The 262,563-nt window shown below is 41.8% G+C and overlaps 3 protein-coding genes, 21 non-coding genes and 1 pseudogene across 24 annotated transcripts; 17 read left to right on the top strand and 8 right to left on the bottom strand.

The window, feature by feature from the left end:
* Nucleotides 1-27,555: 27,555 nt before the first annotated feature.
* Nucleotides 27,556-27,674, top strand: LOC148812209 (5S ribosomal RNA; annotated as a pseudogene).
* Nucleotides 27,675-28,298: 624 nt separating this feature from the next.
* On the bottom strand, nt 28,299-28,462 carry LOC148812208 (U1 spliceosomal RNA). The gene has a single exon (XR_016086343.1). It is a non-coding gene; the product is annotated as a U1 spliceosomal RNA (small nuclear RNA).
* Nucleotides 28,463-44,305: 15,843 nt separating this feature from the next.
* trnaf-gaa (transfer RNA phenylalanine (anticodon GAA)) lies at nt 44,306-44,378 on the top strand. Its single transcript has one exon. It is a non-coding gene; the product is annotated as a tRNA-Phe (tRNA).
* Nucleotides 44,379-45,395: 1,017 nt separating this feature from the next.
* trnae-uuc (transfer RNA glutamic acid (anticodon UUC)) lies at nt 45,396-45,467 on the top strand. Its single transcript has one exon. It is a non-coding gene; the product is annotated as a tRNA-Glu (tRNA).
* A 453-nt stretch (nt 45,468-45,920) lies between these two features.
* Nucleotides 45,921-45,993, top strand: trnav-cac (transfer RNA valine (anticodon CAC)). The gene has a single exon. It is a non-coding gene; the product is annotated as a tRNA-Val (tRNA).
* A 6,289-nt stretch (nt 45,994-52,282) lies between these two features.
* On the top strand, nt 52,283-52,356 carry trnan-guu (transfer RNA asparagine (anticodon GUU)). The gene has a single exon. It is a non-coding gene; the product is annotated as a tRNA-Asn (tRNA).
* A 15,500-nt stretch (nt 52,357-67,856) lies between these two features.
* On the top strand, nt 67,857-67,930 carry trnat-agu (transfer RNA threonine (anticodon AGU)). The gene has a single exon. It is a non-coding gene; the product is annotated as a tRNA-Thr (tRNA).
* A 3,864-nt stretch (nt 67,931-71,794) lies between these two features.
* Nucleotides 71,795-71,876, bottom strand: trnal-aag (transfer RNA leucine (anticodon AAG)). Its single transcript has one exon. It is a non-coding gene; the product is annotated as a tRNA-Leu (tRNA).
* Nucleotides 71,877-73,217: 1,341 nt separating this feature from the next.
* On the bottom strand, nt 73,218-73,359 carry LOC148812201 (U4 spliceosomal RNA). The gene has a single exon (XR_016086346.1). It is a non-coding gene; the product is annotated as a U4 spliceosomal RNA (small nuclear RNA).
* Nucleotides 73,360-74,492: 1,133 nt separating this feature from the next.
* Nucleotides 74,493-74,564, top strand: trnaw-cca (transfer RNA tryptophan (anticodon CCA)). The gene has a single exon. It is a non-coding gene; the product is annotated as a tRNA-Trp (tRNA).
* A 17,738-nt stretch (nt 74,565-92,302) lies between these two features.
* On the bottom strand, nt 92,303-92,374 carry trnat-cgu (transfer RNA threonine (anticodon CGU)). Its single transcript has one exon. It is a non-coding gene; the product is annotated as a tRNA-Thr (tRNA).
* Nucleotides 92,375-97,990: 5,616 nt separating this feature from the next.
* Nucleotides 97,991-98,072, bottom strand: trnas-gcu (transfer RNA serine (anticodon GCU)). The gene has a single exon. It is a non-coding gene; the product is annotated as a tRNA-Ser (tRNA).
* A 5,674-nt stretch (nt 98,073-103,746) lies between these two features.
* On the top strand, nt 103,747-103,819 carry trnar-ucg (transfer RNA arginine (anticodon UCG)). Its single transcript has one exon. It is a non-coding gene; the product is annotated as a tRNA-Arg (tRNA).
* An 18,214-nt stretch (nt 103,820-122,033) lies between these two features.
* trnai-uau (transfer RNA isoleucine (anticodon UAU)) lies at nt 122,034-122,127 on the bottom strand. The gene is made up of 2 exons: nt 122,090-122,127; nt 122,034-122,069 (listed from the first exon to the last, which is right to left on the bottom strand). It is a non-coding gene; the product is annotated as a tRNA-Ile (tRNA).
* A 5,793-nt stretch (nt 122,128-127,920) lies between these two features.
* trnaa-cgc (transfer RNA alanine (anticodon CGC)) lies at nt 127,921-127,992 on the top strand. Its single transcript has one exon. It is a non-coding gene; the product is annotated as a tRNA-Ala (tRNA).
* Nucleotides 127,993-129,310: 1,318 nt separating this feature from the next.
* Nucleotides 129,311-129,383, top strand: trnak-uuu (transfer RNA lysine (anticodon UUU)). Its single transcript has one exon. It is a non-coding gene; the product is annotated as a tRNA-Lys (tRNA).
* A 2,672-nt stretch (nt 129,384-132,055) lies between these two features.
* Nucleotides 132,056-132,127, top strand: trnat-cgu (transfer RNA threonine (anticodon CGU)). Its single transcript has one exon. It is a non-coding gene; the product is annotated as a tRNA-Thr (tRNA).
* A 23,002-nt stretch (nt 132,128-155,129) lies between these two features.
* Nucleotides 155,130-155,202, bottom strand: trnar-ucg (transfer RNA arginine (anticodon UCG)). Its single transcript has one exon. It is a non-coding gene; the product is annotated as a tRNA-Arg (tRNA).
* A 5,674-nt stretch (nt 155,203-160,876) lies between these two features.
* Nucleotides 160,877-160,958, top strand: trnas-gcu (transfer RNA serine (anticodon GCU)). The gene has a single exon. It is a non-coding gene; the product is annotated as a tRNA-Ser (tRNA).
* Nucleotides 160,959-166,575: 5,617 nt separating this feature from the next.
* On the top strand, nt 166,576-166,647 carry trnat-cgu (transfer RNA threonine (anticodon CGU)). Its single transcript has one exon. It is a non-coding gene; the product is annotated as a tRNA-Thr (tRNA).
* Nucleotides 166,648-182,715: 16,068 nt separating this feature from the next.
* On the top strand, nt 182,716-182,797 carry trnas-gcu (transfer RNA serine (anticodon GCU)). The gene has a single exon. It is a non-coding gene; the product is annotated as a tRNA-Ser (tRNA).
* A 5,965-nt stretch (nt 182,798-188,762) lies between these two features.
* trnal-aag (transfer RNA leucine (anticodon AAG)) lies at nt 188,763-188,844 on the top strand. Its single transcript has one exon. It is a non-coding gene; the product is annotated as a tRNA-Leu (tRNA).
* A 15,461-nt stretch (nt 188,845-204,305) lies between these two features.
* Nucleotides 204,306-206,227, top strand: LOC148812187 (zona pellucida sperm-binding protein 3-like). Its single transcript, XM_088908645.1, has 8 exons — nt 204,306-204,862; nt 204,922; nt 204,965-205,080; nt 205,156-205,262; nt 205,340-205,514; nt 205,592-205,709; nt 205,908-206,008; nt 206,086-206,227. The coding sequence occupies exons 1-8, from the start codon at nt 204,306-204,308 to the stop codon at nt 206,225-206,227; spliced, it is 1,317 nt and encodes a 438-aa protein (XP_088764771.1).
* An 18,441-nt stretch (nt 206,228-224,668) lies between these two features.
* Nucleotides 224,669-237,904, top strand: LOC148812186 (scavenger receptor cysteine-rich type 1 protein M130-like). The gene is made up of 6 exons (XM_088908642.1): nt 224,669-224,726; nt 230,047-230,361; nt 233,371-233,685; nt 234,053-234,370; nt 235,871-236,185; nt 237,657-237,904. The coding sequence occupies exons 1-6, from the start codon at nt 224,669-224,671 to the stop codon at nt 237,902-237,904; spliced, it is 1,569 nt and encodes a 522-aa protein (XP_088764768.1).
* Nucleotides 237,905-245,009: 7,105 nt separating this feature from the next.
* LOC148812185 (uncharacterized) lies at nt 245,010-248,737 on the bottom strand. Its single transcript, XM_088908634.1, has 2 exons — nt 248,365-248,737; nt 245,010-246,091 (listed from the first exon to the last, which is right to left on the bottom strand). Exons 1-2 carry the CDS (start codon nt 248,735-248,737, stop codon nt 245,010-245,012), a joined length of 1,455 nt encoding a protein of 484 aa, XP_088764760.1.
* Nucleotides 248,738-262,563: the final 13,826 nt, after the last annotated feature.

The raw sequence follows: 262,563 nt of genomic DNA, 5'->3' as shown, positions 1-262,563 counted from the left end.
CGACTCTCAATAATAATAATACAGTGTGTGATCTCCTGTCTTAGCCTGAGGAACTGACAGTGAACCTGTCTCTCAATAATAATAACCTTGTGTGGAATGTCCTGTCCCAGTCTGAGGAGAAAACAGCGAGTATGTCTCTCAGTAATAATAGAACAGTGTGTGATCTCCAGTCCCCGCAAGAGGAACAGACAGTGAGCCTATATCTCAATAATAATAATACAGTGCGTGATCACCTGTACTAGCCTGAGGAAGAGACAGTGAACCTGTCTCTCAATAATAATAATACAGTGTGTGACCTCCTGTCCCAGCCTGAGGAAGAGACAGTGAACCTCTCTGTCAGTAATAATAATACAGTGTGTGATCTCCTGTCCCAGCCCAAAAGAAGAGACAGTGAGCCTATCTCTCAATAATAATAATACAGTGTGTGATCTCCTGTCCCAGCCTGAGGAACAGACAGTGAACCTGTCTCTCAATAATAATAATAATACAGTGTGTGACCTCCTGTCCCAGCCTGAGGAACAGACAGTGAGCCTGTCTCTCAATAATAATAATACAGTGTGTGACTTCCTGTCCCAGCATGAGGAACAGACAGTGAGCCTCTCTCTCAATAATAATAATAAGGTGTGTGATCTCCTGTCCCAGCCTGAGGAACAGCGAGCCTGTCTCTCAATAATAATAATACAGTGTGTCATCACCTGTCCCAGCCTTAGGAACAGTGAGCTTGTCTCTTAATAATAATAATACAGTGTGATCTCCTATCCCAACCTGAGGAACAGTGAGCCTGACTCTCAATAATAATAATACACTGTGTGATCTCCTGTCTTAGCCTGAGGAACAGACAGTGAACCTGTCTCTCAATAATAATAACCTTGTGTGGAATGTCCTGTCCCAGTCTGAGGAACAAACAGTGAGCATTTCTCTCAATAATAATAGAACAGTGTGTGATCTTTAGTCCCAGCAAGAGGAACAGACAGTGAGCCTATATCTCAATAACAATAATACAGTGCGTGATCACCTGTACTAGCCTGAGGAACAGACAGTGAACCTGTCTCTCAATAATAATAATACAGTGTGTGACCTCCTGTCCCAGCCTGAGGAAGAGACAGTGAACCTGTCTCTCAATAATAATAATAATACAGTTTGTGACCTCCTGTCCCAGCCCAAAAGAAGAGACAGTGAGCCTATCTCTCAATAATAATAATACAGTGTGTGATCTCCTGTCCCAGCCTGAGGAACAGAAAGTGAACCTGTCTCTCACTAATAATAATAATACAGTGTGTGACCTCCTGTCCCAGTCTGAGGAACAGACAGTGAGCCTGTCTCTCAATAATAATAATACAGTGTGTCATCTCCTATCCCAGCCTGAGGAACAGTGAGCTTTTCTCTTAATAATAATAATACAGTGTGATCTCTTGTCTCAGCCTGAGTAACAGTGAGCCTGACTCTCAATAATAATAACCTTGTGTGGAATGTCCTGTCCCAGTCTGAGGAACAAACAGTGAGCATGTCTCTCAATAATAATACAACAGTGTGTGATCTCCAGTCATAGCAAGAGGAACAGACAGTGAGCCTATATCTCAATAATAATAATAAAGTGCGTGATCACCTGTACAAGCCTGAGGAACAGACAGTGAACCTGTCTCTCAATAATAATAATACAGTGTGTGACCTCCTTTTCCAGCCTGAGGAAGAGACAGTGAACCTCTCTATCAGTAGTAATAATAAAGTGTGTGATCTCCTGTCCCAGCCCAAAAGAAGAGACAGTGAGCCTATCTCTGAATAATAATAATACAGTGTGTGATCTCCTGTCCCAGCCTGAGGAACAGACAGTGAACCTGTCTCTGAATAATAATAATAATACAGTGTGTGACCTCCTGTCCCAGACTGAGGAACAGACAGTTAACCTGTCTCTCAATAATAATAATAATACAGTGTGTGACCTCCTGTCCCAGCCTGAGGAACAGACTGTGAGCCTGTCTCTCAATAATAATAATAAAGTGTGTGACTTCCTGTCCCAGCATGAGGAACAGACAGTGAGCCTCTCTCTCAATAATAATAATAAGGTGTGTGACCTCCTGTCCCAGCCTGAGGAACAGCGAGCCTGTCTCTCAATAACAATAATACAGTGTGTGATCACCTGTACTAGCCTGAGGAACAGACAGTGAACCTGTCTCTCAATAATAATAATAATACAGTTTGTGACCTCCTGTCCCAGCCCAAAAGAAGAGACAGTGAGCCTATCTCTCAATAATAATAATACAGTGTGTGATCTCCTGTCCCAGCCTGAGGAACAGAAAGTGAACCTGTCTCTCACTAATAATAATAATACAGTGTGTGACCTCCTGTCCCAGTCTGAGGAACAGACAGTGAGCCTGTCTCTCAATAAGAATAATACAGTGTGTGACTTCCTGTCCCAGCATGAGTAACAGACAGTAAGCCTCTCTCTCAATAATAATTATAAAGTGTGTGACCTCCTGTCCCAGCCTGAGGAACAGCGAGCCTGTCTCTCAATAATAATAATACAGTGTGTCATCTCCTATCCCAGCCTGAGGAACAGTGAGCTTTTCTCTTAATAATAATAATACAGTGTGATCTCTTGTCTCAGCCTGAGTAAAAGTGAGCCTGACTCTCAATAATAATAATACAGTGTGTGATCATCTGTCTTAGCCTGAGGAGCAGACAGTGAACCTGTCTCTCAATAATAATAACCTTGTGTGGAATGTCCTGTCCCAGTCTGAGGAACAAACAGTGAGCATGTCTCTCAATAATAATAGAACAGTGTGTGATCTCCAGTCATAGCAAGAGGAACAGACAGTGAGCCTATATCTCAATAATAATAATAAAGTGCGTGATCACCTGTACAAGCCTGAGGAACAGACAGTGAACCTGTCTCTCAATAATAATAATACAGTGTGTGACCTCTTTTTCCAGCCTGAGGAAGAGACAGTGAACCTCTCTATCAGTAGTAATAATAAAGTGTGTGATCTCCTGTCCCAGCCCAAAAGAAGAGACAGTGAGCCTATCTCTGAATAATAATAATACAGTGTGTGATCTCCTGTCCCAGCCTGAGGAACAGACAGTGAGCCTGTCTCTCAATAATAATAATATAGTGTGTGACCTCCTGTCCCAGCCTGAGAAACAGACAGTGTGCCTATCTCACAATAATAATAATACAGTGTGTGACCTCCTGTCCCAGCCTGGGGAACTGTGTGCCAGACTCTCAATAATAATAATACAGTGTGATCTCATGTCCCAGCCTCAGGTACAGTGAGCCTGTCTCTCAATAATAATAATCCAGTGTGATACTTCCTGTCCCAGCCAGAGGAACAGACAGTGAGCCTGTCTCTCAATAATAATAATACAGAGTGTATTATTGTGTATTATTATTTCTCAGCCTGAAGAACAGTGAGCCTGTCTCTCAATAATAATAATACAGTGTGTCATCTCCTGTCCAAGCCTGAGGAACAGTGAGCTTGTCTCTCAATAATAATAATACAGTGTGATCTCCTGCCCCAGCCTGAAGAACAGTAAACCTGTCTCTCAATAACAATAATCCAGTGTGTGATCTCCAGTCCTGAGGAACAGACAGTGATCCTGTCTCTCAATAATAATAACCTAGTGTGGAATGTCCTGTCCCAGTCTGAGGAACAAACAATGAGCATGTCTCTCAATAATAATAGAATAGTGTGTGATCTCCAGTCCCAGCCAGAGGAACAGACATTGAGCCTGTCTCTCAATTATAATAATACAGTGTGTGACCTCCTATCCCAGCCTGAGGAACAGACAGTGAGCCTGTCTCTCAATAATAATAATACAGTGTGTGACCTCCTCTCCCAGCCTGGTGAACACTGAGCCAGACTCTCAGTCATAATAATACTGTGTGATCTACTGACTCAGCCTGAGGAACAGTGAGCTTGTCTCTCAATAATAATAATACAGTGTGATCTCCTGTCCATGCCTGGAATACAGACAATAAACCTGTCTCTCAATAATAATAATCCAGTGTGTGACTTCCTGTCCCAGCCTGAGGATCAGACAGTGAGCCTGTCTCTCAATAATAATAATACAGTGTGTCATCTCCTGTTCCAGCCTGAGGAACAGACAGTGAGCCTGTCTCTCAATCATAACAATACAGTGTGTGACCTCCTGTCCCAGCCTGGGGAACAGTGAGCCAGACTCTCAGTCATAATAATACAGTGTGATCTACTGTCCCAGCCTGAGGAACAGTGAGCTTGTCTCTCAATAATAATAATACAGTATGGTCTCCTGTCCCAGCCTGAGGAACAGACAGTGAACCTGTCTCTCAATAATAATAATAATACAGTGTGTGACTTCCTGTCCCAGCCTCAGGAACAGCGAGCCTGTTTCTCAATAATAATAATACAGTGTGTCATCTCCAGTCCCAGCCTGAGGAACAGTGAGCTTGTCTCTTAATAATAATAATACAGTGTGATCTCCTGTCTTAGCCTGAGGAACAGACAGTGAACCTGTCTCTCAGTAATAATAACATTGTGTGGAATGTCCTGTCCCAGTCTTAGGAACAAACAGTGAGCATGTCTCTCAATAATAATAATATAGTGTGTGACCTCCTGTCCCAGCCTGTGGAACAGTGAGCCTGTCTCTCAATAATAATAATAGTGTGTCATCTCCTGTCCAAGCCTGAGGAACAGTGAGCCTATATCTCAATAATAATAATACAGTGCGTGATCACCTGTACTAGCCTGAGGAACAGACAGTGAACCTGTCTCTCAATAATAATAATACAGTGTGTGACCTCCTGTCGTAGCCTGAGGAAGAGACAGTGAACCTCTCTGTCAGTAATAATAATACAGTGTGTGATCTCCTGTCCCAGCCCAAAAGAAGAGACAGTGAGCCTATCTCTCAATAATAATAATACAGTGTGTGACCTCCTGTCCCAGCCTGAGGAAGAGACAGTGAACCTGTCTCTCAATAATAATAATAATACAGTTTGTGACCTCCTGTCCCAGCCCAAAGGAAGAGACAGTGAGCCAATCTCTCAATAATAATAATACAGTGTGTGATCTCCTCTCCCAGCCTGAGGAACAGACAGTGAACCTGTCTCTCAATAATAATAATAATACAGTGTGTGACCTCCTCTCCCAGCTTGAGGAACAGACAGTAAGCCTCTCTCTCATTAATAATAATAAAGTGTGTGACCTCCTGTCCCAGCCAGAGGAACAGCGAGCCTGTCTCTCAATAATAATAATACAGTGTGTCATCTCCTGTCCCAGCCTGAGGAAAGTGAGCTTGTCTCTTAATAATAATAATAATACAGTGTGATCTCCTGTCCCAGCCTGAGTAACAGTGAACCTGTCTCTCAATAATAATAATACAGTGTGTGACCTCCATTTCCAGCCTGAGGAAGAGACAGTGAACCTCTCTATCAGTAGTAATAATACAGTGTGTGATCTCCTGTCCCAGCCCAAAAGAAGAGACAGTGAGCCTGTCTCTCAATCATAATAATACAGTGTGTGATCTCCTGTCTCAGCCTGGGGAACAGACAGCAAACCTGTCTCTCAATAATAATAATCCAGTGTGTGATCTCCAGTCTTAGCCTGAGGAACAGACAGTGATCCTGTCTCTCAATAATAATACCCTAGTGTGGAATGTCCTGTCCCAGTCTGAGGATCAAACAATGAGCATGTCACTCAGTAATAATAGAATAGTGCGTGATCTCCTGTACTATTCTGAGGAACAGACAGTGAGCCTGTCTCTCAATAATAATAATACAGTGTGTGACCTCCTATCCCAGCCTGAGGAACAGACAGTGAGCCTGTCTCTCAATAATAATAATACAGTGTGTGACCTCCTGTCCCAGCCTGGGGAAGAGACAGTGAGCCTGCCACTCAATAATAATATTACAGTGTGTGATCTCCTGTCCCAGCCAGGGATCAGACAGTAAATCTGTCTCATAATAATAGTAATCCACTGTCTTAGCCTGAGGAACAGACAGTGATCCTGTCTCTCAATAATAATAAAAATACAGAGTGTGACGTCCTGTCCCAGCCTGAGGAACAGACAGTGAGCCTGTCTCTCAATAATAATAATAATACAGTGTGTGACCTCCTGTCCCAGCCTGAGGATCAGACAGTGAGCCTGTCTTTCAATAATAATAATACAGTGTGTGACTTCCTGTCCCAGCCTGAGGAACAGACAGTGAGCCTGTCTCTCAATAATAATAATACAGTGTGTGTCCTCCTGTCCCAGCTTGGGGAACAGTAAGCCAGACTCTCAACAATAATAATACAGTGTGATCTACTGTCCCAGCCTGAGGAACAGTGAGCTTGTCTCTCAATAATAATAATACAGTATGATCTCCTGTCCCAGCCTGAGGAACAGACAGTGAGCCTCTCTCTCAATAATAATAATAAAGTGTGTGACCTCCTGTCCCTGCCTGAGGAACAGCGAGCCCGTCTCTTAATAATAATAATACAGTGTGATCTCCTGTCCCAGCCTGAGGAACAGTGAGCCCGACTCTCAATAATAATAATACAGTGTGTGATCTCCTGTCTTAGCCTGAGGAACTGACAGTGAACCTGTCTCTCAATAATAATAACCTTGTGTGGAATGTCCTGTCCCAGTCTGAGGAGAAAACAGCGAGCATTTCTCTCAATAATAATAGAACAGTGTGTGATCTTTAGTCCCAGCAAGAGGAACAGACAGTGAGCCTATATCTCAATAACAATAATACAGTGCGTGATCACCTGTACTAGCCTGAGGAACAGACAGTGAACCTGTCTCTCAATAATAATAATACAGTGTGTGACCTCCTGTCCCAGCCTGAGGAAGAGACAGTGAACCTGTCTCTCAATAATAATAATAATACAGTTTGTGACCTCCTGTCCCAGCCCAAAAGAAGAGACAGTGAGCCTATCTCTCAATAATAATAATACAGTGTGTGATCTCCTGTCCCAGCCTGAGGAACAGAAAGTGAACCTGTCTCTCACTAATAATAATAATACAGTGTGTGACCTCCTGTCCCAGTCTGAGGAACAGACAGTGAGCCTGTCTCTCAATAATAATAATACAGTGTGTCATCTCCTATCCCAGCCTGAGGAACAGTGAGCTTTTCTCTTAATAATAATAATACAGTGTGATCTCTTGTCTCAGCCTGAGTAACAGTGAGCCTGACTCTCAATAATAATAACCTTGTGTGGAATGTCCTGTCCCAGTCTGAGGAACAAACAGTGAGCATGTCTCTCAATAATAATACAACAGTGTGTGATCTCCAGTCATAGCAAGAGGAACAGACAGTGAGCCTATATCTCAATAATAATAATAAAGTGCGTGATCACCTGTACAAGCCTGAGGAACAGACAGTGAACCTGTCTCTCAATAATAATAATACAGTGTGTGACCTCCTTTTCCAGCCTGAGGAAGAGACAGTGAACCTCTCTATCAGTAGTAATAATAAAGTGTGTGATCTCCTGTCCCAGCCCAAAAGAAGAGACAGTGAGCCTATCTCTGAATAATAATAATACAGTGTGTGATCTCCTGTCCCAGCCTGAGGAACAGACAGTGAACCTGTCTCTGAATAATAATAATAATACAGTGTGTGACCTCCTGTCCCAGCCTGAGGAACAGACAGTGAACCTGTCTCTCAATAATAATAATAATACAGTGTGTGACCTCCTGTCCCAGCCTGAGGAACAGACTGTGAGCCTGTCTCTCAATAATAATAATAAAGTGTGTGACTTCCTGTCCCAGCATGAGGAACAGACAGTGAGCCTCTCTCTCAATAATAATAATAAGGTGTGTGACCTCCTGTCCCAGCCTGAGGAACAGCGAGCCTGTCTCTCAATAACAATAATACAGTGTGTGATCACCTGTACTAGCCTGAGGAACAGACAGTGAACCTGTCTCTCAATAATAATAATAATACAGTTTGTGACCTCCTGTCCCAGCCCAAAAGAAGAGACAGTGAGCCTTTCTCTCAATAATAATAATACAGTGTGTGATCTCCTGTCCCAGCCTGAGGAACAGAAAGTGAACCTGTCTCTCACTAATAATAATAATACAGTGTGTGACCTCCTGTCCCAGTCTGAGGAACAGACAGTGAGCCTGTCTCTCAATAAGAATAATACAGTGTGTGACTTCCTGTCCCAGCATGAGTAACAGACAGTAAGCCTCTCTCTCAATAATAATTATAAAGTGTGTGACCTCCTGTCCCAGCCTGAGGAACAGCGAGCCTGTCTCTCAATAATAATAATACAGTGTGTCATCTCCTATCCCAGCCTGAGGAACAGTGAGCTTTTCTCTTAATAATAATAATACAGTGTGATCTCTTGTCTCAGCCTGAGTAACAGTGAGCCTGACTCTCAATAATAATAATACAGTGTGTGATCATCTGTCTTAGCCTGAGGAGCAGACAGTGAACCTGTCTCTCAATAATAATAACCTTGTGTGGAATGTCCTGTCCCAGTCTGAGGAACAAACAGTGAGCATGTCTCTCAATAATAATAGAACAGTGTGTGATCTCCAGTCATAGCAAGAGGAACAGACAGTGAGCCTATATCTCAATAATAATAATAAAGTGCGTGATCACCTGTACAAGCCTGAGGAACAGACAGTGAACCTGTCTCTCAATAATAATAATACAGTGTGTGACCTCTTTTTCCAGCCTGAGGAAGAGACAGTGAACCTCTCTATCAGTAGTAATAATAAAGTGTGTGATCTCCTGTCCCAGCCCAAAAGAAGAGACAGTGAGCCTATCTCTGAATAATAATAATACAGTGTGTGATCTCCTGTCCCAGCCTGAGGAACAGACAGTGAGCCTGTCTCTCAATAATAATAATATAGTGTGTGACCTCCTGTCCCAGCCTGAGAAACAGACAGTGTGCCTATCTCACAATAATAATAATACAGTGTGTGACCTCCTGTCCCAGCCTGGGGAACTGTGTGCCAGACTCTCAATAATAATAATACAGTGTGATCTCATGTCCCAGCCTCAGGTACAGTGAGCCTGTCTCTCAATAATAATAATCCAGTGTGATACTTCCTGTCCCAGCCAGAGGAACAGACAGTGAGCCTGTCTCTCAATAATAATAATACAGAGTGTATTATTGTGTATTATTATTTCTCAGCCTGAAGAACAGTGAGCCTGTCTCTCAATAATAATAATACAGTGTGTCATCTCCTGTCCAAGCCTGAGGAACAGTGAGCTTGTCTCTCAATAATAATAATACAGTGTGATCTCCTGCCCCAGCCTGAAGAACAGTAAACCTGTCTCTCAATAACAATAATCCAGTGTGTGATCTCCAGTCCTGAGGAACAGACAGTGATCCTGTCTCTCAATAATAATAACCTAGTGTGGAATGTCCTGTCCCAGTCTGAGGAACAAACAATGAGCATGTCTCTCAATAATAATAGAATAGTGTGTGATCTCCAGTCCCAGCCAGAGGAACAGACATTGAGCCTGTCTCTCAATTATAATAATACAGTGTGTGACCTCCTATCCCAGCCTGAGGAACAGACAGTGAGCCTGTCTCTCAATAATAATAATACAGTGTGTGACCTCCTCTCCCAGCCTGGTGAACACTGAGCCAGACTCTCAGTCATAATAATACTGTGTGATCTACTGACTCAGCCTGAGGAACAGTGAGCTTGTCTCTCAATAATAATAATACAGTGTGATCTCCTGTCCATGCCTGGAATACAGACAATAAACCTGTCTCTCAATAATAATAATCCAGTGTGTGACTTCCTGTCCCAGCCTGAGGATCAGACAGTGAGCCTGTCTCTCAATAATAATAATACAGTGTGTCATCTCCTGTTCCAGCCTGAGGAACAGACAGTGAGCCTGTCTCTCAATCATAACAATACAGTGTGTGACCTCCTGTCCCAGCCTGGGGAACAGTGAGCCAGACTCTCAGTCATAATAATACAGTGTGATCTACTGTCCCAGCCTGAGGAACAGTGAGCTTGTCTCTCAATAATAATAATACAGTATGGTCTCCTGTCCCAGCCTGAGGAACAGACAGTGAACCTGTCTCTCAATAATAATAATAATACAGTGTGTGACTTCCTGTCCCAGCCTCAGGAACAGCGAGCCTGTTTCTCAATAATAATAATACAGTGTGTCATCTCCAGTCCCAGCCTGAGGAACAGTGAGCTTGTCTCTTAATAATAATAATACAGTGTGATCTCCTGTCTTAGCCTGAGGAACAGACAGTGAACCTGTCTCTCAGTAATAATAACATTGTGTGGAATGTCCTGTCCCAGTCTTAGGAACAAACAGTGAGCATGTCTCTCAATAATAATAATATAGTGTGTGACCTCCTGTCCCAGCCTGTGGAACAGTGAGCCTGTCTCTCAATAATAATAATAGTGTGTCATCTCCTGTCCAAGCCTGAGGAACAGTGAGCCTATAACTCAATAATAATAATACAGTGCGTGATCACCTGTACTAGCCTGAGGAACAGACAGTGAACCTGTCTCTCAATAATAATAATACAGTGTGTGACCTCCTGTCGTAGCCTGAGGAAGAGACAGTGAACCTCTCTGTCAGTAATAATAATACAGTGTGTGATCTCCTGTCCCAGCCCAAAAGAAGAGACAGTGAGCCTATCTCTCAATAATAATAATACAGTGTGTGACCTCCTGTCCCAGCCTGAGGAAGAGACAGTGAACCTGTCTCTCAATTATAATAATAATACAGTTTGTGACCTCCTGTCCCAGCCCAAAGGAAGAGACAGTGAGCCAATCTCTCAATAATAATAATACAGTGTGTGATCTCCTCTCCCAGCCTGAGGAACAGACAGTGAACCTGACTCTCAATAATAATAATAATACAGTGTGTGACCTCCTCTCCCAGCTTGAGGAACAGACAGTAAGCCTCTCTCTCATTAATAATAATAAAGTGTGTGACCTCCTGTCCCAGCCAGAGGAACAGCGAGCCTGTCTCTCAATAATAATAATACAGTGTGTCATCTCCTGTCCCAGCCTGAGGAAAGTGAGCTTGTCTCTTAATAATAATAATAATACAGTGTGATCTCCTGTCCCAGCCTGAGTAACAGTGAACCTGTCTCTCAATAATAATAATACAGTGTGTGACCTCCATTTCCAGCCTGAGGAAGAGACAGTGAACCTCTCTATCAGTAGTAATAATACAGTGTGTGATCTCCTGTCCCAGCCCAAAAGAAGAGACAGTGAGCCTGTCTCTCAATCATAATAATACAGTGTGTGATCTCCTGTCTCAGCCTGGGGAACAGACAGTAAACCTGTCTCTCAATAATAATAATCCAGTGTGTGATCTCCAGTCTTAGCCTGAGGAACAGACAGTGATCCTGTCTCTCAATAATAATACCCTAGTGTGGAATGTCCTGTCCCAGTCTGAGGATCAAACAATGAGCATGTCACTCAGTAATAATAGAATAGTGCGTGATCTCCTGTACTATTCTGAGGAACAGACAGTGAGCCTGTCTCTCAATAATAATAATACAGTGTGTGACCTCCTATCCCAGCCTGAGGAACAGACAGTGAGCCTGTCTCTCAATAATAATAATACAGTGTGTGACCTCCTGTCCCAGCCTGGGGAAGAGACAGTGAGCCTGCCACTCAATAATAATATTACAGTGTGTGATCTCCTGTCCCAGCCAGGGATCAGACAGTAAATCTGTCTCATAATAATAGTAATCCACTGTCTTAGCCTGAGGAACAGACAGTGATCCTGTCTCTCAATAATAATAAAAATACAGAGTGTGACGTCCTGTCCCAGCCTGAGGAACAGACAGTGAGCCTGTCTCTCAATAATAATAATAATACAGTGTGTGACCTCCTGTCCCAGCCTGAGGAACAGACAGTGAGCCTGTCTTTCAATAATAATAATACAGTGTGTGACTTCCTGTCCCAGCCTGAGGAACAGACAGTGAGCCTGTCTCTCAATAATAATAATACAGTGTGTGTCCTCCTGTCCCAGCTTGGGGAACAGTAAGCCAGACTCTCAACAATAATAATACAGTGTGATCTACTGTCCCAGCCTGAGGAACAGTGAGCTTGTCTCTCAATAATAATAATACAGTATGATCTCCTGTCCCAGCCTGAGGAACAGACAGTGAGCCTCTCTCTCAATAATAATAATAAAGTGTGTGACCTCCTGTCCCTGCCTGAGGAACAGCGAGCCCGTCTCTTAATAATAATAATACAGTGTGATCTCCTGTCCCAGCCTGAGGAACAGTGAGCCCGACTCTCAATAATAATAATACAGTGTGTGATCTCCTGTCTTAGCCTGAGGAACTGACAGTGAACCTGTCTCTCAATAATAATAACCTTGTGTGGAATGTCCTGTCCCAGTCTGAGGAGAAAACAGCGAGCATGTCTCTCAGTAATAATAGAACAGTGTGTGATCTCCAGTCCCCGCAAGAGGAACAGACAGTGAGCCTATATCTCAATAATAATAATACAGTGCGTGACCTCCTGTCCCAGCCTGAGGAAGAGACAGTGAACCTCTCTGTTAGTAATAATAATACAGTGTGTGATCTCCTGTCCCAGCCCAAAAGAAGAGACAGTGAGCCTATCTCTCAATAATAATAATACAGTGTGTGATCTCCTGTCCCAGCCTGAGGAACAGACAGTGAACCTGTCTCTCAATAATAATAATAATACAGTGTGTGACCTCCTGTCCCAGCCTGAGGAACAGACTGTGAGCCTGTCTCTCAATAATAATAATAAAGTGTGTGACTTCCTGTCCCAGCATGAGGAACAGACAGTGAGCCTCTCTCTCAATAATAATAATAAGGTGTGTGACCTCCTGTCCCAGCCTGAGGAACAGCGAGCCTGTCTCTCAATAACAATAATACAGTGTGTGATCACCTGTACTAGCCTGAGGAACAGACAGTGAACCTGTCTCTCAATAATAATAATAATACAGTTTGTGACCTCCTGTCCCAGCCCAAAAGAAGAGACAGTGAGCCTATCTCTCAATAATAATAATACAGTGTGTGATCTCCTGTCCCAGCCTGAGGAACAGAAAGTGAACCTGTCTCTCACTAATAATAATAATACAGTGTGTGACCTCCTGTCCCAGTCTGAGGAACAGACAGTGAGCCTGTCTCTCAATAAGAATAATACAGTGTGTGACTTCCTGTCCCAGCATGAGTAACAGACAGTAAGCCTCTCTCTCAATAATAATTATAAAGTGTGTGACCTCCTGTCCCAGCCTGAGGAACAGCGAGCCTGTCTCTCAATAATAATAATACAGTGTGTGACCTCCTGTCCCAGCCTGAGGAACAGACAGTGAGCCTGTCTCTCAATAATAATAATACAGTGTGTGACTTCCTGTCCCAGCATGAGTAACAGACAGTGAACCTCTCTCTCAATAATAATAATAAAGTGTGTTACCTCCTGTCCCAGCCTGAGGAAAAGACAATGAGCCTGTCTCTCAATAATAACAATACAGTGTGTGACTTCCTGTCCCAGCCTGAGGAACAGACAGTGAGCCTGTCTCTCAATAAAAATAATACAGTGTGTGACTTCCTGTCCCAGCCTGAGGAACAGACAGTGAGCCTGTCTCTCAATTATAATAATACAGTGTGTGACCTCCTGTCCCAGCTTGGGGAACAGTAAGCCAGACTCTCAACAATAATAATACAGTGTGATCTACTGTCCCAGCCTGAGGAACAGTGAGCTTATCTCTCAATAATAATAAAACAGTATGATCTCCTGTCCCAGCCTGAGGAACAGACAGTGAGCCTCTCTCTCAATAATAATAATAAAGTGTGTGACCTCCTGTCCCAGCCTGAGGAACAGCGAGCCCGTCTCTTAATAATAATAATACAGTGTGATCTCCTGTCCCAGCCTGAGGAACAGTGAGCCCGACTCTCAATAATAATAATACAGTGTGTGATCTCCTGTCTTAGCCTGAGGAACTGACAGTGAACCTGTCTCTCAATAATAATAACCTTGTGTGGAATGTCCTGTCCCAGTCTGAGGAGAAAACAGCGAGTATGTCTCTCAGTAATAATAGAACAGTGTGTGATCTCCAGTCCCCGCAAGAGGAACAGACAGTGAGCCTATATCTCAATAATAATAATACAGTGCGTGATCACCTGTACTAGCCTGAGGAAGAGACAGTGAACCTGTCTCTCAATAATAATAATACAGTGTGTGACCTCCTGTCCCAGCCTGCGGAAGAGACAGTGAACCTCTCTGTCAGTAATAATAATACAGTGTGTGATCTCCTGTCCCAGCCCAAAAGAAGAGACAGTGAGCCTATCTCTCAATAATAATAATACAGTGTGTGATCTCCTGTCCCAGCCTGAGGAACAGACAGTGAACCTGTCTCTCAATAATAATAATAATACAGTGTGTGACCTCCTGTCCCAGCCTGAGGAACAGACAGTGAGCCTGTCTCTCAATAATAATAATACAGTGTGTGACTTCCTGTCCCAGCATGAGGAACAGACAGTGAGCCTCTCTCTCAATAATAATAATAAGGTGTGTGACCTCCTGTCCCAGCCTGAGGAACAGCGAGCCTGTCTCTCAATAATAATAATACAGTGTGTCATCACCTGTCCCAGCCTTAGGAACAGTGAGCTTGTCTCTTAATAATAATAATACAGTGTGATCTCCTATCCCAACCTGAGGAACAGTGAGCCTGACTCTCAATAATAATAATACACTGTGTGATCTCCTGTCTTAGCCTGAGGAACAGACAGTGAACCTGTCTCTCAATAATAATAACCTTGTGTGGAATGTCCTGTCCCAGTCTGAGGAACAAACAGTGAGCATTTCTCTCAATAATAATAGAACAGTGTGTGATCTTTAGTCCCAGCAAGAGGAACAGACAGTGAGCCTATATCTCAATAACAATAATACAGTGCGTGATCACCTGTACTAGCCTGAGGAACAGACAGTGAACCTGTCTCTCAATAATAATAATACAGTGTGTGACCTCCTGTCCCAGCCTGAGGAAGAGACAGTGAACCTGTCTCTCAATAATAATAATAATACAGTTTGTGACCTCCTGTCCCAGCCCAAAAGAAGAGACAGTGAGCCTATCTCTCAATAATAATAATACAGTGTGTGATCTCCTGTCCCAGCCTGAGGAACAGAAAGTGAACCTGTCTCTCACTAATAATAATAATACAGTGTGTGACCTCCTGTCCCAGTCTGAGGAACAGACAGTGAGCCTGTCTCTCAATAATAATAATACAGTGTGTCATCTCCTATCCCAGCCTGAGGAACAGTGAGCTTTTCTCTTAATAATAATAATACAGTGTGATCTCTTGTCTCAGCCTGAGTAACAGTGAGCCTGACTCTCAATAATAATAACCTTGTGTGGAATGTCCTGTCCCAGTCTGAGGAACAAACAGTGAGCATGTCTCTCAATAATAATACAACAGTGTGTGATCTCCAGTCATAGCAAGAGGAACAGACAGTGAGCCTATATCTCAATAATAATAATAAAGTGCGTGATCACCTGTACAAGCCTGAGGAACAGACAGTGAACCTGTCTCTCAATAATAATAATACAGTGTGTGACCTCCTTTTCCAGCCTGAGGAAGAGACAGTGAACCTCTCTATCAGTAGTAATAATAAAGTGTGTGATCTCCTGTCCCAGCCCAAAAGAAGAGACAGTGAGCCTATCTCTGAATAATAATAATACAGTGTGTGATCTCCTGTCCCAGCCTGAGGAACAGACAGTGAACCTGTCTCTGAATAATAATAATAATACAGTGTGTGACCTCCTGTCCCAGCCTGAGGAACAGACAGGGAACCTGTCTCTCAATAATAATAATAATACAGTGTGTGACCTCCTGTCCCAGCCTGAGGAACAGACTGTGAGCCTGTCTCTCAATAATAATAATAAAGTGTGTGACTTCCTGTCCCAGCATGAGGAACAGACAGTGAGCCTCTCTCTCAATAATAATAATAAGGTGTGTGACCTCCTGTCCCAGCCTGAGGAACAGCGAGCCTGTCTCTCAATAACAATAATACAGTGTGTGATCACCTGTACTAGCCTGAGGAACAGACAGTGAACCTGTCTCTCAATAATAATAATAATACAGTTTGTGACCTCCTGTCCCAGCCCAAAAGAAGAGACAGTGAGCCTATCTCTCAATAATAATAATACAGTGTGTGATCTCCTGTCCCAGCCTGAGGAACAGAAAGTGAACCTGTCTCTCACTAATAATAATAATACAGTGTGTGACCTCCTGTCCCAGTCTGAGGAACAGACAGTGAGCCTGTCTCTCAATAATAATTATAAAGTGTGTGACCTCCTGTCCCAGCCTGAGGAACAGCGAGCCTGTCTCTCAATAATAATAATACAGTGTGTCATCTCCTATCCCAGCCTGAGGAACAGTGAGCTTTTCTCTTAATAATAATAATACAGTGTGATCTCTTGTCTCAGCCTGAGTAACAGTGAGCCTGACTCTCAATAATAATAATACAGTGTGTGATCATCTGTCTTAGCCTGAGGAGCAGACAGTGAACCTGTCTCTCAATAATAATAACCTTGTGTGGAATGTCCTGTCCCAGTCTGAGGAACAAACAGTGAGCATGTCTCTCAATAATAATAGAACAGTGTGTGATCTCCAGTCATAGCAAGAGGAACAGACAGTGAGCCTATATCTCAATAATAATAATAAAGTGCGTGATCACCTGTACAAGCCTGAGGAACAGACAGTGAACCTGTCTCTCAATAATAATAATACAGTGTGTGACCTCTTTTTCCAGCCTGAGGAAGAGACAGTGAACCTCTCTATCAGTAGTAATAATAAAGTGTGTGATCTCCTGTCCCAGCCCAAAAGAAGAGACAGTGAGCCTATCTCTGAATAATAATAATACAGTGTGTGATCTCCTGTCCCAGCCTGAGGAACAGACAGTGAACCTGTCTCTGAATAATAATAATAATACAGTGTGTGACCTCCTGTCCCAGCCTGAGGAACAGACAGTGAGCCTGTCTCTCAATAATAATAATACAGTGTGTGACTTCCTGTCCCAGCATGAGTAACAGACAGTGAACCTCTCTCTCAATAATAATAATAAAGTGTGTTACCTCCTGTCCCAGCCTGAGGAACAGACAATGAGCCTGTCTCTCAATAATAACAATACAGTGTGTGACTTCCTGTCCCAGCCTGAGGAACAGACAGTGAGCCTGTCTCTCAATAAAAATAATACAGTGTGTGACTTCCTGTCCCAGCCTGAGGAACAGACAGTGAGCCTGTCTCTCAATTATAATAATACAGGGTGTGACCTCCTGTCCCAGCTTGGGGAACAGTAAGCCAGACTCTCAACAATAATAATACAGTGTGATCTACTGTCCCAGCCTGAGGAACAGTGAGCTTATCTCTCAATAATAATAATACAGTATGATCTCCTGTCCCAGCCTGAGGAACAGACAGTGAGCCTCTCTCTCAATAATAATAATAAAGTGTGTGACCTCCTGTCCCAGCCTGAGGAACAGCGAGCCCGTCTCTTAATAATAATAATACAGTGTGATCTCCTGTCCCAGCCTGAGGAACAGTGAGCCCGACTCTCAATAATAATAATACAGTGTGTGATCTCCTGTCTTAGCCTGAGGAACTGACAGTGAACCTGTCTCTCAATAATAATAACCTTGTGTGGAATGTCCTGTCCCAGTCTGAGGAGAAAACAGCGAGTATGTCTCTCAGTAATAATAGAACAGTGTGTGATCTCCAGTCCCCGCAAGAGGAACAGACAGTGAGCCTATATCTCAATAATAATAATACAGTGCGTGATCACCTGTACTAGCCTGAGGAAGAGACAGTGAACCTGTCTCTCAATAATAATAATACAGTGTGTGACCTCCTGTCCCAGCCTGAGGAAGAGACAGTGAACCTCTCTGTCAGTAATAATAATACAGTGTGTGATCTCCTGTCCCAGCCCAATAGAAGAGACAGTGAGCCTATCTCTCAATAATAATAATACAGTGTGTGATCTCCTGTCCCAGCCTGAGGAACAGACAGTGAACCTGTCTCTCAATAATAATAATAATACAGTGTGTGACCTCCTGTCCCAGCCTGAGGAACAGACAGTGAGCCTGTCTCTCAATAATAATAATACAGTGTGTGACTTCCTGTCCCAGCATGAGGAACAGACAGTGAGCCTCTCTCTCAATAATAATAATAAAGTGTGTGACCTCCTGTCCCAGCCTGAGGAACAGCGAGCCTGTCTCTCAATAATAATAATACAGTGTGTCATCACCTGTCCCAGCCTTAGGAACAGTGAGCTTGTCTCTTAATAATAATAATACAGTGTGATCTCCTATCCCAACCTGAGGAACAGTGAGCCTGACTCTCAATAATAATAATACACTGTGTGATCTCCTGTCTTAGCCTGAGGAACAGACAGTGAACCTGTCTCTCAATAATAATAACCTTGTGTGGAATGTCCTGTCCCAGTCTGAGGAACAAACAGTGAGCATTTCTCTCAATAATAATAGAACAGTGTGTGATCTTTAGTCCCAGCAAGAGGAACAGACAGTGAGCCTATATCTCAATAACAATAATACAGTGCGTGATCACCTGTACTAGCCTGAGGAACAGACAGTGAACCTGTCTCTCAATAATAATAATACAGTGTGTGACCTCCTGTCCCAGCCTGAGGAAGAGACAGTGAACCTGTCTCTCAATAATAATAATAATACAGTTTGTGACCTCCTGTCCCAGCCCAAAAGAAGAGACAGTGAGCCTATCTCTCAATAATAATAATACAGTGTGTGATCTCCTGTCCCAGCCTGAGGAACAGAAAGTGAACCTGTCTCTCACTAATAATAATAATACAGTGTGTGACCTCCTGTCCCAGTCTGAGGAACAGACAGTGAGCCTGTCTCTCAATAATAATAATACAGTGTGTCATCTCCTATCCCAGCCTGAGGAACAGTGAGCTTTTCTCTTAATAATAATAATACAGTGTGATCTCTTGTCTCAGCCTGAGTAACAGTGAGCCTGACTCTCAATAATAATAACCTTGTGTGGAATGTCCTGTCCCAGTCTGAGGAACAAACAGTGAGCATGTCTCTCAATAATAATACAACAGTGTGTGATCTCCAGTCATAGCAAGAGGAACAGACAGTGAGCCTATATCTCAATAATAATAATAAAGTGCGTGATCACCTGTACAAGCCTGAGGAACAGACAGTGAACCTGTCTCTCAATAATAATAATACAGTGTGTGACCTCCTTTTCCAGCCTGAGGAAGAGACAGTGAACCTCTCTATCAGTAGTAATAATAAAGTGTGTGATCTCCTGTCCCAGCCCAAAAGAAGAGACAGTGAGCCTATCTCTGAATAATAATAATACAGTGTGTGATCTCCTGTCCCAGCCTGAGGAACAGACAGTGAACCTGTCTCTGAATAATAATAATAATACAGTGTGTGACCTCCTGTCCCAGCCTGAGGAACAGACAGTGAGCCTGTCTCTCAATAATAATAATACAGTGTGTGACTTCCTGTCCCAGCATGAGTAACAGACAGTGAACCTCTCTCTCAATAATAATAATAAAGTGTGTTACCTCCTGTCCCAGCCTGAGGAACAGCGAGCCTGTCTCTCAATAATAATAATACAGTGTGTCACCTCCTGTCCCAGCCTTAGGAACAGTGAGCTTGTCTCTTAATAATAATAATACAGTGTGATCTCCTATCCCAGCCTGAGGAACAGTGAGCCTGACTCTCAATAATAATAATACAGTGTGTGATCTCCTGTCTTAGCCTGAGGAACAGACAGTGAACCTGTCTCTCAATAATAATAACCTTGTGTGGAATGTCCTGTCCCAGTCTGAGGAACAAACAGTGAGCATTTCTCTCAATAATAATAGAACAGTGTGTGATCTTTAGTCCCAGCAAGAGGAACAGACAGTGAGCCTATATCTCAATAACAATAATACAGTGCGTGATCACCTGTACTAGCCTGAGGAACAGACAGTGAACCTGTCTCTCAATAATAATAATACAGTGTGTGACCTCCTGTCCCAGCCTGAGGAAGAGACAGTGAACCTGTCTCTCAATAATAATAATAATACAGTTTGTGACCTCCTGTCCCAGCCCAAAAGAAGAGACAGTGAGCCTATCTCTCAATAATAATAATACAGTGTGTGATCTCCTGTCCCAGCCTGAGGAACAGAAAGTGAACCTGTCTCTCAATAATAATAATACAGTGTGTCATCTCCTATCCCAGCCTGAGGAACAGTGAGCTTTTCTATTAATAATAATAATACAGTGTGATCTCTTGTCTCAGCCTGAGTAACAGTGAGCCTGACTCTCAATAATAATAACCTTGTGTGGAATGTCCTGTCCCAGTCTGAGGAACAAACAGTGAGCATGTCTCTCAATAATAATACAACAGTGTGTGATCTCCAGTCATAGCAAGAGGAACAGACAGTGAGCCTATATCTCAATAATAATAATAAAGTGCGTGATCACCTGTACAAGCCTGAGGAACAGACAGTGAACCTGTCTCTCAATAATAATAATACAGTGTGTGACCTCCTTTTCCAGCCTGAGGAAGAGACAGTGAACCTCTCTATCAGTAGTAATAATAAAGTGTGTGATCTCCTGTCCCAGCCCAAAAGAAGAGACAGTGAGCCTATCTCTGAATAATAATAATACAGTGTGTGATCTCCTGTCCCAGCCTGAGGAACAGACAGTGAACCTGTCTCTGAATAATAATAATAATACAGTGTGTTACCTCCTGTCCCAGCCTGAGGAACAGCGAGCCTGTCTCTCAATAATAATAATACAGTGTGTCACCTCCTGTCCCAGCCTTAGGAACAGTGAGCTTGTCTCTTAATAATAATAATACAGTGTGATCTCCTATCCCAGCCTGAGGAACAGTGAGCCTGACTCTCAATAATAATAATACAGTGTGTGATCTCCTGTCTTAGCCTGAGGAACAGACAGTGAACCTGTCTCTCAATAATAATAACCTTGTGTGGAATGTCCTGTCCCAGTCTGAGGAACAAACAGTGAAAATGTCTCTCAATAATAATAGAACAGTGTGTGATCTCCAATCCCAGCAAGAGGAACAGACAGTGAGCCTATATCTCAATAATAATAATACAGTGCGTGATCACCTGTACTAGCCTGAGGAACAGACAGTGAACCTGTCTCTCAATAATAATAATACAGTGTGTGACCTCCTGTCCCAGCCTGAGGAAGAGACAGTGAACCTCTCTGTCAGTAAGAATAATACAGTGTGTGATCTCCTGTCCCAGCCCAAAAGAAGAGACAGTGAGCCTATCTCTCAATAATAATAATACAGTGTGTGATCTCCTGTCCCAGCCTGAGGAACAGACAGTGAACCTGTCTCTCAATAATAATAATAATACAGTGTGTGACCTCCTGTCCCAGCCTGAGGAACAGACTGTGAGCCTGTCTCTCAATAATAATAATACAGTGTGTGACTTCCTGTCCCAGCATGAGGAACAGACAGTGAGCCTCTCTCTCAATAATAATAATACAGTGTGTGACCTCCTGTCCCAGCCTGAGGAAGAGAGAGTGAACCTCTCTGTCAGTAATAATAATACAGTGTGTGATCTCCTGTCCCAGCCCAAAAGAAGAGACAGTGAACCTGTCTCTCAATAATAATAATAATACAGTTTGTGACCTCCTGTCCCAGCCCAAAAGAAGAGACAGTGAGCCAATCTCTCAATAATAATAATACAGTGTGTGATCTCCTGTCCCAGCCTGAGGAACAGACAGTGAACCTGTCTCTCAATAATAATAATAATACAGTGTGTGACCTCCTCTCGCAGCTTGAGGAACAGACAGTAAGCCTCTCTCTCATTAATAATAATAAAGTGTGTGACCTCCTGTCCCAGCCTGAGGAACAGCGAGCCTGTCTCTCAATAATAATAATACAGTGTGTCATCTCCTGTCCCAGCCTGAGGAAAGTGAGCTTGTCTCTTAATAATAATAATAATACAGTGTGATCTCCTGTCCCAGCCTGAGTAACAGTGAACCTGTCTCTCAATAATAATAATACAGTGTGTGACCTCCTTTTCCAGCCTGAGGAAGAGACAGTGAACCTCTCTATCAGTAGTAATAATACAGTGTGTGATCTCCTGTCCCAGCCCAAAAGAAGAGACAGTGAGCCTGTCTCTCAATCATAATAATACAGTGTGTGATCTCCTGTCTCAGCCTGGGGAACAGACAGTAAACCTGTCTCTCAATAATAATAATCCAGTGTGTGATCTCCAGTCTTAGCCTGAGGAACAGACAGTGATCCTGTCTCTCAATAATAATAACCTAGTGTGGAATGTCCTGTCCCAGTCTGAGGATCAAACAATGAGCATGTCACTCAGTAATAATAGAATAGTGCGTGATCTCCTGTACTAGCCTGAGGAACAGACAGTGAGCCTGTCTCTCAATAATAATAATACAGTGTGTGACCTCCTGTCCCAGCCTGGGGAAGAGACAGTGAGCCTGCCACTCAATAATAATATTACAGTGTGTGATCTCCTGTCCCAGCCAGGGATCAGACAGTTAATCTGTCTCATAATAATAGTAATCCACTGTCTTAGCCTGAGGAACAGACAGTGATCCTGTCTCTCAATAATAATAAAAATACAGTGTGTGACCTCCTGTCCCAGCCTGAGGAACAGACAGTGAGCCTGTCTCTCAGTAATAATAATAATACAGTGTGTGACCTCCTGTCCCAGCCTGAGGAACAGACAATGAGCCTGTCTCTCAATAATAACAATACAGTGTGTGACTTCCTGTCCCAGCCTGAGGAACAGACAGTGAGCCTGTCTCTCAATAAAAATAATACAGTGTTTGACTTCCTGTCCCAGCCTGAGGAACAGACAGTGAGCCTGTCTCTCAATTATAATAATACAGTGTGTGACCTCCTGTCCCAGCTTGGGGAACAGTAAGCCAGACTCTCAACAATAATAATACAGTGTGATCTACTGTCCCAGCCTGAGGAACAGTGAGCTTGTCTCTCAATAATAATAATACAGTATGATCTCCTGTCCCAGCCTGAGGAACAGACAGTGAGCCTCTCTCTCAATAATAATAATAAAGTGTGTGACCTCCTGTCCCAGCCTGAGGAACAGCAAGCCCGTCTCTTAATAATAATAATACAGTGTGATCTCCTGTCCCAGCCTGAGGAACAGTGAGCCTGACTCTCAATAATAATAATACAGTGTGTGATCTCCTGTCTTAGCCTGAGGAACTGACAGTGAACCTGTCTCTCAATAATAATAACCTTGTGTGGAATGTCCTGTCCCAGTCTGAGGAGAAAACAGCGAGCATGTCTCTCAGTAATAATAGAACAGTGTGTGATCTCCAGTCCCCGCAAGAGGAACAGACAGTGAGCCTATATCTCAATAATAATAATACAGTGCGTGATCACCTGTACTAGCCTGAGGAACAGACAGTGAACCTGTCTCTCAATAATAATAATACAGTGTGTGACCTCCTGTCCCAGCCTGAGGAAGAGACAGTGAACCTCTCTGTCAGTAATAATAATAGAGTGTTTGATCTCCTGTCCCAGCCCAAAAGAAGAGACAGTGAGCCTATCTCTCAATAATAATAATACAGTGTGTGATCTCCTGTCCCAGCCTGAGGAACAGACAGTGAATCTGTCTCTCAATAATAATAATAATACAGTGTGTGACCTCCTGTCCCAGCCTGAGGAACAGACAGTGAGCCTGTCTCTCAATAATAATAATACAGTGTGTGACTTCCTGTCCCAGCATGAGGAACAGACAGTGAGCCTCTCTCTCAATAATAATAATAAGGTGTGTGACCTCCTGTCCCAGCCTGAGGAACAGCGAGCCTGTCTCTCAATAATAATAATACAGTGTGTCATCACCTGTCCCAGCCTTAGGAACAGTGAGCTTGTCTCTTAATAATAATAATACAGTGTGATCTCTTATCCCAACCTGAGGAACAGTGAGCCTGACTCTCACTAATAATAGAACAGTGTGTGATCTCCAGTCCCCGCAAGAGGAACAGACAGTGAGCCTATATCTCAATAATAATAATACAGTGCGTGATCACCTGTACTAGCCTGAGGAACAGACAGTGAACCTGTCTCTCAATAATAATAATACAGTGTGTGACCTCCTGTCCCAGCCTGAGGAAGAGACAGTGAACCTCTCTGTCAGTAATAATAATAGAGTGTGTGATCTCCTGTCCCAGCCCAAAAGAAGAGACAGTGAGCCTATCTCTCAATAATAATAATACAGTGTGTGTTCTCCTGTCTTAGCCTGAGGAACAGACAGTGAACCTGTCTCTCAATAATAATAACCTTGTGTGGAATGTCCTGTCCCAGTCTGAGGAACAAACAGTGAGCATTTCTCTCAATAATAATAGAACTGTGTGATCTTTAGTCCCAGCAAGAGGAACAGACAGTGAGCCTATATCTCAATAACAATAATACAGTGCGTGATCACCTGTACTAGCCTGAGGAACAGACAGTGAACCTGTCTCTCAATAATAATAATACAGTGTGTGACCTCCTGTCCCAGCCTGAGGAACAGACAGTGAGCCTGTCTCTCAATAATAATAATACAGTGTGTGACTTCCTGTCCCAGCATGAGTAACAGACAGTGAACCTCTCTCTCAATAATAATAATAAAGTGTGTTACCTCCTGTCCCAGCCTGAGGAACAGCGAGCCTGTCTCTCAATAATAATAATACAGTGTGTCACCTCCTGTCCCAGCCTGAGGAACAGTGAGCTTGTCTCTTAATAATAATAATACAGTGTGATCTCCTGTCCCAGCCTGAGGAACAGTGAGCCTGACTCTCAATAATAATAATACAGTGTGTGATCTCCTGTCTTAGCCTGAGGAACAGACAGTGAACCTGTCTCTCAATAATAATAACCTTGTGTGGAATGTACTGTCCCAGTCTGAGGAACAAACAGTGAGCATGTCTCTCAATAATAATAGAACAGTGTGTGATCTCCAGTCCCAGCAAGAGGAACAGACAGTGAGCCTATATCTCAATAATAATAATACAGTGCGTGATCACCTGTACTAGCCTGAGGAACAGACAGTGAACCTGTCTCTCAATAATAATAATACAGTGTGATCTCCTGTCCCAGCCTGAGGAACAGGCAGTGAGCCTGTCTCTCAATAATAATAGTACAGTTTGTGATCTCCTGTCCCAGCCCAAAGTAAGAAACAGTGAGCCTATCTCTCAATAATATTAATAAACTGTGTGATCTCCTGTCCCAGCCTGAGACACAGACAGTGAGCCTCTCTCTCAATAATAATAATACAGAGTGTGATCTCCTGTCCCAGTCTGGGGAACAGAAAGTGAGCCTGTCTCTCAGTAATAATAATATAGTGTGTGATCCACTGTCCTAGCCTGGGGAACAGACAGTCAGCCCGTCTCTCATTAATAATAATACAGTGTGTGATCTCCTGTCCCAACCTGAGGAACAGATAGGAGTGAGCCGGTTTCTCAATAATAATAAAGCAGATTATGATCTCCTGTCCCAGCCTAAGGAACAGTCAGGAAAGAGCAGGTCTCTCGATAATAATAATACAGTGTGTGATCTCCTGTCCTAGCCTGAGGAACAGACAGTGAGCCTGTCTCTCAATAATAATAATACAGTGTGTGACTTCCTGTCCAAGCCTGAGGAACAGACTGTGAGCCAGTCTCTCAAAATAATAAAAATACAGTGTGTGACCTCCTGTCCCAGCCTGAGGAAGAGACAGTGAGCCTGCCTCTCAATTATAATAATACAGTGTGTGACCTCCTGCCCCAGCCTGGGGAACAGTGAGCCAGACTCTCAATAATAATAATACAGTGTGATCTCCTGTCCCAGCCTGAGGAACAGTGAGTCTGTCTCTCAATAATACAAATACAGTGTGTGATCTTCTGTCCCAGCCTGAGGAACAGACAGTGAGTCTTTCCCTCATTAATAATAATACAGTGTGTGACTTCCTGTCCAAGCCTGAGGAACAGAGAGTGAGCCTTTCCCTCAATAAGAATAATACAGTGTGTGACCTCCTGTCCTAGCCTGAGGAACAGACAGTGAGCCTGTCTCTCAATAATAATAATACAGTGTGTGACCTCCTGTCCCAGCCTGGGGAACAGTGAGCCAGACTCTCAATAATAATAATACAGTGTGATCTCCTGTCCCAGCCTGAGGAACAGACAGTGAGCCTGTCTCTCAATAATAATAATACAGTGTGTGATGTCCTGTCCCAGCCCAAAGGAAGAGACAGTAAGCCTATCTCTCAATTATATTAATAAACTGTTTGATCTCCTGTCCTAGCCTGAGATACAGACAGTCAGTCCGTCTCTCAATAATAAAAAAACAGTTTGTGATCTCCTGTCCCAGCCTGAGGAACAGACAGTGAGCCTGTCTCTCAATAATAATAACAATAATAATTATAATAATAATAATAGAGTGTGTGACCACCGACAATGGCCACAAAGCCGGGGAATGGCACCTGTAAAGTGTTAATTGGGGCACAGGAACAGCCCGTCTTGTCTCGGGGGCCGGCTTCAAAGACAATACAGCAAACACAACGGGGCGGGGGAAGAAGACGACACGACACATGCAGGTACATTCAGTTCCGGCCGGAACGAGTCATTTGTCAGTGTTTTCAAGTGCTGGGAGCCGAGTAATCCTTCGCTTGTATCGTTTCTCCCCGGTGACTAGATCTCACCCTGCGACTCTCGACTGGGCTCACCCACGGCAGCCCAGCAGGTGTGAGCCTAGCTGGCACCCGGATGGGAGATTCCCCCCGGAAAAGCTCAGGTTGCTGCTGCTCCTGCAAGAGGTGTGACTGGGACCAGTAGGGAGCGCTCACCCTGCGGTCTGTGTGGCTTTCTTATGCCCCAGCATCCTGATGGCAACACTCTGCTGCACAAACAGGCGCCGCTCTTCGGGGGAGGCGTAAAACCGAGGTCCCGACCCTCCTTGGCCATTAAGAAATTCCAAGGCGTCTCTCAAAAAGAGATGCCGGAGGTGTCACTCTGGTGTTAGTGTTCCCCTTTACCAATCAGTCGGGGTCTCCTCCTAATCAGCGTCTCATATGTAACAATCAATGACGAGGCCCCCCTGTCCTGCGATATTGTACTTGTCTCCTGGCCGCTGGCTGGCGCCGTGAGATTTAGTACTTGCGCAAGAGACCGGGGGCAGAGCGCGAACGCGGTCCCCCGCCCCCCGCAAAGTGTGCGCTCCAGGTTCCCTCTCGGGGCTCTGCAACACAGCGGAAAGGCAGCGAGAAGGAGCCTCTTGCTCTGACGCCGCAAGGCCACAAGAGGGCGGAGGCGCCGCGCGCCCGGCCGACGTGTTGGACTGGTGCGCTTTATGTGCTGAAATAAACACGCGACAGCCCAGAAATGTTTTCAGAGTGCTGTGCACTGGAGGTTTTTGTCTTGTGAAGACTTGCCTTGTGCTCCTCCGAGCAGTTTGTTTGTTCTCCTCCAGTGCGGGACAAGCCAACACAAGGGAGCACATTCGCCAACATCCAGGTACGCAATGCGATTTGGAAAGAAGCTCCTTTCCAAAGAGTTGCACACGAACGATCCTTCAGTCCCGCTCGGGGGGCACGGAGCCCCAGCCACACACAGCTTCAAGTAGCGAGTCAGGCGTCATGGCTTTCGCTTGCGGCCACACCACCCTGTACGCGCCTGATCTCGTCTGATCTCGGAAGCTGAGTAGGGTTGGGCCTGGTTAGTATTTGGATGGGAGACCGCCTGGGAATGCCAGGTGCTGCAAGCTTTTGCTCTCTCGGCCAGCAGGGGTCGCCGTTGGTACCGTAGGCTTTGGGAGGAAAACCTGGAGGATGGAAAGGTGATCTATAGCCTCATCTCTAGAGATGTTTTGTTGCTATGGCATGTGTGTGACCCATATAAAAAAAAAAACCCGTTTGTAAAACAAATATCGAAGCTGCCTCTAAATCTGCAAATGAAGATGAGTCGATAAACCACTTGTTTTTCGTATAACTATACATATATTCATTTATTACTGATTTCATTCATTGAGCACGGATACAATAGAGGTACAGCCATTCACTGTTTGACATGTCTGCACTGCTACAGAACCTAGCAATCAGAAAACGGGTGAAACTGTCTTGAGAATTAGCATACAGTACCGAGGCCCCCATGACCAAATAAAGGCTAACCTCGATAATCAGCCTAAATAATGCAGATTACAGCAAAACGACTGACTTTGAAAAGGGAATGAATGTCCGGAAGGAGTAGTGTAACCAGCTTGAAATGCTTCTCCGGACCTCTAACTAAAAGAAACCGGGAACCAGCAGTGGCATCGACTCCTTTCGAACTGGGATTCTATCGCAGCTTGTGGTGTCGTAACTCTTCCGTATCCGATATGGACCAAGCACATCAGGGGAGAGCGCGAACGCAGTCCCCCACTACCAGAAATTATGCAGTCGAGATTCCCACATTTGGGGAGTTCGCAGGGGTCAGCACAGCCGGAGTGCAATGGCCGAGCCTCACCCTGGGTGAACCTCCTTCTTGATCAAGGTATCTCCCCTGCCAGGTAAGTATGAGTTGTACAAGCCCCTGCAAGTGGCCCGCACCCACAGCAAAAAGCGCGCAGCCTAGACCAGCTCCTCGCCCCGCATCGCCACCGCATAACAACGCCTGAAGAAGACCCAGGCAGGTCGAAACGCCGCGACACAAAGAAAAGCAAGATTGCCTTTTCACGGAGCCATAGACTCTACAGAGGTAAATTGCCTAACAGTGGAAACCTAACGGTGCCAACGAAGCTTTATGAACGAAGCTTTTTTTATTTTTTTAAGTATGGATCGTTATGGTATGCGTCAACCCAGAGTTGACAACGCACGCTGCCTTACGGTCACTCCCCACACCGCCACCCACACCGCCTACACACCAAACCACACCACATCAGACACATCAAACAGACAGGATACCTTCCAACTAGGAACCAGGATCATCTACAAAATGATCCAGACAGTCAACCACCTAAAAAACACAGCAGTTTCCGGAGGGGAGAACCAGGCACCCGCCAGCCTACGACGGAAGACAGAGGAACTCAAGCACCTCATAAGACCGGCCAACCCAACCGAACTCACATGTTTGAAGCTAGTAAGCAATGCCAAAAACTGGCTCCACACCACATTGCAGATCCTCGAAGAGCACTACGAGGAAACTCTCACACATCTGTCCAGACGACTGGAGGACCTGGAGCTTCCCGGCTGGGAACAAGCTTTCGCGGTTGCCTCCAACTGGGCAAAGAAAAATTATGGGAGGAAAATACAGAAGGACACGTTGGACCATACACAAGCTATGGTTACTGCTACACTTAGCAACAAGGAATCCACTATCCCCACGTCTCCAAACAGATTCCAAATACTCGACACACTAATCAGGGAAGAGGTAAATGGCTCAGAAGAGACATACGTAACCCAGGCAGAATCCCTTCCAGAACCAGTGAAGAGACACTGGGAAAGCAGACATCCAACCCAGAAATCTGGCCCCATGAGAGCCAGAGCATATACTCCAGAAATAGATTACTTTCCTCCAATCCCCAGGCCACAAAGGATCCGAAGAGAGCAGAGAAGCAAGAAGACAGAGAAGACTTCATACTACCTTTCCACAAGGCCTGAACATCAGAAAATAAAGTGGGAGGGTTTCAGTCGTTGGAAGGAGAGTGCAACACTCCTTGTCCCAGATGGTCCCTTCTTAGAGAAAATCTAGGAGAAAGAGCTTTGTTCCCCTACCCTAACCCTAATACTAACACTGACATTAACCCTGATCCTAACCCTGACCCTGGTCCTAACCCTAACCCTAATCTTAACCCTGACATTAACCCTGATCCTAACCCTGACTCCGACCCCGACTATTACCCCCCCACACCAGCACCAGCCCAACCAAGATACAGACCACACCGACATGACAAGACCACAAGAAAGCTAATGGACAGGAAGCTGGAAACCCACAAACGCTGGCTCTGCATAGGGGACTCCAATTTATCAAGAATACCCCCCTATGAAAATCCAGATCTACAGATAGAAAGCTACCCAGGAGCATCATTTTACAATGCAGCAAACCTCCTACAACACACCCCCCGGAACACAGTAGTGGAGAAAATCATTCTATCCTTTGGAATCAATAACAAGGCACAAAAAGCAAAGGAAACAGCTATCAAACAACTATGACAGATGCTACGGGAGGCTAAGGGAACCTTCCCATCTGCAGAAATATACATCCCACTGATTAATTACTCCAGAGACCAGGAAAAACCTGGACACAATAAACAATCACATACAGCAAAACATGCCATACCTCCCCAAACTGGAAGAAGCTCTTTTCAAGACAGAAAGAGATGGAATTCACTGGACCACCGCAACAGCTAAAAAAATGCTAGACCACTGGTCACAACATTTAAACTGGTAAGCCCCAAAGCCGCAGAACAAGATGGGGACAAGAACAACAAAAATATTGTAAATCTAAGCAACAACTTCCACCCCACAACTGAACAAATAAACCTCCTCAATAAGAGCTTATCATTTGTCCCCACAGTAGGGACAAAGAAAGGTTAGAAAACCAGACTGAAAAGCAAAATCCGACAATACCACCGTCGCCTTAAACTGACCGCCTTCTTTGAGGATAAAGACACCGACACAGAAAGGGTTCCCTTCCTGCCTAAATCCAGTTGGGAACCAAGGGAAAACCAACTGCCACCAGAAATCCAGGAAATAATTCAAGAGGACAACAGAATTCTACAAAAACTCCGACCATACAGGGACTCACACAACATAACAAAGGAGGAACCCGTAGCCTTAAAACATTTAAAGGAAAACAAACATATAGTCATAAAACCAGCAGACAAAGGGAGTGCAATAGTTATCATGGATAGAGAAAAATACATTGCAGAAGCACACAGACAATTAAATAATCAGAAACACTATACTACATTGGAAGAACCGCTGTACAAACAAACAGCACTAGAAATAGGGCAAATCCTACAAACTCTGGTTGAATTAAAACACCTAACCAAAAAACAGGCATTCTACCTAAGAGGAGAGGAATCACCACGACCGAGGATTTTCTACCTCCTCCCAAAAATTCATAAAGCCCCAGAAACATGGCCACTCCACTACGAAATTCCACCTGGGAGGCCCATAGTGTCCGACTGCAACAGTGAATCCTACAGAATAGCAGAATATCTAGACCATTTCCTCAACCCCATTTCTAAACACCACCCAAGTTACATCAAAGACACCTATGACTTTGTAGCCGAAGTCAAAAATGCTACAATACAACAGGAAGCCTTCCTGTTCACCATTGACATTGACAGTTTATACACCAACATTGAAACTACGGAGGGACTGAAAGCAGTATTTCTCAAATACTCTGACCGCAACAGACCAGAAACACAAATTCTGAAGCTATTGGAAATTAGCCTCAACAAAAACGATTTTGAATTTGAAGAGCAATACTACTTACAAATAAAAGGAACTGCTACGGGGAAACGCTTTGCTCCGGCCTATGCTGACATCTATATGGCCCATTGGGAAGCCACAGTATTCCCAAAATGTACACACAAACCTACACACTACTTCAGGTACCTTGACGACATCTGGGGAACGTGGACGCACGGCCCACAGTCCTTTCAAGAATTCATTAACACTCTCAACACACACCACAGGTCCATTAAACTCAAATACACCAAGCATGAAAACCAGATAGACTTCCTAGACACCACCACATACAAGGGTTCCTCCTTCAACAACACAGGCAAACTGGACATCAAGGTATATTTCAAAGACACGGACACACACGGCTTACTGCACAAAGACAGCTTCCACCCAAAACATACTTTCAAAGGACTGGGAAAATCACAACTCCTACGCTTCCACAAAATCTGCACACAACAACAAGACTTTGAGGAAGCCAAACACACACTCTTCCAAGCCCAAGCTCTACGCCCGAGAGGATATACACAAAGATTCCTCAGAAATGTGGCACAAACATTTCTAAACAGAAAAACACCTGATGACAGCAAAATAATCCCCCTCATCACAACATACTCCCAACTCAGCGGAATAACCAACCAAAAACTAAAGTCTACATTCACCACGATATTAGAAAACACAAACCTACTGAGGGAACACAAAATCATATCTGCATAACGAAAAAACAAAAACCTACAGGATTATTTAGTCCAAAGCAAACTAAAACCAGTACAAAACAGATCAAATACACCAAAAGCCAAACACTTCAAACAGAAAACAACGATCCAAAACAACAAAACCAAAGAAATCTTCCAGTTGCAAAGGGTGCTCTCAGAAAACACCAATAATGCTGTCTATGGCATCCAGTGCAAAACATGCGGGGTGACCTATGTGGGGGAAACGGGTAACTCCATCCGAACCCGACTGGCACAACACAGGTACAACATCCGGAACCAGCGGGAAAGGAGGACTCACCTGGTGGCACACTTCCTACAGCACGGGCTGGAAGCGCTGGAGGCCACAGGACTGGAGAGCAACCCCAACTGGACAGAGATGGAAAGAAAGAAAAAGGAAACGGAGTGGATCAAAAGACTTCATATTACCTTTCCACAAGGCCTGAACATCAGAAAATAAACTGGGAGGGTTTCAGTCGTTGGAAGGAGAGTGCAACACTCCTTGTCCCAGATGGTCCCTTCTTAGAGAAAATCTGGGAGAAAGAGCTTTGTTTCCCTACCCTGACCCTGTCGATACTGACGATTGCACCTAACCCTAACCCTGACGATACTGACGATCGTACCAAACCCTAACCCTAACCCTGACAAAACCCGACGATCGCACCTAACCCTAACCCTGACGATAGTGACGATCATCCCTAACTCTGACCCTGACTCTGCCAGCAGCCATATCACCCTGCAACTAACAACTGGCAACCCACTGAAGTTAAGCAGGTGTGAGCCTGGTCAGTACCTGGATGGGAGACCTCCTGGGAAAGGTTGCTGCTGGAATAGGTATTAGTCGGGCCAGCAGGAGGCGCTCACCCTGTGGTCCACATGGGTCCTAATGCCCCAGTATAGTGATGGGGACACTATACTGTAAACAGGTGCCATCCTTTGGATGAGACGTAAAAGCGAGGTCCTGACTCTCTGTGGTGATTAAAAATCCCAGGGCGTTTCCCGAAAAGAGTAGGGGTATAACCCCGGCGTCCTGGCCAAATTTCCCATTGGCCCTTACCAATCATGGCCTCCTAATAATCCCCATATATGAATTGGCTTCATTACTCTCTGCTCTCCTCCCCACTAATAGCGGATGTGTGGTGAGCATTCTGGTGCACTATGGCTGCCGTCGCATCATCCAGGTGGATGCTGCACATTGTTTGGTAGTGGAGGGGAGACACGATTGCCTGTAAAGCGGGTTGAGTGGAGTGTCCAAAAGAGCACTATGTAAGTGTAAGCAATTATAATTATTAATTAATTACTGCTTTACGCAGAGAGTGGCGGGGGTGGGATGTCAGAGCCATACGACACTTCTTTACGGAGAGAGTGGCGGGGGTGGGATGTCAGGGCCATACGACAGTGCTTTACACAGAGAGCGGTGGGGATGGGATGTCAGGGTCATAAGACACTGCTCTATGCAGAAAGTGGAGGGGGTGGGATATTAGGGCCTGACAACACTGCTTAACGCAGAGAGTGGAGGGGTGGGTGTCAGGGCCATACGACACTTCTTTACGCAGAGAGTGTCAGGGGTGGGATGTCAGGGCCTGACGATACTGCTTTACGCAGAGAGTGGCGGGGTTGGATGTCAGGGCCATACGACATTGCTTTACGCAGAGAGTGGTGGGGGACGGATGTCAGGGTCGTACGACACTGTTTACGCAGAGAGCGGAAGAGGTGGGATGTCAGGGCCATACGACAACGCTTTACACAGAGAGTGGAGGGGGTGGGTGTCAGGGCAACACGACTGCTTTACGCAGAGAGTGGTGGGGGTGGGATGTCAGGGCCTGATGATACTGCTTTACGCAGAGAGTGGCGGGGGTGGGATGTCAGGGCCCGATGAGACTGCATTATGCAGAGAGTGGCAGGTGTGTGTGTCAGGGCCATAAGACTGCTTTACGCAGAGAGTGGTGGGGGTGGGATGTCAGAGGCTGACGACAGTGCTTTACGCAGAGAGTGGTGGGGGAGATATGTCAGGGTCGTACGACACTGCTTTACACAGAGATTGGAGGGGGTGGGATGTCAGGGCTATACGACAGTGCTTTACGCAGAGAGTGGTGGGGGTGGGATGTCAGGGCCTGACGATGCTGCTTTACGCAGAGAGTGGTGGGGGTCGGATTTCAGGGCTTTACGACACTGCTTTATGCAGAGAGTGGAGGGGTGGGTGTCAGGGCCATACGACACTTCTTTACGCAGAGAGTGGCAGGGGTGGAATGTCAGGGCCTGACGATACTGCTTTACGCAGAAATTAGCAGGGGTGGGATGTTAGGGCCTGACGATACTGCTTTACGCAGAGAGTGGCGGGGGTTGGATGTCAGGGCCGTAAGACACCGCTTTATGCAGAGAGTGCAGGGGGTGGGGTGTCAGGGCCATACGACACTTCTTTATGCAGAGAGTGGTGGGGGTGGGATGTCAGAGCCTGACGACAGTGGTTTACGCAGAGAGCAGAGGAGGCAGGATTTCAGGGCCATACGACAGTGCTTTACGCAGAGAGTGGAGGGGAGGGATGTCAGGGCCTGACAACACTGCTTAACGCAGAGAGTGGAGGGGTGAGTGTCAGGGCCATACGACACTTCTTTACGCAGAGAGTGGCAGGGGTGGGGTGTCAGGGCCTGACGATACTGCTTTATGCAGAGAGTGATGAGGGTGGGATGTCAGGGCCTGACGAGACTGCATTATGCTGAGAGCGGAGGGGTGGGTCTCAGGGCCATACGACACTTCTTTACGTAGAGAGTAGCGGGGTGGGTGTCAGGGCCATACGAAACTGCTTTACACAGTGAGAGGCGATGGTGGGATGTCAGGGTCGTACGACACTGCTTTACGCAGAGAGCGGAGGAGGTGGGATGTCAGAGCCTGACGACACTTCTTTACGTAGAGAGTGGCGGGGATTGGATGTCAGGGCCTGACAACACTGCTTAATGCAGAGAGTGGAGGGGTGGGTGTCAGGGCCATACGACACTTCTTTACGCAGGGAGTGGCGGGGGTGGGATGTCAGGGCCATACGACAGTGCTTTACGCAGAGAGTGGCGGGAGTGGGATGTCAGTGCCTGACAACACAGCTTAACGCAGAGAGTGGAGGGGTGGGTCTCAGGGCTATATGAAAGTGCTTTACGCAGAGAGTGGTGGAGGTGTGATGTCAGGGCTTGACGACACTGCTTTCTGCAGAGAGTGGAGGGGTGGGTGTCAGGGCTATACGACAGTGCTTTCCTCAGAGAGTGGTGGGGGTGTGATGTCAGGGCCATACGACAGTGCTTTACACAGAGAGTGGTGGGGATGGGATGTCAGGGCTAGACGACATTGCTTTATGCAGAGAGTGGAGGGGTGCGTGTCAGGGCCATACGATACTACTTTACGCAGTTAGTGGCGGGGGTGGGATGTCAGGGCTAGACGACACTGCTTTATTCAAAGAGTGGAGGGGTGGGTGTCAGGGCTATACGACAGTGCTTTCCGCAGGGAGTGGTGGGGGTGGGATGTCAGGGCTTGACGACACTGCTTTATGCAGAGAGTGGAGGGGTGCGTGTCAGGGTTATACGACAGTGCTTTACGCAGAGAGTGGTGGGGGTGTGATGTCAGGGTCATACGACAGTGCTTTACACAGAGAGTGGTGGGGATGGGATGTCAGGGCCTGACAACACAGCTTAACGCAGAGAGTGGAGGGGTGGGTGTCAGGGCCATACGACACTTCTTTACGTAGAGTGTGGCGGGGGTGGGATGTCAGGGCTTGACGACACTGCTTTATGCAAAGAATGGAGGGGTGGGTGTCAGGGCTATACAACAGTGCTTTCCGCAGAGAGTGATGGGGGTGTGATGTCAGGGCCATACAACAGTGCTTTACACAGAGAGTGGCGGGGGTGGGATGTCAGGGCCATACGACAGTGCTTTATGCAGAGAGTGGAGGGATTGGTGTCAGGGCCATATGACACTGCTTTACAAAGAGAGTGGCGGGGGTGGGATGTCAGGGCCTGACAACACAGCTGAACACAGAGAGTGGAGGTGTGGGTGTCAGGGCCATACGACACTTCTTTACGTAGAGAGTGGCGGGGGTGGGATGTCAGGGCTTGACGACACTGCTTTATGCAGAGAGTGGAGGGGTGGGTGTCAGGGCTATACGACAGTGCTTTACGCAGAGAGTGGTGGGGGTGTGATGTCAGGGCCATACGACAGTGCTTTACACAGAGAGTGGCGGTGGAGGGATGTCAGGGCTTGACGATACTGCTTTATGCAGAGAGTGGTGGGGAGGGTTTCAGGGCCATAAGACACTGCTTTATGCAGAGAGTGGAGCGATTGGTGTCAGGGCCATATGACACTGCTTTACACAGAGAGTGGTGGGGGTGGGATGTCAGGGCCTGACAACACAGCTTAACGCAGAGAGTGGAGGGGTGGGATGTCAGGGCCATACGACACTGCTTTATTCAAAGAGTGGAGGGGTGGATGTCAGGGCTATACGACAGTGCTTTACACAGAGAGTAGTGGGGGTGGGATGTCAGGGCCATATGACAGTGCTTTACGCAGAGAGTAAAGGGGGTGGAATGTCAGGGCTTGACGTCACTGCTTTCAGCACAGAGTTGACTGGTGGGTGTCAGGGCCATACGACACTTCTTTACGTAGAGAGTGGCGGGGGTGGGATGTCAGGGCTTGACGACACTGCTTTATGCAAAGAATGGAGGGGTGGGTGTCAGGGCTATACGACAGTGCTTTCCGCAGAGAGTGATGGGGGTGTGATGTCAGGGCCATACAACAGTGCTTTACACAGAGAGTGGCGGGGGTGGGATGTCAGGGCCATACGACAGTGCTTTATGCAGAGAGTGGAGGGATTGGTGTCAGGGCCATATGACACTGCTTTACACAGAGAGTGGCGGGGGTGGGATGTCAGGGCCTGACAACACAGCTGAACGCAGAGAGTGGAGGTGTGGGTGTCAGGGCCATACGACACTTCTTTACGTAGAGAGTGGCGGGGGTGGGATGTCAGGGCTTGACGACACTGCTTTATGCAGAGAGTGGAGGGGTGGGTGTCAGGGCTATACGACAGTGCTTTACGCAGAGAGTGGTGGGGGTGTGATGTCAGGGCCATACGACAGTGCTTTACACAGAGAGTGGCGGGGGAGGGATGTCAGGGCTTGACGATACTGCTTTATGCAGAGAGTGGTGGGGAGGGTTTCAGGGCCATAAGACACTGCTTTATGCAGAGAGTGGAGCGATTGGTGTCAGGGCCATATGACACTGCTTTACACAGAGAGTGGCGGGGGTGGGATGTCAGGGCCTGACAACACAGCTTAATGCAGAGAGTGGAGGGGTGGGATGTCAGGGCCATGTGACACTGCTTTATTCAAAGAGTGGAGGGGTGGATGTCAGGGCTATACGACAGTGCTTTCCGCAGAGAGTGGTGGGGGTGTAATGTCAGGGCCATACGACAGTGCTTTACACAGAGAGTAGTGGGGGTGGGATGTCAGGGCCATATGACACTGGTTTACATAGAGAGTGGCGGAGTTGGGATGTCAGGGCCATATGACACTGCTTTACACAGAGAGTGGCGGGGGTGGGATGTCAGGGCCTGAAGATACTGCTTATCGCAGAGACCAGAGGAGGTGGGATGTCATGGTTATATGACAGTGCTTTCCACTGAGAGTGGTGGGGGTGGGATGTCATGCCCATAAGACACTGCTTTATGCAGAGAGTTGAGGGATTGATGTCAGGGCCATACTACAGTGCTCCACTCAGGCCTCTGCTTGAATTTGTACTCCTCCTCTCTCTCCCTACCTCTACCTCTCCCTCTCTCTACCTCTCCCCCTACCTCTCCCCTTTCCCCTCCCTACCTCTCTCCCTACCTCTACCTCTCCCTCTCTGTGGGGCCAGCAGGGGGTGCTCACCCTGCGGTCTGTGTGGATCCTATTGTCCCAGTATAGTGATGGGGGACACGATCTGGCCCACCAGCGACGAGCAGGTTACCAGATCTTGACAAAGGGGGCAACTCTTAGTCGTATGAGCTTAGTCACACATCTCAGCGATTAAAAAAACAAAACAAACATATTATGTCCATTACTAACGACTTTTTTTTCCTACATTGAAAGTCTCTTTCCCGGGTGATTTTCTAGCGCGACTGGGGCTCTTCATTTCTCCTCGGTGTCTCATCGCGGGCGGATTTGAAACAGACCACAGAACCTGCCGCTGCAGTGCTCTCGGTTAGGGGCTCTCATCCTGCATCACCAATCTTCCACAGGAGGAACGGAGCTGGATTTCTGTCTGGAAAATAAACTCCAGAGTGAGAGAGAGAGAGCAGAGAGGGGTAGGGAGAGGTAGAGAGAGGTAGAGCGGTAGAGAGGTAGAGAGAGGGAGAGAGGTGGAGGGTGAGGGGGTTAGGGAGAGAGGGAGAGGTAGAGAGAGGGAGAGGTAGAGGTAGGGAGAGAGAGGGAGGAGGAGTACAAATTCAAAGAAGGAGAAAATCCACAACACAACACAGGCGTCGGCATGCGTGGGCTACAAAAGGAACAAGTAAAATATTTCTTCCGGGCTGAAAAGAGAAGGAAGGAAAACACACCGTTGCGGCACTACGACACGAAGACGCCGAGCCGGTTAAGCACAGCAAACCCAACCTGTTCTCACAAGTTGCTTGCGCTTCAGGCGAAATAAAAGCTGCTGAGCTAAATCAGGAAAGCGGTAACTATTAGGACTGCTCACTGTTCCTCAGGCTGGGACAGGAGATCACACACTGTATTACTATTATTGACAGATAGGCTCACTGTGTCTTCGCTTGGGCTTGAACAGGAGATCACACACTGGATTATTATTATTGAGAGACAGGCTCACTGTCTGTTCCTCAGGCTGGGACAGGAGGACATACACTATATTATTATAGAGAGACAGGCTCACTGTATGTTCCCCAGGCTGGGACAGGAGATCACACTGTATTATTATTATTATTATTGAGAGACAGTCTCACAGTCTGTTCCTCAGGCTGGAGCAGGAGATCACACACGGTATTATTATTACTGAGAGACAGGCTCACTGTCTGTTCCTCAGGCTGGGACAGAGGATCACACACTGTATTATTATTGAGAGACAGGCTCACTCTCTGTTCCTCAGGCTGGGACAGGAGATCACACACTATTATTATTATTGACAGATAGGCTGACTGTCTGTTCCTCAGACTGGGACAGGAGATCACACACTGTATTACTATTAATGAGAGACAGGCTCACTGTCTGTTCCTAAGAGTTGGACATGAGATCCCACACTGAAATATTATCATAGAGAGACAGGCTCACTGTATGTTCCCCAGGCTGGGTCAGGAGATCACACTGTATTATTATTATTGAGAGACAGTCTCACTGTCCGTTCCTCAGGCTGGAGCAGGAGATCACATGCTGTATTATTATTATTGACAGATAGGCACACTGTGTCTGTGTCGTTTGGGCTGGGACAGAAGATCACACACTGTATTATTATTACTGAGAGAGAGGCTCACTGTCTCTTCCTCAGGCTGGGACAAGAGATCACACACTGTATTATTATTATTGTGAGACAGGCTCACGGTCTTTTCCCCAGGCTGGGAGAGAAGATCACACTGTATTATTATTATTGAGAGTCTGGCTCACTGTTCCCCAGGCTGGGACAGGAGATCCAACACTGTATTATTATTATAATACGGAAAGCGGTAACTATTAGGACTGCTCACTGTTCCTCAGGCTGGGACAGGAGATCACACACTGTATTACTATTATTGACAGATAGGCTCACTGTGTCTTCGCTTGGGCTTGAACAGGAGATCACACACTGGATTATTATTATTGAGAGACAGGCTCACTGTCTGTTCCTCAGGCTGGGACAGGAGGACATACACTATATTATTATAGAGAGACAGGCTCACTGTATGTTCCCCAGGCTGGGACAGGAGATCACACTGTATTATTATTATTATTATTATTATTATTGAGAGACAGTCTCACTGTCTGTTCCTCAGGCTGGAGCAGGAGATCACACACGGTATTATTATTACTGAGAGACAGGCTAACTGTCTGTTCCTCAGGCTGGAACAGTAGATCACAGTATATTAGTATTATTATTGAGAGTCTGGCTCACTGTTCCCCAGGCTGGGACAGAAGGTCACACACTGTATTATTATTATTGAGAGCCAGGCTTACTGTCTTTTCCTCAAGCTGGGACAGGAAGTCACACTGTATTATTATTATTGAGAGACCTGCTCTTACCTGACTGTTCCTTAGGCTGTTACAGGAGATCATAATCTGCTTTATTGTTATTGAGAGACTGGCTCACTCCTGTCTGTTCCTCAGGTTGGGACAGGAGGTCACACACTGTATTATTATTATTGAGAGACAGGCTCACTGTCTGTTCTTCAGGCTGGGACAGGAAGTCACACACTGTATTGTTATTATTGAGAGACAGGCTCACTTTCTGTTCCTCAGGCTGGGACAGGAGATCACACACTTTTCTATTATTATTGAGAGACATGCTCACGGTTTGTTCCTCAGACTGGGACAGGACATTCCACACTAAGTTATTATTATTGAGAGACAGGTTCACTGTCTGTTCCTCAGGCTAAGACAGGAGATCACACACTGGATTATTATTATTGAGAGACAGGTTTACTGTCTGTTCCCCAGGCTGGGACAGGAGGTCACACACTGTATTATTATTATTGAGAGACAGGCTCACTGTTCCACAGGCTGGGACAGGAGATCACACACTGTATTATTAGTATTGAGAGACAGCCTCAGTGTTCCCCAGGCTGGGACTGGAGATCACACACTGTATTATTAGTATTGAGATACAGACTCACTGTCTGTTCCTCAGGCTGGGACAGGAGATCACACACTGTATTATTATTATTGAGAGACAGGCTCACTGTTCCGCAGGCTGGGACTGGAGATCACACACTGTTCTATTATTATTAAGAGACATGCTCACTGTTTGTTCTTCAGACTGGGACAGGACATTCCACACTAGGTTATTATTATTGAGAGACAGGTTCACTGTCTGTTCCTCAGGCTAAGACAGGAGATCACACACTGTATTATTATTATTGAGAGACAGGCTCGCTGTTCCTCAGGCTGGGACAGGAGGTCACACACTGTATTATTATTATTGAGAGAGAGGCTCACTGTCTGTTCCTCAGGCTGGGACAGGAAGTCACACACTGTGTTATTAATATTATTGAGAGACAGGTTCACTGTCTATTCCTCAGGCTGGGACAGGAGATCATACTGTATTATTATTATTGAGAGACAAGCTCACTGTTCCTCATGCTGGGACAGGAGATCACACTGTATTATTATTATTGACAGATAAACTCACTGTTCCTCAGGCTGAGACAGTAGATCACACTGTATTATTATTATTGAGAGTCTGGTTCACTGTTCCCCAAGCTGGGACAGGAGACCACGCACTGTATTATTATTATTGAGATACAGGCTCACTTGGTGTTCTTTAGGCTGGGACAGTAGATCACACTGTATTATAATTATTGAGAGGCTATTTCACTGTTTCCCAGGCTGGGACAGGAGATCACACACTGTATTATTATTATTGAGAGACAGGCTGACTGTCTGTTCCTCTGGTTTGGGCAGGGAATCACACACTGTATTATTAGTATTATTGAGAGACAGGCTCGCTGTCTGCTCCTCAGGCTGGGACAGGAGATCACACACTGTTGTAGTGTGCTCTCATGAGGCACCAGTTCTGTAGAGGTTTGGGCATTTACTGGGACAATTATTTTTGTGGCAGTAAATCACAAAATTGATTCTTTTAATGTTCTTGGAATCCAACCATGCGATATAACTCAAACAACGCACACACAGGTACTAATACATGAGGATACATTTATTAATATATAGAATATGCATGTAAACCAAACAGATCTTATCGTAAGGGTTATCAGAATACAAAAGATATAAATTCATTCAGTTACAAATTTACACATATCAAGAGGACATAAGTTCGGTATATCATTCATTTAGACCGTTTCGTAATTGAACTTGTTTACAACTTCTACATTAGATACTCAAAACAAGTACATAACCCTTAGGAATTAAATTAATATCAACTGGTTGGGAGCAGTAAAGCAATGAAGTTGAATACTCACTGCCGCTAAGCCTGTAATCTAACCGTTTCCGTAGTGTAGCGGTTATCACGTTCGCCTCACACGCGAAAGATTCCCGGTTCGAGTCCAGGCGGAAACAGCCTCTCTTTGCACGCTCCTGTACTTCACACAGGTATTAAACGACTGATCATTTGTTCCCAATGTATTTCCGGTGCCTTCATGCACTCTTGTACCAAACGCACGTTCCTTCTGTACGCGGAGCCGATCATTTGCAATTGGGCAATCAGGACGAGCTCTGTCGGCTCAAAAGCAGCGCAGGACCTGCAAGAACAACAGAAAGATTAGCATGCAGCGGGGGATGCTAGATCTCATCAAGAATCGGCTCCAGCAGTCCCTGGTTCGAAACTGGGCGGAAACAGACCGGCTTCTTTTGTCGCCACGCACAAAAGGGGATTGGGGATTCGCCTAGCGCTGTGATCGAACAGACCCACTCACCTCTTAGTGTGGCGGGATCTGCACAGTGCATGTCGCAGCGCATCCTGCTTTCACTCCAATGCGCGTCCTGATGTACCCCAGTCTCCCGCGTGACAGGTGGGGATAATCACCACTATACTAACGAGGAAGACATCGCTCTCTCCGACCCCCGGCATCGCGTCCCGACCCACCGTGCTGGAAGCCGACGCGTGCTGTGATTTCTTTACGGAGCAGAAATGACAACCGAGGAGCCGAGAGATCATTTCAGCATTTCGCGTCTGAACAGAAAACACAAACGAAAAACTCGGAATGACTTGCCTTTGACGCTTATCAAAGCGTTCTTTGTGCATCGAACAGACCCACTCACCTCTTAGTGTGGCGGGATCTGCACAGTGCATGTCGCAGCGCTTCCTGCTTTCACTTCAATGTGCTTTCTGATGTCGAGTCGTGTGCCGTGCGGAGGCTCTGAAAGCGAGAGCAATGAAAAGGTGCACGACGCTGTGAAAGAAAACAGAGAAGTGAAAGGCAGTCCTTTCTCTAAGGAGGTAAAAGAAAAGCTTTCTACTCCCCGTCGGGGAATCGAACCCCGGTCTCCCGCGTGACAGGCGGGGATACTTGCCACTATATTAACGAGGAAGACACCGCACTTTCCGGTCCTCGGCATCGTGTCCCGACCCAGCGTGCTGGAAGGCGACGCGTGCTGTGATTCCTTTACGGAGCAGAAATGACAACCGAGGAGCCGAGAGATCATTTCAGCATTTCGCGTCTGAACGGAAAACACAAACGACCAACTCGGAATGACTTGCTTTTGACGCTTTTCAAAGCGTTCTTTGTGCACGACGACTGCGCCGCCTAGCAGATACAAATGGGTTGTACAACTCTGAACTAGCAAATGGAAGAGGGCTAAGCCCCCTCTCTTTTAGCCCAGGTTCGATCTGTCTCCCAGAATCACCAGGGCGCACGCACACACACACACCCGTGCCGTTGAAGTGCTCTGCTTCATTTCTAAGGGCAACTCAACATTCACTCCTACCCCGAGAACAGAAAAGACAGCGTCCGCAGCAACAACAGCTCAGGTCTCTGCACAGGAGCTAAGCTGCCCCCATCTCCTCTGCTCTGCGGCTCCTGTGGAGTGGAGTGGAGTGGAGTCCTGCCTGGAGCCTTGTTTGCAGGCGGCGGCTCCCCGCGCTCTGTCTGTGCGTCGTGTCCAAGAGCTCCTGGGAGGAAGAGAGAGCCCTCCCACTCGGGGGCTTTACCACGGTCTGTGTGAGGAGGGGCGGGTGTGTCCAGTAGCTTATCGAGCGGAAGCCTGGGGCGGCGGAGAGCTGTGATCGTGCAGACCTTGAGGTGTCACCTCTTTGTCTGCTTTCCCGCCCCCCCTCCGCCCAAGCTCTGCTCCAGAGTAGCCCGGCAACCCCTCACACCTGCACGTGTCACAACCTAAGGTGTGGTCATGAGACACCCATGGGGTGCTGTTCTGTTCTTGCTAATTGTTTCCTGCCCGTCGCAGGCAGGAGTCCATGCGAGGAAGATGCGCTGGACAGAGCCCAGAGGGCGCAGCTGGGTGGCTTTCCTTCTGAGTGACGTTCCTGCAACACTCTCCCGCTCCTCTTGGTGCGCTCATGCCGCAACATAGGAAGGCTGGAGCAGGTGGCTGTGGGCTCTGTGCACTGCCGAAATAGCTCAGTTGGGAGAGCGTTAGACTGAAGATCTAAAGGTCCCTGGTTCGATCCCGGGTTTCGGCATTTTGTTTCATCGCGCCCTTTGTTCCTCTCTCCAGCGCCCCCTGCCTAAAGTGACGCTTCCCTTTCTCAGCCCGAAACGCAAGCGAGACACCAGCAGCGGTCCCTGCAGGTTTCCGTAGTGTACCGGCTATCACGTTCGCCTAACACACGAAAGGTCCCCGGTTCGAGACCGGGCGGAAACAGCCTCTTGTTGCACGCTCCTGTACTTCACAGAGGTCTTGAGCGACCGGTCATTTGTTCCCAATGTATTTCCGGTGCCTTCATGCACTCTTGTACCTAACGCACATTCCTTCTGTACGCGGAGCCGATCATTTGCAATTGGGCTGTGCCGACAGACCAGGACGAGCTCTGTCGGCTCAAAAGCAGCGCAGGACCTGCAAGAACAACAGAAAGATTAGCATCCAGTGAGCCCAAGATCTCATCAAGAATCGGCTCCAGCAACAGGGCTGGGCGCATTGTTCCATTCTCCGACCACTCTCGGTGTAAACAAGTCCCTCCTGGTCTCTGCTTGAAATGCACTTTCCTGCGTTTGCTTTGGTGTAACTGGCTTCCCCTGCATGCGCGAATGTGAAGAAGATCCTTAGTAAGTCATTGAAGAAAACCGAGAAGAGGTCGGAGTGGCCTCTGTCGTTCATCAACGATCCAGTCAGGCGCTTTACTCCTCTGTAAAGCGCCGTTCGTTCACATCGATTGGCTTTTTTTTTGCCTTCATTCGCGCAAGTAGTAAAAGCAGACGCCCCTATTCTGCTGTGACCCGGATTCGAACGGGGTTGTTGCGGCCACAACGCAAAGTACTGACCACTATACGATCACGGCGAGTTACCGATACACACATGGTAGGGCGGAAAAGGCTGTGCTCTCTTCGTGTGACCTAATTCGGAAAAGTCCTGACGTTGCATTTCAACTGAGCCCCAGTATACATCGACCCTTCGACACTCTGAGTGACAACTCTCTTGCGTGTTTTCTCATATTTATGTAGTTTGCTTGCATGATGCCCGGAACAGCGGGGTTGTGTGCTCCCATATGGTCTAGCGGTTAGGATTCCTGGTTTTCACCCAGGCGGCCCGGGTTTGACTCCCGGTATGGGAACGTGTCAGTTTTGCCTCCTGCTTTCCAAAAGATCAGCACCGTGTACGAAGGAGCCGCATTAAAACCACTCGAACGTGCAAAACGCGTGAGAAGAGGGGGCGCTTGTTTCCAACCGAAGACTTCTCGCGTGTGAGACGAGCTGATCATCCCTGCAGGAGGTGGGAGGGTTACTCTGGTAGACAGGGCTGACCTTCGGCAATAGGATTTATACTCTCCAAGATGATATTTGCACTTTCTGGAGAGGCGATTTTCTCCACTTCAGTAGCCCGATTTCGTCGATTGCGTGGAGAGGGCTGTAGAATGTGGCGCCGCCTTTCCTTCTCCGTCCATGACAGGCGTGCTGGTCTCTGGAGAGAGAACACGGTCCATCAGCGCACTCCAATAAAGGCACTGGAAGCAGCTGAATCGCATTGGCGAAGCTCAGCGCTGGGCCGCTGGGCAGGGATTGCCACCGTTTCCGTAGTGTAGTGGTTATCACGTTCGCCTCACACGCGAAAGGTCCCCGGTTCGAAACCGGGCGGAAACAGACCGGCTTCTTTTGTCGGCACGCACAAAAGGGGATTGGGGATTCGCCTAGCGCTGTGATCGAACAGACCCACTCACCTCTTAGTGTGGCGGGATCTGCACAGTGCATGTCGCAGCGCATCCTGCTTTCACTTCAATGCGCGTCCTGATGTACCTCAGTCGCCCGCGTGACAGGTGGGGATAATCACCACTATACTAACGAGGAAGACATCGCTCTCTCCGACCCCCGGCATCGTGTCCCGACCCACCGTGCTGGAAGCCGACGCGTGCTGTGATTCCTTTACGGAGCAGAAATGACAACCGAGGAGCCGAGAGATAATTCAGCATTTCGCGTCTGAACAGAAAACACAAACGACCAACTCGGAATGACTTGCCTTTGATGCTTTCAAAGCGTTCTTTGTGCATCGAACAGACCCACTCACCTCTTAGTGTGGCGGGATCTGCACAGTGCATGTCGCAGCGCTTCCTGCTTTCACTTCAATGTGCTTCCTGATGTCGAGTCGTGTGCCGTGCGGAGGCTCTGAAAGCGAGAGCAATGAAAAGGTGCACGGCGCTGTGAAAGAAAACAGAGAAGTGAAAGGCAGTCCTTTCTCTAAGGAGGTAAAAGAGAAGCTTTCTATTCCCCGTCAGGGAATCGAACCCTGGACTCCCGCGTGACAGGCGGGGATACTTGCCACTCTACTAACGAGGAAGACATCGCACTTTCCGATCCCCGGCATCGTGTCCCGACCCAGCGTGCTGGAAGGCGACGCGTGCTGTGATTCCTTTACGGAGCAGAAATGACAACCGAGGAGCCGTGAGATCATTTCAGCATTTCGCAGCAATTCAGCATTTCGAAAACACAAACGACCAACTCGGAATGACTTGCTTTTGACGCTTTTCAAAGCGTTCTTTGTGCATGACGACTGTGCTGCCAAGCAGATACAAATGGGTTGTACAACTCTGAACTAGCGAATGGAAGAGGGCTAAGCCATCTCTCTTTTAGCCCAGGTTCGATCTGTCTCCCAGAATCACAAGGGCACACACACACTGTCTTGTTTCTCGTACACGTATAGTGTAAAAATTAAGAACCCAGGACGAAGATGTGACACTCGAAGAAACTCTTTATTATTTAACCTGTAACTCCGAACCAGTTAGCTCCTAAATTCACTATGACCTGTGACCCTGAGCAACCGTTATTCCCCACTCAGCCCTCCATCAATCAACATGCAGTTTTACTGCTGACGCACACAAATATTACACCTCCTCCAGCTGTTATGAATCGCCTCTCTTCAAAGCCCGGTGTGTTTTTTTTTGGAGATGTTATATATGTCAGAAAGAGCACTGTGACGTCAGAGACACCAGCCAGAGCGCCGGGATCAGAGAGCGAGACTGCGGTGGAGAGTTATTGATCACTTATCTATCGACAACCTATTAATTCAGCTGAAGAACCGTAGAATTAACGATTAACTTCACCGATTGGTGAGTACTGATTCTTTTCCCGTTCTTGACCCTGTTTTAAATATCTAGAAAACGGTCAATACCGCCTGTATCGATCAATTACAGTACCATAGTGCGTTTAGTGTTAATAATGTTCAATCCAAAATTAAAGAATGGTTATTCAAATTATTATTTAGGAATTTAATCCTAGAGCTAGATAGTTATATTCCAAGTTGATAAATTTGTTTAAGTAACAGTTTAAATGCATTTTCCATTTGTTTACAAATCATAAGTTTGGTAACCACGGCGACACGCACCAAGTCACTGTGCCCGGCTAGGTGTCTCGCCTTCATCACAAAGAGCGGTGTGACGTCACGGACAGCTACTAATACTAGTGTATTCATGTTAATATTAGTGAGAGTACAACTGGTAGTTTTAATATTAATGCTAGTATTCATGTTAATATTAGTGCTTATTATAGATTTACAGTTAGACTATTTACACTAGTAGTCATGTTAGTTTTAGTGATATTATTACTGTTATTATTAGTATTAGTAGTGTAGTAGTAACTTTGTGTTATTGTTAGTAATAATGATAGTGTTAGTCATAGTGATAGTGTTACTGTTGTAATATTAGTGGTATTTTTGTTAGTGTTTGTAATAGTGTAACTGTAGGTAAGAGTGTATGTGGTGTCCGTCAGTATGTGAGTTTGTGTCTGTGAGTATGTGTACTGTCTATGTGTGATTCTGTAAATGTGCGTATCAGTGTGTGCGTGTGTATCTCTTAGTGTAGTGTCTACAGTATGTGTGTGTCTGTGAATGTGTGCTAGTTTGTATTTGTGCATGTATGTGTCTGATTGTGTGTATAAATGTGTATGGTGTTAGTCAGTATGTGTAGTGTCTGTGTGTGTGAATGTGTGTGAGTGTGTAGGTGTATACTGTATCTCTCAGTGTGTGTGAATGTGTTTGTAGGTGGGCTTGGGCTCCAATGTTGTGTCTGATAGAAGTGACCCATCAACAGGTGTTGAGGTCCAGAGCTGCATGCAAATCGAATCACTTTCTAGAGTCCAGACCAATGTCTACAGAGCTGTGAGTGCTCTGTTTTTATCACTATTAGTAGTAATGACAGCAGTAATAGTAGCAGGAGTATTAGTATCAGAATTAGTATTAGAATCTGAAGTCATGGTCGTAGTAGTAATGGTAGTAGTGGTAGTAGCAGTTGTGTCAGTGGCAGCAGTATTAGGAGCAGTAACAGTACTACTAGTAGCTTTAGAAACATTAGTAGTAGCAGTAGGAGTAGCTGTAAAATTTTATTAGTTGCAGTTGTATCAGTGGCAGCAGTAGTAGTAGCTGTAATAGCAGTAGTAACACTATAACCATGTGTTACGATCCCTGCCTCCCAGCAACGAAAGAGGCAGAAGAAGGCGGAGTCTTAGTTCATTAGTCTACCTGTTAGTGTACGCTTTCACCACCACACCTCCGTCTCCTTTTATATTTAAGCACTAGTCTTTCCCTACTTCCTCGGTCAGTATTGGTTTACCTTTCGAGCTACTTAGTTGCGCTACGCCTTCTACCTCTTCGTACTGTTCAGGTTCCGACTTTGGTTTCTCCCCTCTTTTGGAGTTTGGATCTCTGGCTTCCCCTGGACTATCGGCTCTCTCCTTCGTCTACGGTTTTGGAGATTTTATTTTTACAGGAAGACGCATTCCGAAACGTATCTCTGTAGTTTTAGAAAAGCTTTGAACAGCGTATTTTATACAACGCACAAACAGTATTCTAATTTCACACGGCAGATCAGTGCAGCAATCGTACTCGATTTGACTGTGATTCTGAAATACTTCTAGTAAACATATTCAGGTTTCCTTGAACCTTTAATAAAAAAAATTACTTTGCGATGTTCCGCAGATGTGCAGTGCGCCTTTCCTCTTTTCGAATTCAAGGGTACTCACTGCGGGAGCTCCTCACTGCGTGTCTTTTACTCTACTGTGATTTCTTTTAATTTATCTACGTGGAGTGTGGTGAGAAGATCACCTTGAACATTTTCGGTTTGTGAAAGGAAACACTAAAGAAAATACAAGTGATGAACATATAAAATAACCACAGTACAGCTAGAAGAGGGAAAGATAAAAGACGATTACGCAGAGTCTGAAGCTTGCTTAACAGAAGAACTATATTCAGAGGGCCAAAGAAGTGAATATTTCACCAAGTGAGAGAAAGCATCTCGGAAAAAGGAGGTGCAGTCTCTTCCATGCAGCATAACACCACAAAGACAGACTACAAGTGCTGAAAAGCTGCTATCAAGCGTAACCCGGCCGAGTGCTCTAAGGAGCTGGATTAAAGCGCCGTCTCTTCGAGGGCGTGAGTTGGAATCCCACTGCTGCCCAGTATCTCCTTGTTAAGAATCATGGTTTTGTTGTTGTAGATTCTGCGCAATTAAATCAGTTTCAATAGAATTAATTTGAACAGTCATATTTGTTTTATTCCTCCTACCATGGCAATTTGTGCTCAAAGATTGAACTTTTTTGTATTTTAAAAAAACGTGCTAGCCTTGATGGGAAAGTAAGCGGAACTGCAGGCGTGGTGGCCAAGTGGTAAGACGTCGGTATCGATAAGGTCAATAATCTGTTAAACATTTTATGCCATTTTTTCCATAGATGATGTTCACCTTGGAACAGTGAGAAAGGCATACCTGGATGCAGTTGAACCATCACCTTACTATTATTTTAGTCCCAACGTGGCCGGACTAAGCAATTGTACCACAGAGACTCCAACGAGTTGGTTTTCTCCATTTGCAGTTTTGGGTAAAAAATAATCTGCACTTTTAAGCAAGTATTGTATTTCAAATTTTGCAAATTTCTTGAAAAACGTTGTTTCAGAGAGAAACTGAGTAGACAGGGATAGCCCAGTCAGTAGAATATCGAACTTTTTATCTCTAGGTCCCTAGTCAGGCGACTGATTTTCTTGCAACTACTGTGAACCTGCGAAATAGATGGTCTTTTGTCCCTCAGTTTTTCAAGTTGTTCTATGAATGTTTGAATTGTTCAATATTTTTCATGCTCTTAAGCACTTTCCGTCACAAAGTTTATGGTGTTCTTGGTGCTGTGCTGCACGTAGATAATGTAGACAAGAGCACAGGTAACAATACAGGACAAGCAGTGAGGAGCTCCCGTAGCTTTCAACTCAGTGCAGAGTCCAGAGGGAGGCCTAGGTCACTAAACGATCAACAGGTATCTAATAATGACGTTCACGAAGGTGACAATACGTTTTTTTCAACATATCCTTACATTTACCCGTACAGCACAACGTATTTTCTATACCCTCAAATCCCCAATGTAACTACTTTCTCCTGAAAAACACAAGTATAGAGTGAAATCACAATAACTTATACAACAAATCTATTCAAACACCCAGATATGACAGAACACACCCCTTTAAATATGTATTTCCTTTATTTCAGTTTTCTTCCCTCCTCAGGATACCTGAAAATTCACTATCGCATATTAAAGGCTGTACATGTAATACATCTACTAATAAAGATGGACATTAAAGTTAATTATTAAAAAAATACACTTTTCATTAAGACATGTATTGATAAAATTATTGTGAATAGTTGTGGTGTCTGGAAAGCAATTTTTGTTAAATATAATAATTTTCAAGCGAGTGGTGGATTTTCAGTTCAAAAATCATTTTGCCATCATAAAAAATATTTTCAAGGCAAATCAGAACAAATCAGAGTGGTGCATAAGCTTGTTATTTAGTGACTAAATTATTTCCACTGCATTCACAACAGTTCTAATGTGTTCAATTGTTCCACATAGCGGGCTACTGAGTTGTTTTCGGAACTGAAACCTATAAGAACAGTATTTAAGATGCACCATGGCCCAGAATCGTTCATTGGGACTAGGATTAATATCAATTGAAAGTACTCCAAAATAAAAGATTTAACCTGAATATTAAAAGAGCAGGAAAGTATTACAACAACACCATAACGTCTTGACTTCCAATCTTCTTCCTTGTTCAGGCCATGTACAGTAAAATGACATAATCAGTGGAGTCATGCCGAGGTTGAAAGTTTAAGCCTCACCTGGAGCAGCCTGGTTTTCTGTCTTGACAAAAAACGGCGTGAAATGATCACGTATTTCACTCTACTTCTCTCTTGTATTAAAGCAGATCTTGCTAGGTGAGCATTTGCTCCGGTTAATTAGGTCACTTTTCATGTTAACTCACTTCTTCTAAACACAACATTTCCTGGTGCATGTTTTCTCCATGAAAAAAGTCATTTTCCCTTCCATGATTTCTCGTTTTGTTTCATCAAAGAGTACAGAAAGAAGAAAGAAAGGAAAAGTGTCATAAATGAACTCTGCCGCCCTTGGGAGATGTCAAGCGCATTGGACATGAAAAGTGCCCAATAAAAGCCATTTCTCTTCGTTTCTCTTACAGTCGGGGCTCCTGTTGCGTGTAAAGGAGGCAGCTTGCTCAGCCAGCAGACTCAGGGCTTACTGAACACAGATGGCTCAGAGCGGTGTGTCCAAGCGGCTGTAAAAGAGGAGAATTCTGCCGGCACTGTAGCTTAGTTGCTTTAAGTATCTATCTCGTTAACTGGAGATCCTGGCTCCACATCCCAGCTGTGCCTTTCTTTTTGTGCAGAAAGTACCATTTTGGACAACCGCATAGGGCTTGATTTAGTTTAATGCATGAATGCATTTCCTTTCTGCAACAACTTGTTTTTCAAGAAATTCATACAGCTTGTGAAAAATGAAATTTAATTCTTGGCTATCAGAGCAGAAGGAATATTGCCGACTGGCAAGAAAATGCAAGCAATGTTTATTTTTTGACCGGAAAGGTGCGAATGGAGAAGTGTCTCTCTCATCAGTCTCTGTGGCGCAATCGGTGAGCGCATTCGGTTGTTAACTGAAAGGTTGGTGGTTCAAGCCCACCCAGGGACGATCTTCTTATTATTGTCAATGTAAACACTGCCTCCGCTAAAGCCGGAACCTTAAACCTCTTTATATTTGCCGAAAATGCGAGTCTTTTGCCCGTGTCCAACAACAACACTTGAGACCGGGGAAGTCCAATAGTGATCAACGCCGCAACTCCCCAGAGAACCATATTCACCCATGGAAAAGTATCTTTGAAGGGCTGGCGGGAGATATCATTTATACTCCTGTTGCGTCCTCTGCTAAAATAGTTCAGAAATACAACGCGGATTTGTTTGAGATTTTGACAAGCATTGTTACGTTAGCACTGTGAAGTTGGATGTTGATATTTTGATATATTTACCTTCATTTTAACATAAATATAAACATAAATGCTGTACAATCTATGCTGTACAATCAAACACAGGCATATTTTGAGTCTCGTGCTGATCGTCCTGTGGATCCAAAAGAAAATTTTAAAGCTGATACATTTTTGATTGTAATTTGCATCTAGCTACAACGTCCCTGGAAAAGAGATTTTATTAGTTGCGTGCAATCGGTATCTTTTACTTTACGTATGGTAGTGGAAATACTTTGAAAAATGTTTTCTAAAGAAGATTGTATTGCCAGGACCTGCCTTTAGCGCTCAGTAGCGATGACGCTGTTGATATAGATGGAGAAGAAATGTCAGATGAATTGATGATCTAAGCTAAAATAGCCCTAACACGCCTCCAGTAACAGTGTTTGTATTCATAGCAAGTAATCTCTTATCTATCTGTGTACAGGTCAGCTGGAGGTCCACAGGTGATGGTAATTTAAGTAAGTAGCTGTGTTAGCATGCATGGGCTGCAAAAGAACAAGTAAAGGTTTATTCAATGCTGAAACAAGAAGGAAGCAGTGGAGCCTTCTTTGGGTGTGATACCAAGACATCGAAAGTTTATTTTTAATTATTGTTCTAAAAAATGCGAAGGCAAATAACCTTTTTACATGATATGGAATGTGACTGGTTAAATTTCAGCACAGTTGCAACCCACTTTATAAAGGGTGTGCACACGTATACAACCAAGGCATTGAAAGTTTTTTGTTGTTTATTGTTCCAAAAAATGTTCCATTTCTTTTCTTTCTTAAATGTTGTTGATTAAAAGATCTTATTAAATGTGAAAAAATCTGATTGTGAAAAGGTCAAAATGTTAGTGAAAAAATATGTAATGTGAGGAAAGATGAATTGTGGGAGCCCCTTGACTCCTCATGTCGTACTGTATTTCTCTCTCATACTACTGGGTGAGGTGCCGTCACTTCTGGATAAAGTCCGTCAGTGGTCATTCCAGACGGGTCAGGTACGACTGCGCTTCGGCACAATAAGAGACATGTGACTTGCGAGGATCCTGACAGTGTCACCCTTCTTCCAGAGCTTGGATAGCTCAGTTGGTAGCGCATCAGACTTTTAATCTGAGGGTCCAGGGTTCAAGTCCCTGTTCAGGCAGTTGTCCTTTCTTTAAATCTATTGTGAATGTCATTATAAATCGGTAAGGTGTCGGTCTCGTAAACCGACGATCGCGGGGTCCAACCCCGTCCGTGCCTATATCGTTTGCCAAGACTTTACTTTATCTATATCGTCAATTGTCTTGCAATGCAGAAATCTCTGTAATAAGAAGAAAAGGACTATCAGTAGTAGTTAATAATCCTTCGACAAAGAAACGGGCGCATTCAAAACAGCAGCCTCCACTGCTGGTTAGGATGGCTGAGTGGTCTTAGGTGCCAGACTCAAGGACTCAATCATGTGTAGTGACAGTTTTATTTTATTCACAACACGGATTTCCATTCATGTTTATTAAGATGTGTAATTTGTATGTTTGTATGAGAACAGTTTCTTCAAAAGTCCTGTCAATTAACAGTGGAGAGCTAGCCGACGTATGTCTTCATGAAAACGCTCTTTAAGGCGATTACAAATGTCTTGAACAAATCTGCGTCATATTTTTAAAATAGTTTAGCTCAAGATACAACGGGAGCATAAATGAATTCTTGCGCCCGCCATTCCAAGATAAAACTCCATGTGTGAATCTTATTTTACTTGAAGTTGATGATGTTGGTCACTATTGGAAATTGCCCAGTGATATCGACTCAGGTACTCAGTTGTTACGTGCTGTAATTCGATACATGCAAAGCATTTGCATTCCCTCCAATTATCAATAAAGTCAATAATGTATTAAACATTACATGCCACTTCTTCCCTAGATGATGTTCATGTTGGATCAGTGAGAAAAGCATGCCAGGTTGTGCATGAACCAGCACCTTACTATCATTTTAGTCCCAACCTGACCGCACTAAGCAATTGTACCACAGAGACTCAAAAGGGTCGGTTTTCTCCATTTACAGTTTTTGGGAAAAAAATCATCTAATTTTTAAGCAAGATTGTATTACAAATTTCACAAATTGTAAGTATTTCTGGAAAAACACTGTTTCAGAAAGAAACTGAGTAGACGGGAATAGCCCAGTCAGTAGAATATCGAACTTTTCATCTCAGGGTCCCTATTCAGGCGGCTGATTTTCTTGCAACTACTTATTCCATGCTGAAACGAGCAGGAAACAACGTTTCAGCAGTGGAGCCTTCTTTGGGTGTGATATAGAATAAACCTTTACTTGTTTCTTTCAAATTAATTTAAACCTCATCTCCAGCACCTAAACTTGTCAGTTGCTTTCAGTAGCTAAAGACACAGGCCATTCTGCTCCAGGTGAGGTTCGAACTCACAACCTCGTCATAGCTCCGCTGTGTACTGCTGTATAAGCACCGCTTGCTGGCCAATTGCACCGCTGGAGCTGTGGAACACCCACCCCTCATACAGACTGACACTGCAGAAACACAGGGTGAAAACAGGGTTTTGGTTGTGAATCCATCTCCACATGGGGGAAAGGGACAGTACAATAGAAAAGAATATACAAGAGAAGAAACTGAAAGAATTGTGCTCACTGCAGAGTAGGAAGGAAAGAGGTGGCCGGATACATAAAACAGCTTGGCGGATAATTTGTAACGACATTCTTTGCTGACAATCAGCAGTTGGATTTCTTTTCATGTTCCGCTGTGTAGTTTGAACGTTTGTTCTCCCAGATCGGTTGGTTACTGTATATGAGATCAGCTGATATAAATTAGGACTAATCAGAATCAATACAACTGATGTCTGGTGAAGGCAAATAACCTTTGTACATGATCTGGGATGTGACTGGTTAAATTTCAGCACAGTTGCAACCCCCTTTATAAAGGGTGTGCACACGTATGCAACCAAGGCATTGAAAGTTTTTTATTTATTGTTCCAAAAAATGTTCCATTTGTTTTCTTTCTTAAATGTTGTTGATTAAAAGATCTTATTAAATGTGAAAAAATCTGATTGTGAAAGGTCAAAATGTTAGTGAAAAAATGTGTAATGTGAGGAAAGATGAATTGTGGGAGCCCCTTGACTCCTCGTGTCGTACTGTATTTCTCTCTCATTCTACTGGGAGTGGCGCCGTCACTTCTGGATAAAGTCCTTCAGTGGTCATTCCAGAGGGGTCAGGTACGACTGCGCTTCGGCACAAGAAGAGACATGTGACTTGCGAGGATCCCGACAGTATTAACTACCTTCCGGAGCCTGGATAGCTCAGACAATAGAGCATCAGACTTTTAATCTGAGGGTCCAGGGTTCAAGTCCCTGTTCAGGCAGTTGTGCTTTCCTTAAATCTTTCGTGAATGTCATTATAAATCGTTAAGGTGTCGGTCTTGTAAACCGAAGATCGCGGGGTCCAACCGCTTCCATGCCTGTTTAGTTTGCCAAGACTTTACTTTATCTATATCGTCAATTGTCTTGCACTGTAGAAATCTCTGTAATAAGAAGAAAAGAACTATCAGTAGTAGTTAATAATCCTTCGACAAAGAAACGGGCGCATTCAAAACAGCAGCCTCCACTGCTTGTCAGGATGGCTGAGTGGTCTTAGGTGCCAGACTCAAGGACTCAATCATGTGTAGTGACAGTTTTATGTTATTCACAACACGGATTTCCATTCATGTTTATTAAGATGTGTAATTTGTATGTTGGTTGTATGAGAACAGTTTCTTCAAAAGTCCTGTCAATTAACAGTGGAGAGCTAGCCGACGTATGTCTTCATGAAAACGCTCTTTAAGGCGATTACAAATGTCTTGAACAAATCTGCATCATATTTTTAAAATAGTTTAGCTCAAGATGCAACGGGAGTATAAATGAATTCTCCCGCCCTCCATTCCAAGATAAAACTCCATGTGTGAATCTTATTTTACTTGAAGTTGATGATGTTGGTCATTATTGGAAATTGCCCGGTGAGGGCTAACACAAGTTTTAATGTAGATGACACTGTAGTAGAAGAGGTATTATTAACTCTTGTAGAGTGATGCTGATTTTATTTTTTGCCTTTAATTTTAAAGTGAACTGCATTCTAAATTATAGCATGACATAGCATGACTCTGAGCTTTAGTTTTTCAGGTGCGTAGGCTGCAAAGGAACAAGTAATAGGTTTATTCCATGCTGAAAAAAAGAAGGTGCGCAGATAAAGCTGTCAGTTCATCTTAGTCCATGAATATCAGCAACGTTATCGCTACAGAGCGCTAAAGGCAGGTCCTGACAATACTTCATGAGATCTTTTTTAATATTTCTGGTACCATACAAAAAGCCAAAAATATACATTGCATGTAACTGATAAAATCTCTCTTCGAGGGACGTTATAACTACAAGCAAAATAAATGGAAACTTTATCAGCTTTAAATGTTTCTTTTGGATCCAGAATATATTGTATATTAATAAAGAGCCATTCTTATATTCTTTTGACCTGTTTATTAACTACACAAATCACAACCTTATGCCATATATTCATACTCCCTCGTTGTGTTGTCTCGCAATGTCTACTCACTATAATACATCTCCTCTTTTGTTATTTTAGTCCAGAACCTTACCATACGATTGTAAGAATTATATATCAACACACAAGAAAATTATCTATTACAACAAAATTTATGTAAAACCTTCCATTTCTATTCAACACATTCAACTCTCTTTTTTTAACAACAACTCAAATATGTAACAACTCAAATTTTAGTTAAATTTCTACTTAAGTCGCTTCTAAATATCACCTCATTGCTAGCAGACTAAGTAACTTCTACATAGAAAACACAAACAGAATAGGGCAATTTAACATTTGGAGAGCTATGTACTTTGCATTGCCTGTCCTTTCCTAGTTAGTTTTCTAAAGGGTTCTGATATATCTGTATAATTGGGAATGAATTTTATAAAAAATCTACAAGTGCCTAAGAACAAGCGCAAAAGTGCAACATTCTCAGGTCTCGGTGCACTGCAAACAGCTGTCACCTTTTTCGGTCTGATATTATTCCTTCTGCAGTGACCAAAGGTCCCAGTATCTCGATCTCTTTTAGGCCAAAGATACACTTATCTTTATTTAAAGTTAAGCCTCTGTCTTGGAATCTTTGGAATACTTGCCTGAGCCTCTGTTCTAGTTGTTCTTCATTTTCCGCATGTACTACAACAACATCCATATACTGTACCATACAACATCTGGCATTGCACACAACATTGAGTCCATAGCCTTCTGATAGGCGTCTGGTGCAATAGACAAGCCAAAAGGAACTTTTCTGAAACGGTAACAACCCCTGTGTGTGATGAAGGTAGTCAGGTGTCTTGATTCTGGGGCCAACTCAACTTGCCAGAACCCTTTTCAAGCTTTTTTGGTACTGGATGTCTCTCTCTGATAACTGCTTCATTCACTTCTCGCAGATCCACAAACAGTCTCACTTCCTTGGTGTCTTTTTTAGGTATTATCAGAATATTTGAGATCCATTCTGCACCTTCATTCACGTCTTCAATAATTCCATCATCCAACATTTTATCTAACTCTTGATTAACAGCTTCTATCATCGGATATGTAGTGTGCTCTCACGAGGCACCAGTTCTGTAGGGGTTTGGGCATTTACGGGTGTAGTGTTTCATAGCCGTTCAGGGACGCCAAATATGTAATCATAGTGGCTCTCTGAAGGCACCAGTTCTGTAGGGTTTGGGCATTTACTGAGACAATTATCAATTGTAGCAGTAAATCACAAAGTTGATTCTTTTGATGGCTTTAGAATCCAACCACGTGACATAACTCAAACAACGCGCACACACAGGTACTAATACACGAGGATAAATTTATTAATACATAGAATATGCATATAAACCTAACAGATCTTATCGAGAGGGTTATCAGAATACAAAAGATATATATTCAATCAGTTACGAAGTGTTACACATCAAGAGGACATACGTTCAGTATATCATTCATTAAGACCGTTTCGTAAATGAACTTGGTTATAACTTCTACATTAGATACTCAAAACAAGTACATAACTCTTAGGAATTAAATTGATATCAACTGGTTGGGATAACAATTGAATTCTCGAGCTGTAATGCATTGAAGTTGAATACTCATCCAATTTCTGGGGATTCAGATCTCCTGCAGGCACAAACAATCAGCTGCAGGCTTGTTGCTGTCCAATCCGCGCTCTCTGGCTCCGTGCCAGGCTGTGCTGTGCGGCTTGCGACGGTGCGCTGCTGATGCTCACTGACCGGCTAGTTAGTGTTGGCTTTAACTAGCAAAGTTTGTGCACAGGAGAAAAGATGACTGTGGGTCCCAGCAAGTCAGGAAGAGGACTGGTTCGTTCCTGATGAAGAGCTAGTTCTGAATGGTGATTCAGCTGTCCACAGTTCTGACCTGTTCACGAGGCCTGCTGCTGGTTACTCTCTGGCAACCTCCACTCTAGACTCTTAGAACAAAGGAAAGTTCTGGCACTCGGACACACTGGCCGTTCCGTGGTTGTCCGGGCTGAGTCTCGGGATGGTCAGGAGGCGCGCTGCGAGAATGTCCTGCCCTTGGGAGCCTTCTGCTCCTGGGCCGTCCTGCCCTGGAATTCTCCTTTGAATTCCCTTTAGAACAGTCCACAGAATCCTCTCCAGAATCTTACTGAATCTCCCGAATCTGAATCTTGTTGAATCTCAATCTTGTTGAATCTGAATCTCCAGGCCTGTGTTGCCTGTTTTTACCTGGAGGAACTTCAGCTCGTTGATTGGCTGAAAGTTCCATGGGCATCAGAGTCCCACGTGGGTTACTCAGCCCTACCAGTCCCTGATTGGTTGATCAAGGTGAGATATGAGTCACTTAGTCCTGACACTTAGTAATGCAGTCCAGATGTCCATCCGGCACTCCCTAGACTGATAGGCGCCAGTGGATGACCATTGATCATGATAGCCAGACTTAGCTAAGTGCATCCCCCTTTGGGAGCTTGCTTCTTATCAAAAGAAAAACATTTTAAATCAACTTGCATGAATTCTTTCTCTGTGGTTGCACCACAGAGATGGAGGGTGAGATGGGGCCTCCTTTAGGAGCATACCAATGCTTAACTCTGTCTTATTACAAGCATTGCCGCTACATATCCCCCCTTTTTGAAGGTCACGAGGTCCTGAGGCGTTGTTGCCTTCAAAACAAAACAGAGTTAAGTGATGTCCCTTGCCATTAGAACATTAATCTTAAATGTCTACATTACTCCTCGAGAATTCATACCGGAACCAGCATTGGGAACAAACAGGATGAATAACATCTGGAGTATGTATAAACACGGTAGGAGACATTATCTCAGTCTAGGAATTACACATCAGGAAGTTCACTGTCAATATCTGATACCTCTGTAGTAGATATTTGGGGAGAAGTCACTTCCTTTCTTTTGACATGCTACCTTTGACTCATTCATGCTACCCGGAGTACATCTTGATGTGAGAGTACATCATTCAGAGTACACTGTCAGTCATGATCCAGCTACCCGGCAGCAGTGTTACAATAACACCAGTTCCTGTTCCCAGCCCCCCGATAAACCAGAACACCTGTGTTGGGTATCTGCTAGGGTGGTTTGGAGGTTTGTTCCATTAAAGCAAACTCAACTACCTGTACCTCTTCAGGGCTTACTGTTTCTTGGATTTCTATCCAATTCAATAGTGTGGCACCTGAAGGCATCCATGACCTCAAGTTTGGTCTTATATTGTCTGGTTCCAGACCGTACAGTGTTAAGTTCAAGCTGTACTATGGCCTCCTCGGGAACTTACAGGAACTGTTTGATTAGGTAGCTGCATTGCGGTAGCTGTATCATGCCTGTCACAAGTCATAGTGTCAGTTAAATGTGGTGTGTTGACCAGCCATTTACGTCCCACCTGCTCTTCATGGGGTTCATTAACCTCCCTCTGCCCATTAGTAGCTTTACACCCTTCATTGGTGAATCGTTTAGACACAGCCAATGGATAGCTTTGGTAGCCATACCCATCTCAAGATTTGGAACCGAATTCAATCTTGGATTGCCTTCTGGGTGAGCTATGAGCGATGGGGTTAATGTCACATACTCCTCTACTGAGAAGAGTGGAATCAAGTGGGTTGGGATTTGTGCCGTGGCTAGACTGGCTACAGTGGCACTAAACTCCCTTAACAGGTCTTGTGTCAACATTCTGGCCTGTTGCACACAAGCATAAACCCACTGTATAACACCAACAATCATGTCCACTGGTTGGGGAATAAGGTTTAACCCTGTTGCATAGGAAGTTGCCTGTAGGATTTTCCCTAAGCTTTCCAACTTTTGCTGCTGTCGATACAGTCTGTCACTACCCTCTGGCCTCTCTGACACCTGCCTTCTTGGGGCAGTCAGGGTGAGAGTGCCAGTAGCAAACAAACCTACCAGAAAAAGCAAACGTGCAACAGTGGCGGCAGCAATCACTCCTCCCAAAAGTCTTTTAGGGTGGCTGATCCCTGTCATCTCCTTCTGAGTGACTGTTGCCTTTCTAAGCTGGCGCAGCGTGTACATGGTGTCTTTCTCAGTATGCCATGTGGCATCTTGGGCACCAACATCCTGGAAATCTGGGGAGATCTGACACAGCTGCTGATGCTGCTCCTCCATTTCCAGGGCATCTGCTTTTTCGATTTGTTCATGCCTGTGCTCTAGGAACCCTGCAGGGGGCGGTGCAGCGGTGGAGCATGCCTGACCCTCGGCTGAGTGGTCATCTGGAGCACCTGAGTGATCTGGGATTGTTACCCCATTCTCACTGTTCAGGTCCACCCTGCACACTTCCTGATTGAGGAATCCCTCTATCGGCATGTTTACAATCGTTCGCTGGGCGTGGGTGTAGGACACCTGCTCGCTCCCCCCTTCCCTCGCTAGGGGTTCAGGGAGCTGCCCCAGCACTGGGATAGCTAGTTCACTGTCTTTGGACTCGCTATCACCCACCAGGCCCATGTCAGTGCAGGCGGGGATTCTGACACCCCTCTTTGCGATGTCCTGCACTGGCAGGCGGGTGACTTGACCATCCAGCTCCAGTCTGGCTGAACCACTGTTGGTCAGACTCAGACTGACAGACTGAGCTGGTGGCTGTAAGAAAACCGGCTCGGCTTTCATTCCCTGTCCCTTCTGGGGGACTGGGTGTGTTGGCAACCCTGCCGTTGAGGCAGGAACAATCAGGTCAGTCTCACTCACTACCTGGTAGTTGTGAGAAATAATGTTACCTGACTGCAGGTTCCCTGGGTCACAGCAGAGGGAATCGGCATCTGGGATCAGGTGTGTCCACAGCGCAGTAGTCTCAGCGTCCAGCTGGACCTCCTGTCTAACCTGTGAATGTTGCACCAGGGGCACCTGGCGGTGGCCCTGTGACAGCTGCTCAAGCCGATCCTCACTAATAGAGGACCTCTCAGGGCTAAGGGTGAGGGCTACATCACCAACCTGCTCTCCTGCCATCTGGATCCCTTCCACCACTGCAGGGTGGTGGTCCTGACCCCTCTTGGGTGCCAGGGTGCACAGGGAAAGCTCCTTTTCATCGCCAGGTGGGGAGATCTGCTCCTCTTTAGGGATGTAAAAGGTGTGTGCTTTACCTGGTGGATCAGGCGGCTGCTTGGAGCACCGCTCCTGTGGCATGGAGGCTGTTGTGACCTCAGCCGGGACACGACTTCCCTGTATATCCGGGGAACAAGAAAATATTTTTATTTCTTGTCCAGAGGGAACAGAAGGAATCCCCACATAGGCTTCTGTGTTCGGTGGGCACTGTGTGAGCACAGTCTGCCTCTTGGCCCCCCTTTCCTTCTGTACAGAAGGCTTAGGAGCCTTGACCTGTTTCCACACTTTGCCTTTCTGGTGATCCACCAAAGGTTCCACTCTGAGTCGCATGCCCTTTTCTTTTTCAACCCGTTTGAGCTTGCCGTGTGACATCAAACACCTTTCAACCTCAGTGTCAATCAGTGTCTCACTGGGTAAGACATCTCCCATGGCAGCCTTGAGGTAAAAGCTTCCTGCTTTTCCTCTGTGTTTTACTGTCTGCTCTGTGACTTCAGGGGTGGAGTCAGTACTCACTTGGGAGTGGCTGACCTCATCCAGGCAGGAACCCTTCCGCTCAATCAGATAGACTGAGGGAGGGAGAGGGATCGGGTCTCCGCCTCCTCCAGTGGAGAGTATCAGCTCATTCACGCTTCCGGCAGCCTTGGGGAGCGGTTGTCCCTGTCCTAATAAAGCTTGTTCAAGCCTGGCCAGGCGGGTGGCTACTGAATCCTTTTGTTCAGCTTTATCTAGCCCTTTTCCTCCCCCGGTGTTCTCATGGCACTTAGGACGCTGGGTGCGGTCCTGTGTGCATGCTTTGGAACGGGGCTTAGCCAGCTCAGGAGCCTGTGCTCCTTCGAGCAGGAGGGAATTAACCCTGCTGGCTCTGACGGCGAACACGGTCGCTTTAGCAGCTTTTTGCTCAGAGCGACTTTGGACATCATACTCCCAGGCTTTCTGCACGAATCTCTTAATATCAGTCATTTTCATGGTCTGTGCATCTGTATGCATTAAGATCATCTTTCTGACTGATGGGTGGAGATTCGCAATGAATAAACCCTTGAAATGTGTGTTCTCTTCGCAACCCTCATCATTTCGCCCTGCAAAATAAGTTCGTCTAAGTCTCTCGTAATATTCGCGAGGGGACTCTGCTCTCTCGTGCTTAATGTTAAGAGCGGCGGCTATCGCGGCAGTCGGGTCAATAGACGCACTGTATTCTTCGATAAGTGCATGACAAAGCTGTTCAAAGTCATTACAGACTTCTTTCATCTGCCTAGCCATCCACTCATGTACAGCTCTGCTGGTAGTTTTCCTGACCAGAAACACTTTCTCCTGTTCTGTGGCGTTTGGCAGGTACTGCAGGTTATACCTGAGGTCTTGAATATAACTCTCGATATTATTCTCTGACACTGCGGGGTCAAATCTCTCTACGTCCTTCGCTAGCTCTCTCAGAGAATGGAGATTTATTCTTCTAGCTTCTCCGCTGACGGAGATATGGAAGAGATCGTGGTCAGACTTGTCGCTGCTAGAGAGAGTGCTTAATAGCGACTCGAATTCAGACCTTTTAGCAACCATCGTTAAACTTAAAGAGTATTACTTTTAAGTACGAAATCACAGTTTTACCACAGAAAACCACAAGATCAAGTATGCAATCAACCCGGTAGATTGCAAAAGATCACAAAACACTCAAGCACTGCTTAAAGAGCAAGGGGAACTTTTTCTTTCGGCTTTCAGCACACTGTATTATCGTGTATGAAACCCGCGGCGTTTTATATGAATTATTCCGCTTGGTTGATTCATTTCAGTCTTGCCACGCCCGTGCCAGGGACGCCATAAATGTAGTGTTTCATAGCCGTTCAGGGACGCCAAATATGTAATCATAGTGGCTCTCTGAAGGCACCAGTTCTGTAGGGTTTGGGCATTTACTGAGACAATTATCAATTGTAGCAGTAAATCACGAAGTTGATTCTTTTGATGGCTTTAGAATCCAACCACGCGACATAACTCAAACAACGCGCACACACAGGTACTAATACACGAGGATAAATTTATTAATACATAGAATATGCATATAAACCTAACAGATCTTATCGAGAGGGTTATCAGAATACAAAAGATATATATTCAATCAGTTACGAAGTGTTACACATCAAGAGGACATACGTTCAGTATATCATTCATTAAGACCGTTTCGTAAATGAACTTGGTTATAACTTCTACATTAGATACTCAAAACAAGTACATAACTCTTAGGAATTAAATTGATATCAACTGGTTGGGATAACAATTGAATTCTCGAGCTGTAATGCATTGAAGTTGAATACTCATCCAATTTCTGGGGATTCAGATCTCCTGCAGGCACAAACAATCAGCTGCAGGCTTGTTGCTGTCCAATCCGCGCTCTCTGGCTCCGTGCCAGGCTGTGCTGTGCGGCTTGCGACAGTGCGCTGCTGATGCTCACTGACCGGCTAGTTAGTGTTGGCTTTAACTAGCAAAGTTTGTGCACAGGAGAAAAGATGACTGTGGGTCCCAGCAAGTCAGGAAGAGGACTGGTTCGTTCCTGATGAAGAGCTAGTTCTGAATGGTGATTCAGCTGTCCACAGTTCTGACCTGTTCACGAGGCCTGCTGCTGGTTACTCTCTGGCAACCTCCACTCTAGACTCTTAGAACAAAGGAAAGTTCTGGCACTCGGACACACTGGCCGTTCCGTGGTTGTCCGGGCTGAGTCTCGGGATGGTCAGGAGGCGCGCTGCGAGAATGTCCTGCCCTTGGGAGCCTTCTGCTCCTGGGCCGTCCTGCCCTGGAATTCTCCTTTGAATTCCCTTTAGAACAGTCCACAGAATCCTCTCCAGAATCTTACTGAATCTCCCGAATCTGAATCTTGTTGAATCTCAATCTTGTTGAATCTGAATCTCCAGGCCTGTGTTGCCTGTTTTTACCTGGAGGAACTTCAGCTCGTTGATTGGCTGAAAGTTCCATGGGCATCAGAGTCCCACGTGGGTTACTCAGCCCTACCAGTCCCTGATTGGTTGATCAAGGTGAGATATGAGTCACTTAGTCCTGACACTTAGTAATGCAGTCCAGATGTCCATCCGGCACTCCCTAGACTGATAGGCGCCAGTGGATGACCATTGATCATGATAGCCAGACTTAGCTAAGTGCATCCCCCTTTGGGAGCTTGCTTCTTATCAAAAGAAAAACATTTTAAATCAACTTGCATGAATTCTTTCTCTGTGGTTGCACCACAGAGATGGAGGGTGAGATGGGGCCTCCTTTAGGAGCATACCAATGCTTAACTCTGTCTTATTACAAGCATTGCCGCTACACGGGGACAATTATTAATTGTAGCCATAAATCACAAAATGCTTCTTTTAATGGCTTTAGAATCCAACCTTGCGATATAACTCAAACAACGCACACACACAGGTACTAATACACAAGGATACATTTATTAATACATAGAATCTGCATATAAACCTAACAGATCTTATCGAGAGGGTTATCAGAATACAAAAGATATATATTCAATCAGTCACGATGAGTTACATATATCAAGAGGTCATACGTTCAGTATATCATTCATTTAGACCGTTTCGTAAATGAACTTCGTCATAACTTCTACATTAGATACTTGAAACAAGTACATAACTCTTAGGAATTAAATTGATATCAACTGGTTGGGATAACAGTTGAATTCTCGAGCAGTAATGCAGTGAAGTTGAATACTCATCCAATCTCTGGGGATTCAGATCTCCTGTGGGCACAAAGAAACAGTTGCAGGCTTGTTGCTGTCCAATAAGCACTCTCTGGCTAGGTGCTAAGCTGTGCTGTTGCGGCTTGCGACGGTGTGCTGCTGATGCTCTCTTTTGGCTGAAACTAGCAAGAGTTTGTGCACAGGAGAAAAGATGAATGTGGGTCCCAGCAAGTCAGGAAGAAGATCAGTTCGTTCCTGATGAAGCGCTAGTTCTGAATAGTGATTCAGCTGTCCACAGTTCTGACCTGTTCACGAGGCTTACTGCTGATGCTAACTTCGGGTGGATCCTCTGGTTACTCTCTGGCAACCTCCACTCAAGACTCTTAGAACAAAGGAAAGTTCTGGCACTCGGACACACTGGCCGTTCCGTGGTTGTCCGGGCTGAGTCTCAGGATGGTCAGGAGGCGCGCTGCGAGAATGTCCTTCCCTTGGGAGCCTTCTGCTCCTGGGCCGTCCTGCCCTGGAATTCTCCTTTGAATTGTCCGAAAAAGTTCACAGAATTCTCGCAGGCCCTCTGTGTTGCCTGTTGTTACCTGGAGGAACTTCAGCTCGTTCATTGGCTGAAAGTTCCATGGGCATCAGAGTCCTACGTGGGTTACTCGGCCCTACCAGTCCCTGATTGGTTGATCAAGGTGAGATGTGAGTCACTTACTCCTGACACTTAGGAATGCAGTCCTGATGTCCTTCTGGCACTCCCTAGACAGATAGGCGCCAATGGATGACCATTGATCATGATAGCCAGGCTTAGCTAAGTGCATCCCCATTTGGGAGCTGTCCCTTATCAAAAGAAAACATCTTTAAATCAGCCTGCATGAATAGCTTCTCTGTGGCTGCACCACAGATTTGAAGAGAGAGATGGGGCCTCATTTGGGAAAGCACAGCAACACTTAATTCTGTCTTATTAACAAGCATTGCCGCTACACGGGTTTGCTTGAACCTTTGATAAAAAAAGTGATCTGATCTGAAACTACCCAGCTTACAATCTCTGAGGTAGTTGTTACTAAATACATGTGCTGTGTGCCTTTACTTTTGTAAAAAACTGGTATCGGGAAAAGTTTCTTAATATTTCTTTTGATTAGCATGCAAGAAAATGTGATCATTACCTATGGAATTTCCCGCCAGCGTGGAGCTTGAATTCACAACCTTGAGATTCAGTGTTCAAGAGTCACAGAAGAGGTCGGCCTGGTCTTCAGTTTGCCAACGATAAGCTCCGGCAGTGCTCCTCTGTAAAGCAGATTGTTCGGATCGGTTATGTGGGACGGCACTTCGATACTAAGATCGTTTGCAGCACACGCATGGTTTCCCCCCTTCACGCAAAAAACATAGACGAAGGAAGCTCTCTTGTCTTGGGCTGCTGACTCCTGGATTTAAAGCGCTCTGGGTGCCAGCTAAGTCTCTAACAAGCACACTATAAAGACAGGAATTACACTTTGCTCACGTCACGCATGGAATGGCGAGGCTACTTGTTCCAATATTATCTAGTCTCACCTCATATGGTGCCGATTCCTGGTTTTCATTTAAGAAAGAGCACTGCAAACACCGTAAACAGTGCAAAACGTGTGATGAAAGAAGTCTTTTCCCCCCTTTGTCTAACGCAGAACACAGCGGAGTCATGCCGAGGGTTGTGAGATCAAGATTTCAGCGGAGCACTGTCGTCTACGTCTTTAGCTACATGAGTTGGACATCCTCTTGTACACGGAAAGCAGATTGAGATCCTCTCACATGAAAAGTGCCAGATAAAAGCCATTTCTCATCCTTTCTCTTAGTGGTGGAGCTATCGCATGTAAATGATGGAACTTGCAAGGCGAGCAGGCTCAGTGCACACCGAACGCAGATGTCTCAGAGCAGTTGAGACGTCTCCAAGTGGCTGTCAAAGGACAGCACTTTGCCGGCGCCGTGGCTTAGTTGGCTAAAGCGCCTGTCTAGTAAACAGGAGATCCTGGGTCCGATTCCCAGCGGTGCCTTTCTTCCTGTCTTACTGTACAGAATTTATCCTTACGGGCAAATCCCATGCCTTTTAATTCAGGTGAATGCAAGTGTTCGTTTCCTTTCTGGAACAACTTGTTTTGAAAGAAATCTATACAGCTTGCGAAAGATGAAAAACAAATCTTGCTCATCAGTGAAGAAGAGGTACTCCCAGCAGGCCAGCTAATACCAGCAAAGTTTTTTTTTTCACCCTAACCCAGAGAATGGAGAAAAGCGAGGCGCCTGTGGCTCTGCAGTGTAATCAGTTCGCGAGTTCCGCGGTTAGCTGAAAGAGTGGTAAATGGAGCTCGCCCCAGCCCGTCCTTATTCTTTTAAAGAGGATAAAAAATTAACTTTGCCGCCATTACTACCAGCTTTAAAAGACTGCCATGGGCACGGAAAAAAACACACTACAGATGACTTTTCTGGAACCGAAGCAGAGATTCCTTTACGAACCAACTGATAAAGCTCAGCCAGTGAATACTGTTAACAGAATGTGAAAGCACGATCAACTTTGTAACTGCAACCACAGGAAAAACAGCAAGAAGCAGGCTCCATTCCCCATTTAAATCTGTCGTGCGAGGCATGCTTTTTGAACGCATGAAGTAAATCCCACGATCGCTTTTGAACTTGGACAAAGTACTTCCAAAGGAGCGCTATGCGCAAAGATTTAACAAGCTCAACCCCCGCCAACGATTCGGTGTGAAGAAGCAGAACATTCAAGTTTCACAGACAGAAGCAGCACGCCAGCATTAAAACGGAGGGCACACTACGATTTGCATTGACACAAAAGTGATCTGGGCAGATGTCGTTCCCTGCATAACGCAAAAAGTGGCAAAGCGCTTTTGGGTTGAGAGGACGCAAGAAGGTTTTTGTTTTGTGCCTTGATGTCAAGCTGAGAAAGTATCTTTAAACACTTTGCTTAGTTTCTCGAGAGACAACCAAAAAGCAGCTCCCTCCCTTTCGTCTGAAGTCAGCTGAAAGGGGGTCTCGACAGAAGCACCTAGCAGCGGTGGGATTCGAACCCACACCCCCGAAAAGACTGGAGCCTTAATACAGCGCCTTAGACCGCTCGGCCACACTAACCACTGTGCACTGTCTCTTTGTCTCATTACTTGCCCGGAGGAATCCAGGTGGGTTTTGCTCTTGTTGCCCGACTTAGTGGCGTTATGACCGTGGAACCGACTGCACCTGCTTTTTCTGAGATGCTTCCCCTCTCATGGCGAGATCTCGACTTCTTTAACACCTCTGGATAAAGATCTTCTGTGGAGCAGGTTTCAGACCTCTGCGTACAGCACCCTTGATGTCATTTGATTTTTACAGCAGCCGCATCCGGAAAGTTGAGTCTTTTACGTTTTATTTGAACAACAAAACTACATACAATACAAACAAGAGCACATATAACGTATCAAGAAAATCGTCAGGGGCACATGCTATAATACAATTACACTTTATGAATAACGATTACACAAGGTAAATAAAGATAAGGTCCGCACAGCTTGTTCTTACATTTCGAAAGAGTCCGTAAATACCCCTTTACGTCTATTTTGAACTATTCAAACGTAGGACTCTTCCCAGACCATTTCACTTTATACCACATTCCTAAACAAGGATGCATCTCCTGTTTTAGAACTATTTTGGGCGGTATGGCTTATACAACACACCCACAGTATTCTAATGGTGGACGGCAGATCTGTGCTATAGTTCAGTCGAATACGAAGGATCCAGCAATCGTACTGGATTTGACTGGGATTCTGAAATGTCGCTTGCAAAAGTATTCGGGTTTGCTTGGACCTTTGATAAAAAAAAGTGATCTGATCTGAAACTTTGTTTTGTGCCAGCTTACAATCTCTGAGGTAGTTGTCACTAAACTCGGACGTGATGTGGCACACATGTGCCGTGTGCCTTTACTTTTGTAAAAAGCTGGTATCGGGAAAAGTTTTCTTAATATTTCTTTTGATTAGCATGCAAGAAAATGTGATCATTACCTATGGAATTTCCCGCCAGCGTGGAGCTTGAATTCACAACCTTGAGATTCAGTGTTCAAGAGTCACAGAAGAGGTCGGCCTGGTCTTCAGTTTGCCAACGATAAGCTCCGGCAGTGCTCCTCTGTAAAGCAGATTGTTCGGATCGGTTATGTGGGACGGCACTTCGATACTAAGATCGTTTGCAGCACACGCATGGTTTCCCCCCTTCACTCAAAAAACATAGACGAAGGAAGCTCTCTTGTCTTGGGCTGCTGAATTCCGGATTTAAAGCACTCTGGGTGCCAGCTAAGTCTCTAACAAGCACACTATAAAGACAGGAATTACACTTTGCTCACGTCACGCATGGAATGGCGAGGCTACTTGTTCCAATATTATCTAGTCTCACCTCATATGGTGGCGATTCCTGGTTTTCATTTAAGAAAGAGCACTGCAAACACCGTAAACAGTGCAAAACGTGTGATGAAAGAAGTCTTTTCTCCCCTTTGTCTAAAGCAGAACACAGCGGAGTCATGCCGAGGGTTCTGAGATCAAGATTTCAGCGAAGCACTGTCGTCTACGTCTTTAGCTACATGAGTTGGACATCCTCTTGTACACGGAAAGCAGATTGAGATCCTCTCACATGAAAAGTGCCAGATAAAAGCCATTTCTCATCCTTTATCTTAGTGCTGGAGCTATCGCATGTAAATGAGGCAACTTGCAAGGCGAGCAGGCTCGGTGCACACCGAACGCAGATGTCTCAGAGCAGTTGAGATGTGTCCAAGTGGCTGTCAAAGGACAGCACTTTGCCGGCGCCGTGGCTTAGTTGGCTAAAGTGCCTGTCTAGTAAACAAGAGATCCTGGGTCCGATTCCCAGCGGTGCCTTTCTTCCTGTCTTACTGTACAGAATTTATCCTTATGGGCAAATCCCATGCCTTTTAATTCAGGTGAATGCAAGTGTTCGTTTCCTTTCTGGAACAACTTGTTTTGAAAGAAATCTATACAACTTGCGAAAGATGAAACACAAATCTTGCTGATCAGTGAAGAAGAGGTACTCCCAGCAGGCCAGCTAATACCAGCAAATTTTTTTTTTTCACCCTAACCCAGAGAATGGAGAAAAGCGAGGCGCCTGGGGCTCTGCAGTGTAATCAGTTCGCGAGTTCGGTGGTTAGCTGAAAGAGTGGTAGATGGAGCTCGCCCCAGCCCGTCCTTATTCTTTTAAAGAGGATAAAAAATTAACTTTGCCGCCATTACTACCAGCTTTAAAAGACTGCCATGGGCACGGAAAAAAACACACTACAGATGACTTTTCTGGAACCGAAGCAGAGATTCCTTTACGAACCAACTGATAAAGCTCAGCCAGTGAATACTGTTAACAGAATGTGAAAGCACGATCAACTTTGTAACTGCAACCACAGGAAAAACAGCAAGAAGCAGGCTCCATTCCCCATTTAAATCTGTCGTGCGAGGCATGCTTTTTGAACGCATGAAGTAAATCCCACGATCGCTTTTGAACTTGGACAAAGTACTTCCAAAGGAGCGCTATGCGCAAAGATTTAACAAGCTCAACCCCCGCCAACGATTCGGTGTGAAGAAGCAGAACATTCATATTTCACAGACAGAAGCAGCACGCCAGCACAGCCAACATTAAAACGGAGGGCACACTACGATTTGCATTGACACAAAAGTGATCTGGGCAGACGTCGTTCCCTGCATAACGCAAAAAGTGGCAAAGCGCTTTTGGGTTGAGAGGACGCAAGAAGGTTTTTGTTTTGTGCCTTGATGTCAAGCTGAGAAAGTATCTTTAAACACTTTGCTTAGTTTCTCGAGAGACTGCCAAAAAGCAGTTCCCTCCCTTTCGTCTGAAGTCAGCTGAAAGGGGGTCGCGACAGAAGCACCTAGCAGCGGTGGGATTCGAACCCACGCCCCCGAAGAGACTGGAGCCTTAATCCAGTGCCTTAGACCGCTCGGCCACGCTACCCGCTGTGCGCTGTCTCTTTGTCTCATTACTTGCTCGGAGGAGGTCGGGTGGGTTTTGCTCTTGTCACCCGACTTAGTGGCGTTATGACCGTGGAACCGACTGCACCTGCTTTTTCTGAGATGCTTCCCCTCTCATGGTGAGATCTCGACTTCTTTAACACCTCTGGATAAAGATCTTCTGTGGAGCAGGTTTCAGACCTCTGCGTACAGCACCCTTGATGTCATTTTATTTTTACAGCAGCCGCATCCGGAAAGTTGTGTCTTTTACGTTTTATTTGAACAACAAAACTACATACAATACAAACAAGAGCACATATAACGTATGAAGAAAATCATCAGGGGCACATGCTATAATACAATTACACTTTATGAAAAACGATTACACAAGGTAAATAAAGATAAGGTCCGCACAGCTTGTTCTTACATTTCGAAAGAGTCCGTAAATACCCCTTTACGTCTATTTTGAACTGTTCAAACGTAGGACTCTTCCCAGACCATTTCACTTTATACCACATTCCTAAACGAGGATGCATCTCCTGTTTTAGAACTATTTTGGCCATGTGGCTTATACAACACACCCACAGTATTCTAATGGTGGACTGCAGATCTGTGCTATACTTCAGTCGAATTCGAAGGATCCAGCAATCATACTGGATTTGACTGGGATTCTGAAATGTCTCTTGCAAAAGTATTTGGGTTTGCTTGAACCTTTAATAAAATAGTGATCTGAAACTACCCAGCTTACAATCTCTGAGGTTCTTGTGGCAAAGCACAGTCATACCTGACCTGTCTGGAATGACTACTGAGAGTCTTTATCCAGAAGCGACGGCACCACTCCCAGTAGAATGAGAGAGAAATACAGCATGTCATGGGGCTCCCACAGTTTATTTTTCCTCATGTTACTGATTTTTTCACTAACATTTTGACCTTTTCACAATCAGACCTTTTTTCACATTTAATAAAATCTTTTAACCAGCAAACCAGTTTTATCGGTTTGTGAGGTTTGTGAATGCGTGCAGTAAGTCCTTATTGAACTAGGACAAAATATTCCTGATGGAGTGCTGTGCGCAAACATTGAATAAACTCGACCTTTGCAGATGATTCGGCATGAAGAAGCAGAAGATTAATTTTTCACAGACAAGCAGCACACCAGTACAACCAATATTAAAATTGAATTGACAGCTCACAAACATTTGCACTGACTCAAAGGTGATCTCAACGGACGTTGTTCCCTGCATAACGCTGAAAGAGCTAAAGAACATTTCTGTTGAGAAGACAAAAACACGCTTCTTTGTGCTATGATGATACAATGACAAAATTTGTCTTTAAACACCTTGCTCAGCCTCTCACGAGACTGTCAAAAATTGCTCCCACTGATTGTATTTCAAATCAGAGGAAGCGGGGTATTGGGAAATGTTTTCAACTAGCAATAACTGCGCCTCTGCTAAACCTCATAGGCGACGATACTGCCACTGCGCAAAGCTGACGGTTGCCAGGCAACCATGGGGCTCCTATGGAAATTGCGATTAATCATCTCATGATATGCCATTGCTGTAACGCTTCACATTTGTCTTCCCCTTATAGCTTTAGGTTTACATAGGTTTAACTATTTCATAGTTTACATCCTTTGGATACATAGGGCATTCTGAGAAAACCACTGCGCATTTTCAGCAGTAGATGACAGAGCCTTGATGATGATGACAGAGCAAAGATATAAGATAACAGAGCAATGTTCTCTGATTTTGCACAAACAAATCCTAACTTCCTGAAAGTATTACAGCACATCTGCGTCTGACTTTCCGTAGCTTCAGGATGACTGACACGACTGGACAAACACAATCTGTGGCATTTAGCACGAATAGCATGAATAGTCTAGCAGGCATTGTGTTGTCTCACTGCAATACAATACCACTGCGGTTCGTGACTCTCTAGGAAACAGTCCACCTGGCCCTGAAACCCATTCGAACGTCTAGCGACAGTATTGAACAATATCATGATTCCTTCGCAATATGTGGAATCATCACAAATGCTGGAGAAAGCTTCCGATATCAGTGGCATTATCGTATGATGTTCTGAGGGGCTCTGTGGTGTGCGCGTTGATGGTGTAGTGTCGGGCATAGCTGTCTTCCAAGCAGTTGACCCGGGGTCAGTTCAAGCCCAATGCATCAACAGCCTTTTCAAATGCTGTTAAAACTGTTAGGAAGCTAGTCACCTATACATTTTTGAAAGCACAGCCAGTCTGAATTTGGGAGAATCATACAGGTGATTCTGAGTGATGTCTGCATCCACGCAATTTGATAAATGCTAAATGGAGAGGGGATTCTGTGTTAATTGTGCTCCTCCTGGGAGAGGTCAAGATGAGAAGTTCACGAGGCTGGTGGTAAATATCCTGTCCAGGAATATCGGGGCTGTAGGGGGTCAGATCTATAGATGTAGTAAACACATTAGTGGAGACGGTGTGTCTGCTCCCTGTGTGAGAGCCGAGCAGGAAGAATAATCTGTGGTCTGGGAAGAAGAGACCCTCGTTGCGGTGTTCCTCACAGGAGAGAATGAACAAAAAAATTTTCAGGGACGCTGATTTTTCTCTTTGGGGGAATTAAAAGCACGTGTAGCGAGTGATCTCGTGGCGCAACGGTAGCGCGTCTGATTCCAGATCAGAAGGTTGCGTGTTCAAATCACGTCGAGGTCAGCTGATGGGTTTGCAGGTGTTGCTGGTGCCAAACCCGGAAATTACACCATGCTGTTCAGTATTATTTGTACACCACATAGGTAATCTGAACGAAATAACAGAACAGTACAGACCACGCAGTCAGGAGCTTATGCAGCGTTTCATCTTGAACACGACAAGAGAAAAGGCACACTGCACGTCCGCGAAACATCACGTCTGACTTTAGAGAAAGTGACATCAGAGAATGGAAGTTTCAGACCGCTTTTTTGTTACAGGTTCAAGCAAACCTGAAAGTTAGGGAGTGTTTGGTCACTTTTGTATGAAAAAGTGTCTGAAGCCTGTAATTATAATTTGCCCTTTTTTAATTGTGGTTGAAATCCACTCCCATGTACCAAGACCTTACAGTATATTCATGTTTACTTAAATAACTAACTATTGGACTATTGGACATTAGTTGGTGTTTTTTTTGTAACGATTTGCTATTTCATGCAGGAAAGAAAGGAACCCAGACCCAACGTTTGCTTTCAGGTGCGGTTCATTTACATAACGGACATCTATTTCTGAGGAGCCTGATTTAAATCACACAACCCCGGTAGAAGTCAAATCGACAATCTTATAAACCGAAATCAGACGCGTTATCCATTAAACCACTAGCCCGCCACGTAACTGAATTGCACCATGGTGAGTTCAGCGCCGCTACTAGTAATACCCCACCCCCATCTTAAATTTCTACGTGAGAAACGTGTTTTCTACATTTTTATCAGTTTTTAAAAATCATCACTTTTAAGCAGACAAAGCCTTTATGTGGATTGATTTAGAATTCCAAGAAAAAAGGAATTTTGTTCCACAACGGCGTGAAATGATCACGTCTTTCACTCTACTTCTCTCTAGTAGTAAAGCAGATCTTGCTAGGTGAGCATTTGCTCCGGTAAGTTAGGTCACTTTTCATGTTAACTCACTTCTTCTAAACACAACATTTCCTGGTGCATGTTTTCTCCATGAAAAAAGACATTTTCCCTTACATGATTTCTCGTTTTGTTTCATCAAAGAGTACAGAAAGAAGAAAGAAAGAAAGAAAGGAAAAGTGTCGTAAATGAACTTTGTCGCCCTTGGGAGATGTCAAGCGCATTGGACATGAAAAGTGCACAATAAAAGCCATTTCTCTTCGTGTCGGGGCTCCTATTGAATGTAAAGGAGGGAACGTGCTCAGCCAGCCGACTCAGCGCTTACTGAACGCAGGTGTCTCAGAGCGGTGTGTCCAAGTGGCAGTAAAAGAGGAGAATTCTGCCGGCGCCGTGGCTTAGTTGGTTAAAGTACTTGTCTAGTTAACGGGAAATCCTGGCTCCAAATCCTAGCAGTCCATCGCCTGTGTTGCACTGGACACCCTGTAGATCATCAAAAGCATATTGAGCTCCTTGGTAATGAAATTGCCGGATAAAAGCCATTTCACATCCTTTCTCAACATGCTCAGCGAGCAGGCTCACCGCACACCGAACGAAGATGTGACAGAGCGGTGTGTGCAATTGGCTGTAAAAGGATACTGCTTCGCCGTCGTTGTGGCTTAGTTGGTTAAAGCTCCTGTCTAATAAACAGGAAATCCTGGGTTCAAATCCCAACGGTGCTTTTCTTCCTGTCTTCTCGCACCGTTTATTGGTATAGACAACATGCTTCTGCATTATGTTTAAAAGAAGTGTTCATTTCATTTTTGGCACAGCTTATTTTTCAAGAAATCCACACATTGCGGAAGATAAAGTGCTCATCTTTCTTATCAATGCAAAAGAATTACTGCCAGCTGGCAAGAAAATGACAACGATTTGTTTTTACTTTAGCCAAAAATCTGTGAATGTAGAAAAAATACGACATGTGTTAGTTTCTATGCCACACTCAGGGTGTCCTTCAGTTAAACACAACGTTGGTAGATCAAACGCACGCAGAGACACACTTCGAATTAATCCGATCTAAACATTACCTTCTCTAAATGTGATTGAGTTTCTTTCCACGTCCTTAGCCATCTTGATGTTTGCAGAGATTTTCAACTTTTGACACGAGTCAAACTACGAGTAAATAGTTGAGTACCTAAGTCAATATCACCGGGAATGTGAAAATAAATGTAAACATCAATATTTCTGCTGTCTCCTGAGAAACACAAGTATAGAGTCAAAACACAATAAATAATGCTAAAAAATTATTCAGTTAACACCCAGATGTGACAAAACACATTTAAGACTTACATCCCCTTTAAATATGCATTTCCTTAATATCAGTTCTCTTCCCTCCCCAGGACACTTGCAAATTCACTATAGCATATTAAAAGCTGTGTGTAAGTCTTACATGTGTTCTGTCACATCTGGGTGTTAAATTAATAGATGTGTTGTGTTATTTAATATGATTTGACTCCACGCTTGTGTTTCTCGGGAGACAGCAGAAATATTGGGGATTTGCGGCTACAGAAAATAATGTGAACTTTACAGGCAAAAGTAAGGTTACGTTAAAGAAACAAAAACTAATTGTCACCCTTTTTAACGTGATTTTTTAAGACATTTGTTCGGAATAGTATATCTTCTCGTGTCTGTGGCTGTTATCCTACAATAACGGTGGTGAAATAGCAGGAATGTGCGGAAAGAATCGGAGATTGAACAGAAGACTCATCCAGTCGATAGTAAGGTTGTGTAGGACCGCACACACTACGATGTCAGTGTTGAGTAGCGTGGTTTAAAAGCTTCTTCACGAACCAGGAAGGAGTAGAAACCTAAAGTCTTCTGATCCGTAATCAGACACGTTATCTATTGTGCCATTGGCGTTTGCATCGCGTTCCCATACAGCACCACATTCAGTTCAGAGCCGCTACTATTCATCTGTTTTGTACGTGTGTCTAGTTACTACGTCTTTCATTATGTCTGGTTTAAAATAATATATCTTTAAAACAGACAAAGAGTTTATGAGTCTCCCTGAAATTCACACACGAAGAATAAAAGATATCGCGTTTAAAAAGAATACAGAGATGCCGGCGATAGAAAACGGAGCGTCTTAAGTGCGCGCTATCACTGAACTAAACTCCCGATCGGTAAGTTTGTCGGCGGCTTTTTAATTGTGTTAGGAAGAGCAAACAGTCCACAGTGTACATTTTAAAGGTCTAAGCAAAACAGTCAGACGTGAGGATTATTCAGAACAGGAGCCTCTACTTCTTTGTATACTGAGCTTTCAGGTGAACGTCAAAATGAAAGACAAATTCGCAATTTTCCCTTTTTGATTAAGGAACAAGAAAACACCATCCTTCGAGCTGGATTCAAACCAGGGACATAAGAAATGCCCGCTGTTTTTGTTTACAGTCTTAAGATCTAGTAACTGAGCTATCGAGAGGCCGAAAAGTAAACGCTTTGTCACACGTGTAGCCCAATGTAGTTTAGTGTTCCTCTTTATTTAAATCCCAGTTCGACATCAAAATACTCACTCCCATAGTCTCGTTCAGAAGAAGAAATGGACCAGGCTTCCACTGTATAAACGTCCAGAGTTCTTAACGTAAAACGTTTGAAGGGACATCAGTGCAGGCGGAAATTGACCCTTTTTCTAGTAGTATCAGGATCATATAAAACCTTTCTTTTGGATTGAGAAGAGGATCATGGAGACACTCAAAACATCCCTGTCTTTGCTTCTTTCAAGGACGAATGGAGTATTGAGCTGCAAGCATCGGTTCAAATCAAAACTCTCTGCTACTGCAGTTGCTTGTTTGAGAGTTTCTTCAAATCTTTCAACTGAACGTTGATATCAAGGGATATTGACAGTAATATCATACGGGTTTTGGTTTTCTTTTGATCGAAAATTGTATTAAAATACAAGCCTCTTTCACATTTGTATAATACTTTCCCTTGCATCCTCAGATAAAAATTCTAAATACCACAAAGTTACAATATATGGAATAGCATTTATTTTAAAATGTATTTTAAAATTTGCATTTAATTAGAGCTATATTTAGAGCTTAGTAAAGATAACATTGCTAATATTGATGGAGTAGAAATGTAAGATGAATTGATAGCTTTTTCTGAGCTAAAAAGTCCTACAACGCCTCCTGTAACAGGTAAGGACTCATAGCAAGACATTGCTATTGCATTGCGCATTTTGCAGATACGACCAGTTTCTGCTTCTGGTGAGTGCATTTTTTCCAAACTGAAATTAACAAGAACATTTTCAAGATGCGCCATGTCCCTAAATCGTTCATCAGGACTACTATTAATATCAGGTGAAAGCAGTACAAAGCATAAATTTAACCTATTAAGAGACTATATCTGTCAGCTACTGCTGTAAGCCATGTTCAGCCAACGCTAGAAATATTACTACTCTACTACAGTAGATAAAGATAGCAAGTCCGACTTAGAAACGGATCACAAGTCGAAGACATAAACCGACAAGGATGGGACACGCGTGCAGAGCACAAGGGATTAGCAATCCATCGCCTTAACCACTCGGCCACCTCGTCACGAAAGCCATCTACACTTGGGCATGATTTTGGTCGGCGACCAGGCTCAGCGCACATCGACCTCAGATGTCTCAGAGCGGTGTGTCCAAGCGGCTGTATAAGAATAGGTAATAGGTTTATTCCATGCTGGAAAAAAGAAGAAAGAGAACACAACGTTTCGGCCGTGGAGCCTTCTTCAGGTGTGAGAGAGACAGGACAGTAGGCAAAGGTAAAGTAGCGGGAGAACAAAGGTTTGAGGGTGGGTACCCACCTGTATAAGAATAGTGTTCTGCCGGCGCTGTGGTAAAGCTGGTTAAAACACCTGTTTCATAAAGAGGAGATGCTGGATCCGAATTGCAGCGGTACCTTTTTTTCCTGTCTTGTTTTACAGAACATGTAAAACAACATGTAGAACAACATTACCGGGAATTTCCAATAATTACGGACATTGGCAACTTCCAAGCAGTTAGTATTCACCCATGGAATTATAGGTTCCAGTGGGTGGCGGGAATGCTCCCGTTGCATCTTCAGCTAAAGTAATTTAAAATACATAGCAAAATTGTTTGAGAACTTGACAAGCAAAAACGACAGATCGCCGAAGTTGTATTTTAATATTTTCGTATATTTACTTTAATTTGAATATAAATGTTAACATAAACGCTGTTCAATATAATGTAATTTTGTTGTACTTTTAAAATATTTTAGCTGAGGATGCGAGGGGGGCTATTACACCTTGCCAAACATCTAAATAACTGTAAAAGAGGCTGGCATTTTAATAAAACGGGCGATCAAAAGAAAGCTACAAATAGTACGGTATTATGCTCAATATCCCTCGATACTGAAGGTCAGATGAAGAACTTGAAGAAACTCTCAAAGAATCAACGGCAATAGCAGAGGATGTTGATTTTGAACCAACGTTTGCACATCAATTATCCAGCAGTCTTTGCTTGACAGACTTCCTCAAGATATTTGGTGTTCTATGTAGAAAATCGAAAATTAAAAGTGCTAATGTGCCAAGAGGGGTGGTCCGAGGCAAAGACTGCGGTAGAGGAAGAATAATCTCTGCACGATAAGGCGTGTCTAATACTCGGCCCCTGAAAGGCATCATATTCGTTGAACTGCCTCCCAGCTGTGACTCTTGCACGAATTTCGCGGTACGTGTGTACGAGCTTATAATTCAGGAATATCAATGGTCAGACGTTTATGGTGGGTTTGTGTTTTGTATTATTTAGTGAATGGAAAAAAAAACATTTTCAAAACTACAGCTCGAATGAAATAATAAAAAAAGTTTATTTGCCTGTTTGTTGTAACAGCTGTGCCAAAAATATTCATCTACATCAGAATAGTACCTGAACGGGACTGGACCGTATTGGATTTTAGGAAATTTATTTTTGCACATCTTCGCCTACGATCAGGAATACCTTCCTGTTTTCAGCGTGTTTATTGTTTCTACCTGTGATCTCGGAAAGAAAGACCCACTACCTGTGAAATAGGTAAAACCGAAATATTCCGGGAATTTGCTATGGTTTGAGAGGAGTGTATGAAGGTATTAAAGGAGAGAAGAGACGCGCATTCCGCAGGGGGAGCACAAAACCATGAACCCCGCCTGTGTCTTTTCTTATATAACCGCTGAGCCCGGACACAGCGTCTCCAGCCAGTGAAATACAGGATAAACCGCAAGGAAAACAATGTTTCTTTTAATAAGTCTTCTTCTGGTTTTCTATTTCGGTCTTTCACATTTGAATGCATACTTTGCAGTTAATCTTTCCTCGATTACAGGCAGCCCAAACAGTTCTTAAGGCAGACATCGAAGCCTATTTGACTTTCTGCTAATCACATAAGTGTTCAAGAAGTATTTCCCTGCCCATCATGTGCCCCCAAGCCGGTTTCTCCGTTTTCCTCTTCCTGTCGTTGTCAGCGAGCACAAGAAGACAGGAAAAACGCAAGGCAGGGAAAAGACAGTAGCTGTCAGAGTGGGATTTGAACCCACGCCTCTATTCAGAGACCAAAACACCCAATCAATGGAAAAACATGCCCTTAAAATCTGGCGCATTAGACCACTCGGCCATTCTGACAAGCTACTGAAATTGGTGTGTTGGAAGCACAAGTCATTCACAAAACTGAGAAATGGTTTGCTGGAGAAGCGCCAAGTTGCCTGTTGTAGCCTAAACGGATCGAGGAAATCAAATTTTCGGATCGATTCAGAGTGTGCTTTACAGCCTTCGTGTAATATTTTGATCTGCTAGGGTGCAGTCGTCTTCACAATCTGGATTATCTCATAAAGAGCGACGTCAGTGTAAAACAGCTATCATTTTTAAGAACAGACGTTGTATTGCATATTAATAATTGATTTATTTTCCTGATTACAATACAGTATACTTTCCTGATTGCAATGTATTGTGAAGCATAAAAGCCAGCTGCATCAATCTCTATTACGCGTCATTTATGAAGGCGTTTCAAATAGCAGCCAGTGCAGTATTAACGCTTTTGGAGCATGTATTACATTGTAAACAATCTTATTTAAATAAGTTTAAATTCGCACACTGTTATTTAAACAGCGCAAACCAGTCTGACCTCTTTCAACTTTCTGTGCCCGCTGAGTAGATCTTAAAGCAGCTGCAGCCAGAGTAGCCGTAATGGCAACACAGTGCTTAGAGTTCGGCTATTCTTATTTCTTCTGCAGAACCACCGGCATCGGAATATACTGATACGCATAAGAAGCGCTTTCGGTTTCTGATCGTTTTTATTGAGCGCTGCTCTAAACTTTACATTTGCTCGTACTTGTTTTTCCCATGAAAAAAGACATTTCTCTCATTACATGATTTCACTTTTTTTCTTTTCAACAAGTAGAAAGAAATAAAATATAATTTCGTATAAGAGACACAGGTTGGATGGTTGGTGGTCTAAGGCGTTGCGTTTAGGTTGCAGCTTTTCCTGGAGACTTTTGTTTAAACCCCACTTCTGACAACGTAGAAACGATAAAATCCCTAGGTAGAAAGCATCTCGCATTTCGCGTGTTCAATGTTAATTGTCTCAGTGGTTGCCTCAGTGAATGATGGATCTTCTCTCTTGCAGGGTGACGGAAACTTCTTCAGAGAGGGAGTCTCTGGAGTTTACAGCCAGTGCAGTTTCTCCTGGAGACATATGTTCAAATCACACTTCTGATGAAAAGCTTTTCTCGTTAGAGTAGAAACGATAGAAGCCTTAAGTGGGGAAAAAAATCACGGCACGGCTTTTCTTCGTCAAGAGCCGAGACAACAGAAACAGACTTCAAACTGACATGAATTACTTCATGAGCGTTTATGACCGTCTTTAAAAAGCTGAGAGCAGGCGAAAACGTCATTGGAAATGTCTGCTGACTGTAAACAGAGCTCACGCTCAGCTGCGAATAAGCGCTCCTCTTTAGTACAGTGCTGAGTGCCTACGCTTGCTGCGCGGGAGACCGGGGTACTTTTCTGTGACAGGGCGCTGGTTTATTTTTTTAACAACCTGACTCCACTTAGAAGTGTGTACTGTGTACTAACTTTCGAACTACTTAGTGCGGTAGAATATGGAGATCATCTCTAGCTCTGAGCTCAACTGCAACAAGAAGTCGTGCTGAACAAAGTCAGAGCCCAGCTGAACGTGTGCTCAGTGTGGTGCTCAGGACACGGGAGCATTGTTGTGGTTCTAATTAGCACGAACTGCAGGGGCTCTGAATCAGAACGTTTCAATTTATCTGTTCAGTAAATTAAAATGCAGGACACGTTAAAATCGGATTATGACTATATAACCGAATGTCCCTCACAGTTTAAAAGATACCAGTAAGGACACACAATTACTAATGCGATACTTATTGGAAATAGTCCCAAAACAAGCACGTATCGCAGCTGGTAGACCCCTGTAATAATTTTGCAGTGACAGAACACTTTGAAGATTTGCAATCTATTTAAATATGAATTTTCTAAATTTCAGTTCTCTTCACTCCCTGGCATAACTGAACTCTCACCTTCACATACTAAAGGCATTACATGCATTAGCTGTGATAATGCTTCTAAGAAGCACAGAATGACATTTAGTTTTGTTCCTCATTTCCCCCAAGAAAAAAAAAGGAGTCAATTTCCGCCTGGAATGATTGATGCCCCATCAAACATGTTTTAATATCCCCGGAAGTTTATACGGTAGAATCCTGGTTTGTGGTTTAAATTCAAGGTAAAAAAGACTAAGGAAACGAGTTGGAAACAATGTCGATCTGGGATTTTACTCATCTGGAACATTTCACTACATTGGGCAGTATGTGTCAGAGTGCAGCTCCTGGTATCCCTTCGATAGCTCAGTTGGTAAAGTAGGGAACTGTAATGGAAACACTTGGGAATCCTTAGGTCGCTGGTTTGACTCCAGCTTGAAGGAAGGTGCCTTTTGTGTATTGTAATCAAAGAGTTAAAATAGTGAATCTGTTTAATTCAGTCGTTGATCAAAAGCTCAATAAACGACGAAGCAGAGGCTCCTGTTCCAAATTCAGCTCCCATCTGATTGTCTTGTTTTGGCCAAGATCTGATCTATGAATTAAGGGACTTCTCTGTCTGCTTTGTAATTCAAAAATACATTTTGTAATGCAAATGTCAAGTTTTTTGTAGATATAAAGGTGTTCTCTGTTTTCAAAGGATAGCTACTTAATTGGCTTTATGATTTGGTATTGATTTTGTATCGTTGCATTATTAACTTTGTGCTTTCTGTGTTTTTATCGTATTGTGGACTTATTTTTTAAACAAATGCTTATAGAGGCAGACATGGCACACATCTGTTTATACCAGTGGTGAATTGTACATTTTTATTAAGTACAATCTACTGTGCACTTTTGGGAGTATAACAGGTTCGATATAAAGTGGCAAAAATATAAAAGGGGAAAATACCCCAGACTGCGTGTAAAGCCCTTGTTGTGGCTGTTGTTTTATTTTTAGATAAAAATGGCGTACTGTGCACGAAATTTTGCAGAAACACAATCTGATATTTTAATAACTATTATTTTAATATTTTGATAAGTATGAGGCCCCGGATCCAAATCTTCGGTTCTGATTTTTTAAACATGATATCTTCCCTTCCTCTTGATGTGAGCAATTCTATTTTTTCACGTTGCGATCCAAAGAGCCTCAGACGCACAGTCTAACAGTAACCAAACCAGAATGGATTCTGCTGGGAGCCGGACTGAGCTCATTCTCACTCCCTGTGCTGAAAACAGAATTATCTCTTCCCCGAACATCGTCTACAGATCACTTGTGTGCTTTTAACCTTCTCCCAGCTACAGGCGAGACTGAAGCTGGAGATGTGAAGGCACCCGCTGGTGCATCTTCTCCAAATTTCACAATTGCAACAGACTTCTCTTTTTTTAAAAAAGTAGATATAGCCCTGAAAAAAGCATTAGCTTTATCAGTTTTTACATTAATCGATTTTGAAACAAATATTCTATTTTTATTGCAATTTACATAATAATAATTATTATTATTATCGCTTACACTTATATAGCGCTTTTCTGGACACTCCACTCATAGCGCTTTACAGGTAATGGGGAATCCCACTACTGCCACCAATGTGCAGCCCCACCTGGATGATGCAACAGCAGCCATACTGTGCCAAAATGCTCACTACACATCAACAATCAGTGGGGAGGAGAGCAGAGTAATGAAGCCAGTTCATAGATGGGGATTATTAGGAGGTCATGACTGGTAAGGGCCAATGGAAAATTGGGCCAGGATGCCGGGGTTACACCCCTACTCTTTCAAGAGACGACCTGGGATTTTTAAAGGCCAGAGAGAGTCAGGACCTCAGTTTTACTTCTCAGCCAACGGACGGCACCTGTTTACAGTTTAATGTCCCCGTCATTATACTGGGGCATGAGGACCCACATGGACCGCAGGGTGAGCGCCCAGCGACAGAAACCAGATGGTACCGTGTGTCGGGCTTGGCTGCGAGCAGGACAATGACGTCACGGGGACAAAGTAGAAAAAATCAAAACAGTTCTGTAAAAGACCTGTGTCAGCTGTCGGTTAGCAGTCTGGACTCTAAATCCATCGATCTGATTTCAAATCTCTCTAACACCTGAGCTGCGGCTTCTTTCGAGTAGTTATTCAGGAGAATACTATGTTTGATTGTATAGATGAAACGTTTAATATATTCAGGTGGGTAGCTACTTCAGCATGCCTATCTGCAAAGAAACAAGTAATGTTTGTATATAAATGAATGTCTCTGACAACTTAATGTTAGTTTTTAATTTAGTTTTAGTTTTACGATGTAGGTCAGGCGTTGACATATGCACAAACACACGAAATGTCTCACTCCTGATTCAGCTCATGCTTCATACGAGTGAAGCGATTCCTCCTGCTTCTCGTACAACCATATCAGAACAGAAGCCCGTGTCACCCAGCTCTGATTCAAGAGCGACTCACATCTTGACAGGGTGCCCCTTTGGTCAGAAAAAATAGTTGTCAGAAAATGTGAGAAAAGGAAAGTTATGTACAGTAAGCTTTCACACACAGCTCTCACACACAGCATTAGAGATTGGAATCTGATTGTAAAAAAAAAACTGCCCGTCTCCCCGGCATTTAACGGTGCTGTTGCTTTTATTTTACATATTGTTAGCATTTTAATGAATTGTTAAAAGATTTATACACAAATCGCTAAATACAAAACGTAAAAAAACCAACTGTAAGCAATTGACCATTCATATTCCTGAATTTTAAATCCCTGTGTTTATCTGTGTCCAAGTGCCTGGTGCAGCTATTTTGTAAGCATACCTCAAGGAGGGCTTTACACGCAGTCTGGGGTATTTTCTCCTTTTACATTTTTGCGATTTTATATCGAACCTGGTATACTCCCAAAAGTGCACAGTAGCTTGTACTGTGTGCCCTGTTTGCCTTTGTAAGCGTTTGTTTAAAAAATAACTTCACAATACGATAAAAACAGAGAAAGCACAAACTTAATAATATAACGATTCAAAATCAAAACCAAATCATAAAGTCAATTAAGTACCTAACTTTTGAAAACAGACAACACTTTATCTATAAAAAACTTGACATTTGTATCTATTTTTGAATTACAAAGCAGACAGAGCAGTCCCTGAACTTAAAGACCAGATTTGTTAAAATCCCTTGTACCAATTTAGATTGATCTTGATCAGAACACGACCATCAGACGTGAGGGGAATTCGGAACAGGAGCCTCTGCTTCGTCATTTATTGAGCTTCTGATCAACGTCTGAGTGAAAGTTATTTATTGTCTTTGATTAAAGTACGCAAAAGGCACCTGCGTACACCTTTTACCTCATAAATTCATCGTACATTTATATCCCATCAATATAAACAATGTTATCTTTACCTAGCACAAAATGTAGCTCTAAATAAATGCAAATTTTAAAAAACATTTAAAAATTAATGCTATTCCATATATTGTAACTTTGTGGTATTTAGAATTTTTATCTGAGGATGCAGGGGAAAGTATTATACAACTGTGAAAGAGGCTCGAATTTTAATACAATTTCGATCAAAAGAAAACCAAAATCCATAAGATTTTACCGTCAATATCCCTCGATATTGACGTTCAGTTGAAAGATTTGAAGAAACTCTCAAAGAAGCAACTGCAGTTGGAGAGATTGGATTTGAACCGATGTTCGCAGCTCAATAATCCATTCGTCCTCGAAAGAAGCAAAGGTTAGTATGTTTTGAGTATCACCATGATCCTCTTCTCAATCCAAACGAAAGGTTTTATGTGATCCTGATCCCACTAGAAAAAGAGTCAATTTCCTCCTGCACTGATATCCCTTCAAATGTTTTATAAGAACTCTGGACGTTTATACAGTAGAAGCCTGGTCCATTTCTTCTACTAAACGAGACTATGGGAGTGAGTATTTTGATGTCGAACTGGGATTTAAATAAAGAGGAACACTACACTACACTACACTTGGGCTACGCGTGTGACAAAACGTTTATTTTCTGACCCCTCGATAGCTCAGTTGCTAGCTCTTAAGACTGTAGAAAAAGCAGCGAGTATTTCTTATGTCCCAGGTCTGAATCCAGTTTGAAGGATGGTGTTTTCTTGTTCCTTAATCAAAAAGTGAAAATTGCTAATTTGTCTTTCACTTTGACATTCACCCGAAAACTCAGTATACAAAGAAGAGGCTCCTGTTCTGAATAATCCTCACGTCTGATTGTTTTGCTTAGACCTTTAAAATGTACACTGTGGACTGTTTGCTCTTCCTAACACAATTAAAAAGCCGCCGACAAACTTACTGATCGGGAGTTTAGTTCAGTGATAGCGCGCACTTAAGACGCTCCGTTTTCTATCGCCGGCATCTCTGTATTCTTTTTAAACGCGATATCTTTTATTCTTCGTGTGTGAATTTCAGGGAGACTCATAAACCCTTTGTCTGTTTTAAAGATACATTATTTTAAACCAGACATAATGAAAGACGTAGTAATAAGACACACGTACAAAACACATGAATAGTAGCGGCTCTGAACTGAATGTGGTGCTGTATGGGAACGCGATGCAAACGCCAATGGCACAATGGATAACGTGTCTGATTACGAATCAGAAGACTTTAGGTTTCTACTCCTTTCTGGTTCGTGAAGAAGATTTAAACCACACTACTCAACACTGACATCGACGTGTGTGAGGTCCTACACAACCTTACTATCGACTAGATGAGTCTTCTGTTCTATCTCCGATTCTTTCTGCACATTCCTGCTATTTCACCACCGTTATTGTAGGACAACAGCCACAGACACGAGAAGATATACTATTCCGAACAAATGTCTTAAATAATCAAGTTGAAAAGGGTGACAATAAGTTTTTGTTTCTTTAACGTAACCTTACTTTTGCCTGTAAAGTTCACATTATTTTCTGTAGCCGCAAATCCTCAATATTTCTGCTGTCTCCCGAGAAACACAAGCGTGGAGTCAAATCATATTACAGTACACAGCTGATAGTAATTTAAGTAGGGAGCTGCGTCAGCATGCGTGGGCATGCTGCAAAGGGAAAAGTATAGGTTTATTCCATGCTGAAAAGAGAAGGAAACACAATGTTTCAGCTGTGGAGCCTTCTTTGATCGTGACTCGAAATAAACCTTTACCTTTACTTGTTCGTTTGATGTTAATTTATCTCCATCAAATACCTGAGTATCTAAACTCGACAGTTGCTTTCAGTAGCTAAAGACACTGCTCCAAATAAGGCTTGAACTCACAACTTCAGCATGACTCCGCTGTGCACTGCTGTATAAGTACCGCGCGCTGACCGATTGCGCCACTGGAGCTGTGCGAGATGTGCTCCTCATACAGACTGACGCTGCAGAAACAAAGGGTGAAAACGGTTTCGGTTGTGGATCCATCTCCTCATGGGGAAAAGCAACAGTAAAATAGCAAGGAAAATACAAGAAAAGAAACTGAAAGAATTGTGCTAACAGCAAAGAGGGACGGAGGGAGGTGGTCTGACAAGTAAATCAACCCGGCGGATTATTTGTAGCGACATTTTTGAGTCAATCAGCACACGGATTTCTCTTCATGTGCCTTAAGCTGTGCAGTTTGTATTTTCGATGTCGATAGGTTTCTTCAGAAGTCCAGTAAATTGACAATAATGGAGAACTAGCTGACGCACCCCGTCGTGAAGACCCTCTGTAAGGTGATTGCACGTTTCATTTTCAAGTCGCCTCCTTTACACGCAATTGCAGCCCCGACACTGAGAGAAAGCATGAGAAATGGCTTCAATTTCAATGTGAATCGCAGTACAGGCTCGATGGCTTCACATCTTCCATCGATCACATAAAATTGCAGTAAAGCGCTTTAAATATGACTCTGAAGTACTGGGAAAGATGATTATTTTGAGCGTGCCTCCCAGGGTCTGCTACGAGGCTGAAGTTGGCTTCTTATTCGCCAGCTTCTTCGCGTTTTTCGTTCCACCTTAAATGCTGCTGCTGTGATGTTATGTCGCCTTTCGCCTGTAGATGGCTCTCTTCGATCAGTACTAATACGGCTGGAATACTGCAGACATCCTCAGTGAAAGGAAATATCCAAATAAATAGCGACTGTTCAAATCATATTTTTGTATGCAATATATTTCAGAAAATCGCAAACCAATTTTGAAAACTCACCATAACACGGACTTACACTGGGAAAAGGTGATTGTACTTTCTGCTTATTGCTACGGCCTTCCCCCCCAATTATGAAAATGTCTCACAGTTCTGACACCGACGTGTGAAAGACAATGTAACAGACTATCAAAATCCTGAAGTACAAAACATTTTAATGCACCAGTTTTTTTAAATATGACCCTCTGATCTTGGCATGTCAGAATACATTGGGAAAAAGTATGGCACGAATTGCACGAATTGCAATGGCACACATTGTTGAGAATATCACTGACCTTGCCGATATTTGCAGGGGATACGAATATTTTGTACATGTTGAACTACAACACGTAAAAATTGAGCTCCTTAGTCAATATCACCGGGAATGTCCAATAATGACGAACGTCAGTAGCTCCAAGGAAACTTAGAATCGCACATGGAGTTTTATCTTTGAATGGAGGGTGGGAGAATTCATTTATACTCTCGTTGCTCATTAGCTAAATTATTTTAAAAATATGACACAGATTTGTTCGAGAAACTTGTAATCGCCTTAAAGAGAGTCTTCTTGAAGATGTGCACCAGCTAGCTCTCCACTGTCAATTGACAGGACTTTAGAAGAAACTGTTCTCATACAACCAACATACAAATTACACATCTTAAGTCACATGAAGAGAAATCCTTGTACTAAATAACATAAAACTGTCGCTGTAAATTATCACCAAGCTGTTTTATGTGTCTGACCACCTCTTTCCTACTTTGCAGAGAGCACAATTCTTTCTGTTTCTTCATCGCTATTTTACTGTCTCTTTCCCCCACGTGGAGATGGATCCACAGCAGAAACTTTTGATCCGTTCCTGTTACTCTGTCCGATTGAAAGAGCTGTATTAAAGGCACTCCCATCTCTGCAGGAAAGTTATTGCTGCTCTCAACACAATATACTGCAGCCAAATGTGATAGCGATACTGTCACTGCCTGTGGGCCACGTGTTCCTGTTGTCAGCCTATTATGTCATGTCCATCCACACCCAGAAACATTACTGCTGTAGCACAAGAGTTATACAGGCGCAGTCAATAGAGCATGAATCTCTTAATCTCAGAACTGTGGGTTCAGCCCCCACATTGGGTCCCTCTGTGTCAATTTGATCCCCCCAATCCTCCTAGCAGGACCTGATGGCGTAACAGTGATACCCAGTGCCTTATATGACCTTTACGTAATTCAGCTTTCTTTCCACTTGATTCAGATTTTGATCTGAAATCATCGGCCAAACAAGAGTTTGTCTAAATCGAGGGAGATCTGCTCACAAGCAAGTATTAAACACTTCAGCATTTACTGTTCGAATACCACATATTGTCAAAACACTGCCGCTTCTTTAGCTAATAAGTAATGGTTTTTGAGCACGCATTGTATTGTTAATGCTTATATTAAAAAAGCATAAATTCACATAATGGAATTTGGACTGAACAAAGTAGTCCAGCCCCTTTACAACATTACATACCCACTGATTAAAGCTTAAAACTACAGCAGCAGGAGTAACAATAATGGCAACAACATGTTTGGAGTTCGGCATTTCATTTATTCTGCGGAAACATCGTATCGGAATGAACTGCCCGAGATAAAAGAGTAATTGCGGCTTCAGATCGTTTTTACAGAGCATTGCGTTGTTCTGTTCATGCTGACAACACGCTTTAAATTTGTCGTTTACTGCAAGCGTTGTTTTTTCTGAAATTCCTCGCATTTGAGCCAGCACTAAAATATTTCATTCCCGTCGCTGAATACATCGTGGAAACGGTATTTGCAACAGAATGCTGTCACACATGAAACCTTTTTGTTATTCGGTTCTGAAGTTTGAAAATGAAAATAAAACGGGGATCACTTCATAGACTTGAAAGAAGTCCAAGCAGCATAAAAACCCGCGAATTCTCACAAAGGCTGCACCTTTCTTCTGCTGCTTTTATAAATCAGCCTTAAACATTTGAATGCATACCTTACTGCTGCTAATCACATTCACGTGTTTACGAAGCTTTTTTCTGTCCGTTATGTTTTTTCTAAGTAGTTTCTCCGTTTTCCTCGTACTGTGATTGTCAGCGAGCACAACAAGACTGAAACAGTGTAAAGGCAGGTAAAAAAGACAGGGTAAAACGCCTGACTGTCGGGAGTGGGATTTGAACCCGTGCCTCTATTTGGAGAGCGAAACACAAAGCTTAAAAGACACGAATCTGTGAATTTGCTGTTTTAAAACGCTCGACTATCCTGAAGAAATGGGTGCTGATTGCACCAGTTGCATCCGATTTTCCGTAACTTTAGGACGATTGATACGACTGGACGAACAAAATTTGTGGCGTTTAGCATGACATGGAAAACGGTACCGGAGCATTCGGGTCCGGACTACCAGACTCAGAAACAGTTTTTACCCCCGCACTATCAAACTATTAAACTCCCAGCCTCTCTCACTCTCACCTATGATCTGAACCTCACAGTGCCTTCTTTCTTACCAAAAACCCAAACACACATTGAAAATCTACCTCTACCATACATGTCAAAAGCTCACTCCCCATAATTTCTATCCCTTTATTTCATTCTTTTGATGCATGTTTTTGCACATAACCTGTTACCTTTTTGTTGTTTTGCACACTGCCTGTTGTTGTTTTTTGCACATCGGCTGTTGTCTCTGTCTTTCTTTTGTAATACAATTGTATTGTTGTTGTGTTGTTGTGTTTTTTTCTTTGTACTACTTATGTCCGAGAGCTAGCTAAATAGCATTTCGTTATACCATATACCTGTGTATAAGTATAATGACAATAAACTTGAACTTGAACTTGACATAGTCTTGCAGGCAGTATATACGCATGCTGACGCAGCTACCCACCTGAACTATTATTTTATCGTTTACTCGTTTAAAAAAACACGGTCTTCTCGTTCCTAAGTCAGATTTTTAGTGCTTTCGAACGTTACTTCCAACCTGGACTGACAGCTCACCCGATCTGTTTGTGATCAGACCATGGAGTGGGGGGCTGTACCAAGCGCACGTTCCTTCCCAATGCTGAGGTGATCATTCGGAAGATGGGTGTGAAGAGAAACAAGCTTTGTCGACTAAAAAACAAGGCAGGATATGCAAGAATACTAATCACTGGCGACAGTTACGCTCTCTTACTATTCAGACTCCTACATTGCGAGTTTTTTGAAGACTTTGAAACTAAAGGAAAACAAATGAAACAGGCACAGGTGGGGTTTGAACCCACGATTTTCGGTTTACGAGACCGACGCCTTACCACTTGGCCACCGCGCCTTCAAACAACATAGGAATAATGTTGTTCAAATTATTTTTTTTCTGAATCTGGTTTACATCGCCTGGAGGCAGCAACAACAATAAAAGGGATACTTAACAAGGAGATACGCTGTAGCAGTGCGACTCCAACAGATGCTCCTGAAGAGACTGGAGGTTTAAGCCAGCTCCTTAGAGCGCTTGGCCGCGTTACTCTCAACAGCGGCTCTTCAGCTCTTGTTGTTTGACCCAGTGGTTTTATAACGCGTGGAAACGACCGCAACTTCTTTTTCTGAGATGCTTTCTCTCACGTGGTGAAATCTCGACCTCTTTGGCATCTCTGGCTATAGTTCTTCAGTAAAGCAGGCTTTCACACCTCTGCTTATAGTACCCTTGAAGTCATTTTATTTTTACAGGAAGACGCATTCCCTAACGATCTCTCCTGTTTTAGAAATGCTTCATAAGGCGTGTTTGATTCAACGGACAAACAGTATACTAATTGTACAATGCAGATCTATGGGGCATTCGTACTGGATTTGACTGGGATTCTGAAATACTTCTTGCAAAGGTATTCATACTTTCTTGAACCTAGAATAAAAACACAGACCTGAAACTCCTTAGCTTCCAATCTCTGATGTTGCTCTCCTTAAACTCGGACGTGATGTTCTGCAGACGTGTGCATAATGTCCTGTTTTCTTACAGTGTAGACATTTTGCTGTTCACGCTCCGCATTCATCTGCTTTGTGCGTTGTTAGTCCGCACCTGTAACATGTAATGTCAGCCGTCCCCTGTTCTTCTATATCTCTAGCATGACTGCGTCCTGCTGCTCGGCTTTTGTTTGTAAAGTTTGAGCGAGCACCCCGTTCAGTGTCACTTTGTCACTGTGGTCAGAAAGCATTCTTGATTCTGCTTGAGCTGCTTCATGAATTCTAGCGACTTTAAGAGCTCTTTCTAAAGTCAGCCCTTCCTCCTGCAGCTCCGAGGTTCAGTAGAAGCGGTGGAAAAAGATGGGCATAAGCAAAGCTTCTCGGCGCGGCTGCCATACCCAGTGGGCATTGATTCGTCGAATATACGTATATTTACGGCGAAAATACGGCTATACGTATATATACGTCGCCTCGACGTATAATCAACGTCGAATTGCAACCGTAAAATCGACGACATGAATAAACGCATATATAACGTCGAAAACACATCTAACACAGTGCCTGAGGCTTTTTACTGTATGTATCGTGTGTGCCGCAACTAAGAGTATACGGCACTCTGCACAGTGTACGAAGTAAATTATTTTCGCAGTAATTAATTTATTATATTTACTATATTTATTATACACGTGTAAATTAATTACTGCGACACGATACATACAGTAAAAAGCCTCAGGCACTGTGTTAGATGTGTTTTCGACGTTATATATGCGTTTATTCATGTCGTCGATTTTACGGTTGCAATTCGACGTTGATTATACGTCGAGGCGACGTATATATACGTATAGCCGTATTTTCGCCGTAAATATACGTATATTCGACGAATCAATGCCCACAGCTTGGCATACAAGGGTTTTGCTGAGGGGGTCTTGCCACCTGCCCGAAAAAAACAGTAAAATGTTTGAGTGCCTATAGAGTTTCTATTTTTATTTTCTTGAGAAAAGTTGATACCATTTCCTGGACACCCCGTCCCCCATCAGTGCGCGGTGCCCGGGGAAAAATCTGTAGGGGGGCGTCTGAAATTCTGAGGGGGGGTGATATTTCGGTTGAAACGGAGCTGTACGGTGCAGCTACCCAAATGAAATCTCGTAGCTATGCCATTGATTAGTGCTTCATGATAGAAGATAACGACTAACAATGTGGTATTTGCGATGAAGTTCAGTTTCACATTTTTCGTCACTCTCACGGTTTGTATTGCCTGGAGCGAAAAGTACCATAAGCGTTCATTTTTGCAGCTACATGGACGTTCTGAATCGTTAAGAAAAAAATGTTGTAAAACCAACAGAAAGCACAGACTGCTATAACTAGTCCTAGTTATATAACGATTTTAAGTATAATGATAAACTACTGCAAGGAATCGGTCCACATGAGCAAACAGGATCATAATGTTGACACTCAATAACAACACTGATATGTGCAGTTCCTGGACGGATAGCCCTCCTGCCCATCAAACAGACTGAGTGACTGTTCGTGTCATTTAGTGTTGTCTGACCATTGACAAAGTACAACTATTTTTTTAGGACGCAAATTAAGTTAGGTAAATCTTTTTGCCCAAAACTGAAGGGGCGACATTCCTCCCTCCCCCCGTGATGCCAGGCCTGTACCCATCCTATTCCATAATGTCATTATATATAATACCATACAACAGTGACCGATCCTTACTAACTGCATGCGTTAAAATTGCACATCAGCTCATAGCAGGGGGCACATAGCCGCGATGTATTATCAATGTTAAATTTCAACCATAATATCGACAACATTAATAAACGCATACGTTGAGAAAATATCGAACCCAGCATATTTTCCGGTTATATACCACAATGCATTGCTAATATTCGTTGGTCACCATTTTGGACACGTTTTTCAAACGTAGAAGTATATCCGCAAATATCTCAGCAATCCTCTTTTGACGAGTAAGTATGAACAATAATAATAGTATCTGAATACATACAGATCTTTCTTAATATTATTTTGATTAAAATAGTACGTGAATAAGCAAAAAATGGCACATAAAAATAGTGTGAATGGGGAAGATGACACAAAATCGTTTTGCCGTTTCTCTATTCTTATTCTATGTTGTACTTTCAAACTTTGGGTACTCTTTAATTAGGACAGACTTTATTGCTCAACTGCTATGATGCAAGCCAAATTTTATACATTTATTTCAGCTTTGAGCTTAGTAAACCGTTCATTTTTTAGATTATACTAAAGAAGATATTAATCATCATTTATTTGGGAAGTAATATTATATAATTTTCTCCTAGCTGCGGTGCTGAAGTCCCACCCTACATCGACAGAAAAAGAAATAAAGGAGCACGCAATGTGTTACTTGAAAAATGCATATGCAAGGCAGGGGGCCAGGAGATCTGGACACTGAAAATAATAGGTTTTTGGTTCTAACTGTTAGGACAATTAGACAGGGTTTGCAAATACATTGCAAATATTTGTAATATTTGCATTGCATTGTAATATTTTTTTTCTTGGAAATATAGAAGTTGTACATTTTAAAATGTATATTTGAATCAAAATGTGGTTTTGAGTTAGTGTGTTAATGTAATTAGTTTGTGTTTGTCATTACTATACTGTATATTGCCATGTTACCAGAATTTGTAGCTGAAGTTTAAGACTAGTTGTGTTTTTTATGATTATTGCCCATATGTTGATTGTTGATTGATTGTATACAATGTATAATTTGAAATACATATGTTTCAGGTGTGAATGTGTATTTTCAGAATACATTTCTAAACCTAATCATTGGCTTGGTTTACTAGTTTCTACACCTATAAAACCTATCTTTGATGTATAATAGACCTCTACCTATATACGTATAATAGACCTCTAATGTTATCCGTATAATAGACCTCTTACCATATACGTATAATAGACGTCTAAAGTTATCCGTATAATAGACCTCTAACCATATACGTATAATAGACGTCTAAAGTTATCCGTATAATAGACCTCTAACCATATACGTATAATAGTCCTCTAAAGTTATCCGGAACTCCAACCATATATGTATAATAGTCCTCTAAATTTATCCGTATAATAGAACTCCAACCATTTATGTATAATGAACGTCTAAACATAGACGTATAATTGACGTATATTAGAATTTCATTCTAGACGAATTGCAGACCACATTTAGACGTCTAAGGTATGCGTTTAATAGACGTATATTATACGTCTTTTGCCCACTGGGAAGGTTGTGTAGGACCGCACACACTACGATGTCAGTGTTGAATAGCGTGGTTTAAAAGCTTTTTCACTAACCAGTAAGGAGTAGAAACCTAAAGTCTTCTGATCCGTAATCAGACACGTTATCCATTGTGCCATTGGCGTTTGTATTGCATTCCCATCCAGCACCACATTGAGTTCAGAGCCGCTACTATTCATGTGTTTTGTACATGTGTCTAGTTACTACGTCTTTCATTATGTCTGGTTTAAAATAATGTATCTTTAAAACAGACAAAGGGTTTATGAGTCTCCCTGAAATTCACACACGAAGAATAAAAGATATCGCGATGAAAGAGAATACAAAAATGCCGGCGATAGAAAACGGAGCGTCTTAAGTGCGCGCTATCACTGAACTAAGCTCCCGATCGGTAAGTTTGTCGGCGGGTTTTTAATTGTGTTAGGAAGCGCAAACAGTCAACAGTGTACATTTTAAAGGTCTAAGCAAAACAATCAGACTTGAGGATTATTCAGAACAGGAGCCTCTACTTCTTTGTATACTGAGCTTTCGGGTGAACATCAAAGTGAAAGAGAAATTCGCAATTTTCCCTTTTTGATTAAGGAACAAGAAAACACCATCCTTTGAATTGGATTCAAACCAGGGACATAAGAAATACTCGCTGCTTTTTCAACAATCTTAAGAGCTAGCAACTGAGCTATCGAGAGGTCAGAAAATAAACGTTTTGTCACACGCGTTGCCCAATGTAGTGTAGTGTTCCTCTTTATTTAAATCCCAGTTCGACATCAAAATACCCACTCCCATAGTCTCGTTTAGTAGAAGAAATGGACCAGGCTTCTACTCTATAAACGTCCAGAGTTCTTATAAAACATTTAAAGGGATATCAGTGCTGGCGGAAATTGACTCTTTTTCTAGTGGGATCAGGATCACATAAAACCTTTCGTTTGGATTGAGAAGAGGATCATGTTGACACTCAAAACATACTAACCTTTGCTTCTTTCGAGGACGAATGGATTATTGAGCTGCGAACATCAGTTCAAATCAAATCTCTCCAACTGCAGTTGCTTCTTTGAGAGTTTCTTCAAATCTTTCAACTGAACGTCAATATCGAGGGATATTGATGGTAATATCATACGGATTTTGGTTTTCTTTTGATCGAAAATTGTATTAAAATACAAGCCTCTTTCACATTTGTATAATACTTTCCGTTGCATCCTCAGATAAAAATTCTAAATACCACAAAGTTACAATATATGGAATAGCATTTATTTTAAAATGTATTTTAAAATTTGCATTTATTTAGAGCTATATTTAGAGCTTAGTAAAGATAACATTGCTAATATTGATGGAGTAGAAATGTAAGATGAATTGATAGCTTTTTCTGAGCTAAAAAAGTCCTACAACGCCTCCTGTAACAGGTAAGGACTCATAGCAAGACAGTGCTATTGCATTGCGCATTTTGCAGATACGACCAGTTTCTGCTTCTGGTGAGTGCATTTTTTCCAAACTGAAATTAACAAGAACATTTTCAAGATGCGCCATGTCCCTAAATCGTTCATCAGGACTACTATTAATGTCAGGTGAAAGCAGTACAAAGCATAAATTTAACCTATTAAGAGACTATATCTGTCAGCTACTGCTGTAAGCCATATTCAGCCAACGCTAGAAATATTACTACTCTACTACAGTAGATAAAGATAGCAAGTCCAACTTAGAAACGGATCACAAGTCGAAGACATAAACCGACGAGGGTGGGATTTGAACCCACGCGTGCAAAGCACAATGGATTAGCAGTCCATCGCCTTAACCACTCGGCCACCTCGTCTCGCATACCACTTCCCCTTGGGCATGATTTTGCTCGGCGACCAGGCTCAGCGCACATCGACCTCAGATGTCTCAGAGCGGTGTGTCCAAGCGGCTGTATAAGAATAGGTAATAGGTTTATTCCATGCTGAAAAAAAGAAGAAAGAGAACACAATGTTTCGGCCGTGGAGTCTTCTTCATGTGTGAGAGAGACAGGACAGTAGGCAAAGGTAAAGTAGCGGGAGAACAAAGGTTTGAGGGTGGGTACCCACCTGTATAAGAATAGTGTTCTGCCGGTGCTGTGGTAAAGCTGGTTAAAACACCTGTTTCATAAAGAGGAGATCCTGGATCCGAATGCCAGCGGTACCTTTTTTCCTGTCTTGTTTTACAGAACATGTAATTTGGGACACTCAAAGAGGTCTTGATTTGGTTTTATGCGTTTATTAATTTCCTTTGCAGAACAACTTGTTTTTTTTAAATCATATAGCTTGCGAAAGATGAAATGCAAGCAAATTTTTTTGTTCACCAAAAGTATGTACAAGTATGTTGATTGTTGATTGATTGTATACAATGTATAATTTGAAATACATATTTTTCAGGTGTGAATGTGTATTTTCAGAATAAATTTCTAAACCAAATCATTGGGTTGATTTACTAGTTTCTACACCTGTAAAACCTATCTTTGATGTATAATAGACCTCTAAAGTTATCCGTATAATAGACCTCTAAAGTTATCCGGAACTCCTACCATATATGTATAATTGTCTTCTAAATTTATCCGTATAATAGAACTCTAACCATTTACGTATAATGAACATCTAATCATAGACGTATAATTGACGTATAACAATAGACGTATATTAGAATTTCATTCTAGACGAATTGCGGACCACATTTAGACGTTTAAGGTATGCGTTTAATAGACGTATATTATACGTCTTTTGCCCACTGGGTACAACGAAAAAAACACAACAACAATACAATTGTATAACAAAAGAAAGACAGAGACAACAGCCGATGTGCAAAAAACAACAATAGGCAGTGTGCAAAATAACAAAAAGGTAACAGGTTATGTGCAAAAACATGCATCAAAAGAATGAAATAAAGGGATAGAAATGATGGGGAGTGAGCTTTTGACATGTATGGTAGAGGCAGATTTTCAATGTGTGTTTGGGTTTTTGGTAAGAAAGAAGGCACTGTGAGGTTCAGATCATAGGTGAGAGGTGAGGAGAGAGTGAGAGAGGCTGGGAGTTTAATAGTTTGATAGTGCGGGGGTAAAAACTGTTTCTGAGTCTGGTAGTCCGGACCCGAATGCTCCGGTACTGTTTTCCATGTCATGCTAAACGCCACAAATTGTGTTAGTCCAGTAGTATCAATCGTCCTAAAGTTACGGAAAATCGAATGCGACTGGTGTTATCAGCACACATTTTTTCAGAATAGTCGAGCTGTTTAAAACAGCAAATTCACAGCTTCGTGTCTTTTAAGCTTTGTGTTTCACTCTCCAAATAGAGGCACGGGTTCAAATCCCACTCCCGACAATCAGGCGTTTTACCCTCTTTGTGAGTTCGAGCCTCACCTGGAGCAGTATAGCCTGTCTTTAGCTACTGAAAGCAACTGTCGAGTTTAGATACTCTTAGGTATTTGACGGAGATAAATTAACATCAAACGAACAAGGAAAGGTAAAGGTTTACTTCGAGTCACAATCAAAGAAGGCTCCACAGCTGAAACATTGTGTTTCCTTCTCTTTTCAGCATGGAATAAACCTACAGTACCTTATCAGGATGGCCGAGTGGTCTAAGGCGCCAGACTCAAGGACTCCTGTCTTTTCATCGCTTGGGTGTTCTGGGGTGAGTTTCCCGAAAACGATGAATCTTAGAGACGAACGAGCAACTTTACGATGTACGTAGGTAACATACAAGCTACTTTTTCGTGGGTTTCCCAAAACCCCTCTTAATCGATCATTTAACGAGCGAGTATAAAGTACTTCTTTGTTAACCCCGCCCCTGAAGTCGCTTAGCAAAAAGCATCACAAGTCGATTGACAAACAATTGATTGACAATACTTTCATTATATGGTGTAATAAAATAAATGACTGACATGCTGTAAAAGAAAACCAAGTTTAACTGTGTGAACAGTGTATGCGTCCTGCACGACGTCTTTGATTTAAAGCAATATTTTTTGTCACGCTGCCATCGTTAGGAATCACAGTGTTTCAAGAGAAAATACTGTTGTTATTTAAAGTTGTTGGGTGTGTTGGAACTCCTTTTTAATTGGTCTTATTAACATGACATCTGGAAAAATTAACTACTAAGCTTGGCACGTGTCACTCAACAAATACAGGACCTATAATCAAATTTAAAAACAAGTAGGTCTAAGCTTTACCGTCAACAATCAAGACAGAACATAAAACGGCATTCGAACTTAAAATATTGTATGGACCGCGGGTTTCGGTACGGAATGGAACAGGCTTAGGACTCAGGGAATGGGGTTGAACAACACATTTAATAACTCGAATCGGGAAAGGTACACACACAGGGACAGGGGTTACAGCGCTGCACCTACACTAACATACACACACACGAAGGGAAGAGACTGTATCTCAGCCTCCGTCCCACTATATACAGTCCGGTAGTCCCCAGGTGCTGTTCTCAGCCCGCCCTGCGTGGCGCTACATTGTAATACATGTTACATGTTTCACGTTCTTTATGGAATTTAAATACAATTTAAACCCCACCCCAAAAGTACTAAAAGAGGGAGTATTATTAAAACATTTGATTTATGAATATGAAATTTACCCAAGATGACTAATAAATTCATAACTGTATAAATAAATGTTCTTTTTTCGAATTTCCTCTTACATAGTACAACAAAATATCAAAATCCTTAATATAAAATCTTAGTATTCTATATTTCCAGAGAATTCCCATGATGTGAATTGAATGTGCTCTGTCTGGCGATCTCTGTCGCTAAGGTTGGCGCAAGAGGTAGCCAGTTTAAGAAGCACTTAGTGATTAACGAGTGGGTCGGGGAGCACGTAGATTACGAAGGATTATAACGTTCTACTTTAGTTACGATAGGTTTTAGGAAACACTCGTAAATCAACGATCGATCTTAAGAGCGAGTTTACGATGTTCTTAGCGCTACGATGCTTTCGGGAAACTCACCCCCTGGTCTCTGAATAGAAGCGTGGGTTCAAATCTCACTCTTGACAGCCGCTCCCTTTTCCCTCTCTTGCATTTGTCCCGTCTTCTTGTGCTCGCTAACAACGACAGGAAGAGGAAAACGGAGAAACCGATTTGTGGGCACCCGATGTGCAGGGAAATGCTTCGTGAACACTTACACGTTATTAGCAGAAAATCAAATGGGGTTCGATTTCTGCCTTAAAAACTGTTTGGGGTGCCTGTAATCGAGTAAAGATTTACGGCAAGGTATGCATTTAAAGGAGAAAGACCGAAATATAAATCCAGAAGAAGATTTCTTAAAACATATTGCTGTCCGTGCGGTTTCTCCTGTATTTAATTAATTGTGGCATTGTGAAATCAACCTGTAGCCCTACGGAATGCAGAGTGACAACGACAGGAGCAGAGAGGATTATATCAGAGCTCGAACAGAGAGTTCGAAAATATAGGCAGATCGAGTTATAGAACATTTGATTTAAACTTTCCTATCTGCTCGGCCTTACTGAAGTATTTGTAGCTGTATTTCATCTTCTGTCTATTTCTATACTTTACAGTAGATAGTGTTTAGCCAGAGAAGAGAGATACAAGCGCTATACCCCCACAGCAGCCGCCGATTCTGATAACCTTAACTAAAGCAGGAAGATCAGTTTCTGCTCGAGACAGTCGTTTTCTGAACTGTAAATCTCCAACACGGGCTGGAAACGCTGTGTGTCCGGACTCAGTGGTTATATAAGAAAAGACTCAGCGAGCTGCAGGCGCGGCTCATTGCTCTGCGCTCCCCGTGCTGAATGCGCGTGTCCTCCCTCATTCATTACCTTCATACACTCCTCTCAAACCACAGCAAACTCCCGGAATATTTCGGTGAACACATACTTTATTTCCGAGATCACAGGCAGAAACAATAAACACGATGAAAACAGGAAGGTATTATGATCGTAGGGGGAAATGCACACAAATAAATTTCCTAATATCCAATAAAATCTAGTCACGTTCTGATGCTATTCTGATTTATCTGAATAGTTTTGGCAGAGTTGTTACAGCAAAGAGACACATAAACTTTTTTTTATTTCATTCGAGCTGTAGTTTTGATTCAATTTGGAAAAACTGCACTCACCAGAAGCTGAAATGGGTCGTGTTTACATAATGCATAATGTAATAGCAACGTTTGGAGTTTAATCTTGCTACGAGTCCTTTCCTGTTATAGGAGGCGTTTTAGGACTTTTTTAGCTCAGATAAAGCTATCAATTCATCTTACATTTCTACTACATCAGTATTAGCAACGTTATCTTTACCTAGCACTAAATGTAGCTTTAAATAAGAGTACATTTTAAAACATATGTAAAAATAAATGCTATTCCATATATTGTAACTTTGTGGTATTTAGAATGTTTATCTGAGGATGCAAGGGAAAGTATTATACCTTGCGAAACATCCAAGACAAAGGTAAAAGAGGCTCATATTTTAATAAAATTTTCGATCAAAAGAAAACCACAATCTGTATTATATCATCGTCAATATCCCAAGACGTTCAGTTGAAAGATTTGAAGAAACTCTCCAAGAAGCAACTGCAGTAGCAGAGTTTTGTTTTGAACCGATGTTTGCAGCTCAAAAGTCCTCGTAAGAAGCAAAGACAGGGATGTTTTGAGTGTCACCATGATCCTCTTCTCAATCCAAAAGAAAGGTTTTATATGGTACTGATCCCACTAGAAAAAGAGTCAATTTCCACCTGCACTGATGTCCCTCCAAACGTTTTGTAAGACCTCTGGAAGATTATACAGTAGAATCCTGGTCCATTTCTTCGACTAAACGAGACTGTTAGTGAGTATTTTGATGTCGAACTGCGATTTATATAAACAGGAACTCTACACTACATTGGGCTACGCGTATGACAAAACGTGTGCGGTTGGAGTCGACCTTTCGATAGCTCAGTTGCTAGAGCGTAAAACTGTTTAAAAAAGCAGCGGACGATTGTTATGTAGCTGTTTTGAATCCGGCTCGAAGGATGGTGTTTTCTTGTTCCTTAATTAAAAAGTGAAAATAGCGAATTTGTCTTTCACTTTGACGTTCACCGAAAGCTCAGTAAACAGAGAAGCAGAATTCTCTTCACATCTAATTGTCTTGCTTTGGCCTTTAAAATGCGCTCTGTTGACTGTTCACATTTCCTAACACAATTAACCTGCGGAAAAAGTTCACTATCAGGAGTTTAGTTCAGTGGTAGTGCGCTCGTACTATATGAAGCTTCGTTTTCATTCGCCGGCGTCTCCACTCTGGATTCTCTTTAAACGCGATATCTTTCCTTCCTCGTGTGACTTCCTTCGTGTGTGAATTTCAGGGAGACACATAAACCCTTTGTCTGTTTTCAAGAGACATTTTTATAAAACCAGACAAAATGAAAGACGTAGTAATTAGACACACGTAAAAAACACGTGAATCTAATTGAGAAAATGCGGATCTGGACAATGTATTACTAGTAGCGGCTCTGAGCTCACTGTAGTGCAGTTGAGTAAGATGATAGTGGGGCCAGTGGCGCAATGGATAACGCGTCTGACTTCGGATCAGAAGATTGCAGGTTCGATTCCTGTCTGGCTCGTGAAGGTTTTACACCCGCTACTCAACACTCTTCCTAGTGTGTGCGGTCCTACACAACCTTACTATAGACTGGGTGAGTCTCCTGTTCCATCTCCAGTTCTTTCCGCACATAACGTCTGTTTCATCACCGTTATTGTAGGACCACAGCCACAGATATGAGAAGACATACTGTTCCGAACAACTGTCTTAAATAATCACGTTGAAAAAGTTGAAAATAAGTTTTTTTTTTCTTAAACATAACCTTACATTTGCCTGTAAAGTTCAAACTATTTTCTGTAGCCACAAATCCCCAATATTTCTGCCGTCTCCTGAGAAACACAAGTATAGAGTTAAAACACAATAAATAATGCCACAAATCTATTCAGTTAACACCCAGATGTGACAGAGGTGACTTGCACCCCCTTTAAATATGTATTTCCTAAATTTCAGTTCTCTTCCCTCCCCAAGATACCTGCAAATTCACTATCGCATATTAAAGGCTGTACATGCATTACCTGTAATACAGCTACTAATAAAAATATACATTAAAGTTAATTATTAATAAATAATACTATTATTCATAAAGACGTATTCATAAGATTCATCGTGAATAGTTGCGGTGTCTGGAAAGCAACTGTAGTTAAATATAGAAAAAAGAGTTGTAGTTATTGAGGCAATTTCAGGTAGAATGTAAGAACTAAAGTTAACTAGTCCCACAGTAATGCGGGGGGTCCTATCAATAGAAAAAAAAAATTGTAACACGAAAACACAACAACCACAAAACGAGAAGTCTTCAGGGAACCTAGGTAAATCCCTGTAGAGGACTAACAACTATAAAAACAAACAAACAAATGAAACAACTTCAAAAAATAAAGAAAAAGAACATTAAAAACATATCTGGGAAACAACAAAAACACAGAATCTAACTGCGAGAGCTTTTTCAAGTTTTCGGTACTCCATCGTGCTCCTCTCATCTAAGTAGATATCACTCAGGTCAGTTGGAGGTCCACAGCTGATGGTAACTTAAGTAAGTAGCTGTGTCAGCATGCATGGGCTGCAAAGGAATGAGGAAAGGTTTATTCCATGCTGAAATGAGAAGAAAACATAATGTTTTGGCTGTGGAGCCTTCTTTGGAATAAACCTTTACTTGTTTATTTAGACCAAATCTCCAGCAAATACCTAAAAGCACCTAAGCTCGTCAGTTGCTTTCGGTAGCTTAAGACACAGGCTACACTGCTTCAGGTGAGGTTCGAACTCAAACCCTCGGCATGACTCTGCTGTAGAAGTACCGCACGCTGACCGATTGCACAACTGGAGCTGTGTAACTCCTTCTCCTCATACAGACTTGAGCTGCAGAAACACAGGGCGAAAACTGGGTTTCGGTTGCAGATCCATCTCCACTTGGGGGAAAGGGACAGTAAAATAGCAAGGAAAATACAAGAGAAGAAACTGAAAGAATTGTGCTCACTGCAAACTAGGAAGGAAAGAGGTGGCTGGATACATAAAACAGCTCGGCGGATAATTTGTAACAACATTCTTTGGTGAATGGATTTCTCTTCAAGTTCCGCCGTGCAGTTTGAACGTTTGTTCTCCCAGATCAGTTGGTTATATGAGATCAGCTGATATAAATTAGGACTAATCAGAATCAATACAATTGATGTCTGGCAAAGGCAAATAACCTTTGTACATGATCTGGAATGTGACTGGTTAAATTTCAGCATAGTTACAACTTCCTTTATAAAGGGTGTGCACACTTATACAACCAAGGCATGGAAAGATTTTTTTTTAATTATTGTTCAAAGAAATGTTCCATTTTTTTTTCTTAAATGTTGTTGTTTAAAAGATCTTATTAAATGTGAAAAAATCGGACTGTGAAAAGGTCAAAATGTTAGTGAAAAAATCAGTCATGTGAGGAAAGATGGATTGTGGGAGACCCTTGACTCTCCATGTCATGCTGTATTTCTCTCTCATTCTACTGGGAATGATGGTGCTGTCGCTTCTGGATAAAGTCTGTCAGTGGTCATTCCAGATGGGTCAGGTATGACTGCGCTTTGGCACAAGAAGAGACATGTGACTTGTGAGGACCCTGAGAGTGTCTTTTCTTCTAGAGCTCGGATAGCTCAGTCGGTAGAGCATCAGACTTTTAATCTGAGGGTCCAGGATTCAAGTCGTGCTTTTCTTAAATCTATTGTGAATGTCATTATAAATCGTCTTTTATCTTTCACTTTTCTAGCTGTACTGTGGTTATTTTAAATGTTCATCACTTGTATTTTCTCTAGTGTTTCCTTTCACAAACCGAAATTGTTCAAGGTGATCTTGTCACTCTACTCCAAGTAGATAATCTAAATCAGTGGTTCTCAAACTGTGGTACGCGTACCGGCAGTGGTACGTGGCGTGCCGCCTGGTGGTACGCCAAATGACCCTGGAACTGTGTTGTGTGCGCTGAAAAATCGGGACGGGTTTTCATATTTTGTATTTTAATACGTGTCGAATACGCAGCCTATGTACTACGATACATTGCGTGCTAATACTTCAGTGGACACAAGAGATACTCTGTAATTCTATACCACTCTATAGGAATGCGTGCTACGGATGCAAGTGACCAATTGTATTTAAAAAAAGCTACTGTATCTCCAGCAAATAGGGAGAAAGGAGAATGTGTGTGATTTTGGAACAATGCCAACGTTGTAAACACAGGAATGCATAGAAATACGTGCTACGAACGCAGGTAATCTTGTGAGCACACGAAAGCGTGATACCAGAAAAATATTTAATAACTGTTCTAATTTGAGAAAAATACACCGAGCGTCTCTGTGTTTTGCTCCCATGCGCATGAAATAAAAACTTTAAATAAATACGGAAATAAAAACGGAAACGCGGAAAAATGCAAGCTTGCAGATTGCTAAAGCAGGTAAGCTACACTATTTTGAAGAACCTTATTTACCGTTGGCAAAAGAGCTGACACGTATTAAGTGTGGAGAAAAAGCTGCTAAACAGCTCGACCTGCTGCCCCCCTCCCCGTGAAAGACACAGTCATTCATAGAATTATTGAAATGAAGGATTATATCAAACGTACACTGATAGAGCGCGTTAAGATGAGCAGATTTTTTTCACTGCAATTAGATGAGTCTGTAGTCGATTTGGTCAATTTGCTCGTTTACGTTAGATACGAGTTTGAGGGTACGTCCCATGAAGACTTTCTGTTCTGTAAACCGCTACCAACAGGAACTACAGGAGAGCACATATTTCAGCTTCTGAATAAATTTATCGAACAGAATGGCCTCGACTGGATAAAATGCGTCTGAGTTTGTACAGACGGTGCTAGAGCAATGACAAGCCGACATAACGGTGTAGTTGCACGAATTAGAGAGGTTGCTCCAGAAAATAATGTACGCATTACAACATCCACCGCGAGACCTTTGCCGTCAAGAAAATGCCTGACGATTTAATATCTGTTAGACTCGAAAAATTGTATCAAGGCTCGAAAAATTAATTCACCTCTGCTTTGCTCAACTAAACAGGCTCACCCCTCTCACTGAAATGGTGCTTTTTTATTAGTTGTTGTTAATGTTTTTTTTTCCTGTAAAACACTTTGAGAAGCCACCTTTAAAGGCGCTATATCAAATAAAGTTTATTATTATAATATTTATTATATGTGTGTGTGTGTGATTGTGTGCGCACACACACGCTCATGTTGGTCATTGAGAATTTCTGGGGTTCCTATGAGATGATGACTTGTAGGTGGTACTTGGATGCTTTGGTTGGATTAGGGGTGGTATTTGGTCCAAAAAGTTTGAGAACCACTGATCTAAATGAAATCACTGTAGAGTACAGGGCACGCAGTGAGGAGGTCATGCAGTGAGTACTCTTGAATGCAACAAGAGGAAAGGCACACTGCACATCTGCGGAGTATCACGTCCGAGTTTACAGTGACATCAGAGATTGGAAACGATGTAGCTTTTTTATTAAAGGTTCAAGGAAACCTGAATATGTTTGCTAAGGTATTTCAGAATTACAGTCAAATCGAGTAAGATTGCTGCACAGATCTGCAGTCTGCAATTAGAATACTATTTGTGCGTTGTATAAAATACGCCGTTGTAGAATACTATTCGTGCGTTGTATAAAAAACTTTTTTAAAACAGGAGAGATACATTTAGGAATGCGTCTTCCTGTAAAAATAAAATCACTTCAAGGGCACTATAAGCACCGTCTGAAGCCTGCTTCACAAAGGAACTATTTTCAAAGGACCAAAGAAGAAAATATTTCACCAAGTAAGAGGAAGCATCTCAGAAAAAGGAGGTGGGGTTGCTTCTACATACTGTAACACCATAAGGTCAGACTACAAATGCCACTGTACAGAGTAATTTGCCAAGTGGTCTAAGGAGCTGGATGAAAGCTCCAGCCCCTTTGAGGGCATGAGTTGGAATCCCACTGCTGCCAAATATCTCCTTGTTAAGAATCACAGTTTTGTTGTTGTTGCCCCCATGTAATTGAATCAGTTTCAATAGAATTAATTTGAAAAGTAATAATCATATTTGTTCTGTTCCTCTTCTCATTGCAATTTGTACCGAAATATTTATTTCATTTTATTTTAAAAACGTGTTAGCCTTGATTGGAAGGAGGTGGCATTGCAGGCAAGGTAGCCAAATGTTAAGGCTTTTGTCTCGTAAACAGAAAGTCGGAGTTTCAAACCCTGTCCGTGCTCGTTTCACTTATCATGACGTTCCTTTATCTAAGTCTTTAAATGTCTTGCACTGTACGAATCTCTATAATAAGAAGAAAATAACTTCATAATCCTTCTGTTGTCCTACCATAATCTGCACTGCTTTTGAATTGACAATGTTTGTCTCTCTTCACACCCAATTTATAAATGATCGTCTCAGTGTAAAAAGGAACGTGTGTTTGGTACAGCCCCCACTCCATGGTGTGATCACAAACAGATCAGGTGAGCTGTTAGTATAGGTTAGAAGTATCATTCGATGCCCTGAAAAACTGACTTAGGGACGCACAGACTGTGTTTTTTGAACAAGTACACAATAAAATATTTATTGGAACAAATCATTGCCTGCCTTCAAGACTGTCATGCTAAACGCCACGTGTTCATCCGGGTGTCAGTTGTCCTAAAGCTTCAGAAAATTGGACACAATGGGTGCATTCAGCACAGTGCTTTCTAGTACTCGTCAGGATGGCTGAGTCTTGTCTTTCCATGTTGCTTATGTGCCCTGGTCTCTAAGTGGAGGTGGGGGTTCAAATATCACTCCCAATAGCTAGGGTTTTTTTCCCTGTCTTGCACTGTTCCAGTCTACTTGTACTCACTGACAATCACAATAGGAGGAAAATGTAGAAACTGCTTAGCAAGAACATAAAGGACAGGAAAATGCTTCCCAAACACATAAATGTCTTTAGCAGAAAGGAAAATTAGATAGGCTTCGATTTCTGCATTTATATAATCCAATATATAAGCAAACAGCACAAGGGGACTCTTCAGTCTACTCCTGTCCTACAGTAACACTGATTCAAACCAAGGTTGTTGCAGCTTCAAAGCAAAGCTCTTACCATTCTTACCAGCAAGATTTGTTTTTTCAAGGAAGGAAACACTAATGTAAAATATACTGTAAATAGACAGGAAGTATTCTTAAGTTAAAATTATAATAATAATTGTTAAAATAATCATTTTGTTCTCTCTTGCAGTAACTGATTATAATATTTGTTTGTGGTTTGGTGATTATTGAAAGCAGAACAATTGTCAGTAACGTTTGAAACATACAGGCACGTGTCTCCTGCAGTTACTGAAGAATTTTCAATGTATTTCTCTGTGTCCGCGTGCCTGGTGCATCTTTATTGGACAAAGTCTTTTTCCACTAAAAGAAGGAAAGAAAAATTTGATTATTATTAGTTCATCAGTTGTTTTGATCAAATTATTATAATGCAGTGCCAGGTACAATTAAGGTATATTATGTACATGAACGTCATGTCTGAGACAGTGATGCCAGCTGACTATCGCTGGAGGACAGTTCATCATGAGTGTGTAAGTAAGCATAATGAAGGAGAAGAGATCGGCCTCTGTGATGCAGTGTCCAGTGACACTAACTATCTGTCCTACTGTTCTCTGCTAATGTAGTGGGTGAATGTAAGGTTTCTTTCTTGTAAAATATAATCGAGTGCATTTTTGCTGCTGAAAATGAATCTTGTGCATTTCAATTTTGTGTTCATCTTCCGATATTGTCACCTAATTCTGTATATCATTTCATCAGACTGCTACATTTGTAGGAGCTCAATTGCATTAGATTGCATAGTGATAGTATTTCTTGCTTTTTAAATACTTCAGTGTGGAGTTCTGTGTGGAGGAGTAGAGAACGAGCACGAGTCCCTGAAATAAGCACTTTTAACGGTTTTACACGAATCTTCAGAGTATTGAAGCCAGGAGGATCAGATTCCTGATCCAAGAGGTTAAAATGTGTATCCTGGTTTTATTTCCACCCAGTTCTCAGTTCCATAGGTAGTCTGATGATTTAAATGAACTGTATAACTGTTACAAGACTTCATCTAATTGTAAATTCATAAGACTGTCTGTGAGACACTTGTGAGAGCAGCTGAATCCCAGGGCTGGTGTGGATCACACACAGACAGGTCTTCTGTGTGATCTGAGTCCCACTGCTCAGAGCTACAGACTGGTCAACTGGTCACTATAGTAGTCACAACCATTGGACCATCAGCTACTAATAATCAATATGATGATCAGAGTGTCAATACTGGTGTTTATAAAATAAATACTAAGATCATTCCACACTCACTTGCATTATAAAACACTTAGAAACATGTTTGGAGGCTGACATACAGTAAAGAAAGTAATACAGAAGGGCTGGAGGTCCTGGAAAGGGTTAATAGAAGCTTCTTGCTTCTGACCTGGAACAGAGCCAACAGCTGCCAGATCAGTGACCCCTGAGCCCAGTTCACAGAATGGAGAATTGGGAGCTCTACTGTGTTTCTAAGAGGCTGGGAGGAAGGAGAAAAGGGGGAGATGTGACCTGAGTTCAGGCTGTTCTGTCTGATATTATTCATGTAGCAGCACTGATTGTCTGAATGTCCTCTGGATCTGGACTGTCAGGACAAAGAACAGTATGGAGTTGAGCTTAGATAGATAGACAATACTTTATTAAACCCCGTAGGGAAATTGATGTGTTACAGCAGTCCAGCCCAAGACAAGCAAAACAGACATCAGAATAGTTATAAAACAAAAGACAACAAAATAAATAAAAATAAATAAATAAGTACATACAGTAGGTGTGTGCAAAATGTGCTGATCATAGTCACTGTAAAAACAATAAAATATGTGCAAAATGTGCATAGGTTTATACAGACTGATTGTCCAAAAAGTACAATGGAGTAAACATGCTGTCCATAGAGGAGCAAATGAAGGGCTAACAGTCCTAGCCTAGGGCAGCGTTATACACCCTGACCGCCGCCGGGAGGAAAGACCTGCGGAAACGTTCCCTTGAACACCGTAGCTGGAGCAGCCTGTTGCTAAAAGTGCTCCACTGCCCAGTAACAGTCCCATGAAGCGGATGAGAGGTGTTGTTCATGATGGCTGTGAGCTTGGTCAGCATTCTCCTCTCAGCCACCACCTCCAGGGGGTCAAGGCTCATTCCCAACACAGTGCCAGCCTTCTTTATAAGTTTATTGAGCCTATTTGCATCTTTTGTCATGATGCTGCTGCCCCAGCACACAACAGCGTAGAAGATGGCTGCCGCCACCACTGATTCATAAAAAATGTGTAGCAGTGTTCCACACACACCAAAGGACCTGAGTCTCCTAAGAAAAGAGAGTTGGCTCTGACCTTTCTTGTACAGGGCGTCAGTGTTACCAGACCACTCCAGCTTATCATCCAGGTGTACCCCTAAGTACTTGTAGGAATGTACGCCCTCTATGTCCTCACCTTGGATGGAAACAGGGTTCAGCGGAGACTTATTCCTTTGAAAGTTGAAGATCATTTCTTTGGTCTTGCTGGTGTTAAGCTGGAGATGGTTAAGATGACACCACTCCAGAAAATTGGTAATCAAATTTTGCTTCTGTCTGAGTGTGAGTCTGAGCTGTGAATCTGACTGAGAAGAGAATAATGATTTGTTATTCTGCCTCTGAGGATTTTTCTTCTTTGCCAAGTGGTGTTACATCCCCTTCAGATACTCTGCACAGACTGCCAGAGAGAGATGGACAGATACGAGCACACGCAGCGAGAGAGATATACTTCTTCATTAACTTTGAAGCAAGTGTTCATTTCTTTTCTGGAACAAGTTGTTTCTGAATTTCAAGAAAGTCATACAACTTCTGAAAGATAAAATACAAATCTTGCTTATCCGGACAGAAGAAATATTGCAAAAAAAAAACAACAAATGCCAGTGATTTTTTCTCCTTTTAAAGAAAAGTGGAGAAAAACAACAGCAGTTCATCTCCGTCGGCTTGATTTAGCTTAATACAAGTATTCACTTCTTTTTTTCTGAAAATTACAGCCTGCGAAAGATTAAATACAGTTCTTGGTTATTCTTCGTCAGTGCAGAAGAAATACTGCGGGCTGGCAGGAAAATGCCAGTATTTTATTTCCTTTAACTACAAACGTGAATGGTGAAAAGCAACGGGGGTGTCTCTCTGTGCAGCTGTTAAACAAAGAGCTGGCGATTCAAGCCCACTCAGGGATGCGCTTCAGATTGTTCTGATGTAAACATAATCTCCGTTAACAATTAATGGGATTTCTTCGCAACACGTTAACCCTCTTGAACTTTGCAGGAAATGTGTGTGTTTTACTCGTGTGGAACTACAAGTAAAAAATTAAGTACCTAAGTCAATGTCCAAGAAAACCATTTTCACGTGAGGAATTGTAGCTTTAACTGGCTGTCGGGAGAATTCATTTATACTACGCAAAAATATTTTAAAACTAGATCACAGATTTGTTGGAGAATTTGACAATCCTTGACAATCTGGGTTATGTACCCAGTATGCTTCCGCTGCGCCACTCTGCTGATTCAACGCGACTGCTCTTTCTTTGCTTTCTAAAAGTGCGCCCGAGATGAAATGTCTCAACGGTAAACGCGGACGTCACTTTGAGCACTTGGTCTTTTGTAGTACAAATCATCACACGCTGCTCTACATGGGCGTGTCTTCAGGATCGTTGAGAACCAAAGCTTCCGCTTTCCGAGGCTACTGATTCTTTCGTCGTTAATTCCCAAATCTTCAATGAGAATCAGTGAAATGAAAACCAAACACATGCACACACTCGCGTCCTAGCGTGAAAGAAAAATGATGGAAGCATTTGAGAAATAGCAAGTGATTGCTACCCCCACACAGTTTATAAGACTGAAAATGATGCAGGAAGGACAGCAAAGTTCTAAAAGCATCGGTTGAAAAGCATCTACATAAGATGACAATTTCTCATAAGTAAAATCTTCAGCTTTAAAAGATTGTCATCCATATTTTTTTGTTTTACTCTTTTTCACATAACACGTTTTCGATAAATAAACTGTCTTGTAATGAAGGCTGCATTAGAAAATGCGTATCTAGCTTTGTTCAATTAAATCGGGACATTTGCCAGTCTCAAATTGATCACTCTTTGCAGGAACACTACGGAAACCTGCAGATGTTCGTTGGGAGAAGTGACTCCTGCAAAAAGTGTAAATCGTTGAGAAAAGGACTCCTCTCGCGAATATATTTCCAATTTCTAAAGAGCCGATTTTCTCGATTTTCGCCATTTTTTATTATTTTTTTCCGGTTCAGATATTGATCACGTTCGAAAGATGATTTTCAAAATGGACGTGTTACCTGCAAAGTCACCGTGAAACTGTTAATGGCAAAAAGATTCATAATATTTATTTTCTTAGAATACCAATGTAATTTTTTAGCATTCTTTCAAACAATTTCTTTATAGCTAAAATAACAAATTCATTCCATTCCATCTTATATGTGTTTAATATAATCTAAAATATTTTCATTTGTATGAAATCAAACTGAAACGTTGCCACTCTGTGGTCAACATAAGATACATATTTCCCCAGATCCTCCTCATTTGTATCTTCCTAGACACAATTCCACAGACACACACAATTATACAGCCACACATACAATTGATGACGACTTGCCTTCATATGTGTCAAGACTGTAGTAAATGTGTTACACTTTTTTGCATATAAGTAATGATATTAAAATATTTTTAGTCTGAATAATGGACAGTTTATTTACAAACCTTTTTTTCTTGGTTTCCTACAACCTATTGAGATATAGTGTGAGACAGATAGCTGTATCTACGGAAGAGTAAACTTTTCATTTTAGAGGATGAAATAGTTTGACGTAGTTAGGAGTAATTAAAGGAATTAAAATATAGAATCTAACCACATTCACAAGAAGTAAGAAGTAGAAGAAGAAAATGGCAGTTTATTGAAATTAATTTACTAGGTGAAACACATACTGTAAGTAATTACTAAAATACTGTTTTCTTGTTCCCAGGAAAACTCCTCTGTGATGAGCTGCAGTCTGAATATGATGATGTGGAGAACAATGAGAATGATCCCATCTCAGGTGAGGGCTGTGGAAGCCATGGGGAGCTCACAGTGGGCGTGGGAGGTTCAGCAGGTCTTCAGATAGTTCACAGGGAACCATTCCAAAGTCAACTAGACCCAGGACCAGACCTTAACTGTGGTTCAGCTGCCAGGGGGTCTTCAGGGTTTAATCCCAGCACATTGAGAAAGAGGGTTTCTTACAGTGGGTCTGACTCAGTCTCTGGAGTCCCATCTGGAATCCCTGCTAAGAAACAATACATTTCTGAATAAACATCTATTATTCTATTAGTGTTTCCTATTCATATATTCTGTTTTCTATAGAGTTTATAACAGAAGTTTGGAAGAAAGATTTTATCCTAATCTCACTTGCTGTTCTTCTAAATTTAAATGTACCTATTGGGATGTTTTCACAATTAAACAATTACACAAATACAGCAGGGAATACCTGAGCATTTGAAAACCCTGGTAGGCATGTGTAACAATACTTATACTCATCCGAAATAGGGGATTAAACACAACAAATGTGTCATCATGGATAAAGTCAGAGAGCTCTCTGAAGAGTGCATATGAGGTTATTCACCAATCTCCCCTCAGAAGTGCCAGATGCTAACAGTCTATTATAGGAGGTGTTCCGTAAGTGTAATCCCTGACAAGGGAGGATTTACAAAATATTACATGGATGTAAATAAATATGATTTCTACTGGACTTTATGTACAGTACTATAGAAATTACATTATAACATTTTTAGATGTTTTTAAGCGAGACACATGATCTAAGACATACATCTGTTTTTGATGATTCTGTTTCTGTTTCATGGGGGATATGAAAAAATCTGGAGGGCACATATTCTGTATTTTTTAATTTTCTATTCTTGCCATGACATACTTCTGGGACTTTTTACATTAAGGGCTACTAGGTCTGAAGCAATGTACCCAGATATCAGAAGCTAGTTACTAGTGATTTTTTGGAATAAACTTTTGTATTCCAAAATGTGTACACTCTAAACAAAAGGCGAACATAGCTATAATTTCCTATATATCCTTTCAGTAAATAATTAATAATTATTAAATTCTAGTATTGACTTCTTTCACTAACATTTTCACATAATGGCAAGAATGCCCATTGCAAGTTTCTCAGTGTTGATTGTGCCACATGTATTTTGTCTCTTGACAGATGCTTCACACAATTTATATCTTTTCCACAACCTTGTTTCTTTGAGTAATGAGATCTTGAGGGTCTGTTTCTGTATGAAATACTCTGTTTTCTGTACCCTGTTCACCTCTTCTGCTGACTGTGTGTCTCTGGCAGGTGTCTCTGCCATTTCTCCTGAAGTGCAGAGTCTCCTGGCCACACAGCCCATTGAAGATGGATGTGACTATGATGATGTCGGAGTCTCCTGACCACACTACCCTCTGAAAAAGGATCTTAGTATGATTATGTCAGAGCACTGTGCAGCTTTGTAGAGGATTCATCCTGAAGTCAGATTAGAGTTTTTAACTGAGTAATACCATTATGATATGCCTTGTGTTTCTGAGTCATCCCTGTTAAAATACTGTTATATTTCCCTTAATGTATGTAGTTCTGTAGGTTATGAGGCGTTTGATTTCAGATTATCCAGTAACTGTACAGCTGAAAACCTGTACAGTACCCACACAGTCACTGTCCTAGTGAGACCTTGTTACTGTGTCTCCTGCTGTGTCTCTCAGGCTGTAAGACTGACCTGCACTTTTATACCTTTACATTGAGAGACACTGCACTACAACAGAAGGTCTATATGTCCTGCAATTCTGAGATAAGAACTGAATTGTGATTGTTGTTTCCCATTGTCTACTGATTACAGATGTGTGTCATTATCAGAACAAGTAGATACAACATTAATTAATGATCAGTTAATCTGGCCTGATTTCATGTCACTGCCACTTACAGCGTGCTACATATGGAAAATAATCTGCATACAATATAATTGCATCTGTATATTTAGATGCATAAAAGCATCTCACACACAGAAAAATGAAGAAAATAACTCTTACCACCATTCAACCCAGGACACAGCAGCGAGGCTCAAATTCTAGACTTTTTAATCTGAACTGATGACCCTTCTTTTCTAATGAGCTTTTCAAAGACTGAATGTAACCTACTGTATATGTTGCAAAGGAACAAGTAATAGGTTTATTCCATGCTGAAAAAAAGAAGAAAGAGAACACAACGTTTCGGCCGTGGAGCCTTCTTCAGGTGTGAGAGAGACAGGGCAGTAGGCAAAGGTAAAGTAGCGGGAGAACAAAGGTTGGGAGGGAGGAGGAGTGAGAGGCGGGAGCAGGGGACAGAAAGAGAGGCCAATCAAGAGGTGTGAAGTCAGAATGGGTGCAGAGAGGTGTGAAATGAAACTTCCAATGAATGGAGAAAATTTAAAAGAACAGTAGTCTGTCGTTAAGGGAAGGGAGAAGGTGTGATCCTAGCTGCAGAATAATTTTAGTTTCGGTGGTCTTTCTGATGTATGAGTTCGGAAAACCGTCTTTGAGAACACAGACGGAGAGATTAGAGTGGTCGTGGCCATCAGAGGTGAAATGAGAAACAATGGGCTTGGAGAGATCTTTAATCTTTACAGCCCTGACGTGTTCTCTGAAACGGTCTCCGAGTCTCCTTCCTGTTTCTCCAATGTAGATGGCTGGGCATTTACTGCAAGAGATACAGTAAATAAGGTTGCTGGAGGTACAAGATGCTGTCTGGGTGATCCGGAATTGTCCTGAGGGGCCTTGAATGAGTGTGGTGGTGGCTGTGTATTTGCAGGTGATACAGCGAGCTCTGTTGCAAGGGAAAGTGCCTGGTGTGGATGGTTGTTGAGGGCGGTCAAGGGAGCTGTGAACAAGGAGGTTACGCAGATTAGGTGGTCGGCGATATGAGATGATAGGGCGATCAGAAAAGAGGGCCCCAATGGAGGGATCATCCTGTAGGATGGAAAAGTTGTGGTTAATGGTCCTGGGGATAGGAAGTGTGTTAGGGTGGTAAGGAAGCACCAAAGGAATGTGATTGTTACGGCGGGAGCTCCTGATCGGGTTGATGGTCCGGGGGGTGTTTTTGGCTTGGGCAAGGACCCTGTCAATCACACTGCTGGGGTATCCTCTGTTGATGAAAAATGAGTACATTTCGAGGGCTTGGTTCTCGAAGTCGATGTCGTCGCTGCATATTTGTTGTAGCCGAAGGAACTGTGAAACTGTGAATCGTCGTCGTCGATTATGCAGCGACGACATCGACTTCGAGAACCAAGCCCTCAAAATGTACTCATTTTTCATCAACAGAGGATACCCCAGCAGTGTGATTGACAGGGCCCTTGCCCGAGCCAAAAACACCCCCCGGACCATCAACCCGATCAGGAGCTCCCGCCGTAACAATCGCATTCCTTTGGTGCTTCCTTACCACCCTAACACACTTCCTATCCCCAGGACCATTAACCACAACTTTTCCATCCTACAGGATGATCCCTCCATTGGGGCCCTCTTTTCTGATCGCCCTATCATCTCATATCGCCGACCACCTAATCTGCGTAACCTCCTTGTTCACAGCTCCCTTGACCGCCCTCAACAACCATCCACACCAGGCACTTTCCCTTGCAACAGAGCTCGCTGTATCACCTGCAAATACACAGCCACCACCACACTCATTCAAGGCCCCTCAGGACAATTCCGGATCACCCAGACAGCATCTTGTACCTCCAGCAACCTTATTTACTGTATCTCTTGCAGTAAATGCCCAGCCATCTACATTGGAGAAACAGGAAGGAGACTCGGAGACCGTTTCAGAGAACACGTCAGGGCTGTAAAGATTAAAGATCTCTCCAAGCCCATTGTTTCTCATTTCACCTCTGACGGCCACGACCACTCTAATCTCTCCGTCTGTGTTCTCAAAGACGGTTTTCCGAACTCATACATCAGAAAGACCACCGAAACTAAAATTATTCTGCAGCTAGGATCACACCTTCTCCCTTCCCTTAACGACAGACTACTGTTCTTTTAAATTTTCTCCATTCATTGGAAGTTTCATTTCACACCTCTCTGCACCCATTCTGACTTCACACCTCTTGATTGGCCTCTCTTTCTGTCCCCTGCTCCCGCCTCTCACTCCTCCTCCCTCCCAAACTTTGTTCTCCCGCTACTTTACCTTTGCCTACTGCCCTGTCTCTCTCACACCTGAAGAAGGCTCCACGGCCGAAACGTTGTGTTCTCTTTCTTCTTTTTTTCAGCATGGAATAAACCTATTACTTGTTCCTTTGCAGCCTACGCATGCTGACGCAGCTACCCACCTGAACTACTACTGTATATGTTGTTGTTTTTTGTGCTGAATGATTTTTTTTTTAAATCTTAATTACTCGGATAAGACAATAAGACTAGTGTTGATAAGATGATTGTTGAGCAGGCATCTGAATACACAGAATGAAAGTTTCATTCCTCCTCAGTGGCTTTTCTGGTTCTCCTTTTAGTTTAATTTAGCTTTTTATATTTGCAGAGGAAATGTTTAATATGTTGTTAATCTGATTTATTTACTACCCATTGAATGTACTGTATCACTTTGAATTAACCTTTTAAATAAAGCTTTACTTTTCATTGATCTGGTAAAAGTCATTTTCCTGTTCAGTAATAAAATAGTGAAAATGACAGTAGAATCTTGCACAACAATGTATCAATCTAAGATTGTTTTCCTCTCTAGCAATTTAGAATGATGTTTTAGAGTAGTACAGCTGTGAGCTTTTGAAAGGACGTACATTGTGTTTCCACATCATACTTCCTGATACAAATAATGTTTCCATGATGATAGAACTTCACAGATCCAGCAGCTTGGTAAAGAAGTATATTAATACTGTAGCCAGATGATGAATATCAAGGTATTGAGTGCTCAGTGCTTTGGGTTTAACTTCCCTGGCTGAAGAAAGCATAGTGCTGGTAAGAGATCAGTGTCTTCACATCCCCTCTCCAGGGAGAAAATCCTGCAGCAGTGGTGTTGCGGTGGAGGGAGGGGATAGAAAAGAGGTGCGCAGCACCCTCTGTAGCCAGAGAGCTGTTATTAGCAGGGAAGCAGAAGTATGAGGTTAGAATTTGACCTCCACCTAAACTTATCTGAATAACATTATATACAGATGCAGCCACTCAGAACACACAGTTTTTCTTCCAGTAAAAGTTGTGTGGTGCCTTATGCAATTCACTGGCCAAAGACGATCAATAGGTTGCACTTAAATGTTAGTGAAACATTTAATTAATTAATTCTGTTTCTCTACTGTGCATGTTTGAATCTACTTAATATTGAATATTAATATGGAATTTTACAACTAAGGCTAAATTTTGGTAGCTGAAAATAAAAACAGAAGTACTATATAGCACAATTTTGTTTTGATTTGAACCAATGTTTGCATCTCAATAATCCATTCATCCTTGAAAGAAGCAAAGGCAGATGTGTTTTGAATCTCACAATGATCCTGTTCTCAATCCAAAAGAAAGGTTTAATGTGATCCCACTAGAAAAATAGTCAATTTCCATCTGAAATGATGTCCCTTCAAACAATTTGTAATATCTCTAGAAGTTTATACAGTAGAAGCCTGGTTAATTGCTTAAATTTAAACTAATCAGGACTATGGGAATGAGATTTGATTTTGAACTGGGATTTAAATAAATAGGAACACTGCACTCCATTGTGCTTTTTGTATGACAAAAGGTGGGATTCCTGTGTTTTTGATAACTCAGTTGTTAGAGCGGAGGAATATAGTGGGAACAGTGAGGAATCCTTCGGTCTCTGGTTTGAATCTGGCTGGAAGAAAGGTGTTTTTTATTTTCTTTAATCAAAAAGTGAAAATTTGTCATTCACTTAGACGTCCAACGAAAGCTGAGTGAAAGGTGAAGAGCCTCCTGTTCTGAATTCTCCTCACGTTTTCTGGGCTTGTAGACTCCTCACTCTTCCTAAAAGTGCTGCAGATAAAGGTAGTTGTCGGGAGTTCAGTTCAGTGGTAGAGCACATGCCACTCATGTATGAGGCTGTTTCCATTCAGCGGGGTCATCACCCTGGATTTCTTCCTAAACGCGATATCTTTCCTTACTCGTGTGTGAATTTCAGTGCGACACATACGCATTTATCTGTTTTATAGAGATTCTATTTTAAATCAGTTAAAACGAAAGAAGCACTAATTAAATACATGTAGAAAACACATCTATCTAATTGACAAAAAGGGGCGATGTATTAGTAGTAGTGGAGCTGAGCTCTCAGTAGTGCAGTTGATGTTGTTAAATCACTTATTATGTTTTTAAACCACTATACTAAGCACTGGCATGGTGGTGTGTGCAATCCTACCCAACCTTTCTATCGACTGTATGAGTCTCCTGTTCCATCTCCAAATCTTTCCACACATTTTGCCTGTTTCACCACCGTTATCATTAGACTATAGCCACTAATACGAGAATACTGTTCTGAAAGACTGTCTTAAATAATAATGTTGAAAAGGGTAATGATAACAGTTTCTTCATTAAGGTAACCATACATTTGCCTGTATAGTACAACTTATTATCTGTATCTGCAAATCCCCAATATTATCTCATGAGAAACAGAAGTGTAGAGTCAAATCAAATTAAATAATACAACAAATCTATTCAATTAACACCCAGATGTAACAGAACTCATTTAAGACTTACACCCCTTTAAATATGTATTTCCTTAATTTCAGTTCTCTCCACCGGGATACCTGGAAATTCACAAAAGCATAATACAGCTACTAAAGTACTAATGTTAAAGATAACATTAAACTTTATTATTTAGATATCACGCTTTTATTAATAAAATATGTATTGATAAAATTCCTTGTGAATAATTGTAGTGTCTGGAAAGCAATTTTAGTTAAATATAAAAATAATTTTCAAACAAGTGGTGCATCAGTTCATTACTTAATGACGATATTATTTCCACTACATTCAGGACAGTTCCAATGTAATCTATTGTTCCGCTTAGTCTGCTACTTCAGTAACATCTAATGGGCAGCTGCTGTTATTTTAGGTTTGTTGCAATTGAGAACAGGTTCAGTACAGAGCTGCTGACAAATTTCAGAGGCCAAGTTTGTTGCAACTGACCCGTTGTAGCTACCAATCAGCAACAAGGAGAAACAAACATCAGTTTTGCCTTTTTTTTAAAAAAAAGGGAAACAGACTAGTAGTTATTGAGGTCATTTCAGGTACAATGTAAGAACTAAAGTTAACTAGTCCCACAGTAATGCGTGGGGTCCTATTAACAGAAAAAAAATAGTTGTAACCCAAAAACACAACAAACACAAAATGAGAAGTCTTCCGGGAACCTAGGTAAATCCCTGTAGTTGTCTAACAACTATAAAAAAACAACCAAACGCAACAACTTCAAAAGAAAAAGAACATTTAAAAACAAATCTGGGGAACAACAAAAACAGAATCTAATGCAAGAGCTTTATTAAGTCTTCAGTGCTCCACTCACCTCAGTAGACCTCTCTCATATATTTGTGTGCAGGTCAACTGGAGGTACACATTCCATGCTGAAAAGAGAAGGAAACACAATGTTTCAGCTGTGGAGCCTTCTTTGATTGTGACTCGAAATAAACCTTTACCTTTACTTGTTCGTTTGATGTTAATTTATCTCCATCAAATACCTAAGAGTATCTAAACTCGACAGTTGCTTTCAGTAGCTAAAGACACTGCGCCAGGTGAGGCTTGAACTCACAACCTCGACATGACTCCGCTGTGCACTGCTGTATAAGTACCGCGCGCTGACCGATTGCGCCACTGGAGCTGTGCGAGTTGTGCGCCTCATACAGACTGACGCTGCAGAAACAAAGGGTGAAAACGGTTTCGGTTGTGGATCCATCTCCTCATGGGGAAAAGCAACAGTAAAATAGCAAGGAAAATACAAGAAAAGAAACTGAAAGAATTGTGCTAACAGCAAAGAGGGACGGAGGGAGGTGGTCGGACAAGTAAATCAACCCGGCGGATTATTTGTAGGGACATTTTTGAGTCAATCAGCACACGGATCTCTTCATGTGCCTTAAGCTGTGCAGTTTGTATTTTCGATGTCGATAGGTTTCTTCAGAAGTCCAGTAAATTGACAATAATGGAGAACTAGCTGACGCACCCCGTCGTGAAGACCCTCTGTAAGGTGATTGCACGTTTCATTTTCAACTCGCCTCCTTTACACGCAATTGCAGCCCCGACAATGAGAGAAAGCATGAGAAATGGCTTCAATTTCAATGTGAATCGCAGTACAGGCTCGATGGCTTCACATCTTCCATCGATCACATAAAATTGCAGTAAAGCGCTCTAAATATGACTCTGAAGTACTGGGAAAGATGATTATTTTGAGCGTGCCTCCCAGGGTCTGCTACGAGGCTGAAGTTGGCTTCTTATTCGCCAGCTTCTTCTTCGCGTTTTTCGTTCCACCTTAAATGCTGCTGCTGTGATGTTATGTCGCCTTTCGCCTGTAGATGGTTCTCTTCGATCAGTACTAATCCGGCTGGAATACTGTAGACATCCTCAGTGAAAGGGGATATCCAAATAAATAGCGACTGTCCAAATTATATTTTTGTATGGAATATATTTCAGAAAATCGCAAACCAATTTTGAAAACTCACCATAACACGGACTTACACTGGGAAAAGGTGATTGCACTTTCTGCTTATTGCTACGGCCTTCCCCCCCAATTATGAAAATGTCTCACAGTTCTGACACCGACGTGTGAAAGACAATGTAACAGACTATCAAAATCCTGAAGTACAAAAAATTTTAATGCACCAGTTTTTTAAATATGACCCTCTGATCTTGGCATGTCAGAATACATTGGGAAAAAGTATGGCGCGAATTGCATGAATTGCAATGGCACACATTGTTGAGAATATCACTGACCTTGCCGATATTTGCAGGGGATACGAATATTTTGTACATGTTGAACTACAACATGTAAAAATTGAGCTCCTTAGTCAATATCACTGGGAATGTCCAATAATGACGAACATCATTAGCTCCAAGGAAACTTAGACTCGCACATGGAGTTTTATCTTTGAATGGAGGGTGGGAGAATTCATTTATACTCTCGTTGCTCATTAGCTAAATTATTTTAAAAATATGACACAGATTTGTTCGAGAAACTTGTAATCGCCTTAAAGAGAGTCTTCTTGAAACTGTTCTCATACAACCAACATACAAATTACACATCTTAAGGAACATGAAGAGAAATCCTTGTACTAAATAACCTAAAACTGTTGCTGCAAATTATCACCAAGCTGTTTTATGTGTCTGACCACCTCTTTCCTACTTTGCAAAGAGCACAATTCTTTCTGTTTCTTCATCGCTATTTTACTGTCTCTTTCCCCCACGTGGAGATGGATCCACAGCAGAAACTTTAGGTCGGTTCCTGTTACTCTGTCCGATTGAAAGAGCTGTATTAAAGGCACTCCCATCTCTGCAGGAAAGTTATTGCTGCTCTCAACACAATATACTACAGCCAAATGTGATAGCGATACTGTCACTGCCTGTGGGCCACGTGTTCCTGCTGTCAGCCTATTATGTCATGTCCATCCACACCCAGAAACATTACTGCTGTAGCACAAGAGTTATATAGGTGTAGTCAATACAGCATGAATCTCTTAATCTCAGAACTGTGGGTTCAGCCCCCACATTGGGTCCCTCTGTGTCAATTTGATCCCCCCAATCCTCCTAGCAGGACCTGATGGCGTAACAGTGATACCCAGTGCCTTATATGACCTTTGCGTAATTCAACTTTCTTTCCACTTGATTCAGATTTTGATCTGAAATCATCGGCCAAACAAGAGTTTGTCTAAACAGAGGGAGATCTGCTCACAAGCAAGTATTAAACACTTCAGCATTTACTGTTCGAATACCACACTTTGTCAAAACACTGCCGCTTCTTAAGCTAATAAGTAATGGTTTTTGAGCACGCATTGTATTGTTAATGCTTATATTAAAAAAGCATAAATTCACATAATGGAATTTGGACTGAACAAAGTAGTCCAGCCCCTTTACAACATTACATACCCACTGATTAAAGCTTAAAACTACAGCAGCAGGAGTAACAATAATGGCAACAACATGTTTGGAGTTCGGCATTTCATTTATTCTGCGGAAACATCGTATCGGAATGAACTGCCCGAGATAAAAGAGTAATTGCGGCTTCAGATCGTTTTTACAGAGCATTACGTTGTTCTGTTCATACTGACTATACGCTTTAAATTTGTCATTTACTGCAAGCGTTGCTTTTCCAGGCTTTTCGGAAATTCCTCGCATTTGAGCCAGCACTAAAATATTTCATTCCCGTCGCTGAATACATCGTGGAAACGGTATTTGCAACGGAATGCTGTCACACATGAAACCTTTTTGTTATTCGGTTCTGAAGTTTGAAAATGAAAATAAAACGGGGGTCACTTCATAGGCTTGAAAGAAGTCCAAGCAGCATAAAAACCCGCGAATTCTCACAAAGGCTGCACCTTTCTTCTGCTGCTTTTATAAATCAGCCTTAAACATTTGAATGCATACCTTACTGCTGCTAATCACATTCACGTGTTTACGAAGCTTTTTTCTGTCCGTTATGTTTTTGCTAGTTTCTCCGTTTTCCTCGTACTGTGATTGTCAGCGAGCACAACAAGACTGAAACAGTGTAAAGGCAGGTAAAAAAGACAGGGTAAAACGCCTGACTGTCGGAAGTGCGATTTGAACCCGTGCCTCTATTTGGAGAGCGAAACACAAAGCTTAAAAGACACGAATATGTGAATTTGCTGTTTTAAACCGCTCGATTATCCTGAAGAAATGTGTGCTGATTGCAGTAGTTGCATCCGATTTTCCGTAACTTTAGGACGATTGATACGACTGGTTGAACACAATTTGTGGCGTTTAGCATGACATGGAAAACGGTACCGTAGCATTCGGGTCCGGACTACCAGACTCAGAAACAGTTTTTACCCCCGCACTATCAAACTATTAAACTCCCAGCCTCTCTCACTGTGACCTCACCTCTCACCTATGATCTGAATCTCACAGTGCCTTTTTTCTTACCAAAAACCCAAACACACATTGAAAATCTACCTCTACCATACATGTCAAAAGTTCACTCCCCATAATTTCTATCCCTTTATTTCATTCTTTTGATGCATGTTTTTGCACATAACCTGTTACCTTTTTGTTGTTTTGCACACTGCCTGTTGTTGTTTTTTGCACATCGGCTGTTGTCTCTGTCTTTCTTTTGTTATACAATTGTATTGTTGTTGTGTTTTTTTCTTTGTACTACTTATGTCCGAGAGCTAGCTAAATAGCATTTCGTTATACCATATACCTGCGTATGAGTATAATGACAATAAACTTGAACTTGAACTTGACATAGTCTTGCAGGCAGTATATTATTTTATCGTTTACTCGTTTAAAAAAACACGGTCTTCTCGTTCCTAACTCAGATTTTTAGTGCTTTCGAACGTTACTTCCAACCTGGACTGACAGCTCACCCGATCTGTTTGTGATCAGACCATGGAGTGGGGGGCTGTACCAAGCGCACGTTCCTTCCCAATGCTGAGGCGATCATTCGGAAGATGGGTGTGAAGAGAGACAAGCTTTGTCGACTAAAAAACAAGGCAGGATATGCAAGAATACTAATCACTGGCGACAGTTATGCTCTCTTACTATTGAGACTCCTACATTGCGATTTTTTTGAAGACTTTGAAACTAAAGGAAAGCAGTGACAAAAGAAACAGGCACAGGCGGGGTTTGAACCCACGATCTTCGGTTTACGAGACAGACGCGTTACCACTTGGCCACCGTCCCTTTGAGTAAAGGGGGGAATAATGTTGTTCAAATTATTTTTTTCTGAATGTGGTGTACATCGCCTGGAGGCAGCAACAACAATAAAAGGGATACTTAACAAGGAGATACGCTGTAGCAGTGCGACTCCAACAGATGCTCCTGAAGAGACTGGAGGTTTAAGTCAGCTCCTTAGAACGCTCGGCCGCGTTACTCTCAACAGCGGCTCTTTAGCTCTTGTTGTTTGACCTAGTGGTTTTATAACGCGTGGAAACGACCGCAACTTCGTTTTCTGAGATGCTTTCTCTCACGTGGTGAAATCTCGACCTCTTTGGCATCTCTGGCTTTAGTTCTTCTGTAGAGCAGGCTTTCACACCTCTGCTTATAGTGCCCTTGAAGTCATTTTATTTTTACAGGAAGACGCATTCCCTAACGACCTCTCCTGTTTTAGAAATGCTTTATAAGGCGTGTTTGATTCAACGGACAAACAGTATACTAATTGTACAATGCAGATCTATGCGGCATTCGTACTGGATTTGACTGGGATTCTGAAATACTTCTTGCAAAGGTATTCAGACTTTCTAGAACCTATAATACAACCACAGACCTGAAACTCCCTAGCTTCCAATCTCTGATGTTGCTGTCCTTAAACTCGGACGTGATGTTCTGCAGACGTGCGGTGTCTCTTTACTCTCGTTGTTTTCAAAACGACCTCCATTGTCGGGCGCAGTTGAAGTGGAACTGACCTGACTGCACAGGAAAGTACGGAATGATAAAATGTTTCTACGGCTCAAAATGTCCCTTCAGACCCTCGTCATGTCTCTTTGAGGAACGGGCAGGTAGAGAGGTTTAACAGATGCTCATGATGTTTCACACGGGGTGTTACCTGTTGTAGTGTTTCAAAAGATGTGTTAACGGACCACAGATTATCTTGAAAAGATTTGGGTTTGTACTGGCTGGGATTCAAACCCGATTTAATTATTTGGAAGGCACCTGTAGCACCAACGCACTTCCGAGAAGCACCTGCAAATAATCACAATCCTCTCTCTCACCTACAAAGTTAAGGAGACACAGACGTCCAATGAAAACTAATTTTAATTCACTCAAGGCTCCACTCTTTTGTTGTGATGTCATTTTAATTAATATTAGCTTTGATAAGGTGTCGTTTTTGCCTCTTAAAGTAAAAGTCTGCTCCTTTCTTCCTGGTATAGAAATAACATGTTCCATCTTTGTTTAAAAACACCACTAAAAGTAAATTATTCAGCTCTAACGCCTGTGTGCATTGACAAGACATCTCAAAAGGACTTATCAAATAAGAACACGATCCTTCCTGTTACCATTCCTGTGGTTGGGGCGTTACAACATTTGCAGACAGGGCTTTATCACTCGAGTTGTACAGAACAAGTGTGCATCGGTCCATGAAAATCATCAGTAGTGCTGTTTTTCTATGCATAGTTTAATCAAGAGCACATAAAAGATGTAAAAAGCTTTCAAATAAAACAGAATTGAAAGACAGTCGAGTAAGGAGGTAGAAAAAAAGCACTCCCCCGTCTGGGAATTAACCACCGTCGCACGTGTGACTGGATACAAAAATAATATATTAATTTTTTCCCAGTCTCTTGAAGCTTCAATGCGATTATTTTTCCTTCCTTATTTCTTCATTCCCATTAATTTACTCTGTAGTAGAGGAAACGCGAAAGTAGGAAACTGCAGGCATTCTTCATGAATGGTGGATTGTGATCAGTGAGCATCTGCACATCTCTAAGTCTGTTCCACTACCTTTTCCATCGGGGATGTAGCTCAGTGGTAGAGCGCATGCTTCGCATGTATGAGGTCCCGGGTTCAATCCCTGGCATCTCCAGGTGCTTTATATTACAGTACTCACATTGCAATCTTCTGTTGAGTGAGAACTCTTTGCTCGTGTTCAGAGAGAGCCAGGTTTACACAATTAAACTCGACGTGCCGCAGAGTTGCGCTGCTGTTTTAAATGTACCTCATTTAGTTCTGTTAAATCCTAAATTATTTGAACTAGTAATTTAGTTCAAATTCAGGAAATCCAGAGATTGCTTCACACTTGTCGTGACTGTTGCAGAAAACACCTGTTGAATCTCACCCGGGATTTCTTGAGAGATCATTCAGCGAGCGAATCCTCCTTCTGAACTCCGCACTAAACTGAAAGCTTCACGAACTCCTCACTGCGTGTCCTGTACTGTTACAAATGCTCTCGTCTAGATGTGAAGCACAGCCATAAACACACTTTGAACTTTTTCCGTTTGTTTAGGTAAATGCAAAAGAGCATGACAAGTATTGATCGAATAAAATATCCATGGCACAACTCGAGAAAGTACTGAAGGACTACACATCGACTTTTGATGATTACAAGAGATTCAAGAAACACAACCGTCCGCACCTGGGTTTGGATCCTGAACGCTAGAGTTAAAAGAACATAAGCGACGGATATGACCTATAAACTCTCTTAATTGTCTTATAGTTTATGAAATAAAACAATTTCTTAATAATTTCTTACTGTTGATAGACGATTTATTGAATTTTAACAAAATCACAATTACAAACTTTTTCGGTTAAACTGTTATTCACATACTCTAACGTAAATAAACGTTAGTGTCTTCCGGTGTGTGAGCCAATTTCTCCAAAAAATATTTGTTAGTCTGTCAGGAGGCTGTGCAAGGTGTTAAGAAATAGAATTTCTAAAAGACAGGCTCCCTAAGCTTAACATCAAGGCAGAAAAAATGCTGTTTTCTCTACAGAAATGCTCTTTAAATTTCAGCACTGTTGCAACTCCCTTTATAAAGGGTGTGCACACATATACAACCAAGGCATTGAAAGTTTTTTTTTAATTATTGTTCCAAAAAATGTTCCATTTGTTTTCTTTTTAATGTTGTTGATTAAAAGATTGTATTAAATGTGAAAAAAAATCTGAATGTGAAAAAAGGTCAAAATGCTATTGAAAAAATCAGTAATGTGAGGAAAGATTAATTGCGGGAGCCCCTTACCTCCCCATGTCATGCTGTATTTCTCACTCATTCTACTGGGAGTGGTGCCGTCGCTTCTGGATAAAGTCTGTCAGTGGTCATTCCAGACGGGTCAGGTATGACTGCTCTTCGGCACAAGAGACACGTAACTTGCGAGGATCCCGACAGTGTCGACTTTCTTTCAGAGCCCGTATAGCTCAGTCGGTAGAGCATCAGACTTTTAATCTGAGGGCCCAGGGTTCAACTCCCTGTTCGGGCGGTTGTACTGTTCTTAAGTCTATTGTGAATGTCATTCTAAATAGTCTTTTATCTTTCACTCTTCTAGCTTTACTGTGGTTATTTTAAATGTCCATTGCTTGTATTTTCTTTAGTGTTTCATTTCACAAACCGAAAATGTTCAAGTAGATCATGTTACTACACTCCACATAGATAATCTAATTGAAATCACAGTAGAGTACAGGACACGCAGTGAGGAGCTCACACAGTGAGTACTCTTGAATACGACAAGAGGAAAGGCACACTGCACATCTGCAGAACATCACGTCCGAGTTCACAGCGACAGCAGAGGTTGGAAGCGAAGTAGTTTTTTATTACTCGCTCGCTGAACGATCTCTCAAGAAACCTCGGTTGAGATTTAACGGGTGTCTAATAATCACGTTCAAAAAGGTGACGATAAGTTTTGTTTTTAACTAGGTAGCCTTAATGGCAACACGGTGTGAGTAGATATTAAAGCAGCTGCAGACAGAGTACCCGTAATGGCAACACATTTCTGCTTTGAGTTCGGCTTTTCTTATTTCTTCTGCAGAACCAGTGGTATCGGAATATACTGATCCGCATAAGAAGGCTTTCGGGTTCTGATCATTTTTATTAAGCGCTGCTCTAAACTTTACATTTGCTCGGGCTAGTTTTCCCCATGAAAAAAGGACATATCCCTAATTACATGATTTCACTTTTCTTATCAACGAGTAGAAATAAAATATATACTTCATTATAAGTACCACAGGCAAGATGGCTGGTGGTCTAAGGCATTGCGTTCAGATCGCAGTTACCCCTGGAGACGTTTGTTAAAATCTCACTTCTAATAAAGAGGTCTTTCTCGTTAGAGTAGAAACGATAGAAGCCTTAAGCGGGAAAAAAATCACAACATCTCGCATTTCACGTGTTCAATGTTAACTGTCTCAGTGGTTGCCTCGGTGATTGATGGCTCTTCTCCCTCGCAGGGTGACGGCAAACTTCTTCAGAGAGGGAGTCTCCCACGCACGGCTTTTCTTTATCAAGAGCTGAGACAACAGAAACAGACTTCAAACTGACATGAATTACTTCTTGAGCGTTTATGATCGTCTTTAAAAGCTGAGAGCAGGTGAAAAAGTCTTTGGAAATGAGGAAATGACTGCTGACAGTAAACAGAGCTGACGCTCAGCTGCAGACAAGCGCTCCTCGTTAGTATAGTGCTGAGTACCCCCGCTTGTTGTGCGGGAGACTGGGGTACGTTTCTGTGACAGGGCGCTGGTTTATTTTTTTAACAACCTGACTTTACTTAAAAAGTGTGTACTGTATACTACGTTTCGGACTAGTTACTGCGGTAGAATATGGAGATCATCTCCAGCTTTGAGCTCAACTGCAACAAGAAGTCATGCTAAATGTAGTATTGTGAGTAGACATCGTGAGACAACAGAACGAGAGAGTAGAAGGCGGGAATATAAGGTGTAAGGGCGTGATCTGTGTAGTTAATAAAATAGTTAAAATAATATAAAAACGTCTCTTTATTAAGATACACAACATTTATGGCGACGAGAGATGAGTGCTTGACGGACTCAAAGCGAGCAGAACACTGCAGATTTTAGTTCTCTTGCTGGTAGAAACGAGCTTCTGAATTTTCGGACTTTTCGTTTAGCTTGCGCCATGGAAGATATGGCAACCGCGCCGAGAAGCTTTGCTTATGCCCAGCTTTTTCCACCGCTTCTACTGAACCTCGGAGCTGCAGGAGGAAGGGCTGACTTTAGAAAGAGCTCTTAAAGTCGCTAGAATTCATGAAGCAGCTCAAGCAGAATCAAGAATGCTTTCTGACCACAGTGACAAAGTGACACTGAACGGGGCGCTCGCTCAAACTTTACAAACAAAAGCCGAGCAGCAGGACGCAGTCATGCTAGAGATATAGAAGAACAGGGGACGGCTGACATTACATGTTACAGGTGCGGACTAACAACGCACAAAGCAGATGAATGCGGAGCGTGAACAGCAAAATGTCTACACTGTAAGAAAACAGGACATTATGCACACGTCTGCAGAACATCACGTCCGAGTTTAAGGACAGCAACATCAGAGATTGGAAGCTAGGGAGTTTCAGGTCTGTGGTTGTAATATAGGTTCTAGAAAGTCTGAATACCTTTGCAAGAAGTATTTCAGAATCCCAGTCAAATCCAGTACGAATGCCGCATAGATCTGCATTGTACAATTAGTATACTGTTTGTCCGTTGAATCAAACACGACTTATGAAGCATTTCTAAAACAGGAGAGATCGTTAGGGAATGCGTCTTCCTGTAAAAATAAAATGACTTCAAGGGCACTATAAGCAGAGGTGTGAAAGCCTGCTCTACTGAAGAACTATAGCCAGAGATGCCAAAGAGGTCGAGATTTCACCACGTGAGAGAAAGCATCTCAGAAAACGAAGTTGCGGTCGTTTCCACGCGTTATAAAACCACTAGGTCAAACAACAAGAGCTGAAGAGCCGCTGTTGAGAGTAACGCGGCCGAGCGCTCTAAGGAGCTGGCTTAAACCTCCAGTCTCTTCAGGAGCATCTGTTGGAGTCGCACTGCTACTGCGTATCTCCTTGTTAAGTATCCCTTTTATTGTTGTTGCTGCCTCCAGGCGATGTAAACCAGATTCAGAAAAAAAATAATTTGAACAACATTATTCCCCTGTTTGTTTGAAGGCGCGGTGGCCAAGTGGTAAGGCGTCGGTCTCGTAAACCGAAGATCGTGGGCTCAATCCCCACCTGTGCCTGTTTCACTTGTCACTGCTTTCCTTTAGTTTCAAAGTCTTCAAAAACTCGCAATGTAGGAGTCTCAATAGTAAGAGAGCATAACTGTCGCCAGTGATTAGTATTCTTGCATATCCTGCCTTGTTTTTTAGTCGACAAAGCTTGTTTCTCTTCACACCCATCTTCCGAATGATCACCTCAGCATTGGGAAGGAACGTGCGCTTGGTACAGCCCCCCACTCCATGGTCTGATCACAAACAGATCGGGTGAGCTGTCAGTCCAGGTTGGAAGTAACGTTCGAAAGCACTAAAAATCTGACTTAGGAACGAGAAGACCGTGTTTTTTTAAACGAGTAAACGATAAAATAATATACTGCCTGCAAGACTATGTCAAGTTCAAGTTCAAGTTTATTGTCATTATACTTATACACAGGTATATGGTATAACGAAATGCTATTTAGCTAGCTCTCGGACATAAGTAGTACAAAGAAAAAAACACAACAACACAACAACAATACAATTGTATTACAAAAGAAAGACAGAGACAACAGCCGATGTGCAAAAAACAACAACAGGCAGTGTGCAAAACAACAAAAAGGTAACAGGTTATGTGCAAAAACATGCATCAAAAGAATGAAATAAAGGGATAGAAATTATGGGGAGTGAGCTTTTGACATGTATGGTAGAGGTAGATTTTCAATGTGTGTTTGGGTTTTTGGTAAGAAAGAAGGCACTGTGAGGTTCAGATCATAGGTGAGAGTGAGAGAGGCTGGGAGTTTAATAGTTTGATAGTGCGGGGGTAAAAACTGTTTCTGAGTCTGGTAGTCCGGACCCGAATGCTCCGGTACCGTTTTCCATGTCATGCTAAACGCCACAAATTTTGTTCGTCCAGTCGTATCAATCGTCCTAAAGTTACGGAAAATCGGATGCAACTGGTGCAATCAGCACCCATTTCTTCAGGATAGTCGAGCGTTTTAAAACAGCAAATTCACAGATTCGTGTCTTTTAAGCTTTGTGTTTCGCTCTCCAAATAGAGGCACGGGTTCAAATCCCACTCCCGACAGTCAGGCGTTTTACCCTGTCTTTTTTACCTGCCTTTACACTGTTTCAGTCTTGTTGTGCTCGCTGACAATCACAGTACGAGGAAAACGGAGAAACTACTTAGCAAAAACATAACTGACAGAAAAAAGCTTCGTAAACACGTGAATGTGATTAGCAGCAGTAAGGTATGCATTCAAATGTTTAAGGCTGATTTATAAAAGCAGCAGAAGAAAGGTGCAGCCTTTGTGAGAATTCGCGGGTTTTTATGCTGCTTGGACTTCTTTCAAGCCTATGAAGTGACCCCCGTTTTATTTACATTTTCAAACTTCAGAACCGAATAACAAAAAGGTTTCATGTGTGACAGCATTCCGTTGCAAATACCGTTTCCACGATGTATTCAGCGACGGGAATGAAATATTTTAGTGCTGGCTCAAATGCGAGGAATTTCCGAAAAGCCTGGAAAAGCAACGCTTGCAGTAAATGACAAATTTAAAGCGTATAGTCAGTATGAACAGAACAACGTAATGCTCTGTAAAAACGATCTGAAGCCGCAATTGCTCTTTTATCTCGGGCAGTTCATTCCGATACGATATATCCGAAGAATAAATGAAATGCCGAACTCCAAACATGTTGTTGCCATTATTGTTACTCCTGCTGCTGTAGTTTTAAGCTTTAATCAGTGGGTATGTAATGTTGTAAAGGGGCTGGACTACTTTGTTCAGTCCAAATTCCATTATGTGAATGTATGCTTTTTTAATATAAGCATTAACAATACAATGCGTGCTCAAAAACCATTACTTATTAGCTTAAGAAGCGGCAGTGTTTTGACAAAGTGTGGTATTCGAACAGTAAATGCTGAAGTGTTTAATACTTGCTTGTGAGCAGATCTCCCTCTGTTTAGACAAACTCTTGTTTGGCCGATGATTTCAGATCAAAATCTGAATCAAGTGGAAAGAAAGCTGAATTACGCAAAGGTCATATAAGGCACTGGGTATCACTGTTACGCCATCAGGTCCTGCTAGGAGGATTGGGGGGATCAAATTGACACAGAGGGACCCAATGTGGGGGCTGAACCCACAGTTCTGAGATTAAGAGATTCATGCTCTATTGACTGCGCCTGTATAACTCTTGTGCTACAGCAGTAATGTTTCTGGGTGTGGATGGACATGACATAATAGGCTGACAGCAGGAATACGTGGCCCACAGGCAGTGACAGTATCGCTATCACATTTGGCTGCAGTATATTGTGTTGAGAGCAGCAATAACTTTCCTGCAGAGATGGGAGTGCCTTTAATACAGCTCTTTCAATCGGACAGAGTAACAGGAACGGACCAAAAGTTTCTGCTGTGGATCCATCTCCACGTGGGGGAAAGAGACAGTAAAATAGCGATGAAGAAACAGAAAGAATTGTGCTCTCTGCAAAGTAGGAGAGAGGTGGTCAGACACATAAAACAGCTTGGTGATAATTTGCAGCAACAGTTTTATGTTATTTAGTACAAGGATTTCTCTTCATGTGACTTAAGATGTGTAATTTGTATGTTGGTTGTATGAGAACAGTTTCTTCTAAAGTCCTGTCAATTGACAGTGGAGAGCTAGCTGGTGCACATCTTCAAGAAGACTCTCTTTAAGGCGATTACAAGTTTCTTGAACAAATCTGTGTCATATTTTTAAAATAATTTAGCTAATGAGCAACGAGAGTATAAATGAATTCTCCCACCCTCCATTCAAAGATAAAACTCCATGTGCGAGTCTAAGTTTCCTTGGAGCTACTGATGTTCGTCATTATTGGACATTCCCGGTGATATTGACTAAGGAGCTCAAATTTTACGTGTTGTAGTTCAACATGTACAAAATATTCGTAACCCCTGCAAATATCGGCAAGATCAGTGATATTCTCAACAATGTGTGCTATTGCAATTCGTGCAATTCGTGCCATACTTTTTCCCAATGTATTCTGACATGCCAAGATCAGAGGGTCATATTTAAAAAACTGGTGCATTAAAATTTTTTGTACTTCAGGATTTTGATAGTCTGTTACATTGTCTTTCACACGTCGGTGTCAGAACTGTGAGACATTTTCATAATTGGGGGGGAAGGCCGTAGCAATAAGCAGAAAGTGCAATCACCTTTTCCCAGTGTAAGTCCGTGTTATGGTGAGTTTTCAAAATTGGTTTGCGATTTTCTGAAATATATTCCATACAAAAATATAATTTGGACAGTCGCTATTTATTTGGATATTCCCTTTCACTGAGGATGTCTACAGTATTCCAGCCGGATTAGTACTGATCGAAGAGATCCATCTACAGGCGAAAGGCGACATAACATCACAGCAGCAGCATTTAAGGTGGAACGAAAAACGCGAAGAAGAAGCTGGCGAATAAGAAGCCAACTTCAGCCTCGTAGCAGACCCTGGGAGGCACGCTCAAAATAATCATCTTTCCCAGTACTTTAGAGTCGTATTTAGAGCGCTTTACTGCAATTTTATGTGATCGATGGAAGATGTGAAGCCATCGAGCCTGTACTGCGATTCACATTGAAATTGAAGCCATTTCTCATGCTTTCTCTCAGTTTCGGGGCTGCAATTGCGTGTAAAGGAGGCGACTTGAAAATGAAACATGCAATCACCTTATAGAGGGTCTTCACGACGGGGTTCAACAGCTAGTTCTCCATTATTGTCAATTTACTGGACTTCTGAAGAAACCGATCGACATCGAAAATACAAACTGCACAGCTTAAGGCACATGAAGAGATCCGTGTGCTGATTGACTCAAAAATGTCCCTACAAATAATCCGCCGGGTTGATTTACTTGTCCGACCACCTCCCTCCGTCCCTCTTTGCTGTTAGCACAATTCTTTCAGTTTCTTTTCTTGTATTTTCCTTGCTATTTTACTGTTGCTTTTCCCCATGAGGAGATGGATCCACAACCGAAACCGTTTTCACCCTTTGTTTCTGCAGCGTCAGTCTGTATGAGGAGCACAACTTGCACAGCTCCAGTGGCGCAATCGGTCAGCGCGTGGTACTTATACAGCAGTGCACAGCGGAGTCATGTTGAGGTTGTGAGTTCAAGCCTCACCTGGCGCAGTATCTTCAGCTACTGAAAGCAACTGTCGAGTTTAGATACTCTTAGGTATTTGATGGAGATAAATTAACATCAAACGAACAAGTAAAGGTTTATTTCGAGTCACAATCAAAGAAGGCTCCACAGCTGAAACATTGTGTTTCCTTCTCTTTTCAGCATGGAATGTGTACCTCCAGTTGACCTGCACACAAATATATGAGAGAGGTCTACTGAGGTGAGTGGAGCACTGAAGACTTAATAAAGCTCTTGCATTAGATTCTGTTTTTGTTGTTCCCCAGATTTGTTTTTAAATGTTCTTTTTCTTTTGAAGTTGTTGCGTTTGGTTGTTTTTTTATAGTTGTTAGACAACTACAGGGATTTACCTAGGTTCCCGGAAGACTTCTCATTTTGTGTTTGTTGTGTTTTTGGGTTACAACTATTTTTTTTCTGTTAATAGGACCCCACGCATTACTCTGGGACTAGTTAACTTTAGTTCTTACATTGTACCTGAAATGACCTCAATAACTACTACTCTGTTTCCCTTTTTTTTAAAAAAAAGGCAAAACTGATGTTTGTTTCTCCTTGTTGCTGATTGGTAGCTACAACGGGTCAGTTGCAACAAACTTGGCCTCTGAAATTTGTCAGCAGCTCTGTACTGAACCTGTTCTCAATTGCAACAAACCTAAAATAACAGCAGCTGCCCATTAGATGTTACTGAAGTAGCAGACTAAGCGGAACAATAGATTACATTAGAACTGTCCTGAATGTAGTGGAAATAATATCGTCATTAAGTAATGAACTGATGCACCACTTGTTTGAAAATTATTTTTATATTTAACTAAAATTGCTTTCCAGACACTACAATTATTCACAAGGAATTTTATCAATACATATTTTATTAATAAAAGTGTGATATCTAAATAATAAAGTTTAATGTTATCTTTAACATTAGTACTTTAGTAGCTGTATTATGCTTTTGTGAATTTCCAGGTATCCCGGTGGAGAGAACTGAAATTAAGGAAATACATATTTAAAGGGGTGTAAGTCTTAAATTAGTTCTGTTACATCTGGGTGTTAATTGAATAGATTTGTTGTATTATGTAATTTGATTTGACTCTATACTTCTGTTTCTCATGAGATAATATTGGGGATTTGCAGATACAGATAATAAGTTGTACTATACAGGCAAATGTATGGTTACCTTAATGAAGAAACTGTTATCATTACCCTTTTCAACATTATTATTTAAGACAGTCTTTCAGAACAGTATTCTCGTATTAGTGGCTATAGTCTAATGATAACGGTGGTGAAACAGGCAAAATGTGTGGAAAGATTTGGAGATGGAACAGGAGACTCATACAGTCGATAGAAAGGTTGGGTAGGATTGCACACACCACCATGCCAGTGCTTAGTATAGTGGTTTAAAAACATAATAAGTGATTTAACAACATCAACTGCACTACTGAGAGCTCAGCTCCACTACTACTAATACATCGCCCCTTTTTGTCAATTAGATAGATGTGTTTTCTACATGTATTTAATTAGTGCTTCTTTCGTTTTAACTGATTTAAAATAGAATCTCTATAAAACAGATAAATGTGTATGTGTCGCGCTGAAATTCACACACGAGGGAAGCCACACGAGTAAGGAAAGATATCGCGTTTAGGAAGAAATCTAGGATGATGACCCCGCTGAATGGAAACAGCCTCATACATGAGTGGCATGTGCTCTACCACTGAACTGAACTCCCGACAACTACCTTTATCTGCAGCACTTTTAGGAAGAGTGAGGAGTCTACAAGCCCAGAAAACGTGAGGAGAATTCAGAACAGGAGGCTCTTCACCTTTCACTCAGCTTTCGTTGGACGTCTAAGTGAATGACAAATTTTCACTTTTTGATTAAAGAAAATAAAAAACACCTTTCTTCCAGCCAGATTCAAACCAGAGACCGAAGGATTCCTCACTGTTCCCACTATATTCCTCCGCTCTAACAACTGAGTTATCAAAAACACAGGAATCCCACCTTTTGTCATACAAAAAGCACAATGGAGTGCAGTGTTCCTATTTATTTAAATCCCAGTTCAAAATCAAATCTCATTCCCATAGTCCTGATTAGTTTAAATTTAAGCAATTAACCAGGCTTCTACTGTATAAACTTCTAGAGATATTACAAATTGTTTGAAGGGACATCATTTCAGATGGAAATTGACTTTTTTTCTAGTGGGATCACATTAAACCTTTCTTTTGGATGGAGAACAGGATCATTGTGAGATTCAAAACACATCTGTCTTTGCTTCTTTCAAGGATGAATGGATTATTGAGATGCAAACATTGGTTCAAATCAAAACAAAATTGTGCTAAATAGTACTTCTGTTTTTATTTTCAGCTACCAAAATTTAGCCTTAGTTGTAAAATTCCATATTAATATTCAATATTAAGTAGATTCAAACATGCACAGTAGAGAAACAGAATAAATGAAGTAAATGTTTCACTAACATTTAAGTGCAACCTATTGATCGTCTTTGGCCAGTGAATTGCATAAGGCACCGCACAACTTTTACTGGAAGAAATACTGTGTGTTCTGAGTGGCTGCATCTGTATATAATGTTATTCAGATAAGTTTAGGTGGAGGTCAAATTCTAACCTCGTACTTCTGCTTCCCTGCTAATAACAGCTCTCTGGCTACAGAGGGTGCTGGGCACCTCTTTTCTATCCCCTCCCTCCACTGCAACACCACTGCTGCAGGATTTTCTCCCTGGGGAGGGGATGTGAAGACACTGATCTCTTACCAGCACTATGCTTTCCTCAGCCAGGGAAGTTAAACCCGAAGCACTGTGTCACGATTATAGTCCCCCCTCCTTAAGGGTGCTCCAGCCCTTTCACTCAAGACTTTATTCTCTGCACCTGTTTCCCATTCCCAGCCCACCTTAAAAGCCAGGCGCTGACGCTCATCCGGGCTCTGCATCTGATTTCCATATCGTGCGAGTCCGGGACCTGGAAGCGCCTGGTCCCATTAAGGTTTTAACCTCTGTTCCCGTTCCTGTTCCCCGTCCGCCAGTTCTGACCCGGCCTTCGTGGTTTTTAATTCTTTGTTCTGATGGATCTCCTGGTTTTGGACTTACCCTTGTGTTTTGGATATTCCCTAAGGACTACTCTTTTGGATTGTTCGCCTCGGCCACACCTCCCCCGTGCACCAGCGCACCTTGGACACGCCCCCCTGTCTTCAGCCCCGTATTCCTGCATGACGTTTCCCTAGTGTTCCCCCACTTCTTCAGATTGTGTCGTCCGCATAGGGTCCGGAAAGAACTGTTCGTTACACACTGAGCACTCAATACCTTGATATTCATCATCTGGCTACAGTATTATTATACTTATTTACCAAGCTGCTGGATCTGTGAAGTTCTATCATCATGGAAACATTATTTGTATCAGGAAGTATGATGTGGAAACACAATGTACGTCCTTTCAAAAGCTCACAGCTGTACTACTCTAAAACATAATTCTAAATTGCTAGAGAGGAAAACAATCTTAGCTTGATACATTGTTGTGCAAGATTCTACTGTCATTTTCACTATTTTATTACTGACCAGGAAAATGACTTTTACCAGATCAATGAAAAGTAAAGCTTTATTTAAAAGGTTAATTCAAAGTGATACAGTACATTCAATGTGTAGTAAATAAATCAGATTAACAACATATTAAACATTTCCTCTGCAAATATAAAAAGTTAAATTAAACTAAAAGGAGAACCAGAAAAGCCACTGAGCAGGAATGAGACTTTCATTCTGTGTGTTCAGATGCCTGCTCAACAATCATCTTATCAACACTAGTCTTATTGTCTTATCCGAGTAATTAAGATTTAAAAAAAAAATCATTCAGCACAAAAAACAACAACATATACAGTAGGTTACATTCAGTCTTTGAAAAGCTCATTAGAAAGGAAGGGTCATCAGTTCAGATTGAAAAGTCTAAAATTTGAGCCTCGCTGCTGTGTCCTGGGTTGAATGGTGGTAAGAGTTATTTTCTTCATTGTTCTGTGTGTGAGATGCTTTTATGCATCTAAATATACAGATGCAATTATAATGTATGCAGATTATTTTCCATATGTAGCACTCTGTAAGTGGCAGTGACATGAAATCAGGCCAGATTAACTGATCATTAATTAATGTTGTATCTACTTGTTCTGATAATGACACACATCTGTAATCAGTAGACAAAGGGAAACAACAATCACAATTCAGTTCTTATCTCAGAATTGCAGGACATATAGACCTTCTGTTGTAGTGCAGTGTCTCTCAATGTAAAGGTATAAAAGTGCAGGTCAGTCTTACAGCCTGAGAGACACAGCAGGAGACACAGTAACAAGGTCTCACTAGGACAGTGACTGTGTGGGTACTGTACAGGTTTTCAGCTGTACAGTTACTGGATAATCTGAAATCAAACACCTCATAACCTACAGAACTACATACATTAAGGGAAATATAACAGTATTTTAACAGGGATGACTCAGAAACACAAGGCATATCATAATGGTATTGCTCAGTTAAAAACTCTAATCTGACTTCAGGACGAATCCTCTACAAAGCTGCACAGTGCTCTGACATAATCATACTAAGATCCTTTTTCAGAGGGTAGTGTGGTCAGGAGACTCCGACATCATCATAGTCACATCCATCTTCAATGGACTGTGTGGCCAGGAGACTCTGCACTTCAGGAGAAATGGCAGAGACACCTGCCAGAGACACACAGTCAGCAGAAGAGGTGAACAGGGTACAGAAAACAGAGTATTTCATACAGAAACAGACCCTCAAGATCTCATTACTCAAAGAAACAAGGTTGTGGAAAAGATATAAATTGTGTGAAGCATCTGTCAAGAGACAAAATACATGTGGCACAATCAACACTGAGAAACTTGCAATGGGCATTCTTGCCATTATGTGAAAATGTTAGTGAAAGAAGTCAATACTAGAATTTAATAATTATTAATTATTTACTGAAAGGATATATAGGAAATTATAGCTATGTTCGCCTTTTGTTTAGAGTGTACACATTTTGGAATACAAAAGTTTATTCCAAAAAATCACTAGTAACTAGCTTCTGATATCTGGGTACATTGCTTCAGACCTAGTAGCCCTTAATGTAAAAAGTCCCAGAAGTATGTCATGGCAAGAATAGAAAATTAAAAAATACAGAATATGTGCCCTCCAGATTTTTTCATATCCCCCATGAAACAGAAACAGAATCATCAAAAACAGATGTATGTCTTAGATCATGTGTCTCGCTTAAAAACATCTAAAAATGTTATATTGTAATTTCTATAGTACTGTACATAAAGTCCAGTAGAAATCATATTTATTTACATCCATGTAATATTTTGTAAATCCTCCCTTGTCAGGGATTACACTTACGGAACACCTCCTATAATAGACTGTTAGCATCTGGCACTTCTGAGGGGAGATTGGTGAATAACCTCATATGCACTCTTCAGAGAGCTCTCTGACTTTATCCATGATGACACATTTGTTGTGTTTAATCCCCTATTTCGGATGAGTATAAGTACTGTTACACATGCCTACCAGGGTTTTCAAATGCTCAGGTATTCCCTGCTGTATTTGTGTAATTGTTTAATTGTGAAAACATCCCAATAGGTACATTTAAATTTAGAAGAACAGCAAGTGAGATTAGGATAAAATCTTTCTTCCAAACTTCTGTTATAAACTCTATAGAAAACAGAATATATGAATAGGAAACACTAATAGAATAATAGATGTTTATTCAGAAATGTATTGTTTCTCAGCAGGGATTCCAGATGGGACTCCAGAGACTGAGTCAGACCCACTGTAAGAAACCCTCTTTCTCAATGTGCTGGGATTAAACCCTGAAGACCCCCTGCAGCTGAACCACAGTTAAGGTCTGGTCCTGGGTCTAGTTGACTTTGGAATGGTTCCCTGTGAACTATCTGAAGACCTGCTGAACCTCCCACGCCCACTGTGAGCTCCCCTGGCTTCCACAGCCCTCACCTGAGATGGGATCATTCTCATTGTTCTCCACATCATCATATTCAGACTGCAGCTCATCACAGAGGAGTTTTCCTGGGAACAAGAAAACAGTATTTTAGTAATTACTTACAGTATGTGTTTCACCTAGTAAATTAATTTCAACAAACTGCCATTTTCTTCTTCTACTTCTTACTTCTTGTGAATGTGGTTAGATTCTATATTTTAATTCCTTTAATTACTCCTAACTACGTCAAACTATTTCATCCTCTAAAATGAAAAGCTTACTCTTCCGTAGATACAGCTATCTGTCTCACACTATATCTCAATAGGTTGTAGGAAACCAAGAAAAAAAGGTTTGTAAATAAACTGTCCATTATTCAGACTAAAAATATTTTAATATCATTACTTATATGCAAAAAAGTGTAACACATTTAGTACAGTCTTGACACATATGAAGGCAAGTCGTCATCAATTGTATGTGTGGCTGTATAATTGTGTGTGTCTGGGGAATTGTGTCTAGGAAGATACAAATGAGGAGAATCTGGGGAAATATGTATCTTATGTTGACCACAGAGTGGCAACGTTTCAGTTTGATTTCATACAAATGAAAATATTTTAGACTATATTAAACACATATAAGATGGAATGGAATGAATTTGTTATTTTAGCTATAAAGAAATTGTTTGAAAGAATGCTAAAAAATTACATTGGTATTCTAAGAAAATAAATACTATGAATCTTTTCGCCATTAACAGTTTCACGGTGACTTTGCAGGTAACACGTCCATTTTGAAAATCATCTTTCGAACGTGATCAATATCTGAACCGGAAAAAAATAAAAAATGGCGAAAATCGAGAAAATCGGCTCTTTAGAAATTGGAAATATATTCGCGAGAGGAGTCCTTTTCTCAACGATTTACACTTTTTGCAGGAGTCACTTCTCCCAACGAACATCTGCAGGTTTCCGTAGTGTTCCTGCAAAGAGTGATCAATTTGAGACTGGCACATGTCCCGATTTAATTGAACAAAGCTAGATACGCATATTCTAATGCAGCCTTCATTACAAAACAGTTTATTTATCGAAAGCGTTTTATGTGAAAAAGAGTAAAACAAAAAAATATGGATGACAATCTTTTAAAGCTGAAGATTTTACTTATGAGAAATTGTCATCTTATGTAGATGCTTTTCAACCGATGCTTTTAGAACTTTGCTGTCCTTCCTGCATCATTTTCAGCGTTATAAACTGTGTGGAGGTAGCAATCACTTGCTATTTCTCAAATGCTTCCATCATTTTTCTTTCACGCTAGGACGCGAGTGTGTGCATGTGTTTGGTTTTCGTTTCACTGATTCTCATTGAAGATTTGGGAATTAACGACGAAAGAATCAGTAGCCTCGGAAAGCGGAAGCTTTGGTTCACAACGATCTTGAAGACACGCCCATGTAGAGCAGCGTGTGATGATTTGTACTACAAAAGACCAAGTGCTCAAAGTGACGTCCGCGTTTACCGTTGAGACATTTCATCTCGGGCGCACTTTTAGAAAGCAAAGAAAGAGCAGTCGTGTTGAATCAGCAGAGTGGCGCAGCGGAAGCATACTGAGTACATAACCCAGATTGTCAAGGATTGTCAAATTCTCCAACAAATCTGTGATCTAGTTTTAAAATATTTTTGCGTAGTATAAATTAATTCTCCCGACAGCCAGTTAAAGCTACAATTCCTCACGTGAAAATGGTTTTCTTGGACATTGACTTAGGTACTTAATTTTTTACTTGTAGTTCCACACGAGTAAAACACACACATTTCCTGCAAAGTTCAAGAGGGTTAACGTGTTGCGAAGAAATCCCATTAATTGTTAACGGAGATTATGTTTACATCAGAACAATCTGAAGCGCATCCCTGAGTGGGCTTGAATCGCCAGCTCTTTGTTTAACAGCTGCACAGAGAGACACCCCCGTTGCTTTTCACCATTCACGTTTGTAGTTAAAGGAAATAAAATACTGGCATTTTCCTGCCAGCCCGCAGTATTTCTTCTGCACTGACGAAGAATAACCAAGAACTGTATTTAATCTTTCGCAGGCTGTAATTTTCAGAAAAAAAGAAGTGAATACTTGTATTAAGCTAAATCAAGCCGACGGAGATGAACTGCTGTTGTTTTTCTCCACTTTTCTTTAAAAGGAGAAAAAATCACTGGCATTTGTTGTTTTTTTTTTGCAATATTTCTTCTGTCCGGATAAGCAAGATTTGTATTTTATCTTTCAGAAGTTGTATGACTTTCTTGAAATTCAGAAACAACTTGTTCCAGAAAAGAAATGAACACTTGCTTCAAAGTTAATGAAGAAGTATATCTCTCTCGCTGCGTGTGCTCGTATCTGTCCATCTCTCTCTGGCAGTCTGTGCAGAGTATCTGAAGGGGATGTAACACCACTTGGCAAAGAAGAAAAATCCTCAGAGGCAGAATAACAAATCATTATTCTCTTCTCAGTCAGATTCACAGCTCAGACTCACACTCAGACAGAAGCAAAATTTGATTACCAATTTTCTGGAGTGGTGTCATCTTAACCATCTCCAGCTTAACACCAGCAAGACCAAAGAAATGATCTTCAACTTTCAAAGGAATAAGTCTCCGCTGAACCCTGTTTCCATCCAAGGTGAGGACATAGAGGGCGTACATTCCTACAAGTAATTAGGGGTACACCTGGATGATAAGCTGGAGTGGTCTGGTAACACTGACGCCCTGTACAAGAAAGGTCAGAGCCAACTCTATTTTCTTAGGAGACTCAGGTCCTTTGGTGTGTGTGGAACACTGCTACACATTTTTTATGAATCAGTGGTGGCGGCGGCCATCTTCTACGCTGTTGTGTGCTGGGGCAGCAGCATCATGACAAAAGATGCAAATAGGCTCAATAAACTTATAAAGAAGGCTGGCACTGTGTTGGGAATGAGCCTTGACCCCCTGGAGGTGGTGGCTGAGAGGAGAATGCTGACCAAGCTCACAGCCATCATGAACAACACCTCTCATCCGCTTCATGGGACTGTTACTGGGCAGTGGAGCACTTTTAGCAACAGGCTGCTCCAGCTACGGTGTTCAAGGGAACGTTTCCGCAGGTCTTTCCTCCCGGCGGCGGTCAGGGTGTATAACGCTGCCCTAGGCTAGGACTGTTAGCCCTTCATTTGCTCCTCTATGGACAGCATGTTTACTCCATTGTACTTTTTGGACAATCAGTCTGTATAAACCTATGCACATTTTGCACATATTTTATTGTTTTTACAGTGACTATGATCAGCACATTTTGCACACACCTACTGTATGTACTTATTTATTTATTTTTATTTATTTTGTTGTCTTTTGTTTTATAACTATTCTGATGTCTGTTTTGCTTGTCTTGGGCTGGACTGCTGTAACACATCAATTTCCCTACGGGGTTTAATAAAGTATTATCTATCTATCTAAGCTCAACTCCATACTGTTCTTTGTCCTGACAGTCCAGATCCAGAAGACATTCAGACAATCAGTGCTGCTACATGAATAATATCAGACAGAACAGCCTGAACTCAGGTCACATCTCCCCCTTTTCTCCTTCCTCCCAGCCTCTCAGAAACACAGAAGAGCTCCCAATTCTCCACTCTGTGAACTGGGCTCAGGGGTCACTGATCTGGCAGCTGTTGGCTCTGTTCCAGGTCAGAAGCAAGAAGCTTCTATTAACCCTTTCCAGGACCTCCAGCCCTTCTGTATTACTTTCTTTACTGTATGTCAGCCCCCAAACATGTTTCTAAGTGTTTTATAATGCAAGTGAGTGTGGAATGATTTTAGTATTTATTTTATAAACACCAGTATTGACACTCTGATCATCATATTGATTATTAGTAGCTGATGGTCCGATGGTTGTGACTACTATAGTGACCAGTTGACCAGTCTGTAGCTCTGAGCAGTGGGACTCAGATCACACAGAAGACCTGTCTGTGTGTGATCCACACCAGCCCTGGGATTCAGCTGCTCTCACAAGTGTCTCACAGACAGTCTTATGAATTTACAATTAGATGAAGTCTTGTAACAGTTATACAGTTCATTTAAATCATCAGACTACCTATGGAACTGAGAACTGGGTGGAAATAAAACCAGGATACACATTTTATCCTCTAGGATCAGGAGTCTGATCCTCCTGGCTTCTATACTCTGAAGATTCGTGTAAAACTGTTAAAAGCTCTTATTTCAGGGACTCGTGCTCGTTCTCTACTGCTCCACACGGGTACGCTTTGTAACACATTAATCTGCGAAGTAAACAAATTTTTTTTCCCTGTTTAATTAATTGCATTTCTTGGTTTGCCGCTCTCCTTCTCCAACTGTTATGATTCGCTTCTCTTCACAGCCCAGTATGTATTTTTTTTTGGGAGATGTTTTATCTGTAAGAAAAGCCCCCCGGGCTCCGGACAGGAGTCTCCTCCCGCGGAGACGCGCTCTGCTCTGTTAGAAAGAGCGCTGTGATGTCACAGACACGCGCGCTGAGTGCACGGAGGAGAGTTATTGATCTCTGAAGAACCGTAGGATAAACGATTAACTTCACCGATTGGTGAGTACTGATTCATTTCCCATTCTTGACCCTGTTTTAAATATCTAGTAAACAGTCAATAAAGACTGTATCGATTAATTACCATACTGCGTTTAGTGTTAATAATGTTCAATCCAAAATTAAACAATGATTATTCATATTATTATTTAGGTAACTCTATCCTAGAGCTAGAAAATTATATTCCAAGTTGACACATGTATGTAAGTAACAGTTTAAATGCATTTTTTCCAGTGTTTATAAATCATAAGTATGGTAAACACGGCGACAGGCGTCACGTCACTGTGCGCGTCTAGGTGTCTCGCCTTCGTCACAAAGAGCGATGTGACGTCATGGGTAGCAACTAATACTAATACTAGTGTATTCATGTTAATATTAATGAGAGTACAACTGTTAGTTTTAATGCTAGTGTTCATGTGAGTATTAATGATGATAGCGCTACCGATAGTTTTAGTTTTAGTGTTCATATTCATGTTAATATTAATTATAATTATAGTGTTATAGTAGTAGTAGTGTTAGTTTTAATGATAGCATTAGTGTTATTATAAGTAGTTTGTGTCAGTGTTAGTAACAATGATAGAATAGTGTATGTTTTGGTGATAGTGTTACTGTTGCAATATTAGCAGTATCTGCACTAGTGTTAGTTATAGTGTATCTGTACCTAAGAGTGTATGCCGTGTCTATGTATGTATACGGTGTCTATGTGTGTGTCTGTGAATGTGTGTGAGTGTATATCTGTGAGTGCGTGAGTGTCTGATTGAATGTATAAATTTGTGTTGTGTCTGTGAGTGTGTGTAGTGTCTGTGAGAATACATGTGTGTGAGTGTGTGGGTGTATATCTGTCAGTGTGTGTGAATGTGTGTGTAGGTGGGCTTGGGCTCCACTGGTGTGTCTGACAAAAGTGGCCCATCAACAGGTGTTGAGGTCCAGAGCCACTTACAAATAGAAACACTTTCTAGAGTCCAGACCAACACCCAGAGAGCTGTGAGTCCTCTGTTTTTATCACTATTAGTAGTAATGACAGTAGTAATTCTAACACGAATAATTGTTAACCGAAACAGCCATCAGAAAATATCGCCTTTGCAATGATGTCACTCCTCTTCTTCATGAATTTACTTTAGTGACAGGAAAGTTTTTGTGTCTGAGTGCCTGCTGCGAATAGTGCAACAAGCAATTTCTCTTCAATATTTTCTGGTGTGGTTATTTTTATCACATACGAAACATTATTCTCCTTATTAATATTTTACCTGCAAAGTCACAGTGAAACTGCTAGGGCAAATGAACTTTTTATGGATGGAAAACATTCAAAAGGTTTAATGGCTCCAGAGAAGGCTTGAACTCACCACCTCACCATGACTCCACTGTGCACAGCTGTGCAAGTACCACACACTGACTGATTGCACCACTGGACTTCCCTAGAAAAGCTCCTACACAGATTGTAAAAGTGGCACAAACGCAGAGTGAAACTAGGTTTCGGATGTGAATCCATCTCCACATGGGGGAAAGGGACAGTAAAATAGCAAGGAAAATACAAGAGAAGAAACTGAAAGAATTGTGCTTACTGCAAAGTAGGAAGAGGAGGTTGGACAAGTAAAACAGCTTTGCGGATAATGTGAAGTGACATTTTTTGTGTCAATCAGCACACACATTTATCTTCATGTGTCTTAAGGTGTGCAATTTGTATGGTCGTTGAATGAGATTGGTTTCTTCACAAGCCCAGTCAATTGACAGTGGAACGCTACCCGACGCACGACTTCATGAAGACTCTCTGTAAGGCGATTACATCTTTCAGTTTCAAGTTGCCTCCTTTGCATACAATAGTAGCACTGACACTAAAAGAAAGGATGAGAAATGGCTTTTATCAAGCGATCATAGCATTTGTTTGCCTGAGGATCCTTGTGTGCTGAACTGGCCTCTGGAGAAGTGTAGTGCAGTAAAAGAGAAGGTTTGTGTCACTCAAGACTGTAACAGAACTCAACTTCTTTTATGAGAGTAAATATTTCTGTTGCATCACAGTTCTTAGAATGGTGAAAACAGGAGCACTTTCTCAACATTTTTGACTGAAGTATTTAAAAAGCAAGAAATACTATCACTATGCAATCTAATGCAATTGAGCTCCTACAAATGTAGCAGTCTGATGAAATGACATACAGAATTAGGTGACAATATCGGAAGATGAACACAGAATTGAAATGCACAAGATTCATTTTCAGCAGCAAAAATGCACTCGATTATATTTTACAAGAAAGAAACCTTACATTCACCCACTACATTAGGAGAGAACAGTAGGACAGATAGTTAGTGTCACTGGACACTCCATCACAGAGGCCGATCTCTTCTCCTTCATTATGCTTACTTACACACTCATGATGAACTGTCCTCCAGCGATAGTCAGCTGGCATCACTGTCTCAGACATGATGTTCATGTACATAATATACCTTAATTGTACCTGGCACTGCATTATAATAATTTGATCAAAACAACTGATGAACTAACAATAATCAAATTTTTCTTTCCTTCTTTTAGTGGAGAAAGACTTTGTCCAATAAAGATGCACCAGGCACGCGGACACAGAGAAATACATTGAAAAATCTTCAGTAACTGCAGGAGACACATGCCTGTATGTTTCAAACGTTACTGACAATTGTTCTGCTTTCAATAATCACCAAACCACAAACAAATATTATAATCAGTTACTGCAAGAGAGAACAAAATGATTATTTTAACAATTATTATTATAATTTTAACTTAAGAATACTTCCTGTCTATTTACAGTATATTTTACATTAGTGTTTCCTTCCTTGAAAAAACAAATCTTGCTGGTAAGAATGGTAAGAGCTTTGCTTTGAAGCTGCAACAACCTTGGTTTCAATCTGTGTTACTGTAGGACAGGAGTAGACTGAAGAGTCCCCTTGTGCTGTTTGCTTATATATTGGATTATATAAATGCAGAAATCGAAGCCTATCTAATTTTCCTTTCTGCTAAAGACATTTATGTGTTTGGGAAGCATTTTCCTGTCCTTTATGTTCTTGCTAAGCAGTTTCTACATTTTCCTCCTATTGTGATTGTCAGTGAGTACAAGTAGACTGGAACAGTGCAAGACAGGGAAAAAAACCCTAGCTATTGGGAGTGATATTTGAACCCCCACCTCCACTTAGAGACCAGGGCACATAAGCAACATGGAAAGACAAGACTCAGCCATCCTGATGAGTACTAGAAAGCACTGTGCTGAATGCACCCATTGTGTCCAATTTTCTGAAGCTTTAGGACAACTGACACCCGGATGAACACGTGGCGTTTAGCATGACAGTCTTGAAGGCAGGCAATGATTTGTTCCAATAAATATTTTATTGTGTACTTGTTCAAAAAACACAGTCTGTGCGTCCCTAAGTCAGTTTTTCAGGGCATCGAATGATACTTCTAACCTATACTAACAGCTCACCTGATCTGTTTGTGATCACACCATGGAGTGGGGGCTGTACCAAACACACGTTCCTTTTTACACTGAGACGATCATTTATAAATTGGGTGTGAAGAGAGACAAACATTGTCAATTCAAAAGCTGTGCAGATTATGGTAGGACAACAGAAGGATTATGAAGTTATTTTCTTCTTATTATAGAGATTCGTACAGTGCAAGACATTTAAAGACTTAGATAAAGGAACGTCATGATAAGTGAAACAAGCACGGACAGGGTTTGAAACTCCGACTTTCTGTTTACGAGACAAAAGCCTTAACATTTGGCTACCTTGCCTGCAATGCCACCTCCTTCCAATCAAGGCTAACACGTTTTTAAAATAAAATGAAATAAATATTTCGGTACAAATTGCAATGAGAAGAGGAACAGAACAAATATGATTATTACTTTTCAAATTAATTCTATTGAAACTGATTCAATTACATGGGGGCAACAACAACAAAACTGTGATTCTTAACAAGGAGATATTTGGCAGCAGTGGGATTCCAACTCATGCCCTCAAAGGGGCTGGAGCTTTCATCCAGCTCCTTAGACCACTTGGCAAATTACTCTGTACAGTGGCATTTGTAGTCTGACCTTATGGTGTTACAGTATGTAGAAGCAACCCCACCTCCTTTTTCTGAGATGCTTCCTCTTACTTGGTGAAATATTTTCTTCTTTGGTCCTTTGAAAATAGTTCCTTTGTGAAGCAGGCTTCAGACGGTGCTTATAGTGCCCTTGAAGTGATTTTATTTTTACAGGAAGACGCATTCCTAAATGTATCTCTCCTGTTTTAAAAAAGTTTTTTATACAACGCACGAATAGTATTCTACAACGGCGTATTTTATACAACGCACAAATAGTATTCTAATTGCAGACTGCAGATCTGTGCAGCAATCTTACTCGATTTGACTGTAATTCTGAAATACCTTAGCAAACATATTCAGGTTTCCTTGAACCTTTAATAAAAAAGCTACATCGTTTCCAATCTCTGATGTCACTGTAAACTCGGACGTGATACTCCGCAGATGTGCAGTGTGCCTTTCCTCTTGTTGCATTCAAGAGTACTCACTGCATGACCTCCTCACTGCGTGCCCTGTACTCTACAGTGATTTCATTTAGATCAGTGGTTCTCAAACTTTTTGGACCAAATACCACCCCTAATCCAACCAAAGCATCCAAGTACCACCTACAAGTCATCATCTCATAGGAACCCCAGAAATTCTCAATGACCAACATGAGCGTGTGTGTGCGCACACAATCACACACACACACATATAATAAATATTATAATAATAAACTTTATTTGATATAGCGCCTTTAAAGGTGGCTTCTCAAAGTGTTTTACAGGAAAAAAAAACATTAACAACAACTAATAAAAAAGCACCATTTCAGTGAGAGGGGTGAGCCTGTTTAGTTGAGCAAAGCAGAGGTGAATTAATTTTTCGAGCCTTGATACAATTTTTCGAGTCTAACAGATATTAAATCGTCAGGCATTTTCTTGACGGCAAAGGTCTCGCGGTGGATGTTGTAATGCGTACATTATTTTCTGGAGCAACCTCTCTAATTCGTGCAACTACACCGTTATGTCGGCTTGTCATTGCTCTAGCACCGTCTGTACAAACTCAGACGCATTTTATCCAGTCGAGGCCATTCTGTTCGATAAATTTATTCAGAAGCTGAAATATGTGCTCTCCTGTAGTTCCTGTTGGTAGCGGTTTACAGAACAGAAAGTCTTCATGGGACGTACCCTCAAACTCGTATCTAACGTAAACGAGCAAATTGACCAAATCGACTACAGACTCATCTAATTGCAGTGAAAAAAATCTGCTCATCTTAACGCGCTCTATCAGTGTACGTTTGATATAATCCTTCATTTCAATAATTCTATGAATGACTGTGTCTTTCACGGGGAGGGGGGCAGCAGGTCGAGCTGTTTAGCAGCTTTTTCTCCACACTTAATACGTGTCAGCTCTTTTGCCAACGGTAAATAAGGTTCTTCAAAATAGTGTAGCTTACCTGCTTTAGCAATCTGCAAGCTTGCATTTTTCCGCGTTTCCGTTTTTATTTCCGTATTTATTTAAAGTTTTTATTTCATGCGCATGGGAGCAAAACACAGAGACGCTCGGTGTATTTTTCTCAAATTAGAACAGTTATTAAATATTTTTCTGGTATCACGCTTTCGTGTGCTCACAAGATTACCTGCGTTCGTAGCACGTATTTCTATGCATTCCTGTGTTTACAACGTTGGTATTGTTCCAAAATCACACACATTCTCCTTTCTCCCTATTTGCTGGAGATACAGTAGCTTTTTTTAAATACAATTGGTCACTTGCATCCGTAGCACGCATTCCTATAGAGTGGTATAGAATTACAGAGTATCTCTTGTGTCCACTGAAGTATTAGCACGCAATGTATCGTAGTACATAGGCTGCGTATTCGACACGTATTAAAATACAAAATATGAAAACCCGTCCCGATTTTTCAGCGCACACAACACAGTTCCAGGGTCATTTGGCGTACCACCAGGCGGCACGCCACGTACCACTGCCGGTACGTGTACCACAGTTTGAGAACCACTGATTTAGATTATCTACTTGGAGTAGAGTGACAAGATCACCTTGAACAATTTCGGTTTGTGAAAGGAAACACTAGAGAAAATACAAGTGATGAACATTTAAAATAACCACAGTACAGCTAGAAAAGTGAAAGATAAAAGACGATTTATAATGACATTCACAATAGATTTAAGAAAAGCACGACTTGAATCCTGGACCCTCAGATTAAAAGTCTGATGCTCTACCGACTGAGCTATCCGAGCTCTAGAAGAAAAGACACTCTCAGGGTCCTCACAAGTCACATGTCTCTTCTTGTGCCAAAGTGCAGTCATACCTGACCCATCTGGAATGACCACTGACAGACTTTATCCAGAAGCGACAGCACCATCATTCCCAGTAGAATGAGAGAGAAATACAGCATGACATGGAGAGTCAAGGGTCTCCCACAATCCATCTTTCCTCACATGACTGATTTTTTCACTAACATTTTGACCTTTTCACAGTCCGATTTTTTCACATTTAATAAGATCTTTTAAACAACAACATTTAAGAAAAAAAAATGGAACATTTTTTTGAACAATAATTAAAAAAAAATCTTTCCATGCCTTGGTTGTATAAGTGTGCACACCCTTTATAAAGGAAGTTGTAACTATGCTGAAATTTAACCAGTCACATTCCAGATCATGTACAAAGGTTATTTGCCTTTGCCAGACATCAATTGTATTGATTCTGATTAGTCCTAATTTATATCAGCTGATCTCATATAACCAACTGATCTGGGAGAACAAACGTTCAAACTGCACGGCGGAACTTGAAGAGAAATCCATTCACCAAAGAATGTTGTTACAAATTATCCGCCGAGCTGTTTTATGTATCCAGCCACCTCTTTCCTTCCTAGTTTGCAGTGAGCACAATTCTTTCAGTTTCTTCTCTTGTATTTTCCTTGCTATTTTACTGTCCCTTTCCCCCAAGTGGAGATGGATCTGCAACCGAAACCCAGTTTTCGCCCTGTGTTTCTGCAGCTCAAGTCTGTATGAGGAGAAGGAGTTACACAGCTCCAGTTGTGCAATCGGTCAGCGTGCGGTACTTCTACAGCAGAGTCATGCCGAGGGTTTGAGTTCGAACCTCACCTGAAGCAGTGTAGCCTGTGTCTTAAGCTACCGAAAGCAACTGACGAGCTTAGGTGCTTTTAGGTATTTGCTGGAGATTTGGTCTAAATAAACAAGTAAAGGTTTATTCCAAAGAAGGCTCCACAGCCAAAACATTATGTTTTCTTCTCATTTCAGCATGGAATAAACCTTTCCTCATTCCTTTGCAGCCCATGCATGCTGACACAGCTACTTACTTAAGTTACCATCAGCTGTGGACCTCCAACTGACCTGAGTGATATCTACTTAGATGAGAGGAGCACGATGGAGTACCGAAAACTTGAAAAAGCTCTCGCAGTTAGATTCTGTGTTTTTGTTGTTTCCCAGATATGTTTTTAATGTTCTTTTTCTTTATTTTTTGAAGTTGTTTCATTTGTTTGTTTGTTTTTATAGTTGTTAGTCCTCTACAGGGATTTACCTAGGTTCCCTGAAGACTTCTCGTTTTGTGGTTGTTGTGTTTTCGTGTTACAATTTTTTTTTTCTATTGATAGGACCCCCCGCATTACTGTGGGACTAGTTAACTTTAGTTCTTACATTCTACCTGAAATTGCCTCAATAACTACAACTCTTTTTTCTATATTTAACTACAGTTGCTTTCCAGACACCGCAACTATTCACGATGAATCTTATGAATACGTCTTTATGAATAATAGTATTATTTATTAATAATTAACTTTAATGTATATTTTTATTAGTAGCTGTATTACAGGTAATGCATGTACAGCCTTTAATATGCGATAGTGAATTTGCAGGTATCTTGGGGAGGGAAGAGAACTGAAATTTAGGAAATACATATTTAAAGGGGGTGCAAGTCACCTCTGTCACATCTGGGTGTTAACTGAATAGATTTGTGGCATTATTTATTGTGTTTTAACTCTATACTTGTGTTTCTCAGGAGACGGCAGAAATATTGGGGATTTGTGGCTACAGAAAATAGTTTGAACTTTACAGGCAAATGTAAGGTTATGTTTAAGAAAAAAAAAACTTATTTTCAACTTTTTCAACGTGATTATTTAAGACAGTTGTTCGGAACAGTATGTCTTCTCATATCTGTGGCTGTGGTCCTACAATAACGGTGATGAAACAGACGTTATGTGCAGAAAGAACTGGAGATGGAACAGGAGACTCACCCAGTCTATAGTAAGGTTGTGTAGGACCGCACACACTAGGAAGAGTGTTGAGTAGCGGGTGTAAAACCTTCACGAGCCAGACAGGAATCAAACCTGCAATCTTCTGATCCGAAGTCAGACGCGTTATCCATTGCGCCACTGGCCCCACTATCATCTTACTCAACTGCACTACAGTGAGCTCAGAGCCGCTACTAGTAATACATTGTCCAGATCCGCATTTTCTCAATTAGATTCACGTGTTTTTTACGTGTGTCTAATTACTACGTCTTTCATTTTGTCTGGTTTTATAAAAATGTCTCTTGAAAACAGACAAAGGGTTTATGTGTCTCCCTGAAATTCACACACGAAGGAAGTCACACGAGGAAGGAAAGATATCGCGTTTAAAGAGAATCCAGAGTGGAGACGCCGGCGAATGAAAACGAAGCTTCATATAGTACGAGCGCACTACCACTGAACTAAACTCCTGATAGTGAACTTTTTCCGCAGGTTAATTGTGTTAGGAAATGTGAACAGTCAACAGAGCGCATTTTAAAGGCCAAAGCAAGACAATTAGATGTGAAGAGAATTCTGCTTCTCTGTTTACTGAGCTTTCGGTGAACGTCAAAGTGAAAGACAAATTCGCTATTTTCACTTTTTAATTAAGGAACAAGAAAACACCATCCTTCGAGCCGGATTCAAAACAGCTACATAACAATCGTCCGCTGCTTTTTTAAACAGTTTTACGCTCTAGCAACTGAGCTATCGAAAGGTCGACTCCAACCGCACACGTTTTGTCATACGCGTAGCCCAATGTAGTGTAGAGTTCCTGTTTATATAAATCGCAGTTCGACATCAAAATACTCACTAACAGTCTCGTTTAGTAGAAGAAATGGACCAGGATTCTACTGTATAATCTTCCAGAGGTCTTACAAAACGTTTGGAGGGACATCAGTGCAGGTGGAAATTGACTCTTTTTCTAGTGGGATCAGTACCATATAAAACCTTTCTTTTGGATTGAGAAGAGGATCATGGTGACACTCAAAACATCCCTGTCTTTGCTTCTTACGAGGACTTTTGAGCTGCAAACATCGGTTCAAAACAAAACTCTGCTACTGCAGTTGCTTCTTGGAGGGTTTCTTCAAATCTTTCAACTGAACGTCTTGGGATATTGACGATGATATAATACAGATTGTGGTTTTCTTTTGATCGAAAATTTTATTAAAATATGAGCCTCTTTTACCTTTGTCTTGGATGTTTCGCAAGGTATAATACTTTCCCTTGCATCCTCAGATAAACATTCTAAATACCACAAAGTTACAATATATGGAATAGCATTTATTTTTACATATGTTTTAAAATGTACTCTTATTTAAAGCTACATTTAGTGCTAGGTAAAGATAACGTTGCTAATACTGATGTAGTAGAAATGTAAGATGAATTGATAGCTTTATCTGAGCTAAAAAAGTCCTAAAACGCCTCCTATAACAGGAAAGGACTCGTAGCAAGATTAAACTCCAAACGTTGCTATTACATTATGCATTATGTAAACACGACCCATTTCAGCTTCTGGTGAGTGCAGTTTTTCCAAATTGAATCAAAACTACAGCTCGAATGAAATAAAAAAAAGTTTATGTGTCTCTTTGCTGTAACAACTCTGCCAAAACTATTCAGATAAATCAGAATAGCATCAGAACGTGACTAGATTTTATTGGATATTAGGAAATTTATTTGTGTGCATTTCCCCCTACGATCATAATACCTTCCTGTTTTCATCGTGTTTATTGTTTCTGCCTGTGATCTCGGAAATAAAGTATGTGTTCACCGAAATATTCCGGGAGTTTGCTGTGGTTTGAGAGGAGTGTATGAAGGTAATGAATGAGGGAGGACACGCGCATTCAGCACGGGGAGCGCAGAGCAATGAGCCGCGCCTGCAGCTCGCTGAGTCTTTTCTTATATAACCACTGAGTCCGGACACACAGCGTTTCCAGCCCGTGTTGGAGATTTACAGTTCAGAAAACGACTGTCTCGAGCAGAAACTGATCTTCCTGCTTTAGTTAAGGTTATCGGAATCGGCGGCTGCTGTGGGGGTATAGCGCTTGTATCTCTCTTCTCTGGCTAAACACTATCTACTGTAAAGTATAGAAATAGACAGAAGATGAAATACAGCTACAAATACTTCAGTAAGGCCGAGCAGATAGGAAAGTTTAAATCAAATGTTCTATAACTCGATCTGCCTATATTTTCGAACTCTCTGTTCGAGCTCTGATATAATCCTCTCTGCTCCTGTCGTTGTCACTCTGCATTCCGTAGGGCTACAGGTTGATTTCACAATGCCACAATTAATTAAATACAGGAGAAACCGCACGGACAGCAATATGTTTTAAGAAATCTTCTTCTGGATTTATATTTCGGTCTTTCTCCTTTAAATGCATACCTTGCCGTAAATCTTTACTCGATTACAGGCACCCCAAACAGTTTTTAAGGCAGAAATCGAACCCCATTTGATTTTCTGCTAATAACGTGTAAGTGTTCACGAAGCATTTCCCTGCACATCGGGTGCCCACAAATCGGTTTCTCCGTTTTCCTCTTCCTGTCGTTGTTAGCGAGCACAAGAAGACGGGACAAATGCAAGAGAGGGAAAAGGGAGCGGCTGTCAAGAGTGAGATTTGAACCCACGCTTCTATTCAGAGACCAGGGAGTGAGTTTCCCGAAAGCATCGTAGCGCTAAGAACATCGTAAACTCGCTCTTAAGATCGATCGTTGATTTACGAGTGTTTCCTAAAACCTATCGTAACTAAAGTAGAACGTTATAATCCTTCGTAATCTACGTGCTCCCCGACCCACTCGTTAATCACTAAGTGCTTCTTAAACTGGCTACCTCTTGCGCCAACCTTAGCGACAGAGATCGCCAGACAGAGCACATTCAATTCACATCATGGGAATTCTCTGGAAATATAGAATACTAAGATTTTATATTAAGGATTTTGATATTTTGTTGTACTATGTAAGAGGAAATTCGAAAAAAGAACATTTATTTATACAGTTATGAATTTATTAGTCATCTTGGGTAAATTTCATATTCATAAATCAAATGTTTTAATAATACTCCCTCTTTTAGTACTTTTGGGGTGGGGTTTAAATTGTATTTAAATTCCATAAAGAACGTGAAACATGTAACATGTATTACAATGTAGCGCCACGCAGGGCGGGCTGAGAACAGCACCTGGGGACTACCGGACTGTATATAGTGGGACGGAGGCTGAGATACAGTCTCTTCCCTTCGTGTGTGTGTATGTTAGTGTAGGTGCAGCGCTGTAACCCCTGTCCCTGTGTGTGTACCTTTCCCGATTCGAGTTATTAAATGTGTTGTTCAACCCCATTCCCTGAGTCCTACGCCTGTTCCATTCCGTACCGAAACCCGCGGTCCATACAATATTTTAAGTTCGAATGCCGTTTTATGTTCTGTCTTGATTGTTGACGGTAAAGCTTAGACCTACTTGTTTTTAAATTTGATTATAGGTCCTGTATTTGTTGAGTGACACGTGCCAAGCTTAGTAGTTAATTTTTCCAGATGTCATGTTAATAAGACCAATTAAAAAGGAGTTCCAACACACCCAACAACTTTAAATAACAACAGTATTTTCTCTTGAAACACTGTGATTCCTAACGATGGCAGCGTGACAAAAAATATTGCTTTAAATCAAAGACGTCGTGCAGGACGCATACACTGTTCACACAGTTAAACTTGGTTTTCTTTTACAGCATGTCAGTCATTTATTTTATTACACCATATAATGAAAGTATTGTCAATCAATTGTTTGTCAATCGACTTGTGATGCTTTTTGCTAAGCGACTTCAGGGGCGGGGTTAACAAAGAAGTACTTTATACTCGCTCGTTAAATGATCGATTAAGAGGGGTTTTGGGAAACCCACGAAAAAGTAGCTTGTATGTTACCTACGTACATCGTAAAGTTGCTCGTTCGTCTCTAAGATTCATCGTTTTCGGGAAACTCACCCCAGAACACCCAAGCGATGAAAAGACAGGAGTCCTTGAGTCTGGCGCCTTAGACCACTCGGCCATCCTGATAAGGTACTGTAGGTTTATTCCATGCTGAAAAGAGAAGGAAACACAATGTTTCAGCTGTGGAGCCTTCTTTGATTGTGACTCGAAGTAAACCTTTACCTTTCCTTGTTCGTTTGATGTTAATTTATCTCCGTCAAATACCTAAGAGTATCTAAACTCGACAGTTGCTTTCAGTAGCTAAAGACAGGCTATACTGCTCCAGGTGAGGCTCGAACTCACAAAGAGGGTAAAACGCCTGATTGTCGGGAGTGGGATTTGAACCCGTGCCTCTATTTGGAGAGTGAAACACAAAGCTTAAAAGACACGAAGCTGTGAATTTGCTGTTTTAAACAGCTCGACTATTCTGAAAAAATGTGTGCTGATTACACCAGTCGCATTCGATTTTCCGTAACTTTAGGACGATTGATACTACTGGACTAACACAATTTGTGGCGTTTAGCATGACATGGAAAATGGTACCGGAGCATTCGGGTCCGGACTACCAGACTCAGAAACAGTTTTTACCCCCGCACTATCAAACTATTAAACTCCCAGCCTCTCTCACTCTCTCCTCACCTCTCACCTATGATCTGAACCTCACAGTGCCTTCTTTCTTACCAAAAACCCAAACACACATTGAAAATCTACCTCTACCATACATGTCAAAAGCTCACTCCCCATCATTTCTATCCCTTTATTTCATTCTTTTGATGCATGTTTTTGCACATAACCTGTTACCTTTTTGTTATTTTGCACACTGCCTATTGTTGTTTTTTGCACATCGGCTGTTGTCTCTGTCTTTCTTTTGTTATACAATTGTATTGTTGTTGTGTTTTTTTCGTTGTACCCAGTGGGCAAAAGACGTATAATATACGTCTATTAAACGCATACCTTAAACGTCTAAATGTGGTCCGCAATTCGTCTAGAATGAAATTCTAATATACGTCTATTGTTATACGTCAATTATACGTCTATGATTAGATGTTCATTATACGTAAATGGTTAGAGTTCTATTATACGGATAAATTTAGAAGACAATTATACATATATGGTAGGAGTTCCGGATAACTTTAGAGGTCTATTATACGGATAACTTTAGAGGTCTATTATACATCAAAGATAGGTTTTACAGGTGTAGAAACTAGTAAATCAACCCAATGATTTGGTTTAGAAATTTATTCTGAAAATACACATTCACACCTGAAAAATATGTATTTCAAATTATACATTGTATACAATCAATCAACAATCAACATACTTGTACATACTTTTGGTGAACAAAAAAATTTGCTTGCATTTCATCTTTCGCAAGCTATATGATTTAAAAAAAACAAGTTGTTCTGCAAAGGAAATTAATAAACGCATAAAACCAAATCAAGACCTCTTTGAGTGTCCCAAATTACATGTTCTGTAAAACAAGACAGGAAAAAAGGTACCGCTGGCATTCGGATCCAGGATCTCCTCTTTATGAAACAGGTGTTTTAACCAGCTTTACCACAGCACCGGCAGAACACTATTCTTATACAGGTGGGTACCCACCCTCAAACCTTTGTTCTCCCGCTACTTTACCTTTGCCTACTGTCCTGTCTCTCTCACACATGAAGAAGACTCCACGGCCGAAACATTGTGTTCTCTTTCTTCTTTTTTTCAGCATGGAATAAACCTATTACCTATTCTTATACAGCCGCTTGGACACACCGCTCTGAGACATCTGAGGTCGATGTGCGCTGAGCCTGGTCGCCGAGCAAAATCATGCCCAAGGGGAAGTGGTATGCGAGACGAGGTGGCCGAGTGGTTAAGGCGATGGACTGCTAATCCATTGTGCTTTGCACGCGTGGGTTCAAATCCCACCCTCGTCGGTTTATGTCTTCGACTTGTGATCCGTTTCTAAGTTGGACTTGCTATCTTTATCTACTGTAGTAGAGTAGTAATATTTCTAGCGTTGGCTGAATATGGCTTACAGCAGTAGCTGACAGATATAGTCTCTTAATAGGTTAAATTTATGCTTTGTACTGCTTTCACCTGACATTAATAGTAGTCCTGATGAACGATTTAGGGACATGGCGCATCTTGAAAATGTTCTTGTTAATTTCAGTTTGGAAAAAATGCACTCACCAGAAGCAGAAACTGGTCGTATCTGCAAAATGCGCAATGCAATAGCACTGTCTTGCTATGAGTCCTTACCTGTTACAGGAGGCGTTGTAGGACTTTTTTAGCTCAGAAAAAGCTATCAATTCATCTTACATTTCTACTCCATCAATATTAGCAATGTTATCTTTACTAAGCTCTAAATATAGCTCTAAATAAATGCAAATTTTAAAATACATTTTAAAATAAATGCTATTCCATATATTGTAACTTTGTGGTATTTAGAATTTTTATCTGAGGATGCAACGGAAAGTATTATACAAATGTGAAAGAGGCTTGTATTTTAATACAATTTTCGATCAAAAGAAAACCAAAATCCGTATGATATTACCATCAATATCCCTCGATATTGACGTTCAGTTGAAAGATTTGAAGAAACTCTCAAAGAAGCAACTGCAGTTGGAGAGATTTGATTTGAACTGATGTTCGCAGCTCAATAATCCATTCGTCCTCGAAAGAAGCAAAGGTTAGTATGTTTTGAGTGTCAACATGATCCTCTTCTCAATCCAAACGAAAGGTTTTATGTGATCCTGATCCCACTAGAAAAAGAGTCAATTTCCGCCAGCACTGATATCCCTTTAAATGTTTTATAAGAACTCTGGACGTTTATAGAGTAGAAGCCTGGTCCATTTCTTCTACTAAACGAGACTATGGGAGTGGGTATTTTGATGTCGAACTGGGATTTAAATAAAGAGGAACACTACACTACATTGGGCAACGCGTGTGACAAAACGTTTATTTTCTGACCTCTCGATAGCTCAGTTGCTAGCTCTTAAGATTGTTGAAAAAGCAGCGAGTATTTCTTATGTCCCTGGTTTGAATCCAATTCAAAGGATGGTGTTTTCTTGTTCCTTAATCAAAAAGGGAAAATTGCGAATTTCTCTTTCACTTTGATGTTCACCCGAAAGCTCAGTATACAAAGAAGTAGAGGCTCCTGTTCTGAATAATCCTCAAGTCTGATTGTTTTGCTTAGACCTTTAAAATGTACACTGTTGACTGTTTGCGCTTCCTAACACAATTAAAAACCCGCCGACAAACTTACCGATCGGGAGCTTAGTTCAGTGATAGCGCGCACTTAAGACGCTCCGTTTTCTATCGCCGGCATTTTTGTATTCTCTTTCATCGCGATATCTTTTATTCTTCGTGTGTGAATTTCAGGGAGACTCATAAACCCTTTGTCTGTTTTAAAGATACATTATTTTAAACCAGACATAATGAAAGACGTAGTAACTAGACACATGTACAAAACACATGAATAGTAGCGGCTCTGAACTCAATGTGGTGCTGGATGGGAATGCAATACAAACGCCAATGGCACAATGGATAACGTGTCTGATTACGGATCAGAAGACTTTAGGTTTCTACTCCTTACTGGTTAGTGAAAAAGCTTTTAAACCACGCTATTCAACACTGACATCGTAGTGTGTGCGGTCCTACACAACCTTCCCAGTGGGCAAAAGACGTATAATATACGTCTATTAAACGCATACCTTAGACGTCTAAATGTGGTCTGCAATTCGTCTAGAATGAAATTCTAATATACGTCTAAAGTTATACGTCAATTATACGTCTATGTTTAGACGTTCATTATACATAAATGGTTGGAGTTCTATTATACGGATAAATTTAGAGGACTATTATACATATATGGTTGGAGTTCCGGATAACTTTAGAGGACTATTATACGTATATGGTTAGAGGTCTATTATACGGATAACTTTAGACGTCTATTATACGTATATGGTTAGAGGTCTATTATACGGATAACTTTAGACGTCTATTATACGTATATGGTAAGAGGTCTATTATACGGATAACATTAGAGGTCTATTATACGTATATAGGTAGAGGTCTATTATACATCAAAGATAGGTTTTATAGGTGTAGAAACTAGTAAACCAAGCCAATGATTAGGTTTAGAAATGTATTCTGAAAATACACATTCACACCTGAAACATATGTATTTCAAATTATACATTGTATACAATCAATCAACAATCAACATATGGGCAATAATCATAAAAAACACAACTAGTCTTAAACTTCAGCTACAAATTCTGGTAACATGGCAATATACAGTATAGTAATGACAAACACAAACTAATTACATTAACACACTAACTCAAAACCACATTTTGATTCAAATATACATTTTAAAATGTACAACTTCTATATTTCCAAGAAAAAAAATATTACAATGCAATGCAAATATTACAAATATTTGCAATGTATTTGCAAACCCTGTCTAATTGTCCTAACAGTTAGAACCAAAAACCTATTATTTTCAGTGTCCAGATCTCCTGGCCCCCTGCCTTGCATATGCATTTTTCAAGTAACACATTGCGTGCTCCTTTATTTCTTTTTCTGTCGATGTAGGGTGGGACTTCAGCACCGCAGCTAGGAGAAAATTATATAATATTACTTCCCAAATAAATGATGATTAATATCTTCTTTAGTATAATCTAAAAAATGAACGGTTTACTAAGCTCAAAGCTGAAATAAATGTATAAAATTTGGCTTGCATCATAGCAGTTGAGCAATAAAGTCTGTCCTAATTAAAGAGTACCCAAAGTTTGAAAGTACAACATAGAATAAGAATAGAGAAACGGCAAAACGATTTTGTGTCATCTTCCCCATTCACACTATTTTTATGTGCCATTTTTTGCTTATTCACGTACTATTTTAATCAAAATAATATTAAGAAAGATCTGTATGTATTCAGATACTATTATTATTGTTCATACTTACTCGTCAAAAGAGGATTGCTGAGATATTTGCGGATATACTTCTACGTTTGAAAAACGTGTCCAAAATGGTGACCAACGAATATTAGCAATGCATTGTGGTATATAACCGGAAAATATGCTGGGTTCGATATTTTCTCAACGTATGCGTTTATTAATGTTGTCGATATTATGGTTGAAATTTAACATTGATAATACATCGCGGCTATGTGCCCCCTGCTATGAGCTGATGTGCAATTTTAACGCATGCAGTTAGTAAGGATCGGTCACTGTTGTATGGTATTATATATAATGACATTATGGAATAGGATGGGTACAGGCCTGGCATCACGGGGGGAGGGAGGAATGTCGCCCCTTCAGTTTTGGGCAAAAAGATTTACCTAACTTAATTTGCGTCCTAAAAAAATAGTTGTACTTTGTCAATGGTCAGACAACACTAAATGACACGAACAGTCACTCAGTCTGTTTGATGGGCAGGAGGGCTATCCGTCCAGGAACTGCACATATCAGTGTTGTTATTGAGTGTCAACATTATGATCCTGTTTGCTCATGTGGACCGATTCCTTGCAGTAGTTTATCATTATACTTAACATCGTTATATAACTAGGACTAGTTATAGCAGTCTGTGCTTTCTGTTGGTTTTACAACATTTTTTTCTTAACGATTCAGAACGTCCATGTAGCTGCAAAAATGAACGCTTATGGTACTTTTCGCTCCAGGCAATACAAACCGTGAGAGTGACGAAAAATGTGAAACTGAACTTCATCGCAAATACCAGATTGCTAGTCGTTATCTTCTATCATGAAGCACTAATCAATGGCATAGCTACGAGATTTCATTTGGGTAGCTGCACCGTACAGCTCCGTTTCAACCGAAATATCACCCCCCTCAGAATTTCAGACGCCCCCCTACAGATTTTTCCCCGGGCACCGCGCACTGATGGGGGACGGGGTGTCCAGGAAATGGTATCAACTTTTCTCAAGAAAATAAAAATAGAAACTCTATAGGCACTCAAACATTTTACTGTTTTTTTTCGGGCAGGTGGCAAGACCCCCTCAGCAAAACCCTTGTATGCCAAGCTGTGGGCATTGATTCGTCGAATATACGTATATTTACGGCGAAAATACGGCTATACGTATATATACGTCGCCTCGACGTATAATCAACGTCGAATTGCAACCGTAAAATCGACGACATGAATAAACGCATATATAACGTCGAAAACACATCTAACATAGTGTCTGAGGCTTTTTACTGTATGTATCGTGTCGCAGTAATTAATTTACACGTGTATAATAAATATAGTAAATATAATAAATTAATTACTGCGAAAATAATTTACTTCGTACACTGTGCAGAGTGCCGTATACTCTTAGTTGCGGCACACACGATACATACAGTAAAAAGCCTCAGGCACTGTGTTAGATGTGTTTTCGACGTTATATATGCGTTTATTCATGTCGTCGATTTTACGGTTGCAATTCGACGTTGATTATACGTCGAGGCGACGTATATATACGTATAGCCGTATTTTCGCCGTAAATATACGTATATTCGACGAATCAATGCCCACTGGGTATGGCAGCCGCGCCGAGAAGCTTTGCTTATGCCCATCTTTTTCCACCGCTTCTACTGAACCTCGGAGCTGCAGGAGGAAGGGCTGACTTTAGAAAGAGCTCTTAAAGTCGCTAGAATTCATGAAGCAGCTCAAGCAGAATCAAGAATGCTTTCTGACCACAGTGACAAAGTGACACTGAACGGGGTGCTCGCTCAAACTTTACAAACAAAAGCCGAGCAGCAGGACGCAGTCATGCTAGAGATATAGAAGAACAGGGGACGGCTGACATTACATGTTGACAACGCACAAAGCAGATGAATGCGGAGCGTGAACAGCAAAATGTCTACACTGTAAGAAAACAGGACATTATGCACACGTCTGCAGAACATCACGTCCGAGTTTAAGGAGAGCAACATCAGAGATTGGAAGCTAAGGAGTTTCAGGTCTGTGTTTTTATTCTAGGTTCAAGAAAGTCTGAATACCTTTGCAAGACGTATTTCAGAATCCCAGTCAAATCCAGTACGAATGCCCCATAGATCTGCATTGTACAATTAGTATACTGTTTGTCCGTTGAATCAAACACGCCTTATGAAGCATTTCTAAAACAGGAGAGATCGTTAGGGAATGCGTCTTCCTGTAAAAATAAAATGACTTCAAGGGTACTATAAGCAGAGGTGTGAAAGCCTGCTCTACTGAAGAACTATAGCCAGAGATGCCAAAGAGGTCGAGATTTCACCACGTGAGAGAAAGCATCTCAGAAAAAGAAGTTGCGGTCGTTTCCACGCGTTATAAAACCACTAGGTCAAACAACAAGAGCTGAAGAGCCGCTGTTGAGAGTAACGCGGCCAAGCGCTCTAAGGAGCTGGCTTAAACCTCCAGTCTCTTCAGGAGCACCTGTTGGAGTCGCACTGCTACAGCGTATCTCCTTGTTAAGTATCCCTTTTATTGTTGTTGCTGCCTCCAGGCGATGTAAACCAGATTCAGAAAAAAAATAATTTGAACAACATTATTCCTATGTTGTTTGAAGGCGCGGTGGCCAAGTGGTAAGGCGTCGGTCTCGTAAACCGAAAATCGTGGGTTCAAACCCCACCTGTGCCTGTTTCATTTGTCACTGCTTTCCTTTAGTTTCAAAGTCTTCAAAAAACTCGCAATGTAGGAGTCTGAATAGTAAGAGAGCGTAACTGTCGCCAGTGATTAGTATTCTTGCATATCCTGCCTTGTTTTTTAGTCGACAAAGCTTGTTTCTCTTCACACCCATCTTCCGAATGATCACCTCAGCATTGGGAAGGAACGTGCGCTTGGTACAGCCCCCCACTCCATGGTCTGATCACAAACAGATCGGGTGAGCTGTCAGTCCAGGTTGGAAGTAACGTTCGAAAGCACTAAAAATCTGACTTAGGAACGAGAAGACCGTGTTTTTTTAAACGAGTAAACGATAAAATAATAGTTCAGGTGGGTAGCTGCGTCAGCATGCGTATATACTGCCTGCAAGACTATGTCAAGTTCAAGTTCAAGTTTATTGTCATTATACTTATACACAGGTATATGGTATAACGAAATGCTATTTAGCTAGCTCTCGGACATAAGTAGTACAAAGAAAAAAACACAACAACACAACAACAATACAATTGTATTACAAAAGAAAGACAGAGACAACAGCCGATGTGCAAAAAACAACAACAGGCAGTGTGCAAAACAACAAAAAGGTAACAGGTTATGTGCAAAAACATGCATCAAAAGAATGAAATAAAGGGATAGAAATTATGGGGAGTGAGCTTTTGACATGTATGGTAGAGGTAGATTTTCAATGTGTGTTTGGGTTTTTGGTAAGAAAGAAGGCACTGTGAGGTTCAGATCATAGGTGAGAGTGAGAGAGGCTAGGAGTTTAATAGTTTGATAGTGCGGGGGTAAAAACTGTTTCTGAGTCTGGTAGTCCGGACCCGAATGCTCCGGTACCGTTTTCCATGTCATGCTAAACGCCACAAATTTTGTTCGTCCAGTCGTATCAATCGTCCTAAAGTTACGGAAAATCGGATGCAACTGGTGCAATCAGCACCCATTTCTTCAGGATAGTCGAGCGTTTTAAAACAGCAAATTCACAGATTCGTGTCTTTTAAGCTTTGTGTTTCGCTCTCCAAATAGAGGCACGGGTTCAAATCCCACTCCCGACAGTCAGGCGTTTTACCCTGTCTTTTTTACCTGCCTTTACACTGTTTCAGTCTTGTTGTGCTCGCTGACAATCACAGTACGAGGAAAACGGAGAAACTACTTAGCAAAAACATAACTGACAGAAAAAAGCTTCGTAAACACGTGAATGTGATTAGCAGCAGTAAGGTATGCATTCAAATGTTTAAGGCTGATTTATAAAAGCAGCAGAAGAAAGGTGCAGCCTTTGTGAGAATTCGCGGGTTTTTATGCTGCTTGGACTTCTTTCAAGTCTATGAAGTGATCCCCGTTTTATTTTCATTTTCAAACTTCAGAACCGAATAACAAAAAGGTTTCATGTGTGACAGCATTCTGTTGCAAATACCGTTTCCACGATGTATTCAGCGACGGGAATGAAATATTTTAGTGCTGGCTCAAATGCGAGGAATTTCAGAAAAAACAACGCTTGCAGTAAACGACAAATTTAAAGCGTGTAGTCAGCATGAACAGAACAACGCAATGCTCTGTAAAAACGATCTGAAGCCGCAATTACTCTTTTATCTCGGGCAGTTCATTCCGATACGATGTTTCCGCAGAATAAATGAAATGCCGAACTCCAAACATGTTGTTGCCATTATTGTTACTCCTGCTGCTGTAGTTTTAAGCTTTAATCAGTGGGTATGTAATGTTGTAAAGGGGCTGGACTACTTTGTTCAGTCCAAATTCCATTATGTGAATTTATGCTTTTTTAATATAAGCATTAACAATACAATGCGTGCTCAAAAACCATTACTTATTAGCTAAAGAAGCGGCAGTGTTTTGACAAAATGTGGTATTCGAACAGTAAATGCTGAAGTGTTTAATACTTGCTTGTGAGCAGATCTCCCTCGATTTAGACAAACTCTTGTTTGGCCGATGATTTCAGATCAAAATCTGAATCAAGTGGAAAGAAAGCTGAATTACGTAAAGGTCATATAAGGCACTGGGTATCACTGTTACGCCATCAGGTCCTGCTAGGGGGATTGGGGGGATCAAATTGACACAGAGGGACCCAATGTGGGGGCTGAACCCACAGTTCTGAGATTAAGAGATTCATGCTCTATTGACTGCGCCTGTATAACTCTTGTGCTACAGCAGTAATGTTTCTGGGTGTGGATGGACATGACATAATAGGCTGACAACAGGAACACGTGGCCCACAGGCAGTGACAGTATCGCTATCACATTTGGCTGCAGTATATTGTGTTGAGAGCAGCAATAACTTTCCTGCAGAGATGGGAGTGCCTTTAATACAGCTCTTTCAATCGGACAGAGTAACAGGAACGGACCAAAAGTTTCTGCTGTGGATCCATCTCCACGTGGGGGAAAGAGACAGTAAAATAGCGATGAAGAAACAGAAAGAATTGTGCTCTCTGCAAAGTAGGAAAGAGGTGGTCAGACACATAAAACAGCTTGGTGATAATTTACAGCGACAGTTTTATGTTATTTAGTACAAGGATTTCTCTTCATGTGACTTAAGATGTGTAATTTGTATGTTGGTTGTATGAGAACAGTTTCTTCTAAAGTCCTGTCAATTGACAGTGGAGAGCTAGCTGGTGCACATCTTCAAGAAGACTCTCTTTAAGGCGATTACAAGTTTCTCGAACAAATCTGTGTCATATTTTTAAAATAATTTAGCTAATGAGCAACGAGAGTATAAATGAATTCTCCCACCCTCCATTCAAAGATAAAACTCCATGTGCGATTCTAAGTTTCCTTGGAGCTACTGACGTTCGTCATTATTGGACATTCCCGGTGATATTGACTAAGGAGCTCAATTTTTACGTGTTGTAGTTCAACATGTACAAAATATTCGTATCCCCTGCAAATATCGGCAAGGTCAGTGATATTCTCAACAATGTGTGCCATTGCAATTCGTGCAATTCGTGCCATACTTTTTCCCAATGTATTCTGACATGCCAAGATCAGAGGGTCATATTTAAAAAAACTGGTGCATTAAAATGTTTTGTACTTCAGGATTTTGATAGTCTGTTACATTGTCTTTCACACGTCGGTGTCAGAACTGTGAGACATTTTCATAATTGGGGGGGAAGGCCGTAGCAATAAGCAGAAAGTACAATCACCTTTTCCCAGTGTAAGTCCGTGTTATGGTGAGTTTTCAAAATTGGTTTGCGATTTTCTGAAATATATTGCATACAAAAATATGATTTGAACAGTCGCTATTTATTTGGATATTTCCTTTCACTGAGGATGTCTGCAGTATTCCAGCCGTATTAGTACTGATCGAAGAGAGCCATCTACAGGCGAAAGGCGACATAACATCACAGCAGCAGCATTTAAGGTGGAACGAAAAACGCGAAGAAGCTGGCGAATAAGAAGCCAACTTCAGCCTCGTAGCAGACCCTGGGAGGCACGCTCAAAATAATCATCTTTCCCAGTACTTCAGAGTCATATTTAAAGCGCTTTACTGCAATTTTATGTGACGCAGCTCCCTACTTAAATTACTATCAGCTGTGTACTGTAATATGATTTGACTCCACGCTTGTGTTTCTCGGGAGACAGCAGAAATATTGAGGATTTGCGGCTACAGAAAATAATGTGAACTTTACAGGCAAAAGTAAGGTTACGTTAAAGAAACAAAAACTTATTGTCACCCTTTTCAACTTGATTATTTAAGACATTTGTTCGGAATAGTATATCTTCTCGTGTCTGTGGCTGTTGTCCTACAATAACGGTGGTGAAATAGCAGGAATGTGCAGAAAGAATCGGAGATAGAACAGAAGACTCATCTAGTCGATAGTAAGGTTGTGTAGGACCTCACACACGTCGATGTCAGTGTTGAGTAGTGTGGTTTAAATCTTCTTCACGAACCAGAAAGGAGTAGAAACCTAAAGTCTTCTGATCTGTAATCAGACACGTTATCCATTGTGCCATTGGCGTTTGCATCGCGTTCCCATACAGCACCACATTCAGTTCAGAGCCGCTACTATTCATGTGTTTTGTACGTGTATCTTATTACTACGTCTTTCATTACGTCTGGTTTAAAATAATGTATCTTTAAAACAGACAAAGGGTTTATGAGTCTCCCTGAAATTCACACACGAAGAATAAAAGATATCGCGTTTAAAAAGAATACAGAGATGCCGGCGATAGAAAACGGAGCGTCTTAAGTGCGCGCTATCACTGAACTAAACTCCCGATCGGTAAGTTTGTCGGCGGCTTTTTAATTGTGTTAGGAAGAGCAAACAGTCCACAGTGTACATTTTAAAGGTCTAAGCAAAACAATCAGACGTGAGGATTATTCAGAACAGGAGCCTCTACTTCTTTGTATACTGAGTTTTCGGGTGAATGTCAAAGTGAAAGACAAATAAGCAATTTTCACTTTTTGAATAAGGAACAAGAAAACACCATCCTTCAAACTGGATTCAGACCTGGGACATAAGAAATACTCGCTGCTTTTTCTACAGTCTTAAGAGCTAGCAACTGAGCTATCGAGGGGTCAGAAAATAAACGTTTTGTCACACGCGTAGCCCAAGTGTAGTGTAGTGTAGTGTTCCTCTTTATTTAAATCCCAGTTCGACATCAAAATACTCACTCCCATAGTCTCGTTTAGTAGAAGAAATGGACCAGGCTTCTACTGTATAAACTTCCAGAGTTCTTATAAAACATTTGAAGGGATATCAGTGCAGCAGGAAATTAACTCTTTTTCTAGTGGGATCAGGATCACATAAAACCTTTCGTTTGGATTGAGAAGAGGATCATGGTGACACTCAAAACATACTAACCTTTGCTTCTTTCGAGGACGAATGGATTATTGAGCTGCGAACATCGGTTCAAATCCAATCTCTCCAACTGCAGTTGCTTCTTTGAGAGTTTCTTCAAATCTTTCAACTGAACGTCAATATCGAGGGATATTGACGGTAAAATCTTACGGATTTTGGTTTTCTTTTGATCGAAATTGTATTAAAATTCGAGCCTCTTTCACAGTTGTATAATACTTTCCCCTGCATCCTCAGATAAAAATTCTAAATACCACAAAGTTACAATATATGGAATAGCAATTATTTTTAAATGTTTTTTAAAATTTGCATTTATTTAGAGCTACATTTAGTGCTAGGTAAAGATAACATTGTTTATATTGATGGGATATAAATGTACGATGAATTTATGAGCTAAAAGGTGTACGCAGGTGCCTTTTGCGTACTTTAATCAAAGACAATAAATAACTTTCACTCAGACGTTGATCAGAAGCTCAATAAATGACGAAGCAGAGGCTCCTGTTCCGAATTCCCCTCACGTCTGATGGTCGTGTTCTGATCAAGATCAATCTAAATTGGTACAAGGGATTTTAACAAATCTGGTCTTTAAGTTCAGGGACTGCTCTGTCTGCTTTGTAATTCAAAAATAGATACAAATGTCAAGTTTTTTATAGATAATGTGTTGTCTGTTTTCAAAAGTTAGGTACTTACAGATGCAGCCATTCAAAGTGCGCGTCACAGACACGTACCGCAGGTGACGTCGCTCAGTATGACGCAAGATGACGCGTGGCACCGCAGTACGTGATTGGTTGACCGACAGGGGCACTCGTGGTCCGTTGGTCTGTCGTAGAAAGACTTACAGTAAAAACGTCTTTGCTGTGCCCGTTGTAGATATTGAATTTTACCACTGAAGGGAAATCTTAGTAGCTGAGCATAAAAAGAATAGGAGCATACTGTAACGCGTGTGAAGGCCATAAACGATATTAATTTTGGAACATAAACATACAGTATATACTGTAGCTGGTCTTGGTACTTTAAAGAAAAAAATACACACCAGTATTCCATTTCTCCCTAAACATTTTAAGCTTTGAAGTCTTTAACTAACATGATACCGGAGTCAACAAGCATACTTTTAGAATTTGATTAAAAGGGAATATAATATGGAATCGCGTATCTAAAGAATTTAATAACGGTATTCGTGTGCTGCGACAGGGCTGTGTAGGGCTTTTTCGCCTGCCTGTTCATGCGAGCTGTCTTCTAGCCGACTGGTCTAGGTGCGTGACTAGCAACTGGGAGGTTGTGTGATCGAATCCAGCTGGTGCCGGACTTTTCTTTTAACAAACATTTCTTCGAAAAAATAGAATAGCGATATTATGGACAATAAATTGACTTTTATATTTCAAAATATCGCAACATGAACGATATTTGCGATATTTTGAACATATCTTCCCTTCTGACAGCGGTTCCTCCTTCTATTGTGTGTGTGTGTGCAACAGAGTAAATTTTTATAGAGAAATGGAGGCTGGACAGTATGCGTTACAATATAAACATTTATATTGATTTAAATCGTGTTCTGATTTAAATCGCAAACGCGTGTTTAATTATGTGTTTTTTAATCATAATCAGGCTAATGCATTTCTACATTTTCTGTATGAACCAGCTTAGAGGTTCATACAGAAAGACAGCTTGTGTTTAAATTGAGTGTAAGGTAATTTATGCTTCTAAAGTCATGGTCAGCATTTATTATTGTACTGTGCTGTAAACTTTTTCTGTGCCTAGTCACATTATTTTATAGCGTTTTTATTGCGTTATTAAATCCGGTGGCGCTGTGTGTTAGAGTAGTTTCCTGACTCCCTTGTCACATGGTCTGTGATTGAATCCCATAGAACTATGACTTTATTTTTTAACAAACATTTCTTTGAAAAAATGAAACGTTTCCCTTGGTCAGAGATTAAATAAAACCTCACTCGCACCAAACAAATTTATATTTCTAAATATCACAAAATACGTTCATTGTCTTCCAATCGAGTCGAGTTGACATTGGAAGCCTGCCACACCCGGACTGTTAAACCAACGCATTAGCACGTCAAAGCCCATCGAGGGTATTGAGCCAGTATTGCCTTTAGTATTCCCCCCTCTCCCCTCAATTCAATTCAATTCAAGGTGTTTTATTTGCATGACAGATGGGTACAAGCAGTGTTGGGTATGTATATTGTAACGCTTACGGCAGACAGGCACTGTGTAAGAGCCGGCGCACCAGAGCAGCGCACCGAGGGAGCGTCTGCATTTCTAACTTAGTTTTTAAAATTAGTCAAGCAATATGAAGCATCTCCTTTTACTTAGTGCCTGAGCATAAAAAGAATAGGAGCATACTGCAACGCGTGTGAAGTCCATAAACGATATTAATTTTGGAACTTAAACATACAGTATATGGCTGGTCTCGGTACTTTAAAGAAAACATACACACCAGTATTCCATTTCTCCTAAACATTTTAAGCATCGAAGTCTTTAACTAACGCGATACCGGAGTCAACAAGCATACTTTTAGAATTTGATTAAAAGGGAATATAATATGGAATCGCGTATCTCAAGAAATTAATAACGATATAATTATATTCATGTTGCAAAAGAACTGCAACGGACATAAAAACTCCCTTGCTTTTAACAGAGCGTTCCATAATTTCTAACTACGAAAATGCCAGGTGAAAGGATTTGTAAACATATTTTGTTAAAGCAAGTCAGAACCCATTCAGAGCCTACATTACATTTTAGCGTTTCATTCTGAGCAGAAGACCCTCACACCTGAAGAAGGGGGAGGTGTTTTTCGCTGGAAATCTCGCCTGCTTCTACTTTACAACCGGAGTGCTGGCTGTGACGAATTAAACCGGTATTACAGGTTACAATCACAGACCATGTGACATGGGAGTCAGGAAACTAACACAGCGCCACCAGATTTGATAACGCTATGAAAACGCTATAAAATAATGTGACTAGGCACAGAACAAGTTTACAGCACAGTACAAAAATGCTGACCATGACTTTAGAAGCATAAATTGCCTTACACTCAATTTAAACACAAGCTGTCTTTAGCCCTCTAAGGTGGTTCATACAGAAATGTAGAGATCCAGGCTCAGAACACACAGCTTCATTAGCGAATACATATGCAGGACAACTAGAGAAGACGTTTTACAGAGGATGGATTTTTAGAAACATCCCATCAGTGACATCACTGAAGTCAACTCCTAGGTACTGTAACTGTCGTGTGGATAGTTTCACAAGAATCAGACAAAGGTTTAAGCATCGCTTGTTCTAGATAAAACTGCAAAAAAAAACAACAACCCATAATGTACTTCTTTGCGGCTCTGTTTGCCCAAATCATATATTCACAACGTGAAATCTAGAAAATAATATTACGTAACCAAAATCCGCAATATGGAAACAGAACCTGTGTAATTGTTGATAGATGATGTACTCGTAACATTTTTTCAAGACGAACTACAACATTTAAAAAATGACTTGTATGTACTTGATATCTCTAATCAATCCACGGGTCCCAGCACGAAACGAAAGTAAAACGCATACCGTTTCGCGCTTCTTATTAGTTGCTCAAAAGTAATTTGACCGTATGAAATGCATAATATAAACCTAGAAACATATACGTGAGTAGTACTTAAGCACTGTAGTATCGGTGTTAAGACATACCTCTCAAATACTGTAAATCAAGTTAAAAATATCTCAAGATTCTGGTCATAATGAAACCATGTTTCGTGTATGTTTTCTTTAAAGTACCGAGACCAGCCATATACTGTATGTTTATGTTCCAAAATTAATATCGTTTATGGCCTTCACACGCGTTGCAGTATGCTCCTATTGTTTTTATGCTCAGCTACTAAGATTTCCCTTCAGTGGTAAAATTAGATATGAATATTCAATACTTAAACGGGCACAGTTAAGACATTAAATATACATATACATACTGTATACAGTACAGTTTGCATACGGTAATATGTTTATGTCCCTAAATCAATCTCTTTTATGAGCATGTGAAAGGCATGGTGAATCACTGTACTTTGCATGATTGGAAAAAAATGCGTGATTGCGAAATGCTGTGGCGTTACTTTTACAAAGACGGTCAATGAAAAAAAGAATGTGGACCAGGGCAATACTTTGAGTTTACAGCTTGTCCAAGGTCATTTATTATTAATACTATTATTAATATCTTCGTTAAAGACTTTGATGGCTACAGCTCAAACATGAGAGGTTGAGCTTTATTAGCTCCACCTTGCGGAAATTCCGGATACTATTATTTTGCTAGCGGTATTTACCGGTAACTCGCGGTATTTACCGGTAGCTTGCGGTAGACTGCGTACAGCGTACCGGAAAATAATGCGGTATCGCCCGCGCATTTTGAATGGCTGCATCTGTAATTGACTTTATGATTTGGTTTTGATTTTGAATCGTTATATTATTAAGTTTGTGCTTTCTCTGTTTTTATCGTATTGTGAAGTTATTTTTTAAACAAACGCTTACAAAGGCAAACAGGGCACACAGTACAAGCTACTGTGCACTTTTGGGAGTATACCAGGTTCGATATAAAATCACAAAAATGTAAAAGGAGAAAATACCCCAGACTGCGTCTAAAGCCCTCCTTGAGGTATGCTTTCAAAATAGCTGCACCAGGCACTTGGACACAGATAAACACAGGGATTTAAAATTCAGGAATATGAATGGTCAATTGCTTACAGTTGGTTTTTTTACGTTTCGTATTTAGCGATTTGTGTATAAATCTTTTAAAAATTCATTAAAATGCTAACAATATGTAAAATAAAAGCAACAGCACCGTTAAATGCCGGGGAGACGGGCAGTTTTTTTTTTTACAATCAGATTCCAATCTCTAATGCTGTGTGTGAGAGCTGTGTGTGAAAGCTTACTGTACATAACTTTCCTTTTCTCACATTTTCTGACAACTATTTTTTCTGACCAAAGGGGCACCCTGTCAAGATGTGAGTCGCTCTTGAATCAGAGCTGGGTGACACGGGCTTCTGTTCTGATATGGTTGTACGAGAAGCAGGAGGAATCACTTCACTCGTATGAAGCATGAGCTGAATCAGGAGTGAGACATTTCGTGTGTTTGTGCATATGTCAACGCCTGACCTACATCGTAAAACTAAAACTAAATTAAAAACTAACATTAAGTTGTCAGAGACATTCATTTATATACAAACATTACTTGTTTCTTTGCAGATAGGCATGCTGAAGTAGCTACCCACCTGAATATATTAAACGTTTCATCTATACAATCAACATAGTGTTCTCCTGAATAACTACTCAAAAGAAGCCGCAGCTCAGGTGTTAGAGAGATTTGAAATCAGATCGATGGATTTAGAGTCCAGACTGCTAACCGACAGCTGACACAGGTCTTTTACAGAACTGTTTTGATTTTTTCTACTTTGTCCCCGTGACGTCATTGTCCTGCTCGCAGCCGAGCCCGACACACGGTACCATCTGGTTTCTGTCGCTGGGCGCTCACCCTGCGGTCCATGTGGGTCCTCATGCCCCAGTATAATGACGGGGACACTAAACTGTAAACAGGTGCCGTCCATTGGCTGAGAAGTAAAACTGAGGTCCTGACTCTCTCTGGCCTTTAAAAATCCCAGGTCGTCTCTTGAAAGAGTAGGGGTGTAACCCCGGCATCCTGGCCCAATTTTCCATTGGCCCTTACCAGTCATGACCTCCTAATAATCCCCATCTATGAACTGGCTTCATTACTCTGCTCTCCTCCCCACTGATTGTTGATGTGTGGTGAGCATTTTGGCACAGTATGGCTGCTGTTGCATCATCCAGGTGGGGCTGCACATTGGTGGGGGTAGTGGGATTCCCCATTACCTGTAAAGCGCTTTGAGTGGAGTGTCCAGAAAAGCGCTATATAAGTTTAAGCGATAATAATAATAATAATTATTATTATGTAAATTGCAATAAAAATAGAATATTTGTTTCAAAATCGATTAATGTAAAAACTGATAAAGCTAATGCTTTTTTCAGGGCTATATCTACTTTTTTAAAAAAAAGAGAAGTCTGTTGCAATTGTGAAATTTGGAGAAGATGCACCAGCGGGTGCCTTCACATCTCCAGCTTCAGTCTCGCCTGTAGCTGGGAGAAGGTTAAAAGCACACAAGTGATCTGTAGACGATGTTCGGGGAAGAGATAATTCTGTTTTCAGCACAGGGAGTGAGAATGATAAAAACACAGAAAGCACAAAGTTAATAATACAACGATACAAAATCAATACCAAATCATAAAGCCAATTAAGTAGGTATCCTTTGAAAACAGAGAACACCTTTATATCTACAAAAAACTTGACATTTGCATTACAAAATGTATTTTTGAATTACAAAGCAGACAGAGAAGTCCCTTAATTCATAGATCAGATCTTGGCCAAAACAAGACAATCAGATGGGAGCTGAATTTGGAACAGGAGCCTCTGCTTCGTCGTTTATTGAGCTTTTGATCAACGACTGAATTAAACAGATTCACTATTTTAACTCTTTGGTTACAATACACAAAAGGCACCTTCCTTCAAGCTGGAGTCAAACCAACGACCTAAGGATTCCCAAGTGTTTCCATTACAGTTCCCTACTCTACCAACTGAGCTATCGAAGGGATACCAGGAGCTGCACTCTGACACATACTGCCCAATGTAGTGAAATGTTCCAGATGAGTAAAATCCCAGATCGACATTGTTTCCAACTCGTTTCCTTAGTCTTTTTTACCTTGAATTTAAGCCACAAACCAGGATTCTACCGTATAAACTTCCGGGGATATTAAAACATGTTTGATGGGGCATCAATCATTCCAGGCGGAAATTGACTCCTTTTTTTTTCTTGGGGGAAATGAGGAACAAAACTAAATGTCATTCTGTGCTTCTTAGAAGCATTATCACAGCTAATGCATGTAATGCCTTTAGTATGTGAAGGTGAGAGTTCAGTTATGCCAGGGAGTGAAGAGAACTGAAATTTAGAAAATTCATATTTAAATAGATTGCAAATCTTCAAAGTGTTCTGTCACTGCAAAATTATTACAGGGGTCTACCAGCTGCGATACGTGCTTGTTTTGGGACTATTTCCAATAAGTATCGCATTAGTAATTGTGTGTCCTTACTGGTATCTTTTAAACTGTGAGGGACATTCGGTTATATAGTCATAATCCGATTTTAACGTGTCCTGCATTTTAATTTACTGAACAGATAAATTGAAACGTTCTGATTCAGAGCCCCTGCAGTTCGTGCTAATTAGAGCCACAGCAATGCTCCCGTGTCCTGAGCACCACACTGAGCACACGTTCAGCTGGACTCTGACTTTGTTCAGCACGACTTCTTGTTGCAGTTGAGCTCAGAGCTAGAGATGATCTCCATATTCTACCGCACTAAGTAGTTCGAAAGTTAGTACACAGTACACACTTTTAAGTGGAGTCAGGTTGTTAAAAAATTAAACCAGCGCCCTGTCACAGAAAAGTACCCCGGTCTCCCCCGCAGCAAACGTAGGCACTCAGCACTGTACTAAAGAGGAGCGCTTATTCGCAGCTGAGCGTGAGCTCTGTTTACAGTCAGCAGACATTTCCTCATTTCCAATGACGTTTTCGCCTGCTCTCAGCTTTTTAAAGACGGTCATAAACGCTCATGAAGTAATTCATGTCAGTTTGAAGTCTGTTTCTGTTGTCTCGGCTCTTGATGAAGAAAAGCCGTGCCGTGATTTTTTTTCCCACTTAAGGCTTCTATCGTTTCTACTCTAACGAGAAAAGCTTTTCATCAGAAGTGTGATTTGAACATACGTCTCCAGGAGAAACTGCACTGGCTGTAAACTCCAGAGACTCCCTCTCTGAAGAAGTTTCCGTCACCCTGCAAGAGAGAAGGTCCATCATTCACTGAGGCAACCACTGAGACAATTAACATTGAACACGTGAAATGCGAGATGCTTTCTACCTAGGGATTTTATCGTTTCTACGTTGTCAGAAGTGGGGTTTAAACAAAAGTCTCCAGGAAAAGCTGCAACCTAAACGCAACGCCTTAGACCACCAACCATCCAACCTGTGTCTCTTATACGGAATTATATTTTATTTCTTTCTACTTGTTGAAAAGAAAAAAAGTGAAATCATGTAATGAGAAAAATGTCTTTTTTCATGGGAAAAACAAGTACGAGCAAATGTAAAGTTTAGAGCAGCGCTCAATAAAAACGATCAGAAACCGAAAGCGCTTCTTATGCGGATCAGTATATTCCGATGCCGGTGGTTCTGCAGAAGAAATAAGAGTAGCCGAACTCCAAGCACTGTGTTGCCATTACGGCTACTCTGGCTGCAGCTGCTTTAAGATCTACTCAGCGAGCACAGAAAGTTGAAGGAGGTCAGACTGGTTTGCGCTGTCTAAATAACAGTGTGTGATTTTAAATAAGACTATTTACAATGTAATACATGCTCCAAAAGTACTGCACTGGCTGCTATTTGAAACGCCTTCATAAATGACGCGTAATAGAGATTGATGCAGCTGGCTTTTATGCTTCACAATACATTGCAATCAGGAAAGTATACTGTATTGTAATCAGGAAAATAAATCAATTATTAATATGCAATACAACGTCTGTTCTTAAAAATGATAGCTGTTTTACACTGACGTCGCTCTTTATGAGATAATCCAGATTGTGAAGACGACTGCACCCTAGCAGATCAAAATATAACACAATGGCTGTAAAGCACACTCTGAATCGATCCGAAAATTTGATTTCCTCGATCCGTTTAGGCTACAACAGGCAACTTGGCGCTTCTCCAGCAAACCATTTCTCAGTTTTGTGAATGACTTGTGCTTCCAGCACACCAACTTCTGTAGCTTGTCTGGATGGCCGAGTGGTCTGATGCGCCAGTTTTAAGGGCTCATGTTTTTCCATTGCTTGGGTGTTTTGGTCTCTGAATAGAGGCGTGGGTTCAAATCCCACTTCTGACAGCTACCGTCTTTTCCCTGCCTTGCGTTTTTCCTGTCTTCTTGTGCTTGCTGACAACGACAGGAAGAGGAAAACGGAGAAACCGGCTTGGGGGCACATGATGGTCAGGGAAGTACTTCTTGAACACTTATGTGATTAGCAGAAAGTCAAATAGGCTTCGATGTCTGCCTTAAGAACTGTTTGGGCTGCCTGTAATCGAGGAAAGATTAACTGCAAAGTATGCATTCAAATGTGAAAGACCGAAATAGAAAACCAGAAGAAGACTTATTAAAAGAAACATTGTTTTCCTTGCGGTTTATCCTGTATTTCACTGGCTGGAGACGCTGTGTCCGGGCTCAGCGGTTATATAAGAAAAGACACAGGCGGGGTTCATGGTTTTGTGCTCCCCCTGCGGAATGCGCGTCTCTTCTCTCCTTTAATACCTTCATACACTCCTCTCAAACCACAGCAAATTCCCAGAATATTTCGGTTTTACCTATTTCACAGGTAGTGGGTCTTCCTTTCCGAGATCACAGGTAGAAACAATAAATACGCTGAAAACAGGAAGGTATTCCTGATCGTAGGCGAAGATGTGCAAAAATAAATTTCCTAAAATCCAACAAGGTCCAGTCACGTTCAGGTACTATTCTGATGTAGATGAATATTTTTGGCACAGCTGTTACAACAAACAGGCAAATAAACTTTTTTTATTATTTCATTCGAGCTTTTTTTGAAAATGTTTTTTTCCATTCACTAAATAATACAAAACACAAACCCACCATAAACGTCTGACCATTGATATTCCTGAATTATAAGCTCGTACACACGTACCGCGAAATTCGTGTAAGAGTCACAGCTGGGAGGCAGTTCAACGAATATGATGCCTTTCAGAGGCCGAGTATTAGACACGCGTTATCGTGCGGAGCTTATTCTTCCTCTACCGCAGTCTTTGCCTCGGGCCACCCCTCTTGGCACATTAGCACTTTTAATTTTCGATTTTCTGTATAGAACACCGAATATCTTGAGGAAGTCTGTCAAGCAAAGACTGCTGGATAATTGAGGTGCAAACGTTGGTTCAAAATCAACATCCTCTGCTATTGCCGTTGATTCTTTGAGAGTTTCTTCAAGTTCTTCATCTGACCTTCAATATCGAGGGATATTGAGCATAATACCGTACTATTTGTAGCTTTCTTTTGATCGCCTGTTTTATTAAAATGCCAGCCTATTTTACAGTTATTTAGATATTTGGCAAGGTGTAATAGCCCCCCTCGCATCCTCAGCTAAAATATTTTAAAAGTACAACAAAATTACATTATATTGAACAGCGTTTATGTTAACATTTATATTCAAATTAAAGTAAATATACGAAAATATTAAAATACAACTTCGGCGATCTGTCGTTTTTGCTTGTCAAGTTCTCAAACAATTTTGCTATGTATTTTAAATTACTTTAGCTGAAGATGCAACGGGAGCATAAGTGAATTCTCCCGCCACCCACTGGAACCTATAATTCCATGGGTGAATACTAACTGCTTGGAAATTGCCAATGTCCGTAATTATTGGAAATTCCCGGTAATGTTGACTCTGGTACTCAATTGTTTACTACTGCAAATATCAAAATAGTTCAGGTTTTGCGGAACAATTTAATTTTTGCGGCGATGATGTTTACTATAGGAAGAAGTGCGTCCCTGGGTGGGATCAAAAAACCCACCTTGGAGTTAATAGCCAAACACGCTAACAGGTTGCACCACAGAAATGCTTACACCTTGCTTTTTTTCATTTACATACTTTTGGTGAACAAAAAAATTCGCTCGCATTTCATCTTTCGCAAGCTATATGATTTTAAAAAAAGCAAGTTGTTCTGCAAAGGAAATGAATAAACGCATTAAACCAAATCAAGACCTCTTTGAGTGTCCCAAATTACATGTTCTGTAAAACAAGACAGGAAAAAAGGTACCGCTGGAATTCGGATCCAGGATCTCCTCTTTATGAAATAAGTGCTTTCACCAGCTTTACCACAGCGCCGGCAGAACACTATTCTTATACAGGTGGGTACCCACCCTCAAACCTTTGTTCTCCCGCTACTTTACCTTTGCCTACTGCCCTGTCTCTCTCACACCTGAAGAAGGCTCCACGGCCGAAACGTTGTTGTCTCTTTCTTCTTTTTTCCAGCATGGAATAAACCTATTACCTATTCTTATACAGCCGCTTGGACACACCGCTCTGAGACATCTGAGGTCGATGTGCGCTGAGCCTGGTCGCCGACCAAAATCATGCCCAAGGGTAGATAGCTTTCGTGACGAGGTGGCCGAGTGGTTAAGGCGATGGACTGCTAATCCATTGTGCTCTGCACGCGTGGGTTCGAATCCCATTCTCGTCGGTTTAGGTCTTCGACTTGTGATCCGTTTCTAAGTCTGACTTGCTTTCTTTAGCTACTGTAGTAGAGCAGTAATATTTCTAGCGTTGGCTGAACATGGCTTACAGCAGTAGCTGACAGATATAGTCTCTTAATAGGTTAAATTTATGCTTTGTACTGCTTTCACCTGATATTAATAGTAGTCCTGATGAACGATTTAGGGACATGGCGCATCTTGAAAATGTTCTTGTTAATTTCAGTTTGGAAAAAATGCACTCACCAGAAGCAGAAACTGGTCGTATCTGCAAAATGCGCAATGCAATAGCAATGTCTTGCTATGAGTCCTTACCTGTTACAGGAGGCGTTGTAGGACTTTTTAGCTCAGAAAAAGCTATCAATTCATCTTACATTTCTACTCCATCAATATTAGCAATGTTATCTTTACTAAGCTCTAAATATAGCTCTAATTAAATGCAAATTTTAAAATACATTTTAAAATAAATGCTATTCCATATATTGTAACTTTGTGGTATTTAGAATTTTTATCTGAGGATGCAAGGGAAAGTATTATACAAATGTGAAAGAGGCTTGTATTTTAATACAATTTTCGATCAAAAGAAAACCAAAATCCGTATGATATTACCGTCAATATCCCTTGATATCAACGTTCAGTTGAAAGATTTGAAGAAACTCTCAGACAAGCAACTGCAGTAGCAGAGAGTTTTGATTTGAACCGATGCTTGCAGCTCAATACTCCATTCGTCCTTGAAAGAAGCAAAGACAGGGATGTTTTGAGTGTCTCCATGATCCTCTTCTCAAGCCAAAAGAATGGTTTTATATGATCCTGATCCCACTAGAAAAAGGGTCAATTTCCGCCAGCACTGATGTCCCTTCAAACGTTTTACGTTAAGAACTCTGGACGTTTATACAGTGGAAGCCTGGTCCATTTCTTCTTCTGAACGAGACTATGGGAGTGAGTATTTTGATGTCGAACTGGGATTTAAATAAAGAGGAACACTAAACTACATTGGGCTACACGTGTGACAAAGCATTTGCTGTTCGACCTCTCGATAGCTCAGTTACTAGATCTTAAGACTGTAAACAAAAACAGTGGGCACTTCTTATGTCCCTGGTTTGAATCCAGCTCGAAGGATGGTGTTTTCTTGTTCCTTAATCAAAAAGTGAAAATTGCGAATTTGTCTTTCACTTTGATGTTCACCCGAAAGCTCAGTATACAAAGAAGTAGAGGCTCCTGTTCTGAATAATCCTCACGTCTGACTGTTTTGCTTAGACCTTTAAAATGTACACTGTGGACTGTTTGCTCTTCCTAACACAATTAAAAAGCCGCCGACAAACTTACCGATCGGGAGTTTAGTTCAGTGATAGCGCGCACTTAAGACGCTCCGTTTTCTATCGCCGGCATCTCTGTATTCTTTTTAAACGCGATATCTTTTATTCTTCGTGTGTGAATTTCAGGGAGACTCATAAACTCTTTGTCTGTTTTAAAGATACATTATTTTAAACCAGACATAATGAAAGACGTAGTAACTAGACACACGTACAAAACACATGAATAGTAGCGGCTCTGAACTGAATGTGGTGCTGTATGGGAACGCGATGCAAACGCCAATGGCACACTGGATAACGTGTCTGATTACGGATCAGAAGACTTTAGGTTTCTACTCCTTCCTGGTTCGTGAAGAAGCTTTTAAACCACGCTACTCAACACTGACATCGTAGTGTGTGCGGTCCTACACAACCTTACTATCGACTGGATGAGTCTTCTGTTCAATCTCCGATTCTTTCCGCACATTCCTGCTATTTCACCACCGTTATTGTAGGATAACAGCCAAAGACACGAGAAGATATACTATTCCGAAGAAATGTCTTAAAAAATCACGTTAAAAAGGGTGACAATAAGTTTTTGTTTCTTTAACGTAACCTTACTTTAGCCTGTAAAGTTCACATTATTTTCTGTAGCCGCAAATCCTCAATATTTCTGCTGTCTCCCGAGAAACACAAGCGTGGAGTCAAATCATATTAAATAACACAACACATCTATTAATTTAACACCCAGATGTGACAGAACACATGTAAGACTTACACACAGCTTTTAATATGCTATAGTGAATTTGCAAGTGTCCTGGGGAGGGAAGAGAACTGATATTAAGGAAATACATATTTAAAGGGGATGTAACTGAATAATTTTTTAGCATTATTTATTGTGTTTTGACTCTATACTTGTGTTTCTCAGGAGACAGCAGAAATATTGATGTTTACATTTATTTTCACATTCCCGGTGATATTGACTTAGGTACTCAACTATTTACTCGTAGTTTGACTCGTGTCAAAAGTTGAAAATCTCTGTAAACATCAAGATGGCTAAGGACGTGGAAAGAAACTCAATCACATTTAGAGAAGGTAATGTTTAGATCGGATTAATTCGAAGTGTGTCTCTGCGTGCCTTTGATCTACCAACGTTGTGTTTAACTGAAGGACACCCTGAGTGTGGCATAGAAACTAACACATGTCGTATTTTTTCTACATTCACAGATTTATGGCTAAAGTAAAAACAAATCGTTGTCATTTTCTTGCCAGCTGGCAGTAATTCTTTTGCATTGATAAGAAAGATGAGAACTTTATCTTTCGCAATGTGTGGATTTCTTGAAAAATAAGCTGTGCCAAAAAGGAAATGAACACTTCTTTTAAACATAATGCAGAAGCATGTTGTCTATATCAATAAACGGTGCGAGAAGACAGGAAGAAAGGCACCGCTGGGATTTGAACCCAGGATTTCCTGTTTACTAAACAGGAGCTTTAACCAACTAAGCCACAACGAGGGCGAAGCAGTACCCTTTTACAGCCAATTGCACACACTGCTCTGTCACATCTTCGTTCGGTGTGCGGTGAGCCTTCTCGCTGAGCATGTTGAGAAAGGATGTGAAATGGCTTTTATCCGGCAATTTCATTACCAAGGAGCTCAATATGCTTTTGATGATCTACAGGGTGTCCAGTGCAACACAGGCGATGGACTGCTAGGATTTGGAGCCAGGATTTCCCGTTAGCTAGACAGGTACTTTAACCAACTAAGCCACGGCGCCGGCAGAATTCTCCTCTTTTACTGCCACTTGGACACACCGCTCTGAGACACCTGCGTTCAGTAAGCGCTGAGTCGGCTGGCTGAGCACGTTCCCTCCTTTACATTCAATAGGAGTCCCGACACGAAGGGAAATGGCTTTTATTGTGCACTTTTCATGTCCAATGCGCTTGACATCTCCCAAGGGCGACAGAGTTCATTTACGACACTTTTCCTTTCTTTCTTTCTTCTTTCTGTACTCTTTGATGAAACAAAACGAGAAATCATGTAAGGGAAAATGTCTTTTTTCATGGAGAAAACATGCACCAGGAAATGTTGTGTTTAGAAGAAGTGAGTTAACATGAAAAGTGACCTAATTTACCGGAGCAAATGCTCACCTAGCAAGATCTGCTTTACTACTAGAGAGAAGTAGAGTGAAAGACGTGATCATTTCACGCCGTTGTGGAACAAAACTCTTTTTTCTTGGAATTCTAAATCAATTAGAAATTCAGAGCGACACATAAAGGCTTTGTCTGCTTAAAAGTGATGATTTTTTAAAACTGATAAAAATGTAGAAAACACGTTTCTCACGTAGAAATTTAAGATGGGGGTGGGGTATTACTAGTAGCGGCGCTGAACTCACCATGGTGCAATTGAGTTACGTGACGGGCTAGTGGTTTAATGGATAACGCGTCTGATTTCGGTTTATAAGATTGTCGATTCGACTTCTACCGGGGTTGTGTGATTTAAATCAGGCTCCTCAGAAATATATGTCCGTTATGTAAATGAACCGCACCTGAAAGCAAACGTTGGGTCTGGGTTCCTTTCTTTCCTGCATGAAATAGCAAATCGTTACAAAAAAAACACCAACTAATGTCCAATAGTTAGTCATTTAAGTAAACATGAATATACTGTAAGGTCTTGGTACATGGGAGTGGATTTCAACCACAATTAAAAAAGGGCAAATTATAATTACAGGCTTCAGACACTTTTTCATACAAAAGTGACCAAACACTCCCTAACTTTCAGGTTTGCTTGAACCTGTAACAAAAAAGCGGTCTGAAACTTCCATTCTCTGATGTCACTTTCTCTAAAGTCAGACGTGATGTTTCGCAGACGTGCAGTGTGCCTTTTCTCTTGTCGTGTTCAAGATGAAACGCTGCATAAGCTCCTGACTGCGTGTTCTGTACTGTTCTGTTATTTCGTTCAGATTACCTATGTGGTGTACAGATAAAACTGAACAGCGTGGTGTAATTTCCGGGTTGGGCACCAGCAGCACCTGCAAACCCATCAGCTGACCTTGACGTGATTTGAACACGCAATCTTCTGAGCTGGAGTCAGACGCACTATCGTTGCGCCACGAAGTCACTCGCTATACATGCTTTTAATTCCCTCAAAGAGAAAAATCAGCGTCCCTGAAAAATATATATTTTTTTCATTCTCTCCTGTGTGGAGCGCCTCCGAGGGTCTCTTCTTCCCAGACCACAGATTATTCTTCCCGCCCGGCTCTCTCACAGAGACCAGACACACCGTCTCCACTAATGTGTTTACTACATCTATAGATCTGACCCCCTACAGCCCCGATATTCCTGGACAGGATATTTACCACCCTTTTATCATGAACTTCTCAACTTGACCTCTCCCAGGAGAAGCACAATTAACACAGAATCCTCTCTCCATTTAGTTGAGATCACCTTTGTGTCAGTGCAAATGTTTGTGAGCTGTCAATTAAATTTTAATATTGGTTGTACTGGTGTGCTGCTTGTCTGTGAAAAATTAATCTTCTGCTTCTTCATGCCGAATCATCTGCAAAGGTCGAGTTTATTCAATGTTTGCGCACAGCACTCCATCAGGAATATTTTGTCCTAGTTCAATAAGGACTTACTGCACGCATTCACAAACCTCACAAACCGATAAAACCGGTTTGCTGGTTAAAAGATTTTATTAAATGTGAAAAAAGGTCTGATTGTGAAAAGATCAAAATGTTAGTGAAAAAATCAGTAACATGAGGAAAAACAAACTGTGGGAGCCCCATGACTCCCCATGTCATGCTGTATTTCTCTCTCATTCTACTGGGAGTGGTGCCGTCGCTTCTGGATAAAGACTCTCAGTAGTCATTCCAGACAGGTCAGGTATGACTGTGCTTTGCCACAAGAACCTCAGAGATTGTAAGCTGGGTAGTTTCAGATCACTATTTTATTAAAGGTTCAAGCAAACCCGAATACCTTTGCAAGAGACATTTCAGAATCCCAGTCAAATCCAGTATGATTGCTGGATCCTTCGAATTCGACTGAACTATAGCACAGATCTGCAGTCCACCATTAGAATACTGTGGGTGTGTTGTATAAGCCATACCACCCAAAATAGTTCTAAAACAGGAGATGCATTCTCGTTTAGGAATGTGGTATAAAGTGAAATGGTCTGGGAAGAGTCCTACGTTTGAACAGTTCAAAATAGACGTAAAGGGGTATTTACGGACTCTTTCGAAATGTAAGAACAAGCTGTGCGTACCTTATCTTTATTTACCTTGTGTAATCGTTTTTCATAAAGTGTAATTGTATTATAGCATGTGCCCCTGATGATTTTCTTGATACGTTATATGTGCTTTTGTTTGTATTGTATGTAGTTTTGTTGTTCAAATAAAACGTAAAAGACACAACTTTCCAGATGCGGCTGCTGTAAAAATAAAATGACATCAAGGGTGCTGTACGCAGAGGTCTGAAACCTGCTCCACAGAAGATCTTTATCCAGAGGTGTTAAAGAAGTCGAGATCTCGCCATGAGAGGGGAAGCATCTCAGAAAAAGCAGGTGCAGTCGGTTCCACGGTCATAACGCCACTAAGTCGGGCGACAAGAGCAAAACCCACCCGGCTTCCTCCCGGCAAGTAATGAGACAAAGAGACAGCGCACAGCGGGTAGTGTGGCCGAGCGGTCTAAGGCGCTGGATTAAGGCTCCAGTCTCTTCGGGGGCGTGGGTTCAAATCCCACCGCTGCCAGGTGCTTCTGTCGAGACCCCCTTTCAGCTGACTTCAGACGAAAGGGAGGGAACTGCTTTTTGGCAGTCTCTCGAGAAACTAAGCAAAGTGTTTAAAGATACTTTCTCAGCTTGACATCAAGGCACAAAACAAAAACCTTCTTGCGTCCTCTCAACCCAAAAGCGCTTTGCCACTTTTTGCGTTATGCAGGGAACGACGTCTGCCCAGATCACTTTTGTGTCAATGCAAATCGTAGTGTGCCCTCCGTTTTAATGTTGGCTGTGCTGGCGTGCTGCTTCTGTCTGTGAAACTTGAATGTTCTGCTTCTTCACACCGAATCGTTGGCGGGGGTTGAGCTTGTTAAATCTTTGCGCATAGCGCTCCTTTGGAAGTACTTTGTCCAAGTTCAAAAGCGATCGTGGGATTTACTTCATGCGTTCAAAAAGCATGCCTCGCACGACAGATTTAAATGGGGAATGGAGCCTGCTTCTTGCTGTTTTTCCTGTGGTTGCAGTTACAAAGTTGATCGTGCTTTCACATTCTGTTAACAGTATTCACTGGCTGAGCTTTATCAGTTGGTTCGTAAAGGAATCTCTGCTTCGGTTCCAGAAAAGTCATCTGTAGTGTGTTTTTTTCTGTGCCCATGGCAGTCTTTTAAAGCTGGTAGTAATGGCGGCAAAGTTAATTTTTTATCCTCTTTAAAAGAATAAGGACGGGCTGGGGCGAGCTCCATTTACCACTCTTTCAGCTAACCGCGGAACTCGCGAACTGATTACACTGCAGAGCCACAGGTGCCTCGCTTTTCTCCATTCTCTGGGTTAGGGTGAAAAAAAAAACTTTGCTGGTATTAGCTGGCCTGCTCGGAGTACCTCTTCTTCACTGATAAGCAAGATTTGTGTTTCATCTTTCGCAAGCTGTATAGATTTCTTTCAAAACAAGTTGTTCCAGAAAGGAAACGAACACTTGCATTCACCTGAATTAAAAGGCATGGGATTTGCCCGTAAGGATAAATTCTGTACAGTAAGACAGGAAGAAAGGCACCGCTGGGAAACGGACCCAGGATCTCCTGTTTACTAGACAGGCGCTTTAGCCAACTAAGCCACAGTGCCGGCAAAGGGCTGTCCTTTGACAGCCACTTGGACACGTCTCAACTGCTCTGAGACATCTGCGTTCGGTGTGCACCGAGCCTGCTCGCCTTGCAAGTTGCCTCATTTACATGCGATAGCTCCAGCACTAAGAGAAAGGAAGAGAAATGGCTTTTATCTGGCACTTTTCATGTGAGAGGATCTCAATCTGCTTTCCGTGTACAAGAGGATGTCCAACTCATGTAGCTAAAGACGTAGACGACAGTGCTCCACTGAAATCTTGATCTCACAACCCTCGGCATGACTCCGCTGTGTTCTGCGTTAGACAAAGGGGGGAAAAGACTTCTTTCATCACACGTTTTGCACTGTTTACGGTGTTTGCAGTGCTCTTTCTTAAATGAAAACCAGGAATCGGCACCATATGAGGTGAGACTAGATAATATTGGAACAAGTAGCCTCGCCATTCCATGCGTGACGTGAGCAAAGTGTAATTCCTGTCTTTATAGTGTGCTTGTTAGAGACTTAGCTGGCACCCAGAGCGCTTTAAATCCGGGAGTCAGCAGCCCAAGACAAGAGAGCTTCCTTCGTCTATGTTTTTTGCGTGAAGGGGGGAAACCATGTGTGTGCTGAAAACGATCTTAGTATCGAAGTGCCGTCCCACATAACCGATCCGAACAATCTGCTTTACAGAGGAGCACTGCCGGAGCTTATCGTTGGCAAACTGAAGACCAGGCCGACCTCTTCTGTGACTCTTGAACACTGAATCTCAAGGTTGTGAATTCAAGCTCCACGCTGGCGGGAAATTCCATAGGTAATGATCACATTTTCTTCCATGCTAATCAAAAGAAATATTAAGAAACTTTTCCCGATACCAGTTTTTTACAAAAGTAAAGGCACACGGCACATGTGTGCCACACCACGTCCAAGTTTAGTGACAACTACCTCAGAGATTGTAAGCTGGGTAGTTTCAGATCAGATCACTTTTTTTATCAAAGGTTGAAGCAAACCCGTGTAGCGGCAATGCTTGTTAGGAAGACAGAATTAAGTATTGCGGTGCTTTCCCAAATGAGGCCTCAAATCTCTGTTCATCTCTGTGGTGCAGCCACAGAGAAACTATTCATGCAGGCTGATTTAAAGATGTTTTCTTTTGATAAGGGACAGCTCCCAAAGGGGGATGCACTTAGCTAAGCCTGGCTATCATGATCAATGGTCATCCATTGGCGCCTATCTGTCTAGGGAGTGCCAGATGGACATCTGGACTGCATTCCTAAGTGTCAGGAGTAAGTGACTCATATCTCACCTTGATCAACCAATCAGGGACTGGTAGGGCCGAGTAACCCACGTGGGACTCTGATGCCCATGGAACTTTCAGCCAATGAACGAGCTGAAGTTCCTCCAGGTAACAACAGGCAACACAGAGAGCCTGAGAGAATTCTGTGAACTTTTTCGGACAATTCAAAGGAGAATTCCAGGGCAGGACAGCCCAGGAGCAGAAGGCTCCCAAGGGAAAGGCATTCTCGCAGCGCGCCTCCTGACCATCCTGAGACTCAGCCCGGACAACCACGGAACGGCCAGTGTGTCCGAGTGCCAGAACTTTCCTTTGCTCTAAGAGTCTAGAGCGGAGGTTGCCAGAGAGTAACCAGAGGATCCACCCGAGGTTAGCATCAGCAGCAAGCCTCGTGAACAGGTCGGAACTGTGGACAGCTGAATCACTATTCAGAACTAGCGCTTCATCAGGAACGAACCGGTCCTCTTCCTGACTTGCTGGGACCCACAGTAATCTTTTCTCCTGTGCACAAACTTTGCTAGTTAAAGCCAACACTAACTAGCCGGTCAATGAGCGTCAGCAGCGCACCGTCGCAAGCCGCACAGCACAGCCTGGCACGGAGCCAGAGAGCCCTCAGGAGATCTGAATCTCCAGAGATTGGATGAGTATTCAACTTCAATGCATTACAGCTCGAGAATTCAATTGTTATCCCAACCAATTGATATCGATTTAATTCCTAAGAGTTATGTACTTGTTTTGAGTATCCAATGTAGATGTTATAACCAAGTTCATTTACGAAACGTTCTAAATGAATGATATACTGAACGTATGTCCTCTTGATATATGTAACTCTTCGTAACTCATTGAATATATACCTTTTGGATTCTGATAACCCTCTCGATAAGATCTGTTAGGGTTTACATGCATATTCTATGTATTAATAAATGTATCCTCCTGTATTAGTACCTGTGTGTGTGCGTTGTTTGAGTTATATCGCATGGTTGGATTCTAAAGCCATTAAAAGAATCATTTTGTGATTTACTGCTACAATTAATAATTGTCCCAGTAAATGCCCAAACCCTACAGAACTGGTGCCTTCAGAGAGCACACTACACCCGAATACTTTTGCAAGAGACATTTCAGAATCCCAGTCAAATCCAGTACGATTGCTGGATCCTTCGAATTCGACTGAACTATAGCACAGATCTGCAGTCCACCATTAGAATACTGTGGGTGTGTTGTATAAGCCATATCGCCCAAAATAGTTCTAAAACAGGAGATGTATCCTCGTTTAGGAATGTGGTATAAAGTGAAATGGTCTGGGAAGAGTCCTACGTTTGAACAGTTCAAAATAGACGTAAAGGAGTATTTACGGACTCTTTTGAAATGTAAGAACAAGCTGTGCGTACCTTATCTTTATTTACCTTGTGTAATCGTTTTTCATAAAGTGTAATTGTATTATAGCATGTGCCCCTGACGATTTTCTTAATATGTTATATGTGTTCTTGTTTGTATTGAATTTAATTTTGTTGTTCAAATAAAAATTAAAAAACATAACTTTTCAGATGTGGCTGCTGTAAAAATAAAATGGCATCAAAGGTGCTGTACGCAGAGGTCTGAAGCCTGCTCCACAGAAGAACTTTATCCAGAAGTGTTAAAGAAGTCAAGATCTCCCCATGAGAGGGGAAGCATCTCAGAAAAAAGCAGGTGCAGTCGTTTCCACGGTCATAATGCCACTAAGTCGGGTGACAAGAGCAAAAGCCACCCGGCTTTCTCCGAGCAAGTAATGAGACAAAGAGGCCTACTATGACAGGTAGCATGGCTGAGTGGTCTAAGACACTGGGTCGAGGCGTAAGTCTGTTTTGGGGTGTGAGTTCAAATCCCACTGCTGCTAGCTGCTTTTGTTGGGACTCCTCTTCATCTGACTTCAAATGAAAGAGAAGGAATTGCTTTTTGACAATCTTAGGGCAATGGATGTTAAGTTTCTGCAGCTGAAAACACAGGCAAAACTGCTCCATGTGAGTCTTGAACTCACAAGCTCGGCATTACTCCGCCGTGTACTGCTGTATAAGTACCGCGCTTACTGGAAGGTTGCAGAACCTTGGAGAGAACTGTGCTGGAAATCGAAATTACAGATTTCATTATCTGCACATTTAATAACTAGGAGAGATAACTCCTTCGGGTTCTAAAGCTCAGAAGTGCACTTTAAGAAGTCTTTGCTTTTGTGAGATGGATCTCCGAGGTGCACCTTTTTTCTTATTACTAAAGATACCTCTACATTGTGAATTATTTGAAGACCTAGAAAAAGGAACGTGGCATTAGTTGAAATAAGCACCGAATGGTTAGAATTCAACCTACATACTTGCACAGGTCACTCGGCCACGGACAAGAATGATCAGCTACCACCACTATTATTATTGTTATTATTATTCAACCAGTTGGGGAACAACACAGTCGAACAATCCCACTGTTCTTATTGCAAGAAAAATAACATGAGACCACTGTAAGAGGAAGAGTGTTGTAATTCTTTGAACAATGGATGTCTATTTTTCACTCTTATGGGCAACCCTGTGGTATTTCTTTTTCTCTTCGGTGTTGTGCACAGGCAAGTTCTGCAGCGATATTTGCCGCAGACATTTCTCCGCAGCTCCGTATTAAATCCGTTCTCAACTGCAATGGACAGAAGATTGTCACTTCTCTACTACAGCAGCATCAGTAAAAGACCCTCTGAAAACAGTAAAGCACTAAAGCACTGCAAAACTGAATTCGGAAGAAACATATTAGGGATTTTGAGTGATGTCCGCATACAAGCAGTCCAGTACAGACACTGAAGTCTTTGAATATCGACTCTCTATTTTGCGCTGCCTTTTCCTTGGAGTAAAACTATTCAACTGGAAGAATGTTTATCACAGGTTTAAAACTTGCCGTTGCTATTTGGAGAAATCCACAACCTCGTGTTTTCACATGCTTTAAAAGTACACCCATACACACAGAAAAAAATAACGACACTGCTAATGATTTTTACAGAGCCAAATCACAGTTGACCTTTCTGAGCCAATTGATAAAGCCGACCCAGTGAGTAGTATAGCAGAACATCAAAGAGCGTTCAACTTTCTAACTACCGCAACCACAGGAACAACAGCAAGAAGCGAATCAATTTCCCATTAAATGGTGTTGTTGTTTGAGGTATGCGTTGTAAACACATGCACTAAATCCCAATCTCTTCTAAATTTGGACAAAGTATTTCTGATGGAGCACTGTGCGCAAAGATTAAATAAACTGTACTCCTACCGACAATTGAGCGTGAAAAAGCAGAGCGTTCAAGTTTCACTGACAAAAACGCTACCACAGAAAAGCCACACAAAAGCACTATTAAATGGAATTGACGGCACACTACGATTCGCACGGACTCAAAAGTTGTTCCCTGCATAATGAGCAATCCAATGAGCATTTCTGTTGAGAAGAAAACTAAAGCTTTTTTCTGCCTTGACATTAAGCTTACAAAGACAATCGTGAAAAACCTAGCTCAGTGAGCAAGGCTTTAACACAGAAAGACCTGGTAGTGGTAGGATTCAAACCCACACCTCTGAAGAGACTGGAGCCTAAAACGCACCACTCAGCCACACTACCATTGATGAGACCCTCCATCCTCACATTACTTGGTCGGAGAACGCCGGGTGGCTTCAGCTCTTCTTGTCCGACGTGTGGAAACGACTGTACCATCGTTTTCTGAGATGCTTCCTGTCACTTGGTGAAATCTCTACTTCTTTGGCAGCTCTGAATATAGTTCTTCTTTGGAGCAGGCTTCAGACCTTTTATTTAATGTATAAAGGAGGGCACATTCCGAAATGTGTAATTCCTGTTTTAGAAATGCTCTGCTCTGACACATGTCAGTGTGGGGAGTGGGCAGGTAGAGAGCTTTTACAAATGCTCATGATGTTTCTCACTTGGTGTTACCTGCGGTATTATCTCTCTCTGAGCCTTTGGAAAGAAAAGAGTGGCTCCAGTGTGAGGTAACTTTTTGAACAGCCGGTCTCCTTGTCTTACAAAACAAGAAAAAAAAATCAACTGGGAAACTGCCTAGTGGACATTTTGTCGTCTTCTTCTGACCTGTATTTGATGCGATTCTCTGAAAACGTGGCACATTATATCTGTGCTACCTGAATGGAGGGTGACTGTACTCATAAGGATCATAGATTCGATGACAAGCATCTAAAAATGAGCATGAGAAAATGACATCATGCTATACGGTTGAATGGCACAAGTTCTCCTGTTCCCTCCACAGAAAATGTGTGTTTTAAAGGAAGTGTCATGTTATTTTTTTGCCAGACAATGCCATGCCATAAGAACAGCGTGGTTGTTTAAATTAATTGGTCTGAAATTGGTTTAAACTGCAGGGAAATAACAACAAAAAAAGAAGTGCTTCTTAACACAGAGATAGTTGGAGATATTTGGCAGCAGTGGGATTCCAACTCACACCCCCAAAGAGACTGGAGCTTTAATCCACCTCTTTAGAGCGCTCGGCTGCATTAGCCTCGACTGCCTCATACCTCACACTGGCTCACAGAAAACTAGGTGACTTGTAAAGGCTGGTAGGAGATGAAAGGAATAAATGCTTCTTTTTTGGACAAAGTCTTTATCTACTAAAAGAAGAAAAGAAATATTTGATTATTATTTTTTCACCAGTTGTTTTGATCAAATTATTGTAATGCAGTGCCATATTAAGGTATAATATGTACATGAACGTCATGTCTGAGTCGGTGATGGCAGCTGACTATCGTTGGAGGACAGTTTATTATGAGAGAGTAAGCCGGCATAATGAGGGAGAAGAGATTGGCCTCTGTGATGCAGTGTCCAGTGACACTAACTATCTGTCCTACTGTTCTCTGCTAACATAGAGGGTGAATGTTTATTTAGGTGAATGTAAGGTTTCTTTCTTGTAAAATATTTTCGAGCGCATTTTGTTGCTGAAAATTAATCTTGTGCGTTTGAATGAATTCCGATATTGTCACCTAATTCTATACACTGTTTCATTAGAGTAGAACATCAGTCAAAAATGTTGAGAAGGTGCTCCTGTTTTCACCATTATAAGAACTGTGATGCACCAGTAATATTTACTCTTATAAAAGTATTGTAATTGTAGTGTTCTATTACAGTCTTGAGTGACACAAACATTCTCTTTTACTGCACCTCTACAACACTTCTCCAGAGGCCAGTTCAGCAAAAAAGGATCCTCAACAAACACTGCAATCGCTTGATAAAAGCCATTTCTCTTAGTGTTGGTGCAACTATTGTATATAAAGGAGGTGACTTGACAATGAAAGGTGTGATCATCTTAAAGAGAGTATTCATGAAGGTGTGCGTCGGAAAGCTCTCCACTGGCAATTGACTGGGCTTGTGAAGAAACCAATCTCGCTCAACAACCATACACATGAAGCTGAATCCGTGAGCTGATTGACACAAAACAATGTCACTTCACATTATCCGCAAAGCTGTTTTGCTTGTCTGACCACCTCTTCCCACATTACAGTGAGCACATATCTTTCAGTTTCTTCTCTTGTTTTTTTCTTACTATTTTACTGTCCCTTTCCCCCATGTGGAGATGTATCCACAGCCAAAAAACCCTGTTTCACCCTACGTTTGTGGAAATTTTACAATCTGTGTAGGAGCCTGGCTTACAGAGGTCAAGTGGTGCAATTGGTCAGTGTGTGGTACATATACAGTTGTGCACAGTGGAGTTATACTGAGGTTGTGTGTTCAAGCCTCCCCTGTAGCCATTAAGTCTTTTGAACGTTTTCCACCCATAAAAAGTTCATTTGCCGTAGCAGTTTCACTGTGACTTTGCAGGTAAAATATTCTTAATGAGAATAATGTTTCGTATGCAATAAATAACCACACCAGAAAATATTGGAGATCAATGGCTTGTCGTACTTATCGCAGCAGGCACTCAGACACAGATATGTCCTGTCAGTAAAGAAAATTCATGAAGAATTCAATGTCAAGAGGAATGACATCATTGCAAAGGCAATATTTTCTGATGATTATTTCGGTTAATAATGATTCGTGTGGGAATTACTACTGTCATTACTACTAATTGTGATAAAAACAGAGCACTCACAGCTCTCTGGATGTTGGTCTGGACTCTAGAAAGTGTTTCTATTCGCAAGCGGCTCTGGACCTCAACACCTGTTGATGGGTCACTTCTGTCAGACACACCAGTGGAGCCCAAGCCCACCTACACACACATTCACACACACTGACAGATATACACCTACACACTCACACACATTTATACTCACAGACACTACACACACTCACAGACACAACACACATTTATACACACAATCAGACACTCACACACTCAAAGATATACACTCACAAACATTCACAGACACACACGTAGACACTATATACACACATAGACACCGCATACACTCTTAGGTATAGATACACTACAACTAACACTAATGCAGATACTGCTAATATTGCAACAGTAACACTATCACCAAAACATACACTATCATGGTTACTAACACTGACACAAACTACTACTAGACTAATAATACTTATAATAACAGTAATACTGTCATGAAAACTAACATGATGAGTACTCTGACTCTAACAGTATAATTATCACTAATATTAACATGAATACTAGCATTAATACTAAAACTATCAGTAACACTATCATCATTAATACTCAAATAGACACTACACACACTGACAGACATACCCACACATACACTTACAAATAAACAACTACACACTGACAGACACCACACACTCACAGACACACACCAACACACATATTCACAGGCATGCATTTACAGAAACAAAGAGACACTACGCATACTCACAGACACACATTTATAGAAACCACACACTCAGAGACCCCACACATTCACACCCTAACAGACACAACAAGCTCACAGACACACATCTACACACTCACAGACACACACCCACAAACAGACAGATATCACACACTTAACAGACACATGCACAGACACCACATACACACGTATCTACAGATACACAATAACTAACACTAAAACAAATACTCCTCATATTACAACAGAAACACTATCACTAAGACATACACTATCATTATCACTAACACTGACACAAACTACAAATAATAACAGTAATGCTATCATTAAAACTAACACTACTACTACTGTTAATACTCTAACAGTAACACTATAATTATAATTAATATTAACATGAATTCGAACATTAAAACTAAAACTATCAGTAGCGCTATCATCATTAATACTCACATGAACACTAGCATTAAAACTACCAGTTGTACTCTCATTAATATTAACATGAATACACTAGTATTAGTATTAGTTGCTACCCATGACGTCACATCACTCTTTGTGACGAACGCGAGACACCTAGACGCGCACAGTGACCTGACGTCTGTTGCTGTGGTTACCATACTTGGTATGCATGTAAACTGTTACTTACATACATTTATCAACTTGGAAAATAATTTTCTAGCTCTAGGATACAGTTACCTAAATAATAATATGAATAATCATTGTTTAATTTCAGATTGAACATTATTAACATTAAACGAACTATGGTAATTGATCGATACAATCTTTATTGACTGTTTTCTAGATATTTAAAACAGGGTCAAGAACGGGAAAAGAATCAGTAGTCACCAATCGGTGAATTTAATCGATTATTCTACAGTTCTTCAGGTGAATTAATTGTTTGTCGACAGATAAGTGATCAATAACTCTCCTCCGTGCGCTCCGCGCTCCTCCCGCGGTCTCGTTCTCTGATCCCAGCGCTCTGGCTGGTGTCTGTGACGTCACAGCGCTCTTTCTGACAGAGCAGAGCGCGTCTCCGCTGGACGAGACTCCTGTCCGGAGCCCGGGGGGCTTTTCTTACAGATATAACATCTCCAAAAAGAACACACCGGGCTGTGAAGAGAAGCGATTTATAACAGCTGGAGAAGGAGAGCGACAAACCGAGGAATGAAAATCATTAAACAGGAAAAAAAATAGTTTACTTCGCAGATTAATGTGTTACAAAGCATACCCGTGTGGAGCAGTAGAGAACGAGCACAAGTCCCTGTAATAAGCGCTTTTAAATGTTTTAAACGAATCATCAGAGTATAGGAGCCAGGAGGAACAGACTCCTGATCCTGGAGGTTAAAATGTGTATCCTGGCTTTATTTCCAGCCAGCTCTCAGTTTCATAGGTAGTCTGATGATTGAAATTAACTGTATAACTGTTACAAGACTTCATTTAATTGTAAATTTATAAGACTGTCTGCGAGAGATGTGTGGGAGACGCTGAATCCCAGGGCTGGTGTGGAATCACACACAGACAGGTCTTCTTCTGTGTGATCTGAGTACCACTGCTCAGAGCTACAGACTGGTCAACTAGTCACTATTGGAGACACAACCATCAGACCATTGGCTACTAATACTCAATATACTGATCAGAGTGTCACTACTGGTGTTAATTACATAAATACTAAGATAATTCCACACTCACGTGTGTTATAAAACATTTATAGAACATGTCTGGAGGCTGATATACAGTAAAGAAAGTAATACTAAAGGGTTGGAAGTCCTGGAAAGGGTTAATAGAAGCTTCTTGCTTCTGCCCTGGAACAGAGCCCACAGCTGCCAGATCAGTGACCCCTGAGCCCAGTTCACAGAGAGGAGAACCAGGAGCTCTTCTCTGTCTCTAAGCGGCTGTGAGGAAGGAGAAAAGGGGGAGATGTGACCCGAGTCCAGGCTGTTCTGTCTGATATTATTCATGTAGCAGCACTGATTGTCTGAAAATCTTCTGGTTCTGGACTGTCAGGATGGAGACCAGTATGGAGCTAAGTGTCAGTCTGAGTGTGAGTCTAAGCTGTGAATCTGACTGAGAAGAGAATAATGATTTTTTATTCTGCCTCTGAGAATTCTTCTTCTTTGCCAAGTGGTGTTACATCCCCTTCAGATACTCTGCACAGACTGCCAGAGTGAGAGAAGAGGAGAGAGAGATGGACAGATAAGAGCACACACAGCGAGAGAGACATACTTCTTGATTTACTTTGAAGCAAGTGTTCATTTCTTTTCTGGAACAAGTTGTTTCTGAACTTCAAGAAATTCATACAACTTCTGAAAGATAAAATACAAATCTTGCTTATCAGGACAGAAGAAATACTGCAAGAAAAAGCAGGTAATTTTTCTCCTTTTAATGAAAAGTGGAGCAAAACAACGGCAGTGCATCTCCGTCGGCTTGATTTAGTTTAATACAAGTATTCACTTCCTTTTTTGGAAATTACAGCCTGCGAAAGATGAAATAAAGTTCTTGGTTATTCTTGGTCAGTGCCGAAGAAATACTGCCGGCTGGCAGGAAAATGTCAGCATTTTATTTTCTTTAACTACAAACGTGTGAATATTGAAAAGCAACGGGAGTGTGTCTCTGTATAGCTATTAAACAAAAGGCTGGTGGTTCAAGCCCACTCAGGGACGCGCTTCGGATTGTTTCAATGTGAACATAATCTCCGCTAAAAACCCTCTTGAACTTTGCAGGAAATGAGCGTGTTTTAAACCATTTTCACGTGTGGAATTTTATCTTCAGCTGGCTGTAGGGAGAATGCCTTATACACCCGTTGTGTATCCTTAGCAAAAATATTTTAAAATTATAACACAGAGTTGTTGGGGAACTTGACAATCCTTGACAATCATTATTAAATGAGCATTGTACAAATGTACATTGATATTTTTGTTGTATGTACCTTAATTTTAAAATATATAAACATAATTGTGCTGATATGGATGTTCATTTGAAGGATTTGAGGAATCTATAAAGGATCTCAGAACAACCAAAGAAACATTTGGGCATCTGCGTATTTGTAAAGATTAAAGAGCGCCGTAAGTGTGAAGTTTGCACACACGAGAGAAGAAATCAGTTTCAATGCACTTCATTAAACTGATGGTTTGCTTATCAATCGTGCATAAAATGTGTATAGCAGAGGATGGCTCTGATCCATCGACCTCTGGGTTATAGGCTTAGCACGCTTCCGCTGTGCCACTCAGCTATGTTTAAGGCAACTGCTTATGCACCTGAGAAGAAAAGTTTCAACGGTAAACGCAGACGTCACTGAGCACTTGGTCTTTTGTAGTACAAATCATCACAGGCTGCTCTACAAGCTCTACAAGCTGCTCTTCAAGGGCGTGTCTTCAAGATTCCTTGTACAACTTTACTTGCCCGCTGAGTAGAGGTTAAAGCAACGGCAGCAGAAGTAGCAGTAATAGCAACAACGTGGTTAGAGTGTCACAATACACTCTATGAAAGTATTGCGGCTTCAGATCGTTTTGTTCTGTTGAAGCTGCCTACAGGCTCCGAATTGCTGACATTGGCTGTGATCTTTTTTCAGGTTTCATGAAATTCTTCACATATTTGAAATATTTAATTCGGGTTCGCCTAATACACGGTGCAAACCGTACCTGCAGCAGAGTGCTGTGGCACATGAAGCCGTTTTGTTTATCGTTTGTAAGGATTGAGGAGCGTACTACAAATCGAGCAAGCAAAAAGAAAATTAAACAGGAGTCACTTTTTGAATTGCTAATCCATTGTGCTCTGCTCGTCTAGGTTCAAATCCCATCCTTGTCACGGTTAAGGCCTGAGACGTGTGTTTTTTCTAAACGGTGTTCGCATTTGTTTCCTCTTTCTCTCCTGTAAACTCAGGATTTTTTTTCTTTGGTGGCAACAATACGCTTCTGCAATACAGTAAATCATAGACTATGCTTTCAAAATAGCTGCACCAGGCATTCGGATACAGATAAACACAGGGATTTAAAATTCAGGAATATGAATGGCCAATTGCTTACAGCTAGGGTTTTTACGTTTTCTTATTTAGCGATTTGTGTATCAATCTTTTAAAAATTCATTAAAATGCTAACAATACGTAAAATCAAAACAACAGCACCGTTAAATGCTGGGGAGACAGGTAGTTTTTTTTTTCAATCTGATGCCAATCTCTAATGCTGTGTGTGAGAGCTTACGTACCTTTCCTTTTCTCACATTTTCTGACAACTATTCCAAAGGGGCACCCTGTCAGCTCCTAAAACTTTTTTTTTAACTGTTTGGTTATTGTCGTTTTATTTAGAAAAAGTTCAATATTGATCATAACTAAAGAAAATTAGGATCACGAATAAAAAAAGGGCTGAAGATGCGAGTCGCTCTTGAATCAGAGCTGGGTGACACGGGCTTCTGTTCTGATATGATTGTACGAGAAGCAGGAGGAATTTCTTCTCTCCTATGGAGCATGAGCTGAATCAGGAGTGAGACATTTCGTATGCTCGTGCATATGTTAACGCATGACCTACATCGTAAAACTAAATTAAAAACTAACATTAAGTGGTCAAAGACATTCATTTATATACAAACAAGAGACAGACAGACATAGTAATGATTCTACATTAACTTGTCCTACACTGATCAGACTAATTGAAATGTATGAAAGCCCGTTTCCGGCAGGGAGTTAAAAAAAACGCGCTATGGTATTGCAGAATTCCGACAGAGTAACTCAGAATTTTAACTTAGTAACTGAGAACTCCGACTTTATATCTCACATTTGCAACTTCGAAATAACCCATATTTAATTGGGTGTCATTTTGTTATTATGCCAGATTCGGGTTCTAGGGCTTGTACCCTTGCTACTCCCACTCTAGTTCGTGCCTCACTGCATTGGCTCGAACCCAGGTCTTGCCAGCTGAGCTAAAGAACACTTTCTTTAGCCCCGGCGGCCAGCATCCCTGTTATGCGCAGGGGAGGGCGGTGCCGTCACCACACTGCAACCAGATTGTACAAATTGTATGTCGCAAATGAACAAGTAATAGGTTTATTCCATGCTGAAAAAAGGAAGAAAGAAAACACGTTTCAGCCGATAAAAATCAAATTAATTACATTATTTTTTTATGGAATCCCATTTCCGCCAGTGAGGCTTCCATAGTACCCGGATGGAATAGTGGACGGTGGGCTTTTTTAAAAAAAAATATTGAAACACCAGAAATACAAAAGCGGAGACAGAATATGATATAAGATAGACAAATAGACACTTCACATCCAGAGGAATTCACAATTAAAAAATCTGAAACTTATACTTTTTACATATTTTCATTGTATGTCCTTTTTTACTTAAAAAAGAAGGTCTTCTGTAGCTCAGCTAGCAAGGCCTGGGCTCGAGCCAATACAGTGAGACACGAAGTAGGGTGGGAGCGGCGAGGGGCACAAGCCCTGGAACCCGAATCCGTTACAATAACAAAAGGACAGACAATGAAATATGGGCTATTTCGAAGACGCAAATGTGAGAGATAAAGTCGCAATTACGAGATATAAAGCCGGAATTCTGAGTTTTTAAGTCGCAATTCTGAGTTTTTAGGTCGCAATTCTGAGATTCTAAGTCAATTCTGAGATACCATAGCGCGTTTTTTTTTTACTCCCTGGCGGAAACGGGCTTCCATTGGTTCTCAGTGCTGCGAAGCAAAAGCAATCTCTGGAAAATCAGACAAATTATTATCAGATCATGTCAAAAGCTGATCAGTATTTCTTTACTGGGAAGCAAAGAAATGCTTGTATTACACATTTTAATATGACATGCAATTACACATGAAAAATAGTAAAATTATTTTCATTGCGGTACGTGTTGATAGAACAGCCCCCTCGATAAAGCAAAGTGTGGACGGACGTGTCGCATGTTCCGTACTCTGTCTGACAGCGAGTTTAACACACTGTCCTCGGAAATTAGAAACTAATTGAACAATAAATTAATCTGAACAAATTTTACACGTGTGGGTGATTTAATTCTGTCGAAATTGCGTGGAACTCCTCCGCTGAGGTCAGATACACACGGGAAAGTGTGCAGGCGGCTTCACGGAGTCCCGCCTCAGACTGGAAGCAGGTTCTAATTAGACGCTGAGAACAATCCGGGTCTCTGTGTGTAACTGATTGTGTTGATTGAGCGGTAGTGTGACCAGGTGTGTGGAAGCAGGTCCTGCCAGTATAAAAACCTAGTCACAGCATTCACACTTTATGCTCTTTTGCTTCAACACAGTTTGGTGGTTTACTTATCTTACTCCTGTAGCAATTTAGCGGGACGTTAATTTGGCGATGCGCTCGTTTCTCTTTATACTGTGCCTGTGCACAGCGGCCGGGCTCCCCGCACTGATCTCTGCTGGGCCGGCTGGCTGGGACTCTCGGGCATTAGCGCTCCAGGCCGACTTCCCGGCTCTCGAAGACGCAGCCCAGTCGGAGGACTTGAACCTGGCAGATGCGCCCTCCGAAGACCTGTCTGCAAGCGAGAACGACTCGCAGTCCTTGGCTCCCGACTTCCGCCGTCTTCCCGTGTCCAGAGACGCGTACTCGCCCTACTTCGACAAGGAGAAGATGAAGCCCGAAGCCGGCAGCCGGCCCTTACCCGCCTACATCAAGAGCGTCCTGTTTCCTCCCCAGCGAGGGCGGCAGCCGGCTCGCCCGGCCATCGGGGGCACCCGAGGAGTGGCCGTGTGGTGCGACTCCAGGAGGATGTACGTGAGGGTCAGTCGGCTCCTGTTCGGCTTCAGCTGTCGGCCATCGGAGGTGACCTTGGGCAACTGCAGCGTCAGCCGAACCACACGCCGTTACTTCTACTTCATCTACGGGCTTCACGAGTGTGGCACCGAGCGATCGTTAAGCGGGGCTTCATCTACAGGCAGTGTATCGATGTGAGCTGTAGGGCTAGTGCCAGGGTTGCCTTTCCTGGGAATATCCCTTCCTCTGTAACCCTGCAGGTTGTCCAGGGCCGCCTGGTGTACTCCAACACTCTCCGCTATGCACCGCCCTCCTCCAGTGCGCCTGTGCATCGCTTCATTCCCTTCTCTGTGCCGGTCCAGTGCTCCTACAACAGGTAGGCAGGGCTCTGCTGCTGCTGAGAAGCCGCTGGGACAGTGTCCAGAAGCCCCTCATCCCCTCTGTCCTGCAGGTTCCACTACTCCTACAAGGTTGGTTATGTCCCCACGTGGGTCAGGAGAAGGACCTTCTTCAAGGACCTGAAGAACAAGCACAGCTTTGTCCTGCTCACCACCAACTGTAAGCTCCTTGAGTGAGTGGCTCCTCCTGCCTGCAGGGGGTGCTGTGTGCAGGTGTAATGCTGCCTCTCTCTCCAGCCCGCTGGATCCGGCTCTCTCCTAAGGATGAGTACTTCCTGGGTCAGCCCATGTACTTCCAGGCCACTGCCTACTTTGCCACAGTGGAGCAGAGGCTGTACATCCACTCGTGTTACGTAACGGAGAAACCAGACCAGCACTCCCAGCCCCGTTTCCCTGTGATCGACAACTTGGGGTATGGCCCCTTCTGGGAGGAGAGGTGGGCAGGAGCCCTGAGAGCCTGCAGGGGTTCATCCTTGTCCTTGTCCCCAGGTGCATGGTGGACAGCAAGGCAGATGGCTGCCTGTCCAGGTTTGTCCCCTCCAAGCAGAAGGATATGCTCCGCTTCACAATTGATGCCTTCCTCTTCCAGAAGAAGCTGTCCAGGAAGGTACTGCTTTCAAAGGCTGCTCAGCCTTCTTGCTCTACTGATCCATTGTCTGCTTTTCCATCCATGATCTAGATGTGAACCAGACTGTGGCGGCTGTAGTGCCAAGAGCTGCCAGCTTGCCTTCACTGATGGCAGAAGGTCCTTCTCTGTCCCTTGATTGGCCTTGATCCCTTAATGCTGTGACCTTCCCTCTTGCAGCATGAAGTGACTGAGCTGTACATGCACTGTGTCATGGCTGTGGCTCCTGCTAAAGCAACACCAGGGACCAAGTCCTGTACCTACAACAGGGAGGCTAAGAGGTACTTCTGCAAGGAGCCTGCTGAGGGTGCTCTGGGACATGCCAGGTGGAGGCCTCACCTGTCCTCCTCTCCTCCAGGTGGGAGGAGCTGTATGGTGACCATGAGGTCTGTGCCTGCTGTGAGTCCAAGTGTGCTGGCAGTCAGAATGAAGGTGGGTCTGGTTCTCTATCCCTTGTGGATGCATCTCTGCCCAAGAGACAACCATGCTTGGACAACTGAGGAATGATCCCATGCTGGACAAAGGGACTATTAAGATGAGTAGCATCACTGTGGGACTCTGGGTATAGCGGATCCCTCACTCCTGGGTGCTGTTTGTCCACAGGTACCAGGAGCCTGGTGACCAGCAGTCGGGTGGCTGTGGCACCAGTAGAGGGTCCTCTGGATGTGGGAGCTGACTGGACTGAGGATGAGGAGGGAGACCCTCAGAGCTCCAGTGAGGATGTGGAGGGAGCAGAGGGCTTTGGAGATGTTGGCGAGTGGACAGGTAGGGTCTGGCAGGAGGAGCTCCTGTAGGGGTGGGTGTCCTGCAGTTCAGCTGGATTGTTCTCCTTCTTCCTCCCCAGGTGCCTGAATGAAGGCTCCAGCCTGGCCCTTGTGACTCTCCTGCCTCCACTCGCCTTGTAATGGCAACATCTCAATAAAGCTGTGAAAGACCCTTCTGTCTGCCCTTGTTTCTTTATGGTTTATAGGTTTGAATGGGGTGGAGGAATTCAAGGGAAGTATTTGTGGGGGTTCCCCTTTCAAGAATGCTTCCCATATTGCTGCCAATGAGGACTGAAAATGGCTGGAGTAATAAAGCATTGTACTGGGGGAAGATGGCCACACTATTCCTTGGGCAGGGCAGTGTGACTTTTTTTTACTGTGGGAGAGACAGAGGTGTTCAATATACTGGAAATCCTCCCATTTCTGAGAGGGGTAGTGCTTATGGAGTGTGAGTTGCTACTGTAGTGCCCAGTAAGAGTGAGATCTGGTGCCCTATTCCAGGCTGCACAAACTGACTAAAAGAAACACAAGGAAGAAATTGTCAACAGGGGCTTGGTGTGAAGTAGGCCTTCCCTTCCTTAGCAGAGGAACAATACTGGTGTGCAAACATCAGTGAATAATGGTACAGTTAGAATCTCGGAGGTCTTATCTTATGGGTGTTGGTTTCACAGCAGTGGTAGTGGACAGTCATGAGAAGTATTAGGATTGAGACTGGAGATCCCAGCACTTGATCCGGAAGACGGGTGTTCACAACCACCTCTACCAGCAGCACAGACTGTGTAGATTGAGACTGAATGCTTACTACACAAAGCCTCTCCACTGTTTCAGTGTCCCATGTCATGGATTTCAAGTGAATCCTAGTCTTCCTTTGTGACTACCTATTATTTGCACGAATCATGATGGCCCACTAAGGCTGTCAATTCTTAGCCCTACTGCAGTGCCCTATTAAAGTTTCAAGGATTTAGAATAAACTATTTTATATAATGGTTCCGAAGGTGGCTCCTCAAAGCACTTGACAGAATTACAATTAGAATACACAGGATAAAACAATTCCAATAGACTGAGAAGACCATGGATGGCGGTACTAAGAAAAGTAGAAGCAGGGGGGTAAAGAATAGAACCAGTTCAGTAAAGGCTCTTCTACAGAACAAGGTGTTGAGTCTGAATTTGAAGGAGTTTAGGGAAGGTGACTCTGGTATCCTTGGGGAGAGAGTTCCAGAGCTTGGGGGCATAACAGCAGAAGGCCCTGTCACCCATACAGTGTAGAGGGGCTTGGGCGACAGTTAGGAGACCAGAATTAGAAGAGCAAAGGTTATGATGTGGAGAGTAGGGTGATAATAGATCAAAGTGCTACTGAGGTGCAACTGAAATGTGAAGGCATGTTCTACAGTTTATGCAAGAAAGGGTAATGTTAGGCTTTTATGGGACGGGGGTAATGGCAGCACTTTTGAGGACCGTTGGTACAACGGCAGTGCTCAAGGATTCATTTCTAATATTGAGGACAATGGGTTATATACCCATCGTTCTTACCAAAGGATCAGAGACCTTTTGCTATATAAAAAGACTCCTTTCCACCACTAATATATTCAGGTTTGGTTCGTTTGGGTTTTATCAGTTAAACATTTAATATTGTATTTGTCAGTTTGTTGATGCCTGTACTGTATATCACAGTGATCTGCACACACACCTTTGACTGAATATGGGCTGCCAAACCTCTCCACCAAACTTATGTATCACGGTATGTACATAAGAAGTTTATTTGTAATAACAGGGGTGTTGGTGCCAGTAGTCAGATTGGGTCAATTGCAAGGTAAGAACAGTATCACATTAACTGGAGATGATCCAGAGATTAACATGCAGCTCTGTACGCCAGATTAATACCGATTTGCAACGCGCTCGTCTGCTGACTTTAGTCCCCTGCTCAGTAATCACAATGTTCCCAATTGCAATGAGCCCAAGGAAACAGCTGCTGCTCTCTAGAGGACACTACAGGACAGGACTAAGTACAATTCCTGCAATAGACTAAGCAGTTTAGTGCCAAACTAATGGAACACTGAATCCTATGGGACAGTTCCGAATGTAGTAACAGCTTAATACTGAAATAATATCGTAAACACCTTGTGATCTTAAGAATCTGTCGCTCTTAAAAAGTATTATAATAAGCTAAAATTGTACTGCAGCCACAACACAGTGGACCTGCAGCTCCTCTCCTGATCATACAGAAAGATGTCATCACTATAACACCTGTTAACAAACATAGCGCCTGCAGTCTGTGAAAGAGAGCTCTGAGGTGAATATTCCTTGCAGGGAAGTGAACTGAAAAACAAGCAAATACATCACTCAGATGAAGAGCAACGACTGTCGCTAAAGAAAGTGAGCGAGGGTACACCTATAGTAGTTCATCCACAGAAATTCAAACATAAATTCGTGATGCACCAGAGTACCACAAAGCTAGAAGCGTGCCTTCAACTGGAGTATTGTAGCATGACTATTTATAAGTAATATTAACTTATTCCAGGCGTTCATCTGGTTTAAGAATACGAATCGATGCCTTCAAATAGACCTTTAACAGTCCTTTGATGTAGAATTAAGAAAATGGGGAATTATTTGATCCCATTCTCAATCCAGTAGTTTATTGACAGGCGCTCTCAGCGGACTGTGTGCAGGAGTGATGGGTGATGTGGAATTCTATGGGCTCAGTGGGACTCTGGGAGTCAACTCAGGGCTCTGCTGTAGATTCCTGTAGAACCGGTGTGAAATGATAATGTATAGTTGGCTGGTATTGTTAATGTAAAGTTTACTGGTACGTTTCGGCCAAAACATATTTTCTTTCTTCTTTTTTTCAGCATGGAATAAACCTATTACTTGTTCCTTTGCAGCCTACGCATGCTGACGCAGGTACCCACCTGAACTACAAATTGTGTCGGTCGTTCCATTACACTATAATGATGAATCGTACAAGATCATAGGATCTATAGGCCTGAAGACTTGTCTTGTACAGTGCCCTGATAAAAATCAAATGAATTACACTAATTTTTATGGAATCCCATTTCCGGTAGTGAGGCTTCCATAGTACATGGATGGAATAGTGGACGGTGGGCTTTTATTTTTTTTTTATTTAAACACCAGAAATACAAAAACGAAGACAGAATATGAAATAAGATACAGAAATAGACACGTCACATCCAGGAGAATTCACAATTATAAAAGCTGAAACTTATACTTTTTACATATTTCCATTGTATGTCCTTTTTTACTTAAAAAAGAAGGTCTTCTTTAGCTTAGCTAGCAAGACCTGGGTTCGAGCCAATGCAGTGAGGCACGAACTAGGGTGGGAGCAGCAAGGGCACAAGCCCTGGAACCCGAATCCGTTACAATAACAAAAGGACATACAATGAAATATGGGTTATTTCGAAGTCGCAAATTTGAGATATAAAGTCGCAATTACGAGATATAAAGTCGGAATTCTGAGTTTTTAAGTCACAATTCTCAGTTACTAAGTCGGAATTCTGAGATACCATAGAGCGTTTTTATTTTTACTTCCTGGCTGAAACGGGCTTCCATAGAAATGCAAAGGAACGAGTAATAGGTTTATTCCATGCTGAAAAAAAGAAGAAAGAGAACACAACGTTTCGGCCGTGGAGCCTTCTTCTCCACGGCCGAAACGTTGTGTTCTCTTTCTTCTTTTTTTCAGCATGGAATAAACCTATTACTCGTTCCTTTGCAGCCTACGCATGCTGACGCAGCTACCCACCTGAACTACTTCCATAGAAATGGTTAGATTCAGAGCCATTGCAGTTCGTGCTAATTAGAACAACGCCAGTACTGAGCCCTCAGCACCGTACTGACTACTGAGCACAAGTTCAGCTGCTCGCCAGCTTTGTTAAGCACAGTTTTGCATTGCTATTGAGCTCAGAGCAGGAGCTGATCTTCAGACAGTACCGTGTTAAAAAAGCAACATAAGCAAAAAGTAAAAAAAACGTTTTCTATACTTGTCTGTTTAAAAATATTATATCTTTAAAAAAGACAAAGGGTTTGTGTGTCGCGCTTAAGTTTCGATTCATTTCAAACGCACAGAAAAAACATTTTCTTCCAAGAAATCATAAATTTGTCTCATCCTCCATACTATAATTCTCTCTTGTAGTAGTAAAGCATTTTGAGTCAAACCGAACAATATATTAAAGGAACAAGTAATAGGTTTATTCCATGCTGAAAAGAGAAGAGAGAAAACATAACGTTTCAGCTGTGAAACCTTCTTCAGGTTTGTTTTCTTTCTTCTCTTTTCAGCATGGAATAAACCTACAGTATTACTTGTTCCTTTGCAGATACGAATGCTGACGTAGCTACCCACCTGAATATATTAAACGTTTCATCTATATGATTAACATAATGTTCTCTTGAATAAGTACTCGAAAGAAGCCGCAGCTCAGGTGTTAGAGAGATTTGAAATCGGATCGGTGGATTTAGAGTCCAGACTGCGAACCGACAGCTGATACAGGTCTTTTATAGAACCGTTTTGATTTTCTCTACTTTGTCCCCGTGACGTCATTGTCCTGCTCGCAGCCGAGCCCGACACACGGTACCGTCTGGTTTCTGTCGCTGGGCGGGTCTGTGTGGGTTCTAATGCCCCAGTATAATGACGGGGACACTAAACTGTAAACAGGTGCCGTCCTTCGGCTGAGACGTAAAACCAAGGTCCTGACTCTGTGGTCATTAAAAATCCCAGGTCGTCTCTCGAAAGAGTAATGGTGTAACCCCAGCATCCTGGCCAAATTTCCCATTGACCCTTACCAGTCATGGCCTCCTAATAATCCCCATCTCTGAACTGGCTTCATCACTCTGCTCTCCTCCCCACTAATAGCTGATGTGTGGTGAGTGTTCTGGCGCACTATGGCTGCTGTTGCATCATCCAGGTGGGGCTGCACATTGGTGGTGGTTGAGGGGAGTCCCCATTACCTGTAAAGCGCTTTGAGTGGAGTGTCCATGAAAGCGCTATATAAGTGTAAGCAATAATAATAATAATTATTATTATTATGTAAAATGCAATAAAAATATCATATTTGATTCAAAATCGATTAATGTAAAAACTGATAAAACTAATGCTTTTTTCAGGGCTATATCTACTTTTTTTTATCAAAGAGAAGTCTGTCGCGATTGTGAAAGTTAGAGAAGGTGTACCAGCGGGTGCCTTCACATCTCTAGCTTCAGTCTCGCCTGTAGCTGCGAGAAGGTTAAAAGCGCACAAGTGATCTGTCTTTCGTCAAAGGAATTGCTGGAGCAGTAGGACGCAGAACAATATCTGGCAGCAGTAGATGTCTGGGAAAGAGAGATTCTGTTTTCAGCACAGGAAGTGAGAATGAGCTCAGTCCAGCTCCCAGCAGAATCTATTGTAACGCAACGGGGGTTCAGGCGGGCGCCCTTGCCACATTAGGTCGGCTCTTCACCGTCGGGGGCTCGAACCCGGGACTCCCGCGTCACTTAGCAGGGACCCCGCCCGGTGAGCCAATGAGGGATCTCTCCACAGCCCAGCGGCTGTGATCCTGCTATTACTGGGAAGGGCGGTGACGTCACCTGCTCTGGTAAGCCGGCTCTTACACAGTACCTGTCGGCCGTAAGCATTACACTATTCTGGTTTGTTTACTGTGCGACAGTGCGTCTGAGGCTCTTTGAATCGCAACGTGAAAAAAACAATTGCTCACATCGTATGACTTCCATAACAGGAAGGGAAGATATCACTTAAAAAAAATCAGAACTGAAGATTTGGATCCGGGGCCTCAATTTTATCAAATTATTAAAATAATAATTATTAAAATATCAGATTGTGTTTCTGCAACATTTCGTGCACAGTACGCCATTTTTTTAAAAAAAAATAAAACAACAGTCACAACATACACGCAGTCTGGAGATATTTTCCCCTTTTATATTTTTGCCACTTTATATCGAACCTGTTTTACTCCCAAAAGTGCAAAGTAGCGTGAACGTAATAAAAATGTACAATTCACCGCTGGTATAAACAGATGTGTGCCGTGTCTGCCTTCGTAAGCATTTGTTTAAAAAAGAAGTTCACAATACGATAAAAACACAGAAAGCACAAACTTAATAATACAACGATACAAAATCAATACCAAATCATAAAGAAAATTAAGTACCTATCCTTTGAAAACAGAGAACACCTTTATATCTAAAATAATAACGTGACATTTGTATATACGTTTGAATAACAAAGCAGACAGAGTAGTCCCTGAATTCAAAGATCAGATCTTGGCCAAAAACAAGAAAATCAGGCAGGAGCTGAATTCGGAACAATAGCCTCTGCTTCGTCGTTTACTGAGCTTTTGATCAACGTCTGAGTGAAAAAGATTCCCTATTTTAACTCTTTGATTAAAGTACACAAAAAGCACCTTCTTTCGAGCCAGAATCAAACTAGCAACCTAATGATTTCCCGCTGTTTTCACTACAATCTTTCACTCTACCAACTGAGCTATCGATCGAAAATCAGATGCTGCTCTCTGGCACATACTGCCCAATGTAGTGAAATGTTCCGGGTGATTTAAATCCCAGTTCGACATTAAGTTTCAACTCAAGACTTTCCTTAGTCTTGTTTACCTTAAATTTTAGTCAAGAACCAGGATTCTACTGTATAAACTTCCGAGATATTACAAAATGTTTGATGGGGCATCAATCATTCCAGGGGGAAATTGATTCCTTTTTTTTCTCGAGGGATCATATTAAACATTTCATTAGGATGGAGAGGAGGACCACCATGAGACAAAACAAACAGTTTCTTTCTGTCTTTTTTAGAAAGTAGCGTTTGTGCTACATTAATAATATTTTCGTGCGAATATAGAAGTTGTAAATTTTAAAACTTATATTTGAATCGAAATGTGGTTTTGAGTTTAATATTAGCGTGTTCATGTAATTAGTTTGTGTTTGTGTTTGTCATTACTATATACTATATACTATATACAGACACACTGACTGACTGCACACTCCAGTACATTAACACTGCACTGAGAGAGAGAGGGGTTCATACAGACACACTGACTGGACACTCCAGTACATTAACACTGCACTGAGAGAGAGAGGGGTTCATACAGACACACTGACTGGACACTCCAGTACATTAACACAGCACTGAGAGAGAGAGAGGGGTTCATACAGACACACTGACTGGACACTCCAGTACATTAACACTGCACAGAGAGAGATAGAGGGGCTCATACAGACACACTGACTGGACACTATATTGCAACGCTTGGAGCGTCACATTAGTATTTTGACGCACAGCTCATAAACAGACAATTTGCCATTTCCAGTGTGAATCGAATCGGCACAACTAGTATTTTAAAAAGTATTTGTGTTCTCTGCAAGCCCGTCCTGTTATTCCTCTATGTGCAATCGTTTTGACAGTCAAAATATCACATCATAAAATGATCTTTTATTACTGTTTAGTAAGATAAACCAGATTAAACCTATATAATCAAGTACATTCGAGTATGCCTTTATTATCGGGAGGCGCGACAGATGTTAATATAAACAAAACAAAAAAATATAGCTAGCTTTCCTCTTTGATCTCTGTCAATTCTTTTTAACTTGCTCTCTGTCCTCTGGAAATATCTGTTCGTTATGAGGGGAGATTAAGTTGAACAAGCACTTTTATATATACAGTGGTGTGAAAAAGTGTTTGCCCCCTTCCTGATTTCTTATTTTTTTGCGTTTGTCACACTGAAATGTTTTAGATCATCAAACAAATTGAAATATTAGACAAAGATAACACAATCACACACAAAATGCAGTTTTTAAATGAAGGTTTTTATTATTAAGGGGAAAAAAAATCCAAACCTACATGGCCCTGTGTGAAAAAGTGATTGCCCCCCCCCTGTTAAAACATAAATCAACTGCGGTTTATCACATCTTTGGAAAGCTGAGTTCAATTTCTCTAGCCACGCCCAGGCCTGATTACTGCCACACCTGTTCTCAATCAAGAAATCACTTAAATAGGACCTGCCTGACAAAGTGAAGTAGACCAAAAGATCCTCAAAAGCTAGACATCATGCTGCGATCCAAAGAAATTCAGGAACAAATGAGAAACAGAGTAATTGAGATTTATCAGTCTGGAAAAGGTTATAAAGCCATATCTAAAGCTTTGGGACTCCAGCGAACCACAGTGAGAGCCATTATCCACAAATGGCGAAAACATGGAACAGTGGTGAACCTTCCCAGGAGTGGCCGGCCGACCAAAATTACCCCAAGAGCTCAGCGATGACTCATCCAAGAGGTCAGAAAAAACCCCACAACAACATCCAAAGAACTGCAGGCTTCACTTGCCTCAGTTAAGGTCACTGTTCATGACTCCACTATAAGAAAGAGACTGGGCAAAAATGGCCTGCATGGCAGAGTTCCAAGACGAAAACCACTGCTGAGCAAAAAGAACATAAAGGCTCGTCTCAGTTTTGCCAGAAAACATCTTGATGATCCCCAAGACTTTTGGGAAAATACTCTGTGGACTGCTGAGACAAAAGTTGAACTTTTTGGAAGGTGTGTGTCCCATTACATCTGCATAAAAGTAACACAGCATTTCAGAAAAGGAACATGATACCAACAGTAAAATATGGTGGTGGTAGTGTGATGGTCCGGGGCTGTTTTGCTGCTTCAGGACCTGGAAGACTTGCTGTGGTAAATGGAACCATGAATTCTGCTGTCTACCAAAAAATCCTGAAGGAGAATGTCCGGCCATCTGTTCATGACCTCAAGCTGAAGCGCACTTGGGTTCTGCAGCAGGACAATGATCCAAAACACACCAGCAAGTCCACCTCTGAATGGCTTAAGAAAAACAAAATGAAGACTTTGGAGTGGCCTAGTCAAAGTCCTGACCTGAATCCGATTGAGATGTTGTGGCATGACCTTAAAAAAGTGGTTAAGGCTCGAAAACCCTCCAATGTGGCTGAATTACAACAATTCTGCAAAGATGAGTGGGCCAAAATTCCTCCACAGCGCTGTAAAAGACTCATTGCCAGTTATCGCAAACGCTTGATTGCAGTTGTTGCTGCTAAGGGTGGCTCAACCAGTTATTAGGTTTAGGGGGGAATCACTTTTTCACACAGGGCCATGTAGGTTTGGATTTTTTTTCCCTTAATAATAAAAACCTTAATTTAAAAACTGCATTTTGTGTTTACTTGTGTTATCTTTGTCTAATATTTCAATTTGTTTGATGATCTGAAACATTTCAGTGTGACAAACATGCAAAAAAATAAGAAATCAAGAAGGGTGCAAACACTTTTTCACACCACTGTATGTTTATATGCACATTTTATGTATTAATAAATGTATTCTCGTGTATTAGTACCTGTGTGTGTGTGTTGTTTGAGTTATCCCGCATGGTTGGATTCTAATGCCATTAAAAGAATCATTTTGTGATTTACTGCCACAATTAACAATTGTCCCAGTAAATGCCCAAACCCCTAGATTGACTGGTGCCTCGTGAGGGGATACTACACCAGTAATCCACTGCATGTGAGAATGTGTTCTAATGGCAGCAGTGATCAGCTCATTAACTGATCTCCACCTGGTGTGTCTGTTCATAAATGACAGATGGCCTGTAGGGGTGTAGCAAATCCTTTCCACTGAAATTGGAATCTTGTTCATCTCTTGCTGTGCTGTACAAGTCATCAGCTGTACTGAACAGCTCAGGTTTTCTGTGCACTGCACTCAAGATAATATATTTGCTATGCCAAAGTCTGTATTCATCAATGTATGTGTGAAAAGAACACATTAAAAGCAAATTCCATTGAGATGAAGCTTTTAGATCTATCCTTGCTCATTTGAGATTTTGGGCTCAAGCTTTTCTTTTGGTGGTGGTGGGGGGTTATTGTTAGTGGAAGAAAAAATAGACTAATGACTAAATTTAAGAAGTAAAAAAAAGTGTTTAAGGACTGAAAATATTTTCCCTATCATTAAAAAAAACATTTCAATAAAAAAATACAATATATAATTATATACAAGACCTTGGAAGAAGTCACGCGTGCTCTTGATTTTGCTGTTCATTCTGCAGCTGCAGGTGTTAAGGATCACATGCAGTGCTTTTCCTGCGGAGGGCGGCTGGGAGACTGGGAGGTGGCCAGTGACCCCTGGAGGGAGCACGCCAAGTAGTTTCCAGAGTAAGCATTGCAGATTCGCTGTGTTTGACGACCAGGAGGAGAAAGAGCACACCCATCGAATAGCACTTTAATCACTTCCAGGTCATCGCATCAATTTCAGCTCCCTTTTATCCAGTTCAAGGTCACAGTGGCTCAGAGCAGCAGTGCTAACCTCTGCGCCCACTGTGCTGCCCTGCCCTCCATTTCAGGTGCTGAGGTGTAACTTCTAAATTCTGTAACCATTGACACTGAATGTCAAAAGAATCTAGAAGCCTGAATGCCTGCAAGCTTCAGAAAAAAATCAAATATTAGGTTTCAAGATATCTACTCTACAGATTTTGGATACTGATTAAAACTTTGTCATCTTTTTATTTCATCATTCATGGCTGTCTAGGACACACTGTACTTGAGTGACTTTGCCTGTTACACTAGAGCTCAGCCACCTCATTACATCTTGGAACCTGGAAGCTGGAGTCGGTCACCTCTGGTGCACCTGCCTGCAGTGGAGTAGAGTCCTCTTTAGCAATGAATCAATGCAGTCAGCCTTTGTGTGGATTTATGGGAGCCTGAAACAGATCTGCCTAAACAATATGAGTGTCTAATCACTACAGAGCTCTTGAGTGCACTTTACTACTTTGTTCAGACCCTGAGAGCACTGCTGCACACGTTACAGGTTCGTTTCAGCATGACCGAGTTCCAGGAGCACAACACGCGTTACTCACGTAGCATGGGACAGCTTCCTTCTGCGATGAGATGCATGCAGTGATTGCCCTACGTACCGTACATGAGCCCTGTAGAAGTCTGTAGGACTTACTGGGACAGTGTGTGTTGTCCAGTGGTCTTTCAGCCCTAGACAACTGTACGCTTGTCCTCCGTATCTGACATAATGGAGAGGAATGGGACTGCCTCCCATGAGACAGCATGTGTAGCCTGGTACCCAATATAGAGTATGGGATGTTCCCATGGGGACATTTTAATAATCAATCTTTTTAGAATGGTGGCCCAGGGAGAGAGTCACATGTGCACCCGAACGGTAGAACCCGTTTTACAGTGTAGTGATGCTAATCTCCCAGCAGAACAAAATCTAACCAGAGAAAAAGCTCTGGTCTAATTTGAACTGTGTAGCAAGCTCTTCTCTTCTCTCCTCTCTCCAATACTAATATCCAGGCAGCTAGGCTGCTTATTGGGCTTATTGGGCTTGAAAATCCCAAAAACACATCTGCAAAGTATATTTCTCATCTGCCAGTAGCCATGTCACCCTGCAACTCACAACTGGCAGCCCCCCACTAAAGCTCAGCAGGTGTGAGCCTGGTCAGTACCTGGAGGGGAGACCTCCTGGGAAAAACTAAAGTTGCTGCTGGAAGAGGTGTTAATGGGGCCAGCGGGGGGCGCTCACCCTGCGGCCTGTGTGGGTCCTAATGCCCCAATATAGCGATGGGGGACACTATACTGTAAACAGGCGCCGTCCTTCGGATGAGACGTAAAACTGAGGTCCTGACTCTCTGTGGTCATTAAAAATCCCAGGGTGTTTCTCGAAAAGAATAGGGGTGTCATTGGCCTCCTAATAATCCCCCTCTCTGAACTGGCTACATTACTCTGCTCTCCTCCCCACTGAGAGCTGATGTGTGGTGAACGTTCTGGCGCACTATGACTGCCGTCACATCATCCAGGTGGGGGCTGCACATGGGTGGTGGTAGTGGGATTCCCCATGACCTGTATAGCGCTTTGAGTGGAGTGTCCAGAAAAGCACTATATAAGTGTAAGCAATTATTATTATTATTTCAACCAGACTTTATGGTTCCACACAGAATCCTGTCTCTCTATTGTGAGATATTCATTGAAATATTTCAGTCCTTCATGTGAGGATCTTACATGCTCTCTTCACCTTATTTGGTTTTAAGACCCTAACTAAAACAAACTCAGGAATATTGTTTTTTATTAATTATGCTGTTACTCTTTTTTTATATAGCTATAGGCCAAACATTACTTTGTCAACAAAGTGAGTGAAGAAACTGAGATAAGGAGAGGAGAGTCAGAAAAGTGAGTACAGAATGACTGGTCTAGCAAAGACTACCTGGAGAACCTGAACTTCACTCCAGACTCAACAGCATTTAGAATTATTATATCAATCCATCCATTTTTTAACTGCTTCAGCCAGTGTAGGGTTATAGGAGAGCCGGAGCCAATCCCAGCAAGCAACAGGTGCAAGACCTGCCCAGGCACACACCCTGGACACCCAGTCCATCACAGGGGACACACACACTCACGGCAGGGCCAGTTTTCCCAGAATCCAGTTCACCTACCAGCATGTCTTTGGTACCCCAGGAGTTGAACCTCTGGCCCAGTGTTGCGTGCCAGCAGTGCTCACCAAGGCCATTACCGTCTCCACAGCCTCGTCAGAAGAGATCCTCCGTAACGTATTTGAGAACGAGTGCTCTCGAATTGAGTCCTACTTCCAATGGCCAAGCGACTCAGCTGCAGTCCCATCCAAACTGGCGACAGCTGGCTTCTTCTACACAGGTGAAGAACGGTAACTCACAAATCTAAAAACAACAGCACTGTCATCTGGCATCTGTGCTCACCCGATGTCAAGCTTTTTATACATATCAGTTTAGTAGCAATTTTGTTATTTTTTAATAGAAACACTGGTGTGCTTATCCCATATATGATGTGGTGTTGCCGGGGGAAAACAGGTGTAAAAGAGATGTAACTCACACCACACTGATCTTCTTTGTTCTTCGTCCGTAAGTCTCTCCAAATCCGTTCCGCAATCCGTTGCCAGTATCCTGAAACGATCCAAATTCCCAAGTCCGTATGTCCACACTACTCCGCGCCGTATCCAAGCCGTAATCCTTAATCCTAGTCAAAAACCGTATTCAATAGTCTGTTTTTCTTAAATTCCTTCCAGCACACTCCTAAATCTCTCCTTCTTTTCGAAACGCTTTTTCGAAAGCTCATCGCTTCTGGGGGATTTATATCCTGTTTCCTGATGTAGTTCAGCTGTGTCTCCTTGTTTCGCTGCATAGGCTTTTCCCAATAGCAGGTTAGCTGGTTATCCTGGGTGGCCATCTTGCCCAGGTCTATATCGAGTATTTTCAGTGTTTCGTTCCGGAAATACCGGTTATAAATGACCCTTCCCCGGGTCCTCTTACAACGATCACAACTGATTTTTCTAAAGTCTGCTGTTCTTGTCGTGTTTTTATCAGTGTTTTTGTTGTGGAATTAGTGGACAAATTTAATTTCGGTGTGGCTGGTAATTTTAAATCAGTCAATCAGTCTTTTGTTTTCTCTGGAGCCCTTTGTAAAAATGTCACAGAGTGCCTTACAGATTGCTATAGCAGGTAAACGGCACCTGACCATGTGGCCAGGAAAGAGGAGAAAACAAGCCCTCCCCCGTGGGTGACAAGAAACCTCTGGAGGTCCCAGGCCCCAGTGGCGACATCACCCACCCCTCCTTCCACTAATGTTTTTTTTTATACATTGATTATCTTGAATCTGGAAAACCTGTGAGGTCCAGGGCTGGTTTCCTGGGTCTGCCAACGTGGGTGCAGTATGCTCAATGTTGTGTTCTTGCGCTGGGATCCAGGCAGTGGGAACATTAAATGGTGAAAGAGCGCATTGCAATAATGGGCGGGTTTGTGAATTGTGACAAAGGACACTTTTTAATGTTTTCACAAGTACTGCACATGCGAGTCATCTCCAATATCCTCTAAATCCAACCATTTAGTTTGTTTTTACAGCAGTGAAACAATAAAAAAAAAAACTTCTGATAGCACAGGGTTATCTCTTAGATTGTTTCAGGACGTTCTACAATTTAGTGGTCCTGTAGCTAAAGACAGTGCCCCCAGCAGTTATTTTGTAATTTCTTGGGTCCACTATGTAACCGCTGTGCTCTGCTTGGTCTGTTTTTAGCAGATCACTTAAATAAAGGGGCGGTAGACCCTTAAGTGTTTTGTGAAGCAGAAGAAATGCTTTAAAGTCTGTATTGTTTTTTTTTTAATTCAAGTTGAGAGACACGTTTCAACATTTTGAACAGGGTGAAGTCAGGATATAGTGCAGTCTTCTGTACCAGACAGCAGCAGGTTACAACAGTCTGGTCTTTGTAGAAAAAAGTCAATATTGTTAAGATCTTTCTGATGTGTAGATGTAACTTGAAAATGTATCTAGGTGACGAGGAAACTGTTCAGTGTTTTCAGTGTGGTGGGAGGATTTCACATTGGCCTGGAGGAGCTGATCCATTACAGGAGCAGCAGAAGATCTTCTCACAGTAAGTTATTCTTCCACAGAACAGATTTTTTAAGTTGCTAAGAGTCACTGAGTTTGCTCAAATCAACCTGTTGGACACCTGCAATAAAACTTCTAACTGCAGTTATTAATGTCCTGCAGCACTGAGTAGCATGAGCTATTTTCTACAAGTTTTCACTTTTAGAGATGCATATTTTCATTGCGCAAATCAGTCTGTGAGCTTGAGAATGGAAGCACCTAGACGTATAGAATTTTAGATCTTTTTGCATATATGTGCAATGGTATTGAATTTCCTCAGGAAGGATTTTTAAAGTATCTTTATAAGGTGTCAAGATATATCATTAATCTTATGTTATTAATATACAAATAAACGTCTGCTTTCAGATGCCAATATGTTATTAACATCAGTCAAAATCCTCAACAAAGTGAGACTGCAGTTAGCCTCAAAAAGGTAAGGGTTTGGATAGATTTTAAAACTTCCACCTTTCCATCTTGATTATTCAGCTCTGATCCTTGGAGTGCTATCTGTTTCAAGATTGCTCAGAATCAGCTGGAGCACTAAAAAGACCTGAGAGTTACTGAGATCAAAGACCTAGAGAGGAAAAAGGAGGGAGGATTAACAGATGACTTCTGACAATTCAAAAATGTAATTGTTTCCAACTGCTTGTTTTCAATTCCTCACCCTCTTAATGATCTTAATGACTGAAGCCTTAATTTAAATAACGTGTTGATTCATTGGAGTATTTTTAGAAGTTTTATTTTTCTACCCCAAAGTTTGGAATTTGAGATTACTTATGAGTAAGTGTTAAAAGCGACCAGACATGTTGTCATTTCAAATTAATCCTATTGCTGAGTCAGTAAAGGATTCAAGTGTGTAACTGAAACAAAATCCAATTCCAACCATCAGAACAGTGATTGGAGAGTGATTAGAGAACCTGTCTTGATTTAAAAACTTAAAACCTCAATCAGAAAACTTTCTTCCAACTCATTGCAAAATTCTATGAAGAACAGGAACACAAAGATGTATGCAAAATCCAGCTAAACAATAATGATAAATGATGAAAAAGCTAGAATCACTATCAGGAAAACAGGGCATCAGGAAATTTGGGGGATTTTCCAAGACATTATTTTAGAGGCATCAGGCATGAAGACCAAATACTGTAAATCACTAATCTTAGAGAAAACATCAGCTATCACTCAGGAAGTGAAAGTGCATGAACAATTGGAGGTATCAAGTGATATCATGAAAGGAAGACATGAAAAGAAATATTGGCACAAAAGTTTCCCAGATATCATCAGTGATTTCAGGGCTTTATTTTACATTAGCATTTTAGAAAAAAATCTAGGAAGCTAGTTGTCTTTCAGTGTGTACTGGTGTTGTAAGATGACCAGAGGAAGGGTCATCCAGGACAGGTATTTCAGGAACGATCTGCTCACTATACTTGACTTAGACCTGACCAAGATGGCCGCTAAGAGAAGTCAGCTGACCCGCAGATGGAAAGAGCCCAGTTCACAGAGTGGAGATCCAGGAGCTTTGCTCTGTCTCTAAGAGGCTGTGAGGAAGGAGAAAAGGGGAAGATGTGACCTGAGTCCAGGCTGTTCTGTCTGATATTATTCATGTAGCAGCACTGATTGTCTGAATATACTCTGGTCCTGGATTGTCAGGATGGAGATGAGCTTCTGTCTGTTCAGGAAGGAGGAGTTTGGGTAAAGTACTGAGGGACTCAGAGCTCTGTGTGTGTCTGAGCTGTGAATCTGACTGAGAGGAGATAAAGATTTTTTTTTCTGCCTCTGGGAAGTCTTTTCCTTTGCCAAGCAATGTTTCATCCCCTTCAGATACTCTGCACAGACTGTCAGAGGGAGAGGAGAGGAGAGAGAGAGATGGACAGATAAGAGCACACACAGCGAGAGAGACTGGATGGGGGAGAGAGGAGAAAGAGCAGGAAGACAGTGCAGGTGTTCAACCACATTGTGACCACAGGAGACAGGAGGCTTTTCTCAGCTGCTGAGGAGCTCAGTGCTCATGGCCACTCAGGCTCAGAGGCTCTGGCAGCAGTCAGGTCTGAGAGCTTCTCCTCATACTGACACTAGAGCTCTGAGAGTCAGCCTCCATTCTGACAGGAACAGCCCCTCCTGTTCAGCCCTGAGAGACACACTGAGAGAGCTGTGTGGGGAGAAGACCTGTCACCCTGTAGAGCTCTGAACACTGGACTCTCCTGTGTCTCCCTGTGCAGCACTGGAGCTCTGAACACTGGACTCTCCTGTGTCTACCTGTGCAGCACTGGAGCTCTGAATACTGGGCTCCCTGTGTGTCTCTCTGTACAGCTCAGCTCTCAGCTGCCTCATCACACTGACACCCACAGCCTCACAGTACAGCCTGGCTTCCTGTGCTGGAGGAGCTCGGAGGAGCACAAACCACAGACTCACTGCAGAGCCTGACCTGTAGCTCCAGTGAAGCTCTGCTTCAAAGCACCGTTGTATTAACAAGGACTAAACTTTGTTTTTCATAATTTTGTTGCTTTTTCAAATTTGAAACTGACTCCTGCTCTGCGGCTCCTGCTGCTGCAGCTATTATGGTGAAGCTGTAACACAGAACTCTGCTATATTGAACAGGAGGATTTAAATACAGCATAACTACTAATACTACTCCTGCTACCACAATTGCTGCTGCCGCTGATACTACTAATATTTTACTGATGCTCCTACTGCTGCTACTACTACCTATAAGAAAGGTGGAGGAGGTGAGCTGTGTCCTCACTCTCTTCAGCTTGGTGGTGTATCAGTGTATCAGTATCAGTTCAGCTCCACTGTGCTGTTAGAGAGTCTCAGTCATGCAGTCGGCTCCGCACAGAGAGACACTGGGGCCACAGCTGGAGGGGCTGGAACATCTGTGTGGACTGGAGCTGCGCAGGGACAGACTCAGGGTCTGAGGGACTCAACTGGAAGAGCTGCTGTCCAACAGGCTCAGTACATAGGGGGCAATTACTGCTGAGCTTTTCTTTCTTTTTCATTTAAACTATTGATCTCTGATCACAGTCACAGGACAGCCAGTTCTCATTCAGTCCGCCTTGTCTCCGTATTCCTGTGCTGACCTGAATGACCTTACTGCCACCTTGAGCACAGGCTCTCCTCACACTGCCCTTGACCAGGACCAGAAGACATTACTGTCTGGAGACACAACAACTCTGTGACTCACTGCAGGACACCAGTCATTGGACACTGCCTGACACTGACAGCAAGGCACACAGGACCATATTCAGGACACCAGTCACTGGACACTGCCTTACACAGACAGAAAGACAGGACCACATTCTAGACACTTCCTGATACAGACAGCAAGAATTACAGGACCATATATACATAATTGATTATCTTGATACTGATTTAAAAATATAATACTTGTCTACAATTTTTTTTTTAGTTTAATATCTGATCTCTTCCTGCCCCTGCAGCACCTGTAGCCCTGCTGTCTGTATCTGTATCTGTGTTTCCTCCAGTGAGACACAGAGCTGCTCCTGTCTCTCCTCCCGTCCGCACTGCTGGGAATGTCTTCAGGAGAGGAAACAGTGATGTGGCTCTGATATATTTGGAGAAGACTGAAAGGGCCCTGTCTGATTGGCTGTCCTGCCTGTGTGAGAGGTTCCTGCTGTCAGTCTGAAAAGGCAGTGCTGTGTGTGATTGGCGGGGCGGGGGGCTGTGTTGTTACTGGGGGTCCGGGGTGCGGAGCAGCAGCTCAGTTGCCCTGTTGGCTCAGGAGTGAAGACAGGGGTCTCAGCTGCGCTCTGTCCTGATGACAATGGAGAGCTGCCTGTCCATCTTCTCTCTCGCTGTCCTGGTGCTGCACAGCTCAGCCAGTAAGTGACCAGTCTTCTCCTGTCCAGACAGACAGACAACAACTGGAATTAAATTAAGTAAAGTTTTGATGTAAATGGAGCAATAAGTGGGTTGAACAATTTTTAAATGTTAATTTTACATTCAGCTTTGTGGGTATTCATAAAAAATATTAGAACTGTATTTTATCTTGGTCTGTAAGTAAGGAAATATAATTAGGTGTGTCTAAATATAATTAGTTGCTTTTAATTTTTATTGGATTTTATTAAAATATTCTTAAGATTTCTAAACATTATATAATAATAATGTTTTAGATGGAGAGAGCAGAGGCTGGCCATTATCACCCTCTATTGATAATTTGTGAAAACATGAAGTGTATTAAATCTTTAAAAAGTTATTTAACTTACTCGTTACTGTAATAATAAACTTTATATATAAGTGATAATTTGAGTGATATGCTGTGACGTGAAAAAGTCTTCATTTACTCGAAAACAAAAAAAGTGTGAGCAATAAAAAATGTTTCTAGAATAATATCATATTATACAGGATGATTCAGAAATACCCTGGGTTGTTTATTGTTTTATTGTGATCAATTCTGACTCCTCAGTATTGTATTATTACAGACTGGTGCATTAATAGAGATACACGTCTTTTTAAATAGTGAATTATTATTGAGACTGATATTAAATTATTACAGACTGATGTATTAATAGATATACAGTAAATGTGTCGTCACCACCTAAAGTGTTTATGCTAGAGAATTAAGACTGGAGTTTTAATGCTGTCGTTATACTGTATCTTTGGCGTACTCAAACAGTCCAGGTTTCTATCGTTAGGCTGTGTGATATTCAGTTGCTGTGAAAACAAGTAAAAAATGATAGGAAGTCATGAGTGTGAATTCTTCATTTTAAAGGCATACAATTACATTTTGAAAATGTAAAGCATTTTTAGTCATAGGACAATTAGCTCTTGTATTTTTATACTGTGAAAATAAAATTGATATATGTATTACTTGGTTCATAAAGCCCAGGTTTGCTTGTTTTCACATTGAAAAGCACAGGCTGATAAACGTTACATTCATTATTGGTTTATAAGCTATAAAATGAAAAATATTTACAAAATTATAGAAATTCTTAGTATTGTAGGTGTATTATTATTAACTGGGGTCTCATCAGAAACTGAGGTGTAACATTAATAATTTAACAGCTACAAGACATTGTGGCATTACTGGAGGAATTAAAAAATGGTAGTTGTGTTTTGTGTTTATACAGAATTTGTCTATTATTTAACAGCTGAATAATTTAATTTGTGTTTTTAGGTTAGTTATCCAATGACAGGTTTTTTTTTTGTAAATTGTGAAGTTTTAATAAGAATGCTTTATTGTTTTTGACTACATTAGAAATCTGAAATTATTATCAAATGCAATTATATAAGTATGAGTAATACAAATTAAATATTTCATTACATGTTATCATACAAATGCAATATTTAAAAATTAATTCGTAATCACAGGACTCAAGTTTAGATTTTTGAGCAGTTGCTCAGGACAACATCACAATAAATGTATCTGTGTCTATTTGTTAAACCTGTCTAGTATTTTTGAAAAATGTTGTTCTTTAATATGATTTAATCAGATAAGCATGTGTTAAGTTTAGATGTTGGAAGTTAAAGGCTAGAAAATGGGAATATACGCCTCACATACATTTCAGCACAACATGTGAAGCACAGGTCAGCCTCTGACCACTGTAGTGACCACAGGTCCCACTAACACAGTAACACTGGTCCAAGGACTTGGAAGCCACAGAGTAAGTACAGTCATTGTCCAGTATGGTGACAACAGCATCCTGGAACCACTACAGTCATTACAGCCACTGCCCACCGTAGTGAACACAACATGCAGAAGTGCTTTTCTGTTTAATTTAAAACTCAGCTTTATGGGTATTCCTTAAAATTATAATTGATTTTATTCTGGTGCTATAAATAAGGAAACATAATAAACAATTTGCAGTATTAACAAGAACTTCACCTCTACAATTAATCATAATTAATTGTGATTAATTGTATCATCAATTTCCCTACGGGATTAATAAAGTATTATCCATCTATCTATAATATTAATTCAGTTTATATGTTTTTTAAACTATTTTCTATTAATGCTGTATTAATAGTTTTATATGCAGTTATACACTATTACACACAACACAGACTAAGGATAATGTTTTTTAAGTACTAACATATAATTATTATAACTATTAATATTGTAGATATTTAGCAACCTTATCAAAACTGTTGTACAACTTGACAATCCCTTATCTATTACCATAATAATAAAATACCAAATTTTGTTTGTAATTTGGGTCAAGTGCAAGGACTTGTGGAAATTTTCCCATTTGCAAACAAAAAGGAATACAAATGTTTTAACAATAATACAATGTCTTCAAAATATTTACCAGGGGTTGTTTATTTAATTGTGCTCAATTCTGCCCTCTCTAAGGGGTATAACAGACTAGTGTATTAACAGAGATCAGAGTGTTTTTAAACAGTGTTGTATTGGTCTGACTGATATTTTATTTTGCACTCTGATGAATTAATATGTTTTATTAAAGTAATTAATTGATGTGTTATTAAACACTGGAGTATTTTTAGACTAATATTTTAACTGAGATGTGTTATTAAATACTAGAGTATTATTGAGACTCCAGTATTATTACTATTGACACATTTTATATTTACTGTATTATTAAAGTAACATTAATAATAATAACATTATAACATTATGGAAGTGTTATTAAAAAATAGAGTATTTTGAGAGAAGGTGACAATTTTAGTGCAAAGAACTATTACAGACAGGTGATCAGAGATAAAAGTATATTTAAGGCCCGTCTCCGATTAAAAAAATAATATTAGTAACTCGGGCCCTATTGCAGGTGAATGTGCTAATACAAATAGGAGTACTGAAGGTAAATGTATTAAAATATTTTTGATCCATGGTTATTTTTGAGAATGATTACAGTAGTTTTAGATACTATGGTAATTATATTACAGAAGGATCTAACATTATAACATGATTGAGGACAAGACATATAGTTGTGTTTATTTGTTATAACAGTCAAGTTCAGGTAGTAAGTATTTTTATTGCAGTGTGTTGTAGTTTGATGACCTGAATCCATACTGGGTGCTTTTAGACAACAGTGTCCAGTTTCAGTAACAACACAGCAGTCCTGAGGCAAATCTTAGTTTTTTCAACTTTAAACAAAAGTCTGGGATCTGTTCAGACTGAAGTTTTATTTGAGAAATGTGTCTATTATGTTGAAAGAAATGTGTATTTGACCTGGAAGTCCTTCATTTTAAAGTGATAAAGGTTTAATTCTTGTTCCATGTTTATTCTGCATTTGACTGATATTTCACAGCTAAATGAATTGGTGTTTGTAAGTCTTAGATAACTAATGATAGGGATCATTTTTCTTACATCATGGAATTTTAAAAAAGAATGATTAATAAAAATAACCTGTGCACTGTGCTTTTAGAATATATTATTAAATGCAACTATAATTCAATGTGAATTATGGATTAAGATCTTGAGAGGTAAAAGCTAGAACACATTGTTCACATATATATCATGTTATCATAGTAAAAATCATATATGAATAAAAAGTAGTATTACAATGAATTGTAGTATATGATAGAAAAAAATATTTCACACTCCAAACTGAAGGTGATTGAATATTTAATCAAAAAGAACAAATCTAGTTACTGTAAATGTGCCCTGGACAGTAAGTATAAACACTTCACGTACAGACTGGGCTGGGACTGACTCGCGTCAACAGCAACATTCCCTCGAGCGCTCACCCTGATATTCAGACTGGGTCAGGACGTCTTTCAATCAAACCTTCAGTCTTTCAATCAGGCTCCCAGTCACGCTAATCACCTCTCTAATTGAAACTGTTCAGAACACCGAATCTCCATCATAGAGCTAAACCTTTTGAACCTGGCGATCACATTCCTCTCATAGTCAATTTTTACTCTGATATTTTCATATCTCACTGCTCCTGCTCTTCGATCCTGAAATATTTTCTCTGTTTTAATTTTTTCCCTTTTCTGCTCCGACTCGCCAGCCTCTCTTTTCTTTATTTCAGCTGGGAGACAGGCGTCCCTCTTTATTTTTTCTTTCTGCTCACCTTTTTCATTCAGCCCAGCAGCCTGCATTCGATCTGTTACTCCCTGATCATTCAAACTCTGAAAGAGCTCAAAGTCCCGCGCCTGGGTTTCAATTATATCTCCTGCTGCAGATTTTCCAACTTTCTGCAGCATTACACTTCACATATTTCCACACAAGTTGTGAAGCATCCATCTATTAAGAAAAGATTTTATTGATTCTGTTTTGGATTGTATAACTTATTTTCAAAGTAGAATGTTGAAAAGACTTATTAGTGTTTAAATCTCTTACTTGATACAGACATGCGGTCAGTATCCACTGTTAAGTACATGCAGGGCCTGAGACACAGATACACCAGATTTCAGTGATTCAGTCTTCTGGCACCACAGCCACTGTCCATTGTACTGACCACAGCCCCCAGAAACACAGGAACACAGTCATTACAGCTACTGACCACTATACTGACAACAGCTTCCAGAAACACAGGAACACCGTCATTACAGCCACTGTCCACTGTACTGACCACAGCGTCCAGAAACACAGGAACACAGTCATTACAGCTGCTGTCCACTGTACTGACCACAGCTTCTAGAAACTCAGGAACACCATCATTACAACCACTGTCCACTGTACTGACCACAGCTTCCAAAAACTGAGGACCATAGTCATTACAGCCACTGACCACTATACTGACCACGGCTCCAGAAACACAGGAACACACTCATTACACCCACTGTCCACTATACTGACCACGGCTTCTAGAAACACAGGAGCACAGTCATTACAACTACTTTCCACTCTAATGACTACAGCTCCCAGAAACACCGGAGCACAATCATTACAGCCACTGTCCACTGTACTGACCACAGCCCCCAGAAACCCAGGAACACAGTCATTACAGCCACTGACCACTGTGCTGACCACAGCAGAACAGCCCTCTGCAGTCACACAGTGATATGGACAGAGAGATATATAACAGGATCCGGACACAGGTGTGTGGAGGGAGAAGTGAGATGGGTGCTGGTGGACTTCCTGTCACTCCACTGTCTCTTCTTCCCCATGGGAGGGACTAGCCATCCAATCAAACAGGTAAAACAAAATAAAAATTTCAGGTGTGCTTCTAAAATGTCTTAGTATAAAAATATCCTGTAGACATCTTGATAAGTTTTGTTTCTCTCTCTCTGCAGGCAGTGGTAATGTGAGACTGGTGAATGGAGCCAGTCCCTGTGAGGGCACAGTGGAGATATATCATGGTGGAGAGTGGGGAACAGTACTTCACTATGGCTGGGATCTGAATGATGCTACAGTGGTGTGCAGACAGCTGGGCTGTGGATCTGCTGTTTCAGCACCAGGAGGAGCTCACTTTGGACCAGGGTCTGGATCAGTCCTGCTGGGTTATATCTCCTGCAGGGGGTCAGAGTCTGCGCTGAGGGACTGTGGAAACACTGAATGGAAACAGTATGGCTACCCTCATACCTATGATGCTGGAGTGAGGTGTTCAGGTAGGAGACAGACTCTTTCCAGTCTCCATCACTGAGGACAATTAAAACTTCTCCACTGATCTAGAGTCCATCATCATGATCCATCTGTCCATCCTCCCATTCCCACTGCTCCTGTCCTGCTGAGAGCTGAGACAACACTCCTCACTGTCATTGTGTGCCTTTTCTCCTTCTGGATTGTATTTCCTCCAGTGTGTAGAAAACATATTGAAAACTGTCTGAAACCCCCAATCCCACCTGTATGCTTTCTGTTAGGTTTTACTATGGACAAATAATGAGGCCAAAGGAAAGTCTGTAAATGTACAGTATGTGACCGTTAGATCTGTCGTGAACAAATGTATTCTTGGTCTTGATTTTGAAAACTCCAGTTGGTCCTTCTTGAAATTCACCAGCATCATTTTTACTCACAGTTCTGCTGAGTCTCTCTCACTTCTCCCTTTTCTCTATTTAAATTCAGATTCAAAGAGCTGTATTGATCAAAGATTTACAGCATTGACATTGAACATCAGTTGCTCTTCTCTGACATATTTACAAACATTAGAACAACGATCGCATTCTGTGAGATTGAGTGAAACAAATTAGTTACAACAATATCTAAAAACTATAGAATAAAAGCAATATGACTGATATGTATTCTCAAAAGACCTATTACAAAGGAAAGGAGATTTCTCAGCTTCCTGGTTCATTTGGTAGTCAGTATTGATCCAAGGATCTCATCTACTGTTTCTTCAAGAAAGCTGGGATATCTGGGTAACTTGTTCCATATTCCCACAATCCTTTAGCAAAGGGGCCCTCAGTTCTCAGTGTACATATGTAACCTTTTTTAAATATATATGAATACTGTCATGGAAATATAACTATCAAGGAAGCCACAAGAGAGAGTTCTCACCTGAGTAAGGTCTTTATTTCAATATTGCAATATTGGGAGCCCTGCTGCCACTTCGCAAAGTGCAACCAGAGACTCAATTTGTTACAAGCAGTACAGGGTTTTTATAAGACGTTGCACTGTAAAAAAGTTCAGCACTTGGTCCCTTCTAAAACTTCCCCTTTCTCTAAGAGAAAACAGATTACATCATAGAGCGAGAGAAGAAAAACTAGATTTGTTATTCAAAGCTTATCAGTTACTTTCAGCTAATTCTAATGACCCAGACAGCATATATTGTTTTGGTACATTGTCTTCTAAACTAACCTAAACAGTGTACTTTGTTGACAAACTGTTTTCTAAAATTCTGCACGTACTGTAGCACAGCAGTTACATCCTTGAAATATATTATCTAAAAGCACCAATATATTTTTTTCAAAGCTCTCTACATTTTTAAGAATCAATTTACTTATTAGATTTCCACTTCAATACATTCACATTCTTAGAAAATAACTAAACAATCTGATATAAAACTCTGTTTCTGTAGGGAAAAATGTCCCTCTCCCTCTGTTCCATGTCTTCCAGGGGAGCTTGTGTTGAGCTTTCAGAAAATAAAAACACTTTGTAAATCAGTGTCAAACAGCTCTTTGGATAAACACAAATACAGCCTTCATTTCCAAAGTAGTGTTTCGTTATTTACAGAACAATAAAAACAACCCAAGAACATAACCAAAAATGTAGAAGCTAAACTTCTGAATGAGAATCTTCACCTGAAGTAATACAACAGGCAGTTAAGCCGCTCACCAGCTCTGTTGCTCTTTAAAATCTCTCTTAAAAGTGATCAGTCCGTTCGTCTGCTCCCATCTCCTCTGGGTGAACTGCTTCCTGCTTTTAAATCTCACCTTACAGGTGACTGAGGATGGCTGATCATTCTCCATGGATTTGACAGGAATCACAAACTTGTCCTGTCTCCACATGCTCACCCCTTTACAAATCACAAAAGAATATATAGGCACTTTACCTGACTGGTCAGGTACTGTGATCTCTGTTACTGTTTTGATATTCCAGCTCATCGAGGGGTCAGACTGGTCAAGGACAGTGATCTCTGTTACTTTGTTCTGATATTCCAGCTCATCTAGGGGTCAGACTGGTCAGGGACAGTGATCTCTGTTATTGTTTTGATATTCCAGCTCATTGAGGAGTCAGACTGGTCAGGGACTGTGATCTCTGTTATTGTTTTGATATTCCAGCTCATGGAGGGGTCAGACTGGTCAAGGACAGTGATCTCTGTTACTTTGTTCTGATATTCCAGCTCATTGAGGAGTCAGACTGTTTAGGGACTGTGATCTGTTATTGTTTTGATATTCCAGCTCATCGAGGGGTCAGACTGGTCATGGACTGTGATCTCTGTTATTGTTCTGATATTCAAGCTCGTTGAGGGGTCAGACTGGTTAGGGACAGTGATCTCTGTTATTGTTCTGATATTCCAGCTCATCGAGGGGTCAGACTGGTTAGGGACAGTGATCTCTGTTATTGTTTTGATATTCCAGCTCATTGAGGAGTCAGACTGGTCAGGGACTGTGATCTCTGTTATTGTTCTGATATTCCAGCTCATCGAGGGGTCAGACTGGTCAGGGACCGTGATCTCTGTTATTGTTCTGATATTCCAGCTCGTTGAGGGGTCAGACTGGTCAGGGACAGTGATCTCTGTTATTGTTTTGATATTCTAGCTCGTTGAAGAGTCAGACTGGTCAGGGACTGTGATCTCTGTTATTGTTCTGATATTCCAGCTCATTGAGGAGTCAGACTGGTCAGGGACTGTGGTCTCTGTTATTGTTCTGATATTCCAGCTCATCGAGGGGTCAGACTGTTTAGGGACAGTGATCTCTGTTATTGTTTTGATATTCTAGCTCATCGAGGGGTCAGACTGGTTAGGGACAGTGATCTCTGTTATTGTTTTGATATTCCAGCTCATTGAGGAGTCAGACTGGTCAGGGACTGTGATCTCTGTTATTGTTTTGATATTCCAGCTCATTGAGGAGCCAGACTGGTCAGGGACTGTGATCTCTGTTATTGTTTTGATATTCCAGCTCATCGAGGGGTCAGACTGGTCAGGGACAGTGATCTCTGTTATTGTTCTGATATTCCAGCTCACCGAGGGGTCAGACTGGTTGGAGGCAGTGATCTGTGCTCTGGGAGACTGGAAGTGCAGCACGGAGAGACCTGGGGCTCAGTGTGTGACTCTGACTTCGACTGGCAGGACACAGAAGTTGTCTGTCGAGAGCTGTACTGTGGGGTTCCCTCACAGGTGCTGAAGGGGGCTCATTTCGGGAAGGGGGAGGGAGAGGTCTGGACAGAGGAGCTCCAGTGTCAGGGAAGTGAATCTCACCTGTCCTTCTGTCCAAAGTCCTCCACAAAGACACAGAGCTGCACCCATGAGAACGATGTGGGACTGGAGTGTTTTGGTAAGAGGAGAATAATCCATTTCATTTTGTTTTGAATGGAGCTCAAAACTGAAGCTTAGAAGAGAAACAGATGAGTGTTGCTATAGCTCTGTTTCAATGCTGGGGATTGGTGTTTAACACTGAAAATTCAATACGCTGATCTTCTGATCAACAGTAACTTAATTATACCTTAAATTACCACCCTTGCTGATGAATAAAGTATTTCAGATTGAATTGGATTGAACAGTAGCACGTTAGTGAGGTACTTGTAGGACAGTAATTTAAAGCTCAGGATTGTAAGTAAAATGGAAGGTGTGATTGAGGGTTATTGCTGTTGTTGTTGTGTTGTGAAGCTGTGTCTCTGCTCTCTCCCCTGTCCTATCTGCAGGATACACAGAGTTCAGGCTGGTGAATGGCTCAGACTCCTGCTCTGGCCGAGCGGAGTTACAGTGGCTCTTCAGGGACTGGGGAACAGTGTGTGATCTCTACTGGGACCTGAGAGACGCTACTGTTCTCTGTCAGCAGCTGGGCTGTGGGGAGGCTGTAGCAGCGCCAGGACAGGCCTGGTTTGGACAGGGCAGCGGACCAGTATGGGCTGATGTGTTTGAGTGCCGGGGCAATGAGAGCCGTCTCTCACACTGTGCTGTGTCTTCATGGGGGAGAGCAGGGTGCTCTCATGGACAGGACGCAGTAGTCATCTGCTCTGGTGAGAATTGGGTGTTTAAAACACAGTAACACCCCCTCTACTTAAACACAGCAGCACACTATTACAGTAGTGTGTACATCTAATAATAATAATAATTGCTTACACTCATATAGCGTTTTTCTGGACACTCCACTCACCACCACCAATGTGCAGCCCACCTTTTTTCAGCATTTATTTCAGATCATTACACAAATACAGTGAGGACTAAAAATCAGTTTTATATTTATATTCAGATCACTAATGGTTATAAAATGATCTAAAATACAGTATCCAGTAACTAACAACTGTCTCATTTAATTAGTTCTTTATCCCAACAACTAATTCACCAAGAGGCTGAAGAAAAAGCAAGAGTCAGATAGTGAAGATTTATAAATTGTGTTTCTTAGCCCCACACATAGCTGACACTCCGCTGGTGAAACATCACTCCTGTGGACAGAAATGAGAAAAAATATATTCCTTAAATGATGTTATATAATTAATATAATAATTATATTAAATATAATAATTAGAGCCCAATTAAACAGGAGGCTGAAGAAAAAGAGTCAGAAAATCAAGGTTTACAGATGTTACAGCTTATCCCCTCACACAGCTGAAATTCCATCTCTTTTACAGCCTCAAAAATCAACAGAATTTCACCTGGAGCAGGTAAGGAGAGAATGAGGACTGTCTTTATCACATTAGTGCTGTTTTAATTGTAGTTTTATTACTGGTATTAAATTGCTCATCTGACACACAGCTCACACTCTGATTTCTCTCTGTGTGTTTGACAGGTTTCCCGTCTTCAACAGTTCCTTCCTCACTAACACCAGGTATGAACTGGCTCTTGTTCTGTATCTACAGGGCTCTCAGTGTGTTGACATCTCTGTTGCTCAGTTCTATCCTAGACTAAGCTGCAAGGCAGCAGGTGTGTGTGTGCAGTTTGCTCTGTGTCTCACACACACAGTCTGGGTCTTTGGGATCTACAGCAAAACATGTGAAGCTATTGTCTCTGTGCCCAACAGTGGATCACAACAGTAACACATGTGGTATAGTGCTGATGATCAGCACGGAGTCTGTTACAAGTATTGGATATATTAAATTAATCAAAAATCAAGAAACACTGTACTTGTACTGTATCTGTTCAGGTGGGTAGCTCCGTCAGCATGCGTAGGCTGCAAAGGAACAAGTAAAAGGTTTATTTCATGCTGAAAAAAAAGAAGAAAGAAAACACAACGTTTCGGCCATGGAGCCTTACCTTACCAGGTAAGGTACCTGGTATCTTACCAGGTAACATACCTTGTCTTACCAGACACCTTACCTTACCAGACACCTGAAGAAGGCTCCACTTGTTCCTTTGTACTGTATCTGCTGTGCTTGTGCTTGTACTGTATCTGCAGTCCCCAGTGGCAAGAGGTGATGTTCAACTTCTAACAGTAGACCGTCTCTACCTAGAGGTCATCATTGTGATATCTTAGTACTGCACTGACTTCTGACCTCTGACCTCTAATTCTCTGCTCCTAGGCCAGCTGTCCATCAGGCTGGTTGGAGCAGGAGGCGACTGTGCAGGGAGGCTGGAGGTTTATCACAGTGGCTCCTGGGGGACAGTCTGCGATGACTCCTGGGACCTGGCAGACTCTCAGGTGGTGTGCAGGCAGCTCCAGTGTGGGGCGGCCCTCAGTGCCCCAGTGCCAGCCTCCTTGAGCCACGGGACTGGACCCATCTGGCTGGACGAGGTGGGCTGTCTGGGGAATGAGTTGTCCCTGGGGGAGTGTCCCTCAGCATGGTGGGGACAGCACGACTGTGGACACAAGGAGGACGTGAGAATCCTGTGTTCAGGTAGGGGAGCTAACTACAATTATTCTACAGTTACAAGGATCCAGATTCTTTAATCCCACATTGTTAGTGTCTTGATTGTTTTAACAAGCTGGATTCAGGATTTTAAAACGAACATCTGTATTTCAGACACATTTGTCACCACTCACTCACATTGTTTTGCAGTAAACAGATAAAGAAATTCTGGCACTGAAGCTGCCAGCTTCAGAAACTCCCCTCCACCAGCAACTTGAATATGTTGTGTGGACAGCTCATAATTTCTGTCCTCTATGATGTCTAGGACTCAATCTGTAAACTTCCCCATCAATGTGACCTGTGGTCTTTTATCCTCAAATGTTTAATCTTTATTTGATCCAGGAGTTTTCTTCTCTTTGTGTTGAATGTGAAGCCAATCTGCAAGTTCTCCCTTCACAGCGCTGACTCAGTCACCCTGACTTGATGTTTTGCAACATTTAATTAAGCTTACAGTCACTTAATTGTTCCACATCGTTTCTCATCTCAGATAGGGCTCCATGTGTGCTGTTGAGGTGCTGAAATCAACATGAATACATATGTCTGTCACCTTTATGTCAGCTGTGTGATTGTACAGCTGTCATTGCATGAATCCTGAATTACTGGAAGTACACAGCAACTGGGACTGTTTATTGGTCACATTGTTTGCCTGTTGTTTCTTACCAGTTCAGAATGAAACTCAGGATTTGTTTCCTTTGACTTTCCCTGATGTCTTGGCAGATCACACTCTACTGAGACTGTCTGCAGGCTGTTCAGGACAAGCAGAGGTTTACTATAACGGCACCTGGGGCAGTGTGTGTCAGAATGGCATGACTGACTCCACAGCTGCAGTGATCTGTAAACAGCTGGGCCGTGGAGACAAGGGCACCGTCAGAGAGACAAACTCCAGGCTGAGCCCGGATCCCAAATGGCTGGACTTTGTCTCCTGTCGCAAACACGACTCCACCCTGTGGCGGTGTCCCTCCCCCGCCTGGGGTCAGAATGATTGTGAAGACCGGGAAGTGGCTGAGATCACCTGCTCAGGTACAGAGTGAAGAGTGATGCTCTCTTCCTCTTGAGCAGCTCTACAGTGATTGTCTCGTCATGAGCTTTCAACAGAATTCTTAGCAATGTATATCCAAACAAGTATAAAAATAAAGGAAATACTATTGTTGTTCTTCACTATTTTCTGTGAGTTTGATTTTGTATATGATCATTAATCTTTGAAGGTCCTAGAAAAGAAGCTGACAGAAGCACTCCAGCCCCTCAGGAAGAGCAGCCTCAGCTGTACTGCCCAGGTGAGTTCAGTGTGTAAAACAATCAGAGAACTGCAGCCCTGAACTGAGGAACAGTAACCATACAGCTCTCTTCTAGAGCCACTCAATACCTCACTGATCTCTACTACAGTCACTCAGTAACTTCTCTGCTCTCTTCTAGAGTCACAGAGCTGAGGATGCTCAGTAACCTCACTGTTCTCTTTCAGTCCCGCTGGCTCTGCGCCTGGTTGGAGGCACTAACTGCTCTGGCCGGGTGGAGCTGCAGTATGAGGGCTCCAGGGGGACAATCTGTGACGACTCCTGGGACCTGCAGGATGCCCAGGTGGTCTGCAGACAGCTGGGCTGTGGGGATGCAGTGAGTGCAGCAATAGAGGCCTCATTCGGACCAGGGAGTGGCGCCATCTGGCTGGACGAGGTGAACTTCACCTGTGGGACTGCTGTCACTCTGGACTGAATCAGAGTGACTGTCGGCACAAGGAGGATGCAGGGGTTACCTGTACAGGTGAGGGGAGTCTTAGCACTGTAGGTGAACAAGGTAGCAGATTGATGGAGAAGATACACTGAAGTTACACATATTCTATAACTGTTTAATATCTAATTGAACCAGCTAGGATCATCAGTCATAAAACTAGGATGTTGTGTAGCTCTGTGTGTGTGAACAACACTACTCTTCAATTCAGAACCTGACTTCTTTCATCTCTGCAATCTTACGTTTTACCTCAAGAAATAAATATATTTTTTATCAGCTCCACTGTAGATTCAACTTGCTGTAAAACCAAAGGCAAAATATTGACAGTTCTCGTATCTCTTTCACAGGTCTTTCAGAGACAACAGCCAGTCCAACAACAGCTACAGGTGAACAGAAATCCTTCTTGTCATTGATAACTCCCGTCTTTCTGTCTCTTCAAATTCCCAGTGTAGCTGTAGTGTCTCCTCTCCTCTCTCAGTGTGAATATCAGTGTCTTTTCAGATTCTCAGTATAGCTGTAATGTCTCCTTTCCTCTCTCAGTGTGAAGATTAGTCTCTTCAGATTCCCAGTGTAGCTGTAGTGTCTTCTCTCATCTCTCAGTGATTTTCTGACAGTGTTGATGTAGCATCCTTTACAATTCTTTGTTGAGATGGGTTAACCCTGAGGACCTAACACCTCCTGATGGGAAACTCAGGGACTTTAATGTGTTAAAGCCTGTATGAGCCCAACAGCACAACTTGTCATCCCTGTTCATCTCCTGCCTCCTTCTCCCTCAGGCAGCACCAGGACACCACTAACAGGGCCAGCACCACGAAGAGCAGAGCCCCCAGCAGCAGGAGGGCCAGGGGTGAGACGGACAGACCTCCCAGCGGCTGTGTCTGGGTGAACACACAGTAATGCAGTGAAGTTGAATACTCATCCAATCTTTGGGGATTCAGATCTCCTGCAGGCACAAAGAAATAGTTGCAGGCTTGTTGCTGTCCAATCCGCGCTCTCTGGCTCCGTGCCAGGCTGTGCTGTGCAGCTTGCGACGGTGCGCTGCTGATGCTCACTGACCCGCTAGTTAGTTTTGGCTGAAACTAGCAAGAGTTTGTGCACAGGAGAAAAGATGACTGTGGGTCCCAGCAGGTCAGGAAGAGGACCGCGGATTGGACAGCAACAAGCCTGCAACTGCTTCTTTGTGCCCAGAGATTGGATGAGTATTCAACTTACTGCATTACTGCTCGAGAATTCAATTGTTATCCCAACCAGTTGATATCAATTTAATTCCTAAGAGTTATGTACTTGTTTTGAGTATCTAGTGTAGAAGTTGTGACCAAGTTCATTTACGAAATGGTCTAAATGAATGATATACTGAACGTATGTCCTCTTGATATAGGTAACTCTTCGTAACTGAATGAATATATATCTTTTGTATTCTGATAACCCTCACGATAAGATCTGTTAGGTTTATATGCATATTTTATGTATTAATAAATGTATCCTCGTGTATTAGTACCTGTGTGTGTGCGTTGTTTGAGTTATATCGCATGGTTGGATTCTAAAGCCATCAAAAGAATCAATTTTGTGATTTACTGCTACAATTAATAATTGTCCCAGTAAATGCCCAAACCCCTACAGAACTGGTGCCTCGTGAGAGCACACTACATTTCTTTCGTTTGTTTTTATAGTTGTTAGAGCACTACAGGGATTTACCTAGGTTCCTGGAAGACTTCTCGTTTTGTGGTAGTTTTCGGGTTACAATTTTTTTTCTATTGATAGGACCCTACGCTATACTGTGGGACTAGTTTACTTTAGTTCTTACATTCTACCTGAAATTACCTCAAAAACTAAAACTCTTTTTTTCTATATTTAACTACAGTTGCTTTCCAGACACCACAACTATTCACGGTGAATCTTATGAATGCACGCCTTTATGAATAATAGTATTATTTATTATTGACTTTAATGAATATCTTTATTCGTAGCTGTATTACAGGTAATGCATGTACAGCCTGAGAAAAAGTTTGATGAAAGGTGTCGCTCTATACTACTGACGTTTTAGCCTTCTCTCAGCTTTTTAAAGACTGTCATAAATGAGATGTAATCAATTTACTCAAGAAGTAATAAATTTCAGTTTGAAGTCTGTTTCTGTTGATTCAGAGACTCCCTCTCTGAAGAAGTTTGCCGTCACCCTGCAAGGGAAAAGAGCCATCAATCACCGAGGCAACCACTGAAACAATTAACATTAAACACGTGAAATGCGAGATGTTGTGATTTTTTTTCCCACTTAAGGCTTCTATCGTTTCTACTCTAACGAGAAAGACCTCTTTATTAGAAGTGAGATTTGAACAAACATCTCCAGGGTGAACTGCAACCTAAACGCCTTAGATCACCAGCCATCTTGCCTGTGGTTCTTATAATGAATTATATATTTTATTTATTTCTCCTCGTTGATAAGAAAAAAAGTGAAATCATGTAATTAGAGAAATGTCTTTTTTTTCATGGGGAAAACTAGCACGAGCAAATGTAAAGTTTAGAGCAGTGCTCAATAAAATCGATCAGAAACCGAAAGCGCTTCTTATGCGGATCAGTATATTCCAATACCGCTGGTTCTGCAGAATAAGAAAAGCCGAACTCCTAACATTGTGTTGCCATTAAGGCTGCTTAGTTAAAAAAATATATATCATCGTTACAAATTATACGCTGAGCTGTTTTATGTATCCTGGCACCTCTTTCCTTCCTACTTTGCCGTGAGCACAATTCTTTCAGTTCTTCTCTTGTATTTTCCTTGCTATTTTACTGTCCCTTTCCCCCATGTGGCGATGGATCCACAATCGAAACCATGTTTTCACCATGTGTTTCTGCAGCTGCAGTCTGTATGAGGAGAGGGAGTTATACAGCTTCAGTGGCGCAATCGATCAGCATGTGGTACTTATACAGCAGTACACAGCAGAGTTATGCTGAGGTTGTGAATTCAAACCTCACCTGGAGCAGTGTGGTCTGTGTCTTTAGCTACTGAAAGCAACTGACGAGTTTAGGTGCTGGAGAGGAGGTTTAAATTAATTTGAAAGAAACAAGTAAAGGTTTATTCTGTATCACACCCAAAGAAGACTCCACTGCTGAAACATTGTTTCTCGTTTTTGTTTCAGCATGGAATAAGTAGTTGCAAGAAAATCAGCCCCCTGAATAGGGACCCTAAGATGAAAAGTTCGATATTCTACTGACTGGGCAATTCACGTCTACTCAGTTTCTTTCTGAAACAGCATTTTTCAAGAAATAATTACAATTTTGTGAAATTTGAAATACAATCTTAATGCAGATTATTTTTTTCCCCAAAAACTGTAAATGGAGAAAACTGACCTGTTGGAGTCTCTGTGGTACAATTGCTTAGTGCAGTCAGGTGGGGACTAAAATGATAGTAAGGTGCTGGTTGAAGCACAACCAGGCATGCCTTTCTCACTGATCCAACATGAACATCATCTAGGGAAAAAAGGGCATGTAATGCTTAAAACATTATTGACCTTATTGATAATTGGAGGGAATACAAATGCTTTGCATTTATCGAATTACAGCACATAACAACTGAGTACCTGTGTCGATAGCAATGGGCAATTTCCAATAATGACCATCATCATCTACTTCAAGTAAAATAAGATTCACACATAGAGTTTTATCTTGGATTGGAGGGTGGGAGAATTCATTTATACTCCCGTTGCATCTTGAGCTAAACTATTTTAAAAATATGAACAGATTTGTTCAAGACACTTGTAATCACCTTAAAGAGAGTTTTCATGAAGATGTACGTTGGCTAGCTCTCCACTGTTAATTGGTGGGACTTTTGAAGAAACTGTTCTCATACAACCAACATACAAATTACACATCTTAATAAACATGAAGGGAAATCCGTGTTGTGAATAACATAAAACTGTCACTACACGATTGAGTCCTTGAGTCTGGCACCTAAGACCACTCAGCCATCCTGACAAACAGTGGAGGCTGGTGTATTGAATGCGCCCACTACTTTGTCGAAGGATTATTAACAACTACTGATAGTTCTTTTCTTCTTATTACAGAGATTTCTACATTGCAAGACAATTGACAATATAGATTAAGTAAAGTCTTGGTAAACAAAACAGGCACGGAGAGGGTTTGAACCCATCAACTTCAGTTTATGAGATCAACGCCTTACCACTTGACCACCGCACCTTCAAGTGAACAGCTTCCAATCAAGGCTAAAATGTTTTTAAAATTCAGAACAAAAAACTATAAACCTTTGAGTACAAATTGCAAGAAGAGGAGGAGTAAAACACGCTCAAATGTGATTATTATTGTTGTTCAAATTATTTTTTTCTGAATCTGGTTTACATCGCCTGGAGGCAGCGATAACAAAAGAAGTGATTCTTAAGAAGGAGATACGCAGTATTCTAATTGTAGAATGCAGATCTGTGCAGCAATCGTACTGGATTTGACTGGGATTCTGAAATACTTCTTGCAAAGGTATTCAGACTTTGTTGATCCTATAATAAAAAACAGACCTGAAACTCCCTAGCTTCCAATCTCTGATGTTACTGTCCTTAAACTCGGACGTGATGTGCAGATGTGCAGTGTCCCTTTACTCTCGTGTTTTCAAATCAATCTCCATTTTTGAGCGTAGTTCAAGTGGAACTGGCCTGACTGCAGAGGAAAGTACGGAATGATAAAATGTTTCTACAATTCTACAATTTACAAATTGTGGGTTCAAGTCCCACCAACATCCCGTGTCATTTTGATTCAACCTTTTGAAATCCTCTAGGGATTGGCGTTGATCAAGTCAAATAGAGGACTTCTTCAGAGTCAACAATCGAAAATGAACCCGAGGACACAAGGGAGGAATTAGCACCAGACCTGGTCAAGCAAGTAATTGCATTACTCCTGTCCTGTAGTCCTTGCTCTTGCTTCATGTTGACTTCAAAATTCTCATGCTCAGCTATAAGGCTCTGCATGGCTTGGCACCTCAGTACCAGTTTGAGCTATTATTGCCCTCCTCCCACCTCACAACCTCCGCTCTTCTAACTTCCAGCCTTTGAAAACCTAATTAGTAAAACTGAAAGAACCATCTCCATAGGTGTTGGTAGTGCACGAGGAGGAGCTGTGACAATAGAAGAGGAGGAGTGAGAATGGTACGGATGGAAACCCGTTTTCTTGTAGTAATCTGGAAAAAATGAAAATAAAAGCCGAAACCCGAAAAAATAATAATAGCCATAAGAGGAAATGGCTTCTAGCAGCATGCAAGCACCCCTTGTTCATATAGTTGTGACCATCCCCATATATCTCATGGGAGACCGGGGTTCCATTTCCCGACAAGGAGACTGTTAGCTTTTCTCCCATCAGATTTCAATCTTTCATGCAGTGTGAGAAAGCGTACATAATTTTCCTTTTCTGTCATTTTCTGATGGCTATTTCAAAAACTCCTAAATGCTTTTAGAACATCTACCAATGTATCTGATTATTTTTTTTCCCCAAACAAGTTCATTATTGATCATAACAATCTCCAAAGAACAAAGAATGTGCCGAAGATGTGAGGCGTTGAATCTTGAATCAGCTACATGGGTATCTGTTCTGTGGTGGTCAAGATATATTTGTACGAGAAACCAGGAGGAATCACTTCACTCCTATGAACTTTTATAATCTATCTTCTTTGTGGAGTGAATGTTGTATTTGAGAGAAAAGCAAAGATGCTCACTAAGGTAGGGATGACCAAAAGGTCTGGCTATGCAGGAACTGCAAATCATATTCGTACGAGGTCATGAGAAAATAATGTTTAATAATGTTTAATTGCATTTAGTGGCTGTTAAAGTGTATATATATTGCGGGTCCTGTCTGGTTTAAAAAAAATTGCATTGAAAAAAAACTGTTAAAAAACATAAAAATATGGATTAGTAATGGTGCCAAAATAGATTTTCTTATTAAGAGAGATTCATATAATATCTCTGTTTCCTCATTATTTATCCATTATTGCATACATATTTCTTGTATTTGATATTTATTCTCTCTGGGGGTAAATAAAATGTAGATTGTGCAACAAAGACTTTGAGCTTTTTGGTAGATTTTAATCAGATGTGGGACTTTTTTTCTTAAGAGTTACAGTTAAGGAACCTAATCTGTTTTATACACATTTCTTGCTCAAAATGTAAAATGTAAGTTAAAAGCTGTCACACAATTACAAGCCTATCCAATGAGAACAGTCTTAATTGGAAATTAAACAGGACTAAACTTAACATTCCAAGACCAAACAGAAATAAAGAAATCAATTTAGACTTAATTCATTTTAAAACTGAATAAAACTAAAAACTTTATACATTTTATTATACACATAAAGTCAATGGCATGATTAAAACTAATTCTGTTCTAATCAACCATAAGTAAGGGTAATAACAGTCAAAATTTAGTTGACTAGACTAAATCAAAAGTTGGTGACTACAAAGAGACTATAACAAATAGACATTTTAGGAACAAGTAAAGGTTTATTCTATGCTGAAAAGTGAAGAAAAAAAACACAATGTGTCAGCTGTGGAAGCTTTAACGAATGTCACATGCTAACGCAGCTACCTACTTCAACGAATAGTGATTTCAGTGGAAAACTGGTGACTAAATTGGTGTGTTTTCCCATACTAACTGTAGCTTAATGAACTAACTCGCTCCTGTGTGACTGCATTGGTGGATTCTGAAGGTCTCCTGTGTGAGTATGCTGGTTGGCTTTTAAGGTATTTGAATCACTAAAACCCTTTCCACACTGACTGCAGCTGAAAGGTATCCCTCCTGTGAAATTAAGGGTAGTCTGGTGGCTCTGTGGTTAAGGATCTATGTCTGTGGGTGGAAGACTGCCAGTTCAAATTCCTCAATTGACAGAGGAAGACTACTCTGTTGGACCCCTGAACAAAGCCCTTAATCCTGATTGCTCCAGGCATGCTGTACAAAGAGCTGATCCTGTGCTCTGACACCAAGCTTCTCTCCCTATCTGCAGGCCTCATGGTGAGCATGTTGTGAAAAGACAAATACCTAATACAAGAAATTGTATATGGCCAATAAAGGGATCTTATTTTATGCGCTGGTGAGCTCTTCAGGTGATTCAGTCATTAAAACTCTTCCCACTCTGACTGCAGCTGAATGGTCTCTCTCCTGTGTGAATATGCTGGTGTGTTTTTAAGTGACCTGACTGACTAAAACTCCTACCACACTGACTGCAGCTGAATGGTCTCTCTCCTGCATGAATACGCTGATGTGTTTTTAAGTGACCTGACTGACTAAAACTCCTACCACACTGACTGCAGCTGAATGGTCTCTCTCCTGTGTGAATGCGCTGGTGGGTTTTTAAGGTACTTGACTGACTAAAACTCTTCCCACAGTGACTGCAGCTGAATGGTCTCTCTCCTGTGTGAATGTGCTGATGTCGTTTTAAGAGGTGCAAATGACTAAAACTCTTCCCACACTGACTGCAGCTGAATGGTCTCTCTCCTGTGTGAATGTGCTGGTGTCTTTTTAAGAGGTATGAGTGACTAAAACTCTTCCCACACTGACTGCAGCTGAAAGGTCTCTCTCCTGTTTGAAGGTGCTGGTCGGGTTTTGATTTGCTAGACTGACAGAAACGCTGCTCCTCCCTGTGCCATAATGGCAGTTTGTCCACTCCTTCTGAGCAAGGCCTTGAGTGATTCTTCCTCATCCTCTGATCGTGCTGTGGTCTCTTATTCTGCAAATGCTCCATGGAATGGTCTTGCTCTGTGTGCTGAAACTGAGATTTGTTTTCTCCATCGTGTCCTTCAGTGTGCTGGTCAGCAGTGTGAATCAACTGGGGCTCCATGTCCTGCTCTGTAACATTAAACTTACTCAGTTCTTCTTTGAGTTCATGTACAGTGATGCAGTAAAGTTCATTACAATGTTCTGCAATATTCTTGGTATCCAGATGATTAATCTTCTCCGTTAATATTAAGAGTCCAGGTGTCTCACACTCAGGTTCTATCTTCATCATGGGCACAGAGTCCAGATCCTCGACACTCTGTCTGCTCTCTGTGTGCTGCTCACTGAGTGTCTCTTTCCCTTCTGCAACAGTGAGCTCTGTCTCCTGCATCAGATTGGAGCCCCACTCCTCCTCACTGTGCTGCTGTTCAAGAGGAGCCCTTTCCCCAGCATCAGGGAGAGCACTGGCCTCTGAGCCTGTAAACACAGGACAAGAAAACAAGACCTTTATAATAATAATAATAATAATAATAATAATAATAATAATAATAATAATAACTTCTCAAAGTGCTCTACATAATGCCAACAACAACAACAAAAAAACCACAATATAAGCATGATGGGAATACACTGTTTGAGGAGACAGCAGATTGTGGTACAAAATACAGTAGGAGCAGATGGGTAAAGAACAGGTAAATAAAGGCTCTTCTAAAGAAGAAAGTTTTGAGTCTGGATTTAAAGGAGTTTAGAGAAGGTGACTCTCTGATATCCTTGGGGATAGAGTTCCAGAGTTTAGGGCATAACAGAAGGGCCTTTCATTCATAGAGTGTAGACGGACTGGGGGAAAGATAGGAGACCAGAAACAGAAGAGAGATGGCTGTGAGGTGGGGAGTAGAGCGATAATAACTCAGACAGGTACTGAGGTGCCAAGCCAAGCAGAGCCTTATAGGTGAGCAGGAGGAATTTTAAGTTGACACGAAACTTAACAGGAAGCCAGTGCAAGGACTCCAGGATAGGAGTAATGTGAACACTTGTACTAGACTCACATAATGAGTAATGTGAACACTTGTACTAGACCTGGTCAGGATTCTGGCTGCCAAATTTACTGGAGTTTGTTCAATGTGGATTTAGAAACCCCAGAGAGCAGAGCGTTATAGTGGTCGATTTGGAAGAAGAAAAAACTTTTCAGCCAGTTAACGATAATATAGGGTGTAGTTGAGCAATATTTCTGAGGCGAAAGAAAGAAGTTTGTTTTGACAATATGTTGCACATGTTGGTCAAATGTCAAGCCTGAGTCAAATATCATCCCCAAGTTTTTCCAATTTAGACTGAAGCTCAAGTACAGAACCATCTACAGATAGGGTTACAGGACTGGCTTTACAAAGTTGATGGGGGGGTTCCAATAAGCATGACTTCAGTCTTGTCACAGTTTAGATAAAGGAAATTTTCAGTCATCCTAGTTTTTATGTCAGAGATGTAATTAGATAGAAAAGAGACAGCTACATCAGTGTCAGGTTTGGTATGGATGTATATTTGAGTATAATCAGCATAATAATGATAGCTGAGGCCATGTGATCTAGTATTTAGCCCTGAACTTTAATACGAGCTTAGAGTAGCGCTCAAAAGGAAGTACTATCCACGGAAAAAGTAGCTTACATTTTAAACTTGAGATAGCAAAGATATTATTTAGTAGCATGTAATTTAAGTTTTAAAAACTCATTTTCCAAACTTGATATACATCAAAGATTCAAACACATTTAATCTCTTTTAACACAGATAACGTGAAAAGGGATTAAAAATACAGCAGACAAGTACTTTACATAACATTTTTACACAAATTCATGTATAGCCATTTAGTGGTGAACAAAAAAATTCAAATACTGTAAATAAAAATGTAAAGAATGTGGGAAACATAAAAAATTCAACTCTTATACACCATGCAGCTGAGTTCCTCTTTGGGAACTAGTCACTAGTTATCATGCAGCATCACCATCGATATGACAAGTACAAAGAGGAAAGGCAAGTCAAGAGAAGTTAAGCTGTATCACACTTTTTATTATACGTTAAACTACATACATGCATGTACTAGTACACTCCCAATCGATTTGGGTTGTTTAAGCAGAGGGGAATAAGTGGGTATAAAGGGGTGTTCTGATTATAGGCGATTTTATAAATACAAGCTATGTTAGAAACCTAACTACCATGAAAAAGTAAGTCTACTGTAATAATATCACAAGTACATTACATTTACACTAACAGTGCACTGAAAGAAAGAGAGGGGTTGATCCAAACACACTGACTGGACACTCCAGTACATTAACACTGCACTGAGAGAGAGGGAGGTTAATTACACACACTGACTGGACACTACAGTACATTAAGACTGCATTGAGATTAGTTAATACAGACACAGGCCCTGGAGGACTGCAATACTTAAACCAATTAAAATTATTTTGTATACACAATCATTAGCATACATATAATAATATAAACCAATAAAACGTAAAAACAATATATATATATACACATAAGTCTTCTTTCTTAATTACGTTGTATTATTATCTGATTCAGTGAAACACTGTAACCGGACAAAACAGTTCAGTTTCCAGTTAAGAATCCCGTTGTTACATCACGCAAGTCTTTCCCACTTCACTCTGCGTCTCTGCACTATATTCTCACCAGTGAGGAAGTTAAAGACACTGTTTTTAAACTCACACACACCCTGACTACATACAAGTCACCCCACTGACCTGAGAGCTGCAGTTTCGTGTCCATTTCTTCCTTTATTCCTGCAGGGACTTCACAGGGAAGCGTCTGGGTACCCTGATCTCCTCCTGCTCCCGACTCCTTCTCCCACAGCTGCAATCTCCACTTCAGGCTCTCGTTTTCCTTCTTCAGCTGCGCCATTTCACTCCCAACACTCTCCTCCACACACTGTGTGATTTTAAACACGGCCCGTCTTACCAGTATCTGGGAGATGCTGTGGAGTTTGTTTTCAATCTCATCCTCAGAGTCAGACATCCTGCTTCGAAACACTCGTGAAACTTCATACACGATCGATTTGAGCAAAACCTCCATGAAAACGTGAAGCTCAGTTTCCAGATTGAACAGTAAAATTGTCATATTTAACCAAAGTTGATCACAAATACAGAGAGAGTGCTATGCGGATACTGAAATGACAAACACTAAGACTCCTACGCACCTACGGGTCTATATGATTGCAAGGGTTTGAATTCATACTTGAAGCAGGAACAGGAACTGAGCGATCACTCCTCCTACATCCTGCCACATGACGCACTTCCTTAGTGATTGTTGCTATGCACTTCACGTGAAGGACTTTCAGTATGTTGTATCTTGTTGAATATACAATGAAAAATAATGTAGCATTGTTTACAAATATATGTACATAAAATATACACATCTATATATATATACACATACAAATATATATATGTTGTATTTTCATATATTTCCAGATCCTTCGCCTGTATTGAAATAAATAACAGTACTTAAACGTGTATTGAAATAACGGGATCAAACTTTTAATGTAATGGATTCATATCTAAACAATGTCTGCTAATAGACGGTAATGTGAACAATTCCTGTTGCCAATTGGTTTGATATCTCCAAGACATCCAAGAGATCAGGTATTGAAAATCATTTTTTAAACAGAAAATGTGAAATGGAAAGTAGGTCAAAAGCCTTCTGATAATCTAAGTACACCATTCTACATGTTCTGTGCATCCATTAGTTCTATGGGCTTTATGGCATGTAATTAGTTAGACAAATTATATTTCTGATTACAATAGATAGTTTTATATCTCTATTCATAATAAAGGTTGGTTTTATTATAATTTATGATTTCTATAATTTATAGTAATCCTTTGTTTCATTTTTCAGAAAAAAGACTGCAATGTTGATAGAATAAGAAAAAAAAGTCCCTAAAAGACTGTGATTTGAATGAAGCATTTTTTGTCCACATTTAACATTTTGCAGCTCTCTGACAAACCAGCAGCATTCTGACAGAAAGAGCACTTGTAAACTCATTGTCTCAGTTATCCAGAGGAGCAGAGTGACTGAGAGGTCAGAGCTGTTAGCTGGTATTGTCAGTGTGAGAACAGCTCTCCAGCTCCGTCTCATTGACTTCACACCACCTGAGTGCTGAAGCTCTTTCTCTCCTGCTCGTCTCCTCTCCACTCCCGTCTTTTGTTCTTTTGTTTGATTTATCAGCTGTCCCTCATACATGAAGGAGGCACCAAAGCCAAAACATTGTGTCTCTTTTCTTTTCACTATGGAATAAACCTTTACCTGCTCCTGTCTCATTCACTCTCTTTTTCACCTTGTCTGCAGTCTCACCTCCTGCTGCTCCATTGTCTGCAGTTTCTGTCCAGAGTTTCACCTCCTGCTGCTCCATTGTCAGAATGAATGGTGAGTCACAGGACTGTTCTCACCTGTTAACACCCAGTAACATTTCTGCCCAGGTGGCAATTTAAATACCTGATTCTGTATTTTAATGTGTCTGTTTTGTGTTTAATGTCTTCATCCTGCTCTTTTTGTAATGAAATTGTTGTACTTGAAGTTGTAAAACTCAAACCTTGGTTTACCATGAGATTTTAATGTGATTTTCTTGATTTCGTGTTCATCTGCATTTGATATGTTTATATTTCACTATATTTACTCATAATCATGTGTACTCATACATACTCCATGTAGATAATGTAAACGAAATCTCATGTCACAGTAAAGGCTCACACAGAGAGAATTCTTGAAGAATAAAATCACACTACACAACTTTGGATCATCACGTCCAAGTTTAGTGACAGCAACATTAGAGATTTTAAGCTAAGAAGTTTCAGATCACCTTTTTATTAAAAGTTCAAGCAACTTCGAATAACTTTGCAAGGAACATTTCAAAATCTCAATCAAATCCAGTACAATCCCAATGGATTAATCTGAACTTACTCCCTGCGATCCCGACAAGTTGGGAAACAATTTTATGGTTCTTATGGTAAGAAAAATAACACAAGACCACACAGATTCTTTAATGCTTACATCATAATGTTATTAGACTAGGACACCGATGTGAATATGTGTTTGGGTTTCGATTCGCCGATTCTTGTTGAAGAATTGATGATTTACGATTAAAGAATCAGTAGTGTCGGAAAGCAGGAGCTCTGTTTCTCAGCGATCTTGAAGGCATGTCTATGTAGAGCACAGTGTGAAGATCTGTACTAAAGAACACCAAGTGCTTAATGTGGCATCTTTTACCATTGCAACTTTTCATCTCAGGTGTACTTTTAGAAGGCATAGAAAGAACAGTTGTGTTGACACTCTCATCACACAGCAGAGTGGCGCATCTGACGCGTGCTGGGCCCATAACCCAGAAGTTAATGCAGCAAAACCCTTCTCTTCTATGGACGTTTTATGGAAGACTTAAGCACACCATCTGGTCAATGTAGTATAAGAAAAAAAACATAAACAAAGTCTCTTTGTATAAGTCCCGTTCTAAGTTTCTTGCTTTTGTGAGCAAACTTACCCAGATCTGCAATATTTTAAAATATATGGAATAATTAATTGGAAATAACTAAATTATCGACAATATCCAGTTATATACTTGAACAGACAAAAAAAAATGATTATGATATTACATATACCCACATACTTCATATCCTACATATTAACATACTGACCAGAATAATTAAAAAGCTTTGATTCTGAACCCCTGCAGTTAGTGTTAATTAGAAAAACAACAGTGCTGCAACCTGAGCACAAGTTCAGCTGCTCTCCAGCTTTGTTCCGCACGGTTTTTCATTGCAATTGAGCTCAGAGCTGGAGATGATCTCCAGACAGTATGGTTAACACCTGGTTAACTAGTCCGCAGCTCTGTGCTCCATTCAAAAGTTTGTTCCAATTGACCCAATGTGTGGTTCTATAGCTGTCAGGTGCAGTTCCCTTACATAAAGGACATTTATTACTGAGGAGCCCGATTGACAAGCCAGGCAGGAGTCAGATCTACAATTTTCTGATCCGCATAATTCTGAACACTTGATTCAGGCCCCTTTATAGCTCTCTCTGTTCAAGATACAAATAAAAAGGTTCAGTACGTAGCAAAGAATCACCAATAAATTGAATGTGGAAGTTAAGTCCTGTTCTAAGTTTCCTGCTTTTGAGAGCAAACTTACCCAGATCTGCAATATTTTAAAATATATGCCGTTGTAGAGTTGGAAATAACTAAATTAAAATATCGATTTCCAGTTATATACTTGAACGAGACAGAAAAAATAACAATTATGACCTACATATTAACACATTGATCAGAATAATTGAAAGGTTTTGATTCAGAACCCCTGCAGTTAGTGTTGATTAGAAAAAAACAACAGTGCTGAAACCTGAGCATAAATTCAGCTGCTCTCCAGGTTTGTTCCACGTGGTTTTTCGTTGCAATTGAGCTCAGAGCTGGAGATGATCTCTAGATAGAACCGTGTTAACTAGTCCGCAGCTGTCTGCTCCTTTCGAAAGTTTGTTGCAATTGACCCAATGTGTGGTTCTATAGCTCTCAGGTGCAGTTCACTTACACAGAGGACATTTATTACTGAGGAGCCTGATAGGTTTAAAAGCAACACGAGTCAAGCAGGAGATGAACCTACAATCTTCTGATCTGCGTTATCCATTGCGTTACTGCCCTTCCTCTCACATTGCTGAACTGCACCAGGGTGAGCTCAGCACCGTAGTACCATCTATAATATATGGGGTGGTGCGGTGGCTAGGGATCTGTGCCTGTGACACAGTTCGTGTCTCGTGGCCAGCAGAGAAATCCTCTTAATGTTAGATGCAAGACAATCAGATGTCAGGAGAATCTTAAAGCTACTGAAGCAGGAGTAGCAGTAACAGCAATGAGGTGGGTAAAGTTTGGCATTTCTCATTTTCTTCTGCACAGCCACCGTGTCAGAATGCACTGCTCGGGATATAAAGGGAATTACGACTTCAGATTATTTTTACTGAGCTCCGCATTGTTTTATTCATACTGCCTACATGCTTTGAATTGCTGACATTTTCTGCATGCATTTCTTTTTCAGGTTTCATTAAATTCCTCACATTGGAGCCAACACTTAAATATTTCATTCGGGGTTGCATAATACATGGTGCAAACCTTATTTACTGTGGAATGCTGTGGCACATGAAGCTGTTTTATTCAGTGGGGAGGTTTGATGCGCATATTACAAATCGAGCGGGCGAGTAAGAAATCCAAGAAGACATCCAATTAAAAGAAATGAAAAGAATCCAAGATGCGTAGAAAACTGCAGATCTTAAAAATGCAGAACAGTTACACAGTACACTGTGGTGCAGCTTTTATATTTCGGTCTTACACATTTGAATACATACTTTACCGTAAAATCGTGCCTTGATTACAGACACCCCAAACAGTTCTTAATTCACAAAGCAAAGGCTATCTAAATGTGCCTCTGTTCCTTTCCCTTTCAGGATATTATTAAAGATTAGAGAGTACCATAAGTGTGAAGCAAAGAGAGAAACTCAGAACGGAGCTTTAATAAACACAGGGAAAGGGAGTCTTCTCTCGCATTTCAGTGAATCTAGGGTATGCTCATGAACCGAGCATAGCAGAGGATGAATTTGACCCATTTATGTCTGGGTTATGTGACCTGAACGCTTCCACTGCGTCACTCACCGTAAAATGCTTTAACACAACTGTTCTTTCTGTACTTTCTAAATGTACTCCTAAGATTCAAAGTTTCAATAGTAAAGGAAGGTGTCACCTTGAGTACTCGGTGTCTTTTGAATACAAATCATCACACTGCTCTACATAGACCTGTCTTCTGGATCCTTACGATTGCTGAGAAACAAAGCTTCTGCATTCCGAGGATACTGATTCTTTCACCGTAAATCCCCAATTCTTCAACAAGAATCAATGAAAACCAAACACTTATACACACTTGTATCCTAGCTTGAAAGCAATATGATGGAATCTCCTTCACAGCAGAGATGAGAATTTCGATTTCTTCCCCATTGCAGAGCATGTATGGGCACTCCCTCAGTACCCTAGTTTGTAAAACCACGACTTAAAGGTCGAAGCACTTTTTAATATTCTGGAGTCTCTCATTTGATGGCCACAAATAAACAAATTTATGTCCGAACTTGAAAAGCTTTCTAAAATTGTTCGGTACTTCTTATTAAAAGAAATGACAAGAGCAGTCTGAACACCTCCAGGCTATCAACTGCTTAATATAGTGATCAGCAGCTTGATAACCAGTTTATAAGGCTGAAAATGATCCTGGAAGTACAGCAAACTTCTAACGGCTACTACTGTTTTGGGTTTTACAACCGAATAACAAAACGGCTTCAATTCCGTCGATTAGACTCAGTGAAACTTAAACACCTATAATATTTGTGGGAATTGTAAGTGTTTTGCACGTGTCGAACCTAACGCCAAAGAACGTTCACCATTGTAACCAAAGCAACCACAGGAACAACATCAAGAAGCACAATCAATTCCCCATTTAAATCTTTCCTGTAAGGTGTGCTTTGTGAAAGCATGAAGTAAACCCCCAGATTGCTTTTCAACATGGACAAAGTATTTCTGATGGAGCGCTATGCGCAAAGATTTAATAAGCTTTACCCCTGCTGATGATTCGGCGTGAAGAAGTAAAAGTTTCACAGACAGTTTCCCAGAAAAGCAGCTCGCCACCACAGCCAATAGTAAATGTACTTGCCGGCACACTACCATGTACACTGGGTCATAAGTGATCTCTTATCCTTGATGTTAAGCTGACAGCCTGTCTTTTAGAAAGTCTATCTCTGAACACCTTGCGCAGCCTCTCAACAGACTCTTTTACTGATCGTCTTGCAAATCAGAGGAAACAAAGTCTTAAAACAGTGTCATTTGGCAGCGGTGGGATTCAAACCCACGCCCCGAGAAAGACTGTAGCCTAAATCCAGCATCTTAGACAGCTCGGTCACGCTACCTTCTGCAGGGCCGATCTTCCTCACGTTGCTGGCTTGGAAAATGCCGGGGGCTTCAGCTCTTGTCATCAGATCTAATGATGGTATCATGACGTGCGGAAGTGACTGCAACTTCATCTTCTGTGATGCTTTCAACAGCGCAAACCGGCACAAACGTAGCAATAACGAGGGAGCTGTTTCATCCTTTGTGCTGTTTGTAGCGGCGCGACTCCACGGAAATCGAATAAATTGAAGAGCAACAACCAAACTCCTCTGCTATTACTGTTGCTTTTTTCATAGTTTCTTCAAATCCTTCATTTTAACATCGATTTCGAAGGATATTGATGATAATACCACGTGAATTGTGGTTTTCTTTTGATTGCCAATTTTATTCAAATACCAGCCTTTTTTACAGTTGTCTTGCGTGTTTCACAAGGTATAATAGCCCCCCTCGCATCCTCAGCTAACATATTTTAAGGAACAAGTAATAGGTTTATTCCATGCTGAAAAAAAGAAGAAAGAGAACACAACGTTTCGGCCGTGGAGCCTTCTTCAGGTGTGAGGTGTTATTTTAACATGTTTTAGCTGACAGTGTAACGGGAGTATAAATTAATTTTCCTGCCAGCCATTCAAAGACCAAATTCCATGGGTGAACATGATTTTCTCCGACGTTGCCGGTATTGGACTTTTCCGGTGGTATTGAATTATGTCTACAACTGTTGTAGTAGTTCGTACTTGAAGTTCGACATGTGCAAAGCACTCGCAATTCCTGCTAAAATCATAGGTGTTCAGAACTCCAGAACTCTTTGTACTGCTGAGCCTGGGCTAACCCTCGTTCCTGTTGCTTCACATAGGGTCTTTTCGCTCTCCTGCCTCTCCACGGTATGTCCCTTCTGACATCTGTGACAGAATGCTGACCCATCTACGACCCCGCGAGCGGCGCTTTTTTGTCTTGCCGCAGTTTTTTCTTTTTCTCCGGGCTTTTTTTTTCAGTTCTCCTATTCTAATCGCGGGATGCTACTCCTGACTTCCGTGTCTGTGAGCGGGTCATTCTGTGTTATGCCGTTCCGACATACACTCCTGAATACCTGGCTTTCCTCAGGTTGTCTCTCCTGGCATCCGTGATTGAATGTTGAGCTGGCCCTCCTGTCATCATCGCTGGATATCACTCCATTCTTCCGTGCCTGTGAGTGGGCCCTGTGCCTGGCTCTCCTCAGGTAGATCACTTCGATATCAGTGATAGAATGTTGAGCTTTTTTCCTGCTTTCCTGTTCTCATTGCTGGATATCACTCTGAGCATCCATGTCTGTGAACGGGTTTCGTGCCTGGCTCTCCTCGGGTTGTTCATTCCGATATCAGTGATAGAATGTTTAACGTGTTTTGCCCAGTTTGTGGTATTTTTCCCAGGTTTTAGTCTTTTTATTTTTTGTTTTTTGCTTGGTGTTTTGATTTTTCATTTTCTGGTTTCCCCTCCTATTTGGTCCCCCCTGCTCCCTGTGTCTCGGAACTTTTGGTTCCTACCTGTTTTTTGTTGTCACCCTGGTCTCCCAGGTTTATGTTTGTTGTGGTTTGTGCTTGTGTACTTGTCTTTTTTTTTTGTTTTAAGCCTCCGGAGCTCTACCTGACCCCCCCCTTCCTCTACCCAATAAAGGTTTATACCCTGGAGGAGGGGGCAGCTCTCAGCCATGGATTCCCAGAGGTTTCCTTTCAGTTAAATGAGGTTTTTCCTCCACCCAGTGCTGTGCAGCTCATTTATCTGCTGGGCGTCAGGAGCCGCCCATGAAGGGGTGGAGGAGGGGTACTGTCATGCCCTCTGTAGCCAGAGGGTTCTCCTTCTCTGTCCTGTCCCTAGTTTCCTGTGCTTTGCTCTCCTTCCGCTGTCTCTCTCTCTGGGGCTATATATTTCCGGGTCACTTATTCTGCTTCGCTCAGCATTGACCTTCGGATGTTCTGAGACCTGCCTAGCACCAGGTCGCCGCTCCGTCCATGACCTGAGGGCATAGGTTTCTTTACGGCACTCCAGAACTCTTTGCACGGCTGACCCCGGCTAACCCCCGTTCCGCCGCTTCACATGGGGTCTTTTTCGCTCTCCTGCCTCTCCACGGTTTGTCCCTTCTGACTTCTGTGACAATAGTTAATTTAAATAACAAATATGTTTAGAAACAGCTGGGTGAGACTAAAGTGTTACTGTTATTCCTCTTAAACTTCATTTAATAATACAATTAGTCAGCATGTGTAGGCTGCAAAGGAACAAGTAAAGGTTTATTCCAATGCTGAAAAGAGAAGAAACTAAACACAAAGTTTCAGCTGTGGAGCCTTCTTCGGGTGTAAGAAAGATAGGGCAGACAGCCAAAACATTGTGTTTCCACAGCCGGCGTTGTGTTTGCTTTCTTTTGAGTATGGAATAAAACTTTACATGCTTGGTTAATAATTTTTGTTTTTTTCTTGAACAACCTAATTTGGAGTCAATTTGCCTGTGAAAATGTTCTAGATTTATTTTGAACCATTCACTTCCTGCACTTTGTTTCTGTGCTCCAAACTTACTTACTGACAGACTTAGACTAGCAGACAAACAGGTTGCTGCTTCTAAAATTCAAAAAACTTTTCATCTAAAGCAACTTCCAATATCTGAGTAATCCGAGTACAGTACCTTACTCATTAATACAACAGCAATGACTGTTCTGTAAATTGATCATTTGTGGTTACTGTCTAACTTTCATAATCAAAGGACTGCTGCAAATAAGAAATAATTTTCTAGCACAGTTACAGTGACATTTTGCTACCAAGGCATACATTGGCACAAATCTACCAGACCACAGACAAAGAAAAAGAGTTGCTTATTTTTAATCATTCCCACACAAAGTTCCAAACAAATCTATTTTCCTATCCTCATCTAGTTAATATAGTAGCACTTTTAACCCTTAACCCTTCAATATGATTCACTTGTTTAAATGAGGCTCACAAAGTGTCCTGGAACACCACCCCTGTCCATGTTACCTTAACATGGATTAAATGCTTAAATTCTGTGGTAAAAATGCTAAATATACAGTGCTAATGAACTAGCACAGCATCTGTGCTAGTGGGCAGTAGCACTGCCCACTAGCACATCATCCAATCAGTTTTAGTGAGATTAAATAACCTTTTTTGGTTAGCATTGGCATTACCTCCTCCTCTTCTTTCTTCTTTCTTTCACTTTGTTTTTATCTGCCCTACTCTGCACAGTATAAAACATGGGACATTCCCACAGATGAATAATTCATGAGTTTCTCAGTTTCCGGTTGTCAGTTTCACTTTCTTTTTGTCATGTATCCATCCTCAAAAAACATGATACAGACTGTATTTTGCTCTTTAAGATAATCAATGTAACGGTCATTTTAAGTAACATACTGTACTGCTGTTGACAAGAACAACAAACATCAACCAAAACACAAAAGAAAACCCTGCATATTCTGTCTCAGTTTAGCTAATAGACTTTCGGGACTGCTGTCCAATCACCAACAATTTCTAAGGTGAGCTTTAGCTACAGTAATGTCCAATAGGCCTCTGTTTTATAGTTTTTGTAGGATTCAGTTATAAAATCTTATTTCCTGTGGCAAACTATATCCTGTGGTGGTTCCCTGTGGTGTGTGTGACTTTGTCAAGAAAGTCACACATTTCATCCCATGTCATTTTAAAAAAAAATCTTTAAAATATATGAAAAATGGGTGAATACCTCTTCTCTAACTCAAGTGTTTTCCTGACAGAATCCTTTTTTTCTCAGGTAAGAAATAATGGGATTAAACCACTTAAGAGACATTCCAGGAGAAATTTCTATTAGATGTTACGAAGACACAGATCCTCTTCTCCACTCAGTCTGCCTGAGCTGTTAAATCGCCATTGCCGCATAAATAGCAAGAAGTAATCGGAGCAGAATGATGGCAGGGCCACTCATAATAGGAGAAAGAAAGATACAACTGCTCTATTAAACAACTACATCTCTCTTTCCCTTAAATGTTGCGCGAGAAAACAATTAGAAAAAAAAAGGAAGAAAAACATGCTTGTGAAAAGCTTCCAACTGAAAATGTTGTTTTTATTGACCAGAGCAAAATGTATTTTCTCTTTTGGTTTTGTTTTGCTCATGCGTGCATATTTACCATTTTCGATATATAATGCTGTAAAGGTTTATACTGTATGTGTTTGTTCTGTATTTGAACTTAAAAGTTGGAAAAAAAATTCTCACTGCTCAATCCAGGAATGAGAAAATCTCTGAATCTCAGGGAACATTTAGGGCACAAGAAGTGACCATTTCATAGACAATAACAATGGGAAACAACCCCTTTAGATAATAGACAGTGTATATCTGGAAAAACAAAAATTTACATAACATTTTTTTTACAGCTAAGAAAGACTGGAATAACACCTGTGTGATAGCAATGTGGAACAATTGTACAGTGTTTCATCAGTACTGCAGAAAGTGCATCTCTATCTCTGCTTCTCCTGCTGGCAGTGGGAGCACAATTTGTGCTCTCTGGACAGTCAGGTCTGTCTGTGACCAGTTTCTGTGTCCAGACTGTGGTCACTGAGCCTGTCCTGTCTGAGCAGTCAGGTTTGTGTGTGTCCAGTTTCCATGGCTAGGCTGTGGTCACTGGTTCTGTGTTCTCTGGGTAGCCTGGTCTGCCCAAATACATGTCAATCATCATATTTTATTTTTTTGCAGACATTTTCTATAGCATATCTTAAGTTCAGATATTAAGTTTAATAACATTTCGGAATATTAATATTAAGTGTCCAAATAGTTTTGCAAGGCACCATACTCACAAAATTTCCTACACAACCTAATAAATGTCTGCTACAGTACATTTTTTCAGTCCTTTGTAAAGCAACTCTTCAGGTCTCCTATCGCAAATGATAGACAATTAGCAGCAAAGGGGAAATTTTACTTTCACTTTCCATTTCCTGTAAGCAATGTGTTGTCAGCAATATTCTGAGAACAAAATGAACTGGAGTGAAAAGGTCTGTATTTACATGTTACAGGTTGCAATTATGGAAGGAAGATTCTTTTACAGAGTGAAAACAGACTAATCCAAGGTTATTAGCACTATCAAAATTCTTTCTGGAGACAGATGAGAAGAAAACTGGAAGTCTGTATATTGTTATATAACAGCAGAAATTATCAGGTAAGTCATAATGAGAGAGGTGAATCCCCCCTAACTGACTATCAAGGCGGCCAGCTGCTGTGCATTTTCACTTGTAAAGTGTCACCTCTAAAGTGTCCCATTTGGTCCCCACAGATCAATACTAGCAGACAGCCTGATTCCAGCCGGGATTCAGTCACTGTCTCCCAGACATGCTCCCTCATTGTTTCCACCAGCAATGGATTTAATTACTTCAGCAAATCATCAGCAACTCAGCAAGAAATCCCAGCAGTGGATTTCACTGCTTCAGCAAATCATTTTCACTAGTAAATAACTCAATTCATTGGGGTTTACTGGGAGAGTCTTACACTGGGAAATGCTATATATTGATGATTAATATCTATCACTATGGAAGTGTAGGGGTTTTGTGCATTTACCGAGACAATTAATAATTGTAGCAGTAAGTCACAAAATGATTCTTTGATGGCTATTAGAAAACTGACCTTGCGGAAGAACTCGGCAACGCACATGTAACGAAAGCGTTCTTTCAGTTGCCCTATGCAGACAACACGATCCGGGGTGGAGTGAAGAGAACACAGGAAAAAAAGGCAGGCAGGAGACGGGAATGAAAACGGGGGGCGTGTCCAAAGTGCGCAGGTGTCCAGGGGGGGTGAGTCCGGGGCAAACAATCCAAAACAGATTCAAAATGGGAAAATCCAAGACGAAGGCAAAAGGTCCAAAGCCGGGCGGTACAAACGAGACTGACGATTAAAACCAGAGCCGGGGTCAGGACCGGCAGGGGAAATGGGAACGGGAACAGGAACAGGAACTTAAAACCATAACGGAGCCAGGCGCATCCAGATCCCGGGCTCGCACGATGCGGGAATCAATGCAGAGCCCCGAACTGAGTGGGCATCTGGCTTTTAAGGGGGGCTGGAAGGAAGCTGAAACGGGGCAGGTCCACAAAATCAAGTCCGAAGTGAAAGAACCGGAGCGCCCTTCAGGGGGAGGGACTACAATCGTGACAGCACACACATGAACACTAATAAACAACAATACTTTTATTAATACATAAAATGTGCATATAAACATAACAGATCTTATAGTGAGGGTTAGCAGAATACAAAAGGTGTATATTCAATAACGAAGAGTTACAAACCAAGAGGGACATACATTCAGTATACCATTCTTTTAGACTGTTTCGTAAATGAGCTTTGATTACAACTTTTACACTAGATACTCGCAAGGAAGTACGTCACTCATAGGAATTAAATTGATATCAACTCAGGTTGAGGTAACAATTGAATTCTCGAGCTGTAATGCAGAATGTTGAATACTCATCCAGTCTGTGTGGATTCAGATCTCCAGCAGACACAAGGGAACAGCGACAGGCTGTTGCTGCATCCAATTGGCGTCCTCCGGCCCTGTGCCAGGCAGTCCTGGTTCGGCGTGAGGTGTGGAAGAAGGAAGGGGAGATTCTTGCTGCTGCGCGCAGGCAGTGGGCTCTCTGAAGACCAGCTAGTTAGTCCCGGCTGAACTAGCAGAGCTTGTGCACATAGAAAGTGACTGTGGGTCCAAGCAAGTCACATTCTTTAGACGGGAAGAAGACCAGTTTGTTCCCGATGTAGCGCTAGTCCTGAATCCTGAGATTCAGTTGTCGACAGTTCTGATCGTTCTGATTGAGGTGGAGGATGAGTAACAATGACCTCTGACCTTAGGGTTGTAAACCTTGGGATGTGACTCTCCCATGGAATCTCCCAGACAGTAAGGTGCCAGAGATGACCATTTATTAGGGTGGCTGGTGAATCTCAGCCTTGGGAGCTGTTCCTTATCAGGAAACTCTATCAGCTAGAAAAGCACCTCAAATGTGAACCAGATGGAATGGCCTCTCTGTATCCAGCTGCACTGAGATGAGGGAGAGAGGGACTGGCAAGGGAGCAGCAAACTTAATTCCTGTATTTTAAATAAGCCTTGTCGCTACAGAAGTATCCTTAGAAGAAAAACATCTTCTATGATAGTGGTACAGTCCATCACGCCCCTCCTATAGCCTTTCAAAGAGAAAAAAAACTGACAACAAAGTATGTCTATTTGTGGTAATCAACCAGGTCTTACAAACGTTCTAAACCCTTCAACCTCCTTTCATTGCAAATGATTTCTACATGTTAGAAGGTTAATTTTGGCTTCTGATATTATGGTGGATTAAGAGTCCTGGAATCTTTGTAGAAGGACAAAGATGAAAGAAAGGGCAGTGTAATCATGGCCGAGAGAAGGCAAATGTTGGACTATCTGCTTGGAGTGAATGGAGCAAGACGTAGACAACTCCTTGAGCAGAACCTGCTTCATCCTTCAGACTGGGGTTTCTGAAGATTCACAATCCAATGGGACAACGACCCCAAGCATATAGCCAAGACAGTACTGGAGTAGCTTCAGAACAAGTGAGTAAATGTTCTTCAGTGGTCCAGCCATAGACAAGACTTGAATTCCATTGACAATCTGTAGAAGTACTTGATTCCAGTTCACCCATCCAACCTGACAGAGCTCGAGCAAAACTGCAAGTAAGACTGGCCGAGCATTCTGAACTCTAGATGTGCAAGACTGACACAGGAAGACTAAAAGTTGTCATTGCTGCAAAAGGTGCAAAGCACAGAGTATCAACTGAATGACAAGAATGACAGGTGGATACTTCAGTAAGCCAAATATTTGTTTGTCTTTTCTTACACAAATGAAAACTTTTTGCTCCCTTTAAAATGTTGCAGCTGTCGTGTGCATCACCAGAAAATCAATTTCTAAGCATTAAAAATCTTGCTATCCTTCTGATCATTAAAGTGTCATTGCCCCAGCACTGTATAGTCTTACTTTGGACGCCTGTCTGAAGTT

The sequence above is a fragment of the Atractosteus spatula genome (genome assembly GCF_055471065.1).
Source record: "Atractosteus spatula isolate fAtrSpa1 chromosome 10 unlocalized genomic scaffold, fAtrSpa1.hap1 SUPER_10_unloc_3, whole genome shotgun sequence".
In the NCBI taxonomy this organism is placed as follows: Eukaryota; Metazoa; Chordata; class Actinopteri; order Semionotiformes; family Lepisosteidae; genus Atractosteus; species Atractosteus spatula.
Note: the sequence above shows the minus strand (reverse complement) of the source record. Positions and strands in the feature narration are given on the sequence as shown.

What these genes read in the sequence shown, in the direction of transcription:
- LOC148812187 (XM_088908645.1), top strand. Translation starts at nt 204,306, where the DNA reads ATGCGCTCGTTTCTCTTTATACTGTGCCTGTGCACAGCGGCCGGGCTC. An exon ending in TGTCCTGCTCACCACCAACT is followed by an intron (nt 205,263 to 205,339) that starts GTAAGCTCCTTG and finishes CTCTCTCTCCAG; the next exon opens with CCCGCTGGATCCGGCTCTCT. An exon ending in TACAACAGGGAGGCTAAGAG is followed by an intron (nt 206,009 to 206,085) that starts GTACTTCTGCAA and finishes CCTCTCCTCCAG; the next exon opens with GTGGGAGGAGCTGTATGGTG.
- LOC148812186 (XM_088908642.1), top strand. Translation starts at nt 224,669, where the DNA reads ATGGAGAGCTGCCTGTCCATCTTCTCTCTCGCTGTCCTGGTGCTGCAC. An exon ending in TGCTGGAGTGAGGTGTTCAG is followed by an intron (nt 230,362 to 233,370) that starts GTAGGAGACAGA and finishes CTGATATTCCAG; the next exon opens with CTCACCGAGGGGTCAGACTG. An exon ending in CGCAGTAGTCATCTGCTCTG is followed by an intron (nt 234,371 to 235,870) that starts GTGAGAATTGGG and finishes CTCTGCTCCTAG; the next exon opens with GCCAGCTGTCCATCAGGCTG.
- LOC148812185 (XM_088908634.1), bottom strand. Translation starts at nt 248,737, where the DNA reads ATGACAATTTTACTGTTCAATCTGGAAACTGAGCTTCACGTTTTCATG. An exon ending in CACGAAACTGCAGCTCTCAG is followed by an intron (nt 246,092 to 248,364) that starts GTCAGTGGGGTG and finishes CTGTGTTTACAG; the next exon opens with GCTCAGAGGCCAGTGCTCTC.